Source organism: Lepidochelys kempii, chromosome 24 (genome assembly GCF_965140265.1).
Source record: "Lepidochelys kempii isolate rLepKem1 chromosome 24, rLepKem1.hap2, whole genome shotgun sequence".
NCBI lineage: Eukaryota > Metazoa > Chordata > Testudines > Cheloniidae > Lepidochelys > Lepidochelys kempii.
Window position 1 is genome coordinate 4313657 of NC_133279.1, and position 259390 is coordinate 4573046.

The 259390-nt window shown below is 47.9% G+C and overlaps 1 protein-coding gene across 7 annotated transcripts; it reads right to left on the minus strand.

Annotated features, from left to right (window-relative positions):
• Positions 1-50069: 50069 nt before the first annotated feature.
• MEF2D (myocyte enhancer factor 2D) lies at positions 50070-226687 on the minus strand. Of its 7 annotated transcripts, XM_073323278.1 has the most exons (14): positions 226295-226687; positions 223140-223381; positions 173051-173120; positions 128377-128659; positions 110678-110881; positions 90385-90522; positions 83809-84019; positions 82021-82077; positions 75129-75319; positions 73023-73043; positions 67615-67744; positions 62956-63121; positions 57839-58157; positions 50070-52046 (listed from the first exon to the last, which is right to left on the minus strand). In XM_073323278.1, exons 4-14 carry the CDS (start codon positions 128428-128430, stop codon positions 52005-52007), a joined length of 1533 nt encoding a protein of 510 aa, XP_073179379.1. In that variant the 5' UTR covers positions 128431-128659; positions 173051-173120; positions 223140-223381; positions 226295-226687; the 3' UTR covers positions 50070-52004. The 7 variants fall into 7 exon arrangements, with proteins under 7 accessions (XP_073179379.1, XP_073179378.1, XP_073179381.1 ...); XM_073323277.1 differs by lacking the exon at positions 223140-223381; XM_073323280.1 differs by lacking the exon at positions 223140-223381 and having other exon boundaries at positions 50070-53954.
• Between the last annotated feature and the right edge of the window lie 32703 nt (positions 226688-259390).

A 259390-nucleotide genomic window follows, 5' to 3' on the forward strand; every position in this document is an offset into this window, starting at 1 on the left:
ATTTTCAGTGGTCTCCTGTGAGTCTTTAATTACGTGACGGGGGTTGATGATTTTACTGGGACTTTAGATAAAATCAGATTTGAATCGTTATTTAGTTGTGACCGGAAGGGCTGCTAACTAGTTATCCTTTTATTTGCTGTTTTGAAATACGTATATATAACAACAGGGTTAGTAAAGTGGCGTTTTCCTTTACCCTAAAACTTGAAATAAAATACAATTAAAAGAAATCGGTTTGCCCTAGAATTGTTTATGGAGACTTGGGTGGGAATTCATCTGGTTTAACATCAGAATGGGATTTTTTTTAAAAAAAAATCTGGTTTTACCTTCTTCTGAGCATGGCTTGATCAAACCAACTCTTTACAGCATCCAAGGACAAAGATTAGAACTGTAACTCGTCAAGGGAAAGCAGAGAAGTCTATTATTCCAACCCTTCTACCTTGCAATTTAACAAAGCAATCTGCTTCCCAAGGTGCTTTTTCAAGGGTCTCTGATACCCACCTGACCCAGGGAACCAATGGCTAGTCGGATTGTTATTTATCAGGTTGACTTTATTATTTGTCATTACTGTACTTTCATTTTGATGCTCAGACCTGCAATTCCCCTTGACCCGCCTAGTGGAAATAATCTCCCCCAGATCCCTACGTTCTACCCCGCTGAGGAGTGAATTCGGTTTCACTCCTGGTGTACATTCAGATGCATCTTTCCTGATTTGTTTATGTTTCCAACCTGCTTTAGGCCTTATTCTGCATCTATGGGAATAACTAGAAACGTACGCATGTCAAAAGCCTTCGGAACAGCTGCCCAGTGAAGCTAGAGAGAGCTACCTAAGAAAGGGATCGTGGTAATCGTTTTAAAAAGCGGACCAGGTGTCTTTATCCTGGCTCCACGTTAACATTCCCCACCTCCGCCGCTTTACCCCTTTCTTGGAGATTCAGGCGATCCGGATTCAGATCGCGCGCGCTCCGGATTCACACCGCGTTCCCTCCGGTTTTGCTATAGGATCAGAGAACTCTCATGACCCAAACATTCCCAGCGAATGGCCACTGCTGCGTAGTCTCCTGGCTTTCCAGCCTCAACTCAATTGCTACCTGCGGCCTGTGGAGCGGGCACGTTAGCGGCCTCACCTGTCACTACATAAGGAAACGGTGTCTGTGGCAGACCTGACGGCGGTCGTCTTCAACCTTAAACAAAATCACGCTGCCTGCACCACGCTAGCTACACCCGTCCTTCACATTCTCTCTGGTTTTCTTTACAACCTACCTCCTTCGCCCAAGAGTGATACCTTTGTCTCCACGTGCGCAATGCCAGTAAGAACAGAGAGGAGTTTCCTTCCTGCTACTGGCAGCCCAACTGCGCTCCTCTCTGTCCCTCCTTTTAACAAACCACGGGGTTGTGTTTCCTGCTATAAAACATATTTGACCAAACGTCCTCCCGTCTGCGGCAATTCATAGAGAAGCAGTAACCGAGCAAGAAGCGCTTTCTGAGCCACAGGAAAGATGTAAAAAAAAAAAACCTCCAAACCCATGTATGGGGATGTGGTGTGTTTATTCAGATTCTTATTTTGTCTTTGAAGGAGTAAAGGTGCCATGAGCAACTCTTACCCAATGAGGAGACTTGCATAGGTCTCTTTGTGGTCTTGGGGCGGGGGGTGCAAATCCACTTTAAATTGCATAGAAATCTTCCTTCCTTCTTTGTTTCTCCAAACTAAGCCTGGGGAATTTTTGTTGCAGCTGTGAATTTTCTCCTGGTCAGAAACTATCAAAAATTCCTGGAGAAATAACGGTATTCTTTTGACATCAGATTCTTGGTGGGAATACCTTTGAAGGAAGTCTCAAGGAAGTGTATGAAAGAGGTTCCCAGTGTGTTTCATTTTTGTTGCTTCCTTAAATGTTTGAAATTCCTCAGAGGTTATTTATATTCATCTTCTTTCTCTGTGCCTTGCTTCCCCTTCCCCCCCCCCCTCCCACCCCGCTCGGGCTTTTAAACTTAATGTCTTTTCCATTCTTCTAGCCATTTAAGCGCGGGCGTGGGGGGGTTGGAAACAATTGGGGGCCGAAATACAACTCACAAACTTTTCTATAAACACTTTATATTGAACTGTTTCCAATTATTCGAAAACAAACCCCTTTGACGTTATAAAACGCTTGCTCACACACTGTTATCCACACTTTAATTATTTCATTTTTCAATGTTGTCATTGTTGGTAAGATGGCTAATGCCTTATTGATGATATACAATATTACTGATATCCCATTTGCTTATATATTGTCCTCATCGGCCTATACCGGCCAGATTTTTCCTTTACCAAACTCTTTCCAGTTAATTATCTCAAGAGCCTGAGTAAAATTTGAGCGAGAGAAAGGTGGGTGGAGGAATACCGTTTATTGGACCAACTTCTGGGTGGAGGAATACCGTTTATTGGACCAACTTCTGGGGGTGAAAGGGAACAGAGCTCTTCGGGTTCTTGGTAAAATCTGATTCTTTTCAGAATCAAACCCCAGGATGTCTGAATGTGCTCTTCAAACCTAACCGAAACTCCGACATGTTCATAATTAAAAGAGTTTGCTGATCTAGCTAATCTAGTTTAACGTATCCACCAATTCAAAGGCCGGAAGATGTGTCTTGTATCCGGCTAGAGATCTGAAAACAGTATCAAAGGGGATGGCGCTGGATATAATATTAAAAAAAATCTAGTTTCTTTTTAATTCAAGATCAGATAGCAAAAGGGGGGAGGAGGAACAACCCTCAGAGAATGCTGAGGGGGGGACGACACTTTTTTCACGCCCATTGAGGATAACCTATGTTTGCAGCCGCCGCAAACGTCTTTGTGGCCTCGGACCACAGACGTGACATAGACAACGCTGATGTTCTCAAAACGTCTCTCCCACTCTCGCCAGGCAGCCACAGGCCCACCCTGTCCTGTACCGGTGGAAATCGGTGGCACTTTTGCAGAATAATTCACTGCCTTTGCATCGTCTGGCTCTATTTTAGCCCCGTGGTTTAGCATTTGGGACTGAAGCTGCTGAAGTTTGGTCCCCAAACCAAAATCAAATAAAGTAGCCTGCGATTGTTTGCCTCATCGGCTTCAGTGAAGCCAGCCACCCACTGATCAGATTATTTTGATGTATTATTTAAATCTCAGACCCCCGGAGTATTTTAACGCTCAGCAAACAATTCCAGTTATTGAACTAAAAAATAACCCAAGAACTTTTTAACATACCGATTCCAACAACATCCGAGAGATCTGAGTTCCCAAACGAGTGCCTGGGGATTTGCTAAACAGTATTTCTCCACTAATCCTCCTCCTCTCTTTCCACAGGTCTAGCCAGCGATCGACTCCCTTTCTACTGGTGTCCGGCTCCAAATTTGTAAATTTCACCATTGCACGCAGCGCTGTTGCAGCCCAGCGCGCTCACCACCAGAAGCGGGTCCAATACAAGATATGACGCCCCCCACCTTGTCTCAGGAACATCATGTCTCACAGGCCGCTGCTGCATTGATTTAAGCGCCTTGTTTTTAAAGCGCACATATTTTATTTGACGTGTGTATGTCCTAGAAGCAAGGAACTAACATCAATCCAGCCTCAGGTCACTGATGGTATTTCTGAAATGTACAAAACTGGGCACAGACACCAGCGGAAATAGCACCCGTGACCTGCTGGCTGTATTGAGGGGACTTCTTTGTTTCCAAGACGTCTGTGTGTGGACCCCCGAATCGTTTGCTGCGAGTTCCTTGTTTTTAAAACCATTATACCACCTCTCTAGTCCCCAACCCTGTTATTTTACAGATAATTTTACATCTAATTAAATGGGTCGTTTGTGGAACCCTATGCCGCTCTGAAGTGTTTTGGTTTGATTTATTTTGTCTTACATTCCTCTGCTTCCATCTAAAAGCAGGGTATGATCACACATTTATTTTCTTCCCCATGGCTTTTACCATCACTTTCCTGTCTGTTCCCCCGCCCTCCGCCCCCGGTTTCCTCCAACAAATAGACCAGGATATAGAGGTCTAGCGATTGTATTTATTTAAAGTATTTCATATATACGGGAGGTTAAATTTAAATAGTTCGAGAAAATTCTGTCTAGACGCCTTGCATTTGCTTTAAAATCAATCTTTCATTCTGATTTCAGTTAAAAATACAAAAGTTATTGTTCTCCACTCTATAGACAGGGTTGTGTTCTTGTTTTTTAAGTCACCCTTATGCAAACAAAGAAAACTTGCACCTTTGGCCTGTAAATTCTCCAGCCAAGAAGAACAGTCAGATTTCATTCAGAAATAGGAGACTTAAATGGCAGGTAATTTTTTAAAGAGAAGAACAAACCCGATGGGCTTAGATTTTGCATTTGCAAACATTAGCGCAGTTGGGTGTGTGTGCAAAGGGACCCAAACACCTGGTAAAATGCAGACGGAGACGTGTGGCTACTTTGCGAGGTGTTTAGGTAACGTTTGCCTAGATGGCCCTGTTAAAATTAAGTCGCTTTCACGCCCTGTGGCTGGAGAGCCTGCTTATATACAGAAACCGGCGCAGACTCTGAACGTTATACACGAGATTCAGCGCATCTTTATAAGAAAATCTCAGGGGGGAACGCGTATATAGGCACATGTAACACCTATTTGTGTTATTTCTTTATATATGCGTGTGTGAGTATACACATACACACCTGTCCCTACAGCTGCGTGTATCTACACTTATGTCATATTATGTGCATTTATAGAGGGATATTTATATGCACACGTATTTAAGGTCACACTCATACATATATGTAGATAAACACGCATCTCTCTATAACTACACACATACTGTGTGTATGTATATATAACATGTATATTAGATGTATATATGTACACACACACGCGATGCATTCTGGACATGTGTAGCCCATGGAACACTGCATTCGATCCTTTTACTTTTCAGACAGACGCCTTTGAAAATCGTCGTTTCAAATCCCTGATTAGATCCCTTCATTTTCTTTATTAAAACTGGCAAACCCCAGAAATTGCTCTCTTTGCTCGTACTGTATATGTCCAGAGGGGCGTAATAGGCTCCTTTCAACTGGCTTTTATACCCTCCTCCTGGCACTGGCAAAGGATTGCTTTGGGTTTTTTGTTTAGTGGCTTTTCCCTTAAACACTCTACAAATGGGCAGGAATGATATTACTTTTAATAGTTACTCTCATTGTAATAGACTTGTTTCTGCTGTAAGAAATGAGCACACAGGACAGATTCCTACCTGTCTGCTTGATATGGGAGAAACGTGTCTCATCTCCCGAATTGGCCTTTCGCTCATAGGTGTGTTTACTATGAAGATTAGATAGATAGATAGATAGATAGATAGATAGATAGATAGATAGATAGATAGATAGATAGATAGATAGATAGATAGATAGATAGATAGATAGATAGATAGATTAGATAGATAGATAGGAATTTGTAATTTGTGTGTAGATGAGTTTATCAAAGCAATTGCTTAAAACTATCGGTCTGCCTTTGGAAGATAGTGTCTACAGAAAAACAATGACTAACTGTGTCTGAATAGAAAGAGCCTGCATCCCTTTTTAAGGGATCTTGCACATGTTGCAGCGTCTATGCATGCCTGCAGGGCTGAACCCGAAAAGGCACGCTGGGGGTTTTATTCTTGCTCACCTGTGTGTGTTGCCTGCGTGTCTTTGCTCAAAGAGCTACCAGCAAGTACTTGCCTTAAGAGAGAGGGAGGGAAGGGAAAACGCTGTGTGCCCGAGTGTGAAGAAACGACATTACTGGGCGGATTGTATGACACAGCAAGAGTTAAAGTGATATTAATCTGCTTACAGGGCTCCATCCTGCTCTCTCTTATATTGATGTAAATCAGGAGTGACTTCACTGAAGTATGAAATAATGTACAGTGTATGAAGCTGTCCCACCCATTTTTATCTTAGTAGCATCATGGGACTATATCACACTGTAGTAAAATACATAAAGGAAGCATGCAAAGACTTATGCAAGCGAAGCAATAAACAGATCTGGAATGGAGTAGGGAAAATCCATGCAAGACGTAGAGGAGGGAAAGGAGAAAGTTTTGCAAAGCGAGAGTAAATGCATTTCCCGTTCTTGCATTCAACTGAGGCAGAAAGAGATCTAAAGCAAAGCAAGGACTATACCTGTTACCTTTGACAGCAGGATCTGTTCTGCAAGAGAAGAGATTAAAAGGGAAGAGTTAAGAATGCTGCACCCCTGGTCAATTTCAGCCCAGCTTGGGAGCAGGTCGATAGCTCTGTTGCTTAATGCAGTCAAATGGCTACACGGGGCCCTTTAGGATTTTGGGGATTCAGGGGAAATGACATTACCCTGAAATCTATTTAAGTTTAAATATTTCCCAGTCCTTATTAAGGCAGAATCTTTAAAAAACAACCGCTTTCCTTTCTGACCTATCTATATTTTCTCTCTCTTTTTAAAATCCACATCAATACTACAAGCTCCTTGGGGGTGGTGGGGAGGGGGGCGGTGGAATCCAAAGGTTGATGCTTTTGTTTATTGTTCGTTTTTTACCTGCCAAAAGAAGAGACCCAATGGACTTGGCTGTTTAGCTCGGGATACATACACTAGGAAGACATGTATTCAGCATATGCACTCCAAATATCATGGGATAACCCTGATGACAGTGTACTTTTTTACTAACAAAGCATTTTACACGTACCGATCTAGAAGACTTATGGGAGGCTGAGAATAATTTGCAGAGGTGTGTGTGTGAGAGAGAGAGAGAGAGAGAAAGAGAGAGAGAGAGAGAGAGAGATGCACCTTTTCATGAACAAGTGAGGCATTAAGATGAAACCATGCTGTAGATATTTTTATATAAAGTTACGTGGGGCTACTGAAGGCAGGCACATCAAAGGACCGATTGCAGAATCAAGATTGCATTCTGAGCTGCAGGCTTGAAGATTCCTAAGCGTCTCTTAGGATGAATTTTTTTGCATTGTTGGCCCAAAGGTGATTAGAGAGAGCCGTGCGTTCCTATGCTTCAATCCTATTCTTCAGAAAAATAAAAATTCCATCTTTTTAGGCATTAAAATCTCATAGCACCTGGCCTACTCAAAAGTGTACGTCTCCACGGGCGATCACTGGGCAGCCGGCGGATTGGAGCTCCGGAAAATGCTGCCGATTTTTCTCGAGACACAAAAGACTGTACCACAACTATATATTCCTCCCAGGGCATGCGAACCGGAATGCCTGAACATAACACACCGAGGTGTGTGTCATAACACAAGGTGAGAGGAGCCGCCTGACCACAGCTCTGCAAGCCACTGGAAGGAAATCCAGACAGGAGAAGTGGAGAATTCTTAGAGCCTGGCATTTCACCTTAAACCCTCCTCTCTGCACGCTGCACTACAAGGTTTAGCTCCTTCTATTTATAGTCAGGAAGCCATATTCCTCCTGTGTGGTGGTAACGGACAAATGCACTTCCGGCTGCTTTGCTACGTGTATCACCTCTGAGGGAGAGCTGCTTGCTACACAGTTTTCTAAGGCAGCTTTTAAATTCTAGGGTGCTTTAAAAGAGACGCGTCACCCACCAAGCGCAATAAGGTGGGCCCACGGTCGGCTGCAGACCTGTATTGCTAGATGGGAGTGGGTTTCTTTTAAACCCAGCATTGAACTGAACAGCAAAATAAGGGCTTTGAGAAATGATTTTGCCATCTGTCAAGACACAGGTTTCAGAGGAGCAGCCGGGTTAGTCTGTATCCGCCAAAAGAACAGGAGGACTTGTGGCCCCTTAGAGACCAACCCATTTATTTGAGCATAAGCTTTCGTGAGATGAAGTGAGCGGTAGCTCGCGAAAGCTTATGCTCAAATAAATGGGTTCGTCTCTAAGGGGCCACAAGTCCTCCTGTTCTTTTTATCAATACACACACACACACACATTACACACACAGAGAGAGAGCCAATAGAATAAGAAGTTTACTGAGGAACAAATCTTTCCCTTTCCCTGTCTGTTTCTCCAGAAAAGGTGAAAGCAGGCTCTGTGTAATACCCTTTGTACTTTTCAAACTTGCTCCGGTTTACCAGAAGGGATATATAACCACTGCAAGCTGGAATTGGCATTGGGATTGAAATTCCAGAGCTAATGCCCAGCACTTAAATCTATTGTAACTCAGATTTAAGTTTCTTTTATACACATAAACCCATCAGGGCAGATCTGCTTATTTGATCATGAGCTACAGATCATGTTATTTCGGAGTTCTGGTTTCGAATACACTAATAATCTTTCCTATTAAAAATGTCAGTCGTTAACTAGTCAAGCAGGAGGGTTTCAAATCACTGTCATGCTAAAAGAGAGAGATTAAAAATACATAGTTATCAAAGAGAGTTAGAATAGGTGTGTGTGTGTGTATGTGTGTGCAGAAACGTTGTGATATATATGTGTACACAGTTTGGAGCAAGTGAGAGAGAGATACACACAGTTAAAGAAAATATCCATATATTTTTCCATAGAATTTCAGCCATGTGTTTAGGGGAGGAGGGGAGGGATCCTGGATCAGTGGCTGGTATGTACGTGTTATATAAGGGGGAACTATATGTTTGTGTGTGTATGTACATATATACACACAATTAACACACAGAGATCTGAGTGTGCTTGCAAAAAGACATATCTATGTGTGTGTCTGCAACCCCTTCCCCCCATCTAGGAATTAGTTATATTGTCTAAAGGTCTGTGAGGTGTTTACATTCTTTCTTCTTCTTCTTTTTCATTGTATCCCTCATTTCTCCTAGACATATGAACTGATTCCAGTTTAAATCCAACCCTAGGCCTTCCAGAACACCTGTGCTATGTCGCCCCCCACCCCTTGGGATAATTAGGAGGAGTGCATTTTTTTAAAATATTCATTCATTTTTGCTCCCTCACCATGCACGCTTAGGTCTTATAAACCCCAAAACCCTTTTAAAAGCAGAAGGCAATAAATTGACCCTGTCACATCTTGTATTTCCGCGCAAAAGCGAGCTTACATTTCTACCGGGAGGTTTCCTGAGGGTGGAACCGGTATTCAGCAGACATAGAAAGCACCAGCCTGACATGAAACCCACACGAACACAGCTCATTTGAATCTGCCAGTTGATGGTCAACCTAAACCACCCTCCCCAGAGCGGTACTTGAGCCGACACGATTGTTCTTTGAAAATTAAAGCTGTCCCTTATCCTGCACCTCCCTTGAAGGGCAGTGGATGTAGAAGGTGAGAAAAGGTGAAAGGAGGGAAATAAAAAAGAATCTACAGTCGCTGGAGGGTCCCCCCCCCCCGGTGTTTTAAGGATAAAGGGACCCAATTGGCCCTCCACACTCTGAAGCGATTTCATTCCCCTCTTCCTGGCGAAATTGAGAGGCCAAGCGGATTTTAATAGGACAGGAGCAGGCGTAACCCCTCGCCTTTCTCCCTCGTTGCAAACTTATCGGCTCCTCTTAATCTGCTGGAGGCAGCTGCGAACTGAGCGGGGGAAGAGGGGCAGGGAAGTTTTTGTTTGTGATGATGTCTAGACTCTATTGCCAAGCTCCATCCCAGCGGGTGGTTATTTTAAAATGGGTGCTTTAAATCAGGCCAGGTCCCCTGCTCCCACCCTCGATGTGCCTTTTAGATCTTTGAGGCGTGGAGGGGGGGTGCAGGGGAGAAGACCCTGGTAAAGGGGTGAAGGGGGGGGGGTTTGAGGACCACAGCAAGCAATCGCCGTAAAAGAAATTAGCCAGCCTTTCCCTGCGCAGCCGACTCCATCTGCAGTTGCAAAGCAGGAAAGCCCTGAATCAGAGCCTTTAAAACACGCCAGGCTCCGTTGCAACGCGGCGCCCTAGCCAGTCCCCCCCCCCTTTCCCCTTTTGATTGCAAATAATAATTAGCACTTACCCTTAGCTTGCCAAGGAGGTTCCGTGCCAAAGTCTGCAGCCCACCCGATGTACCTAGAATGAGCCTGTCCCTCCTGCATCCTACCCACTTGTGGATGGCTGGTTGGAGCTCGGGGTGACGTAGCTGCGGTCTACCCATTCAGGATTTTTTTTCCTGCCTCTCCCCCCTCCTCCCACCCTCTTCCTGGAAAAGAACGCGGGGCTTTACCCAGGTAACAAATCTTGCAAAGAGCCAGCTCCCCTCCCCCGCAAAAAAAAAAAAAATCCACCCCAACCTTAACAAAAAAAAATATCCTGATCAAAAATGAATGGGGAGAAACAGATCAATCATGCCGCTGGGGTTTATTTCAAGTACAGGGAGCTAGCGCTGTTGCAGGATCCAGGCTATTCCATGCCTATCTTTTGATCTAAAGACAAAGGGGAAATCTTCCCAGACACCCCAGAATGATCCAGCCATTCCCATTCTCCCCTCTTTCTGCCCCACTAGGCTCAAGAGAATATGAAGAGATCCACATGAATGGCAAACATTCTGGTGGCAGGGCTTTTTTTTTTAAAAAAAAAAGGGTGGGGGGGACCTTGAAGTGGGTGTGATGCCTCTTTCAGCGTGTCCAATAACCTTAAAGCCATCTTCTCCACAAGCCCCCGCCCCTGTCCCTCACCCCCAAGCCTCTTCAAGTCTAGGAATTCGTCTGGGTCAGCCTCAAGACCGTGGAAATGAAATAGTCGGTTGTCAAGCCCCCAAGTTGAGCTTTCCAGACTGGAGGTCTTTAAAAGAAGTGGGGGAAGGAGTGGGGGGGGGGGGAGAGAGAGAGTCGAAATTACCATAATAATCACATCTCGAACAAGTTGCTTTGAATAAAGGAAAAGGAAACACTAGAATGAAAGTCTAGACTGGGATGGGGAGGGGGAAGGTTACGTACCCCCTGGTTTTGCAAAACTTTGAACCTAGGGGTGTGTGTGTGTGTGTAAAGCTACACTCTCAAACTGTAGGGAGGAATCAGAGGTTTGATTTTCCCTCTGATGGGAAGAGGAGGCTTTTGCCCAGTGTCCATAAATGACCGGCTGGCGAAGGTCCTGATTTGTTTTTGTTTGTTCTGGTTTTTTGTTGTTGTTTTATATCATGTCTGGTTTCCAGGGCAGACTCCCCGGCTCCCGCTGGAAGGCAGCAGGATCTAACGGCCCGTAGAAAATGCATAATGAATTCACTTTTTATCCGAGCATGCCTGGGAACTCAGGGCGCCCTGAACTTGAGAGAGACCCTCTTGCATGCTGATGAGCCCTGTCTCAAGTTCATTGTCACAGAGCCCTCGCAGACAACCCAGCCCTGCCCCCCCTCCCAAGCCTAACTTTTGTCCCACAGCTAGAACACACCCTCCCTTGGGAGACTGCTAAAACAAATGTATTTAAACGACAACTCTGAAGACAGGCATAATTCCACTTCACCCCTCTCCCAGCAGCAGCCGTTCAATCACCAGGCATGCCTTCAGGCTGCTTATAATGCCCCCCCCCCCCTCCGCACACACCCTCAAAGTTTTTGGCTTTGTTTCCTGATGCTTTTAAAATAAATATCCGCATTAAGCACGCTGCCCTGGCCCCTCTGGGATGATGCTGTGTTCATTTCACTTTCCTTCTCTTATTCCCCCACAGTGAGAGGTAAAGATGCCACCTTCCTGCCTCTTGCAACATGATTTGGAAGAGCTGGATTTTTTCCCCCGCCTTCCTCTCTTGGGGGTGACTCCTATTTTCCCATGGGGGGCGTATATATGTCTCTCTCACACACTTAAAACACCGATCGCTGGATTTAAACACAAAGTATGATACGATTTGCGCCTCAGTCTATCTTCCAGCCGGCCCCATCACACCGCATTGTGTTTGCAAAGCAAGCTGCCTGTCCTGCAAAATCTGCATCCCCACAACACGCTTTGCACTTCGCCTTGGTGACCTCTGCTTCACTGCCTCCACTGAAGAGGCTCTGAGAGAGAGAAATGCTCTAACCTCCTCCCCACCCCCTGCTTCTTCTTTTACCTCTATTATTAATTATTATTAATTATTATTATTTTCTCACCAACTCCAATAATTGAGCGGCTTGTCTGGCCTCCGACGTGTTCAGCAACCAAAGCCTGCAAGCCTTTTGTTCTGGCAAATCTCATATTGTTTTCACTCTATGGGACTTGATTTAAACCCGCCTTCCCCCCAACATCACGTGAGTCTGGCTTCCCCCCCTTTCCCCCCCCTCAAAAAAATTGCTCATTAGCAGAAAGGAAGCGAAGAGGGGGGGTAATTATAATTAAAAAGAGACACCTCCTGATTGCTCGCTTTTCATACACACACACACAGACAAATTCTCCCTTGCGATGCAAATGGGGTTCAAGGAATTGAGGGGTGTTCTTTGATCCCCATGAATGGGGAAGCTTCCCATCTCAATTTCTGGGCTAAGCACGCGGATAGATCTGGCCAGATATTTTTAATTTGATTTTTAAAACGACACCAGCACCACCCCTGTGCCAGGGGTGATACCTACTGGATCCAGCCCCCAAAGCAGGGGAGAAAAAAAGACATCTAACTTCTTCCTCCCTGTTCCCCTTCCCCCCACCTCTGTGGCTCTGATGAAGAAGGGGGAACGTAAGCATTGGAATCTTTTAAAACAAAACAAAACAAAAAAAATTCCAGGTCCTCGTTTTGATGCTTACCTCATGGGTCTGCCTCCAAGCCCCTCGCTTTTTGCTGCACAGATGGGGAAGGAATCTTCGCCTCAATCTTCTTGTTTGGATAGAGCTAGACAAGAAATTGGTTTCTGCATCTTTTCTGCTTCGCTGTCCTTGCTCTCTCTCCTCTTCCTTTAATCCTTGGAGGAGGGGGGGAAAAAGTCTTCAAGGAGGGAACCTGAAGATGGAATTGACAAGGGGGGAAAAAAGTGGGGGGGGGGAAGAAATGCGAGGCGTAAGGATATATAGGAGCCGCAAAAGGAGACTTCCACGTAGCCTATACGTAAAGTATACGTATTATATTTAAAAAAGATGATATGCAAATGTTGAGAGCTCAAACTAGTACATTGCAAGGATATTTTGAAGGGGGGGGAAAGGGGAGCAATATTGCAAAGCTTTCTTAACCTGTGTATTTATAGCAATCGATCAGCAAAGCCCATCAGCCTGGCAATTAGAAGCTCATTACCATATATGCAAATATGGCACCCAAGCTCCGCAGCCGTGGAGGCGAGCAGGATGAATTCGAGCTGCGTTTCTTAGCAATGCCACAAAACGACAGCACGGCTGCTGAGTTGAAACGTGGGGGGAGGGAAAGGGGAGAGAGAAACGCATTGGAGGGCTTTTTGCTGGTTTTAACAGGAAGCAGTTAAATTCGGAGCGGATTGCTCTCCGGTTTAACAAGCCAGCGGGGTTTTAACTGCCCAAAGTGGGGCTTGCTGGAAAATCGGGAGCGTTGTCCGGGAGGGCAGGGGGAGCTATCCTTTGGGTCACTAAACGGAGTTATTTGAGTAGTCCCCTAATTAGGCAGAAGTTAACGGTGCCACGCTGCCTGTCCTAGGTCCCGGGGGGTGGGGGGGGGGAGGTTTGGTATCCATGTGAAATAGACAGAGCAGCAAAGAAGCAGGGGATAACCACGTCGTGATGTTGCATCGATTTGCTTCAGCCCCAGACAGACGCACCGACCCGGCAGGCAGCCCCAATCCGCAGTTTGGGACACTGCAAAATAAAATTAAAAAACAAAAAATCCTCCTTAAATAAAATCGCAAGTGCCCAGCTCCGAGAGGGTCTGAAATAAACAAAACTCAGCCTGCAGTGTCTCCTCCTGGCTAGCTCCCCGGGAGACTTGGCAGGGAATGTTCATGCGATGACCCTGCTTCATGGACAGTGTTTACCCCCATTTCATTAGACTCGAGGCAACTGCAAGCTTCTTTGACAAATCCAAACCACTACGCCTTTACCTTCCGGGTGTACAGACACCTTCCCTCAGTGTGCTTTCCTGGGCATGCCATTGCCCCGAAGAGTTACCTGCAATCTTATCAGCAGGGGTCATTTGATTGCTTATTAAAGGATCAGGATTTTGTTGCTTAATAAGGGTAGATTAGCAGCAAGTCCCAGTGGCACTGGCTGGACAGGGATCGAAGGTGAGTAGATATATTTGCAGCATAAGAGTGTAATGGGGAGGAAAAGATTGGTAGCCTAGCCCAGATTTCTATTACTGCTGTGTCAATGTATTCAAGTACAATCCACTGTATGTTGGCTTCCTCCCCCCGTCCATGGATTAAATCTGAATTTGGATCCCCCCCCCACACACAAACCCCAAATCACATCTCATTTAAAGAACAGCAATGGCTAACTCCTAATAAAATGTTCTTCCCCACCTGGGTTAATGTTTTTGGAGGAGAACTGTAAATTCTGAAAATCAACGGAAAACAGGAATCGATTCCTACCAATAAATAATTTCATATTTTGCCGGGGGAGGGGAGAAGCAACCAGGGAATCTAACGTGGTACAGTCACCTCAAAAGCCCTCATCGAACATCAGGTTAACTCCACATAAGGGATGACATGTCGTGCAACAATGCTAGGACGTGAATAATATATTTGACTTCCCTTATTTGGAGTCCCTTACCCACTTGCATATCTCACCCTCCCAGATCAACGTAAATTTCAGAGAACTGTGGATGCCACTGGTTTACAGTTGACAAATATAACGGCAGGTCTTTAAAAAGCTCAGAGGTGCAAGGTAAAGTCCCCACAGAACAGGTCTATGAAAACAGGTCTCAGGGTAATATGTTCTCTCTCGATATTCCATCAGACAGATGGAACAGATTATGTCTTTTCCCAATTGCTTCTTGAGCTACATTCTTGTTTGTTTGTGTGTTGTTGTTTTTTTAACTTAGAGTGAATGGACAGAAATGGGACATCCCCTTAAAGGAGATCGATTCTGGGATTCTTTTCCAAACTGGAAATTTCACTTCCTTTTTTATAAGGGAAACATATTTCATATTTTGATCTGGGGGTTTGTCCATTTGTTTTTGCAAAGCCCATGTGCAACTGAGTTTGGCAATATGCAACGATCGTTTTTTTCTGGCAAATTCTCAACAACCTATCACACACACACACACACACACTTACTTTCCTGCACAAAGCAATCCAGCTTTGTTAGGCCACTGTGCCATTTGATTGAATTTTAGGGAGGGAGGTTGCTTCTTTGACCAGATTATGCTAAATAAATGGATTTTAATTTCTTCCATACTCCCAAGTAGCAATTAAAATTAGTGATGACTTCTGCTTTTACACGACGATCATATGTTGGCACCGCTCTCCCGGGGTGGGGATTGATCTGCAACCCGGCACAGCCAGTTTCTTGTCTTTGCTTTATTCTACGGGGCTGGTTTTGTTTGTTTATAAAGACAATTCCTGCAAAGAAAACCGTCAGACTTTGGAGATTTCAGCTTCATTTGTAAATCTAGATTTGTTTTGTTTCTTTATTTTACCTTTGGAAATATTTGGGGAGTTTTATGCTCACCTGATATTATATCTTTAAAACAAACCAAACCAAAGGTTTAGTCATTTAAACGACAGAGCAGCAAAGGAAAATAGACATTTTCACTTTTTAGAAACTATATAGTTGTTATAAATGAATGGATACACAGACACATTAATCAGCAATAGTTATTATCCCAGAGCATACAAAAACCGGAGTCGTTTATAAACTGTATTCCAGCACAATAGCTAAAGCTAGGTACAGGAAGGTGTTCATACAAGATTATAAATCTGTAGCTAACGTAACATATGGACTTCTATAGAGGTGTTCTCCTACAGTAATATGTAATATTGCTTTGTGGTTTATCATTAGACTCCTATAGCTTATATTGGTTACAAATATATAACTCTGTGGTATGTACACATATCACACCACATTAGATAGATGGGGGTGCATGGGGATAGATAGATAGATAGATAGATAGATAGATAGATAATCTGACTATCCCAAACCAGAAGTTCCATCCCCACCACGCTGAAGCATATGGGGTGGGGAGCGTGAGAAGGCCTGTGCCCGTCTGAAACCAGGCCTGGGTTTCCCCTGCCCCCAGATCCTCTGAAAAATCGCAGCAGGGCCAATGCTGGGCAGCCCTCTATTTATTGACAGGGAATCGCTGACGGTAAAGAATTCACGTCCATGTCCTGATTGCCCTTAAAAACAATTGCTGTGTATCAGATTAGACAGTGAGAGCTTTAACTTGGTAACTTTCCCCTCGTCAAAAAGGGACCCGTATTTTACTGGGGGACAATGCAGTCTCCTTACCGGGCTGCCTCTGAAGGGTAAATAGTCATTAAAATATGACTAACATAACTGCATGTGTTAAATGCATGGACGCTTTGGCTTGATTCGGAGTCTATTCCGTAGACTGTTACCCTTCTAGTGTGGTCCAATTATAATCTACTGTATTAAAATGTAACATGCCACTGCTCGTTGAACAGATCTGTTAATACACCGCTAGCTAAAGGCACAAACACAGACAGCTAGCTGTAGGGCCTTATTCTCGGTTACACTAAAGATCCTTTACCCCCTTTTAGCATCGAAAAGGGGCCTTAAAAAGTGAGCCACCGTCCAATGATCTGTATCTAAACATATAATATTTATATAAACACACCCATCTATAAAACCTCAATAGAGATGCAAATTTGATAATCACATCTGTATCTCTACAGAGATAGATGTAGACACCGATGTTATATATAAAATTTTGCATCTCTATCTCACTTTTTATATAATACACACACACACGCTTAGATCGCTCTAGAGGGATGGATGTGTGTTTGTGTACACCGACCCGCTGCACCCGCCCCCCCCGCCCCCCACACTTATATACACCCACGTCACTAAAATACAGCCTCTATGTATGTAAATGTGTGTGTTTTGTGTAGCGAAGGTATCTACATAGTAGGCAGCATGTTTTGTGCACATAAAAAGCATAACTAACTTTCTGGGGTGTGTGTGTGTAAGTACACACACATTTCTATGTGGCAGAATATAGGTAGTGTATTTAGGAACACACATAGGTGTATAGATAGTAGGTATAAATGTGTAATGTGTGTGTATAGAAGTCCACACATATGTAGGAATTATACACGCCCTTCCAGCCCTCTGATTTCCACTGATTCCACAGGGCTCGGGTGGAGGCGTAACTGCAGAAGACACATGCCGGACATCACGCCTATAGCGTGGTAGACACCACACACAAGTAACACGACTGCAGTCTTAGGTGTGCCCTCTGAAATGAGGGAGCGACTGGAAGCCTATTGCAGGAACACGTATTCCCAGGCCTGCTGATGGACTGTCCCACCATGAGCAAGGACAGACAGGGAAGGGTGAGAAAATCCTTTCTAGACCCATTGCGCTGAAAGTAGTTGCAAGGCGGGGCGTGGGGTGGGGGGTGGAAAGCGTTAGAAAAAGAGGGCTGGTAAAGGTTAGAACAATCTCTCAGTGTTGGGGGAAATGTGGCCCTAATTTGGCCTGGGAATGCTTCCGCATGAGAAAGTTACTCATGGAGTCCCTTATGGAACCTAGGGTCTTTGGGGGCAGGGTGGGGGGTCCCTTTAGCAGACTAGATGACCCAGTCAAAAGGGCTTAGCTTCTGTTTAGGCGCCTAAATGAAGCGGCTTGAAAGGGCTGAGCACCTACCTACTCCCCTTCTGCTTGCTCCCTTGGGTGCTGAAACCAGCCCCTTGCATTTCGGAGCTAAGCCCTGCTGAAACCCCGCCCTGGCGTCTCTGCTCTCCCCCGTCCTTCACTTTGGTAAGGTGGCTTTAGACCTCTTTAAAGAGACACTTGCTTAGAGCCGGTTTTTCACAACCCCCCCCCCCCCCACCCGTTGCCTCTGGCTGCTCAGCGTGGATTCGAAGGGACCCAGCTGCGCCGCGAGGAGTTTGGTTCGCTTCTCCTGCACCCTGAGCTGGGGGGGGGGAGACAATGGGGGGTTCAAACTTGGGATTGTTTTGGTAGGCAACACAAAAGATGGCCAGACTGCATGGTGCTCTCCAATAACCAATATGACCTTGCTGGATTGAGCCACTGTATTTTTCTTTCCCCCTGATTGAACTTTGCAAGCGCGAAGGCAGCGGTGGGACATTTGTATCTGTGACTGTGGGTACAATATCAGGACTAGACAACACGGACGGCTGTTCTGCTTGGACGTGTTATTTCTCCTGATAGCGGTCGTGCTTTGGCAACATCCATTTTGCATCCTTGCCTTGAGGCTGAAATCTATTTTCTATCCCTCTTTTAAAGAGAGAGAAAAAAAAAAAACGACGCAAGCAGAAAGCCAAAAACGCTGAAGAATTGATATCTCCCCCTTCCTCTTGATTCAGCTTTCCTTCCTTTAGTGAAGTTAAAATTCAAATATGCCACTTAGGACCATCCCGTTCTCGCTTTTTCAACTACTTCCTAACATAATCAGCTCATCTTGGGCAGGATTGGCTGCGTGCAATTCTTTAAGATACAGAACCTGCTTATATTCTGTTATTACATATGCAATTAGCTATAGGCATGTGATAATGTAAAATATGTAATACGCTGTAAGTGCCCAGAAGTGCACATTGCATGTAATAAACACACATACACAGGACATAAATATGCCTGTCCTATCTGATGGGGTCAAAAAGACGTTTATTTTTTAGTATTAAGAGATCGCATCTTATTAAGCCAGAGAAGCATATCCAGACACACGTCTCTCGCTCTAGGGGTATACACAGACACACGTCTACACTCACAGGAGATGGATATATTTTCCCATGTATATACCGCGGTACAGATAGTTATGTTTGCACATACCCCGCAAAGGAGATAAACACAGACATATTGTACACACACACAGTATATATTGCTCACATATGGATAAACACACACTTCACATGAAGTCTGTGTGTGTGTTTGTGTGTGAGAGAGATGCATCAGCTTTTGCATCTTCAATCATTTTTTTTACTTAGTTTTACTGAAAGGAAAAATGGGTTTTTTTTTAAATCCTCTGCTTCTTTTAATGATTTGTTCTCCTCGTTTCAATTCAGTGCGCGGTGTCGTCAGTTTCTTTCTTTGCTTGGTCCCGATTCCTACAGCCACACTCCAGCAGACCCAGCTGACCAGTTCCCTCGGGTCTGGCGAGCACTAAAATCGCCCGGCACAGCACCTTGTTCTGCTTAAAGGTGCAATTCTTTTCTTGTTAATCATCACAGTGTGTGCGTGTGGGGGGGATTTAAACAAAACCCACAGATCAGGAGAAACGCGGCTCTTTATAAACCGGTCAGATAGTGCAGGTACCTCAAAGAGATACTGTACTTTGTCAAATGAATGGTTTCTTTGAAACAATGCAGCCATTCTGGATTTTTTTTCGGAATTGGTTCCCTAAACTTTAGTCTCTTTCTTTCTTGCAGAGGGAAAAATGCTCTTTAAAAAAAAGAAACGAAATCGAAGGACTTTAACCACCTCGTGGTATGCTAAGAATCTTTTTCCTACCCTGAGCGGGGGGGGGGGGGGGGGAGAAAAACCCTAATCTAAATTTCAGCGGCGCACGTTGATTAGCCAGAATTCCGCCCCAAGGTCTGGAGGCAACAGACGGGAATCCCTTTCGGCTGTAGGATGCAAAAGTTGAGCATCACTTGACTTGCTGCAAATGGGGTGCGGGCAGGAATTTAGCACAAGGAAACTGCTCCATCTGAAGACAGACTTCTTTAGGGTTTCTTTTTTTTGGGGGGGGGGGGGGAAGCACTTCTCTTGCTATGGAATGATCTGGCTCCATCTCCGACCTTGGCGTGGCATTAGGAGCCCACAAAATAGCTTCTCCTCCCCCCTGGAGCTGTGGGACATTTTAACTCAGCTCCCATTTGCACAGAGCCAGTCACCTGGAGACACTTGGGCGGACCGGTCAGATAGCGTCAGAGACCCAAAACGGAGGAGAGGGGAGAATGCCCGAGCAGAGACCAGGGGTTACACTGAAATATGCATCAGATCGCCCGTCCTATTCCCACACCACGGGGAGAAAGTCGCTCCTCTGCATCTTAGGGCTTGCACGTGGCTGAAAAGTGCTTTGGTGTGTGTGAGTGTGAGAATCCGAATCAACCCAGCGCTGGGGTTATGCAGCCGGCCAACAACCGTGGCAAAGCAAAAACAAACATTTGCGCGCACACACACACAATTGATGGGATTTCCTCAGCGAGGTTGCAAAAGGTCACTTCGGGGGACATCTCCGCAGTGAGATGCAACAGGCTACGGGGTGATGGTACAGGGTTAGCGGTTGGCACAGGGGAACCAGAATGAAGCCCCCCGCTTCATAAAGTCCACACACACACCCTCCTGGCCTCTTTTCGCCTGCTTCGAAAGGGGCAACAATTTGGCCAAGCGAACCTGCTCTGGAAGGGAATGGGAGCGGGTGGGGTTTGCTCGGGTTTCTTTACCTCGAGTTTACACTGGATTTCTTTACCGCCTTCACTCCTGCACCGGGGGCGCCCACACAATCGACGTGTGTCACCTTCTGGGGAACAGGATGGTTCCTCTTGGGGCCCGATCCTGCATTCTACAGGGATCGGGCCCTACAGCCAAAACTCCCAGGGAAGGAGAGAAAGTTGTTCTTGGTTTTTAAGGCAGAAACGAAGGTGAAGATGTAAAATCGCTGCTGAGATTTTTTTTTTTAAAAAAAAAATCTTCCTCAATAGTTTAAGTTTATAGGGGGGAAAAAAGCAATTTCTCCTTTGGTAACTGAATGCAAAGAGCATATTTATATATTATGCATAATAGTTTTTAGCTATTTAATATTCTAAAGAGCTTCAAAAGCTTTTAAATATTATACATCGAAATTAGATGCCTGTTATAGACACATATTCTATGAGCACTATGTATCTATGAAATACACAAGCAATTTATTATAGAATATTAGCTTCTTCGTGTTATTTGATATTGTGCATTATAATATGGAATATTGTGCCTAGTATTCAATACACCATTAGAGATACGCCAAATATATAGTCAATAGACATCATTCTGTATCTATTACACGAAACAGCATCTAATATTTATGCATGTTAAGTATATGGAATAGCACATTACATATTGCATAACACAGTGTCTAGCACAGATGAATGATCTGCTTCTATCGTCTGATCATGGGTCCAGGGTCCAGGTCTATGTGTTTCATACACCCAGCTATAATTTCTGCACTAGGATTTCTTACCGCTGTCGCCAGCCGTTCCACTCTTCTGTTTTCCAATACTGCACCTGCTGTGTTCATTCTTTTACCTGGCTGGGGAAGAAGCACTTTCAGAGAAGAGGTGTTGGGGTTTTTTAAAAATAAAGTTGTTCTGATATTTGCAGGATTTTTTCCAGATTGAGTGGATTTTGATGCAGCCATGCACGTTACAGTCACACACACGTTTCGTTTTTTAAAAATGGTGGAACTAAGATACTGTGGACTAAAAACAACCAACCAACCCCCCTCTCAGAGTGGCACCTGGAAATGAGGTTTTTATTCAAAACGCAGTCCGTGCCTTGCAATTATTTTGATTTTAAAGCCAGCCTGTTGTCGGCCAACCGAAATCACTCTCTGCCGGGAAGAGCTCTTCGGTCTGTCTTCCAGGCGCATCAGAAAATAGAGTCAACGTTTTAACCGGTGGTGAGAAAAAGGAAGATGCTATAGAAAGACGAGCCAGCTCCCCCACAAGAAAACCGAGGCTGGCTGCGGCGCCCCGAAGAAAATACACCCCTTCGCTTGCAACAAGCGAGATTCTTTAAAAGAACAGGAGGACTGGTGGCACCTTAGAGATTAGCCCACTTCTTCCAGCATAAGCTTTCGGGAGCTACCGCTCACTTCATCCGACGCATGCTAACTGTAGCTCACGAAAGCTTATGCTCAAATAAATAGGTTAGGCGCTAAGGTGTCCCCCTGTTCTTTTTGCCGATACAGACTGACGGGGCTGCCCCTCGGAAACCACCGTTAAAAGGAAGCTCACAAATGCAGAAAGTCACTTCAGTGCAATGTCCCTTCTAACCCCTCCCACCCTCCAGTTTATACCTTAGCCCGGCACTCGACAAAAGCATCGAGTCTCTTGTACAACGGCAGTGGAAGGAGTTTGCTAACTATATCCCTGTGCGTGGGGTTATGTGTAACCCCGAAGTTTGGAGAGAGACGAGGTGGGAGAGGTGAGAGAGACAAGCTTCGAGCTACCCAGAGGCAACATTCAGAAAGGCTGGAAACAACTTCTTTTGACATCAAACACAGGGAAGCCTTAAAGAAGGGAGACCGTCCTGGCTAGATTCATCTAGACGGGGTCTGAGCGATGTAGACTAACTCCCCCCACAGGGATTTTAAACTGGAATAAGAGCTACCGTGACACTGCAGCTCTGGTGCAAAGATCTGCAGGGCTCTGGGTCTGATGTGTTGCTCTAACTATTCGTCCCGTCTGAATCTCCAGGCAGGGTTAGACTCAGGACGCTGGGGGGTGGTAAGAAGCAAGGCAAACGAGCGGCTGTTGCCAGCCCCCAGCTTGGTTCAAGAACTGAAAGTCGCACAGTGGAATCGACACTTCTGCCGGCCAGTTCATGCTCTTGCAAATCCTTTATTTCTTCCTTTAAAACAAACAAACAAACACACACCCTGCTTTTCAAAAGGCTACACTCCGCTGAAAGTCGAAACCTTTCACCTGAGATGGGATTTTTAGAACCACTAGGAGAAAAAAAAAGTAAAAAAGAAAATATTTATTTAAAGTTGACCTCAACATAGATTCCTTAGGGCTTATTTGATCAGTTCGCTTGAGAACTTTCCACCGGTTCTAGGCACCATCTCTCAGCTTCGGTGCCGGCCAGGCTAAGGGAGAAAACCGTGTTCACAACACAAGTTGTCGCTTTTCCGAAAGAGCTACTCATTTTATACTCAGAACTGTTCTGTTCCAACTCAAGGAGGATTGTTGTAAACCTGCTTGCTCATCCCCCACCCCCTTCAGGGTCAGTTCCATAATGATCTTTTCAGAAACATCCTTTGCAAGAAATTGGACTTTTTAAAGTCACAAATATTAATTGTTTAAAGGGAAATGCTGACATCTACTTAAAGGCACTATGTCAAGGCAGTTCCTGGGAGATTGATCTAATAACTACAGGATCGAGCCCATTTATTATGTATTAATAATAAAAAAAATGAGAAAAGAGTAAACAAGAAATATATGCAGACATTTTACATAGAGTACCTATGTCAGTTTCTACACATATGGGAATTTTTAGCAAGTATATTATAAGCAAGACACACATATGTCTGATTGAGCATCAGATGTCTGAGTATGTATGTGTGTGTATGAATACACACACACACACACAAATATACACTATACACAAGCCCACATACATATTTAATTACACACAGGTAGATATCTGCAAGATCAGGGTCATAGACTCTTTTAACAAGTGTATTAGCAGGAAGATTTTATACATGAACATGTGTTTATATCATTTACACATATAAGCTACCTACCCACAAATTCATCTGTGTGTGTGTGTAAATGATATAAACACATGCATTCTAGATATGAATATGTGTACATTTTATATACACATATTACTTTATATTATATGCTTACCATATGTAATGCTACTGTGTAGGATATTCATACATGTCTTACTTATAACACCCTTATGACAAATTTCTGTGGCCCCAAAATTGTAAAGATTTGTGCATGTGATCAACTCTAAATGCATTACTGGTCACATTGAAGACAATGGACTTTCCAAGATTGGGCCCAAAGTGAATTTAAAATAAATTTAGCTATATGAAATCTACTCCCTATATTATGCAATACAGTTCACTGTAGAATGTGAAACAGAAATAATAATAATTAAATAAGAAATCAGTGCAGCTCTCTGAATTTAATTAAGATGTAGAGTTCCTCTTAATCTTACTGTTTTCTATCTGGGCATTTTAGGTGTTAAAAACTAGTCTTACAGTCAAGAAGCAAGATTTTATTTGTTTCTCTGAAACTAAACTATCACTTTATATGATGGCAGCAAGGAAAACCCCACACCCAGAGAATTCATGTGAGAGCTTAAGCTGGATTGATGAATGTTGTTAACTGAAATGTTACAGGCCAGCCCTTAACAACATAAACCCTAATTCAGTAAGGGCCTTATGCACACGCTTAACTTGGAGCATGAAAGTAATCCCATGGGAGTGCAGGTGTGCTTAAAGCTAGACACATATTCAAGTACCTCGCTAAGTTGGGGCCATGAGCTGCTGCCCTTGGTTCTATGTAGACAGAATTGCTTAGGAACCAAGGAGGGGTTTACTGGGTTATATGAAATGGGTTAAGATCAAATGTGGCTTCATATTCTTCCCCAACTTCTCGATTTCATACCAGTTTGTAACCATGACGGGGCTCATCCCACCCACCAACGGCCCTAAGGGGCAAAAGGTCCAAATGCACCAAAGTGACTTGGGCGTCTAGATCCTGTTTCCAAACGTGATTTAGGCTCCAATCATCAGAAGTTTAGACACTTAATTCCCATTCAGCCAGGCACCTAAATACATCAGAGGATCTGGGCCTTACACCAGGCGAAATCCCACTGAAAGTCACTCAGGTGCTTTCCCCTAGTGCCCCAAACTGGACTCAGAAGCTAAGGACATGATCCCAAGGCCCCCCGAAGTCAATGGAAAGTGCCATGGAGTCCAACGGGCTTTGGTCAGATGTTAACTGCTCAGCTGGAGAACGGCCTGTGTTATCAAAAGGGGCCTGCATGCACATGGCCTGATATTAATACGCTGGTTAAAAAAAAATCCATATCTGTGTGTTTACGGGATAACCTGCATTTTCAAATATTCTCCTCTTTGAGCTATAGGAGGTAGGGACAATTGTGACCATTTAGTTCTCTCTAGTTCCTTTTAATCTCCCACCAACTTCAATAGCAGCAGCCTTTGCTTTCAATGGGTCCTTTATTCACACACGTTTAGGCACAGTATATGTCGACCTGGATATCGACCTGCAAGAACTGAAGGATACTGAGCCTTAGTGGGGTGAATTTAGCGGACTATAGACGGGCTAAAACTTGGATGCAAGCTTTCCCTGAGATAATTAAGGGCAGAGGTGGTCTATATATATATAACAATAGAAGCCTGGTATCAGACTGGGCCTCCAGATGCTATCATAACTAATACTAGCAGTATATGCGTGTTATTATTGGTAGTCTATTTGAAACTCTCTTTGTCTGAGACTATAACCTCCCTGGTTTTTGTCTGTAGCCTGCAAGGAACCTTTCCAAAGCAACAAAGGCATTATCCCTTCATTACCCCCAAATTTGGTAGATGATGAGGACGCCTTAAAAAAAAACATTGCTTATTCCACTTCCCGGGTAAAATTGAATCTTAGAATGCATAAAATGTGTACAATAAAGGAGACACAGACATACTTCCAATTGCATGCAACGACCACAGCCCAAGGCTTATTTAATCACACCTGCACAGAAGTGCGAGAGGGGGTTGGAGGAGTTGTTTCTGGATTCTGCCACAGATTTGTTGTGTTACCTTGAGCAAGTTTCAGTCTCTCTCTCTCTGTCTGAGGAGAAGGAAGATCTCAGGGTTCAGGCGGTAGCCTAGGACTTGGGAAACCCACATTCAGGCCCTTAGTGTGCTACAGGCTTCCTGTGTGACTTTAGACAAGCCGGTGAGGCTCAGTGCCTCAGTTTCCCCATCTGTACAATGGGGATAATAGCTCTGCCCTGCCTCACTGTGGTGTTATGAGAGTCAGTCCTTTAAAGACTGTGAGGTGCTCAGTGCCAGGGGGCGTATAACTACATAATAGAGAGAGAGTCTCCATTTGTAAAATGGAAATGATCCAAACATAGGTCACAGGGGAAAGGTGAATTCATTTATATTTGCTAAGTGCTTTAATATCCCCTCACGGAAGGCTGCATAGCGGCACAAGCTATTAGCATCATCATAGACCACTGGGCAAGTCACTACCATGCCCAATGCCTCAGTTTCCCCATCTGTAAAATAGCAATAGTAAGGCAGACCTCCTTTGTAAAGCACTTTGAGGTCTATTGATGAACCACCCTACATAAGAGCTAAGTTGTTATTATCACTCCCCGCTAAGAAGAACACACTTATTTTCCAAGCCTCTTGACCTCACATGATCATTGTTATTTATGTCCATTATTTATGTCCTCCAGTCCCCTGATACAGGAACTTCATTGTGGTAGGTACTGCCTACGCACACAATGGGACACAGTCCCTACCACAGAATGCTTGCAGTTATTCACAACAACGGGGCAGATCCTGCGTTGACTTCAGTATCGTGACAGTAGTTCACACTCGCCAAGGATCTGGCTCACTAAGTTAAGATATTTCAAGTATCAGGCGGTAGCCGTGTTAGTCTGTATCCACAAGAACAATGAGGCATCAAGGTGCCACTGGACTCCAAGATATTTCAAAAGCAGCAATTCCTAGATAGGCTCCAACGAGCTTTGGATCAGACTCTGCTGTAAAGGAATCTACTTCTCCCCCACCCCCAAACACAGAGATAAGAAACCCATCGTAAATAAGGCAGTTTTTGATGAGGACAGAGGACAAGCCTTTAGTCACAGGGGCACGAAGGGACCGTATCAATCTTCTGAAAGGGGAAATCTTATATAGATGAAGGACAATACACTCAAAGGTCTGCCCAGGACACAACCTCCTCTTGTGTCCTAACCTTAGGGGAGGATTGGTCTCTAAACTTACCCAGCCTCCCATAAAACCCTTCTCCATTCTAGCGAATAACCTTTATGTCCAGGGACCAGCAAAGTTTGTTTTTCTCCCTCCAGGGTTAGTCGCAGCAGGAGTGAAATAGAAAGCCACGGTTTTGTAGGAGGTTCCCCTAGCACAATAACCTCAGAGGAGTTTAGGTCTAAAGACTAAAAGGGTCTATTTACTTTCACTGACAAGGAACAATATAAGCAGATGTCCTTTGATGGGATTAGGTTATTAATCCCTGAATCATGCATAAATGGGAAAATGATCCATTATTTTCAATGAAATCCTTCACTACTTTAGATTTCAAGGGACGAAAGAATGGGCGGAAGGCCATTAAAAGAAAGGGCCAGAACTGTACATTTTTACTGTTGGAAATTTATTTCACAGTTTGATCTGTTGAGTTTGACACGGACTATAGGATTCCACTTTATCCTGAGACTAATTCACTGTGTGGGACATTTATCTCTAGGGACCCCAGTATTCCTCCTACAGTCATAAAAACACAAACAATAAAATATACCCAGTGCCTTGCTCTGAACAGCGTTGGAAATCCGGCCCTAATGTTTAGCTTTTCCAAATGCCTCTGTGTTGTGTTAGCAGCAAAACACAAAGCAAACGACATAATGTGATATTTCATAGGAAAGACACGGGGCTTGTGTCTGCTGTATATTCCAAGGGGGTGTTTTATAAATAGCTTGTGTAGGTGGGTAAAGGGAGGTCTCAAGATCGAGAGGCATGACAATATCTTGTAAGGAATAGCCAACAGTCAATAGGGGCATATCCTCAGTTGGTGTAAAGCGGTGTAGTTCCATTGGACTAGCTTCTCAGTCAGACTAAGACCCCTTTACAGGATTCTGAGGGTGTAAAGAGGTGTTAAAGTAGGAGCAAGTTACAGCAGCACCCACTTTAAGTCCCCTTTACATTGTCTCAGTGGTGTAAAGGGGCCTAGGGTAAAGAAAGATAATGTCCATTTACTTCAATGGAACTGCACCAATTTAACCAGCTGAAGATCTGGCGCTCTTTTAGTAACCTGTTCCTCGCCCCTCTGAAGGATTTATAACTATCAGTGGAGAAATACCCGAGAGCCCCAAAGATGGATAAACAGGAGGCTGCAGGCAGCCATGCAAGCTCTTGACGCTGGGGATATAACTCAACATATTAGAATGAATATTAAATGGCACTAACAGCCCAGCACCCCAGAACTAGGCAGCCGAATCTCCTCTGTAGCAAAAGCAGAAATAGATTCCAGATGAATAATTGACTATGCTTCCTTTTGATTTGCGTTCCGATTGTATACCGCCATGCAAACTCGGAGGGGGAAAAATATGTTCTGATTAAAGATTTATATGGGGTATAACACTTTTTTTTGTTGTTTAAATCTACTTCAAAGCCAGAGCATGGTCTTCTGTAAAATAAATACTCAGTAAGCAGAGACACACACACATAAAGTGTTTGTAAGTGTGTGTGTGTGTGGAGATGCATATTTGGGTCTGTTTGTGAGAGTTTGGATATGCCTTTGTCTGTCTGGAATTGTATGTGTGTGTCTGAATAGGGGTGTGTCTCTCTGGATGGATACAAGTGTCTCTCGTGGATATATGCGCCGGCCTTGGTAGGTGTGGGTTTCTGAATAGGTGCACATCTCTAGATGTGTGTATGTCAGCATGTGTGTGTGTGAGCCAGTGGTTCTCAACCTCTTTACCGTTGCTGGCCACATAGGCAGCTCTCTCTGTGTTATGGGGGCCACATCCACACAATATACACACTACCCGTACGGCCCTGAGGATGTCACGTGGGCTGCAACTGTGTGCTGACTGGGCCACAAGAGGGCCCCGGGCTGTGGGTTGAGAACTCCTGGCGTGTACACATCTCTAGACGTATGTATAGCAGGGGGTGTGTCTGTTTGTACATGCACATCTCTAGCTGAGAGGTTGTATCTACAGATGTTGGTGCCTGCCTGACCTATGGATGTGTGCGTGTCTCTGGATGCGGGTGCAGGGATGGGTGGGTATGCATATCTGAGTTAGTGCAACTGCAAAATGTATAGTGTATGACAGCCACAGGAAGGCCAGGAAGCCTCCCTCTCTGCGACATGGACATCACACAGGCTGAGTACAATGAATGCCACTCCTGCACTTACCGTCAGCAAATGAAGATGATCTGTGATTTTTAATCCTTTGTGGTATCTTCTAGTCTACATTTCATAGCAAGAAACCTTCCTCAAGCAAAAGTCAAGCTGGGAAATGCCAGAGACAGGGTTGTGCGAATAACAGCAATGGAATACTTTACACCTACAAAGAGCTTTAGAAAAGCAAGACCCTGGTTGAACAGATAGGGAAACTGAGGCACAGAGCAGGGCCATGACCTGCAGACCACACAGCATCTACTAGCACAGCCAGCCTCCCAATTCCCCGTAGCTTACTGGGGCAGTACACTAGATACTCCTGAGGGCATTCTGCGCCAAAAAAATAAAAATTCTGCTCACAGTATTTTAAAATTCTGCACATCTTGTCAAATAAACGTGGTGACGCCAACATGGCATTGGGGAGCATAGGCCATTGGCTGCACAAAGGTGGGAGATCCCTCTGCAACTCCCCCCCCCAGGACACAGACTTAGTGGTGAGGCTGCACCTGACACAGAGCAAGGACCTGGCCTGCCCCAGAAATACCCCAGAACCCTGCCGCTCTCTGTGCCAGGTGCACCAGGTGTGGGCAGGCAGGCTCAGCAAAGCAGGATCCGTGTGGGAAGATCCAGATGTGGGTTGAGAAGGTTGTGTGTGGGGCAATCGGGGTGCAAGTAGTTCAGTGGGGGATCCAGGTGTGTGTGTGTGTGGGAGGGAGATCTGGATGCATAGGGATTTGTGGGGTATTTGGGTGCAAGGGTAATGGGACTCTGCAAGGGGATCCAGGTGAAGATGGCTGGAGCTCAGCAGAGGCGGGGACGTCTGGGGGGGGGGGGGAAATAGAGCTCAGCAAGGGGTTCTGGGAGGTTCAGTATGGGGATCCAGATTCTGGGGCAGTGGGGGGGCTCAGTGGTGTGGGAATACAGGTGCAGCTGCTTGGGGCTCAGCAGGAGGGGTTCTGGGTGCAGGGAGGGAGGGTGAGACTCAGCAGCAGGGTCTGGATATGAGGGGGTCTGGCTGCACGGGCATTGGGTAGATAGGGAAGCAGGTCCCATACAGTGATCCCTCCCCCTGCACCTGAGAAGTGATGGGTGCAGGAAGCAGAGGGTGGGGAGTATGCAGAGCTTCCTGCAGCCTAGGGAGAAATCTGGGGGTGAGTCTGACCCAGCCCTGGATGCCATGCAGGAGAAGAGAAAGTCCCATCCTCCCCAGCCCAGCTAGGACTAGCAGCTGAGGCCAGGGCAGGGTAGGAACCACCAGCCGGGTCTTCCCCAATCCTGCCCCCTGTCCCACAATGATTTACCTCTCTGCTGGCTGCCCTGGGTACCTGAAATATACTGCTGGGGAGGGTCACATGACCGCTTTTGTGGCTTCCCTTTGCTTCTCCATCAGAAAGTCATTTTTCTGCAGGGAAGCAAAGAAATCTGCAGGGGACATTAATTCTACACATGTGCAGTGGTGCAGAATTCCGCGAGAGTGAGAGTCTGAAAATCCAGATTTTATTCCCAGTCTGCTCTGCCACTGATCTACTGCCTGACCTGGGGCAAGTTATTTCCTCTCTTGTTTCCTCCCCCACCCTTTGCGTGGTCTCTTTAGGGCACAGACTGTCTCTCACTAGGTGTCTAGCACAATGTGGCCCTGTAATACAAACAACATTATCGCTCCATTTTTAAAAGTGTCTTTTAAAGTCTTCCAGTTGTTCACATGTTCAGCATCTGTTGACTTCCGAAGAGTTACTCTCTGGAGTTATGTCAATCTACAGAAGCTAAGGATTTCACTCTTTGGGCCTACCCCGGAGTCACCGAGATCAGAATTTGGTCCCACACCTGGAAATGTGTTGTGATACACTGAGGGTCAGACTCGGTCCCCAGTTACACTGGTGCAGGAATTTACTGGCATAACTCCCCTGAAGTCAACCAAACTGTACCAATTTACCCCAGCTGAAAATGGGGCCCTTTTTATTTATTTTAATCCCGAGGAATCCAAATCAGTAACAGGAGCTCAAAGATGTCGCAGCCAGGTGCCAAATTAACCTAGCTCCATGCACCAGTTGAGGCTAGTTTAGGACACGGAGCTGTACAAGGACATCAGAACAGGCCTCCATGCTACAGGTCAGAGAAAATCCAGGGAAGCTGTGGTAAAACCGTGAGGATGACAGGCTGACCTGGGAGCACTGGGAAAACTTTTCTGAAGGAGGGACAAGCTAGGAAACACCTAATTTCAATGCGGAGCAAGAACCTCAGCTCCCAGGAAGGCCCAGAAACCACGCACCGAGCTGATCGGGCCCTATTTATGATGGAAAATATCTCACCTGCTAAATCAGGCTTTCATGAATCATCCCTACGCTTTATCCACCCCCCTGCAGACCCTTCCCCGGCTTTTCTCTCTCTTGCCAACAAGCAACCCCTGATGTCTTATTCCGTGCAGCAACGAGCTGTTTGCAGTTTGCAAAATCTACTGAAGTCAAAGGAGGATGGCCAGGTAGATCCGGGCAGGTGTCAACCCTTCTGACTGCCAGAGGGAGGTAGAAGGCCTGCATTTCTGAAGCACCATGAAGGTGTTGCCATGCCAGTTGTCAGAGAAGGAGATTACAGGGGTAGAGGGATGGCTGGCTGGGTAGAGGGATGGGTAGATATAGTAGACAGGGGATGGACGGATAATTAGACAAATGTAATAAGACTGAGAAAGGACCAGGTTGAATCTTCTATTCTAGCGCCCCCTGGTGGCCAGTGCCGTGTAAACATTAGGGAGAAAAATCCACTGTGTAAAATGCTTATTTTAAAAGCGAGAGAATGGGAAAGAAATATATGTTCCATTAAATTACCCATACAAGCCAACAGAAGAAATACCCAACAGTCTGGCCTGCGAAGGGAAGGGAGTATCCGTTCAATTTGCTTTCTACCCATGGGCTTACCTAAACATGTTAAAAATAAAATATTTACTTTTCAATAATGAAAAACGAAATAAATATTGACATTAGCCTGTTATTTTACCGGCGCCATTTCAGTTCAAGATTTGAATCTTCTCTGGCCACGCTTCACCAAAAGATAAACTTCTCAGGAGAGGAATTAGGCATAGATTTGGACAACCTTTGAAAGCCATATTAAAAGTGCCAGTGAAACTTATCCAGAGCAGATTCCCTGAACCCCCCCCCCCAAGTGATAAGGAGAAGCCGTGATGTATCCCCAGATTTTAATCGAGGTATCTTTAGAGGGAGGACTCTTTAAAAAGGGACGTTTCTATTTTTAAAAATCCCAGTTTAAGGGTTCTTCTCCGCCTCACTCAGAATCACAAATAGTGAAACTGAAAGCTTTTTTTCTTTTAAAAAATGCCCGGTTTGCTTTTGAGTTTCTTTCTATTCCTCTGGGTTTAAGCAATGGAAAGCAACTGTGTCCATTTCACGTTTGTTTCTAGTCACTTTCACAAGCCATTTGTGCAGGCTGCAATATTTGGGGTTGCAAACATTCCAGGCAGGGGATGTTTGTTTCGTTTGTAAATCATGTGATTTCCTCTTTGATGGCAGCCGAGCTATAGGCCTTAGGTCTTCTAAGAAGACTGGCTGGCTGGCTGGTCCTTCTCTTTTGGGCTGGGTTGTTGGTGTTTCCCTGCAAGTTCTGGCGTTTGTTGGATCCCCCTCCCCCCAGGACTGATTTGGTCTGTTTCGGAGATTTGTGTGGTTTGCTTCTGTTCTCGTGTGATGCTGGGGAGGTTTGTTTCTTTGCCGCTGTTTGGGCTTTCTGCGTTGTTTTACAGGTGGGGGGTTGGATAGGTTTTTAATCGGTTTGTTTTGTGTTTTTCGGTGGTGTTGCTGTTTGAAGGGGAGTTTGTGCCTTTGTGTCCGTTGTTTGTTTCCTGGGGGAAAACCTCAGTGTGGAAACACGGCGAGATTTGATCATTTCTCCACTCGAAAAGACCTTTTAACTAACAACGAGGAATCGAGGGGAGATTTGCACACACAATCCTGCCAACTACAAAACCATCGGTGAAGTTCAGCTTCCTTTCAAGGCAACTTGAACTCCTGAAACCCCCCTGCAGAGGAAATCCTGAAAATGAAAAGGGTCAAATCTGGACTGATCTCTTCCCTCTCCTTTCCTGGCTTGCAGGCGATGGGGAGACCTGGTTTTTAGCCATGTCCCATCCCACTGCTGCTGCTGCATCAAATTAAAACTCTCACTCCCTTGGAGAAGAGCCGACAGAGCTAATGTTTCTGTTGCCACAACCTGGAGGGGAGCTTTTAGCTTCTCCATCCCCACCCGCCGTCCTTGGGCGTTATCGGTACCTGTCTAAAATAAAACTCGGATCACGTAACCCAGGAAGAAACCCGTGAGCCGGTACTTAGTGCTGTGAATTCCAGGTGTGTGTGAGAGCGAGATCTGGACGAGGAAATCAAATACAGCGAGATGGGAGACTGCTAAAGGTCTTATTTGGCAAGGGGGGCTCCTCTCCAAACCAGCCCATCCGAACATAAGCTCCCTTCCCATAAACTCTGCTTCCCCTGTTGCAAGGCTCCTGCAGGGGCTGAATATTTCCATCCCTTCGTTTGCCCTGCAACAATCAAATAGACCGGCTTTGGGGGGAGGGAGGGGGTAATAGGCTGCACCGAATGAAGGCAGCCCCCGTCACAAGCTGGGTGGGCGTTTTTTCTTTCTAGAAACCCCCCCAGCTCCAGGGCAGGGAAGGAAGATGCTCTTGGTGCACGGTGATAACAAAACAGGGGTGAACTTAGCGGGGGGGGGTCTGGCTCGACCCCCTCCCCGATGCATCCACACAGAATCACTGCACTATCTGGCTGTGCTGGGAGCGGCCAGAAGTGGAAGCAGGTGGCCCGGGGGTGGGGGGTCATTTGCTCCCAATCCTTGGCTCTGAAATGGACTCGGCTGGTTGGTGGGTTCATTCTAGTCTTCCAGCCTGTTGATCTCGCTGGGGTTTGTTGTTTTCACCTGGCTCCACCAAAAAAATCAAACAGCCCACTCGAAAAGGGGGGTGAGAGAGAAGGGAAGGGGGTTGTAATGGGTTAAAGTGACCCATTAACGAAAGATTAAAACAAGAGTTTTACGGGGAGGCTCTAGTCTAAGCAATCCCGGGTGATGTTTGTGTGTCTACAGACAAGGCAAGCCCTGTGGTCAGGCAAGCCAGCCAGGAAAGGGAATTAACACGAAACAAAACCATATAATCCTTCTGAATTGGCTCTGATAATGAGTCTGTAAAGGGGGTTCCCAGAGCTAGATCCCAGCCGTCCGGTACTCCTGGAAGGTTGAAAATCTGTCAGAGTTTGCAACATTTAAAAAATATTTTTGAGGGACAAAACAAACGGAAAAAAAGAAGAAAAAGACCTTTGTTCTCATTTTAAATGTTTACAAGGGAGTCTAAAGTCACAAGGTCCTATTGGAGAGAGCAAAATTAAACAAAAAGGCAGATTTTACAGATGTATGTGTTACATTGATCAGCGATATTTTCCACAATTTATCATCACACACACACACAGACTTAGAACTCATGTATTCAGCACACACTGAAGTCACACAATTAAGTTACTAAATGAAGGTCTTTCCCCATCTTTGCACACAGACGCCTAGGATAACTTCATACATAACCCTGTAATACTCTCCTGCCTCCATATTTTTGTTAATAAGCACGTGGATGTTAAATAAGGAGAAATCTAGAGACTCCATGTAGTTCTCTATGAACAAATCTAACACACCAACAGGAAAACACAAGGGAAAACGACATCCCCTCTTGCTGAGGTACAACCATAAGAACAAAGATGCAAACACAAGGCCACACAAACACACAGGCACACACTTTCAAAATACACAAATGTTAATGATTTTTTCTCCCTTAAATCCTAACACAGTGTTAACCATATTTCTCTGGAATTTAACACCAAAAAGATAATAAAATATGAGATGGGGGGGGGGAAAGCAAGTCTGATTCTTGGGGGGAAAAATAACAGGCATTAAAATATTGTAGTTAAACTAAGTTGTAATGAAAGAAAAGGGAATGTTTCTCAGTAGCAGAGGTTGAAAAGGGCTGGAACGATTGTCAGAGACAATGAAACTCACCTGCATCTTTGCAGAAATAATTTCTATTTAATAGGAGTCATTCGTTTATTTAAAATGTATTAGCAAAATAAGGTCCTAAACTAGCATTTGGGGCCTAGAAGATTCAATATTTGCAAGTGCATTCAGCAAACATAATTCTTGCTTATATCACCTTATTGCGCTGTATATGATTAATAATTATTAATCAGGAATTTTGTTGTTACAGCAAAGGAAATGACCATGCCTGTTATATTTCTAAGGAGGAGCCAGTTGGAGTCATTCATTTTAAATTGTTTTCATTAACTTCCCTCCAATCTAATCAACTGCATAAGATAAAAAAATACAAGTTTTAAATTCAAAAAAATATAATTCACTGGAGAACACATTGTTTATTTAAAAGCAGGTGGGAAAAAATACCTTATTGAAATTATATTATAAATGTAGCAAAGTCTTTGGAGTTATGAATAAAAGTGCTTTGCTTATATTTACGTAAATATCATAGTTGGGAAGCAGCATCATGATAGTTAATGTTGAGACTAACTTATTGCTTTCCTATAGAGTCCATGCAAAGGAAAAAAAAGACAAATTTTAAAGTAGAGTGAAAAAATTAGAGCTCCATGTTCAGTTTTATTCTATTGTAATCTTCCTTCCTTTAAAAATAATATAAAAAATGCACTTTCCCCTTCTTCAGAGGGATATGTTAACCCACCCAGCTGACTGTCTCTTCCAGATCTTTTCTTTCTTTACCTCCCATCTTTGATTTGTAAGCATGGGTTGGATTTCTGCTCTATTTTCCAAATTCATTTAATTTCCTACTGCTAAATGTGACAAGTTCATACAGAAAAATAAAAATAAAGCTGAATGAGAAACAGGGTCAGTTGATTTTAACTCTTTCAAGTAACAGGCGCTTTGGGCCCGATTCTCATTTACACTAAGGCCTTTTTACACCACGCTGATTGTGTAAGGCCCCTTTAGAGCTCCAGAACGGAGCAAAGAGGCCTTAGTGTAAATGAAAATTAGCCTCTTTGGGCTTCTTGCAATTTTTCTTAAGATCCAACTCAGCCTTCTTGTTCGGTTTCAAACCGAAAGCTGCATTGCTAGACAATAACACCTGCTTGCATAAATACAGTCTATTTCTTCCCTGCTGTTTTTCTGTAGGATTTGTTTGAACAGGGAAAACAATAGAAAAAAACAAACCAGAATAAATTAAAATTTTAAAAGTCATGTCTACCTTTCGGGGCTGTGTTTAAATGTTTCTTTGTCTTTTTTCAAGTTACAAAACAATAAAGATCCAGAATTAAATTTCCACTTCTCACCATTTACCAGAACCATTTTTAAAAGCCCTCCCCCACCCCCTCCTGGAATTTATTTACAGGTTAACTGTTAGTAGGTGAAGAGCCCCCCAACAAAGAAAATGGATCAGGACCAAAATCTTAGCCACTCACCACACTGGACAAATTCTCTTTGAGCTGAGGCAAGAGACCTGGCCTAGGCCCTAAGCCTTTAAACATGTACACAGGTGTTTCACTTTAAACACACCAATAGTCCCGTGAACTCCAACAGGCTTCCTCAGCTGCTTAATACTAAGCCCATGTGGGTCTGCAAGACTGACCGGCTACTTTTAGACAAGAGCAGTGTTGGAACCTGGAAGAGGAGGAGGCGATGGTGAAAGAGAGAGAGAGAGAAGGGATCCTCTTTTTTGTCCTGTTTGGACAGCATCTAGGCCAATGGGGTGCTGGTCGAGGGGCTGCAGTAATACGAATAAACAATAGATCTGTTGTATAGAAACATCCACCTTGTTTTCTTTGGGGCTGAACATAGGGCATTTGCTTGGTAAAAGAGTCTGCCCCTGACACTGACTTCTGCTGCTCAATACTGCCCCCTGGTGGACAGATTGGATCATTTGAGAGGCACAGATGTTTGGGGCTCGGTTTGCAGAATCACACAGGTCTTTTCTATCTCTAGTCTATCAGCTAGTCCTTCTCCCCCAGCCAACGTGGGAGTACTCCTGACAGTGCCTCTTTTGTCCAGTCTAATTTTAAATGTCCCAAAGGGAGGAGGATCCACTCACTGCCTTTGCCTTCAGCTATAGATGCCTGATGCTTTTACACCTGGGATGCAATGACCCAGATGGTTCATCAGCATTCTCTGAGGCTGTGCCTGAAGACAAAGGACTCATCTGAGAAAGCCAAAGGAGGGCACTAAACCAAACAGGTCTGGGGGGAAGCTGTTTTGGGGGTTCTTCTTCTCAAACAACGAGGATCACCTCAGCAACATTTGAGTCATAGAATATCAGGGTTGAAAGGGACCTCAGGAGGTCATCTAGTCCAATCCCCTGCTCGAAGCAGGACCAAGCCCCAGTTTTTGCCCCAGATCCCTAAATGGCCCCCTCAAGGATTGAACTGACAACCCTGAGTTTAGCAGGCCAATGCTCAAACCGCTGAGCTATCCCTCCCCCCCTTAATGTCATGAGGTTGCAGGGCAAAGTTCAGGCATTTAATGTTTATAATGCACTAGCCCCCTCCCCAACATCTATTGCAATGGCCATGCCCCAAAGAGCTTACGATCTAAATACATACTCAAGCCGGACAAAGGGTATGAGAGGAGATATGACGTGGCTACGGTCACACAGTAAATCAGAGGCAGGGATGGCACCCAGGGCTCCTATTTTTCTAAATCGAGCCACTGGACTATGCTGCCCCTGTAAAAATGACTCTCAGGGCTTGAATTTACTTCACTGCGTAGCGTCACAATCCTCCGGTTGCGTTCTGAGCAGAGACTGAGTCCAGGGTCTATCATTCTAAAGTACTGGTCTCTATTTGCAGAGCTACAGAATCAAGAGCTATATTATTATTGTTAGGTTCTACCTAATCCATCACTCTGTCAATGCAGGAAGCTTCTCAAGAGTACATTTTTTAATGCTTAGAGTTAGGCTGTTCAAATGCTCCTGAGATACCAGCCTGGCCCATGTCACGCTGAAGCCTTTTTAATCTCCATTTGTAAGGAAATATGCCTCGGAGAGATTGGCAAGATCTCAAACGTATCGTGCAGGAGAAAGCCAAGCCGGGAGGTGATGCTACAAATGATGATCTGGTGTATAATTTATAGGTTGGTCCAATAAAAGGCCCGACATTATCTGACTTTTACATGTCTCAGGCAGATATTGATGCAGACATCCCAACAGAGAATGGGCCCTGTTTTTATAGGCCCTGAAGTGGTGAAATACTGGCCCCAGCAAATCTGCAGCTGTGTGCCCATAAGCCAGTTCTATGAGCGAGAGGAGAGATGGGATTTATTTTTGAGTCCCTGGGGGGAAAATTTGACACAAAGAAATTTTTTTTCTCTTTTTCGCCCCCAAATGTTCTGCTTTTTGTCAAAAAGCCTAAACTGTTAGGGTTCAGGTTTTTGATGGAAAGCTGAACACTTTTGACACAAATTGACTTGGATTCTGGGGAGGGGGATGCACTTTCCTGTTTTGTCGGAAGACATTGTTCATTGGGGGAAAAACCAATTAAACATTTAGCTATAAAAATAAAATTAATACAAAAATACAAACTAACATCAACTCTTTCTATTTGGAAAATAAAAATGCTTCATTTGTGAGTATGAAGCAGGTAAAGGTGCACACAGAGAGAGGGGAAACTGAGGCACAGAGTGATTTGAAAGAAAGACATTAGGAAGCTTTATAAATTTTAAGGCCAGAAGGGACCACTATGATCTTCCTTTCTGACCTTGTACATAACACCCACCAGACATCTTCCCTCATCCCTGCATTGAGCCCAACAGCCTGTAACTGACCTGGAGAATATCTTTTAGAAGGCTGTCCACTCCTGAGTTAAAGATTTCAAGCGATGGAGAATGCACCCCATCCCTTGGTGGACACAGTCACCTAGCTCACTGATCTCAAAGTGCCATGTAAAAAAATCACAGTTCCACTAGGCCCATTTCACAGACGGAGAAACAGGGCCGCAGAGAGGGGAAATTTAAACAACAGCCCATTGGCAGATCTGGAAACCGAATCCAGGTCGCCTGACTTCTGGCCACTACACACTGATTCGCGCTGGCTCAAATGTTGTCTATACAACGATACTAGTGGGCACAAGGTGGAATCTTCTTGTGAATGGACCTGGGCTTTTCAGGTGCAGAACCCGCAGGTGCTTTTTCAACTAGGAGTCTCTATAGAAACGATTTATATAAATCACTGTGAGCTGTGTAGGATCAGATTTTTAAAGATGCAGACAGACCCCTCGTGGGAGTTTCAAAAGTGACAGGTGCCTAAAGGCCATTGATTGCAAGTGAATGTTGCCCCTAACTCAAAGTCCCAGCACCCTGGAGTGCAGCTAGTCCTCCAGTGCCTTCCCACAATTCCCCCTGTGCACCCAGAAAGGACAGAAAAGTTCCCCTACAATTCACTGGGAAAGATGTCCTAGAACAGTTCAGCTTCCTACAGCTCAAGCTAACTCAGCAGCAAAGTCCTACGCAAAGTTACCAACCGGTTAAAGAAGCATCACCGGGCACGTTCGCTGGAGAAAGGGACGGCTGTCGGGATGCTCTGCTGCTCGACAGACGTGAGGACAGAATGTTACAGATGCGGGATCGTGGCAGTCAAAGTGTCATACACAGGATGCAGGTCTCAGCATAATCCTCTTTGGTGGTGTAAATATTTCTATTACAATCACACCTAGTGATCATAGGCCTGCTGTGCAAGGCGCTGTACATTCACTTAGCAGAGGCAGTGCCTGCCCCAGAGAATTTATAGTCTAAATAGAAAAGACAGGCCAAGGAAGGATTATTCTTCCCATTTTACAACGGGGGAACTGAGGCCCACAGAGAGTTCACTCTTCAAAAGTGCCTGCGTTTCATTGAAAGTTAATGGAATTTAAGCTCTTAAATCCCGGAGGCACCTTGGAAAATGTTAGCTTAAGTGACTTGCCCAAGGTCACGCAGGGAGTCTGCTGACAGAGCTGGGAACTGGACCCAGGTGTCCTGCCTCCCAGTCTGCTGCCTCAGCTACAGACCTTCCAGCACTTGTGGGGTTCTGTTTAGCTTTCACCCATTGTGTCGCTACCTGGTGCCACCTTGTGGCTGAAAGGAAGAATTACTCCAAGTTGTTGTCAGTGGAGGTGCATGGCTCAAACTAGCTGTTGCTACAAGATCAGTGAAGTTTTGGGGTCTGGTTTGTTTTTTGTTTTGTTTTGCTTTTACAGAAAGTGAATTTAGTGCAACCAAGAGCAGCCAGGAAAAAGAAATTCTCTGTTTTAGAGAGAGAGAGAGAGAGAGAGAGAGAGAGAGAGAGAGAGAGAGAGAGAGAGAGAAAGAAAGAAAGAAAGAAAGAAAGAAAGAAAGAAAGAAAGAAAGAAAGAAAGAAAGAAAGAAAGAAAGAAAGAAAGAAAGAAAGAGGACTAGCACAGAGTGTGGCGGTATAAATAGCCACCTCCAACCATCCAGTACCCATGTGAATCCTGACCCAAACAGGTCAGATCTCTACTGGGTCAAATGAAAGATTTGCTGAACGTGACACAATCTTTTCCCCAATTTTTCTGGTATTCACCCAGCTCCAGTAGAGAGGAGAATGGAGGCATGAACCCGGCGCACCCACCCCCCCCAAAAAACTACCACTCTGATGAGGCAGCATGGTGGCATTTCAGAATTGAAATATTGTGTTTTTCAGCTGAAATTTTTCAGTTTTTGGCTGAAAATGGAAAAGGTTTGGAGACCTTTTTTGGACCTGAAAGAATCAAGATTTTTCCACAGAAAACAGACACTTTTTGCAAAAAATTTTAACGTATCTGAAACCCCAATTTTCCATCCAAAAACAGTTCCGATGGAAAAATGTCGACCATCCCTAGGCCTGTACAGCTTCTGTGTAGGAAGCAGCACCAGGCATGGAACAAAACAGGGCGGACCGTTTGTGCTTTGCGTTAATGCTTTGTCGTTTGGCTCCTGGCTTCCCAGAGAGACGATGCCCATGCCCCTGCATCAGAGAGGCTTGCTAAGGAGGCAAGTGGGTGGCCTGGAGGATCGAGCGTGGGGCTGGGACTCAGAGACCTGAATTCTCCGCCTGGTTCTGCTGCCGGGTGATCTTGTGTTTAAGTCACTTCCCTGTCTGTAAAGTGAGGATGACGCTACTGACTGCTTTTGTAAAGTGCGACAGGTAGCGCATTTGGTCTATCAGCGGGAACCTGCCCCTGCAGCACAAAACTCCGTGCTGCAGAGATGTGCAACCACCCCCTCAGCTGTGGGGTGAGAACCTCGATGTCTTTGGCTGTGGCAATTCTTCGGCTGCATGAATTAGAGGAGAATCACCCTCGGTACTCACCCCTGATAGGTCTTTCATTGCTTTTCTGTGCACCAGCCACTGGGGGAGGGGGGTAAATGCACATGCAAACACACATATGCACGCTCTGTACAATTGCTCAGCCCAGCCACTAGACAGAAATGACCCGTGCCTAGGGATAGTGGGGGGTGCAAAGTGAGGGCAGACAGCTTCAGCAGATGTTACTGAGCATGCTCAGTCCATGTCAGCATGCTCAGTACAAGCCCGGCAGCAAATTGGGGGCGGGGGGGCACATGATCCAGCACGCTCCCCCCCCCCCATGTCACCCCTCTAGAAGCGAGTTGTACAGACGTACACCTGTACAACTGCTCTGCCCAATTAGGCAGTTTGTTTCTCTAGTATTTAAATGCAACCAAAGGTCCATTTGACCAATGCAAACAGATAAATGGCCCTTAGCAGAATGCAGCTCCCAGTTATTTCTGGCAGTGCACTCTGGGGCATGAACCCAGAGCAGAGGAGGTGTGGGCGGGCTGGTGCGAGAACAACCGACCCCTTCACGAACACCCAGAAGCTAGTGCAGAATGCAGCCACCTTCTCAGATAGGGTGAGAGCCAGTCAAAGGTCCAATCCTGCAAGGTGCTGAACAAAGCTGAGTGGTGGTTCCAGAGAGGATGGTTCTAGACTATTCTCAGTGGTAGAAGAGGACAGAACAAGGAGTAATGGTCTCAAGTTGCAGTGGGGGAGGTTTAGGTTGGATATTAGGAAAAACTTTTTCACTAGGAGGGTGGTGAAACACTGGAATGCGTTACCTAGGGAGGTGGTAGAATCTCCTTCCTTAGAAGTTTTTAGGGTCAGGCTTGACAAAGCCCTGGCTGGGAAGATTTAATTGGGGATTGGTCCTGCTTTGAGCTGGGGGTTGGACTAGGTGACCTCCTGAAGTCCCTTCCAACCCTGATATTCTATGATTCTATGAAAGCTCATCAGTGTCCTTTGGAACCAATTAGTTCGTCATCAAAAAACTTTAAAATGTTTTTTTTTAAATACTAAGTTTCCAAAACTTTTCAACAGAAACTTCTGATGCAAAATGGTGTCTGTTTTTTTGGTTTCTGGGCGTGATTCTCATTTACATAGAGGTGCCTTTACACGGCTGTGGCTGTATAAAGGAACCATCAGTGAGTGTAAATTACACTCACTTTAAGACCCCTTTGCACTGCTACAGTGAGTGAAAAGAGCCTTTACATAAATGAGAATCAGGCCTTGTGTTTTGTTGATTGGTTGGTTGCATTGATGGTTTTCATTTCCCCTTTTATGGCGGTATCACCAATACTAAGAACTTAGCTTAGTTGCAGATTGGGATCTGTCCCCCCAAAATGTGAACATTTTCCAATTCTGAAATCAAAAAAGTTGCATTTCCAGTTTTCAGTAATGAAAAATAAAAATAATTCTGTGTAAAAATTCTTTTAAAACACAAAAATGCATCCCCTTTCAAAAACCACATGACCAAAAAATCTTTAGAATTTATTGCAAAATTAAAAACAAAACAAACAAACAAAGAAAACCCCTCCCCCTTTCCAATCACTCTAGAATCTGATCCAAAACCCACTGATATCAAGAGGGACCAATTCGTCCATGTGTCCTAGATTACCACCCACTACATATGCCAGGGCCTTATATGGCCTCTTACTGTAGTAGCTAAGCACTTCACCACCTTTAATGCACTTATCCTCAGAACACAACTGTGAGTGCTGGTATCCCCAATTTACAGATGGGGAACTGACGATTAAAAAGCCCAGATCCTAAATACGTTTGAGGTATGGACCATCCTTCCCTTCCAGCTGTTTTACTGAGCTAGAAGATGGAGATCCCATGGTGAAACTGGTTGAAAAGAGGAAGAAAATTACACCCCACAATTTGATTATTTTCCCCCTCAGATTTCATGGGGTTTTTTTTCCCCAACTTTGAAATTCCATCAAGATTTAAGGGGAAAAAAAGTGATCCACTCTATAGCTGACCAGAAAAAAGGTAAAAAATTGGCAAACATGTCACTGAAATGCTCCCCTCCCTCCTCCCAGTGAATTTCGAATTTCCAAATGAGAAAACTCTCCCCCCGCCTCCCCCCCCCCCCCCGGCAAGCTCTAGCATTCACACAGTCACGCTCAGAAAGAAGGGGGGGGGGAATAACCAGAGGCGAGGAAAGTTATCAGAAACGTGTATTTTTTTTTCTTTTTAATAGTAAACCTCTTTACAACAAATATAGTGAAAGAGTTTCCAAACAAAACTCATCAGAATTTTTCATGGTCATTTTTTTTTACCTCTTTTTCTTATCGTGTAATATACAATAACGCATCACCATACAGCACAAAGAAAGGAATATTGAAAAACCAAAACGGACATCTCACCGACGTGCTGCTGTCCCTGGGAAGGAGCCACTGATTGTCAAAGGGGTGGGGGTTGGGGGTGGGGTGGGAAGGGACAGGACTGGGACTAAGAAAGCAAGGATGTACCAAGAAAGAGCTCCCAGGGGTTGGGAGATTAATATAGAAGGCCAGACCCCAGGGATTGCAAATGCCTAGAGAAAGATGGACCTAACCAAAGATCCTGGATGGAAATTTACAAGCTACTAGCATGTATCCACCTCTCTACTGCCTTCTTGCTTTCAGTGGATCAATGGACTCCCAACGATCCAGATGTATCAAAGAGGGGCAACACCCCAGAAAAATTACCCTTCCCCACATATCTCTCCTACACGAAGATCATGGATTTTTTTGTTTGTTTTAAACTGATCTGCTGCCACCCAAGAGAACAGAATCCCTTAATTCACACACAAAAAAGGGGAGGGTCTGGGGCATGGGAAAGAAGAGGTTAAAATATGTATATATATATATATATGTATATATATATGTATACTTTTAGATACAGAGTATAGCTTTTTTAAATTGCCTTTCTAAACAATAAATAAAACTAATAAAGGGAAGTGCACAATTTACTGAACGTTTGCACCATCACGGGCGGGAAATGAAAGCTGCCTGTGACAATATAGGAGGGCTGAACTGTGTAGGCAATTCGACTAACCACACTATATATATGTTGGGGTTTTGTTTTGTTTCTTTAGTGCATAATTTAAAGGGTTTATTCTATTTTATAAAGGTTTTTGCACATAGCCCAGAGAACACTACATCTATCCCGATCTATCTGACTTACAGGGAGCGAGGAGGGTGGGGAGCTGGAGAGAAAGAGGACCTGATGTTAACATCATCCATAAGAGATCTGAGATAAGCGTGCCATGGTCAACCACAGTGCGGCCACAATCCTGAGAGTTTTTAGCATCATGCCACTAGCTATTCTGAAACAGGTGGCTATGCGGGGGAAGAGGTCCTGGGCTGAGCTGACACAAAGAGCAACTGCCCCAAGCGTGTCCAGAAGTGTACTTTCTGGTTTCTCCTTCCTAGATTCTCATTTACAATTTTACATAATTCTGGCTGGGTAAAGGGACCATAAAGTGGGCACAAATTTATACACTACGACCTCCGTTCTGCTGCCACAGTTGTGTGAAAGAGGTTTAAGGCACACAAAAGTTGTTCCACTTTATACCAATATAGTTAGACAGAGAAATTCCCCCCAAGTGTGGATGCAAGTATACTGGCATTAAGGGGTTTATATTGGTACAGCTATTCCCATATGGGAAGGGGAATACATGACCCAGTACAAGGCACCTTTATACCGGTTTAACTGCATACACACTAGGGGTTACACTGGAATAACGATATCAGTAAACTAATCATCCTCCCTAACTAATATACTGGGACAAAATCTGTGGGTAGAGCAGGTGTCAGTGTAAATGAGAACCAGGCCTGTAGACAAGGGGTTGGCAGATCACTTTCCCTACCTTTGATCCCACTCAGTTGTTGTGGGCTTGTTCTCAGATTCGTTTTCTCTGCTGGAGAGAGTGAAATGAAAGGATCGGACAGAAATACTTGAACGGGACAATAAATACAAGTCTGCTCAATTCTCATTTACACTGACGCACTTTTACCCGGCCAGAACGGCGTAAAGGGGCCTCAGGGTAAATGAGACCCAGTGGGACAGCCAGCGTAAATCAGCGTAGCTCTATTGACTTCACAGAAGCTATCCTGAGTTACAGCAGCTGAAGATCTGGCCCATTGACTCCAATGGAGCCATACTGATTTCTGGGAATCTGGCCTAGTTCCTATAACATGTAGAGGGGATACAGAAGAACCGGCTCAGATTTGCAGGGAAGATTGTCTCTCCCCAGGACAGTCACACACAATTTCCTTTCCACTAGCAAAGCGAGGTTTATTTAACAGACAGGGACCCCCCTAGTACTTCGGGAAAGTTCTGATCCACACCGGACTTGAGGTAATGAGGTCTGAGTACTCCTGTTTCTGCTGCAATGTGAGGACTTCTCTGTCTCTTATGGGGAATACAGAGGAGGGGGTGCAATTCACCCACTCGCAGATGGGCCAGCACAAGGCGTGTGCATCACTTCCGATCGATTTTGAAGGCTTAAATGGGATTCCTGTGGTTCATGCTGGCGTCTCTGAACAGGAGGGGAAATTCACCCAAGACAACCACCCGTGTTCTGTCTGGGGCATGATCATGACTCCCTTTGCCAATACTGCTTCCTAGCGGTTCATTGCTGGCAGTGGGAATCAAACCTGGCACCTCCAGCTTTAAAGGCAGGAGCCTCTACTGCTTGAGCTAAAAGACCCCCTTAGCCAAGGTGGTGGCAGGGCCAGTCACCTCCGTGTGGCCCAGACACCACTAGCAGAGAACAGAACGCCACAATGAAACTAAGCAATGGGGACACCTGGACTGGAATGCCACCAATCTGGCCTTAAATCCATTTCCGTTTTCATACGAGCAGGGGGACAATCACATCAGAAACCACAGACTCAAGTAGCGGGCCAGATGCTCAACTGGCATAAATCAGCATAGCCCCGTTGTCTTCAACAGAATTCGGAACACATTTACTCCATCTGAGGACTTAGTTGCTACCTGCTAAAGCCACTGGGAAATACAGTCCTGATTCCTCGCTGCCTTTAACCTGTGCTGACCCAGCATGATGCTGTCCCCTGTAGCGGCTAGCAGCTAGAGCAGTTTATGAGTTTTACTGCACACAGGCTAGCTCAAACAGGAGTAAGACACTCCTGCTTTCAGATCCAAGGTCTCAGGTTCATTCCTCAGACAACCCAGCCCGGAGAGCTGTAACACACAACTGGCCTAGTCACTGACACCCATGCAAAGCTAGTGCTTTACACCCTGACTTTGCACTGGTGTAACATGCAAAGGAGAGGGAGAATCGGACCCTTGGACTTTCAGAACTTCTCTACGAAGGATCTTTCTGGGCTCTGTTACAAGCTTTCTCTTTGCTCAAGCCATCACCAACTCCTGGCCCTCTCTCCACCCTGGCACGTCGCCTGGATGGGTTTAAATTCTGCGATATAGAACAAATCAGGGAGGGGAGGGGAAGGGGGAGCAGGTCTGTGGACAAAGGAAAGGAAGAAGGACAGGTCAAGAGAGGGTAAAACAAGAATAAGCTGTACAGTTGCGGCCATGTTGAAAGTCAGTATTATTACAATATACTCTGACAAAAATATAATCTCATTTCATATCAATACAACAAAAAAAAAAACAGTTTCCTGTACTGTTACCATTGCTAACATATTGAAACTTGCTATTTACAATTACAGTAGCCAGGTAAAATACTACAAGTTAAAGATCAGAGAGAAGGGAAGAAAGACCGGGAGACTGGAGCTCCAGAAGAAAGGAAAGCCAGAGGAAAGGACCTCTTCTACAAACTGTTCATGGCTTCTGGTTTTCAGATGGAAAGAGGGATGACAGAGGTAGTGAGAACGTTAACACTTAATTAATGGGGTGGAGTGGTTTTTTAACAGAGGGAAGGAGGGAGAGCGAAGTTGTGGGGGAAAGGATGGAAAACAGGTGAGAAAGGAAGAAAATGTAGGACCTCGCTCTCAACCCATGTAAATTGGCTTCATCAATGAAATGCCACTGATTTACACCAGCTGAGGATGTGGCTTATGCTAAGATGTAAGAGAGAGGAGGGAAATGTTATTTTCTAGGCTCTTGGATATCTGCGGTGCCAGGACAGGTTGTTCCTTGCCCAGCTCCCACTTACCAAGGCAAGCTGGCCAGATCTGACCCCATCCTGCTTTCCCAATGCCCCCCAGGGGCAGCTTTGGGGTGAGGGGGGAATGCAGGATCAAGCACTCTTCTCTCTTTCCTCGCACAGCTAGTCAGGATCTTATTACGGCTGCAGGGGGGCATTCCCCAACCTGATTCCCATCTTGATTCGAAGCTTCAGTTTGGACTTAGAGTCTGGCCTTTTATAACAGTAGAGATGAGCCCTCCCCGCACCTCAACAACCTCTGAATGGCTCTGCTCCAAACCCGGCTCGCTTTCCTCATGGGAGTAAGCCCTGTGGATTTCTCTCCTGCCATCTACAAAGGGGAAGTCCCATTCAGCCTTAGCTTCCCCCCACGCTGGGTCCCACTATCACGTGTTCTAGCAGGCACAGGTTGGAGACCAGCGGCCCTGTCACAGCGAGCGCTGATCTACACCCTCTCCCCCCCGCAAACGGGGCCTTTGACCTTTTCAGCAAAGCTGCTGCAACACACGGGATGAGCCTGCCATGTCCCCCTCTAGTGGCTGGTCTGTGCAGAGGATAAGAGCTTGCTACTGCTACCAGCTAAGGGAGATACTCCTTTTGCTCAAGTGAAAGAGGCCTAGGTTTTGGGTGCTAAAGGTCCTAGGTCGCTCACTGGCTCATCTTGCATCAGCCTTGTATAGAGACCAGGGTGGGGGTGCGGTAGAGTATTTAAGTTTATGCCTGTGAGGCATGAGGCCTCCTTAAACCCGACTGGGGAACCGAAACTCGAGTGCAGGGTCGCCATCTTGCCAGTGAGCCGTTCCCCCTCCACATCCAAGGCAGCCCTTGGTGTAGGGTGGGAGGCAGCCACCAGGCCACCACTCAAGTGCCAGGCACACCCAGCTCCCACAGCCCTGTTCTGACCAGTGCAGGATCTGGCTTTCCGCCATCCCTCTGCCAGCCTCTCCTCACCCCCACTGCCACCAAGCCATGCGGCTGCACGGTCGTGCACCAACCCAAATGGGGAGCAAAGGCAGACAACCGGACAGACCAGAGAGGAATCGGGCAGCTCCCTCCATTGTCTCTCGCCCTCCCATGATTGTATTGGGCAAACAGAATTGTTGGCCAGCAGAGAATATATTTCGGATGCTTTCAATGGACGGGATCTCTCAAAATCCTACCCAATGTTTGGGGGAATGAACTGGGAAGAGAGGACGACATCATGATGAAATGGGGAATGGCATGGAACAACAGGCATGGGAAGAAGCACACCTGAAACCTTTTAGCAAACTGAAAACAATTCTTTGACTCCATCAGGTTACAAAACCATGTAAACGTTCGCTAGAAACCTTGTCGCTATTAGGGATAGTTAAGCAATGTAGGGAATTGGCATTTACCAAAAAAAAAAAAAAAAAAAAAAAAAGGAGTTTAAGAACTCCCATGTAGCCATATATATTTATATATATATATATTCTTTTCCTGCAATATCTCTTAAGAGAGCCACTAAAAGAAATAAATATTTCTCTCTAGATTACCCGTCCACGTGGTTATTAAAAGTTTTACAATGTTTATCCTAGAGCTGGTCAAAACGTTTCAAATTGTGAAATTTGTGAGGGTGGGGTTTTTTAAGCCAGTCAATGTTTATTTTTCAAAATTTCAATGGAATTTGCTGGCCCCAAAAAAGAACTTTTTTAAAATAAAAAAAAAATCAATGTGTTTATTCAGATGGATGAGATTTTTCAGCAGTGTGGAAGTTAGACAATTTTCTTTGCTTCCTGCTGCCCAACACAGTTGCTCTTGGGTTGTTTTTTTTCAACCGGCTCTGTTTACACCAAATTCTGCCCTCAATTATATCCCCACGTGAGCTTCTGGGTAGTAATATTGCTTTATGGTTGTATAACTGAGGGTGGGGTGGGGGATTAGCATAAGACCCTTGGTGTGCAAAATTTCAGAAAACCGTATGATTTGTTGCTGATAAAATATGTACTATGGAGGAAATTTGGGCTAAGCTTGAAGGAACGAGTGGTCGTAGGAGTGCCGAGTTTGAAGAGAACTCAGTTAGCACAGCCATCTCCCCAGCACAGGGATTCCAAAATGATGCCCCCTCCCCCAATGCTGAGAACCTCAGCATGGCTCCACTGGCTCCAATTTACACCAGCAGAGGATTTGGCCCCATGTGCTTCGCTGCCTAAGTCCAGAGGTGGGCTCAGACTGCAACAATGCTCTGGATTTTGATCTCTCTGATTCACAGCTGCCCGGCCCCTTGTTCGCTCATTGACGTCAGTGCAATAGGAGTGTGACACTACCAGATGAAACGGCAGTGTTTTACACTCACTTTGCAGCGGTGCCAGTGATTACAGGAGAAGCGGGCCCCTTGTGTTTGGCTTTCACCCACTATAGAGATAGGACCCAAATATGAAATTTGCATTCAGAGCCGACCCCCGAAAGTGAAGGGGTGGTAGGGTCCAGAATTTTCCTGTCGGCTTATCCCCATTCAGTACTTCATTCAATCCAATTTATACCCCTTCCCATATGCAATGGTACCTGATTGCCACTGGGTAACTCTGTTAGGAGTTTGGCTATCCATTTGCTTCCAAGCTTGCATTCTCCTTCACCCAGGCCCCTTTACACCACTCTGGCAGCATAAAGGGGCCTTAACGTAGGTGCAACTGTAACTGACTCTGACTTTGAGATCCCTTTACTCTGCTGGGGAATCAGGCTCTGTAAAATGTATCTCCAATCTCTAGTCTGCACTCTGCTCCAGCTTGAGCGAGATCTTCTCTCTGCCCTTCTAATGCAGGAGATGCCATGTCCCATAGCCTGATTGCACCTTTGACAATATTTTGCTGAAAACCCAAATTTTGAAAATACACCGATCTCTGAAATTTTGCTGCCCCTGCTCCGCACCCCAGTTCCTTATTCAGAAAGACGTGAATCAAACCTAACCCCTTTCCTTAAGGGATGACAGGAAATATATTATTATTTTTGAAGTGGCCTAAAATTTCCATAAGCCTTAGGGCTCCAAAACCCATACGCATGACCACAATCTGGCCCAACGCAGTCATATGGTCTCTGTCATGGCCAAACATAAGCACACTCGGGTTGAAATGAACAGCAACCAGGGCACCAAAATGCTACAACTCCCAGGAGCACCATCTCTGATGTATATGGAAGAAACTCCTGATCCAATTTCATTCACTGGAATCTACTCGACAAAATATGACTTTGAACAGGAGCCTAGCGTTGTGTTTGATTCTTAATTTACCCAGGAAATCCTCAGTGCACGTCTTGATTTGTCTCACGCCCCATCCTTGAAGGACAATTTTGTTCTCCTGATGGGTTAAAACAGTCTTTGATGGAGCATTTAACCTATGGTTAAAATCTGTTCATAACCTAGGCTATGCCCTACATTTTTGGTGTTGGTAGGGAAGGTACCACACATCAAAGCAAACCCCACATCTGAGTCGCTTGAGAAGTAAACCTGTTACACAAAGGACTCTTTAGGTTGCTCTGGCCGCATAAAGCAGCTTTAAGATCATGCCACTGTAGCTCTTCCACAGCAATGTAAAGAGATCTTAGTGTAACTTCAAATAGGCCCCTTGTATTTAACCCCAGAGTATGGATGTTGAAGGATCCACATAGGTTTCAAGAAGGAAAAGATCAGAAACAGACTTTGGTAAATAACCACATCTTTAGAAAGTAATATATCATTTTTTGAAACATATCAGTGCATACTTCTTATATGAAAATATACACAATTGTATTTCATTCTCAAAAAAAAAAAAAAAAAGGAACAATTAAAAACAAAAGCAAACTAGCCAAACACAATATATTAGCTGTTTTTCATTGTTGTCATCATTTAAATTTTTTTTTTAACGCTACACTTTGTTCAGGTTACACTTTTTTTGTCTTTTTTTGTTTGTTTTTGTTTTTTGTAAATGTTTTTTTTCTTCATGCATTTTACACCTTTTATAGCTTTTGAGAATAAATAAGCTCCATTTGCTTCCATATCTCTAAAAACTGCAGCATTTGAACTGTTTGTCATTTAAATCGTGCAATTTTTTTTTGCAACACCCCTTTTTAAAAAATGGAAAAAATATATATATATTTTTTAAAACTAAACCCTATACAACGCAAAATTCCAAATTAAAAAACAAATTATACACAATGTAACTGTCAACAGTACAGTGGAGCACGAGAAATAAAATTAAAAGATCAGAAACATATTTATAGAAGCACAAAGGAGGGTGTTGATTTCTTAGATTGTCATTCTTCTGGTTGTCTTTTGAAAATCAAGAGGCGTTTACTGGATTCTACAGTCTGTGGGGAAATAGAGAATAACCCAGACCAAAAAAACCCAAAAATCATTTCACCCGAACGGTGAAGCTAATGCGGTTGTCAAACCCCACACCCCCCACCATCAATTCCCACGGTGCAGTCCCAACTTTCCCACAAGCCGTATTTCCAAACAGGTTGAGCCAATGCACGTTTTAGAGTCCCACCACCAGATTTCTGAAGATCACCTTTGAACCTCGGCTTTTTATTTATTTGAAATGTTAGCTGCTTGGTGCCACAGTTTAATGCCATTTTGTAACTGATTTAGCCAGTCAATTGGTGGTCTGTCTCCATCTCTCTCTCGCTCTCAAAATATATATATGCATCCAGGTTGCATTTTTATTTTCCAAGCTCTCAGCTCCAAGGTAGACATGTCAAGTTGGGAGTTAGAGTATGAAGTTAACGAGCAAAAAGATTTTTCCTCAGGTTTGTTCTACATTGATGTTCGAGCAGGTCAGATGGCTGAGTACCAGATGGTCTTTTATACCTGTCAATGGAGTTAACCATTTCGGATCCTCTTGACTACAGAATGCACTGAGAGCTGCAAATGACATTCCACCATAAGTCTCCCGACAGGAGAGAAAGTGTTTATTTGCAGGATAGTGACGGAAAAATAAAATTGATGAGAAATGCTTTGTAGTCTGCTTAATTTCAAAGCAAGGCCATGAAAAGCCTTTGGATGGATGGATGGTACCCATACATCGCTAACGTAATAAGGTGGGCGTGGTCTGATTTTAATGGTCAGCTAAATTTCAGATTGGGGACTTCAGCTTAGATTGACATATGGAGGCAATACAAAACCTGCCACAGAGACCTCCCACATACTGCCCAGTTTGCAACACAGCCCCCCGTAGCCTGGCAAAATTCCACTCTGGATTGCGAGCCCATAGGGAAAGTAGTCAGCATTTTTACTGTGGGAAAAAAATCTGTTGACATGTGGAAACTTTTTTAACAGAACAAAAAAATAATAATAATCAAAACTTTTTCTCAAATAAAGTGTTGTCAAAGTTGCAAATTGCTCAACTTTCGAGGTCTCTTTGACAAGCAGACAGAATAATTTGTTGATTTGTCCATCATTATGGCGAGTAGGATTTTGCTCCCAAGCTGCTCCATTTTCACGATAATTTTGCAAGGCAGCAGCAGTCCCAGAATTCACCAAGGGCCAGATCCTTGGTGTAGATCAATGGAAACACACTGATTTACACCTGCTAGAGATCTAGCCCCCAGGATGAAATTCATCCGTACGCAGAGGGTCCGACATGAAATGTGTATGCCACTTAATTCCTATTTAAGCCCTATGGATTGGGTCTAATGCTCCTCTGGCCTTGATTGGGCCTTTGCACATAGAGGAATTTCATTTAAGGGAAAAAAGTCATGGTAGAAGTTATCTATGCAAGAACCTGCTAGCGAATTCATCTGAATTGCCAAACAAAGCGCTAAGTTAGCATCTGATTAAATAGGACAAGCAGCACCAGTAGAGAAAGGCTGATGGGCCTGGACAATGAAGTCCTTCCTTGAGTCATAGAACCATGCAGTCAGCGGCATAGCTACTGCTATTCATTGCTCTGGAATGACTCCCCGAGGGCAGGTCAGTCTCTGTGCACGTTCAATCCATGGCCTTTCTAGTGAGGCTGCGAGCAAAGGGGTCTAATTTGCACCAGTGACTTTTGCGATGAGAGCTCATGACCACTCGGGGAATAAACTGAAATCTGCCAAGGAGAGCTGAGTTTTAATGGCACAGATCTATTTAGAGAGGCTTTAGATCTGGGAGAACTAGGCCAAAAAAAAAAAAAATTAATGAAAAACTAATTCAACAAAAAAAATGGCCTTTTTTTTAAATAAAAGAAAGAAAAATTTCACCTCTCAAAATTAGATTTTGTTTACATTTTCCCTTTTTTTCCCCCGAAGAAACCCTGCGTTTATTGCATTGCATTTTCATGTAACTATTCATTTTTGGGTTTTGGAGGGCTTTTTCCCCCTCTCCCCTTATTGCTAATTTTGGTCGGCCAGCGTAGTTGTGTGGAAGGGTTTTTCCAAAACTGAAAATTTCCTAAACCAAAAACTTTCATTTCAAAACTGAAAATGTCCATTTTTCTAATTGAGAATTTTCAAAAATGGATCAACAACCAAAAAAAAGATGAAAAAGTTCCATAATGTTGTGGAAAATGTTGAAAAACAAACAAAAATGTCCTGTTTTGAAACCATCTCGCATTTTAGGGCTTTATTATTCTTATTCTTTAGCTGCTGTAATCTCAACAGGTCTCTGCTTCTCGATCTTCCATCTCGCGCTGAGTTGGAAGTATTCTAAAAGTCTAGAAACTTCTGGAATAAATGATGGGCTACAAGAAGCCGACTACACCCGCAAGTCCTACCATGACTTTTTCCTCCTCCACTTTGAAGTATTTCTGGGCCTGTTTGGTGGATCTCAAAGCCACTGAGCTTGTAGATGCTGAAAGAGAATTCGCTTTCTCAACTACCTCAAGGAGCAGCGACGAATGGTAGCAGAACTCCTCTGGCATGGGTAATTAACCCAGTGAAAACAAAGCTCCCATGCACCAAGCTGTATAAACACCACTGCAGAACTGAGATGCCCTTGCAGGTTTGGTGGGGGACCATGATCCCAAGCGGAGGATAAACATAAAAGGCAGGATGGGAGATCAGGTAAGGAAATAAACTGAGCCCTGATATTAATGCTCATCCATTCGCAAATGCAGGCGAAAGGAGGGACTCAAGGTTTGTCAGCTGTTATCTGCGGGAGTTCCCAAAAGCCCTTCGGGACAAGATTCCTGAGCTAACTGCACTGGCTTCCCTTCTCATTTCAATTCGCTGACCCCGGGACTGTGGTGGGGAAGGAGGCAGGAGTGGGGATACCCAGAGTGGAGAACAAAGCATTTGAAGATCTTACCTAATGATGAGAGAGGAACCTGCCTGTCCACAGCCTCACCAGCGTTTGCTAGTTGGGCAATGAACTGGAGGTACAGCACACATGTGTAAACTGAACCAATATTCACAGGGAGAAGAATGCTCCCCTCTGTCGCCACTCACCCCCCAGTCTCCCATGCTCCCTGTACCTCGGATGACCATGCACGTTGCCCATTCCTCAGCTGGTGTCAATCTGGCGTTTACATGTCAACGTACACCAGCAAGGATGTTGCCCTTTGGTTTACTTTATTTTGGGGAGGGAGGCTTGGGGTGGGGGGTTAAAAGTGAAAAATGTGTTCCTGCCTGCTGGAGATCAAGGGGCAAAATAAAAAAGATCAGAGATGTATGGGATGGGAAATTAAAGGAGTAGATTATTGAGGGAGAGGGGAGTCTTGGCATTTCTGATTGGAATGTCCAGCGGCTGCCATTTAAACACAGCTGTGAACCATGGTGATGCCTTGCAGCTGTGCCAAGCCTTATGTGACACCAACGTGGCAAAGGGGTAAGTTTGAGTGACCTGAGACCCGCAGTGGAGAAATATGCCATCTCCTGACTTTGAACAGATCTTCTAATTCCACACACTACCCCTAGAGGCAATAACCAAAGGGGACAAAGGCCCCATCAGATAACTGCTTAACATAATCACACGGCTCCCGGCCTACTGAAGTGAATGGGAGCTTTGTACCATTTACTTCAATGCAACCAGGGATTTGGCAGGATGGCTGGAATTCAACCCACGCAGATACGCCAGCCCCATGTCTATACATCACTAGAAACCCCCCAAATAGGACTTAAGTGGTACACGGGCCTCTGCCTGGGGTGAATTTTAGCCTACACGAATATGCACTAAGCACATAAGCTCTCTCTCAGCTCAACCCTTAGGCATATATCTTGCTACCACTGAAATCAGTGGCAAAGCTCCCATGGACATCAGTGGGAAGTCAGATCAAAGGATCTGGTCCCTTACAGAACGTATTTTTTTGTCCTGCTAATTCATAAACCTGATCAGGGTTTTATCAGTCTCTGTTTGTACTATGACTCGGATAAAGTCTTATAGTGACAACGTTGTCATCCGTAAAGGTTAAGCAGGAGAAACGTTAATTTCCCTTCCACAACGTGTGTGTTTCTGCTCATTGGATAGTATAAAGCTTTAGCTGAGCCGATTACAGTATATCAGGGTCGGGTCAGTACAGTACATTGGTGGTAATATTGTCAGGAGGGGATGAAGATGCATGATCTGTTCCATCTGTGATGTAGCTAACTGCCTGAGCCACTGTGACAGTAGAAATCAGCTTGAATGGCTTGCACTGGAAGAAAGTATCACAGGGCGATGCCCTCACCAGTTTATACCGTGCTGACTTTTCACAGTTGAATCCCTAATGTAAACCGTTAAGTTGGAGTTTTTCAAATCACAAAGAAAATTTTAATCAAGGTTTTGATTTTAAAAAATAAATGGGAGGGAAGAGCAGTAAAAGGCTTGCCGTTTTTTTTTTTATTATTTTTACCTATTTTGCGACCAAGCGATAGTACAGCCCAGAACTTTTGAGTTTCAAAATGATGACCAAAAAGTTCTGGATTTGGATGAGGGGGAGGGGAAGGAAAACAATTTTCAATGAAATTTTTGTACATTTTCCCCTAATTCTTCAACCAGGTGTAGAATTGACCAGAACTTTCCAATTTCAAATTACTGGTGCAAATTTTGCATCTTGAGGAAGAAAAAGAGTTGATGACATTTTTGCAAATATTCCCCACTTGTTGTTCAAGGGCCTTTTCAGAATTCTTCAAATTTCAATGAAAAATTAGAATTTCAATGAAAAAAAATCTTTAGAAATGTCCATGAATCATTTTTCCTGTTTTTTTAAATCAGCTCTAATTTAAATCTACAACTTCACCGACATCTAATTAGTATGAATTTTAATTGATGTGAGATTTAGACATTTCTTTATCATTTTCCCCATCTGTCGTTGGCGAAACTGTGTTATTAAAAAAAAAGATCTTTTCCCCCACTGTAAATATTTTTTTTATTCAGGTATATGCAATAGTTCCCCTTTGTACCATTCTAGACCTCAGTGGGGTGTCCGAAAAACTGCCATCTGCAAAGGTGGGTGGCACTAATCTGACGATCTATCAGTGGGGATGTTTTCTTTAATTAAATTTAATCGGAACTGCCAGAAAAAGACCTAAAAATCAGGGGCCTGATTCTCATTTACACTAAGGTCCTCGATATGGTTCTGGCAGTGCAAAGTGACCTTTAAGTGGCATGGATTATACTAAGATTTGCTAGACTGCTCACCAATTATACAATGCAGCTCAGGTGACTTACACTAGCTGAGAATCTGGCCCTATAGATTGCACTGGGAAAGCTCTCTTTGCATGGATGATTATTAGTATTCATTTTTAATTTGGCAACATAATTGGAGTTGAAACTGATTAGATGAAGCCAAGCCTCCTAACTGGCATATTGATCAGTATTCTGATCTTTCCAAGCGTGCCGGGCTGTGAGAGTGAGCTACATACAGAGCAGAGATATGGCATCTGACCCACCAGCACTGGCAGGTTACCAGTTCATGCTGGGTGACATCCACCCCTGTTGTGCTGAGGGGCCAGGAAAGGAAGGCATCATGTAAGTCTCACTGAAGTGCTATGTTTTTGAGTGGAACTTAAAGCAGTGCATATACCTCACACTGGCCATTCTGCATGGCAGTCACGGTTACCCTCTGACTGGGAGCATGGGGTGCAAAAAAATCTCAGCTGTATTTGAATTTGGCTGCAAAGGGCTTGCACATCAGTGGGAGTTTAGAGTGCACAGAGCCTTGTGAATCTGGAACTAAAATGTGCATAGGGATGTGTGTGCATAAGAAATTCTCTGCATCCAAATAGAAGTCTTAGGTGCAGTTCCTTCAGCACCCTTCTCATCAAAGGCACTCTTCTCTCACAATTAGGTCCAACCTTACAAACTGGGCACGCATCTCGAGCCCTCCCCGACTTCCAATCGAACAGTGGGTGAATTTTATCGACAACAACCTAGCACGCACGCCCGACACTTGCTCACTGGGATAAGTGATTGATTTTTTTTTTGGTGACACGTTCCTTCCCCCCCACTCCCCCTTATTCTTGATTCTAAGCTGCTCTCAGCCATGGAGTGCCTTACGTATTGCAAACGTTGCCTGCTGCACTAGAATGAATGCCTACAAAATCCTAAAGCTATTTCTCAGGCAGTTTATAATATGTCCCCGCCCCCAACCCAAACCCAGTTAGCTCCACCCCGGCCCTCCCTTTTCCCCCCTCCCAACCCTGCCACTGGTAACAATCCCACCCCCACACCCACCCCCCCCAACACACACATCTGCCCGCCCCCACCCGGACATGAGCAGAAAGTAGCTCGAAGAGAGTTGGGACTGGTTATGTTACCCAGGTGTCCAGCCGCACGCGCTTTACGGACGGGCTCTCTCCCTCGGCCTCGGTCGTGGGTCTCAGGAGGCCGAGGGACGAGCCGAAATCGGCTCTGGCGGGGTCATCCCGCTCGTTGCCTTCATAGGAGCTGGCGTTGCTGCTGAGGCTGTCGACGGGAGAACGCCCCGTCGGCTCGTGCCGGCTCTGGTGCGGGAAGGAGCTGAGCGGCGTGGCAGTGTTACGTTCCCGGTTGGGCGAGACAGGCTCCGACTTGATGCTGATGTTGGGGTTGGTGTTGACAGTCAACGTGGTGGTGTGAGATAAGTGACCCCCTTGTCTGCGGGTGGCAACGGAGAGATGGGGAGTGGAGAGAGGGAAAGGGGAGACAGGAGAAAAGAAGGGAATGGGGGAAGGGAGGGGAAGACGAGGGGGAGAAAACGTAGAGGGGTGTACATGTGGGATAGTGAAGGAATAAGAGACAGATGCAGAGAAGGTGAAAAAGAAAGATGGAGAAAGGGGAAGAGAGACATATTGATAATTAACATTTGTAAAGGTCTTTTCTATCATAGAAATTCAGAGATCTTATCATCCATCCATCTCAGTGCAGTTTAATATTATCAGTCTATACAGTTGAAGCTGAGACAGGGAGAAAGGAAAGAACTTGCCCCCAAATCACCGAGATCTGGGGCAGACTCAGGGTGAGAACCCAAGTCTCTTAAAGCCCAGCCTAATGCCTTAGCACAAGACCTGGCATCCTCCAGCCCCATTAAGGCCCCTTTATGCTGCTCCCTCACGAGAACCTGGCCCCTAATGTTCAGCAGTGAAACCCGCTGTGTTAGCAATCACAGCACAGCATCAAATGTGCTTCCTCGAAGGGCGAAGGGCGTCTGTGGCATGAGGGAGTCATCGGGGTTGCCTGGAATTAAAAATCCTAGGGTGCTTCTATAACTGGTCAGCTGCCATGGATGGTTTGATTGTTCTGGGGCCAGAAAGATGCTACTCCTTGCTACGCAGCTATTGCCGACGGAATAGCTTGCTGCTGCTAGTGGGCTCGGAAAGGCCATACAGTCATGGAGAACGCACTAGACGGGGAACCAGGAGAGGTGCACTCTGCTCTCGGCCACGCTGCCGGCCGACATGACCCTGAACCTGTCACTTCCTCTCTCTGGGGATCTCTTTCCCATCCCAGCCTTTGTTTGTCTTGTCTAATTAGACTCTAAGCCGTGTAGCTTGAAGCTCGTCTCTTTCGCCAAGGGAAGTGGGTCCAATAAAAGATACTGCCCCACCCACCTCGTCTCTTTCATATTCTGGGACCAACCTGGCTACAATAACACGACAGAAAACGTTAGTTGAAAATGACAAAATATGAATTAAAAATTTTCACCGGGATAAACCATTTTCTAGCCAGTTCTATTAGGCTGTCAGCTCTTTGGAGAAAAGACGGGCTCTTACTATGGCTTGGTCTATACGAGGAAATTAGCTTGGCAAACTATGTCGCTCAGGGGTGTGAAAAAGCCAACCCCATGAGTGACCCAGTACAGACCCCCAATACAGACAGCACTAGAATTCTCCCGTCAGCCTAGCTACTGCCTCTCGGGGAGGCGGATTGCCACACTGACGGGAGAACCCCTCCCATCGTTATAGGAAGTGTCTTCAGGGACGCACTACAGTGGCACCCCTGCGTGTAGACAAGCCCCCTAAATGTCTGTTGCAGCCCCTAGCACAATGCGGGGGGATCTTGGTTAGGTCCTCTAAGCACAGTTCTGTGTTTGTACAGTGCCTAGCACACTGGAGTGCTGCTGGTCCATGAATAGGGCAACTAGGCACTATGGCAGGGGCAGGCAAACTTTTTGGCCTGAGGGCCACATCGGGTTTCCAAAATTGTATGGAGGGCTGGTTAGGGAAGGCTGTGTCTCCCCAAACAGCCAGGTGTGGCCCGGCTCCCGCCTCCTATCCGAACCCCCTGCTTCTCTCCCCCTGACGGCTCCCCCGGGACTTCTGCCCTATCCAACCCCGCCCCGTCCCCTTACGGCTCCCCTGGGACTCCTACCCCATCCACTACCCCCTGCTCCTGGACTGCCCCCAGAACCTCTGCCCCTGACTGCCCCCTGCCACCCCATCCAACCCCCCCTCTCCTTGCTGACTGCCCCCCTGGGACCCCTGCCCCATCCAACCCCCCCCCCCCCCGTTCCCTGCCCTCTGACCACCCCAACCCCTATCCACACCCCCGACACCTGACCAGCACCCCCCAACTCCCCTGCCCTCTATCCAGCGCCCCCTGCTCCCTGCCCCCCCAACCGCGCCGCCCAGAGCACCGGGTCAGGCCGTGGGTCTGCAACTGCGCTGCCCGGCAAGAGCTCGCAGCCCCGCTGCCCAGCGCATTGCACAGGCGCGCTGAGGCTGCGGGGGAGGGGGAACAGCAGGGGTGGGGCCGGGGGCGAGCCTCCCGGGCCAGGAGCTCAGGGGCCGGTCAGGAGGGTCCCGCGGGCCACACGCAGTTTGCCCACCTCTGCACTAAGGCAATACAAGTAAACCATCGTCATCATATGAAGTGACCAGCTTTACACGACTGAGCCTCGGGCCTATGACACGCCCTTCTGATTCCAGCCAGTAGATGGCAGTGGCGGGCACACACCCAGTAGCCGGCTGACTGCAGCATTGTCCTCTGTGCCTGTAATCCGAATACACTCTGATCCCCTTCCCTGCTCCCTGCCACGCGAGAGACTTCAGCGCAGTGGCCACCCAAGCAATGCGATTCCGTTACAGCAACTGGGCCAAATCTTCAGCTGGGGGGGCTCCATCGCTGCCGATTTGCACCTGCCGAGGAGCTGTCCCCCTCCCCGCAGTGTGTATTTCGGTCCTGCCGCGGGCAGCTATTGGGGCCGGTAGCAATGAAAAGTGTTTTGAGGGGAGAAGAGCAGGAACCCGTCCGGATTGGGGACTGAGGATCAGGCCCGTCCAGATTCCATATAATGTGAACAAACAAACTGTCCCTGTCTGGAGTGAATGCACCTTCCCAGCAGACAACCCAGCAGAACACTCTGCCCCGCTCAGCTCAGGCCAAGGATGGAGAAAGGTCACACACCCCTGCACAGACAAGGCTCCTGCTCATTCCACTGACAGCTCGGCCTGAATGCGCGGCGCTTCGCTTGGTGGATCAAACCTGGCAGCCTGCCTTTGGCTCCCCGACAATCCCCCAGGCTAGGATTCCGGCAACCTGGGTCCAATTCCTGCCTCCACCACCTGTGCGTTGTGTGACCTGTGGCCAGCCACTGTGGCTATGTCTGCCCTGCACCTGGGAGCAAGATGTTGCTTTGAGGTTATCACTCGGGGTCTCAAGCCCACCCCCTCCTGGGCTTGAGAACCCGAGTTGCAACATCCACACAGCTTTCCTTAGCGCACCAGCCTGAGTCTGTGGACCCCAGCTGGGAAGTTCACTCTCAGATACCCTTAGGGCTTGTCTGCATGGGGAAACTGACTGAAGTTGCTCCCTGTGTGGACACTCTATTGCAGAATAATTCCTCTGCTTGGGAAGCACCCTATTTAGTCCAGAATAAAGTGTCCACAAGGGGAGATATTGAACAAAAGCTGTTTGGGTCAGTGTCCGCATGTAGACAAACCCTTATTCTTTCTGGGATTCAATTTCCCATTTGGGAATGAGGATAATAATTCCCCCTTTGCCTATTTAGACTGCAAGATATTTGGGGCAGGAACTATCTCTCAATAAGGGTATGTCTACACAATAAAAGACCCGTGGCATGGGCATGGTTGACCCAAGTCAGCTGACTCAGGCTCGTGGGGCATGGGCTGCGGGGCTATAAAATGGCAGTGTAGATGTTTGGGCTCGGGCTGGAGCCTGGGCTCTGAGACCCCGCAAAAGGGGTAGGTCTGGGGGGAGGCAACTGCGTCCCATGTCCCCATAGCAAATGAAGCCTCTGGCATTAATAACAGAGTTCAGATACAGAATTCCTCAAAGCTTGTGGCTGTTTTGGTTTGGTTCGTTACAGGGATATAGTATGGGCCACCCACAATGTGTACATCAATCTCGCTACTGCTAAAACCTGGAGGCATGTCACTGGCCCATCTTAACGACAGTGGTGTCTGTAGCCTACAGTGGAATGTGTAACTGCACCGTATTATTACTCAACAGCAGCTTCAGGCAGCAGGTCCGACAGGTTCTGAACTGGTCGGGAATTTCACATTTCGCTTTGAATATTTTGCTTTCCTCTAGTGATGACACTCAAGAGAGCTAGGGCAGGTTTTCGACGGAAAAATCAGGTTTTCTACTAAATGAATTTTTTTGGCCGAAAAGTGTCCGCTTTCCACAGAAAACTTCAATTTTCATCAAAAAAACGAACCACTTATTTCAGCCCAAACACTGAAATATTTCGATTCACATCGCTTCTGTGGGGCCACATCGGAGCCGCAGCTCAGGTTCCTCCTGTCCCTGCTCTTGACTACATCTCCCATGCCAGGGACTCCCATGATGCAACCGCCTCCCCTCACAGGGGGGGGGGGAACCATGGTGCATCATGGGAAATGTAGTCTGTTGAGGAAGCCCAGCTAGAGAAAATGGGAGCGTTAGGCACCTGTACTACAGCTCCCACGAGGCACCCCAGCAGAATAGAAATAGGTGAGTTTTTGATTTTTCACCAAAATGTCAACCATCTCAAACATGAAAGAAATAAGAATGTGTCCTTCTAGAGACATGTCTGGACCAGAATCTCAAAACACCTAAATTAAGGCCCTGTGAGGTAGATCAGTATCATTCTCCTCATTTTACAACTGGGGAAACTGAGGTACAGAGCAAGGCAGTGACTTGGGAATCCATGGCAGAGCCAGGCATGGAACCCAGGAGCGCTGGCTCCACATTCCCTTTGCTCCAACCGGGAGGCAAAACTGCCTCCCCAAATCAGGAATAACTGCTATCAAAATACACATCTGCCGTGTGTGTTCGAGGAAACAAATTCACTGAGGACTGAAATGCTTTCGTCTAAGCCAAGGCACAGGGCTCGATAGAGGGGTATCTGGGGGACAGACTGGATGGTCTAATGATCCCTTCTGGCCTTAAGCCCCTATGGAACCATGCAACGATGAGCCGCTGCTCAGCGGAGGCCCTCCTCCATTTCCCTTACATTAAGTTGCTTAGTGATACAGGAACAAGATGCTGCTGCTGCTGCTGTTGTTGTTGTTGTTGCTGCTGATGTGGCTGTTGCCAGGCCGAGATGTTGCCAAGCGACAACCCGCTGGGTGAGCTGAACGCCGGGAGCGAGGGTAACTCTGCACTGGTCAGCGGATAATCTGAAACAGAAGACATGCTCTTCAGAAGCAATCCCTTCATCGCCGCTGTGGCCAAGTCGGTCTCCACACCGAATCCTGGGCTTGGCGCCTGCTACAGAAGAGGGTGGAGAGCAAATCCTTCTCCACGTTGTAACAAATCTGTAAGCAGCTCAGGGACCTCGCGGGCGTCACCGTGACAGGCACAATGGCTGCTTGGAACAGCCCAGCAAAACTGGGGATAGAACGCATATCCTCCTAGTCCAAAATCACAGACCCCTTCCGCTCGAGCTAAAGGAGAATCACCATTCAGTGTGTGCACTATAGGGCTCATGACACACAAACAACATCTCTGATTCCATCCAAGAGACTGCAGTAGCTCATGCACACACAAAGGGATTATATCCAGTACATGGAAGTGGTGTAGAAACACACACACGCTGATTCCATCCAGTAGAGGGTAGTGTATATAAACCACACACACACACACACTCTATATCCAGTACAGAATAGTAGACTATAAACACAAAAAATGCACACCGATTCCACCCAGTATAGGGCACTAGTGTAGACCCACACACAGAAGTACGGGGCAGTGGTGTACACATGCATACGCTTACCCAGTTAATTACACTCTGTACAGTGCACCAAGCAGGGACTGGTACGTTCCATTGATTAGAATTAGTTTACATCTGAACCAAAGACACACGTGCTTCTTAATGGAATAATCAACCTTTTATGTTTGATCAGCGTCTTATTTTGTTATGAAAGCTCCTTGAGATGCCTCGCATGATAAAAGCGGCTGCAGACATTGATCTTGCCGCTGTTTAATTGAGTTAGCTGACACATCAGCAAGGCCATCACTTTAACATACTCCATGTGATCATACTGCATAATCAGATACAAGCTATCTTTGCTTCCAAATCTGCTCCACTCCACCTTCCAGTGCCCAGCAGCCCCCTCCTCTCCTTTCTTCTCCCTCCAGCCTCAGCCTTTCAAAGATCTTGTCATCTCCTTATTTATACCGTGGTAGCAGCCAGAGGCCCCAATGTGCTAGGTGCTGTCCATGCCGAAGGCAGGAGGAGGAGAAGGCAGAGCGGGCAGCCTGCTGGCTCTAAGCCGGAGCTAAGGGTCAGAGAAAGCTGAAGGCAGGGGTATATTGGAGGAGCTAACCTGCTTCCCACTGGCTCCCAGCAGAGAGGGCTTTGGGGGCTCTTACAAGGACTATTGGCACAAAGACTGTTTGGCCTCCTTCAGGGGAAGTCTTAAAGGGGAAGCTGAGGCAGCTGTACCTGTCATGCCTCTGCCACGCACGGAGAGGGGAAGTGACTGGAATCAGAACTTGTCTACCCCAGGAAGTTGCTCCCGCTCTAAATGTCTGTGTGGATGCTCTTATTTCGGTTTCAACCCGGCTCATTTCAGTTTCCCTTAAGTCGCTTACGGATCAAGTCAACTGAATTAAACCGCTTTCTTACATTGAAATAAGAGTATTTGCACTGATTTCATTAAACTGGTTTTGAAACCAACTTTAGTTAGTTTGGGGGCAACTTTCTCATGTAGACAAGGCCTTGGGCTGTCAACAGCTTGTCTTAATAGCTGCTCAACTAGGAAACAATCTTGCAATGAGCCAACAACTTTATCAAATATCAATAAACTTATAAACTTATGAACAATATTACACACCCTATTCTCATATGCCAGTGGATGGCATTCATATATACTAACTACTAGAGGTGAGCAAAAAATTGGTTGCTTTTAGTTCTGGGTTCGGTGGGGGCGTTAATTTTAATTTTTATTTTTTGGTTTTGTTTCTTTCTTTGTATTTTGTTGTTGTTGTTGTTTTTTTAATTTGGTGGCCAAACCAAAAAAAATTAAAACATAAAAAATCCCAATTTGTTTTGAACCAAAATGGAATTTTTTCAGTGTTCCGAACAAAATGAAAAACCAAAATGGTTTCACTCAGGTCAAACCAAACGTTTTGAACATTAATTCAATTTGGCATTTTGTTTCAAAAGAGTCAATCTGAAATTAAATGTCAAAATAATCTGGTTTGATACTTTCTAAGCAAAAAATTTTGACATTTTGGAGATTAGCGTTCAGGGATTTGGGGGAGTGGGGAGGAGAATGAGGTGCGGGGTTTGGCTGAAACTATTTTGCAAATTTGATCCAAATTCACAAATCGTTTTGGTGCCCTAAAAAATGCATTGTTGGGCAGGAGGGTGGGGGAACGGCAAATTTCTAGTGACAATTTTTGTGTGCGCATAGGTTTAGTAACTACACACAGAGAGATACTGGGCCTTACTTTACATTAAGGCTTCTTTACTCCACCACATTAGCGGATGTAAGTATTTTTTATATATACAATTCTTGTAACCTCACAGAGGCTAGAGATCTCTGTTATGCACCTCAATCCCAAAGAGACAATAACAGTTTTGCCAATCCCAGGTGCGTAAACAGCATGAATCATATCCCTGAAAAACCACACGACTGGCTTAAAAATCTGTTTTTTGAGCATTCAGGAGTCATGTTTTCCAGCTCTTCTCAGCAATCATGAGGGCTAGAAATGTAATTAAAAAACGAGATGACATTTCATATAATCACATGACTCCAGGAGCAGGAACTTTCAGAAAAAGACTAAATATCATAAAACGTGCTGTAAAATCAGGAGAGCTGGCCAGGCTGCATCGCCAGAGAATTGTTTTCTGCTAAAAGAACTGACCTTTGATCAAAGGCGGTTCTGCTGTATTGTCTCAGTATTTGATTCACACACAATAGAACCAGAATTCCTGTGCACAACTCATCAGCCACCGCACCCCACCTCTCACGTTGGGCGTTTGCGATTTCAGTCTTCCCCACCCCTGCAGCGACAAACCTGCCTGCAGCAGCACGTCGCAAAGAGATGGCTGAAGGGGAGCTGAAAGGCCGCCAAAGTTACTTATTCCGATTTGCGGCACACCCACCAGAAAGTCCCACCCTTTATTCTCTGCGACCCTGTGCCTGGCTCAGTCATTTCCACCAGTTGTGAACCGTTCAGGCTTGGTAGCACTTTACAGCCACTGGGCTTGACAGCCACCAGCTTTGGCCAACGTTTGGGGATTGAACGGCAGGATTGAATGTGCATTGCTATAGTTTGAGCTAATTTGGTAGGCTCCGCAGAGCAGACATAGAGGGGGACATATAATACACACGGCTGAGCGGGTTATACACTTCTCCTTGATGGAGGATGCTCACCCCAAGCCCATCTAAAGCCCAGGGCAGTTCAAATTCCAGATAACCCTAACTGGGGTTTGTGTACAGGGGGATACTCAGGAAAATTAATCTCTTTACCAAAAGGTGTGAATTGAAAGTGGATTAGTTAAACCGGATTAAACCCCCGTGTGGATGCTCTCATTCAGAATTCAGGTAGGCTTAACTGGGTTTAGTTTAATTCATTTTGGAAATGGTTATTATTTAAGAGCAACAGATTGGCTCATCCGCTAGCATATGCAGAGCAGAGAAAAATTCTGCATTGTCAAAGAGCGGCAGAAAGACGAGACCTCTTAGCTGGAAGATTTTTGGGGGAAGAGACTGTCCCTCTGTGTGTGTGAGCATGCAGCCCCCAGCACAAAGGGGCCCTGGTCTCATCTGGGGCAGCGGGACCTCACAGTAATATAAGCAATGGTCATCACAATAGCAGCTCTCATACCAAGCCTTTTAGCCAAATATTCAGGCAGCCACATTTGAACACTTCTCCCCTCTGACCCCTATGCAGAGGGGTTAGCTCAAGCCTGTGCTGCATTCATAATCTAGCCTTGCACTGGACACTCTGAGCAAGCTTGAAATCCATGCAAGGAGAGGAGACTTCTACTTGCCTGTAAGCAAACATCTGCTGGGCTACACCTATTAATTATAAGAGGGTGTTCCCCACCCGCCTACTCCAGGCTCTTCCAGACAAACAGCTTCATACAGCATTTTTACAAGATATTCTCTGAGCAGGTGCCAAACTGTGTTATACAAGAAACCAATAAACCTTCCATTCTGCACGGGTGTGGGACAGGTTCCAGAGACACAGTGCCTTTTCTGGGGACAGGTGTTCCATAACCTTCCTCTCTCTTTCTTCCTAGCCCCAATCAGTTAGCATCTGGCTTATGCCCAGAAGGATGCTGGGTTTTGGTCTGGATGCTCATTTGCACTAAGTCTTCTTTACACTGCATTGGAAGCATAAAAGGGCCATGAAGTGGATGTAACTGCCATTAGCACCCACTTCAAGGCACCTTTAGATTGCCACAATGGAGTAATGAGGCCTTAGTGTAAATGAGAATCATGGCCTTAAAATCCTTACTGATGTAACAGTGGATGTTCTCATTATCCATATAAATGACCACTCTTTAAAAATAAAAAATACTGCTACACTCTTATCCTCAGCAATATCTTGTGGCAATGAGTTCCACAAGATGTTATGCATTGTGTGGGAAAAGTCAGCAACATCCTGGCGGCGGGTCCAATCAACACCATCATTTCATGTCCATCGCACTTACCTGTGTTGTATGCTGTGGGCATGGCAGAGAAAGGCAGGCCCTGGGTCAACAAACTTGGAGTGGCCACCGAAACGACTGGCGTGGTTAAAGAATGAGTTGCTTGGGAGACTCCTAACCTCTGTGCATTCTGCTGGGGAAGCAAATGGAGAAGGAATTATAAACTGGATGCATTTAAACCACCGGTGGGTTAGCTTTCCAAAATCTCGTCTGTAACCGCCGACTGCAGGGCTCCTGGCACCTACCCCTGGGCACTGTTCGAGACAGAGCAGTAGGCTAGACGGAGCGCTGGTCTGAGCCACTCGGGAAATTCCTGTACACAGCAGACTAAAACAACAGACCACTTTCAAATCCATCAGTTACCAGCTCTCAGGACCCGTATGACCTCCGGTAGCTGGATCATTTTACGCTGGGTTTTATTTTATTCTTTTCCTTCTGATGTTTAAAATACCCCGGGCCTGATTCTCCATGGCACTAAGGTGCCATTTCCCTGCCAGAGCAGGGAAAAGAGGCCTTCGTTTAAAGGAGAATATCGTTCCATGTAACTTGCCTTAAGTAAACCAGCCAAAGCAAATTGGTTCAAAGAGATGGTTGTTTTTTAAACAAACCAGCAGGGGAGGCTGTAGCAGTGCTTTCAGGGACATTCACCCCGCAGAGAGGTCTCCTATGTGCCACTTATGTCCCACTTAAATCCTATTTTGCTGGCTTGCATAGGTCTCGTGCTGGCACTCTGCACAGTGGTGAATTTTACCCTTAAGAAAAATGCCCTGAGGTTGCTCTAATTTACACACCAGGGGCTGGAAAGACTATTTATCTTAAGTAATTATCTGGCTCCCCTCCCTCCATACGTGAGCATGCTACATCTTTAACGCATTTTGTCCTCACAACCCCCCTTGTGAAGTAAGGCAGTGCTATCATTGTAGAGATGTGGAAACTGAGGCACAGTGAGACTTTGACTTGTCCAAGGTAATTTATACGCAGTTCAAGGACCCTTTATGTTACAGAACAGTCTGAAGGGATTCTGGTGTAATTGAGGATCAGGCCCGAGAAGTACAAAGATGACTTAAAGCTATCTTAACTTCCTCCACCCCTGTATCGAACGTGCCTGAGAATCAGCCCCCAGGACTTCCCTGGGAATCGAGGGTACATCTCTTGGCAGTGCTGGATGGGGCCCCGAGTGAGATTTGTGGGCCTCAGTCATAAACATGCCCCCATTTTAAGAGTGGCCCAAGGCCCACTGAGGCCCCAAACATGCTGCCCTGGGATATCAGCACTTAACCCCTCCCCCCAGTTATTTGGGTGGATCTGAGGGCAAGATTAGGCCCTGTTTGCAAATCAGATAATCCGGGCTGCCTATGCTAATCTGATTTAAATCAGACTCAAGAGGCTTGACTCTAATCCGTGGCACCTGGGCACATGTAACCCAGTGAAGCCTGAAACAGAATCCAGCTTAGACCGTGCTTGGCATGGCACGATGCCCCCTGGGTCATTTAGGGCCCCGGTTGAGACAGCGAGTTGCTGTCTGCGCCCGGTAATGGGAGTTCAGGGCGACAGCTGCCTTGCGGGTTGAGAACGACAAGGAACAAGGGAACCATGTCAGAAAACGGCACATGAAGATGCCGCCAGGAGACCTCAGCTGTGCGGATCTAATTTACCCAGGAAGAGTTCAGAGACGACGAGACGGGTGCTATAGGCCTCTAGACAGAGACAGATTCAGACAGGATTCATGCTCAAGACTGATGCAACTCCCGAGCCTCCCCACTCCACCACTCCTTAGCATTTAAAGGCACCAAACGGTCAGTCAGCGTCTCCTTAGCCTGGCAGCACCCTGACGCACCAGTTTCAGAAGCCAGCTCTTTGCAAAGCGGCAGGTCGGTGAACTGATCGGCTCCAAATAACCAAGAGCAGACAATTATACGGGCTATAATGACTAAACCTTAAGGCTGGAGAAACTGGTTTCCCAGGCGCGCATCCTGCAGCCAGCAATAGCCCGGGCTGTGACCACTGCCCCATGGGTTAAGAGTATTTAAGACAAATGCCTTAGTGGTGGCTAGGATTTAGTTTGGGGTCCAGCCAGCCCATGGTAACAAGCCAAGACGACGATTACCTTCTGGGATTGGGAGCAGTGTGCTGCTCTGACCCTGACCTTCCAAAAGCCATTTTTTGTCTTCTCTGGCTCCTGAGAAGCCAATGTACAGACCTTACCTGAGCTCCTAGGCAAGGGGAAAGGAAATCAGAGCTGGGATCCACCAGCCAAAGGACCATGCACCACTTCAGTCTCATTTCAAGGGCCCGGTTCCCCCACTGCCTTGCACATGGAGCCTGATTTACATTTACACTAAGGCCTTGCCTACACTAGAAAGGGTGTCACTCTCACTTTAAGGTCCCTTTACATAACCGGAGCAGTGTAAAGGAACCTTAGAGTAAATGGGAATCAGGCCCCTTTTGAGTCACACCAGCGCAAAACAAGTGCAAAGATTGGTGGTATTTTGCATTTACTTTGCCCAAGGTAAAGGGCAAGAGAGAATCAGGCCCTTAGTTCTCAGACTAGGATTTACATGGAATTTGTAAGGGTATGTCTACAAGGAGAAGTTATCTCAGAAAAAAGTAGGATGGAAATTTCAGGGCTTGTCTACACCTGGGGTTATTCTGGAACAGTTATTCAGGAATAACTCCATGTATAAAGACAGGTTTCAGAGTAACAGCCGTGTTAGTCTGTATTCGCAAAAAGAAAAGGAGGACTTGTGGCACCTTAGAGACTAACCAATTTATTAGAGCATAAGCTTTCGTGAGCTACAGCTCACTTCTTCAGATGCATATCGTGGAAACTGCAGTTTCCACGATATGCATCTGAAGAAGTGAGCTGTAGCTCACGAAAGCTTATGCTCTAATAAATTGGTTAGTCTCTAAGGTGCCACAAGTCCTCCTTTTCTTTTTCCATGTATAAAGGCTCTTATTCTAGAATAAGAGTGCCTTAATCAGCTTCATCCGCTTTGGAAATTGGCCCACACATGGAGTTACTCAAGAATAGGTATTCTGTTTTAAATTACCTTAATCTGGAGTAAATCTAGCGTGTAGACAAACCCTAAAGCACTATAGCTATTCCAGAATACAAGTGTCCACACAAGAGTTCTTCTGGAATAGTTTTTGTAGAACAGTTTATTGCACAATAGCTATTCCGGTCAATTCCTCCAGTGTAGACAAGGCCTTTAGATTTTCTGCAGACCCTCTGCACAGGAGTGAATTTGAGCCTGTACGGAACAAGCGCTGCTCCTATTCCCTGACTCTGAAGATTCCGGGAAGGCTCAGGACGAAGCCAAACAAACAGCTTTCCCCCCAAACAATGTGAAAAACAACTCCCATAAAGAGCGAACGCAGAGAGGCAGCTTCTTCCGTTCTGCAGGGTTGATGGGAGTGTTACACCAATAGCAAGATGATAAAATTGTAAAGCACACAGGGGCCTGCGGCCCTTTGCCACCACTCTGGCAGGGTAAAGGGGCCTTAAAATAGTTGTAAGTGTAAATGAGAATCAGGCCCCAACACTGCAATCAAGTCAGCAACTTAGGACTCGCTGTGATTTCACGCCATGCCAGGTTATCTCAATTAACAAAGTTTTAGTACCTCACCATGCAGGCAAATTTTGTCAGCATTTTAATGCTCTCCACTCCCCCTGGTTATTTTGACAGCCCTGCAAGATCATTAACTGTTCTGAGTACCACACTTCCATTCAAGATCATTACAACATCATGCATACATGCTCCCAGGTGGAATCTCTTGTCCCGGAAGTCGTGGTGGATGGGGATTGCTCCACACTTCGAATTAAAAGTCTCAATGTTGTGTATAGGAATAAGGTAATATCCCTTTAAATAGTTTGTGAACCCTCATGTGGTGCTCTCCATGGTCTATGGTTTAGAAGCTGCCAGAAACACGCCCACTCTGTTAGCTGGGGTTGATCCTGCTGGCAAAGAGTTAAGAGGACTCTGCTGACTCACTGAGAGGCAGGTGACTCATTGCCATGCCTCTGTATAAAGGAGGTGGGAGAGGTGGTTTATAGGAGGAGGACCCGGGGTGTGGGCTGAGCAAAAAGGAGGGAGCCAAGCAGGAGGAGAAGGTTTGAGCTGACCTTCGTGTTAACAGAGCCAGGGGATTGTTTGCACTAAATGGGATGGGTTTATACAGTAATAATACTGCCTAGCTCTTAAACAGCACTTTTCATCAGCCGATCTCAAAGTGCTTTACCAAGGAGGTCCTTACCGTGATCCCCATTTTACAGCAGGAGAAACTGAGACATAGAGCAGGGACATGTCTTGCCTAAGGTCACCCAGCAGCAGAGCCAGGAGTAGAACCTACATCTGCTGAGTCCCCATCCAGTACTTTACCTACTAGGCCACACTGCTTGTTAGCAGAATGGGAAAGGCACCTGCCCGTGTCTACCTGCAACTTGCCTCCGGAGACCTTTCCATCAGCGCTCTGCCATCCATTGCCCTGTAGCACTACAATGTATGGCTATTACAACCTTCCCTGACTGCCACGACCCTGTTACCCGTCCGCACTGCACCAGAATAGCATCAGGACGAGATGGGATCATTGCCACAAACAAGGTGACAGCACTCACTTTGCTGGCAGGAAACGCTGTAAAAATAATGAGAAGCCGTGTTCCTCTGCAGAAATTAGTTCTTGTGAATGAACTTGTGGGACGGTGAATTCCGATTTCACTTTCCGGTTTTGGGTTTTGGGGTATTGTTTTGTTTTGTTTTTTAAGAGTTTTTAATATTTGAAGAACTTGATTTATTTCCTGCTTCTCTTGTAACGGCGTTAGGCCAGATCCCCAAGTGGTGTAAATCAGCGTAGCTCTTTTGAATGTACTGGAGCTACGCTGATTTATACCAGCTGAGGATACGGCTCCGTGACGCCAATGCTGATTTATCCTAGCTGGGGATCTGGCCCATTGACTCCAGTGGAGTGACACCAGTCTACACCAATTAGTCCAGTCTGGTCCATTGACTAGACTGGAGTGACACCAATGTTAACACCAGCTGGAGAGTTGGCCCTTTGACTTCAATGGAACCGTGCTAATTTAAACCAGCTGGGGACCCCGGGCCTACAGCTTTTCTTTGCCATGCAGAAAATGATTTTCCCTAACATATAGATTCCTAGGGCCCAATTCTAGGTGGCTCTACAAAATCATAGGACTGGGAATTAGAGTTGCACTGACTTTAAGGCTCCTTTACACCACCAGAGCAGTGTAAAGGGGGCCTTGGAGAAAATGAGAATTAGGCCCATGATATTCAGTGCCTTCTTTAACCCTGCCCCCATCCCTCCAGGCCTGGTGTTTAAGGAGTGTTAAAGGAACCAAAAAAACATGTCACCCCACAACTCTAAGGAAACACACACAGCACAAGGCAACTCACCAGATCCAAGTGGTCCTCCGTCTGAATGCAGAAGAACAGAAATAAAGCCAAGAGGCACAGTTACATTGACGCCTTTCGCCAACTGCTTCCAAGCCCAGCTCCAAAGGTCTGATTCTCATTTACACTAAGGCCCCTTTACCCAGCTCTGGCAGGAGAAAGGGGCCCTCAGGTGGCCATAAATGATATCAACATCCACTTTAGGACTCGTTTACACTGCCATAATGGCGTAAAGAGGCCTTAGTGTAACTGGGAATTCAAGTCTTCAGTCTTTACTGCTGCGTTCTCATGAGCAGAAATAAAGAAGCTAATGCATTTATCTTCCTGAGAAACTTCTGCAAAATAGCTAAAGCATGCTCTACACACAGTTTGTGCACTGGTATAATTATATAGTTTAGAAGTATGACTTTTACCAATACGGTTAGACCCATTCAACCCCTGTACAGGAAAGTATAAGCATCTTTACATCAGTCTAACTGTGTCCACACTAGGGGATGCTGCATCCCTTTAACGAGACTGGTATAGTTAACGTGGGACAACTTGTGTGTGTAGACAAGGTCTCAGAAACTTGGTGTGATCCCCGTCTATTATTTTGGATTTGAACTGGCCAATATTGTTTTGTTTTTTCAAAACTTTTCCCTGGCTTTTTGTGCATTGGAATCTTTTGCTTCATTTTATTTTTTGCATAGACAGTTTTGACGGATTCTCTTCAGTCCCAGTCCTGCATACACTCATGTGAGTAAGTAACTTTCAGCATGCAAGGCCTGGGCTACACCTAAAAACATAGGTTGACCGAGCTGCGTCGCTCAGGGCTGTGAAAAACGTCACACTCCAGGAGCACAGCTGCCATGCAGTACCTTTGCTGTTATAGCAGCTGTAATGTAGACATATTCTGAGTGCTCTGACTGGGACTGTCTAGGCTGAGAAGAAAGGTGTGAGGGGGTTTTAAAACCAAGTTAGCTAACTCAATACCTGTGTCTTCACTACAGAGTTAACTCCAGTTATCTCTCAAGTTAACACCACTCCAGTTAGCAATTCCTGCACAGAGGGCAGGTCTACATTGCAAAAAAGCGGTGTTCTTAACTTGGGTTAGCAGCTTGAGTTAAAGCCCCGGGGGAGCCTGGGGTTGACTTTGAGCTCTCACCCAATTTAAAAGCGGAGTTACCGTGTCTTCACTGCTATTTTAACCCAAGTTAGCTAATCCACATTAAGCTCACACCTTTTATCTGCAGTGTGGACAGAACCACAGTGTTGTGTTAGCAGCTGATGGGTTAACTCAAGCTGTAATCTATACCCCTTCACGGGCCAGTCAGCGTGAGTTAATAACACCACGCTTGAGTGAAGGGTTTGTGCGTGTGGACAGGACGCAAGTGAGAGGCAACGCTCAGGTTATAACTCGAGTTTACTTTGCAGTGAAGACAAGCCCAGAATGAACATCCCTTTCCCGCCAGGGCTTGATTCTTATTTACACGGAGGCCATTTTACACCGCTATGGGCATCCAAAGCTGCCTGAAAATGGGTATAAATTACACTTTGTAGTCACTTCATGAGGGGTTTAAAGGGGCCTGGGCATAACTGAAAATCTGGTCCACTGTATTTACGCTTTCTTTAAAACTTCTTTGTGTTACCAGACACAGTCCTAGTGCAAAGCAGTCCTAGTCTAAACGAGAGTCGGGCCCCTAAAACAGAGCCAGTCATACACCTTTACAATCTGAGAATCATCAAATCCTAGCAATGGCGGGCTGGAAGGGACCTCGAGAGGTCATCTAGTCCAGTCCCCTGCACCTGGGAGTGATGGGCTACTCCTGGGGAACACTGCAGTAGTCTATAGCAACACCATTGTAAACTGCAACATTATGGGTCATTACTGGGGAATACTAAGCGTACTTTATAGTAATAATCCAGCGGCACCTCTGTCATCAGCTGCAGCATAATGCACTGTTACTGGGAAATACCGCAGCAGTCTAGAGTAACAAGCCAGTGGTAACACCCCGGCTTGCTGCAGCCGGATGGGCTATGACCGGGGAATCTGGTTGCCAGTGGGAGCTGCCGCAGCCCAGACACTGAGAGAATTCTCCCTCCGCCCCCTCAGAATTCAGCGGCACTCACCAAATGGTGCATCAAACCCTTTGCGCCCTGCGAGGTGATCACGCGTAAGTCCGGCTTGCGGCTGTTGGCGGCGAGCTGCGTGCCGTGGGAGGGTGGCGGCGGTGACTTTGCTGGGATGATCTTGCCCATGGTGTTGCCGTTTGAGACCGGGAGGAGACCCGGCGAGGCTCTGGCACTGACATACCCATTTCCTGCAAGGAGGGGGAAGCAAAGACATTTCGGAAACAGTCGGAGGGGGAGATGTAGGGCTCGGTTCTCCATTGCCCTGCACCTAGGACCCCATTCTCCATGGCCTGGCACATCTTGCAGTCATTTACACCCCTGCAGAATGAGTGTTCAAAGGCTGCAAAGCCAAAAAGTAGGGGCGTGGTTCTGACTTAGACGAAGTCCCCTTTACACCATGCAGGCAGAGCAATGAGGGCTTAAAGTAATTTCTGCCCATTTTGAGGCCCCTTGCACTGCTAGAGTGACACGAAGGAGTCTTCGAGTAAAAGAGAATCAGGCCCAGTGATCCTTCCTTGCTCTCAGCCTTTGTCAGTTGGGTCTCTTCGAACTGGGAGCTCTTTGGGGCAGGGGCAGTCTGACAAAAATGCCCAGCGCCCAGCTTAGTTCTCAGCTGGTCCCACCACCACAGTCTCTGAGCACCTCACAAGCCATAATGAATTTTTGTTGTCATAGATTCCAAGGCCAGAAGGCATCGTTGTGATCATCTAGGCCAGGATCCCCAAACTTTTCACAGTCGCACCCCGCCCCATCCCTGTCCGTGCGTCCCCCCAGGAGCCGGTAGGGCCATGGCTGGGTGGGAGGGGGGCACGGATGGGGTAAGTGGGCCAAAGATGGGGCCGCAGCTGGGGGCGAGTCTGGGTCCAGGGCCGGGAATGGAGCCGTGGCCAGGGGCCAAGGCTGGGGGTGGGTCTGGGAATGGACCAGTGCCGAGGCTGGGGGCGGGGCCAGAGTAGGGCAGGGTGGCGCTCCCTCCCCACCCCCCATGGGGGCTGGCCCAAGCCCCGCCGCACCCCACCCCAAATGTTCTTCCTTGCCCTCCTCCATGGGGGCGCGCCCCACAGTTTGGGGACCTCTGATCTAGTCTGACCTACTGTGTAACACAGGCCAGAGAACTTCCATAACATAATTCCATCTTTTTGAAAAAGAGCCAATCCTGATTTAAAATTGCCAGGGATGGAGAATCCACTGTGAGCCTGGGTCAAGCTATTCCAATGGTTAATTACCCAAAATTGTGCACTTTATTTCCAGTCTGAATTTGTCTGGCTTCAGCTTCCAACCTTTGGATCATATTGGACCTTTCTCTGCTAGATTTAAGAGCCTGTTACCAACTATGTCTTTCTTATGTAACAATGCTGCCCTGGCTGAGGCTCGCACTCAGAGCCTTCAGCATCTGAGACGGATATGCTGGCAACTGTGCGAAGAAGGAACCGGTGAAACTGATTTAGTTTTAAATCTGTGGCAGTGCTGAGATCTAAAGCCAGCTCTCCTGAATTCCAGTCTAGTGCCAGCCCATCCTGGTCATACAACTCTGCTATAAGGCAGAGTAGAGTTGTTATCCCCTTTTTAGAGATGGGGAACTGAGGCACCAAGATTTGCCGAATGTTGCACCAATGTCTGGGACTTGACCCCACCTTTCTAGAGCCTCAGTCTAGAACCGTAACCACCAGATCACCCTTCCTCCCACTTACTGGGGCCTCCAGACATTACTGCAATACAAGTAATAAATAAGGGCCTGATTCTCATTTATAATGGGCCTCTTTGAGCCATTTTGGCAGCATAAAGGGACCTCAAAGAGGGCATAAATCACAGTCACACTGACTTTAAAGTGTAACTGAGAATCAGGGCCCCTTATCCCAACATCCCCGTGAAGTGCAGAGGTCTGCCCTCCTCTGCACACACCTCCCCCCCGCATCCCAGTTTAGAATTTTACTTGCAAAGCACACACACAAAAATGATAAAAAGATTTGATGAATGTCAGGAAAAGAATAAATTGGATGAGATTATTGTTCTGATGAGATTATTATTATTATTATTTTTTGAATAGGCCCCTAAGATAGAGAGACATTTAGCAATCACCAAGATTCAGCCCTCATATTCATCACACATGAGACTGGGGAAAATAGCTCACTGATTGCATTATTAATCAGATTCACCATCGCGCTACGTCTGCATTTCAGGGGGTGGCTTGGTGGCAGTGGTGTTTCAGACATGACATGTGCCCAGCTGGGGTGAAAACCTGCTCAACCTGGATACTGGTCAGTCGTCCCAGAGGTCTGACCCACCTCATGATTGCTCTGGTGCAGGGGTCTTCAAGTGAGTTGTATTGTAATTTATACCCACTGATTACCCTGCCAGATCTCTGACTCCAAATGGTAATGCCCTGACACTGGAGGGAGGTGGGCGTGGGCGTTTACATTGGCCTGGGGCACAAATGCAGTGTTCTGCACAGCTACAAATCTGGAACTGCACTGAAGTCAATGAAGCCACCACACCCCTATACGTGTCTGACTTTGCTGAAGCTGATGGAAATGCTCCCACTGACTACAGCTGGGCTTTGGCTCAGGCTCCGCAGAAGAGGGGAATCAGGCCCAACGAGAACGTGACGATGTGTTGTCAGATTACTGGGCCCAATCCTCAGCTACAGCTAAGGAGCGTTTGACACAGCTGAGCAGGAGGGTGATGGCAAAGCTGTCGTAGAGCCCTCTTTGCTCTCATCCGCTTCTAGGACTGCTCTGTCCTAGCTTGGAACCCCCCAAGTAAGTTAGAGAAGCCTCAAGGCTGCTCTAATTTGCATTGGCTGCCAACGGCCTCCAGAATTTGGCCCGTAGCAGAAGATCACTGGAACATAAAGGAACTCTGGCTGTGCCCCTTTCCTTGGCAATGCCCCTATGCTGGCCCTGGGAAGGGGGTACAGTCAGAGCTGGTACAGTGGCTGCATACCAGTCAAGAATATAGAGGAGGGAACTTCTGGGGGGAGTTGAATCTGCTCTGTATTGAAGGAACATAGGAATTGCCAGACCCGTGGTCTATCTGGCCTAGTATGCTGCCTCTAACCAGTACCAACTGCTGTCGCCAGTACCTGCTGCTTCCAAGAAAGCGCCAAGAACCCTGGTAGCAATGGGATAGCTTGCCCTTGAGGAAGCTTTCCTCCTGACCCCAAATAGTTAGAGGCCGGCTTATGCCCTGTAAAGGGGCTCGGAGGGGTGTGTGCACCCCTGCATCAAATGCAACTCCCGAGCATGTTGGTAAATCAGTACATTAGCCTGGTCCATGGGTGCACTGTGTTCTGCATAGACCATATCTCGTTTGCAAGGCCACCAGCTTTTATATTAATTGATGATGGAGGTGCATAAAATTTCCTGTGCGACCTTCACCGCTTTCAGCAAATTTCTTTTCACAGCCGCTTGCTATAGAGTTTTAGGCAAGACCATGTGCAAGCAGAGTGGGGCAAGGCCAAATAATGTTCAAAACACTTATGTTTTCCAGCGATAAGGCTTCCTTAACATAAGACGCACAAATGGCTCCCATGGTAACCATTTTGCCTTACTGTCTGGGCAGATGTGGGGGTGTATATTGCAGTGGGCTGGCTGATGTGTATGTGCAATACTTCCCTCTGCTGGGTGGAATCAGAACTTCTCACCATGTGTCATAAGCCCTATACTGCTAGCAGGGATTCTCCTTGAGTTCAAGCAGCATGGGCTTGCACTGTAGGAGCAGGAGGATCTGAGTTCTAACCCTGAATAGCAATAATTATGCAATCCCCTGTATCCACAGAGCTGTGTCTTTCAGGGGGTTGGGAGGGGCAGTGCAGGGACAGGAGGGAGATGTGGGCTGCAGGTTGAAGTTCGGCTGAAGAAAAACCTCACACATTTGAACTCCTCTGCATCCCACCCCCATGGTCAGCAGCACGGCTGGCCAGATGCCTGCTACTGTTTGCTGGCTATCTGCCAGCATCTAGCCCAGAACCCTTATGTGGTGTGTTAAAGCCACACAGGAAACATGCTGCTCTCAGAAACCAACGTGACACATGTCAGCTGTTCTGCTCTGTCCCCTCCGCTGACCGCAGGGGGGCAGAGGAAAACAAGTCAGCAGAAAAGCAGGATCTCAGAGCCTTCTGCTCAGGCCCAGTTCCCCTCAAAAGCCCTGGCTGGATTCCCAGCGACATCCATCGCCGCCGGATCAGACACTCCATTGGCCACAAACGTCCGGCACTTCGACCCAGAGACTGTCCTGTGTTTCTGATCCCCCATCTTAGGGAAAAGGGAGGGATATGGAGAGAGGGAGCTAAAAGGCAGCAGTGCTGGTTTCAGATGGCCTGCAGTGTATTACTGCTCTCCCGAAGACCCTTGTCCTCTAGCCCTGCATTGTTCTGCAAAGCAGGACTCAGTGTAAGCAAGGGAGGGCTGAAAACACGGGGCCTGATTCTCAGTTACTGTATTCCTGTACTTGGGCGGGGGGACACCTTAAGATGTGTCTGCACCTGGATCCTGAGATTGTTTGCAGCCAGCCCAGCCCCGCAGGTAAGTTAGAGCAGCCTCATGACTGCTACGCTCTGCTCCCTATGGATCCTGACGAGCACAGAATAGCCACGGCAGAGTGTGCTCTGGCCGTGCCCCCGATCTGCCCCCTGTGAATCCTAGGGATCGGAGAACAGCCGCAGTGGAACGCACTCTGGCCAGGCCCCCTAATCCCCTCTCTCTGCCTGGGGCTGGATGCTGGGTATGGAGCCAGTACGTCAGCTCCACACTGGTTAGGAATCCCCAATGTGATCGAGGCCTGTGGTCAAAGGGAGGAATGCGCCCGAGGTCACAGGTGATCTCACAGTGCTGACTGGGTGCCTGCCAGGCTCAGCTCCCTAGCTGAGGGAGCGAGAACAGAAGAGAGGCGTTAGTGACGGGGACAAGGCTGGAGGAGGGGAGCGACTGCCTCAGGTGGAACCCGAAGTCGAAGGCTGGCCCCAAGATTTTGGAAGCTCCATAGAGCCCCATCCACCTAGTGAATACGAGGAGCGTGCCCCCCTTCCCCACTTCTCTGCCCCAAAATGCTGCCATCTGAAGTTTGCCTGGGGCTTGGTGGGGACAGGGGCTAGATGGGATCTTGGGAATGAGGCCTGGGTTGAAAACAACAGGAGCTGAGAGAATCGCAGGGCTCCCTGCAGCCCCGCTTCCATTTCCTGGAGTGGCTGGAGGAATGAGAGGAATGCTTCAGTGACGTCAATTCTGACATTCATGGGACCTGCCAAGCTAGAAGCTGGAACAGCCGCTCACAACAGCTGACGTGGGGGCCGGGAGGAGGTGGGGGAGTTTCAGGGGGGGATTTGACAGAAAGTGACAGAGCGTGTCTCTGCCTGGAGGTACAGGCCAGTCCTTAGTGTCTCTTTCCCAGCAGCCCTGACTTTGCAGATGAGCTCGAGCAACAAAATTCAGAGCCAGATTTCGAATGCTCTGAAGACCCGGGGACAGACTCTGGTCCCTGCTCCCCACTCTGGCAATATACTGGAGGCCTAAAGGCACCACAATGGGACAAGGGAGGGGCTGTCTGACATAAGCTGCCTTATGGTGAACTGCCCCCACAGCCAACCCTGCATATGGGGCATGCTGGGCCCTGGCTCCTAGTGCATGGTGCGATAGGGATTCTGGACTACATGGCAGCCTGGGATGGGCAGCACAGAATCAGCACAGTGGATGTGGGGTTGGAGTTTGGCCCTGTTCTAAAGGGTCCATGTGGCTGTAGGATCCAGAGCCCAGGGTTTTCAGTCATAAGCCAGCATCCTGAATCCCACTTGGGAGCGTAATTCCAATCTCTTTTACATCAAAGCATTCAGGGCCAAACTCACCCTTGATTGAATCCCCTCTATGCTGCACCAAAGTGACTCACTCTCATTAAACCCAGCCACTTCATTTGGATTTAGGGCTCTTTTTGCTTAATTTTGCTCATTATTATTGGAAGTAACAGCACGGGAGCACCTAGAAATCCAACAGCGATCAGGGCTGCCCTGCGTGAGGGGCTGTACATGCACCTGATATGAAACCGTCCCTGCCCTGGAGAGTTTACCATTGAAACAGACACAACGTGGGACAAGTGGAGTATTATTAGCCCCATTTTACAGATGAGGAACTGACACAGAGGACCCAGTTCTCATTGACACAAAGTCCCTTCATCCCACTCTGGCAGTGGATGTTGTAGTTTAAGGTGCCTTTATGATGTTGGAGTGGTATATAGGGGCTTTAGCATAAGTGAGAAGCAGGCCCTAAATGTCTTGCCCAAGGTCACAGACGGAGTCCGTGATACAGCTAGGAATTGAACGTAGCTCTCCTAAGTCTCGGCCAATTGCATTGGCCACACGGCTACTGTTCTCCTCCACCAGACTAAGCAAAGTTTGACTCAGATTTAAATTCTATTGGGCTTATGTCTCCCCTGAGACATAACTATAAAAAGGGGCAGAGATGGGAGAGAAAAAATTATCCCCTACAGCAGAGTCAGGAACCAAACCCAGATCTCCTGCGCCCCAGACTAGCAGTTTAACCACAGGCCTATCCCGTCACACAAAATTTACTGACCTGAAAATCCACATCTAAAAGACTTGGTAGTGTTTGAAATTGCACTTCAGGCCTGACTTTAGCTGTCTGAGGGGATCTTTACTACCAGTAATAACACCTAGCTCTTTCCATCAATAGAGCTCAAGACACTTTACAAAGGAGGGCAGTATCAATATCCCCATTTTACAGGTAGGAAAACTGAGGCACAGAGCAGGGCACTGACATGCCTACAGTCACCCAGCCCGTCAGTGGCAGGGCTGGCAACACAACCCAGATTTTCTGAATCCCAGTCCAGTGCTCTAGGTCAGTGTGCATCCAAAAAGGAGGAGGGCTGCACTCTTACTCACCAACTGGGCTTGGGCAAGCTCCGTTGGTGTTGTTCAAGTCTCCCCCGAGCATCGCCCCTGGAAAGCAACAAGAGACGTGGAGACAAAGTTAGTTCAGAACTCAGTGCATTGAGCAGTGGTTGACTATTTGCATGTGAGGCAAGGGGGGAAATCAACAGTGTTACATTCCCATCGAGAAAATCCAGGGTAAAATGTACAGCACTTCCAGGCGTGGAAACAATATCTACACAGATACATTCCCTTTGGGCATACACCACAGTCGCTCATTCCAAAATACTAGGCTTGGAAAAGAGCATGGCTTTGCTGTTCCGAGCCTTCCTGAGGACACACGCTCTGCAGAAGGGAATCCACCCCCGGCTCCAGGACTGGAAAGAGGATCTATCACATAACATTTGCACCGAATGGAAACCATTCCCAAGGCGGCTGGAGAGGCGTGATGAGAAGCCTGCCGTGCTGGTGTCATGTGAAGATAAACGGTTGGGAAGAGCTGCTTTTCACTTAGGGCTTAGAAAGCTCTTCCCAAGGAAGGTTTGCTATTCCCAGGGAATCAAGCCCTTTATCCCCTTTGAGTTTGCAACCAGATTTTGAGTTTTGTGAAGTTATTTGCTATTTTGAATTGTTCAACCACATCTCGAGACTGTTATTTCTTCCAGCAATCCGCACTTTCTCTCCCTCACTATAACCACCCAGACAGCTGGGAAAGGAACCCAGGAGTCCAGATTTCCATTCCACTGCTCTAACCACTAGCCCTCACATCCCCTCCCAAAATCAGGAGCTAGAACCCAGGCATCCTAATTCTCAGTCCCCTGCTCTAATCACTAGACCACGCTTCCTTCACGGAGCAGGAAAGAGAACCCAGGAGTCCTGATTCCCAGTCCCCTGGTCTAACCACTACACTGGAATCTCCACTCAGAGCTAAGAATAGAACTCAGAAGCCCACATCCTCAGATGACTATCTGCTCTAGGATTTTCTGAACCAGTAATTTCCAGTGGTAGATAATTAGGGCCAGATTTTAATTTACCTTAAGGTCCCTTTACACAGCGCTGGCAATGTAAAGAGGCTTTCCAGGGGATATACATTACAGTTACACTCACTTAAACGCCCTTCTACACAGCACGGTGCGAAGCAGCCTTCGTGTAACTGACCTCAGATTCCTGATGTTCTAGGACAGAGACACACACAGTACACAGGATTCTGCATCCTCGTTTCAGAGATGCCTTGGAGCCGCGGGCGCCAGCCTTTACCTCACACAAGGCAACCACATGCTCTGCTGCATTACCGCTGCTTTTGATTTAGAAACGACAGTGCGGCTCGCTGTTCTCCTCTGACATGCGTCGAAAAACGCACTTTACACCATGCAAATACAGGATTTCTGCGACGCACAAAAGGGAAGGCTGATGGCAGTGGCCTCAGGGGGACCTCTGAACGGATGGGGAAGGAATGCTCTCCTCTCGAAACAAGTGGTTCAACCCAAATCGATTTTTCCATGCCCCATTTTTCGGAATTGTCAACCAACTGAAAACTCTGTTCTTTGCCCAGCTCTAGGGGTGATACAGGAATTGCGTCTGCCATTTGCATCGCATGAGATCTTTGCTGGGCATCCAGGACCTGTTCAAGTATTATTATTATTTATTGCTTGTACGGCAGGAGTGCTTACGAGCCCGAGTCACGGACCAGACCCTACCGTGCAAGGTGCTGTAGACAGCAGATAGAAGGGGTGAGGGGTGAGAGGAATGAAGACACTGGTGCCCCCTCTTGGCTATTCTAGCATTAGGCCAAACACTCACCCGCGCTGGCTGGCCTCTGCGGCAAACCCGGTGACACAGTGTTTCTCTGCAGGGCCGGCTGCTGTGGTGAGAGGAGTCTTGGATCCGTCAACGAAGAGGTCACCAGCGACTGGGTCACCAAGGAGCCCCCGGGGTTGCTGAACTGTAACGTGTTTTGATTGGTCACCGGAACCGTCACTGGCATGGCGAAGTTCGGAGCGGGCACTGCAGACTGAACAGAGAGGCAGATGAAAGCGGGGACTGCAGCTGAGGGAGTCACCCAAAGGCACTTCGCCAAGGAGCAGGCTTCTGTTTGGTTCACGGCGCGACAACGGGCCAGATCCTCGGCCTGGAATGCAGCGACACTGATGTACACCAGCTAAGGATCTGGTCCAAACATGCACCCTGTTCATTATTGCCCTGCAATTTGTGTGGTCATTTATACGAGTGCAAAGTGGGTGAAAGCTAGCACCATTCTCATTTGCTAGCATTCTGCAGCCACTTTACATTGGTGAAAATGGTGGAGGGCAGTGGGGAATCTGGCCCCAGGCACAAAGGGGCATGGATCCCCTCCAGGAAGACGGAGAAAAAAGGGCAAACGGATGTCCACCTGGGCACACTGAAGCTAAAAAGCATTGTAACCTGCTGCTTTGGGGGAAGAGGGGTGTTGACTAAACGCCTGCATATATTTACCTCCAGAGCTCAGCAAAGTGGTTTTAAAACAGCTCACAGAGAGGTGGAAATGTCTCAAAGCGGCTCCCTTGGAATGCCAGAGCGGGGAATAACGCAGTGCTCTTAGCACTGAATCCACAGGAGACAAGGGCCAGCAGCTTCCCTTCAACCTCTGAGGGAGATAAACGGAGCCCCGTGGAGTTTTAACAGACCAGGTCCTCCGCTGGTGTGAGCGGCCAGGGCTCTTTCGAAGTCAGCGGAGCTACGCTGACTTACACAGCTGTGGATCCAGCTGAGTCTATCTCAGTGAAAAGATCCTGTCGATTCTGCACAGAAGTGTAAGATCCCAGGGCCCTACTCACAGCTACTATCTGTATTCCTGTAGCACCCAGATGCTCTGATCAGGATTGTGCGAGGCTCTGTACGGATACACAGACCCAGCCCTGAAGAGCTTCCTCGGACAACTTTGCTATTCCCTCCATAGTAGTATGAAGTTTGATAGCACCTGTGCTCATTCTCAGGGGAGCACGGTCTTAGGGTTACAGTACTAACCTACCCTCAGACTCTGGGGCATTCCCACCTCTGCCACAGACCCTATGAAAGACCTTAGGCAAGTCACTGAATCTCTCTGTGTCTGAATTCCCCACCCCTTCAATGGGGATAATAATACTTCCTTTGTCTAATCAGATCGTAAACTCTTCAAGGCAGTGACCATCTTTTACGAGATGTATGTACAATGGGGTCCTGTCTTGTCTCACTGTGCATGCTGCAGAAAGGGCCCCGATTATTATGTATGTTCTGTATGGTGCTAGCGCCTAGGAGTCCTGGACCCGGATCCCACGGTGCTAGGTGCTGTACAAACATAGAACAAAAAAGACAGTCCCTGCTCCACACAGCTGACCCCAACTGGAGCCTCTAGGTGGATACTGTAATAGAAAGAGTGACAGATCGAAGCATTTACAAGGTGCAGCTTTGCTCAAGAGAAGCAAGCTGCAGATGGCTCCTATCGACTCCAGTCAGTGGAAAGACCTGGGGCTCTGACCTTCAAAGCAGTGGAAATGCCTCTAATTCATGATCCTTGGCCCCTGGCTCAAGGGACAGATTCACCTCGCTCGGTTCCTGTTAAAGCCAGACTTTGCCCAGATTATCCAATCACTCTATCTTATGCTCTTCATTAGCGAGAGCAGGCACCTGCTTGGAGGCTCTCTCAGGGCTTTGCTAAAACCCTCTTTTAATTCCATTGGCCTTGTGAAGCCAGGAAGCTTCCCGGCCTTTTGGTGTCACCGAGAAGTCATTACAAAAGCGCTGCTGGGCAAATGCAGCTTTGTATTGCAGGAGAGGAAGAACGAGCGTGAGAGAGAATGGCGAAGTCGCGCCTCTGTCCTCCCAGGAGCTCCTGGCTTGGAAAGCCACCCCCCTACCAATCATCCCCCACCTCCTTCAAAGATCTCCAGGGCATCCAGCTGTTTCAGGCAGCAAGCAGGTGCTAAGGACCACTCTCTGCTTGGGGCTTCTGCTGCCACAGATCACTTGACTTGAGCTTTAAGACTGCAAGCTCTGCAGGGCAAGGGACCTTACGAGCCAGATTCTCCTTGACGCTAAGGCCCCTTCACACAGCTCTGGCGTAGCTTTATGGCCACTTTTTTTTTTCCCGCTCATCCCCCCACCCGCCTCCCACACACACAGCCAATGTGGCATAGAGGACACTCAAGGCTGGTCTACACTACAAAGTTACATTGGCTTGACCACATTGCTCCAGGCTGTGAAAAATTTGCAGCCGGAATGACGCGGACCTAAGCCACAGTGTAGACACAGCTAGGGCCAGGTCTACACTTACAAGCTTACAGCGGCACGGCTGTCCTGAGTAGCTCTCCCGTGGACATAATGAAACCAACTCAACAAGCAGCAGCAGCTATGTTTGCGGGAGAGCGTCCTGCCGACGTAGTGCTGTGCCAAGAGAGCTCACGCTGGCAAAACTCTGTCGCTCAGGGCGGGTGTTTTTTTTACACCCCTGAGAGACAAAAGCTTTGCCGAGCTCAGTGCTAATTGAGACACGGCCTAAGCTGGTGAAAGAATTCTTCTGTCAGCCTCGTTCCTGCCTCTTAGACCACGTCTCCATTACAGACACTATGTCGCCCTAACTTTCGTCGGCGTGTAGCCACCGCTATTAAATCGCTTGTGCGCGCGCACGCTTGGCTCCTGGCGTCGGCGGGGCACATCCTCACAGACGCACTTGTGCGGACTGTATTGCCGGGGTGCGGCATTGTGGGAAGGCGGCTGAAAGCCGGTAATAGTCCGCAAAAGCAAAGGTGTGTCTGCACGGACACTGCGGCGTCCTAATTACGTCAACCGTGACTCGACGCCGCTTGGGGAGCTGGTGTTACTCCATCGGTGTCGAGAGGCGCTTACGGGGGCAGGAGCGCAATTTACATGAAGGCACTTCCACAGCTGGGTTGACAGAGGGCAGCTTACGTCGATCTAACCCTGTCGCATACGCCAGGCCTCAGAGAGATGGATACAGCAACAGAAGAAATCCTTCTGTCGTTCTGTAGGAAGTGTCTACACTACATCGATGCAGCTACTGTGGCATTACTAGTGTAGACACACCCCGACTGTCAGTGAGAATCAGGCCCTTAAATGTTTGGCTGTGCACTTCTACAATGCAATAGTGCGCAATAAATAACAAGAAAGAAAGAAAGACTAACGAAGGGCATAATTCTACCCCAGATGCACGTGTGAAACCTGCTGACATGAGAGTTACATGAATGGATTGGAGGACAGGATTCAGCACTTAGCTCTTAACTATCACATTGCGCTTTTGAACCACTAACCGACCAATCTTCCCCATGCTCCTGCCCAGGTGGGGAGAGAGTTGTGCGCACGCAAATGACCACTCAACCAGCAGCTCTCATTCCCCCAGAGGCCAGCAGCTGATTGCAGAACTCTGGGAGCTGCAGTGTTACGGCAGGCAAAGGTTTGGAATGAACACAACAATCCAAAATCCGGGGGTGAGGGGGGGAAGGTTCATTAATCAGCCAAACGCCAATGACTTTTCTTTTTCTTGGAAGTCAGTTTCAAATGCACTCAGAATGCAGAACCCTGTTAAGGCCAGTTTCTCTGTACCAGGGAGTCCTGAGCTTCCCCGGCAGATGAGTTGTGTTAGTTCTCATTATCACACAAAAAGCTGGTTAAAAAGAAAAGCACCTGCTCCAACAATCCACAATTCAATCCTGTTGCAAGAGAGGTGAAGTCAAGGAGGCAGATGCTCTGCTTTTGTTACTAATCAACCTGCTTCTGGGATGCTGCACACTGCAAGGTTTTGGGGACAGGGACTTTCCTTCTTTTATACGTGTTCACAGTGCCTAGCATAATGGGGCCCTGGTCCCAGACTGCAGCCTGTAATCACTACTATAATACAAATAATAAAAAATGCATTGGTTGATCGCACCCCGTTTCCCCATTCGCCTGCCCTTGGGTAACTATCTGCTCCAGGGCAAAGCGAGTGCTGAATGCTACACACTCATCTGGCAGCGTCTTATACCCACTTTGCACTGGTGTAAATGATAGGACAAGGCGTAGGGCAGCTGAGAATCAGACCCACAGATTTGAGGGCCAGAAGTGACAATTGTGATGGTCTTACTCTGACCTCCTGCGTAGCACAAGACATAGAATTTTACCCTGCGATTCTTGTACCAACGAAGACAGTGGCAAAGCCCCAGATGAACTGCATGAGGCAGAATCAAGCCCAAGGAGCTAAACTTTCCTTAAAATCCTATTCCAGGGGCTCGATTCTCATTTACACTAAGGGCGTGTTCACAATGGAAAGTTAATGCAGATTCATGTAGGGTGTGACTTTAAAGTTCAACAGCTGTAACTGAATAACTCCATGTGTGGATGTTCTGAATCAGGAATAAGAGGGCTGTATCCTGTGGTTAGTTTAACCCATTTTCTGAGGGAGTTAAGCTAAGCAGAAAGAAGGCACTCTTATTCCAGAACACAACTGTCAACATATGGAGTTATTTAGGAACAACTCCTTCAGTAGATAAGCCCTAAAACCAGTTTTACCCCACTTTGGTGGTGTAAAGCGCATGAGACAGTTACACTCACTTGAAGGTCCCTTTATGCTGCCAGAGGGGTGGCATGGGGAAAATGAGCATCCGGCCCACAATCTCTTACTGGCAGAGTCTGCCCAAAAAAACACCTCTGGCTTTGCACGAGTGAAGTCTCAAAAAAAGAAAAAATTCACTCCCGTGGCCTTGTAAGGAGCAGCAGGAAGGAGTTGGGGTACTTTTTTTATCCTGCATCCAGCACTTGGAAAACTGCCTTCCTTTCTACTCCCGGCAATGTTAGTTAATTACGGCTGCCTCCCTTGACAGGCTAATCCCCCTGAAGATGGCTTGCCTGCCTCAATAGTCTTTGCTCCCTTGAACTAACCACTAATTTGCAATGCCCCTCTTCCCTCCCTAGACACAAATCCCTTTCATCGCTGTCCTGATGCCACTCCAGGGCCGTCGTCTCAGGCTAAAGCCACCCTGAATTTCTGCCACATCCACTAGCTGCGCCGGGAGCTTTATGGATTCGCATGAATTGAAAGAAAAGTGGCTCCGAACTGGATCTGATCCCAAAGCGGGTGCAACTGTCATAACCTGACCCTCCCTTTCCCCACCATGACTCATATTCATACAGAGGTTCTGAACTCAAGCAAAACTCCCACTGAAGTTCAGAGGAGTTTGCTGGAGTAAAAAAAAAACCCCTCAGGATTCGACTCAGTATTAATCGCAATGGGACCGATTTTTAAGGTTATTGGTCTTAACATTTCCAATGTGGGGGCTCAGAGTTAGACAGCAAAGCCCAATGTATTTAGGTGCCTAACTCCCTTCGAAACCAATGGGAATCAGGCACCTAAATATATCTGAGGATTTGGGCCCTCGGGCCGGAGTCTCATTTACGCTAAGGGCGTCTCTGCTGCATTGATCAGTAAGCAGTGCAACCCACCTAGTGCAGCTGCAGTTACAGTTCCTGTGTCTTATGCTCGTACAGGGAGGGGAATAAGCTGTGCTGGCAAAAGGCACTTTTCTAACTGCAGCCACACTAGGGGCTGGACTAGTATAATGATTTCAGTGAACGGTGATCCCTCTCTCCCAAGCAAAAAGAGTTATACCTGTAAAACTTTTAAGTGCAGACCAGGCCCGAGAATTCTTCATGCCACTCTGACTGCGTAAAGGTGGGTAAATTATACCCATTTTAAGGCCAGAATGGTGCAACTGAGACTCAGGCCTTGTATAGGAGGGAACAACCGTAATGTGTTGTGTTCTCGCCGTGCCCCCGATCTGCCCCCTAGGCCAGAAGAGGAGATTAGGATGGGCACAGGATTGTTCTGCCAGCTCCATACCAGCTGGAGGGAGGCATTTCCACCCACTTTAACACCTCTTTATGCTGGCAGAGTGACCTACAGGGGCCTCGGCATCACCAAGGCCTGTTTCTAACCATTAGACCATTCTGCCTCCCAGACATTCCCTAGCCCTGGGTTTGCTACGCTCGATGGGAGCAAACGAACAAGGCAGAGCAAGGCTCCGTAAGCAAAGCCATGCACAGTGGTCACCCTCGCCGCTCTGCATTCTACGTTGCTAGGGGTCCAGGGCAGGATGTGCAGGCCACCAGCTACTCACTGCGAGCCTGTAACTCTGCATCATTTTATCAAACTCCTCATCAATCTTTTTATATTTCTCCTCCGTCTGCGGGGTCAGCGCAAAGACCTCGTCCCCTTCTGGGCTCTCGCATTCCCTGTGCTTCTTGTTCAGCGCCTGTTACGTTGAGAGGGCGGGGGAGGTGGCGGGGATGGGGGTAGGATTGGAAAGAAATCGAACAAAAGAAAAAAAGAAAAACATAATGAAGGATTTCTGGCCAGAGGGGCGCAGTACTTACACCGTATCGTTTGAAGAGGATATCCAGATCCTCGCTGGCTTTGCGGTATTTATCCTCCATCAGGGGGCTCTGGTCAATGGAGTCGTCTCCGTCGGGTTCCGGGCTGTCGCAACCGTTAAAACCTTTCTTTCTTAATGTCTGAAAACATAACCAGGACAGGTTGAGATCTGGAGCAGGGGAGGTACGTTGGAGAAGGGAGAGCCAGCAGGGTGTTGGATGCAGGTGCGTGATGGATGGAGGTGGCAGGGGCTTGTTTAAAACATTGTCACTACCTTCCCAGTAGACCTGGTTTGGAAACGGGACGGGGGGGCAATATGGCTGAAATATGGGGGAAATTTACTCGAAATTTGGGGGGGAGGGGGAATCAATATTTCAAAAAACAAAAGAGTAAAAACATCCACAAAATGTAAAGGGGTCAAAAATTAATCCCAAATTTAAAATATTTGAAAAAGACAAATCATTTCAAAACCACTGGAAAAAACAATCTACAGAACGTTAAAAACTGGATTGGGGTGGGGGGAAGCATTAAAATTTTTATTTAAAAAAAAAAATCACCAAAAATGCAATCAGCTCGACTTCCCAGTTACAAGAAAAGGCCTACAAGGCCGGATCCTCATTTACACCGGGACGCCTCCACATTGCTTTAGTGGGATGGAGCTGCGGTTACGACGCTGTGCCTGTTATAATAATTGTAACTCTTCCGGCTTCATCCTTACAAGCTCAAAGCTCAGCTTTTCCACAGACTCGTTATGTGATCATGGGCAAATCCCAGGAGCCTGGGTTCTTATCTTTAAAGTGGGTGTATATGTAACTGATTGCCATTTTAAGGGCCCTTTACGCTGCCAGAGTGGTGTAAATGAGAATCGGGCCTGTAGTATTTAATAGACAACGGGTCTTTGGAACCCTCCTATAGAATTTAACAGAGTTTTATAAACTAATAAAAACGCACATTAACCCACGGAACTCACAGCCACAAGAGACCACTGAGATTAGCAGGATTCAGAAAGATTAAATTATGCGCCTTACTCTCATTTGTAATAAGGATCTAACCCATAGGATCTGATTAGGATTGTGCCTCTATTTTAGAGGAGAATATGACCCTATGACAGTGCAAGTGGGTGGAACTCCATTGACTTCAAAGGATCCATTTACAGCATGTATTTGGCCCTGTGCCAGCTCAGACACAAAACCTATTCTCCCACCATTATAATGATGGGGGGGGGCAGAGGAAGAGGGGGGGACCCCTAATGATATTTCCTCTCCTATTAAAATATTTCCTCTCCTATTAAAAGACAAAAATATTACTTGCCCCAAGCAAAACGGGTGGGTGGAATTCTGCAAGATGGTTTTAAACAGATGTAAGGGGTTTGGGGCAATGTTCAATGGAACCTGCCAAGACCAACACAGCAGAACTGTATTAGAGATGTAGGTTGTGTCTGCACCAATAAATGATGTATCCTTTGTATGGCAATGACCTTCTTTAACTTAAAAAATAAACAAGCTCACATTTTTCATTGGCCAGCAGCCAAATTCACCTTTTGGCATAAGCTGGGTTACAACTCGGTTGAAATCAGGGGGTCAGGTTCTGATTTCACTTACAGTGATATAAATCCGAAGCAACACAACTGCAGGGGAGTGGAGTCACTCTGGATTCACACCCAGGTGAGATCAGAATCTGTCCCGGTATATTTAGCAGCTCTCTCTTTGTCATTGTCTTACCTGTTATTTACCAAATGCCCCCAAATTGCTAGGCACCTCACAAAACAAGGGAAGACCTGATTCTGTGCCAACCTGGCCTTTGGGGCATTCAAAATCTGGACCCAAATGACCCAGTTAGAGCCGATCTCAAAGAAGAACGTTGCACCCAGAGGAAATGCAGATATGAGCTAACCTGACCGAACTCTGATCTTTGCAGTGTTTGAAATCTGGAGCTGAACTTTGTGGCTTAGCCACCTTGGTCTGATTCTCATTTACACTAAGGGTCTTTTTACATTACTCTGCTAGTCTAACGGGGCCTGAAAATGGGACGTATTTCCATGCAAGAGCAATTGCAGGCCTGGGTTACACTTAAGAGTGTTACCGATAAAACGATTTCAGTTAAGAGGGTGATTTAGTTTACTCAAATAGACACAAGTAAAGGCCCTAGTGTGAACAGTTCTACTGCTGTAAAGGTGACTTAGACCTGGTCTACATTTCAAATTTAGGTCGACATAGCTACACTGCTCAGGGCACCCAACCACCATAGCTGTGCCAATCTAGTTCCCAGTGTAGAGGCATCTAGGTCAGTGGAAGAGAGGTTCTATCAACCTAGCTACGGTCACCCAGGGAGATGGTGTTCCTGTACTGATGGGAAAACCCCTTCTGTGGGCGTAGGCTGTGTCTACACTATGGAGCTGTAGCTATGCCGTTATAGTCCCTATCATGTAGACAAAGCCACACCTACGGTGATGTAGCTTGGCCGGTATAATCTCCATAGTGTCGGCACACCTATAGCTACACCAGTATAAACACCTTTGTGCCAATATAATGGCAGCCACTGTATCACTTTAACTACACCAGCATAGTTAAAGCAGTGCGGTTTTGTTTACACTAGCAATGGCTGTCAGGGGTGTGAAGAGGCGCGATCCTTGACTGACAGAACGGAGACAGCAGAAACCCACGCTGTAGACTCAGCCAATAGTCTACACTTAAAATGAGACTGACCTAGCTACGTCGTCAAATGTTGCACCCTGCGCAATCTAGTTAGGTTGACCTAACCCCCCCGTGCAGACATGGAAAAATTCTTCCCTCGACCTAGCTACCGCCCCTCGGAGAGGTGGAGTAACTGCATTGATGGGGAAACCCCTTCCATCGATGTAGGAAGCATCCACGCTACGAAGCTACAGCTGCAGTGCCATAGGTATGCCTCTGTGGGGTAGAGATACCCTCGGTTATACCGGCAAAGATGTGCTTTTACGAGCAGAGCTTGTTTCATGTGTGGGGTTAACAAGCTATACCAGTAGAATGTAACTTTGCAGAGAGAAGCTGCTTCCCCACTAGGATCGCTTTGCTGGTGCAGTATGCTGGTAAACACTCCTAGTGTAAACATGACCTAAAACTATCTAGGGTGGACAAGCCCTTAGCCGGGGAGAGAATGCAAGCCAAGGAGTCTGTAGCAGAGCCAGGAACTGAATCTGGAGTTTGATGGCAGCTCCTTAACTGCAAGACCATCTTTGTACTCTTAAGGAAGTCCCATTAATTGGAAACACAGGCATTCCATGTGGAGGCTCTGCATGCAGACAGTAAGAATCCTTCGGAGAGTTCGTACAAAAAGTTCCTGTCTCGTGTTCAGTAGCCAATTTACAGATTGCATTACATACGCACATTTAATCATTTTATTTTCAAAATACCAGAAGCAATTAGGCATTATTATGGAACCAGCACTTGCCAGTTTTGGGGTTTTTTTTTTTAAAGTCAAAGCAACATAATTTCCTGGAAGTCTTGATCTCTTTTCATGCCAAACTTGAAAGAGAAAAAAAAATGCCTTGACAATTCGCCTCTCATCTTCCCAAACACAGATAAACATATCTGCTGCTACTAGGCCAAATTTTATCTCAAAGAGATTCCTTACCTACACTGTGAGCGCTGGGAAATATGGGTTTATAATGGAATTGACGCAGCGACGGTGGATGTATCTCTCACTTAAGATTCTAAGGTCCTTGGGGCAGGGACTGGCTTTTTGTTACGGAGTTTGTACAGCACCCTAACATTGGGGTTCTGGTCCATTTCTGGAGCTCATAGGTGCTACTGCAAGAAATAATAATATTTTTAAGTGCTTGAGATCTACTGATGAAAAGGTGTTATATAAGAGCTAGGTATTCTATTTTTATTTAATGATATGATGTAACGTTTTCTCTTATTGTATGCCGCTGGTCAAAATAATGGGAAAACCAATTTTATGACACATTTTGAAGCTGCTTCTGTTTTGTTGTGTTTGAAATGAACCCGCTCTTTCACCAAAAATTTTTAAAAAGCAGTATTTGTTACCAATGTTTTAATTGAAATCATTTTCAAAACTGTTTGGGTTTTCAAGTAAGCACACCATTCTGCTAACAATTTCGATTATAAAAGATGGAAAATTTAGCCAAAAAAGGCAGAAATTTTCAGTCATACATTTTTCGTGGCAAGATAAGTTGCCAAAAAGTGTGCATGCATGCACGCACACACACACACAAACCTTTTTTTGTGCATAAAAATTTCAGTCATCTCTAATCCCTTGGCTGAATGAAAGTGAACTCAGTTTCCTTGCTAACTTACTTCAAATCTTAGGGGGCATGCTGGTTTGTTATTGTAGGGTGATCCATGAGCCAGGAATGCATCGACTAGTTAATTATTGCACAAGTGTGCACCATGGCTTGTCACTGTGCGTTGTTGCCTGTTCCATTCTGCTTTTATACCCTGCTCTTCACCGTAGTATCTAGCTTGTTACAGATTGCATATGAATGGAGGGACGCACCCACTAGCTGACTATTGCCTGGTTGCCATCAGTTTTATAATAATGAATTATTAAGTTATTATTATTTTGAACATTAAAGGGCTGTAACGTACTTTCTTCTCTCTTTCCCGCAATGTACACACATACAACCCATGCACACACTAATATACGCCGTCATTTTCAAAATGTAACACATTTTGCAGCGCTCGTATGATCTTGTATTGCCCGAGCTACAACATCTCAGCATCACCTTTGCAAGACAGGAGAAGGCTCCTTGGGCTTGGCCCAACAACAATATTAAAAACAGGGACAGGGCCTTGAGTCTGAGGTGTGGACGTGGAACTGAAGAAAGTGAGTCGGGTTTCAGGAGGGAGCTAGTCTGATGTGACGTCTAGCGGCTCTGGAGTGCAACCTGATCTCCAGGCTGCTACCAGACAAACACAGGCCTTTCAGTATGTAACAGGCCTCTCTGCACATTCAATAAAGATCTCTTTCCTACAACTCTAACTGTCTGCTGCATCAGTTATTGCTCGTGAAACAGGGCCTGTCATAAGCTTCAGATCCCAATGCCTTGGCATTAGGGTTACCAGCTTTGGCTGGATGACTTCCTGGAGGTTTCATCACATGACATTGTCTTTAATTAAAGATTAATCTTTAACTCCTGGAGACTCTAGGACAATCCTGGATGTTTGGCAACCCTACTCAGCACTGCTGAGCATATCAAAGCCCAAACCTCCCAAATCCAAATACCCCAGTACTGCTGCGACAGGATCCGAACAGTGACTGGGATCCTAATTTCATAGCTTAAAGTTACATCTGCGTAACTCAGTTCAGAATCTCAACTTAACTCTGTTGAGTTCCATCGTGGTGAAGGCCAAAAGTATAACTGGGTTCAAAAAAATAATTAGATCTGGTCATTGTTGGGCCTATCCTCCATGAACTGTAGCCAAGATGGTCAGGGGACGCAACCCCGTGCTCTGGGTGTCCCTAAACCTCTGACTGCCAGATGCTGGGACTTGATGACAGAGGATGGATCACTCAATAATTTCCCTTGTTCCGTTCCCTCTGAAACATCTGGCCCTGGGCACTGTTGTAAGACACGACACTGGGCTTTGGTCTGCCCTCTTATGTTGTTAGAACAACCAGGTGTGATGTGGACCTCGTTTGTACACTGTGTCTAAAAGACAAATATCTCCAATCGCATGCGCTTGTGCTGGATGCTTCTCCCAAGAGAACAGCGCCTCCTACTGAGCTGCTCAACCTGCTTCCTGTAGCACCAGCCTCCGCGCTGGGGTATTTGCGTCAGCACTGACTCAGAGAGGAAAGCACGGTCCACTGCCCCTCCCACGCTGCTCCCTGCAGCACAGCACCCCCTAGCATAGGGGTTCAGGAGTAATTCAGAGGGAAGAGCCGGGCCTGCTTGAGTCACTCACACCAATGAAAGCTGAACAACTTCATGCCGTTTTACGGGTTGCAAATGAGGCAATGCGGTCTCCAACGCCACACTCCGGATTCTCTGAGCCAGAGATGGCTGGAAATGCTCCTCCACAAAGAAAGCCCATTCAAGGCATCTGCTTACTCAATTTAGCAACTTCAAATGCAATCTGGCACCTAACAATTCAGAGTATCTACTGCATCTATACTGCAGCACAACTGTATATATATATGGGCAGATACGCCTGGAACAGTTAAACATACAAGGTACAGGCAACAGGGAGTCTGATGTCTAGACCTGAGTTCTAAACCTCGCTCTGTAGCATCACTCTCCTTTTCTCTTTCCTGTCACATCCTGTGTCTGTCTTGTCTATTTACAATGTAAGATCTTTGGGGCAAGGACTGTCTCTAAAGGCTTGTCTACATACAGATTTCCACTGGTTTAGCTTGAGGCGCGGTGTTAAATTGGCACAAAAGTCTGCTCTTCTTCCGGATTACACCAGGTTTATTTGGGTTTAGTTTAGGGTTAAAGTTAAATCAAAAAAGATCAGATGAAACAAACTGCTCTTGAAGCAAAATAAGAGCCTCCACAAAGGGTTTATACCAGTTTAATTAAATCAGTTTAAGAGCTTGTCTACACTTGAAAATTATTTCAGATTTAAGAAAGGGTGTGAATTTAAAGTGCATAAACTGTTCCAGAATAACTCCACATATGAACACCCTTATTCCAGAATAAGAGTGTATTCCAGAATACCTATTGCAAAAGAGCTATTTTGCAATAGCTATTCCGGTTAATTTCTGCATGTAGACAAACTACATGCAGACAACCCCTCACGATGTGTGTGTACAGCACCATCCATATGGCCATTCTTATGTTCTTAAGCCCCAGTCCTGCAATAAAATCTGGCCGTTCCCTACACCTATGCAGACTACTAGGGTCCTCAAAGGCCCCAGATATCAGCGTTCAGGTCGGAGCCAGGGCAAGAGCTAAAGGCTTGGTTTCTCAGGGGTTTATCTGAAGGCCTTTGTCTGGGTCGGGGTGAAGGGTCTGCCAGGGGGTGGGTGTGTGTGTCAGAGACTCCCACTGGGAAGTGGTGCAAAAGGGCAGGTTTAAAGGTCACGATGAAAGAACCCAGTGGTTTCCTGCCTGGAGAGAGAAGCAAGCCAGCTGGTAAGGCCACCAGCACAGGAAAGGCTAAAAATAAACCCAGCTCCAACAACAACAATCGCGTTTCTCAGCAGCTGCGCTTGGCATGCTGGTTCGCTTGGCGACCCAATCACAAATGGAAGTGACTTCCCAGAGCAGATGGGACGTGGCAGCAATTTGGAAGGAACCTGGTACCGGCAGAACCCTAGCTACACCCAGCACAGCTGTGTGGGTGGCCTGATGGAGAGAGATGGCTTGGACGGGTTCACAACCACGGCCAAGGATTGGCCAAGACCTCCGGCTCCCACCCTCCTCACACACACACACCTTGAAAAAGAACCAAGGGATCAAGTTTTAACAAAGTAAAGACTTTCACAGTATTTTTCTTTAGAACTGGTAAAAAAAAAATCTAAATAATTTTTGGTTTGGTTTTTGGTAGAAAAAACTCATCCTTGTTTGAGAATCGGAATTTTTCCTGAAATTTTCAATTTTCCCAGCAATGACAAATTTAGTTGTTTTCTCTGGTTTTTGTTCTAACCTTTCTCCTCACTCCTCTCCCTTTTCGGTGGTGAAATGGAAAAAGCAAACAACAAAAATGGGAGCTGGGAGTAGAAAGGGGGGGGGGGAACCCCACTCCAAACCAAAATTTCACAAAGCATTTCAAATAACAATAATCCCTATCTCTTATCTAGTGCTGGTCATCAGGAGGTCTCAGGGTGCTTGACAAAGGAAAGCAGTAGCATTATCCCCATTTTACAGATAGGGAAACTGAGGCACAGAGCCATGCATTGACTGGTCCAGGCCAGTGGCTGAGCCGAACGGGGTTTTCACGATCAGCAGCAACTACAGGTCTCTCACAGCGTATATCTCCCTGTCCCATTGCTCTGAAATCTCGAGCAAGAAAATGCTTGGGGGCGGGGGGGAAGCAGTGGGCAGGTGGTTTCCTTTGGCAATGAGGTTACATTAATTGCCTCCCACGTGAGTGGGTGAAACGGAAGATCAAAGAAGGCTCCACGTAACTTTCAAAGAGGTGAATTCAACCCTGGCTGGCATTTCCCATAATGAATACCTGGGCTGAACCTTTTCAACTACCCTAGCTCTGCCCCAACCCACATATATATTTGCCGTCTGGATATAGAACAAAGCCGCAGATGGAAGTGCAAAGGGAGAACAATGTTCAGACAAAATCTCCTTTAAGTCTGCCCTCAAAGACGTTCTGTGTGAGTGCTTAAAAGCCTCTCCAGCAAAAGGTACATAGGGTCCCATCCAAAGCCCACTGAAGTCAATGGATATCCTCCCACACTGACTTCAAAGCACTTTGGATCAGGGCCTGACTGTCTGGCATACCTAACACGATACGGTACTGTAAATTTAGGCTAGGATTGAAATGACAGATCTAGGGCTCCTGTAAGATAATTAAAAGCAGGGTTTGTCTTGTGCTGGGCCAGGTATTACCTACCAACCAGGGCTGGCTGAAAATGTCCATCAAAACGGTGATTCAGAGGCAAAAAGGGGGGTTTCGACTAAATGCCATTTTTCGTTAAAAGCATCTTTAGCTCTTCAGCAGGTCTTGGTTTTTCACAAGATTCAGCCAGAGGAGGAAAAACAGGCCCTTCCTGTTCGAATAGCTGTCTGGTTAATTTGATGGACACACCACACGTGGCAGGTACAGAGTTTAGCATGGCTCAGATTCACTGGAAAAACAGCAAATACCTTTGGCCAAGTGGGGAACATTCCACCCTCACAAGCGGGCTGTCTCTGGGGACCAGGTGTTGGCTGGCACTGAGAACAGGTGATTTTACAGAAAGTACCGTACTCCATTAATTATAAAATACCTGCAGTCAAGGGAGCTGCACCAGTTTACACCAGCTGAGGATCTAGCCCGAGGTTCCCCACGAAACTAGTTCCCACTTCCCACCGCTGGCCAGCACTGCATTTACCAGCAGCCAGCCCGCCGCTAACCACGGCTACTTAGTCGGGCTGGTCCAAATGTTTTGAATTGTGACGTTTCAAGGACATTTTTTCATCAAAATGTCAACAAAGAAAATGGAGTTGGGGGAAATTCAGCTCCATTTCTGGGAAAAAAACAACAACAACCATCCCTTCTGCCCCTTTTAAGAGCAGCTCTTGATATTATTTTTTTGTATTCCAGTAGCACCTGCAACCAAGATTTGGACCCCCGTTGCCCTGAGCTCTGTGTTAAGACAGCATGAGAGCGCTGCAGTGCTTACAGGAGGGGAGGGGAAACTGAGGCACAGGGAGTAAGTCATTTGCCCAAGGTCACACAGCAGGTCAGGGGCAGAGCTGGGATTAGAACCCAAGTCTCCTGACTCCCAGCACAGTCCAGTGCTGTATCCCTTGGATCACACCACCTCCCATTTCTCTCTACTGGTTGATTACAAACACGTAAGCCTCCTAAATAATTACATGATCATACACTGCTCTCCCAGCCCTCCTCTGCTGGCTCTCATCTTAGACTGAGCATTCTGGGGCAGGGAATCCATCTGCAGTGGGGAAGCACAGCGCACTTCTGTGGAAAACAACAACGCCATGTGTCACGTAGGTTGCAGATTCTTTAGCACTTGCTAATCTCCATCACGGCCCTTTCTGGCCTTTGGGCAGCTTGTTCGGAGGAGGAGGAAGGGGGAGACCACGATTTGTTCAAGAGCAAGGCTGGTTCTTTCCAGGCTCAGATGACACGCTGCTCTGATGGATTGAAAGTGCCACCAGCTGGAGCAGAGACAGCAACCACGGTGGGCCGCATGCTCAGAGCAAGGCTTTGGCCTCTGGATCTCAGAGCTCTGAACTGCATTCAAAGGACAAAAGGCCGAATCCAGGTCCCATTCGATCAACAGCTGGAGCAGTCAGAAGAGCAAAGGTGGGTCGCAAATGGATTTAAGACAAAATTTTTCACTTTTTAGTTCCATCGAAAAATTGGAACATTTTCAAACAGGAGGGAAAAAAACCATTCCGTTCGTTCAAAATTTTTAGTGGAAAAGAATTCCCAGTTTTCAACCAGCCTTAGTTCCATTGATAAGAACATAAGATCGGCCACACTGGGTCAGACCAAATGTTCATCTAGCCCAGTGTCCCGTCTTCTGACAATGACCAATGCCAAGTGCCTCAGGGGGAATGAACAGAACAGGTGATCCTCAAGTGATCCATTCCCTGTCGCCCATTCCTGGCAAAACCGAGGCTATGGACACCGTCCCTGCCCATCCTGGCTGAGGAGCCATCACTGCTATGTCCATTGGTTTGTCCCTTCAGTGTGGCCTACCACAGATGCCCTTCCCTTTCACAGATGGCAGCTCTCTTATTTTATACCCAGGAAGAGATTCCCAACCTGCTTTGCTTTTAAAGAACAGCTCTCTAACTCAAGAGCCAGAGGGAAATTCAGGGCATGTGAGAGCAAAGGATGCTCACTCAGGATGGGGGTCAACTTCCTTTAAAGGCTGTAATTGAAACAACCCCAAACGCTGGAAAAGTTTGCATCTTGATCAGAACTTACCATCTTCACCCTTGTATGCCGGATTTGCCATCCCCTGCAAATTGCATTATCATTTAAAACCAGCGTAAAGAGCCGCCATGGGCAGCACAAGAATGGCCGGAAGGGAGAAAAACCAGGCCCCAGATAGGGCTTCTGTACGCGGGAAGGGAAGGGAAGAATGCTGTGTGACTTTAAATGGATTCAGAGCGTCCAGTCCCCTGTCAGCCGTGCTCCCGTCCAAGTCGCTTACCAGAAACTGGCACATCAGGCAGGCAGTGAGGAAATGAGAAGCGACAGCAAGGAGCAAAGCCGGCGTGATCTCAACTTTAACCATCACGTGGCTGCCAGCGTGCCTGTCTAGGAGACTCATCTGTCCCTCGCTCGATTAAGGAAACCCCCCTTTGCACTCAGAGAGATTTTCCTCAGACTTAAAAGCTTGGAACAGCCAGAACTTTGCCAGGGCCAGAAAGAGCCACGGGGGCCATGCAGCTAAAATCCTCTGCTGACAGGCGCTGCCATTTTCACTAACGCTTGCAACATTTCTCTGCAGGGCATTTCATCCGAGACGGGTCCTAATGGCAGCTGGAGTTCAAGCAGCCCTCTTAAACTGGGCCAGATCTAGCCCTCTCCAAACTGTGTGACTCATGCCTCACTCTCTCCCGCCCTCTCTCTGATTATCCACTAGAACCTGCAGTATTACTTACATTCAAACATCATGATGCAGGCCCCCGCAAACTCTTGAGATTGGCTTTAAAATCATAAGATTGACTTTAGCGTTATATGTTTGTTTCTTTGCGTTTATTTTCCATCTGATTTCTGTGCTTTCGGATGCCCTGTTTTCAAGCATTTCTCCACAACCATAAGGGCTAGGAACTTGTTTTTTAAAAAAATGAAAACTGAGATTCTCAGTCATCACAGGATTCCAGGAGCTGGGGCTTTAAGAGAACCACGTGCAAGACTCGAGACAATATCATGAGCTGGCAGCACCTTATCAGTGTTTGGAAACCTTTGAAAACTAAGCTGCCACCCTCCTCTCCTTGCCCCAATCAGGAAAATGAAACTGATCAGCCCCATCAAAACCCTGCCATGTGCTGATAGCAGCCTGCACAGCTTCCTTTATACATCTGCCACCCCGTCTCTCATTTTGAGAAATGCTGGTGGACAGCTTTATAATAGGACACTTCTCCTTTCTTCCATGTTTTCATGATCTGTGAGATAGTTCTCACTGCTGACACTCCATGGGTGAGCGCTACCATCTGAGTCAGCGCCCACTGAAATGAATGGGGCAGCAGTTATTTCAGGCTCTCTGCAAATTTCTCCTGTAATAATAATCCCAAGCTCTCATCTAGCACTTTTCATCAATAGATCTCCAAGCATTTCACATAGGAGGTCAGTACCATTATCCCGGGGTCTAGCAAGGGGCATTTATTCTTCATGAGCCTTCTGTTTGCCCTGCACTCAGCAAGGAGACCAGGACATTGCTTCTTGGGTCTCCCTTCCATCGTCAGAGAAAAGCAGGGAGGGATAGCTCATTGGTTTGAGTACTGGTCTGCTAAACCCAGGGATGTGAGTTTAATCCTTGAGGGGCCGTTTAGGGATCTGGACCAGAAATTGGGGATTGGGCCTGCTTTGAGCAGGGGGTTGGACTAGATGATCTCCTGAGGTCCCTTCCAACCCTATGATTCTATGAAAAGAAAACGTGCTTCGCTCTCTGCAAATCACCCATGGAGAGCACAGAGTCACTTGCCATCCTTTCTGGTTTGTGCAACCAGGACACTGGCGATCTAGCTCCAGACCCATCTGGCTGCTGGCGTTTACATGCAGGGAAATAAAAGAGGATGGGGGCTTCTCACTGCAAATCATATGACAAGTCAAGGCAATTTCTTGGATCTACAACATACCAAAGGTTGGGAAGAAGGGGGGTCAGATTCGCAGTTACGCTAGCCCAGAAGCTCAAAGGTATTTAGGCACCTAACTCCCACTGATTTCCGTATCTGGGCCTCTGTTCCTGTACTCATGTCCAGGATAAAGAGAGGCCAGTTTTAAGCCATCTTTGTGCTCCCCATCTTTTAGGGTCCTGCCTGGCCCCCACAGGTAAGATAGAGCAGCCTTTAGATCTCTCTACCCCACACGTATGTGCACACATGAAATCACACACCTATGCTCAAGCTCACATTCACACACACACACACACACACACACAAACACATGATCACATGCACTCACATGGCCACGCTCACACATGCATATACCCACTACACACACGTTCGTTCACACATGCATATTGGTGTATACACATATACACGCTTGCTCTTGTACTCAAACACACATATTTACATTCACACACACACACATCCTGTTCCTCACACACACACACACACACGCTCACATTCACACACTTGCCTACATACACACACACGTTCACACTTGGCTGATTCTCAGCACCCTTCCTGCAGCTGATACCAGGCTAAATTGACACTTCTCCAGCTAACACCAACCCTCCCTGCTTCCCCAGCCAGCAGCTTGTCTCCTTGCACAGAATAAACAGCTGCCTCCCCCCTCAGAGACCAATGCCATCACCTCCTCCTGGCTCCCACCCTGCACATCCCAATCTGCCTGCAGACCAGATTTTCTACCACTTGGACTTCTCGCTAAAAGTGCTTACCAAGGGTTCGTTAATGCAGATCAGAGCCGATGCTCCATCCGGGACTAGAGACACATAGGCCAGAAGGGAGAGGCAGGAAAGCAAGTCCATTTGGGATAGAGCTTTGCATCTGAGGACAAGGTCACATTTAATGCAAAGGAGACCTCTCTGATAGGGTAGCAGCAGTGTCAATGATACTAAAAGATATTGTATCCCGGAGTGGCATTAATATCTCTTACAGGCACCAACCGAAATCAGGGCCCCACTGTGCGTTGCATACAGCCAGAGAAAATCCCTGCCCCGAAGATCAGACAAGCTAAATGGACAGGACAAAGGATGGGAGGGGACACAGAGAGAGACGGCAAAGTGACTTGCCCAAGGTCACCTAGCAGGCCAGTGGTGTGGTTGTGAATAGAACCCAGGTCTTCCTGTCCAACACACTAACCACTGAGCCATGCTGTCTCTTCTGAACAGGAGGCAAGGAATCCCCATTGGCTTGAATTTGCAGGGGAGGGAGGGAAGCTGTGTAGAGAGTCCAGCGACACATCCTTATATCAGGGGTCCCGATCCCTCAGCTGGTGCAAACTGATGGAACTCCCTTGCAACCAGGTGACACCAGCTTAGCCTCTGGCTCGCCACATCTTAAAGCAAAAGGTCCCCAGCTGCTCTGCGAGCCAATGCCTGACATTAAAAAAACAAGCCACTTGCTGCTGCTCCATGGGGATGAGCCGTCTAATCCCTTCTCGATAGGAAACACCTTAACAGAGATTTATATATGGGCTTGTCTCGTTGGCAAAGCGAAAAAACAATCAGCTCAGGTAGCAAATTAAAAACTCTCTGTCCTCAGGGCTCCAAAGGAGACTCTGCGTTCCGTGCACGCTGGAAGCTCAGTCATATGATGAACCTCGTTAAGATGCTGTTCAGGGTGGAGGGCAGCAGACAGGGAATTGCACCAGGCGCCCAAAGCAGCTTCCAAACCACGACAAGGACCCTGCTGCAATTTCTGGCTGTTACTGCCTAGGAAGGGTCAATGGAACCTGCTCCCCTGAGCCAGGTCCTCAGCTGGAGCAAATCAGCGTAGATCGCTGGCATCAGTGGGAGTCGTCTCCAGCTCCTAAAGATGCAACTTCCTGTCACTCAGTGCATGGATTGTGGCTAAGGGAAAGGGAGCATGTCTTAAGTGCCTCTGTGTGCTGGCTATCCCTGGCTGCCTGCACAGCCTTTTAGGGCTGGGGGAAGCTGGGAAAAATCTTAGCACAGCCTCGAGGCTGCTCTAAATTGTGCTGGGGTAGCAGTCTGGGGCAGGAAGGGTTAAAAAAGAGGTTTAAAAGCCCATCCATATGGGGTCTTCCTCTGCTGGGTGGTTGGGTAGGGGAGAATCCAGTGTGTTTGGCCCCACTGGCAGATTGCAGAGCCCAGAACATCAGTTTTCTTGCCCATCAACTAGTATTTTTCCTCTCCCGATTCATTTTTTTCTTATTTCAGTTTTGGATGCAGATCCATCTATTTATTTGATGCAAACAAAGCATTTCCCCGAGTGCCAGGGACTGACTGACGAAACTCGCTGGATTTCAAGTGTTTGGATCTTGGACCATAAGGAGAGGAGAATGCTGCCCAAAATGTTTATGATATTTTTAGGCCAAGACAAATCTGTCGAATGGTGCGAGCTATGCGGAAATAGCACCATGGAGAAGGCTGGCGAGGATGTTTTATAGACTAGCAAAGAAGGGACTTCACACAGCTCCACTCACGTGGGAGCAAATGGCTACATTTCTTGGGTGGGGGCAGTTATTCCGCCCAGGCAGGGGGATTAATTCTGAGCTCACTGGCACCAGGGTAATTCCACCGACTTGAGTCACAGAGGATTTACACCAGTGCCAATGAGAGGAGTATCAGAGCCATTGTGGGCCTGGATCTAAGCTCGCTCAGGACCTTGTATGGTCATCTACACCAGCGCAAAGCGGGGGTGAAACCCCATCAGATCAGGAGGGCAGACTTTTTCACTGACTTTGCAGCAAGTGTAGATGCAACTACCCAAGGGACAAGGTTCTCATTTACACTCAGTCCCCCTCACACCTCTACGGGAGTGGGCATAAATTACTCTCACGTCAACACTTCTCTATACTGCCAAAGTGGTGTAAAGGGGCTGTCACGCAAACAGGTCCCATAAGAAAGACCAAACGGCATCATCCCTTGTCGCCCAAGTGAATTCCGAGCGCTACAGGTTGTGTGTGTAGACACCACTCTAACTACCCCGGTAGAGTTAAAGTGGTGCAGCTCCCTAGTATGGATGCAGATCTAGCAATGTAAGGTTCTCACACTGGTGTAGCTATGCCTGTACAGAAGGAGAACAAGTTATATTGGGATAGGACAATATTATACCCACATAGCTGCACCCACACTAAGGGTTGTACTGTATATCGGCAAAAACATCACACCCCTAACAACCGTAGTTATACCAGTACAAAAACTGTGAGAGAGACCATGGGTTTGTCTACACTCACATTTGATAGCGCTCCAACTTGCTGGCCCAGGGGGGTGAAAAATCATCCCCCTGAGTGCAGCAAGTCTGAGAGCTTTAAAGCCCTAGTGTAGGCAGGCAGCGCTTTGAAGTTTCCAGTGTAGTTACACCCCAAGTCTACATGACAGACTTCTGGTGGCATAGCTGTATCAGTCAGGGTGGGTGGAGGGGGGTGGTTTCTGACCGACAGAGCTTTGCTGGCACAAGATGAAGTTCTAATGGCAACACTTCAGCTTGCTTCGCTCGTAGGAGAGCGGCTTTGCTATGCGGGTACAGAGCACAGCTTTGCCCGGACAGCTGCGTCCACTCTAGGAGCGCTTTGCCGCTCTAGCAGACTGGTATTGCAATACCGGTAAAGTGCTCCGAATGTAGACACAGCCTCAATGAGAATCGGGCTCCAGGATTTTATCAGCTGAACAAAGAGGTGGAAAGCTTCTTAGTTCAAAGCTTGCTCTCCAAAAGCAATGAGGCATATATTTGAAAGAGAAAAGAAAAGAAAAGAAAAGAAAAGAAAAGAAAAGAAAAGAAAAGAAAAGAAAAGAAAAGAAGCAAGATTTGGGAGGATTCCAGTCGCCCCCACTGCCCCCATGAAATCAAAGCCTCAGAGAGATGAGGGAGGCTGCCAGATCGCACCACAAGGATTGAAAAGTAGACATGACATGGCCAGAACAGCAGGGGGGAGAGGATTTCTCTAGCAGCGGTCTGAAGAGGTTAAACCTTGCTGCTGCGTGAGGTCCCAGCACCATCATTCTGCCTGCGCAGTGGTTGTGCTGCTCCTTTCAAGGGTCCTTTGCATCCAGGCCGCCTCTAGCAGACAAACTGAATGACTAGAGGCTCTGTGTGCTCTGCGTGTGTTAATTTACGTCCGCCCATAATGGCAATAATTACCCAGCCAGCCCATTCATTTGTCTAAATTTGCCCGGATGCAGAGGGAGTTGTCCACATGCAGCTTCGTCATCAACAGTGACAAACGCAGGGCTCTAATCACAGCTCTCTCCGCTCTTAGGAACATGGCGCCTGTCTCGCTGATGCTTTTGTGCTTGTGAATTCGCTGCTGGGGGAAGGGAGCTGGATCGACAGCTGAGAGGTGGAGACGATTCTCAGTTCTGGCTGCGTCAGTGGAAGTTCTGCACAAACACGGCCATCTTCACTGAGGAGTTACCTCGAGTTGTAACCCCAGGGTTGCCCCAACCCCATCCACACGCAAAACCCTATCACTCCAGTGCAGCGATGCGATTCATTCAAGCAGTCTGGCCGGAGAGGGATGTACAGGCCAAAACCTGAGTGAGCGCAACTCATCGGCTGCTAACACGACCGCTCGGTAGTGTGGACACAAGACAGCAGCACGGAGTGCTTTCCCACAATTCCCCCCGTGCGTCCCTAAAGGACAGACAGGGTCTCCCACAATTCCCTGGGAAAAAATTCACAGAGCAGCTCAGCTTCCTGCAGCACAAAGGACCCCAGGATGTGTCCCCAGAAGTCCTAGCACCACACGAGCGAGTGCAATGCCAGTGTGGACACAGCAACTTGAGGGTTATTTCACAATGTGGCAGTCCTCACCCGAGCTCGGCTCACACAAGAGGAATCACTCAAGTGTAGATCACTCGAGCTAACTCTGCAGTGGGAAATGACGCAGAAAGGTCATCTATCAAACCGCAAGTGAGCACAACTCATCAGCTGCCAATACAGTCACCCTGGAATGTGGACACAGGCTAGCGCTCAAACACACCCCTACGTCTGGTTTTTTTCAACACCCACAACTGGGTCTAGATTTTTAGAAGAGTCCAGCTTCAAAGCTGGCTGGGAAACAACTCTTCCCCACCATCTTGGTGAAAAATGCTGACAAAACATAACAAAAAGTCTCTTTTTGTTGAAAAATTTTCTGCCCTGAAAATTTTAGGGTTGTGACCGTTCCCCCCACCCCCCACCCCCCCGGTTTTCAACGAAAACCCAAATATTTTCATGAAAAAAGAGTGCACAAATACGTGGCTTTTAAAAAAATCTGTTTCTTTTTTGACAAAAATCCAAATATTTTTGTCAACAAACATCTTTTTTTGTGTGGAAAATTTTGTTTTTGATTAAAACCCCCCTGGTTTTTGATGAGTTTTTCATTGGAAAAAATGCAACGAGCAGAACTGGTTGCATTTTTTTCCACTGAAAAGCTTTCACTGAATCAAAAAACAAAAAAACAAACAACCAGCTCTGCTCAGCATCCATCTAGGCACTGGAAGAAGCAGCCCACGAGCAGGGGGTGGGACTAGATGACCTCCTGAGGTCCTGTCCAACCCTGATATTCTATGATTCTATGATTTGCAAGAGACTTCTGCACACAGCAGCTCCCACTGTGACACTGATGGCCAAACTTCCAGAAGAGCCCAGCACCCAACACTTATCCAATGTGCTACACCCTTGTGCAAACCCTGCCACTTTTTTAGGTGCCTAAAATGGGAGCCGAGCTCTTTGGAAAATCCAACCCCCATGGTGGAGGCTGACCCCTTGGAAATTTGTCCCGGAGTGCTTCCAAAATTCTAGCCCAACTACTGTGCCTCATTCCTAATTCGGCTGGATCCTCATGAGGGCAGAGATGGGAGCTCAGTGTCTATCGCCCATACACTCCTTGGCCCTTGTGTTGAAAATGCCCAGAAGGCAGCTAATTAATGTAATGGCTGATGTGTCTCAGTGACCACTTGCCCACTGGAAACTGGACCGAGACCCACCAAGCAGCAACCAAACGTGTCCGAGTGTTCGTCCTGGATTGGATGTTAGCAGCTGGCCTAGAGGTGAAAGGGAATGCTAGTGATCTCCTACATCAATCCAGCCATCTCCCCCAGGCACCTATCCTGTGCACCTATATCTCAGTGCACAACACCTAATCGTATGAAGGACTCCCTGAGTGCGGCGAATACATGCTCCTTTCATGAAATCTGCTCCAGCAAGCTTTCCTCCTCGTGTAAATACTCCCATTGAGATCAAGGCGATTACACAGAGGAGCAGGGATTGTGTGGGGGTAGGGATCCTGGTTTCCATCATCCCCTCGATCCTATTTGCAATTTAGAGCTTTATCTCAAGGTCAAGATACTCTGCTCCATGGCCTCCTTCCATCCAGAACCAAGAGCCCCTCAGTCATGCATTGCTCATGGAAGAAGCCACGCAGTAGACTAGGGTACAGCTCACGTTAAGAGGCAACCATCCATAGCTCAGTCATGATAGTGGCAGTCCCATGAGGCAACAACTGATGCCCACTCTCCTCTGGGGCAATCCCACATTTCCCTTCACTTGCCTTTCATTTGCAAGGGCAAAATACATCAAGTCATGGTGTTTAAAGGTCAGAAGGGACAACCAGATCATCGAGTCTGAATGGCTTGCAGCACAGCCCACAAAACACTGCCCAGCACCCACACACCAAACCCAACAACCGAAGTATCACAGCCCACAGGAGACTGGACTTGAATGAGCCACAGGCAGAGAACAGGAGGGACCGAGGTGCACCAGGGCCCGAGGCCCCTGATTGAGATAGACCCAGATAATCCTGCATTCACACACTGCAGAGGAAGGTTAAAAAACCCAATATCCCTGCCAATCTGACCCGGGGGAAAATTCCCTTCCCACCCCACAGATGGCGATCAGTTAGACCCTGAGCATGGGAGCAAGAACCAGCCAGCTAAGCACCGGAGAGAGAGAATTCCTCCCCTCCAATGTCCCATCCACAGCCGTGGCCGCCCCTCGTGGTTTGGAGAAAGAAGGTAAAGAAATACCCCCTGAACACATGGGAAGGGCTGGTAAATACAAACGTTTGCAGAGTGTCTACATTAGTATTTTCCAATGGGGTTGGTTAACTCGAGTTAATTGGCGCGTAATTAGCTGGAGTGACATACTGCCCCTCCTTATCATTCACGACCCAGGAGTCAGACCCAAGAAATCATGAGTTTGGCTTCAAAAATAATGAGATTTATAAAAGACAATAAATTTGGGCTTCTTTTTATTTGCAATTTGGTTTTGAGCCTTCAGGGTTCACTCACACCACATTTTCCAGCTTTTCTCCACAGGCAGGGCTAGAAACTTACTTAAAAAAAAAAAAAAAGAAAAGCTTACATTTCCACATCATCCCATGACTCCAGCAGCTGGTGCTTTAAGAGAAACACCACACAGTGCGAGACAATGGTACACCTGCGAGAGCTGGCAACACTGGAGTTACAGAAGCACCAGCCCCAAGCATTCCAAAATCATGAGTCGGGTCTAAGGAACCATGAGACTGGCTTTAAAATCAGGAGATTTTAAAGAAATAAATAAAGTTGGGATCCTTTCACTCGCCTTCTCATTTCTGAATCTTTAGTGGCCACATTTCCCAGGTTTGCTCTGCAATCTCCAGGGCTAGACACGTCCTCCTTTTTTTAAACAAAAGTTAAGATTCCCCCACCATCACACGCCTTCAGGAGCTGGGACTTTTAAGGGAGACATCAAACACGGCGAGGCTCGCCATTCTAGCAAATCTGCAGCGACTCCGGATTTGGCAACCCTGGAGTTACAAACAGGGCCTCCGACTCTAGCCTCATTGAGGGTGGGGAGAAGGGAAGGCCAGGTCTCACCTCGATTATGTCTGCATTGGTCCGGCTCTCGTGTGGCTCATTGTACTCGGTGTATTTGAGAAGCACCTTGTCCATGTCCGTGCTGGCGTACTGGAACAGCTTGTTTGAGTGGTTGAAGATGATCAGGGCGATCTCGCAGTCGCACAGGACGCTCAGCTCGTAGGCTTTCTTCATCAAACCGAACTTCCGCTTGGTGAAGGTCACCTGCAGGGAGAAGGCAAGAGATTCATAGACTCCTAGATAGATCCTGCAGCCTGACCTGCTGCCTCACAAAGGCCGCTGAGCTCCATCCAGTTTCCCCCGGACTGAGCCCAGTGACTTGTGTTTGACTAATGCGTCTCGTCCAGAAAGGCATCCAATCTGGATCTGAAGGGGGGTGGAAAGACTTTGGATCCATGTGGTTTATGTGGGTCATGGATCTCCTGACTGGGCCAGCCATGCTGCTAGCATGGACAGAAAGGGGCACAAAGGTTGCATATCACAAGCAATGGGTAGGCTACCGAGCGAGGCGTTACGGAAGATTTAAAGGGATATGCAGCTGGAGTGGTGGGAGCAGAAGACTGGGAAGGAGTTGGAACCATTTTGGTCATTAACCATGAGAAAGAGAGAGGGGAAAAGGGGAGAGAGAGCGTGCAAGAGACAAAGATAAAAGGGAGGTAGAGAAAAGGAGGAGTGAGAGAGGCATAGAGAAAGGGGAATGGAGTGAGACAGAGAGGGAAAGCAAATCACAAGGCAAGGACTTGCCCTCTTTATGCCTCAGTTTCCCTAACTGGACAATGGGTAGGATAATACTGAGCCTCCCCCTCCTCCTCTAGGCCCTTGTGGGGCCTAACCGATTCATATCCTCCAAGGCGGATGCTACCGAAGTGCAAGGATGATTATCGTGGTTGGAAGTTACATATTGCAGAATCAAGGGAAAATACATTTTAGCAAAATCCCCAACAGAGCCACCATCTGTCTGGCTTTTAAGGCTGATTTTTGAGCAGGAGAGATCTCTTTGGCACGGGCTGCTGTAGCTCAAAGCGCACGCTTCACTGGAAGCTGCGGAACTAAAGCCAAGGGGGCTGATTCGCAGTTCTGCTAAGGCCCCTTTACCCGACTCTGGCAGGCCTAAGGCCAGATTAGGAAAATGGGCCTCGGAGTCATTGAGAATCAGGCCCCGAGGCTCCAATGACAATAAGAACTGCAGACCCAATTCTCCACTGCCCTGCGCCTTGTCCAATCATTTAAACTAGTGCAAGTGGGTAAAGATCACCGGGGCACGCCTCATCACACCAGTATGACAAGGCCTTACAGTGGGTGTCATGGCCTTTTTTGTGTAATTATTTGCTCTTGTGCAAAGGGAGTGGGAAATGCTCCCAAACCCAAATGGTAGCGTTTTACATGCAATTCGCATGGGTGTAAACCACTGCACAATGCACCAGACAAACAGAATCAGGCCTGTAGGTTTCTGTGATCCCGTCTCAAAGGCATCGCAAATTCTGGGCCTGATTCTCTGTTGCCTTGAACCTCGCGCTGTCAATCTATACCAGTGCAAAAGTGAGCAGGAAATGCTGCCCATTCTGATCTGGGCATGACACTTTGCATGACAGGTGTGTGAGTCCCTGGAGAATCAAGCCCTCTCCCTTTGGCACCAAACTGGCACCTCTCGCTACTGCATGACACAGAGGTACCATCTAGAGCCCACTGCACATAACTCCCTGCCATTGTACTCTGCCTTCCCTTGACGGTCACTACGGGTCTTCTGTGCTTCTGGCACACATATAGTGGGTTCTCTCACACAGCATCCCAGCTCCTCCCAAGGCCACAGCCAATGCTGGCTCCTTCCCCCTTTGCTTCGTTAACCACTCACTGCTCTGGCCCTTATTAAATCCACCATTGCACCAGCCACCAATTCACATGCTAAGGGGCAAGGTGTCAGGAGTGCCCCAGTGCGCCACTCTGTAGCCCGCATGCTGCAGCGAAGAGAAGGGGGTCGGTGCATTAATCTCAATGGGTGGAGAAACAGAGAGGAAGGCCGGCCATGGGGTTAAGGTATCGGTTTGGGTATCAGGTACATGGGTTCCATTCCTGTCTCTGCCACAGACTCCCTAAAATAGCTACTTAATCTCGTTGTACCTTAATTCTCCATTAGTAAAATGAGGACAAGGCTCCCTGTCTTCATCCTTTATTTGTATTAAACTAACACATGCATTCTACGATGCCTAAGGGATTTAGGAACACAAGTCCCAAATCTCCCCATGGCGCTGTACATACATGCTCACCGTTCCCAAAGATCTTAGGGTCCAGGGAAAAAAAGGAAGAAGGGGGCAAGTGAGACACACAGCAGGGAAACCTTATGCTTTAGACAGGGTCTAACTAATAGGCTGTGTCTACACTACACACAAAGCCTGGGCTCTGACTCAGGTTTGAGCCCAAGCTCCACTTCCGTCCACTCACAGATCAGTCTGACTCAGGTCAGCAAGCACTTAGGACCTGCGTCTGAGGACCGTGCCTGTGGTGTGGGTCAGAGCCCAAGTCCTACTGGGACTCGGGTCCAATCCCTATCATTTTGCAGTGTGGATGCAGCTCAAGCCTGAGTCAGAAGGTCAGCATAGTGCAGTGTGTATGCATTAGCAGGGCTGAAGCTGGTAGCTGTCAGAGCCAGGATCCTGGAAGAGGTGAACCTCAGATCCGATCCCATCTGACAGTTCCTATGATTTGTCTTCCTGGTCATCCAGCGTCTTAATGGCAGAGCCAGGATGGAACCCAGGTCTTCTACCTGTACTGGCCTACTCACTGGGTCAGTTGCCTGCCTTGCCAGTTCAGGGTGGAAGCTCTAGGGCAAGGACTGTCTCTTCTTGTCTACATTGAGAAATTAATTCAGATTAAGGTAAGGTGCGAGTTTAAAGCGGAATAGTTATTCCTGATTAACTTCTTGCATGGATACTCTTATTCTGGAATAAAAGGTCCCTTATTCCAAAATAGCTTAATCCGCTTCCAAAATGGATTAAACTAATTCACTTTGGAAGTGGATTAAACTAATTTGGAATAAGGAACTCTGATTCCTGACTCGAGCCTCCACACAGGGAATCAAGCAGCCAAAGTTAATCAGGAATAGCTACTCCAGAATAACTCCCCTTACTATATGTTTGTACAGCACCTAGCGTCACGGTTCCCCAATCTCAGTTGCAGAGCTAAGTACTAGGATATTTCATATCAATAATAATAGCAGCTTGCCCCTTCTTTCCAAGGAGCATGGGAGGGCCAGTACGCACACCAGTCCCTTTCTTCCTGCAGGCACTGCTCTTTTCTCAGAGACATGCTGAACATTTGGATACTTTAAACACACCAGGGTTGTCTCTTCCGGTGTCCCAACACATCAGATACAGCCCTCAGCTGGTAAAGCCTTCACCACCGCTGCATCCCCACTGTCCTAATGACCTTGTCCGCGCGTTTTTCCACATCGCCTGTCAGATCTGGAGGGTCACTGCACTTGTGACCGCTTCCCCCATCCTCCCCACCCGCCCTGCCTCTAAATTAGCTGTCATTAACAATGTCGACTAAAGAGGCGTCCTTTGCTGGACGGATTCTCTATTCCTTTTGCTGCTGACAAATGGGAGCGCTGCCTGCCCTTATCTGCTGATAAGGCCACCTGATCCGTGGCAGGCTGCATCTTATTGCACTGTGCACTTCAGCAGAGGGCACGGCAAATGGAAACGGAAGAGCGTTCAGAGGATTGGCTTCTTATTGGATTGAAAAGCCTGGGTCAGGGAAGATTAAAGGGCTTGATTCTCCATTGCCCTGCAGCTTGTGCAGCCATTTGCACCAATGCAAAGCTGGGGTGTAAAACACCGCCATGCTGTTGTGTTTATTTTGCACACTCTTTGCACTGGTGCAAACGGCTGCTGGACAACCAAGAACCAGATCTGTCAGAGCGCAAACGACCTCCGGGCGTGCCTGCAACATCCTGCCATCAATCTCTCCCTCTGTCAGCCCCAGAGCTAAACTCACAACAGATCAGTCTCACATGCATGTAAACTCACTCCCAAATCCCAGATTTCACTACCGGAGCCTACTCTGGTCTGAGCTAGCCCCAGTCTTTGCAGCTTCCTGCTGCTCTGTATAGGGGAATCAGCCAAAACCCTGCTCAGGTGCGTGCCTCCTTTGGGACTATGGTTGGCAGGCCTCCCCCGTTACAAGGCCATAAAGACTGTAGCATGCCTGATGGTCATTTTAACAACTGGGCCCCGATCCTGTTAAACCCTTTCTCCCACCAGTAGTCCAATGACACACCCACAGGAGTAAGGAATACTCAAGAGAGAGCAAGGATTTGCAGGATTGGGCCTTTACCATTCAGACTGAAATAAGCCCAAGTCTCATTTACCCTAAGGTCTCTTTACATGGCCGTGGCGGCGTAAAGGGGTTTCAAAATGGGCGGAAATCCTTTCGTACTGCCAGACATTGGTGTAAAGGGGCCTTAAGTGCAAATGAGGATAATGCCCTTAGAATCACCCTCATGCAATTAGGGAGGGCAAAGAGGACCCAAGCAACCAATACAGCCAATCAAAAACTAAAGCAACGCCCCACAGACTTTGAATGCTTGCAAACAGCTGATGGAACAAGAACCACGTTGCTGAAATGACCCAGCCCAAAATTTTGAACAGCAAATAACTCTCGACAAAATTGTCAGAGGAGAAATAAAGCTTGAGGGAGAAAAAAACTGCTCTTGAATAATGTCCATCCATTAGGAAAAAAGCTGTAAGGTGTCCTTTGGAGGGAGGGACTGTCTCTCCCTGAGGTATGTTCTGTGCCTAGCGGAATGGAGCCCTGAGCTCACCTGGGGCTTCTACCATAAAGTGACACTGCATCAAGTTGGGGAAGCAGAGAAGACCCCACCAGTGAGCTAATAAATCTCTTTTGTTGTCCGGCTCTAACATCAGGATATGTATCTGCGGGCTACACATGCACATGAAGAGAGACAGTCCTGGCCCTGATGAATTTATAATCTCATCCACACGGACACTTAGCTCACAGCAAGCTGGGGTGAAAATCTACCCCACCGTAGCCTGCCGCACGCCAAGGTTACATCTACACTGTGTTCTGGAGCCCGCAGGAGCTCCACAGACTCAGGCTAGCGGGGCTGATGGCGGTGCTCTGAAAGCAGCCCTTTGAAGCTGTGGCTCAGGCTGGAGCCCAGGGAGCGGGGTGGTCCATTTAGGCCCCAGTTCAGGAAAGCATCCCTGGTTCAGATGGACTTCGGCACTTAAAGTTAGGCACCTGCTTCAACCCTTCCTTGAACTGGAGCCTTAGACTGTAGACTCGTGGGGGCAGGACCAGTCTCTCACTCTGATCCCCGGGCTTTGGCAGTGTTACCGGGGCCTTCGCCCTGGTCTGCGCTAGAAAATCAGAACAATCCACACCCCTGAGCAGCATAGTTAAGCCGACCTAAGTCCCTGTGTAGACAGCGCTAGGGCAATGGAAGAATTCTACCGCCTCTCGGGCAGGTGGACTATCGACAGCGACGGGAAGACAGACCCCCTCCTATCGGCGGAGTTAGCATCTACTCTGAGGCACTGCAGCTGTGCGGTGGTAGAGAATCGGTAACGAGAATCGGGCCCTGGCGTTTACATTGTGTTTCACAGCTTCCCACGCGGGACTTCGCTTTGGTGGCCGCCAGTTCCCCTGGCCTCCTCCCTCCCCCGTCTGGGGTGATTAAGTAGAAATGAGATTCGGCTCTAATCGTCTCAGCCCTTTTAAAGTGCAGGGATGGCACACCACGCAGCTGTTCTCCACCACGTGAGGCTGCTAACCCCTCGGAGACTGTGTCTTCTGGGCTAACTCGCTCTCCCTCTCTCTGACTCTGAGCCCTCACGGTCACGTTGCCAGGGTCTCCGAGAGCTCCGGCCTGCTCGACGGCAAATCAAATTACTTCAGGATCAGCACGGGTGTCATCGCCAGACTCCATCTCTCTCTCTGCTGCCCGCTGACAGATTGGGGGAGGGGGGAGGAGGCTTAGCTTTGCTGCATGATAAGGATATCTTGGCAGCTCGAAACTTGTGCTCCCAGGAGCTTAAGTGGGGAGCCCCTGGCCACTCTGGCTCCTGCTAGGAGAAGGAAATTAAAATGCCCCGTGTGGCCACATTTATAAGGGGCAGCTTCTCCCATTGAAAGCCATCTCATGCTGTCGAGTGGCAGAACAGTTTAGTATCTGAACAACTGAGTCCAGGGCTCAGAAACCAGATAGGTGGGCACTAGATAGATAGATAGATAGATAGATAGATAGATAGATAGATAGATAGATAGATAGATAGATAGATAGATAGAGGGGGTGTATGGGGATAGATAAATCAGTGATATTCAACCTTTTTTCATTTGCAGACCCCTAAAAATTTTCGAATGGAGGTGCAGACCCCTTTGCAAATCTTGGACATAGTCTGCAGACCCCCAGGGATCTGTGGACCACAGGTTGAAAAACACTGGATTAGATAATGAGGTATGCATGGGGATAGCTAGATAGCTAGAGGCGGGTTTATGGGGATAGATAGATTAGACACACAGAGCTATACACATGAACTGAGAGCGAGAGATTGAAATAAATCTGATCCTCCCGTCTGCAAAGAAAAGGTTTCTTGAAGAGCTGGGCAAGTAACTCCCACAGCAGCTGGTACGTCTTCTCACGACTCCAGGCGGGGAGTCGGCTCCGCTCTTATTCCTGGAATCATTCCCCCCACGAGCAGCCACGTGACAGCCAGGTTATCCGTGAAAACGGCCACGAATCCCCAAAGCTGCCCCAACGATGTTTTGTTCTCAAGTCCACCGAGCGAACCCCTCTCATCCACACTGAGGCCCCTTGACAGGGCTTGGGGCAGCACAAAGAGGCCTTAAAGCACAGGTAAATTTCATTTGGCGCCCAATTTGAAGCGCCTTCACGCTACCAGAGAAACATAAAGGGGCCGAAAGGTATCTCTGCACCTGGAGGAGGAATGCCCAGCTCGGGGAGACATACCCGCGCCAGCTCTGATCAAGCTAGGGCAGCTGCGGCACCGCAACCAGCTAGCCACCCCAAGCATGGACTCGTTCAGAACACTACATACGTCCTCCGGTGGCTAGCCCCGTCTGCTACGTCTGCCGCCACACCTACAGTCTCTTCCTAGGCGCTGCTCAAAGTGCAGACGTACCTTCTTAGTGCAACTGAGACTCTGATGCTGGGAATATAGGCAACTGATATTTGCTGACTCTTTTCACCTTCCGTTTAAAAAGATTGCTCTCCCCAGCTGGACGATGGAAACCTCAGCATGTGACTGAGAGGACCAGACGCACAGCACAAGTAATAGATACCTTGCAAACAGCTCATGGGGTTGAAAATTAGTAAGTTGTTTGATAGACACCGATGCACAAGAAATAGGTTCACAGAAACTGGATCTGTCCGTGAATGATTCAGCTACAGGTGATTGGGTGAAATTAATCCGAAAACTTATTTGTGTTACAACACTGCCTCTCAGGCTGCCTTCAGGGATTGAACCCAGAAAAGTGGATCTGAAAGCACAAGTTTCTAGTGCAGTGGTGGGCAACCTGCAGCCCGCGGGCTGCACGTGGCCCATCAGGGTAATCCAGTGGTAGGCCGTGAGACAGTTTGTTTACACTGACCATCCCAGTGGCTGCAGTTCGCCGTTCCCGGCCAATGGGAGCTGCAGGAAGCGGTGTGGGCCACAGGGTTCTGTTTACCAGAAGCTGGGAATGGGCGACAGGGGATGGATCACTTGATGACTCCCTGTTCTGTTCATTTCCTCTGGGGCACCTGGCATTGGCCACTGTTGGAAGACAGGATACTGGGCTAGTTGGACCCTTGGTCTGACCCAGTAGGGCCATTCTTATGTTTTTATACATGGACTAATCACTAGAGGGGGACAAAGAGCCAAATTTTGTTACCATGGGTTACACTTGCAATGAATAATGCAACCAGCTCTGGGGGACTATTTTAGAGGTTATTTGTATTCCAAATAAAACTTCATTACCTCTAAGTTTATCTGATCCCATTTCTCCAGCCTTCAAATAACAGTAAACACTGTGCCTTTGTGGGATAGAAAAAGTCAGAGATAGAGGTGGTCGGAAAAAAACAGGAAAATGATTTGGCAAAAAATTTGAAACTTGTTTCCATTTCATAGGCTTCAAGACAAACTCAGTTTTTTCATGAACTTTTCCCACAATACTTACTTTTTTTACTCACATTGTTTTTCTACCAAACCCGCCCTGTTTTTCAGGTTTTCAGTACACAACAATTTTGAAAATGATTTTTGTAAAAACGTCAGGAAAATATATCATGGAAAGTTTTGTGGAAGTGAGGGAGAAAAAATGATACTGTTGATGAAAAGTTTTGTTTTTGAATAAAAAAGGCTATTATTTGACCCCAAAAAAAGTTCACTCAAAAAATGATGACAAGCTTTACTTAGAGGTTTCCATTTTGGGAATCCACAAAACATCGTGCCAGATTCATTCCCAGTCTAATTGTTTCGCCTTTGACTGAGTCACACCAAGCATGAACTTGGAATGGCTGAGGACCTGCAATGGCACGTGGACAGACGACAACTGCACTAAGTAGGTACATAATGCTACCAAGTCCGGATCCTTCACTCAGCTCTGCTGATGGGGGTAGCATTTCACACACTTCAACCAGGTGTCAATGGCCACATAAGACGCACATCCCAAGGAAGAGTCAGGAGCTATAATGATTTGATGCGGTGTCATGTGTCAATCAACAGCCGATACACACTGTGCTGTGAGGTTTCAGTGCGCGGTGATGGGGGTCACGGTTGGAGTTTGTCTCGTTAGACCAACACAAATGCTGGCTATTCAACGCTATTCAGAGTGACCAATAAGAGGGATTTCTGGGAGAGATGGGGCAGGGAGGCGGCTCTTGGCCATGCCTGGAGGTCTGAAGCTGGAAAAGGGAGAGAGCAAAAAAAGCAAGGCCTGGCTGCTCTCAATCCTCTGAGAGAGGAAGGATGGGCCAGTGGTTAGGGTTTGGAAGACTTGAGTTAAATTCCCTGCTCTGCAAACAATGTCAGGCCACTTACCCAAGATTAACAACCCAGTCTCTGGCAGTGTCAGAAATAGGACCCAGGAGTCCAGGATCCCCAATTTAATGACTAGGTTATACTTCCTCTCCAGAAGTAGGAACTGAAGCCTGGGGAGTCCTGCCGGCCAATCCCTGCTGCTTTATCCACTAAACCCACCCCTCCTTCCACCCTCAGGGATAGAACCCCGGAGTCTCAACTTCCAGTGCTTAGTTCTAGCCACTAGCAAAGCCCCTGACATATAAAACCATCAATTACCATTATCCTGCCATTCAAGTCTACCAACATTATTGTGAAAAGGGAAAGAAACCCAAAACCTTTCAACTATAGATAAGCAGACAGGCTGGGATTTACATGGGCCTGACCCTCATCTAGAAGAATTAACCTTATAAGACTAAGAGGGTAATTAAATCTCATGTTTCAGGGCATAAGCTGATCACCATAGGGGTCAGGAAGGAATTACTTCCACACATGGTACTGTGCTATCAGAGGATTTTTGCCCTCCCCTGACACATCAGGCACTGGTCTTTGCCAGACCCGCCTTGACGGACTAGTGGACTGATGTGTTAGCGCAAATCTTATCCTATCCTCTAATGTCATTAGCGACTATTACTGGCTCTCCTCTCTTGTGTTTGGCTTCTGCACTAGGGACTTGATTCTGGTCTCACTGATCAATGGTAACTCCATTCATTTCAGGGGAGTCATCCTGATTTCCTGGCTCAGCAGACAGGAGCAGAAACATGCCCCTGGGCTCTCAGGAGAGCTCGGCGCAGCATGCTAGCCCTGAGGTTGCAAAGGCGCAGATACGGTCGGGCAAGGTCCCTGCGAGACAGACACAGCACAAGAGAGGAAGATTGGTCTTGTAACTAAGGCAGCAGACTAGCTCTCAGGAGACCTCTGTTCAGTTTTAACTTGGCCACAGACGTGCTGGGCTTTGGATCAGGGCCCCAGTGTCCTGGAGTTCCTTACACGGCAGAGGCCAATGATTATTTATGAATTAAATTTGCACAGGGAGCGGAATCACTGGTTACTCCCCAGAGAACATCCCCACAGGAAGGATGGTCTTGTGGCCAAGGCTCTGGAGCTGGATTCAGGGGAGCTGGGTTTAATTTATGGCTCTGGCCCAGACTCCCTTGTGTGACCTGTGATGAGTCACTTAATCTCTACAGTCCTCAGGTCCCCCATCTGTAAAATATTTCCTTGGTCTGCCTTTTCTGCTCAGATCATAAGCTTGAGGGGAGGGATAGCTCAGTGGTTTGAGCATTGGCCTGCTAAACCTAGGGTTGTGAGCTCAAGCCTTGAGGGGGCCGTTTAGGGAATCTGGGGCAAAAATTGGGGATTGGTCCTGCTTTGAGCAGGGGGTTAGACTAGATGATCTCCTGAGGTCCCTTCCAACCCTGAGATTCTAGGATTCTGCAGAGCAGTGTCCATGCCTTACTCCCTGTCAGGGCTGGCTCTAGGTTTTTTGCCACCCCAAGCTCTGAGAACACAACTGCCCAAGCCCCTGGAATTGGGCCGCCCCAAGCCCGTGCCTGCTTTGCTGGTGCCTAGAGCCGGTCCTGCTCCCTGTGCATGCAGCACCCTAGCAAAATGGAGTCTGGTCTAGTTTGTGTCCTTTATGTGCTACGGTAATACCTATAATAATGACGGATCAGTCATCTCTGAGAAAAGGGTGAGTGCCTGGGAACCCTTTTACACTGCACGTTCTTTGGGGCACGTGTAATGCGTTTGTACGGCTGCTATCACGGTGGGACCTGGACTCAAGGTGCTACAGCCATAGAAATGTTAAACAACGGCAATCCAAGAACCTGGCAAATTGCAAGTTCTCGGTGAGGTCTGGTTCTGCTGGGAGCTAGCAGCGCTGGTATGCAAGCAAGCATGTACACAGCAAAGAGCACACATCACACACGCACACAGGCATGTGCAGAGACATCCCACATGCAAAGCAGCTTTAACTGGAAGACCTAGATTTCCAGAGGCAGAGCCATGGCATGAAAGCACATGCATAATTCAGCAGCATCAGATTCCTTAACTACCGGTTAGCAACATGAGAGAGGAGAGATTCTCCCCTCTCTGAACCTCAGGAAAGTTTTCTGTGGAGACGGGGATGGAAAATTTACCAGCTGAGCTGCACAACGCATGGGCTAAGGATGCAGGGCAGACCTGAGCTTTGGATTGAAGCCAGTTTTCCCCACCCCACCCCAGAGAGAATCGAACATTTGGAGTCAGTCCCGCGCAACTAGTTCGGCCAGTTCCATAGTCATGCTATGTCCAAAACACATCCCTGTGGACAGTTTAGATCAGTGGTGGGCAACCTGCGGCCCACCAGGGTAATCTGCTGGCAGGCCGCCAGACAGTTTGTTTACATTTGCATGGCAGCCCGCAGCTCCCATTTGCATGGCAACTGGTTTAGATCTTTGAACTGAAACAATAGAGGGGAGAGAAATGATGGAAGAAAGGTGGAACCTTTGTTAGCGCCTAGAGACTGCAAGTGAAATCAGGGCCCCTTTCTGCGAGGTGGTACATACACATAGTGAGAGAAAGCCCCTCCCCTGAAAATCTTACAATCGAAACAGACAAGGGCAGGAAAAGGTAGGATTATTATCTCTGTTTTTCTGATGAGGAACTGAGGCCTGAAGACATTAAGTAACATGACCACAGTCACACAGGAAGACTGTAGCAGGGCCAACAGCAGGCTGCAGGTCCCAGGACCATGCCTAATGGATAAGGTGTCTGACTTTGGATCAGAGGGCTGTGTGCTTGCCTCTGATCATGGGTTCAGCTGGCCAGGTCTCAGCTATGAACGTAGTGGATTCTCCATCACACAAAGCCTTGAAATTGGAACTGGATTTCTTTCTAAAAGTTACACTGTACTGCTGCCGGAAGATAAAGGGCTTGATTCGGGAATCCCTGGCTGAGTTTCTAAGGCCTGGACTAGGCAGGAGGTCAGACGACAGGATCATAATGACCCTACATGGCCTCAAAGTCCATGAGTCTTCAGAGTGTCAGATCGGCACCCAATCCACTGGGCCACACAACCTGGGTCTGTGAGGGGCTCTGGTACTAAGGCCAATGGGACTATAGAAATACCTAAATAGAACATGGGCCACATCCTGTGCTGATTTACATCAGTGTACAGCCTGTGACCTCAACAGAGCTGAGCCCGTCTACACGAGATGGGGATCAGGCCCACTGTCTTCCAGAGCCTTGCTTTTTTCTTCCAAAAGCGACTTCTTTCCTCTCATCCTTGCTGGGCAAGGGAAGGAGAGGGGGAAATAATTGATTCCGAAGCCAGCTCAGATGACCAATTAAACAGCTCTGCTGCTTCGTTAACTTCCTGGCTCTGAGAGGGTTTTGCTGGGTTTGTTTTAAAAGCCAACTGATACCTTCCTTGATCATGCAAAGAGCGTGGTTCAAGGCGGGGGTGTGTGTGTGGGGGGGGGGGGATCTTTATGGAATCCGAGCGGTGTCAGATAAGAAGCATCCCCATTAGAAATGTTTGTGATTACAGTGAGAGGGTAGAGGGAGAACAAGATGAAAAAAAAAAAAAAGTGAGAGAGAGAGAGCTGCAGGAAAGATAAAGGCGCCCCTTGACTCGGCCCCAGGCAACCGTTCCAGCCAGATGTTCTCAAGCCCTCAATTGTCTCTCTCTTTGTATCAGACCACTTTGTGTTTTTATTATAGGTAACATGTACATGCTGTACTCTCTCTCTTTTTCTTTTTCCATTAGCCCCTTTATAGTAACTATAAATCCCACTGCCAGATTCCTTTTTTTTTTTTTTTTCTTTTTTGTCCTCACGCTGGCTCCCAAGCTGCCTGCATCTCTCCTGCTGGTGGCGCTGCGGCAAAGCAGGAAGAAAGGCGGAGGAGAGAGGTACTACGGGGAGTGAAGCGTAACCTGGTGGACTGGGCCCAGAGCGGAGACTCTGGAAACCCGGGTACTAGCAGCAGAACTGACTTCTTGGGTAAGTCACGTTCTCTCTGGGTCTCATTTCTCCCCCGATTTCTCTATTTAGATTGGGATCTCTTTGCGGTATGTACAGCACCTAGCTCACTGGGGCCATGATCTCAGTTGCTTTTATATTACCAAACACCTAGGAGCATGGACCCAGCCCCTGCGGTGCTTGATGCTGTACAGATACAGAACAGATGGTTCCTGACCGATCTAAGTGTACATCTACCTTTGAGCTGGGAGGGGCGTTTCCTCCCTCTGCTTGAGCTTGCACCTAAAAATAGCAGCGTGTCCCTCGCAGCACGGGTAGTAGCTTGGGGTAGCCGTCCAAGTACGTACCCGCCGCCGACACATTTTTAGGCACTAGCTCGAGCCAGTACATCTCCGGGAATCTCACCTCCAATGTAGACATACCCTAAGAACAAGACAACAGATGGATACTGAAGATGGGGGAATACAAGGTGACAATGACATGGTATCGGTCAGCATGATAGCCGGTGGTCGGGGATCCAGTGCATACAGCCAAAAGTGGTTCTTAGTCACCCGGGGGACATCCGCAGAGCTGTCAATTTCAGCGTGGGCTGTCGTGCTCAGCACCCCTGGAAATCCAAGCTTAAAAATCATGAGCTATAAAGAAAAAAAAGGCACTTTCTCTACGCTTTCTGGTTTCTGAGCCTTTTGGATCACACTTGGGTCATGTTCCCAAGCTGTTCTCTGCAATCGTGAGAGTTAGAAATGTACTTTTTTTAAAAAAAAAGTAAAGCAAGCTAATATTCTCACCTAATCACCTGACTCCAGGAGGTGGAGCTTTGAAAAAAGCACCAGGTATTGTGAGACTCGCAATAAAATTGCAAGCATTGGCAACCCTGAGTAGTAGCTCCTGTGGGAACCAGACTGTCACAGATGTCTTCTATTCCCCACCCTACCTTCACAAGCTCAGCCGAGAAAAGCACTTCACTAAGGTGACAGGCAGGCAGGCGGGAGAAACTGAGTCCGAGAGCCAATATTCCCCTCCTCATTCATTTTTACAACTTCTCCTCATAGTTATTTATTTATTCGATGATAGCAAAGAGGGAGTCCCTGATTGAGGTTCTGTGGTATTAGGCGCTGTACAAACACAGAAGCTCCCTGCCCCGAAGAGCCTACAATCTATGTATAAGATGACGGACCAGGGATGGACTATCCCTATTTTACAGCTGGGGAAACTGAGGCACAGAAAGGGGCAATGACTTGCCCAAGTTCACCCAGGAGGACAGCTGAGAATAGAACCCAGGTCTCATGCGCTGGGCAGTAGGCCATCTCACCCTGGTGTTCCTTTGTCACTAAATGAAATGGGGCAATTGGGTATTAGAGTCGAGTACAATAACTTTACTGATTGGGAAATTTGAGGCACGGAAGGATTAACTGTCTTGCCCACGGTGAGTCAGTGCACAAAGCCGGGAACTGAACCCAAATCTTCCACATCCTACTCCAGCGCTTTAATCTCAAGACCCTGCTCCAGTCCCAACCATCTTCTCACCAAAGCCTGACTAAAGGAACTCACATGGCATATAGCAGCTCAACCCCCCCTCCCGCGCCCAGCCCTCAACCTACAGCTCACTTGGACCCTGGGCTTTGGCAGCGAATTCACTCTTTCCTTTCCTAAAAGGTAATAAAAGAGGGCTAGAAGAGGCTTTCGGACTCCAGGATTACTAAATATTTTCCATTCATTTTAACTTTGAACAGAGCTCCAATAACCAGCTTTATATATGTTCTAACCTTCCGCCCATGTACGGCATTCAGCAATGCACTGGCATGCCAGATAGCTGTGCTGCCCCAATAAAAAAAGCTCCAGCTCCTTTAATAATCACTAATGCACCATTTCCTGCTCGTTATGGAAATAAACACTGCCCTGAGCAAGTGGGATACTTTCAAAAATATTCCACCACCGCCCCCCACTCCCCCGCACCTTTGCCCACCCAAGTGAAACTTTAATGAAGAAAACCTGCAATTTTCTGTTGTTTCACCGTGGAACAATAAAGCTCCTGGAAGGAACTCGCTGCAGATGGTTTAATGGTTTTCCTTTTAGCAGCAAAAGCCCTGCGCTGGGTTAGGAATGATGCGGAATCTCCCATCGAGTTTGACGGAGAAGCTACAGCGACCGACTGTGGGCCCAGAGATGAGACCGAAGACCAGTTTCGGGCTGCAGCCCCATCCAGAAGGGCCGCAGCTGAAGGCAATTGAAGGTGAACGTGCGCGGCACGCTGCTTGCACCTTTACGCCTCGCGTGTCTCTCCAATCGGCGAGCTCTTGGAATCTTTCAGTCCGAGGGGGTGCCACTGTGGTACCGTCCGACCTTGTCCCAGGCTAAGAGCACCCAGGTGCTGAGGTCCACATTGCAAGACTGGAGGCTGGCTTTGAAAGGAAGGCAAAGTGGTCCTCAGAAGAAGCACCTTTCTCATTGCAGGAGACACGGGGGTTCAGTTCCTGGTTCTGCTATAGCTGTCCCATGCGACCTTGGGAAGTCACTTGAAGCTAGGCTTCTTCAAGTTCTCAGCACTGCTGGGGTCCTATTTTCCAAAAAGCCTCTCTCTCTTCTAAGCTATAGAGGTCCTTATCCCATGTGTACCACCGTAGCCTCAAAGCACCTTCCAGTCGTGCGTTACGTGACACAATTAACAGAGGCCATTCAGGCACTGAAAGCAGAGCCAGATTTTCCATAGTACTCAGTCGCTCTAGTTGCGTGTCGGGAGCTGGGGATCTTTGGAAAATCTGGCCCCGGCAGTCTAGATCTCAACTCCACCCCGTTCTAGCCACTAAGCTAAACTTCCTCCCATAACTGGAGACAGGCCCCAAAATTCTCACTGCCCGCCCCTGAGCTCTAACCATTAGACACCCTGGGAGCAGAGCCCAGGATTTCTAACGCTTATTCCCCAGCCCTGACCACTAGACCACACAGCCTCTCAGAATGGGAAATAGAACCCAGGAGTCCTGCTTCCCACTCCCCAGTCCTGACCACCTGACCAAACTTTCTCCAAAACCAGAAAATGGAACCCAGGAGTCCTGACTCCCTGCCCCCAGCTCTAAGCACCGGCCCACCCTCCCTCACCGAGCTTTTATCACGCAGAATATGCACACCAGGGCTTTTATTTATTTGTTTTAATGTGCTTCAGAGGCATTTCTTTTAAACAAAACATCATCCCACGGATTGCCACCAAGGTAACAAACCCACTGGAATCCATAAGGTAAGAACTACTCAATAGGGCATCTGTCACGGTGGGTTAATTTTAAGACCTCACAATTTTGAGGGTGTTCCCTGAAGGTTAGGAGAATTCTGCTGCAGCAGTAACCCACAACTTCCCCATAGCAGCCAACTTGAAGAATCTCCAATGCTAGCTACACAACTGCTGGCAGCAAGTACAGCCATCAGCATGGCACGTTGCAGATGGGGGTACGTTTTGCTGGTTATAAATAAGAGCTTTGAGAGACAGAAAGAAAGGCCTGGCTGATTATCTGATCCCCATTATCTGATCCATCCTCCTGCTAGTGCAGACTCATCCCCTGTGAGATTGTTTCTCCTCCTCCATGTAATCTCACCCATGCCGTCCACGCTCAGGGAAAATGACAATCCCCCGCCCATCGGTTTGAGCGGAGACAGTTGCAGTCTTTTGATGTTGCAGCAAGATTGATGGATTATGGGGTGATCATTATCGAACCCGACACCCTCACCCCCACTCTGTGCTCAATCCACAGGGGATATACAGTGTTACAGCTCCAGATCACGGACCTTTGGCTCTTCAGATCAGGCTGCAGCAGCCGAAGCTTTGAGGTTGAGAGATCCGCAGCTCAGTCCCCTGTGCTCTGGTCAAGATGTCAGCTGGCCCATAGCAAGGCAAGCCCAGGGTCACCCTAAAACTCAGGCAGAGCCAAAGGTGTCACACACTCATGCCCAAAATCTTGCAGCTGAGAAGGGACAGACTGATACTCTGGATGCACACCACGGGCCCGATCCTGAAAAGCACTGATGGGGCCAGCCGGAGGGTGGGGGCAAAAAGGGACAGTTTCCCCCTCACCCCCACCCCGCAGTTTGCACTGTCCTCCAAACTGAGTGCTGCCGCAACCTGGCGTTCGGGGTCGCAGCAAAGCTCAGGTTTGGCCCCGCGGCCCCTCTATCATGACGGTAGAGCCTCCAGGCTAAACCCAACTGGGCCAGGTCACAACCCCCTGAGGATGGGGGGCAAGGGGGCATTTTCCATCTGGAATAAAATATTTCAATGGAAAAGCTTCGCTGAGCTCTAAGAGGAGAACTCCAGATGCAGCGTCTAGCCCCTGATTTCGCATTAATGAACTGCTGTGTTGTAATGCCACTGCTCTGCACCGAGCTGGGGGCTGTACCTCTAAAACTCCCCAGGTGCAAAACCAGGTTGCCAAAGCGACTAGTGATTCTGGTTGCCCTGACTTGAGACACTTTAAAGGAAGATTTTTAGGGAGCAGATGCTCTGCACGGTCTGAAAAATCAGCCTCTTTAAGGCGTCTCAGCTTGGGCAGTCAAAATCGCTCATCACTTTGGAAAATGTAGGCCGTTATCCTCAGGTTACAGATAGGGAAACTGAGGCACAAATAAATGGGAGTTTGGTCTTTGAGCATCAATTGGGGTGGGGTGGAGGGGCAGAATCAGCCCTACAAAACGTATCAAATCAGGAATTACCGACCTGTCGATTTCGCTCATCCGTGATCCGCTGGATCTGGATCTTTTTCCTCCCCATCTTCTCCGGAAATCCTCACCGTACGGGGACGACTTTCTTGTTCAGGGGAAGGGGAAAAATAACCCTGTTTTAAAACGTTTTCATGAAAGAATTTTTTTGTTATGTAAAAGCTTTTAAAACCAAAACCAAAAAAACAAACAAAAATCCAGGTTGCTTTTTTCTCAGTTCATGTTATGCTGCCGTCTGGTTAATTCCAGGTGCTTTGGGCCTCCAGAGGCTGCTTGGAAACCTAGGGAAGAGACGAAAAAAAAAAAAGGAATTAAAACATTTTTCAAGCAAAGCCTTCTAATTATTATTATTTGTATTACTGTAGCCCCTAGGAGTTCAGTCACGAACCGGGACCCCATTGTGCTAGGGGTGGTATAAACAGAACAAAAAGACAGTCCCTGAGCCAAAGTATGGTAGCACCTAGAGGCCTCAGTAGGTATCCAGATGCCATTGTCCTAGGTGCTGCATAGACGCATAGTGAGACACCATCCCAGCCCCCAGGAGCTTGCAATCAAAATAAATTCACCAGCAAAATGACCACCAAAAAAAAGGACTCCAAGCAAAATTCCTAGCCTCAGGACAAACACAACTGCATTAAGATTATTTACATCGACTCTGGTAACAGAGAGCAGCTAATCTCTCTCTCTCTCTCTCTCTGTTTATACCATGCCCATCACCACTGTGTCTGAGTTCATGTCTACACAACAGACACTGCTAGGCTACCGTAGCACCCTACTGCAGATGCTTCCTACATCAACGGAAGGTGGATTTCCATTCCCGTAGTTAGCCCACCTCTCCAAGAGGCAATAGCTAGGTCAATGGAAGAATTTTTCTATCAGCCTTGTTGCACCTGGGGAGTTGGCGGGGGATGGACACTCGGCTTAACTACACTGCTCAGGGGGGTGGAAGGTCAATCTAGGCCTTGCCTAAATACTGCTTTAACTCTATACTATACTGCGTGTAGATGCAGCGATTCTGGTAGAAAGGTGCTGACGCTGATGCAGTCATTGCCATACAGGAAGGGGACTAGGCTATATTGGTGCAAGGCTCCTTTATACCAGTGTGAGTGAGTCTGTGCTCACGCCGGTACTGATATTATTATATCAGTTTTAAAAAAGAAATCACCCCTCGAACCCACAGTTATACCAGGACCAAACCCATGTCTAGAGCAGGTTCCAGACTGCCTAACTTAACCCAATCTGTTTGCCCAACCAAGGTATTTCTTATATCATTGTCTAAAAATCTAGGCAACGTGCCGACAAATGAAGACTCGGCATAAATTCACCTGCAGTGGTTCCTTGCATTTTAATTATTTATTGCATGCAAAGCCTAGGGGTCGGGACTGAGCCAGGGGCCTCACTGAGCCAGGTGCTGTACATACACATAGGGTTGACAACTTTCTAATTTCTGAAAACAGGACCCTCCTGCCCCGCCTCTCCCCCCGAGGCCCCGCCCCCTTCTCCACTTCTTCCCCTGAGGCCCCGCCCCCCCTGCTGGCTCCTATCCCCTCTCCCCCCATCACTCACTGCTCTCCCCCTCCCCCAGCTCGATTCTTTCCACTTCCCACTTCCCACTCCCCACCCCAGCTGGGCTCCCTCTGCTCCGGGGCTGGGATGGGAGCTGCAGTCTGACTCAGAGCCTGCTGCCTGCCTGCCCACAAGATGCAGGTAGTAGGCATCCCTGGCTGAGCTGGGGCTGATGAGGGTTAATGACCTTGCATCTCCACCACCTCTGCCTGTGTTAACTGGACTTTTTGTGTCCAGTCAGTAAATCTGACTGGACACTGCCAGGTCCCCTTTTTGACCGGACTTTCCAGTGGAAAACTGGACACCTGGCAACCCTACATACACAGAGTGAGCCACAATCCCTGCCCAAAAAAGTTTACAGTCTAACTAGACACGGCGACAACAGTGCAAGAGAGGGAGAACTTCTGGGGCTGAATCTTATTTACCCTAAGGCCCCTTTATACCACTCCAGCAACCACAGGACAGGGCAACTGTGCGGCCAATCTCTTGAAATGGAGTTTTTTGAATGACCCGTGATGCTGCTCATTTCAGACTCTGTCACATATCACTGTCGAGCGCCCAGTGACTCATTTCGACGGCGGGCTATCGGCTCTCCACCTGGCTGATGATGACGCTGTTAAATGACTGGGTCCATTGCACATGCGCTGATGACCAGCACAAAGGAGCCTTACAGCAAATGGAAATTTCACTGACACCAGGACATATTATACCCATTTTACAGGAGTGCAGAGCGATTCATGGCCAGCTTTCCATAAGACCTAAGGTCTCACTCAGGCACCAAATGGAGCAGCATAGAAGTGGAGAGTAGGCGCTAAGCCCTTTTGAAAATCTGTTCTTTATTAAGTGCCTAGCTGGGAGCTGAAGCACTTTCAAAAATACCCCGAAACACAGGCACTGAGCAACTCAAACCCTGGCTGCAGGTTGTGCAGCAAGTCTGGGATACAGCGGGGAAGTGAATCCAGGGTCATATCTTAGCCACAAGTTCCGCAGGCCTGTTGAGAGAGCAGAGAACCATCCAGGGCACAAACAGGAAGCATTTTTGTACACATGTGAGGATGGGGAAAGACGGCCATAATAAACCAGTGAATTTCTGTTCCTTTTTGACACTCTGGAAAAGCAGGAGGGGGAAGGCGGTTGTTTTTTGGTTTTTAAGACATAAGAAGTCAAGTGGCCGGTCATTAGCCTGGGTCATTTAAATTCTTTGCTGCTTTCTGAGTGACTCTTCAATTTTGCATTTTTAAATATCTGTACCTGAACAGCCAATAAACAAGCTGACATGGAAAGATATTTCTTAAGGGGTACTAGAGAGAAAATTTTAAAAAGAAGCCAAGACAGCCCTGGAGTTTTTCTGTTACTAACACCAGTTGGGTTTGGAGCGCTCTGATCAATCTGGTTTGACGTCTGTGTTTCTTTAAATCCTTCTGTTTAAGATTCTGTCCTCAGAAAAAGCAAGCACAGCAATATGGGGTGGGGGGCAGATGTGTTGTCATTCTTCACACATCACCAAGCAAGGGAATCCCGGCTTTAAGCGCAAAACTCAACTCATTCCCAATTACAAAACCATAACAATAGCTAGCTATTCCTCCTGCTCCAGGAAACCTGGGACCAAGTGTGCAGCGCTGCATGCAGTGAAGAGACAGGTATCAGCTGTGACAAGGAGAGGAAGGATTTTGGGAGGGTATGGGGGAAGCACTAGACTTTTTGGGTCCCAGCTCTGACAGAGACTCCTGAGTATGTCTCTATACTAAAGTCACGGGATGTGACTGCAGCTCGACAGACACACCTGTGCTATACAAACCCGCCTGGATCCCTGGGTAATTACTCTGTTGGTGAGGTCCCCTGAGTTGCCACCTGCCACGGCTCCATGGCTCTGCTCCTCGAGTGAGCTAAAGTTCGTTCAGGTATGTCTCCATGAGCTGCAATCACACCCCCAGGCTGCAATGTAGGCATACCCCGCAAGTCATTCTGGGCCTCAGTTCCTTGATCTGTATAAACGGGATAATTGCACTTCATTGGTTTATTCAGGCTTGTGATCCTGCCTTCGGTAGCACACAGGCAGAATGCTGCTGCAGGGAAGTCCGAGCATAAGGCGATTGGGGGCATTTTGATGTCCCCGATCTCACAATCTTTCCTGTGTTTATCCTCCCAAGACTCCCGTGAGGTAGGGCAATGCTTTCCTCTCCATTTTATAACGGGGAACTGAGACAGCCCAGTGACTTGACCAATGTGACACAGGAAGTTTGTGGAAGAGCAGGGACTTAAGCCCAGGTCTGTGGCTGCTGTTCTACCCACAGCCCACCCTGCCTCTCCTCTCCATGCTTACTACTAGCCCTCAGCACAGTAGTGAATTTCGCCTGCTAAATGGCCCTGGAAAGAGACCTGACCGGCAGAAATCTTTCCAGAGGTTGTTTCGAGGAGGCTGAAGTGACCCAGCAAGGCAAAGCACCAAGCTGCCTAGCATTACAAGCAGCCCCAACGAGACAGCATGTCTCAGCAGGGAGTGGGTCTAAGCTGCATGCAATAGGATTCCAAAGTTGGCAGCTCTTCATTTTTCAACTAAGCTGAGCTGTTCTTGCTCTCCGCATCAACCTTAAAAGCTCTTGGCAGCTTCTTTTTCAGCCCAAGCGTTAGCTCCCTGGCTGGGTTTTGAGCCCCGCACAGTTCCTTTCTGTGGACAGTAACAGCAGCAGGAGAACATTTTTCAAATTTCAACTTTCAAATTACAATTTTTCCTTGAAAACGTGACGTTTTGGTAGGGAAGATGGGGATGATATTTGTGCATCTGCTTTTCCCTCTGCTTCTTTTTACAGGGAGCAATAAAAACAGCAATAATAATATTACACTGTATTACAGCAGTGACTTGAGGGCCTGGATCAGAATCAGGACCCACGTGGTAGGTGCTGTACAGAGACAAATACAGTCCCCGCTCTTTCATCCCAAGATCTCCAAGGACTCCACCAATGCAATTTCAGCCTTACCACACAAAATGACAAAAGGAAGTACTATTTTTTCCCCCACACAAAGCATCATTAACCGGTGGAACTCATTGCCACAAGATAACAGTGAGGCCAAGCAACTTACCCACTGCTCTACTGTACCAAAACTATGAAGAGAACTTAGGAATGTTGATACCTAGGCCCCTGCTCTGACACTAGACCATACTCCCTCCCAGATCCAGAATACCCAGGACTCCAAGTCCCCCTGTCCTAATCACTAGTCTACACCCCCAAAAACCAAGCAATCCCAGCCTTCCCTGCCTCATAAGCTTGCCATGAAGTTTGCCAGTGTCCAATTTATTTCTTCTGCATCAGCTACTTTAATTCTGGGTACAAGGGTTGGTATCAAGGGTATATGGATATCTATAAATCACATTTGCTAATAATGCCATAAATAAATGGCACAGCAGCAGGAATTGGCTTCTTTGTCTGTCCTGTTGACCCAGGTATCAAAGCATACAAGGGGGAAGATTTCTTCTCCGAAACCCACTATTCATTTTCCATGAAAGAAGAACACTCGGAAGCCTAAGACACACGTATTCCCAGGAGGCCACAGACATACAAGCAACAAAAAGTTCCTTTTACCTCCCCAGTACCAAGGGTCTTTCCAAGGACAAGTTGCATTGAAATGACATTTACCAGCTGAACCCCGGTTTTCTTTCCTTCGTTACTGAAACGTGTGCACCTTTCCCTGTGCCGTTAATAAACAGCAGTGCAGCTGCAGTGCTCTGGCAATCGAAGAGCGGCAGCAAAAGGGAAGTGGGACCGATATGATCATGTGAGATGGGGGCCCGCTCTATATGATGATAAGATAGGACACACCATATGGGATCATTAAAAAAAAGAACTAGATACATTCATGGAGGATAGGTCCATCAATGGCTGTTAGCCAGGATGGGCAGGAGTGGTGTCCCTAGTCTCTGTTTGCCAAACAGGGGATGGATCACTTGATGATTCCCTGTTCTGTTCATTCCCTCTGGGGCACCTGGCATTGGCCACTGTCAGAAGACAGGACACTGGGTTGGATGGACCTTTGTTTTGACCCAGTAGGGCCATTCTTATGACCAGTAGCTCAGCATCCCACTTTCTGCCACACCAAGAGAAATCACTGGTCCACCAGTAGCTCACCTTCTGCAGTACCAAATCATACCATGAGGCTCTCTAGCCCCGTACCCCACTTCCTGCTCCACCAGATCAGGACAGTGGTCTAGCCAGCTAAGAAGAATGGTCTAGAATGGTGCTTTTCCACCTGTGGTCCGCAGACCTCCGGGGGTCCGCAGGCTATGTCTGAGATTTCCAATTTTCCATTCAAAATTTTTGAGGGGTCCACAAATGAAAAAAAAGCTTGAAAACCACTGGTCTAGAAGATAAAACTTTCAGCTAGACGGCTAGGAGATCTGTCCCATGAATTGGCCCATGAAGTGGAGCTGTTTGTGTGGTTTTTCCCCATTGAGATTAAACAAAGAGTTCAATTCTTTTTTTTTTCTCTTTTGGTCAAAACATGAAACATTCCTACTCCAAGGGTATTTGCTATTTAAAAAAAGGGTTTCAAAGGAAAATTTTCATTCAACTCAAGGTGGTATATTACTAGCGGTTTATATCACAACAGGAAGGATCCCGGTGCTGGAAATATACATAATGGGACCTCAGCTAGCATATATCAGCCTAGAAATTAGGCCTAGAAACTATCTGACCTAGTAATTAATGGGGGGAAGGGGGTGAGAGAAATCTGTAGTGATTACTCTATCATGGATACTTTATGTTGGTTCTTCCTTTGTTTTCTGGTTTCCTTCATCTGAAATACAAAGCATTCAGGCTGAGAGGGCTCTATGTTCTGCTCAAGGTGTATGAAATAACACAACATACTGCTGTACAAATCAGACCTTTGGTCCATTATCCCAGCATCCTGCCGCTAACAATGGCCAGCATCAGCTGCTTCAGAGGACGATACAAATAACCCGCTAATGTACAAATATGTAATAATCCGCTCCTGAGAGAAATTTCTTCCTACCCTAGGCATTTCTGCCCTGAAGCATCAATATTTACATCCCTTGTAAATGTTTGATCCTATCATATATAAGTGTGTATGTCTTTATTATCCATATAAATGTCTAATCCTATTTTGCATATGGCTACTGCAAGCCTAAATAATATCTACCAGCAGTGAGTTCCACAAGTTAATTATATGATGCATTAAAAATGTGCAAGTTGGCAACATTGCCTAGCCCTTTCTTTTCAAAACCAGGCAGTGATTTTAGGTGCCACCTTAAGCTGAATTTTCCAGAAGTGCTGAGTACCTGCAGCCCCGCAAAAGACAACCAGAGTTGAGGGTACCTAACACTTCTGAAAAGCAAGCCCCAATCACCTGATGATGGGTACATAAATGGCACCCATAACGGTCATATTTGGAGTTTTAGGCCTCAGGATCTAATTCTGCACCATTAGAGTCAACAGGAGCTCCCCACAGGTGTTCTGTTCCACGATTAGCAACAAGGTATTATCGAGGTCAAGAGTTCAGCAGAATTTAAAAAAAAAAAAAAAGGATACTGAAGTTATCAGAGTTACAGCAGAAGCAGTGGATGTTTAGTACATCTGAAAATCAAGTTATAAGTGACTTGCCCCAAGTCACACAAAGTAGCAGTGGCAGGGGTAGACAGCACTCCCCTTCGGGTGTCATAATTTAGGTCAGCTTCTTTAATCACTATACCATATTCTTTCCCAGAGATGGGTGTGGAACCCAGGAGTCCTGGATCCCAGTCCCCTGCTCTGACCATTAGACAACACTACCTCCCAACGTTGGAAGAAAACCTAGGAGTCCTGGCAACTAGCTCCTTCTTTTAACCATTAGACAACAGGCCTGCCTGACCTGGATGAACCAACCCTCTCCCCCGGCATCCTGACCGCCAGTCCTTTCCTCTAACCACTAAACAACGCTGTAGGGAAAAGACATTTTTGCACTGCTTCTGTGACCGTCACAATGGGGAAAAAAAGAATCAGTGACTTTTACAAAATGTTTCCTTTCCACCCCAAACAAACCAACAAACAAAAAATAGCCCAAGACAAATTCAGATCTTTGAGAGGGAGAAGAAAAGGATTCAGAAAAGCGAGGCGTTATTAAGATCCCCTTTGAGATTCGGCTGTCAATGAACAGAGCTGGGTTAACCCTGATACAAAGGGCATGACTTGCAAGGCAGTTGCTGCTCACAGTCCTTGCCTTTTCTTCCCTTTTTCAATAATGAGCAACACTGAGGCCCCCTGAGGCAGAAAAACGAGGCTCCCAAATCTGACAGGCCAATCAAGGCCCCACAGCCCCGGGACGCTAAACTTCTGCTGGGTTTCATCCTGCCTTCTCATATGCCGTGTTTGTCATAAGGCAGGGGAGAGAAACGGAGATCTGTCTAGGTGTGGAACTTGGAGCCGACTGTTCTAAACTCATAGCTTATATCGGAGCAGCCCTGAAGCCACAGTGTCCGGAGCCAAAGTCAGTCAGGATGCCTGGGTTCTATTCCCACCTTGAGGAAGGGAGTGTAGCCTAGTGGACCGGGCAGAGGACAGGAACCTGGAGCTTCCTCCAGAAAGGAAGCATAGGAAACCAGCTGCCATAGAGTCTTGGGGTACACCTCCACTCATAGGTGCAGAAACTAGGGGTGCTGGGGGTGTTGCCGCACTCCCTGGCTTCAAGTGGTTTCCATCATATCCAGGGTTTACAGTTTGGTTCAACGGCTCTCAGCACCCCCCTCTATACAAATTGTTCCAGCACCCCTGTCTACACTGCATTAAAAGCCCCACGGCATAGCTGACTTGGGTTCACAGGGCTACGAAATTGCAGTGTAGATATTCAGGCTCGGGCTAGAGCCCAGAATCTGAGACCCTGTGAAGGGGGAAGATCTCAGAGCCTGGACTCCAGCTTTGGTGTCTACCCCAGCTATTTTTAGCCCCATAGCCTGAGCCTGCTAATCCAGGCTCTGAGACTTGGTGCCAGGGTTTTTTATTGCTGTGTAGACATAGCCTTGGGGTCCATCCCCAGTTCTGGGAGGGACTGTAGACTAGCGATTAGAGCAGGTGGAAGGGGCATGCCAGAACATCGGCTTCTATTTGCAATTCTGGACAGGAACGTTGTCTAGCGGTTAGAACAGGGGGAAACTGACGTGCGTTTTCTTCCCAGGTCAGGGAGGGGGTGCAGTCAGAGCAGAAGCAAGGACTCATGATTTCTGGGTTGCAGAACTGACGCTGGGCACTATTCCTGCCTTCCTCAGGCAGTATTGTCTAGCAGTGAGCACAGAGCCTACGTCAGGACTCCTGAGTGCAGTTACTGATTGTGATACTGGCTGAGTGTATCATCCTGGGAGCAAGTCACTTACCATCTGATCTTCAGAGGTGCTGAGCATGCAACAGCTCCCATTAGCTAGCACTGGTTACATGACTGAAATGGAAAAGGTATCTAAGAGCCGAGTGGGCTTTTTCACCTGGGACGCAGACCCTAGGGCAGCAGCCCTTGATCAAAGTACAAACAAGGGACGAATGGTCAGGCAAAGAAAACACAGGAGACCTGTGGAAAGAACCACCCCATCCAGATCAATCCACATCAATGAAAAACCAGGAAAGGAGGAATTAACCTCACATGACAGATGTTAATTGTGTCATGCCAGCAGCCACTCAGATATCACTGCAGCCGATAAGGCACTGCCCTGAGAGTTAGAAGAGATGGGTTCCATATCCAGATTTGCCATGTAACCTTGGCTAAGTCACATGCCCCCTCTCTGCCTCAGTTTCCCCACCTACCAGTTGGCTATATTGACTGTAAGCTCTTTGGGGCGGGGACAGTCTCTCACTAGATGTCTGTGCAGCACCCACCCACTGCCTATAGTTTAAGGCCAGATGGGACCATTAGATCATCTAGTCCAGGGGGTCTCAACCTTTTGCTTTCTGAGCTCCCGCCCAACATGCTATAAAAATTTGACAGCCCAGCTGTTCCACAACAACGCTTTTCTGCATATAAAACCCAGGGCTGGTGTTATGGGGTACCAAGCTGGGCAATTGCCCAGGACCCCATACCACAGGGGCAACACAAAGCTAGGTTGCTCAGCCTTTGGCCCCGGGCTGCAGTCCCGCATGGTGGCACTTCGGCTTTCTGCCCTGGGCCCAAGCGAGTCTAATGCTGGCCCTGCTTGGCAGACCCCCTGAAACCTGCTCGCAGCCCCCCAGGGGACCCCAGACCCCTGGTTGAGAACCACTGATCTAGTCTGACCTACTGTGTATCACAGACCATTACGTTTCACCCATGTTCCCCTACATCAAGCCTAATCACTTGAGTTCAGCTATAGCATTTCAGTCCCTAGGAGACTAAATGGATGTGTGCCCCAGGCAGAGAACAGGAGAGACTGAGGTGTGCCAATGGCCCAGGCCCCTGCAAGGGAAGGGAATCAATTAGGTGAAGTGACCTTGCATGGAATCCACCTAGTACAAGGAGGCTTCTAGATGCTGCTCTAATGCAGTAAGAAGAACCTGAATAGAAAAGAAAGGAAGCCACTTGCAGGCAAACAGCTCCCAAAGCTGTGGTGGGCTTTATTTTGAGTTCAGCATGCAAGCAGAGGTGAAGATGTCAGTAAAGAATAATCCAGCCCTTGATAGACACGTTCTTAAAGATACTTGAAAATCCACCCATCTGCCTGGCTATTTCAAAGGGAGAGAGAGATAGCCTGACCTGCCCTCGCTTGCAGCGATGGCCAGTCGGTGCAGGGCAATGTGTGGGTGATCAGCTGGCCAAGAGAAGGGACAAGTCACCTGCATTAGTGAGGCTGCAGTTTGATTGATTTACACATACTTTAAAATCCACTGGTTCGTTCAAGTGGCTGGACCAGATGGCTGCTTAGACTAACCACAACAGGTGCTTTTGGCCAGTACTTGCATTCAAAGGAAATCTAGTGAGAGGTCCTTGCGCCCCGCACCTCATGCAGTCATCGACACCAGTGCCAAGTGGTGTGGAAACACTGCCTTCTACACCAGCGCAAATGACTACCCAAGACACAGGGCAATGAAGGCAACAGAAATAAAAGAATTGCTGAGAGAGCAGGGAGGCAGTAAGGTCTAATGGATAGGTCATGAGAGTAGGAGTTAGGAGAGCTGCATTCTGTTTCTGCCTTGGCCACTGGCCTGCTGGGTGACCTTGGGCCAGTCACTTACCCTGTCTGTGCCTCCACTTACCCATCTGTACAATAGGGATAACAATGCTGACCTTTCTCTGCAAGGGACCAATGAAAAATGACTATCAGAGAGGGAAGATTTATGACCTAACACACCACAGGACTATCCCCTCCTAACCCACTGGTTGATTTGTGCTGTCCTTCAACTGTAAATTCTCCAGAGCAGAAATCGCCTCCTCCTAGGTGGATGTAAAGTGCAGAAGATAATGGATCCCTGACCCTTGACTGCAGCCAATCGGTGCTACCCCAATACAAATAATATTTGATTAATAATAATGAATATTATTATTAAGTTGAGAGAGATCAGCTTTGTCCTGATACATAACTTTTGCCATTTCACGCTACACAAGCACATAGCTGTGTTATTCATTAATTGGTTTCATTTATATGAGCGTAGCACCTGGGAGCCCCAGTCACAGACCAGGACCCCATGGTGCTAGGCGCTGTACAAAAAGATGGTCCCCGCCCTAAAGTGCTTACAATCCAAGGATCTAGCCTTCATCCCAGTAGTATCCCAGATCCTCGCGATCATTAACAGATTTTCTTCCCTTCCCAACACCCCTGTGAGACACAAGCATTATTTCCATTTTATAGATGGGGAACAAAAGTACCGTTTATGCAACTATTATGTTTATTATGTAACTAGCCTAAGTCATAGAAGGAAATCTATGGCTGGAGCAGGAACTGGGCCCGGGTCTTTAGAGCCCCGCAAAGGAACTACCCCATACTGTCAGTAGGAATTATTTTGGGGAAGGTCTGTGGCGTGTGTTATCCAGTGGGTCAGACCAGGTGATCACAATGGGCCCTCCTGGCCTTGGAATCTAGGACCAGTCCTTCCTTAGCCTAACTCCAACCAGCCTGAATTTATCCCCGTTCCATTGCCGCCACCGTTTTTCTATCGCCTTTATCTCGCGGCTCTGAGCGCAGGGCACAAAGCGAGCCAGACACTCTTAAGACATGGCTACGGATGAGGTGGTCTCCATGGCAACCATCACCATGCCACAGCTCTTCGGCTTTTCTTCCCTCACTCGCCGGGTTTTTATGCCATTTGGTGCAAGCGGTGGCAAAGAAAGGCGCTGAGAATTGCCCCGGCAGGTTGACTGGCGAGCGCTCGCTTGTGTCAGGGACGCCAGCGGCTCTGCACTAGTCTGACTGCTTTTTCCAGACCGTCTCCAAAGATACGCAGCAACCGCTCGCCCATCGCTAGGCACGGCCCTGCCGTGCCAGAGCCCCAACCCAAACCATTTTTATTACCGTAGCGTTAGCGTGCTCAAGAGCGTGACAACCTACCTTGTAAAATGGGATTGTCCTACTGCAGATGGCAGTTGTGAAGTGCTCAAACACTACAGTGACGGTGGCTAGAGAAGTCAGAGATACAGAGGGGCAGTGACTCACCCAGGGCCACACAGCAAGTCAGTGGCAGAGCTGGAAGCAGGATCTGGCTCTCCTGAGTTCCATTCCAATCCTACTACACCACACCCCCATGGACTACAACTGGGACTGCAAATGGGTGGAGGGGCCTCTTTGTAAAGCACGTTGCAATCTCTAGCTGCCATGCCCTATAGAGGAGGTATGTGTTATTGATATGGCCCCCTGAGAATCTGGCAGTGTAAGGCAAAGGTCAGATCTGATCCAGACGTCCCGGATTCCACTCCAGGTTTTTGGTTCAGGCCTTGACTTCCCAGCCTGCACTTGAAATTTGTCTCCTGAGAGGCAGAATGGGCTTCCAGTTAAGGCACCAGGCTGGGATTCAGGAGATTTGGGTCCAATTCTTTGGTCTCCTGCAGACTCCTCATGTGACCTTGGGTAAAGCCATTCACCCTGTCTGCGTCTCATCACCCCACATGCAAGGTGGGAACAGCTGTTCTTTTCTTGGCTTTTTAGATTTGAACCTCTCTCACTGTGCGGTCCCTCCGCACCTCACGCAATGGGGCGCTGACTTCAGTTGAGACGTCTAGGTGCTACTGGACAACAATAATTGTACAGTTCAGAAGAGACCTATATAGCCAGCCCACCGGCTTGAGGGACCTGGGTCCTTTAAAGGGTGCCCAATACATAACCATCAACTCAGGAAGGTGATAGATCTCTGGTGGGTCCCTTCTGCAAGGCACACAGCAAAGCACTTGGGCTGTGGAACCCGTTAGAGAATGCAGGAAGCAGAGAACTCCAGAATCACTTCTCCCACCTCCTCGCTATTATACAAGAATGACTATCACAGCAATTAACAGACATGCCAATTAAATACAAGCAGGTGCTGGTTAACTCTGCACTGAGTAATTCATACCCGACTCCAGCTAAATTGCTTTAAATTGGAGAGACGGGCGAAGGAGCAGAGTTTGCAATTGGCAAAGCGCGGTGGGGAGGAAGGGGAATCATCTCTGCTGGGAAATATTTTTGCAAAAGCAGGGGTGCTTAGGAATCTGGGTCCACTTGATCCAATTCCCCCAGATTTAGGGAGCGGGCAATTCAGTGAGTGGGTTTGTATCTCATCCAAGTCTCTTACTACTGGACAATGGATTCTATGGGGAAAAGTATTTCCTTTCATCATTTTTGAATCTGCCACCTTTCAATTTCATTGAAAGTCCCCTTGCTCTTATGATACAAGACGCGGTGAATAGAAATTTCACATCCACTTTCTCTGGACCATTTATTATTCTGTACATCTCATCGCTTTCCAAACTAGAAGGCAAATAAAAAACTAAGTTTTATTTATCTTTTAAAAGCTCATTATTTTTAAGGCAAACTCATGATTTGATGGGGGGAGGGGAGTGACTTGATTTTTTTGAAAGTTTAGGGCTGACAACACTGGAACAATCCCTATCTTTGCAGTCTCTCTTCATGGGACCTTTTCCATGCTCCTAATCACTCTGGTCTCCAGGCTGTCCCTGAACCTCCTCTAATGCAAAAATACCCTCTCCAGAGGGGATGCTCAGAACCCCGCAGGAGGACAGTGAGCTCAAAGGCTCAACGTGAAATTGACTAGAAACTGCCCAGCCTTATTTCATTGTTCAAGGTCACTCAAATGTAACAAAGCGAACAATCCATAGAGAGTGAAATGTCACTTTGGGTTTTAAAACCCCTTTCCGTTTTAATCATCTCAATATTATTAGTAATACCGTGACATTTCTTGTTTTAAATAGTATTTTAATAGAACTGACCTGTAATCTTTTTTTTTTTCCCAAAAAGAAAACTAATATCTCAAATCAGTGAAAGAATTTGTGCAGACAACTGCATTTTTAAAAGGGTTCCTGGAAAACCTAGTCCTGATTCTCAGAGTAACTTGTTATTTCCAAGTGCCCAACTGAAGATGCTTTAAGGGGCTTGATTTTCAGGAAGTGGATTCTCAGCCCTTTCTGAAAGTCATGGCCCTTTCAGGTCTCTCAAGCTGAGCTCCTGGAAACTGAAGCAGTCAAAATGAGTCGGCTCCCTTGAAAATCTTAGCCTCAGTGTGTTTAGAAAGCCTTAAGTTTCAGATCCTGTGTTCCCCTGTCACAACAAGTATCAGTGGTTAAATCTGCCCTCTTTGCACCAGTTGCAGAGGGTGAGGTCCTCCTGACCTGATATAGCAGAAGCATAGACTCCTGAACTTAGAAAATGGAAGATAAGTAACTGGTTTTAAAATCATATGGATTCTCTTCTAATTTCTTTTCAGCCTTCTTCACTTTTTCTGGAACATATTCAGCAGCCTCTGCTTCAATGTAGCAATGGGGTCTAGTGGTTAGATCTGAGAATGGTGCACACACAGGGGTTCTAGTCCTAGGTCTGTGAAGGAATATGGTCTAGTAGTTAAGAGCGAGGGGAGTGGGAATCAGAACGCTTAGTTTTGCCACTACATCTCTCATCTGCAGAACATTTATCCACAAGGGCATGGAGAGTCTTAAAAAGGGAATGTTTGCAAAGCACACTGAGACCGGTCGATGGAAGGCAGCTCCAGGCGTGCAAAGTATTCAAAACAGAGATTTGGTCTTGCCAGTGTATTGTGCCACTGAGAGTCTCCCGACCTCCGACCCTCAAACCTGCTGTCCCAACTGCAACCCACGCAACGGAGCTGCGCAAAGTTGTAACCTGCCCAGAGCCCTTCTTTTGTCGTTCGTACCATGCCTAGGCATCAGGGGTATGGGGAGCAGGGCAGAGTGAGAGGTTAAGAGGGGCTCATAGATGAGAGACAAGAATGATTAGAGGCCTGGAAAAATCTCTCCTACGAAAAGAGACTAAAAGAATTGGCACTGCTCATAGAGGAGATAAATGAGTGGGAACCTGATCAAGTTGATGAGATACTGAATGAAGGCAGATTGGGGGCCATGCCCTATAATGTCAGGGGCAAGGGATGGTCAACGAAAGCAGGATGTTTAAAGCTGATAAAGGGAAACATTTTGGTTTGGACAGCAACATGAAGAGCCAGAGGTACAATAGTCAGTATTTAAAAAGTAAACAAGACTTTTGCAAGAGAAAAATGCTCCTGCTTCCAGACAAAAGCCAACCTCTCATTAGGATTTGGAAAACGCTTTCCTTGGGGCAGGTGTCATAGGGCGTGGCTGCCCTAGAGTGCCCCCTGCTGGCTGAGCATGGCTCTGCAGGTGCTCCCTGCAGCAATTTCCCCTCACCCAGGGATTCACACTGCTCAGGCATCCAGCCGGGTCGCTCAGAGTTGGATCCCTTTCCAGAGGGAGGTCAAACAAAAGGTTCTTCTGTCCCCCTTTGAGCTCCTCTGCACTCATCCCTCTGGGCTCAGGTTCCAGTCCCTTTAGGGTTATCTTTCAGTCTCTCTGGAATAGAGCCTGGACTCCCAGGCTTCTTCTCCATATTCCCTTTGCACATTCTCAGGTCCCCTAAGGTACGTTTCAGTCTTCCCAGCTCTGGGATAGATCATTGACCTACAGACTATTTCCCTGGAGTCCTGCCGGACCCGACTTAAATGGGGCTTCTGTGGATGGCCTTGATTTCCTGCCATTCCTCCCCAAACTGCCTTCTCTGCCCCTTCTATGAGGCCCCGGGCGCTTAACAGGCTGCCACCTGTCACCAATTAGTTCCACCCCTTAGGCTGGAGGCAGCTGATTGACCAAGGCTGGCTAGCCCCAGGCCTCCTGGTCTTTAAGGGGCAGGCCACCCTAGATACGTCCGCACTGCAATTAGACACCCGCAGCTGGCTCAAAATCCCAGGGCTTGGACTGTTCCAAGCCAGCTGCGGGTTTTTAATGGCAGTGGAGGCATACCCCTGTTACAGCAGGTGATCCCTTCACTAAAGGGTGTCTTGCCCCAGCCTCTGAAGCAGCTGGTGCTGGCCATTGTCAGAGAGAGGATACTGAGATACCTGGAGCCCAAATCCAGGCTAACAATTCCTGTATTCTTCTGTTCCTAGATTTGAGTTGCTCAGTTCTTTCTTGCACAGAAATAAAGTGGGCTTAGAACTGGCAGCCGTAGCTCTAAAACCATGCCAAGAAAAAAATCCTTACAAGTAGATTTTCATTATATTTATACATCTGGCTAAGTTCCCATTGAAATCAACGAGACGTACTTGTATCCTGCTGCGGATTTGGGGTCTGATCTAAACCCCATTTAAGTCAACGCAGGAATCTTTCCCATGGAATTCAGCGGATTTTGGACGGTTGCCCTTAGAGCGCAGAATCTGTAAGATATTTACCTCCTCATCTCCTGAATGACTTGTGTCCACTGAGGACACATCAAATTAGAAAGCCCTAGAGTTCACAGATGCCCTGATTTTATAGGGACAGTCCTGATTTTGGGGGCTTTTTTTCTTGTATAGGCACCTATTACCCCCAACCCCCGTCCCGATTTTTTACACTTGCTATCTGGTCACCCTACTGGTTCATACAGTTTTTATGTAGCATCTCACTGTACAACAAGCACCTGGAAGGAATCGATCTAGGCAAGGGATCTCCCCAACATTCTCTGTGGTGAACACTGACAGCATGAAATCACGTCGTTTCATTGCACTACCTTTATCCTCCTTATCGTCTCATTTTACTCCCAGCTGCCCCCCCCCCCGCAATTATCATGAAAGCTTCCTGCTTCTCATGAACTTAAGAGGACAAGCTTCTGATCTCATGTGTGCTAGCGTAGAACTAGAGTAAATCCACTGACTCAGTTACGCTAAGGCCTGGTCTACACACTGATTTTTTACCGGTATAACTGCTGGTTAGGGGTGTGGTTTTTTACTGATACCATTATACCAGTACAGTGTGGACACAATGCTTTATCCTAACATAACTTAGTCCCTTTCCCATCTGAGAATGAACTACCCCAGGATAAACAGTTTTATACCACTATCATTGCATCCGCAATAAGGAGGGTTATACCACTTTAATTCTCCCGGTATAATTCAAAGGGTCCAACTTTTGGGAGTAGACCAGACTGCTCAGCCAGCGTAAAGGGCCTTAAAATGGGCCAAAATGCACTGTCAAAAGACCTAAGTGACTTGCCCAAGGAAATCTGTGGTAGAACCAAGATCAAACCCAGATCTCTTGGGTCCCATGGCAATGTTGAACCAAAAGACTGGCCATCACTACTCCAGATATAGGTTAGATTTCCATTTTCTACAAAATACATATTTAGCTATAATAACCTCTTGAACTTGGCTATTTAACCACAGTTCTTGCCTTCCTGTTTCCTTTTCATAGAGGGCTATGCATGCCTTCTGTGACTCAGTTATTGTTTCTTACTTATCCGCCACACTGAGTCTAAGGATTGTACTTTCCTCACTGGCTTAAGATTCTTGTTGATTAGCTTCCTTTAAAAAAAAAAAATGAATAATCCTCCTTTCTAAAATTTAGTGTCAGAGTGTCAATTTTTGGTACCTTTCTTCCCCCTCCAAAGGATATTGAACTGAATCACATTGTGGTAACTCAACGACAGTTAACTTATTGAACCAAATCCTGGGCGATTCTTGTAGCTTTTTTTTTCTTCTTCACATATTCTAGCTTTAGCTGTTCTAAGAAGCCATCATTTAATGATCTCACAGGCTGGACATTACTGGTCTAAATATCTCAAAAGAAAAGCGGGTCATAAATATGGCAATTATTTTTCATGCAAAATTTAGGGGAGGGGAATCATTCCCTCCCCCCAAAAATTTCCTATGAAGATTTTTCACTTTATTAATGAAAATCTGAAAACTTTTTTTAAAAATACAAGTATTTGGGTTTTTTTGCTAAATATTTGTTTTAAATTTTTTTCTTCCGGTTTCTGTCTGTTTGTGTGGGGGGGAAGAACAGAAAATGTTTTCCAAAATGGAAATATTCTTTGAAAAAAGTCATTTTGGTTGAAAAAAGAGAGAAGGGTGATACAGACTGACAGGGAAGCACAAGGAAACAAGACGACAACCCTGGCCAGCAGGATAAGCTGTGTTCTCGGCACATAGGCATCACAATACAGGAGAGCTGAAGGAGAGATTTAAAGGAGACCACTGAGTAGCTGTGTGGATCTTTACAGGGAGATTTTCCCAAGCACGAGGAGGGCAGAATGCCCGTACAACCTATGCAAAAAAGGGGTGGGTGTTTGTCCCCCTCTAGCGGCTGGTCCCTGACTGTGCTACAGGTTGCAGTTTGGAGGCATTAATCCTTTAGCACAAGCAGTTGAGGTTGATGCTGTTACAGTCTCGGGCGCAATCCCGACCGGCGAAGAGTTGTGTCACTTCTTACCCTATAACGGGTAAGTGCCTTAAGGCTTTGCGACTGTAGTTCTCTGCCTGGGGGGCCCACAATCAGCCAGAAGCACGCGCTTTCTGTCCATTTATTGGGCAGCCCTGGTCCAACACTTCGGATGGAGGCGCCTGCCTGCAATACCCCAGTTCTTCCACCAGGCTTGGTTAACAATGCGTCAGGGGACTCCACATTCTCCCCCAGTCCCAAACTTCCTCAAAAACGTGTGTTCTGAAACGTCCGGTGTCCTGGAACAATCAAAGGAACGTGAACCTTCGTTGCTCCTTTAAAGGGTCAGTGTCTAGCCATTTGTTCCTTTAACTGGAGTCACCAAACAGTTCAGGTCAAACACAGTCCTGGATTGGTTTAGGGGAAAAGGATGACATACCCCCTTACTGGTCTGGAACTGCACCTCGGTTCTGGCGACAAACGCTCATAGCGTCAAAGGCCGTAGGTTCGAATCCCACCAACGGCCCGGGCAAAGTTGGTTAGAGCAAAGAGGCTGGGGAAGGGGGAACCCTGGTCTATAAGAAATGGGACTGAACGCTGCACAGTAAGGGCCTGGTTTTTAAAGGTGATGAGCACCTGCCACTCTCATGGACTCCCTCTGCAGTTCTGAGCACTCGCCCTCTGAAAATTAAACCCAGCACTCATTTGGTGCAAACCCAGCAAACAGCTCGTTGCAAGAGCTGCACAGACCTGCACTAAAGCCCCTACTGCAGAAGCCAGAGACATGACATCATGTGTGATGTCATGTGTGTGTGCGCGTGTTTTCCCCATCAGCCCTGCGGAGACATGGAGTGTAACAAGTCACCAAACGCAGAATTGTTTAGCACCTCTTTATCTGAAAACCAAGATCAAAACCGCACAAACATGTTCAAGTCTCTTCCAAAGCTTCTATTCTGGTTTCAGGATGATGCTATCTAGGTTCCGGTGTCGAGCCTACAGACACGGGGAGGGGAAGGAGAGTGAACAAAAGTGCAGCCTTGAAACAAACTTCGCCCTCGGAAATGCAGCTGCAGGGACCAAGCATCAGAGTCCTGCTCCTCTCGGCTCAGCCTCACGGAGCCAAATTCCTCCCGCCTACGGATGTAAATCCAGAGTAAACTGGACAGGAGTCAATGGGCCTGATTCCACTCTCCCTTCCAGGGATCTCTCAGCAGTGTCGTTCCAAGGATTTCAGGGGAAATGACTCCTGCTTTGCACAGATGTATCAGATTAGAATCAGGCCCAAGGGGTTCCTGGCCCGTTCCAAAGCGGAGTGCAGTGGATTGATTGGATCAGGCTCTTACACCTGTGTAACAGAATCCATCCCCTAGGCATCAGGTACAATCCTCGAGAGGCTCCGAGGATAAAAATTGAGGTTGGATTCAATAAGGCCCCTGAGGAATTTTAAAAGATACATATATTCCTGACCCAGATTCAGGCATTCTCTGGAGAACAGCAGATGCCAGCTGCACAGTCAGCTCTGCTGAGCTATAACAAAACCATAGTCCATGCCAAGATCTACAGGCTCTGTGGAGAAAAGCACAACCCTTCTACAACACTTGAAAACCAGGGTGTGTGTGTGTTGCCGGAGGGGTGCTGAAGGGAAGGGTAAGGAATAGCAAATATACCGGGCCCGCGTCTCTGCCGCCCTACACGTTATGCAGTCATTTGCACCCGTGTAAAGAGTGTGTGAAATGCACACACACTTTTCACTGGCGCAAATGACTGCAGGAGTTGTAGAGCACTAGGGAATCACGCTGACTGCCTTTTACCACAGCATTTCCAGAGTGTTCATTGCTACAGGAAGTGAGCAGCTCATAAACATTAATGGTAGTGCGACCTAGTGGATAGCGCACTGGTCTAGAACTCCGGAGACCCGAGTTCTATTCCCAGCTCAGCCACTAACCTGCTGGATGACCTTGGCCAAATCACTTCCCCTCTCCGTGCCTCAGTTTCCCCATTTGTAAAATGACAGCAGTGACACTGACCTCTTTTGTAAAGCACTTTAAAATCTATGGATGAAAAGCACTAGATAAGAGCGAAGGATTATTATTAATGTAACACAACATCCCCGGAAGTAAGGAAACATAATCCCATTGTACAATTGGGGAAACTGAGGCACAGAGATTACATGTGACTTGGTCAGAGGTGGTAACAGAACACAGGAGTCCTGACTCCCAATCCCCTACTTTAGCCGCCTAAATCCCACACAGCCCCAGAACTGGGGACAGAATCCAGGTTCTCTGATTCCCCCTCCTCTGCTTTAACCTGCTTCGGTACTAACTCAGGGTGGCTACAACATACACTCCAGCTGCACAGCTATGGAGCTGCAGCCAGGTCACTAGCGCGCCATAATGCAGACGCTTCCTCCATCAACAGAAGCGGGTTTTCGGCTGGCAAAGCCAATCCAATTCTCTGAGAGGCGGTAGCTAGGTAAACAGAAGAATCCTTCTCTTGACCTAGCCACACCTACACCGGGGTCAGGTTGACCTAACTGCAGTGTGAGATTTTCCCCAGCTCTGAAAGACGTGGCAGGGTTGATCAAATTTTTAAGCATAGACCAGGCCTTAAAATAACCACAGCATGGTCACACCAGCCACACCCATGCACCAAAGGCTGGGAGCAGGCCCATATGCCATCACCACACCAACCAGGGAGATCCTTTGCCTCGAGGGAGGGAGGGGGGACTCAGTGGGGGCCATCTGCACCCACCCTCAGCGCTGCCAGCATGGCCTAAAGGGGCTTTAGTGTAACTGAGAATCGGGCTCGGGATTGTACGTGCTGCAGCTGCTTTTTGGAAAGGACAGCTGGCAGTCAGCAATTCTAACCGGTGATCTCTGACAGCGATATTGCAGGCATGTCCGCAACTCCTGTTCAGAGCCCACTGAGAGCCAGTCGGCTTTTGAGTTTACCTACCCTGAGCACAGGCCGAGAGAAGACTTCGAGAGAGAGTTTAGAAACTCAGGGCAAGCGAGGATCTGCAACTCATTAGCCTGAGTGGTTGCCCAAGGAAAGCCAGCCGATCCTCTCCTGCTCACAGAGAAACACAAGGAAACAATTGGGCTTGTCGGCTGGCCACAGCATTTTCCCAGCTTCAGTGGGACGTTGGCCCATTTACACCAGTTGAAGATCCCAGGGGAGTGGGAGGGGGGAGGGGGAAGCAGCATGGGGATGAGACACCGTCTTTCCAGCACTCCTCCGGAGTCCTGTCTGCAGCCAGCTCCAAAGCCCGTTGAAGACAGTGGAAAGACTCCCGTTGGCTTTGGATCAGGCCCAGAAACCAGTAGGGACAGCATACGGGGTTTATAGTCCTTTGGTTACGTGGCCTACCTGGCACCCCAAGGACTGCCAAGGCTGGGTAAGCGAAATTCTGGCTTAGTCTCTAAAGCAGCACAGCGACCCTCAACCTCTTCAGACCAGCGGCCCGACAGAGTGGCCACGACTCCCTGGCACCCTACGTGATCCCTCCAGCTGGACACATTGCCCTTGAGAGAAAAGCCCTGCCAGCACCACATCCTGCTGGTTTTCCCCAAAGGTCTCCCACCCCGTGACTGAGCCAAGCCAACGCTGTGAAACGTGGCAAGATTTGAAGCACCTTGAAATGGACTCCAGGCCCAGAGTTTGGAGCCTAAGCCCCACATTCGGCTCTGGAGTCCTGGTTCCGCCCGTTACGGGACTAGGACAAGCTTCCAAGCCTGGATCCCAACTCTCCAACATTCAGTGGCTGCTGATGGCTGCTCACTGGAAACATATTTCGATGTGAACAGCACATGGCATGTTACAAAGTACTTTGTGCCTCGTGTGTAGTAATTATCGTTCCCATCACACAGGGGGGTAAACTGAGGCCAGCAGCTTGCCCAAGGTCTCACAGCATCCAGAACGGAGCACAGGAATAGAACCCTAGAGTCCTGTCTCCAAGCACCCTACTCTAATCACACTCCCTCCCAGGGGCAGAAGAGAACCCAGGAGTCCTGACTCCAAGCACCGTACTTCAATCACCAGCAGGCAGACAAGCCAAGAGCAAGTTGAACTAAGTTATTTGAGTTATTTGCAGCCTGAATTGCAGTTTCTTCGCCAGCAGGGGGAGGGGAAGGGGGGAGTAGAAGTCTCATTCGGAGTTGCTGTTTCCCTACCGTTCTTTATCAATCGACGACTCCCAAGCTGGGGACTCAAGTAATTTTCCTCTGCACTAACTACAGATTTCTAAATGAAGGGAAGTAAGAGCCCATTAAAATTGCTCCCTCGCCCACCCCTCTCGGCTCCCTGCAGGGCATGAAATAACCACCTGCCAAGTCCCCAGAGCTGCATGCCATGGCAGGATCGCTGCCGCTTCCCCTGTCACTATTGTCAGAGCAAAATTTAGATACCTGGTAATGAGGAGGTTTAATGTGACAGATGAGAGGTTGGCTCATTAATACACACACACAGAGAGAGAGAGAGAGAGATGATTATAGGCTGGATTCTGTTCTCATCCACACTGGGGTAAAGCAGGAGACTGTCAGTAGAGTTTCCCCAGTGATCTCAAGAGCAAAAGCAGGACTTCCTCGCAGGCCAGATCTCCACTAGAAACTTTCATGGTTGTAGCATTGTCAGTTACAGGTAAAGCCAGATGAAATTTTTCACACACAACTTTTTGGGGGGGATGGGGGGAAAGGAGGAGAGGAGGGGAGGTAAAAAATGCAGATTTGGTGATGCCTGAATGTTCTGTGAGTTTGTGTCAATTTGGCTAAATTGTTTCAGTCCAAAAAAAAAAAAAAACCCAGAAAAAATCTAAATGTTTTGATTTTTCAGCCTGAAGTGACTTTTTGTTTCTATGGTTCCTTTAATTTTCCTTTACAAAATTACAAATGCTTTAATAGAGTCAAAATCAAAGCCAGGCATGTTGGTTTCATCTGAATGAAAGGCTTTGTTCAAGACCAAACATTTTTCAGCTTGTCTGTTCACCGAAAAGTTTGAAAAAATTCATCTGAAGTTTGAATTGACACAATTCTTCCCCTGGCCCCCCTCCCTCCCAATTGCAAGTGAATCCAAAAGTCCCTTATTCGCACAGCTCTAGGTAGGGGGGTGATTTTTTTTTGGGCCACATTTCTATCCTGGCAAAAGCCCTGGTGTAGACGCAGTTACACTGATCTGCCATGGGGCCTTGGGTTAATCATTTCCACTCTGTGCTTCTCTTTCCTCTCCCAGCCTCGATCTGGCCTGTCTAATTAGACGATACCTTCTTAGGGACAGGTGTTTGTGTTTGTTTACTTTGTGTTTGTACAGCACATAACACAGCAGGACCCTGATCTCCATTGGGGCCTCCAGCCACGACTGGAAAATACATAATAATAATAACAATAATTAATAATAGTATACCAACGCGTAAGCGGCTACCGATGGATCGGGAGGATAAGCTGCAGTCAAACAGCAGTTTAAGTGGGGAAATGGTTTGCACAGAGAGCGAGCTGCCTATGGTCTTGCAGGGATGCGGCTGTGCAGACATCAACAGTAGTCCAGTCCCAGCCACGTCCTCCTCCCCCTCCCCCCAGCTTTAACCACTAGGTGACACCTCTCCATTCCCTAACACCTTTTAAGTCAGTTTGGCTGTCACTGACCATTTCGCATCTGTGGCATCTGAAACTGAGACCTCATCAAAGCTGAAATTTGTTCAGCTCCCGTACCACGGAAGGACCTTGATAGCGATCTCAGATGTAGCCCTGCACACCTGCCCTGACCAAAGAGCTAAGCTGACTAAACCACCGTGATCACCCTCATCACCTAGCTAGCTGTCTACAGACTAAAGCTTCGTCTACACACAAAAGTGGTGCCACTTTATCTGTGCCAATACAGTCAAGGTTTCACAACCCCTGGGTGCAGTTCTACGGACGCAGTTCAGGACCAAGGTGCCTTACAGAGATACAGCCCATTCTCCCTCTTGCGTGGCAAAGAAGGTGCATCATAAGCCCGAATATTTCACACTGGGGTTGGGGAACCAGCAAGCATCATTGGCTTCCCTTGGCCTGGATCTTCAGGAAGAGACAGCAAGGCAAAACAAGGCAGCTCGAGCTGTGCAGTAAGCCTACAGCACTCCATCCGGGGACGTGACCAAAGCTCAGAGACCCCAGCAGCCAGCAGACTGGGCAGATGGATGAAGTGCAGTTTGCCTTCACGTCTGGGCGAGGAAAATTTGCTCCAGCTGCGCTGCTGATCCTGAGAACATCACTGGCGCTGGGCCGCACAGATCGACGTTCGTCTGTGTCCCGTCCCCCATCCCCGCCCCAGCTGGAAACGGCACGTGACAGAGAAACAGTCGAAAAGCCATGGAAGCCTAAAGACAATAGGCAGGTACGTCCATGGCTCAGATCCAGGTGACAGAACTTGAGTACAACACGCACTTCATGAGCCTATCTACCTACCTAAGCTACTTCTCCGTCCTTCATCATCACAGTATCTGAGAACCTCACAATCTTTAATATGTTTATTCTTCACAACCCTCTGTGCAGTAGGGGAGGGAACTAAGCCATAAGAACCTCTATAGAATAGAAGGTGAAGAGAGACTTAGTGACTTACCCAAGATCACACAAGAAGTCTGGGGTAGAGCAGGGATTTGAATTTAGGTCTCTCAAATCCTAACCCCTGGGCCATGGGAATCAATGGAAGGACTGCAGTGAACCAACTGCATCAGAAGGGCAGCGAGTGGGATAGCAGTTTAGAAAGGGGAAGAAGGAAATGCCAAGACGACCCCTAGGACGGTATGGAAGAGCCTAAGAATGAGATTTGCGCCCCCCAAGTCAAATCCTGTGCACCGGAGACTGGAACCAAGGCAAAACACCAAGTTAAGAAGCATTACAGGGTGCAGAGAGGAGGATATGTTCTGAAAGAAAGTTAGGGGCTATCCATAATGGGAGTCGGGTTTTCCCCCAATAATCATAGCAGCTAGTCGTCCTCTCCGATACATGGGTTTTACCCAAGGGAAACTCCACTGGACCTGATTCTCTGTTGCCTGACATCTTGTTCAGTCATTCAGACCAGTGCAAAGCGGGTGGGAAATGCTACCATTCTGATTTGGTACCGTTTTACATCCCACATTGCATGGGTGTAATTGACCTCACAGGCTGCAGAGCAACAAGAACCAGGCCCCATTCAACGGAAACACTCCTGATTTACACCGCCATAAATGAGAGGAGAATCAGGCCCATTACCCCCCAACTCTTCCTTCTCAGAGAGATCTCTGGATGGACAGCACTCAAGTCCACCAGATGTTAGCTATATTGCTTCCTGCTTTACTGACAGGCACTCAGCTGTTACAGTGATGAAGGCAGTAGAAGAATCTATATAGAATAGAATAGAATAGAATAGAATAGAATAGTGGTTCTATGTTTGTACAGGGCCTAGCACAATGGAGTCCTGGTCCATGAATGGTGCTACCACAATAATGAATAATATTTATAATAATATAGGTAGCAAGGCAACAATTAATGAATACGGCTCAAGCCATGGCATATTCGCAGTAACTGGAGCTGGCTGAAATTTTTGGTTTGGAAAAAACAAAAAAAACTTTTCAGTTAAAAGTGGCCATTTTTTCAAATACAACAATTTTACAAAAACATTTTGATTTTCTCATTGTTTTCCATTTTTCAAACGTTTCTTCTCAAAAACAGGGGGAGGGAGGGTGTTTTAAACTGTTTTCGTTTTTATTTTCTCAATTATTCATTTTTTTCTCATTTTCTAATCGCTGGGGTTTTTTCAGTTATTTTCAATTTCCTGTTACAATTTTCCAGTTATTATTTTCATTTTCCAATGATCCACTTTTGTTTACCACTTTGGGTATTTTTTCCCCTGACCGAGGCGCTACCGACATACAAATAATAGCAATCGTTGTGTTCTATGCTGCGATCCATCACCTCCGTATCTGACCATGTAGAACTAACAGAAATAGCAAAGCCTCTCTGGCACGTCTCCATTTTCAGGCTCAAAGTTCTGCTTTGATTTTTGGAGAGGAGGAGCTTGGTAGGAGTTTAGAGGTACCATGTCATTCTGGATTTCCTCTGAAAATCAGGCATTTTTAATATGTTTCAAGATGGGCATCCAAAATCCTTAGTTACTTTTGAAAATCTTGGCCAATAATATAACAATAATAAACATCATGGGGCTGTGGGTTTTTATTTGCATTACCCAAATGTTAATTGCACTCGTGTGTGAAGCACTGATCAATCAATCCAGATCATACACACAAATGAAATACAGAAGTGTACATAGTTCCCTCCATTCCCCCATCATGATGCACTGATCCTCTAATCAACTCAGACCCCTACACACACACACTGCCAGTTCAAAGCCTCACTTTATGTACTGAGAGATTTTGTAGAACCAGCGCTGCTGGACATTAAAACACAGAGTTCCTTTAGGCACGAAAGTGAAGATTTCCAGCAGGCAGAACTGTTGTAAATAAAGGGGATCCGGTTTCTGATTGATTTATTCATTATTTTTTGTACTGCAGTGGAACCGAGGATGATCAACCAAGATCATGGGGAAACGACTATCTTTGTACAGCCCCGAGGACAACTGGGTCCTGGTCTGTGACGGGGGCTCATACATGCTACTAATAATTTGAGTAATAAATAGTAGTGGTTCTCAATGTGCTAGGCGCTGCAGAGACACAGCCCTTGCCCAGACAAGCTTCTTACAGTCTAAGCAGACAATGCACCGGAGGCGCAATTAACCACCTACCCTCACCCAGAAGCAGCAATGAGAATAGACCCTAGCTTTCCTGACACACAAGCCAGTCTCCCAGCCACTAGACCACACTACCTCTCAGGACTAGCATTCTAATACCAACTGCTGTTAACATAGTGACAAGTTAGGGTGGGAGTCACATAGTTCAGAGCCTGGCTTTGTACCTCTCTATTTTCAAGGGATCCAGATTTTTTTATTTATTTATTGGTTCAGCCATAAAATTTGTACCTAGATTCTGAACTTTCCCTTTTGGGGGTGCGTGGATATCGGGATTCCTGCCACGCTGCTCTCTGATAATAGCAATACTAGGCCTGATTTTCCATTGCCCAGCACCTTGTGCAGCCAGGGCAAAGCGGGGTGAATAGAACCAAATCCAAATCAAGGAGCATTTGGCACGCCCTCTCCACCGGTGTTTTTGACCACACAAGGGGCAGGGAAAACTGAGCCCAGGGGATGGGTCCCTTTTGCCTTCAGCTGCATGACTCATGGCTCCGCCAGGGCATGTGACTGCAAGACAAGGTACATTCGGTCATGCCTATTACCGCATTCAGAGGAACGCGACCGATTCACAGGCACATCCCTGGGCCAGCCTGGACAAAGGCCCTTCCCACCTGCCAGTAAGAAATACAGCTCCATCCCCTGTTAACAGCCCCCACGCACATATGTCTACAAGCAAAAGGCTAACAGGGGAACCTGGGGACTGATCCTCATCTCTAAGGTCTCTTTACACCCAGTCAGGCAATGTAAAGGGGCCAACTGATACCTACATTAAAGCCAGATTGATACAAAGGAGGCTTGGTGCAAAAGAGAATCAGGCCCTGGCTCTTTAAGGAACTGAAATGCAAAGAGACAGCTGGTTATCAGCTGTTGCCACTCACTCATAGGAAACATATTCTACAGACACACACAAAACCTGTCCCCCCTGCTCTGCATAACTGGCCCTGTTGCTTGTAAATTACATGGGTTGAGCTGGGACAAATTGGAAGTGAAAATTAAAATAAATAAGCTTGCCCCGTCTCACAACACCGAAGAAAATTTCATCCGGACTCACTGCATAATGTTTCCTGTTCGCAAAGAAGGCTACCCCAGACCAGATCTGCTTTTATAAGGAAGTGTTTTAATCCCATTCCTGTCCAGTCCTCTTAGAAGCAAGGAATTTTTCCCCGCAGAAGCAGCCTGGCAAACTATTGATGTAAATCAGTGGCCCGCTAGGTACCTCTGGGCTGCACCACATGAACATGTAGTGTGTTCTTGATGGTGACGGGGCGGCTAGACCCTTAATCTTACTGCTCAAAAAAAGCAGGTCTCTGCCACCTAAGCAAAAGGAGAATCACCCCTAATGCTTAGCAGTATAGGGTTATGATACATAGCTGGGCTGTTCTGATTCCATCCAGTAGAGGGCAGCTCTCCCACGCGCTTGTGCTCTCTCTCATACACAAGCCAGTTCATGACACTTCTTGCAAAAATCCAAGTTCTTCACCCACCCCAGTGGAAACGGTATCCTTCAAATCCCAAAAGCCAGCAAAGGCAATAGCCATGTTATGAATATTAACATCCCCTAACACAGCATTTAAGGGGAGCCATGGATGGATGGAACTATTCTGATGGCCTGAAGTCAGGCAGTCATCCTGCCAGCTCCCACCAGCAAACCAGGGCCACCAGGAGAGCATTCAGCAGGGAGGCCTCTGCAAATAGAGGAAACAGTGATTCATTAAGTGGCGCTAATCCTTCTGAGTCACTGCTGAACCAATGCCAAAGGACATCTTGCTGGAGTGGCCGTGATTCTGACCAGACACAGTCAATGTACCTTGGAGGGTAAATATACCCATTGCACAGATGGGGAAACTGAGGCAGATGAGTCTTGGCCAAAGTCATGTAGAGAGTTGGTAACAGAACCCCTGCATAGACACACTTCCTATCAAAGCCAGAAATAGACTCATGGCAGGCTACATTCATTCCCAGAGCTGGCCCCCTAGGAGTCCTGACTCCCAGTCCCCTACTCTAACCACCAGACCCTATTATCTTCCAGAGCTGGGAATGGAACCCAGGACTGACTCAGCTAGGAAATTTGGCCTTCAGACATCTCCCCAATAAATATAGTTCCACAAGACTAAATGGCTTTACTTGAAACAACATTGCTTTATGTATCGTAAATCCATGAGACTCCCACAACAGGCCCCAATAAACCCTTACACAGCTTCCAAACCAAAAGACATGGCTTCACATCCATGGGGTGAAGACCCCCGCACTGTAGGATGGCGGAGTTCACGCGAGTTGCGCTTGGGCTGATGAACTGAGAAAATTCTGAGAGCGGCTCCATATGGAAGCATCACCTGCCAGCCATATGGGATGGCCGTGGATTACGGCTGTATATGCTTACAAACTGGCCTGAAAGAGAAAATCAAGGGCTGAGCTTTTCAAAGCTGCCTCAGGTATGTGGATAGCAAAGCCTTTCGAGCCGGGACGGAGGGAAGCAAGAATGGCCTAGTAGTGCTTAAGGTGTTAGCCTACGGCTCAGAAAACCTGCCGTCAGCTCTCTACTCTGTTATGGGCTTCTTGCGTGATCTTGGGAAATTTTCTGTGTCTCTGTTGAACAGAGATAATATTATGGCCCTACCTCAGGGAGATGTTATGAGGATAAATATCTTAAAGACTGTAAGGTGCTCAGAAGTAGTTGTGGTCATTTAAGGGTGACAGATAAAGGAGCAAATCTATGGCTGATGTGCTTGATCACTGGAGCTGCTCAGAAAACATATGTACGGCAAAAAAAATTCTTTTAAAGAAACACAATTTTCATTTAAAAATATTTTTCATAGAATTTTATTGGGGGAGGAAGGCTCATTTAAAAAATGTACAGTTTTCAAAACCCCAGACATATTTGGATGGAAATGAAAACTTGCTCTGAACATATTCATTTAGTGTGTGGGGGGAAGGGGGGACAAAACATTTTTTGTTGAAAAAAAAACTTCCAGACAAAAATGTGCCCAGCTCTATTTGTTTGCATGAAAGAGAGCAAACAGGGACTTGAAAGGTCATTGTAAGTGTCTCAAAACTGAGTAAACTGAGGCACAAAATAGAGATTCATGTATCCAAGATCAATGGCAGAGCAAGGAACAGAACCCTTCCTGTCACTCTAAGTAAAAATGTAGTAGCTCGTTTGGATGGATACAGTCACTTTAAAGATAAAAACAGATAGATCCCTAGGCTGGATCCGGCCTGAGGTCCATCTTGCCCAGTATCCTGGGTGCTATGGGTGCTGCAGAGGAATGTATAAGACCCCAGCAGCAGTAGCTCTAGGGTAACCTGCCCCCCCACATCACGTCTTCTCCTGGTCTCCTTCTGGTTTAAGCCTGAATATTGAAGTTTAGTATCTCCTCCGGAATGTTTATCATGAATTATGACAACTCTGGATATTCTTGATATCCATATCAATGTCTAGTCCCTGTTTGAATCTTGTTACATTTCTTGCCTCACTTACTTCTTATGGCAATGAGTTCCAGAGTCTAATTGTTATTTTGGGGGGCAGAGAGCAGTGGGGGCGGTGGGAAAAGTATTTGAACAAGACCTTGTTTTCCTTCTTAGGCACTTTTGCCCTTTAGTTTTTCATGGAGGTTTTTACATCTACATTATTATTATTTATATTTCAGCAGTGACTGGAGGCTCCAGCCAAGATCACCATGTTGCACAGCCTCTACCCCAAAGAGCTAACGGTCTAAAAAGACAAGACAGGTGAAGGATTTTCCCCAAGGTCACTCGCAGAGCCAGTATAGAACCCAGGAGTCCTGATTCCCAGTGCAGTGCCCTGTCCATTGGAGGCAGAAACGTTTGAAGTTCTGTGGAATACTCATTGGTTTTCTTTACGTTGCCTTTCCACCATAGTCTTCACAGTAGTAGTAACAGTGAGATTATTAAGACATAACAAAACTTAGGTCTAATCAACCCTAACCCTCAAGTGCTTTAGAAAGGGAAGCAAGCATCAATTACCCACTTAGTGAGATTCAGAGAGAAGAAGTGACATGCACAAGATCACAGAGCAAACAGAGCAGGACCAGCACCCTGGGCTCCCAACTGCCAGCCCAGTGCCCCACCCACTGGGCCATACTGCTTCCCATAGAGCGTGAGGCTTCACAGAGAGGTCACTGAGAGTAACACTTAGACAAGACAAGAGAGCACCAGGATTTACCACGTTCTGTTCACACACAAGGCGCACTGACCTTGACTTCACGGATACAAGCATACAGCACATCATGCACAGGAGCCAGCCAACACACTGTTTATGGGAATAAGCTGTACTTTTTTATACCAGCATAACTGCATCCACACTAGGCATGTTTGTAACCCTTTATCTACACTGGCTTCTAAGCAGATACAGTGAAAGGGATACAAAAACGGTGAGTGAACCAGAGAGCTGGTTGGAATCTCTCCAATTTTTCAACCTATCCAATTATTTTTTTGAGTTTTGAAATTTTGAATTCCCCACCCTCCCCCACAAAAATCTAACCCTCCTCCACAAAAAACACCCCCAAAAAATCCACACACAGTTTTCCCCCTAGAGTGAGGAAAAGAAAAAAAAAAAAAAAAAAAGAAGGAAAGAGACTCACATGAACAATGCCAGTCCTATCGCTTGATAGTGCTCAGATACCATGGTAATGGGGGAAGTGAAAAAAACAGAATAGGAGAGGACCCCTGCTCTTCTTTAAAACAACAAATTTGGGGAAATCTCCCCAACTTTGCACAGATGCAAAACGACGGCACAAGGTACTAGAAAAACAGGCCCATCATTAGAAGATTTTCATCCTGATTCTGGGTCGTTGCCGGATGATTTTTTCTTCTGCTACATGTTATGCAACTGCTTCGTGAATAGGTCTAGGCAGCAGAGACCATCAGCCTTCAGCTTTCAGCCGGGATTTTCAAAACAGCCTGCTGGGAGTCCCTCAGGTAGCCAACAGCCCTATCTGATCCAGTACGATTAGGCCAGAAGTTTTAAAAAAAAACTCAGCACACTTCATCACGCAAAGTATGTACGTTCCACCCCTTCCCCCCATCCCGTGTTTGCGGCCTCTATTTGATTGTCAGCTCTGCGAGACAGGGACTGTCTACCATTCTGTGTTTGTACAGCGCCTCGCACAATGGTGCACCATTGTTCTCCAAGTGGTTCAGGAGCCAAATTAGCAATCAATATTACCCAAAAGAGCCACAATAGTGTGACAGATTTCAGAGTAGCAGCCGTGTTAGTCTGTATTCGCAAAAAGAAAAGGAGGACTTGTGGCACCTTAGAGACTAACAAATTTCCGATGAAGTGAGCTGTAGCTCACGAAAGCTTATGCTCAAATAAATTTGTTAGTCTCTAAGGTGCCACAAGTCCTCCTTTTCTTTTTACAATGGTGTGAATTCATTGTTTCATTTACTCTCTCTCTCTCTCTCTCTCTCTATATATATATATAAATTCTCACAGCAAAATGACTGACCAAGTATTCTTATTATTTTATCAGTTACAATTGGTTAATAACATAGTAAAAGCATCCTGATTGGTTCATAACTTAGACTGTTTAATAATTAAATCACGTGTTTTAATCTCATGTGCTGCAAAGAGCTGCAGGGGACACATTAAAGAGCCACTCGCGGCTGCTGCACCTCAGTCTGAGTATCGCTGGCCAAGTGGCTACAATGGTTGACTGGGACTCATTCAGGAGACCTGAGTTTGATGCTTGGTTCTGACCCAGTGGGTGACCTTGGGCCAGTTACTTCCCCTCTCTAGGCCTCTGTTTCCCCATCTACAAAACAGGGGTGATTACGATGGCGACCTCCTTTGTAAAACGTGTTGAGGTCCACTGACAAAAAGAGCTAGGTGTCATTAACAACAACAATCCAGGGCCATATTTTTCAGAAGACCTCAGCTCCCATCTTATCACCCACAGAAATAGCTTCATATCCGCACATTGGCTGCTGAGCACTTCTGAAATCTCTCCACCTTACTTCGGTGCCTAACTGGGTGCTGATCTCTTCGGAAACCCTTACCCCCAATGGTTGGTGCTGAGTTCTAGGAAACCTGGGCAATTTTGGAAAAAATCCAACTCCGGACACATTCACCGTCCCACCCAAGGAGTAAATTTCCACTCTGCAATACAATAAACCTGATGGAAACAAAACAACCCTGTGCAATTGCTTTTGCAGAAGGGGGTTAGAAAAAGAAAAAGAAAAAGAAAAAAAGACCTCAGACTATAAACAGCCTGGGTAAAACCTAGTAAATAAAGTGGGCTGCTCCCAGCCCTGCTTCCTGTTTGCTTTTGCAGCATGTTCCGGGCTGCCGTCACAGCCCTGAAATTGACCATCTTACTATGTTTGAGAGCTGCCATGCTGAGGTTAGATATTCATCCCTGCACTGTCACATGGAGAGTGCGGGAAGCAGCTTATATCTCCCCTACTCTGGGGCTTCCTGAGCCAGTTGATTCCCAGTGCTGCCCTAATTTATTATCTGTATTGCAGAAACGCCTAAAGGCCCCCCCCTTTGCCCATCAAGGATCATGGCCCCACGGTGCTGGGTGCTGTACGCGCCTACAAAGAAAGGACGGTTCCTGCCCCAAACAGCCTACAGTATAACTTGCCTCCCGCACTGCCATAACTCTGTAGGTTTTGTGGCAACCAGGAATTTATTATTAATAATAATTATTAATCAGTTGTATTACCATAGAATGTAGGAGCCATGGATCAGGACCCCACCCCGGCGCTAGGCGCTGTACAGACAGATTTCAAAAAGACAGTCTCTGCCCCCAAAAGCTTACAATTTACTAATCACACCAGCTATGTCTCCAATTCCCTGCTTACCCCAGAACAGACTCCTGCAGAGGCTGTCGGATCTAGCTCTGTGCTTGGCAGGAGCCATTCCCCAGGGGGAGGGCTTTAGGCCAGCCTCCTAGCAGAGCCAACACAAAGGTGCTGCAAGGGTGTCCGCTGAATCCAGTCTTTCTAAACACCCTTGTCCCTGAAAGATGGGAGCCCTTTCACTTCTTAAATCAGCAGCATTCCTCTTTCTGGGAGAAAAGGGGTTCCCACCCCCGCACTCCACTCCCACAATGCAAACTTCTGTGGATGTCAGGATGCCTGTTTTTAGTTAGGGGTAGGGACAACATTCGGATGTGAATTCTGAATCCAAGCTCTCGACATTCTTATCTGCATGGCTGGGCTTTTGTTTGTTTTTAGGCAGCATGGCCAAGTGGCTAGTGCATTGGACCAAGACTCACAAGACCTGAGTTCTTTTCCTGGCTCTACCACTGGCCCACTTGGGCAAGAGCCTTCCCTGCTTGGTGGCTCAGTTTCCCCATCCCACCTTTTGTCTGACTGGTCTATTTAGACCACAAGCTCTTCAAGGACAGTCTCTTGCTATGTGCCTGTGCAACACCTTACACAACAGGGCCCCAATCCCTGGTGGGGCATCTGGGTGCTACCATAATACACATAACAACTAGCTCCTGACTTTGCTCAGAAAGTGACTCAAGAAGAAACACACACCGAAGGTCTATTTCAGGGGTACTACTACTAACAACAACAAAACCTCCAGCTAAAAAAACAATGCAACAAAACCAGAGAGTGACAATAGATAAGAAGGCTGAACACAGCATGGTTTCTCAGCACAGGGCAGTCTCTCTGAAAGCTGATCGGGTGGGGAGCGGGGGGGAGGGGGGGGAAGGCGGGTTGGAGGACACACGGATGTCAGCTGCTGAGTTGTCTCCTAAACCCCATGGGCCACTGGAGCATCATCCAAGCTTAAAACCAAAACCAAAAAAAAAAAAACAACCCCAACCCCTAACCCAGTTCGGCTGGTCAAGCTAAAGCAAAGCCTGGTTGTTGTTTTTTTTAAAAAGAAGTTGCTAATTTTAAACTCCCCAGTGGAAAGAGTGAGAGGTACTTACAGGAGACAGGATGGCTGCGTCCTTTTCCACGTATGCTCAGCCCTGGATGTCTGCAAGGAATCTCTGACGACAAGGGAGCCAGTCCCAGCCCTGCAGGAAAGCCGTCTTGTGTCCCGTGTTCCTCCCGCCCCCCCCTCGCCAGCGCCTCAACAACTGTCCCCAATCTGTCACTGACAGCACCATAGAGGGAATGAACCAACCCCCCTCCCTTTCCCCAAACACTGTCCTAGAGTGACAGAAAGAACTCGGCCTGTCTAAAGGGCAGAGACAGATGTAAAACTAGAGGGAGGTGATAAAGCGCGGGGGGGGGGGGCGGGGGGGGATGGGAGAAGCCAAAGCAGCCTGCCTGGAAACAGCTGTTGAAAGCAGCGGCTTGGTTCGCTTCCTTTGCAGCCAAAAGAGCAGTGACCACAGTGTGTGTGTGTGTGGGGGGGGGGGGGGGGGTGGTTGGGGCTGCCTAGCAGTTCAGACAGCAAGGCAGTCTAGCATTACCTGGATCGAAAATCCTTCCAATGTCCACACCCACCCATGCGCGCCCCCTGCACTTCCATGCACCGTAATCCGTCCTGTCTCTATCGGCCCACTCGCTCCTGCAATCTCATGATGGAAAGGGAACTGGTAAATAAACACCCAGGGCCGGATTCTTCCACTGAGCTGCATGGCGGGTGGACATTTGCACCAGGGCCCGGGGCCCTGGAAAAGGCTACTGGGGTAAATGGTGGTGAGTGATCCAGACACATGGGGCTTGATCAGAGCCAGAGGATGCCTGCACACTTGAGACTTTTCAAATTAGTTTGAAACAAATACGCAAGCACAGGGAGACTCACTGAGGGTGTGTGTACACATAAAAGTGTACAGCTTTAACTACACCAGTGTAGCTAAAGTCATTCAATGCCCTAGCGTGGACACAGTTGTACCAATATAAAGGTGCCTTATCCCAGTATAGCTTATTCCCCTTCCTATACAGGAATAGCTATACCAATATATGCACTTTTGTACTGAGATAATTGCATCCACCATAGGATACACGTATGGTTAAAGTAGGAACACACATGTAGACAAGAGTTTCTGATGAAGACGGCATGAGAGGCCGTTTCCTAGGAAAGGATGCTTCCTTCTGCGGTTTGAAAATGGATCTCAGTCAGTTGCAAAATACCAAATGGCAATGGAAGCATTGGAAGGACAAAACTTGCCTTACACTACTTAGATGTAGAGTGGGTTTGCTACAGCTCACTTCATCAGATGCATACCGTGGAAACTGCAGAAGACATTATATACACACAGAGACCATGAAACAATACCTCCTCCCACCCCACTCTCCTGCTGGTAATAGCTTATCTAGTGGGGTGGGAGGAGGTATTGTTTCACGGTCTCTGTGTGTATATAATGTCTTCTGCCGTTTCCACAGTATGCATCCGATGAAGTGAGCTGTAGCTCACGAAAGCTCATGCTCAAATAAATTGGTTAGTCTCTAAGGTGCCACAAGTACTCCTTTTCTTTTTGCGAATACAGACTAACACAGCTGTTACTCTGAAAACTACTTAGATGAGTGACAGAAGTGAAATCTAGGGGTCAGAGTACAGGGGCTGGACATCAGGATTCCTAGGTTCTCAGTCTGATTTCTGGAAGATGTGATGGCCTCCTGGTTTTCAGGACTCCTGGGTTCTATTCCCAGCTTTGGGAGAGCAGTATGGTCTACTGGTTGAAGCAGGTAAAGCTGGAGAATCCAGATTTCTGGGTTTTGCCCCTAACCGTACCACTGATTTGCTGTGCAATCTCTGGCAACTCACTTTGCCTGTCTAATGTGAATCAGTTTCCCCATCCATGAAATTAGGATTTACTGGTTAGGAATTTTTCCGAACAGCGAGGACAGCACCGCCCCTTCACCAAAGAGCAAAGCATTGCCCACCTCACCAGGGGCTTTGGGGGGACTAAGGCTTTTTTCCTGGAAAGACTGGGGAAATGTAATTAAAAATTGAGATTTTTCTCCTATGAAAATTTCCATTTTTGACAGAAAGCCATTTCTCATTGAAAGGAAAGTTTCTGCATGGCCAATGGAAAGAACCCAAGATTGATCTCTTTTTTTTAATAGAATGCCGTATTACTATTTGCTTTGCAGTAGCATTTAGTGGTCCCATCGGCTACCAGCTCCTCATTGTGCTGGGTGCTGGACATACATATAAGAGGCAGCCCCTGCTCCAAAAAAGTTTATGGGAAACTGAGGCACAGAACGGGTAAATAACCTGCCCACGGTCACACAGGGAGTCTGCTGCAGAGCAGAGAATTGAATCCAGGGCTCCTTAGAGAACAGAACCTTAAACATCAGGCCCTTATTTTCAGTGCTATGTACTGAAGGTCACCTTTTCAACCCTGGGACACAACAATCCAGATACTGCATAAGCTAAACCAAACCATGAATTCATTCAAACTAGAGATGGAGTCCAGCTCTGGACCCTAACTGTCTCAGAGTTTGGGAAGGGCAGGGTGTGGGATACGGTTTGAGCATAATCTATATCCTCATCAGGCCAGATTTTTAGGGGTAGTGAGCAACCACTGCTCCCACTGACTCAGCGCTTTTGAGAATCAGGCTGATGGCATCCAGTGTAAAAGGGAGGCTCATTTAGTGAGCCTTGTTCCCGGACTGGCACAGGCCAAAAGCACAAGCCCTGCAGATGGACTGCATGGTACAACCAGGCACGTGATTTCCCAAGCACGATTGCAATGGGACGGTGCTGCGGGCGGGGAGAGGTGCAAGCATCAATTCAAGGAAGGTCACTGTCCCGGAGAGCCTTTCTGCACCAGAAGTGGTTGGGTACAAAATGCAGGAGAGGTTTTCTTGGCGTACCTCAAATTGCATTGGACACAGAAACCCAAAGTGCCTATTGATCGCGGACAGCAGTGCCGTGCGTTCCAGGACACGAGGACGTGGCCATGGGGGTTTTAAATCACCCCGGTATTGGTGGTCACATACTCCTGAGGCAGGGTCAATAATGCGCTTATATAATCGCTCGACTCCTCCCACGAGGCTGGCTTGGGGAACGGAAGGGTATGAGTTTCAAAGCAGCACTTTTCAGAAGTCTTCCTCCAACCTCAAACCTGCTGCATCAACCCACTGAGTGAGCCATTCTGCAGCCTCAGAGCAACTGCTCAAAGCCCTGGTCTGATCCAAAATATAAAGCGTATCAGCCACCGGTCCTGGGGCCTTCTGCCCTACAACTGAAGCCTATGTCTGGACACCCGGCGACAACCCGTGTCCTCCAAACAGCACCACTTTGGAACTGAGGCCTGGTCGACACTGGAAGAGTTATACCAACATAGCTAGGTTGGTTAGGTGGGTGATTTTATACCAATATAACTTTAGCCAGTATAAGTCCTAATGTGGATCCAATTACACCAGTCTAACTGGACTTCATACCTGTACACTCAGCTGTTCCTGAACCAGCATAAGCTATACCCGAATAAGCTCTTTTATACCAATGTAGCTGCGTCCACACTAGAAGGGGTTTATCGGTTTAGTTTCACCAGTATGGTTAAACTTACAAAACTTTCTAGCGTAGACAAGGAATGTGCAGATCAGGATTCACAACAAAAATGGAAAGAATGGCCAGGTGGGTAAGAAATAGGATGGGGAAGCTGGGTTCAGCTCCTGGCCCTGTTACAAACCCGCTGTGCAACCTTAGTCCCTATGTGAATCCGATGGGAGCAAGGCACCTACATACCTTTGTGAATCAAGAGGTGTACCTACGCTACAGTGACCCAGCTCTGGCGCTGTGCGTCGCTGTAGCGTGGATGCTTCCTGCATCGACGGACGGGGCTTGTCCATCGATGTCGTTAATCCACCTCAATGAGAAGCGATGGTAGCTAGGTCACCGGAAGAATTCTTCCGTCATCGTCCCCTGGGGTGAGGTCAACCTAACTATGTCACATGAGGCGCAAAATTTTTCACAGCCCTGAACGATGCAGTTAGGTCAACCTAAGTTTTAGGGGTAGACCAGGCTTGGTTCATACGGCCTGATTCTATTTTCTACATCCCAGCCTGATCTACACTGAAAATGAGGTGGACACACCTACATTGCTTAGGGGTGTGAAAAATCCACACTCCGAGCACCATAGTTAAGCTGACCTACCCCCAGGAGTAGAAGGGGCTGGGTTGATGGAGGAATTCCCCATCGCTCGGGGAGGCGGATTACCTACCGCAACAGAAAAACTCCTTCTGTTGAGGCAGCACGAGTCTACACTACGGCGACAGAGCAGCAGCGCAGCTGCTCTGCCGATGTAGCATCCTTAGTGTAGACGTGCACTTAGACCGTAAGCTCTCAAGGCTGGGAACAGTCTCTCTTTACATGTCTGTGCAGCATTTAGTCCTGATCTTGGCTGAGGCCTTTATGCACCTTCTGTAACACATAATAATAATAGTAATAAACACCACATTACGATCCAGCAGATCTTCCACCTCATGAGATACTACGGGATCTTTATACTGATTTTACACTGGCATCTCTCCATGGTTTATTCCGGTGTCATTTCGACCAGAATTAGGCCCTCCATCTTGACCTTGCAAGGGAATGGACAATGATCTCACCCGGTCTTTTCCATATGCAGCCACTATGATCTCAAGTTTATTATCTGCCCCCGATCTGATATTAAAAAGCCATCTCAATCCTCTTCTGAACATCCAGCAAAACCTGCTTGCTCAGCAGAGAAAATAACCCAACGCCACCGCCCCACCGCCCACTTCAAGGGCTGGTGTCAGATTATGTTTAAAATCTCTCCTTGTATTGATTTTAATATCAGATACAGAATATACATTACATGAAACCATAAAACCCTCATAAAACGGTTACCCGGACTTGTCTCTACCCACAACCTCATTACAGACAATGGAGATACAAACATTTACTGTAACAGCAATAAACAGGGATACAAGTTCTAGAAAAAAAATACCTTCTTTTAAACTGTTCCGACACCACCCTGCCTCCCCCCGTTAATGCCACCAGCAATCCTAATTTCCGGGGAAGGGAAGGAGACAGGGACAGGATAAGAGTCTTTTCACACTTATATTTCATGATGGATGAGACCAAGTATACAATCTGCTTTCACAGGAAGGGAATGTTGTCTAGTGGTTAGAGCACAGGACAGGGAGTTGGGGCTCCTGGCATTGGAGAGGAGTGGAGTCTAGTGGTTAGAGCAGAGAAAAACCTGGGTCTGCCCAGGTCTGCCACCTCATCTCAGTGTGGTCGTGGGAAACTCCCGTCACTATATTCGTGCCTCGGTTTCTCCATTTATAAATGGGTGATGATACTTAACTAGCTCTCAGGGTTGTAACGAATGTTTGCAGAGCACTTTGAAAGCCTCAGGTGAGAGTTCTTCCCATAAAGGCAAAGAATTATTTGACAGAAAAATAGATGCTCTGAGATTCCTCTCTTCCGTCCAATAGCTTCATGGCCACACCCTTTACACAGACATCTGGGGCATGATTCCTATTTACAAAGGGGCATTGAAGTGGGTGTCAATCTGTTACACTCACAACTGCTTTAAAACCCTTTTACTTTATCACAGTGGCATGAAAGGCCTTAGTATAAACGGGAATTCAGACGTTGGTCCTAAGAGGCACATGATACCCAGCTGATGTCATTTCGTCTAGCTCTACTGTCTTCAGGGGAGCTGCAGCTGATTTACACCAGCTCAGGATCTGGCCCTGTAGTTATCTCTAATCAGCACTGCTCCCAGACCCCTGCAAGCTGGCACAGCAGAAGACCAGGTTTTCTGCCCACGCCTGAGTTCTTGCATTAACAAGCCCAGCCATTATGGCCAAATCTGCGCTCATCTTGTTCTTTGTTTATTGCAATGTCTTTTGACGTGGAAAACTTACAAACCTTGTTGACAGGACTTATCCCATTCGGGATGCGGCTGAAGGAATAAAGGCTTGGAGACATCCACTCAGTGCTTTTTGTGGGACTCTTTGACCAGCTACAGAACTTTTAAGTGAGTATCCTTCCCGATAAACACACACATCCGAGAGCCTTGTTGTGAGAAGATTTAAGGATCTGATTCTATGTCGTTCTTCAGGTCGTGTATCCACTTAAACCAATGCAGAGTGGATGTAAAACACTACCAAACCCCAAAGGCACTTTACACTAGTGCAGACACTTTCCACTAGTGCCAATGACACTGGCCTGATTCCGAATCACACTCAGGTGTGCTCTACGCACAGGTTTTATACTGGTAAAACGATGTCAGTTAGGGCTGTGATTTGCTACCAAAATACAGTACAACTCCTACTGTGGATGCAGCTATGTCAGGGTAAAGGTGACTTATACCAGAATCACTTTTTCTCCTTCCTTTATGGGAATAGCAATACCAGTTCAAGCACTTTTATACCAGCAGAACTGCTTCCACAGGAGGGGGTTATATCCCTTCATCTACACCAGGACAGTTCAAATGGTACAACTTCCCACAGAACCATAGAAATGCAGGACTGGATGTTCTCTAGACCGATGAAGTGAGCTGTAGCTCACGAAAGCTTATGCTCAAATAAATTGGTTAGCCTCTAAGGTGCCACAAGTCCTCCTTTTCTTTTTGCGAATACAGACTAACACGGCTGCTCCTCTGAAACCTATCCAGACCAGTTTTCAGAGGAGCAGCCGTGTTAGTCTGTATTCGTAAAAAGAAAAGGAGGACGTGTGGCACCTTAGAGACCAACAAATCTATTTGAGCATAAGCTTTCGTGATGAAGTGAGCTGTAGCTCACGAAAGCTTATGCTCAGATAAACTGGTTAGTCTCCAAGGTGCCACAAGTACTCCCTATCTAGACCAGTGTTTGTCAACCTTTTTGATACCAAGGACCAGCTTGCTGCCATCCTAAACTGTGCCAGGGAGATCTCAGAGACCGGCGCCGGTCCACGGACCAGTCGTTGAGAAACACTGATCTAGCCCATCCCCTTGCACCAAGGCAGGATTAAATATAACTAGACCATCCCTGACAGATGCTTGTTTAACCTGTTCTTAAAAACCTCCAGGGATGAGAATTCTCCAGCCTCTCCCTTGGTAGCCTGTTCCATTGCTCCAGCTGAGACCTCGCCAGTGCCGAGTACGGCAGAACAGTTACGGCCAGCCTCTTCCATAGGACGCTCCTGTGAATACATCCCAGAACGCCTTTTCACACGGTTGACTCACATTCCAGTTTTGATCCACGATAACTCCCTGATCCTTTTCAGCAGTACTGCCGTCCGCCAGTTATTCCCCATTGTGTATTATGCATTTGATTTTCCCCTCCCACATGTATCACTTTCCCTTCTCTTTCCCAAATTCCACCTGGCTGAATTCAGACCAATTCTCCCGTTTATCACGATCATTTTGAGTTTTCAGCCTGTTCTCCAAAGCGCTTGCAACCGCTCCAGGCTTGATGCCATCCGTAAATTGTATAAGTGTACTCTCTACTCTGTTAATGCAAATATTGAATAGTACTGGACCCAGGACGCACCCTGTGGGACCCCACTTGAAATGTCCTCTCAGTCTGACCGAGTGTAGCGGGTGTATAAAGAAGCCTTGAGGCCGCATTACACCTCTCTGGCAGCATATAAGGGCCTTAAAAGCATTGTAACCTAGTATTTAGAGCACCTGGGCTCTGTCCCTGGCTCGGTCACAGGTCTGCTGGGTGACCTTGGACACGACACTTCAGCGCTCTGTGCCTCGGTTTCCCCATGTGAAATGGGGATAATGATGCTGACCTCCTTTGTAAAGCATTTTGAGAGCTATGGATGAAAAGCGATACAGCATATAAGAGCTAGGGATTATCATTGTTATTAAAATAGGTATAAATTATAGTTGCATGTATGTTAAAGGCCCCTTTGCACTGCCAGACTAGTGTAACTGGGAATCTGGCCTGTCATGTGGATTCATGGCTAGATTGTCTTTTACACGAAGGCCCCTTCATGCTGCCAGAGTGGTGCAAAGGGGCCTTAAAGGGGAAGCAACTATAATTTAAGATCACTTTAAGGCCCCTTTAAATTGCTTGTGAATGCACTGATGAGTGAAGACCTCTGTTTACACACACACACACACACACAGAGAACAGGTACAGCATGGCCATTGGTCCGGTGCGATTCCCATGCAGATGGCCCCCTGCCAATGTGCCACACTTCTGAGTCCGGTGGGACCGTCTCTTTCAGGGATGAGGGGAATTCAGAGCCTGCTCCCCTCCTGCCCTGCACCTTGTGCGGTCATTTGCATCAGTGCAAAGTGGCTGTACAGTTCTGACCCAGTAGCGCTTCGCTCCCACTTTGTACGAGTGTAACTGACTGCACAAGGGCTAACTAGTGCCAGCAGGTGGCAAGCAGGACCGCAGCCAGCCAGGGCTTGGGCTGAGCCCCAGCTAACTAGTTTCACACAAAGACCACACAGCACCCCTCAGATGGCAATGGTTTCACTCACTACACACCTGGGCTGGATTCAAACCAACGCCTTATAGGCTCTGGATCCCATTAGCTACTTAAAAGGATACGTGCATTTCCCCAGAAGTTGTAGGGGTGGCACCAGTTCTCTGATTTGACCCTAGGACAGTCCCTTAGCTGCTCCCCGGCCACTGTCCGATTCATTTCGGCTACAGAGCCCCCCACTCCTTCCGCCCCAGCATGCAAGTTCTCTTTGTGAACTGAATCCTCAGCCTGTGTTCAAGACGGATTAGGCAGTTACCGTACCACCTATTGCCTGCAACTGGTAACAAACGGAGATTTGGCCACAAACCTCACGCAGGGCTCACCAGTGGAGGCTGGCAAAGCCGCATAGGGGGTGGGCAGCCTCGTGCTGTCGAATAGCTGCACATCAAACTGTTACTACCCCCTCCAGTTTGACCACAGGAAATGTGATCTCAGCTCAGCCTCTCCTTCCAAATAGGGAGGGGAAATTTCTGCCTTCTCGCTCGCACTCTGCAAACAGCAGGCCAGACGGAAGACACTGCCATAATTGGAAGGGTGGAGCACACAGGACACACACTCCCTAAACCTAGCAGCTCTCCAGGTTTTCCCCGCAGCCCAGGCAGAAGAAAGATTCTCTCCTGAAAACACTTCATCCTCTACCCTGTGTACCCGCCCCCCAAGTTCCCACCAATGCTGGGGTCCCAAAACCTTTTGCCCCGTGAACCAACTGGCCAGGGCTCTGCAGGGAAATGGAGGCTTACGAAATACAAGCCAGAGACCCACAATCTTGTCCCGTTAAGAAGGAAGATGCCCTGGAGAGATTGAACCAGGACTTCAGCTGAATTTCAAGGGAGTGACTCTGGTTTGCACCCGCTGGAGATCTGGCCCATTGACATCAATGGCCCCATGCCCATTTACAGAACACCACACTGGACAGGGAGGAAACCTGCTATTTTTCCCCCTATTGCTTTCTGCCTTGAAACAAAATACTAGTTAATAATTAGGGGTCAGATCCTCAGCTGCTGTAAACTGGCGACACGCTCCTTCTTTCGGAAGCTGCACTAATCTGCACCAGATAGGGACCTGGCCCACTGATCCCAAAGGAGCTGCCCCAATTAACCCCCCCACTGGGGATCTGTTCCCAAAAGTCTTCTCTTTGTCAAAAAAAAAAAAAAAAACCAACCAATAGCGGGTGTTAAATAGGGATTTTCCCTCCTACCTGTTAGTCAGACGGCTGCATCTTCAGCTCACTCCAGTCGGCAATTTGTAGCCATTGCCCGTCAATCAAACTGAAAAAGGGAAATGGCTGTCAGTTCCAAGGGGATAAAGTGACGAATGCAGGTAAAGTGCATATTCTGTCCTGACCTGGGTATAAGGGGATACCGGGAATCAGGGCTCCTGTCCTGTCAGGGCATCCCTTGTCCCTGAGGGGCTGGGATCTCAGTGTTCATACTCTGTGCAGTCATTTATGTGTTTAGTTTGGAGGATTTCATCCAGATATTTGTTCTGACCTGGCTGACAATTACAAGAATCCTGACAGAAAGGCAGCTAAGACCCTGATCCTGCAAGTCTAAGGGCTCTCTACTCCTTGGAGCTGAGGGACACAAGACCTTGCAGGCAAGAAAGACAGAAAGAAAGAAACCCTGTAAAAAATATGATCTTAAAGCTTTAAGAAACGGAAAACCAGCTGTCCACCCTGCCAGCTGTTCAGGAATAGCTGGTGGACTGAAAGACACAGCTGAATAGCCCACAGTGCCTCAGGTTGAATTCAGGTGTTACAAAGCCTGAGCAGTCAAAGATTGCATAACCCACTGCGGCTAATGCTTCAGGTCTGTGCAGTTTGCACATTCTGCTCTCAGCCGCACTGGTGTAAATCTCGAGTACTCTTGGAAGTCATGTTTCAGAGTAGCAGCCGTGTTAGTCTGAATCTGCAAAAAGAAAAGGAGGACTTGTGGCACCTTAGAGACTAACCAATTTATTTGAGCATGAGCTTTCGCGAACTACAGCTCACTTTATCGGATGCATTCAGTGGAAAATCACTCACAAATTTATTTGAGCATAAGCTTTCATGAGCTACAGCTCACGTCATCGGATGTGAAAATTTGTTAGTCTCTAAGGTGCCACAAGTACTCCTGTTCTTTTTTTGGAAGTCATGGTTCATGATGGGAAACGCAGTGTGGCTAGGGGAGATCAACCCAGACTGGAGAATGGGGACATGAGATAGTCGAACAACTAATACCACAAGGTACTGCCACAGCATAGCCAAATTGAAATACTTTAGGGTTTGGCCTTCAATTTTTTGAAGAAAACATCAACATTTGTCATGGAAAACTGACACTTCTGCTGAAACATTTAACTAAATCAAAAACCCAGTGTCCTGTCAAAACATGATTCAGATGGAACGTTTTCAACCAGCCCTACCAAACACAGAGCGCAGCCGCTGCACGTCAGTCTGGGATCTGCCTCAACCCAAGGACTCTAGCGGTGGAAGCCCACCAGAGGCCACCCTGGGCTGGTTTGCAAAGGTGCTGAGCACCGACAGCTCCTCCCATTGACTTCAACTCGGATTGCGTCTGCTCAGCACCTCCGGAAATCAGGCCCTGGTTTTGGAGGCCGTGCATCCCACTGGCAACTAAACGACATCACCAAACTCGTTTCCCTTGTGACTCGAAACAGACAGGAACCCAGGTACGATTCTTCCAACCGCCTCTCGGAGAGGTAGATTAAGTACATCGGTAGAAAAGCCCCTTCCACAGATGAAGGAAGCGGCTTCACTATGGTGCCACAGCTGGGCCGCTGTAGTGTAGACATAATAGAGGCCCCATGTTGGGCCGCTGTAGTGTAGACAGTTGCTATAGTGAACGAAGGGGTTTTTCCCATCGCCGTAGTGAATCCACCCCAGGGAGAGGCAGTAGCTAGGTTGGCGGAAGAATTCTTCCATTGGCCAACCGTTTGTTTACACTGGGGCTTAGGTCAGCTTAACTATGTCTCTTGGGGGGGGGAATTGAATTTTTTCCACCCCTGAGCGACGTAGCAAGGCCAACCTAAGTTTTCAGTGCAGACCAGACCTAAGTGATTGGTCCAAGGTCACACAAGGAGTCTGCAGCAGAGCTGGGAATGGAGCCCACTTTGTCTGAGTCCTCTGCTTTAACCACAAAGCCAGCCTTCCTCTCACTGAGCCGCCTACCCCTCACCAGCTCATTTCCTGACGTTACAAAATTCAGCCCGAGCACAGATGGGCCAAAGAACCGCACAGCATCGAACCTCATCCAAGCCCTCCTACCCCCAGCACAGCTCAGGTCTGTTGGAAGCCAGCGCGGGGTTCAGTTCATGGCCCCATCTTGAACCCGAGGCCTTCGCTGTAACAAATATCTCCTCACCAAACGGCCTGGGATAGGAAGATGCTGTACGTAATTCCCCAAAACAGGTGAAGCACAGACTGCTTTCTAGCTGTCAGAATGCATTAAACCTTGAAACGTGAGGGCCAGATCCCTTCAGACATATGAGCTACAAAGTTTTCCAGCTTCTGAAGCAAATCTCCTTAGTTAAAATTGACAGAAAAGGGGTGGAGGGAGATTCCAACCCTATTCCTCAGCTGGATCTGGGGCAGCAACAGAAATATGATGCATAATTAACCTCAAACAGCTTCCCGGCACTTTATGGGCTATATTTTGTGTTAAGTTCAAGTCAGCTCAGATTCTGGCCCATCGCTTCCCTTAACAGAGAGGAGCAGTCCAAAGAAATTAAAGCTCCGGATCTGATCAATTACTCTGTCGCAAGGGGTGAGGGGGATTTTCAAAGGGAGGAAGTCTGGGTCTTATGGTAAGGCACTGGGCTGGAACTCAGGTGAGAGGGATTTAATTCCTGGCTCTCCCATAGGCTCCCTGTATGACCCTGGCCAATCCACTTGCTTTCCCTTTTGCCTGTTTAGACTGGAAGCTCTTTGGGGCAGGGGCCATCTTTCACTACTGGTTTGTGCAGCACCTAGCATGATGGGCCCCGATCTCAGCTGGGGCCTCTAGGTGTTACCGTATTGGCATGTGCCGCTCCCAGTGACCTCTGCAGAGGCCACAGCTGCTCTGAAAATGAGTGCTCTTGAAAGGGGCATTCGGTGTTGGTCTGAGTGCCCCGTGACCTGGGCAGAGAGCAATTTCCCAACACCCTGCAGAGGGAAGGGATGGGGGCTGCTGTGTGGGTGGAGGATGTGTGAATATGTGGTTTAGGTCACTGTGCAGGGTTTGCTCTACAAGGCTGAGCCCTAACCGCGTCCTCTCCCCACACCTCCACCCTCCTCCCCTGCCGCTGTGCTGGCTTCCGAGCACATCCACAGGGGCTCTAAAAGGCAGATGAACATGCAACTCTGCAAGCTCTTGCCTGCAGCAAACACATCCCTGCACTCCACGCACGGCAATCCTTTCAGATCTCCAGCTAATCAGGGTCATTCCAGGCCAGCAGCCCCCCTTATCTGAGTGGAGCTGGGTTCTGTCTTTCAGACCATACATACGACCCACAGCAACACCTGGCCTACCGAGGTATCACACATAGGAGTCAGAGTGTTAACCCTAATGTCCCGGCCAAATCCCACTTTGGGTAATTACACTCTAGCTCCCGTGTGCGCACGGATAACCAGTACAATTACAGCGATGCGAACCCCCCAGTCTGGACACAGTTATACTAGTGTCAAGTGCTTATATTGGTGTAGCTTATTCCTTTGCAGAAAGGGAAATAAGTTATAGCAGTATAAAGGGACCAGTGCATGCACACTGGCGATTGTACGGGTTTCAGTAAAATATTACGCCCGAACCGGCATAGTGATACCAGCACAAAACCTGTGTATACCCCAGGCTTAAATTCCCTCCAGCAGTTAACAGTGTTGCAACCACCGGGCATTCAAAAGTCGCGAGACAGGGCCTCAAAATATCCTGAGATATGATTTTTTAAGACAGAGGGTATTATTTAAACTATACATTTGGGTTCTTTTTATTTGCCTTCTCCTTTTGGAGCTTTCAGCAGCCACATTTTCAAGCTTTTCGTTGCAAGCACAAGGGCTAGAAACTTACTTTTTTTGAAGAAAATGAAAGCTGAGATTTTATTTCTTGAGTCCAGGAGCTGGGGCTTTAAAACACCAAATTATCATGAGGGCCGTGATAAAAATCACAAGTGTTGGCAGCCCTGAGTTGAGTGTATCTTTCACTTCCCTCCCGCAGTTGCTGGGCAGTGTTGCCCCATGTTGCTAAAACAGCTGCTGCATTCCTGCTCAGAGGTGGAAGCATTTCAGTGGCGAGTGAAGGGGTCACTATATTATACATAGTGCTCGATCCTATGCTGCCTTGCACCATGTGCAGTTATTTCCACCAGGGTCAAGTGAGCGCAAAGTGGGTGTGAAAAGCTACTTTTCTCATCTGGCAGCATTTTAGACCCACTTTCATAGAATCATAGACTATCAGGGTTGGAAGGTCATCTAGTCCAACCCCCTGCTCAAAGCAGGACCAATCCCCAATTTTTGCCCCAGATCCCTAAATGGCCCCCTCAAGGATTGAACTCACAACCCTGGGCTTAGCAGGCCAATGCTCAAACCACTGAGCTACCCCTCCCCCCCACTTTGCACTGGTGGAAATGACTGTTCAAGGGGCAGAGGAAATGAGGCTCAATAACCTGGACTACGGCTATCTCTACACCACAAATGCTACCACATCTCCCTTCAGAAGGGGGGGGCTTTCCATCATTGTAATAAATCCACAGCTCCAAACAGTGGTAGCTCGGTGGACAGAAGAATTCACCGAGCCGCGTCTACACCGGGGGTTAGGCTGACCCAACTAGGGTGCTTGGGGCACATCATTCTTCACAGCCCTGAGTCAGGATGTCACTAGGTTGATCTAAGTTTTAATTATAGACCACACCTATATATCAATCAAGTGTCCTTTGGCCTCTGTCTATCATAGACATCTGGCCTCCATTACCTCACTGTCTGAGCATCTCATGCTCTTTAACATAACCTCACGGGTGTGGTGTTATCTCCATTGTATAGAAGGGGCGCTGATGCACAGAGACAGACTAGGTGACTTGCCCAAGATCACACAGGAAGCCTGTAGCAGAGCAGGAACTTAAAACCAGAGCTCCAGCGTCTCAAGCCATGCCTTAACCACTTGGTCTCTTAACCACAAGAGCCTGGCGAGTGTTATAGAAACGCCAGCTATTGTTTACAAAGACCACAAAATAGATAGCAAAAAAAAAATTGTTTCGGTTTATTTAGAGAGACATTTTAATGGAACAAATTGTTCTATTAATCATAGAGCTGTCGGGCTGGAACAGAGCTCAGGAGGTCACCTAGTTCACCCCCCCCGTGCAGGATCAAATATATCTAGACCATCCCTGGCAGGAGTTAGCCCAACCTGTTCTTAAAAACCTCCAATGATGGGATTCCACAACCTCCCTTAGTTCCCTGGTCCAATGCTTAACCACCTTAAGGTAGAATGTTTTTCCTAATAGCCAACCTAAGTTTCCCTTCCTGCAAGTTTGTCCCATCCCCAGTAAGCACAGAGAACAATTGATCGCCATCCCCTTTACAACAACCTTTTACAGATTGGAAGATTTTTCTGTCTCTCGTTACTATGACTGTAAACAATCGCAGCCCTCTGGGAACTGCTGGCCACGTGGCTCATTGTGTTTGACTGCTACGGAGTGACTAAGAATTGTGACACACAGCTAGTCAGTGCTAAAACATCGTTAGTCCTTTCTTCCTACCCCCCACCTTCTTGATTTCCACCACCACTACATCTTATCTTTTGGACTGCCAGCGCAAATCATCAAAGGTCTGTAGGTTCCTAACTTCAATTTATTTCACTGGAAGTTGGGCACCTACATATGTTTCAGGATCGGAACCCCAGCTCTTCGGAGAGGGGATTGTCATGCCTGTGGGTATGTAAAGCTCCCAGCATAATGAAACCCCAAAATGGCAGGCCAGAAGCAATGCAGATAAATGATCAGAGCGCTGGCCTGTAACACGTGGGTCTGCAGTTACCGATTGGCCGTCTGTCTTTGGGGAAGTTGCTACCCTTCTTTGCTTCCCCTTTATCTGTTTTGTGTAGTTAATTGTAAGCTCATGAGGGCAGGGACTGTCTCGCCCTACGTGTCTGTGCAGCACCTATCAGCATCCTGATCTCAGTCATAGGGCCTCAGGGAATGTCTACACTACAGGGTAAGCCCAGAGTTTGAACTCAGGCTCAAGCCTAACCCCCGTTCTGTCTACACACAAATCGCACTAACCCAGGGCTTGGATCTAGGGTCCCAGGACCCCACAGGGGTGGAAGATCCAAGCCTGAGGCAAGCCGGGACCCAGGGTTCAAGCCCTGTTGCTTTGCAGTGTAGACTCACTCACACTGGACTCATGCTCTGGGAGTCCGCCACAAGTACCCCATAATCCCAGGACCCACGGGCAAACTTCCTTAGTCCTCTGGCCGGTCAAGTTTGGTGGACAGCTAAGCTTTTCCACACTGCACCACGAACAAAGGTGGACTGGCTACCTTTTGAGAGGGTGCTTGGAACTCTCGGATATGGATGGTGGGACTCAGGCCCGCACAACGCAGTGAAGATGCTGCCACCCCAGGATGGGACCCAGGGTTCAACAATTCCTAACCTAGGGTTACAAATGAATGTAGACTCTCCAGCCCCAGGTTAACAAACCCAGGATTTGTTAACTCGAGTTCTCCTAACCCTGGGCTTACACTGCAGTGTAGACAGACCCGCAGAGTTTAAGGCCAGAAGCGGCCACCAGACCATCTAGTTTGACCTCCTGTGTATCACAGGCCACAAACCAACACCCAGCACCCACACGCTAAACCCAACAACTGAAATTAGACCAAAGTATCACAGCCCACAGGAGACTATGATGTGCCACAGGCAGAGAACAGGAGGGACCAAGATGCACCAACGCCCCAGGCCCTGGCAATGGCAGAGACTTGATTAAGTGAGATATACCCCGATGACCCTCGCAAGTGACCCACACCCCAGGCTGCAGAGCAAGGTGGAAAAAATCCAAGGTCCCTGCCAATCTGACCTTAGCCTCTAACTGGTATATTTATTTTACACAGGAGGTATTAAGAGATTTGCCTGTGGTCACACCTGGAGTCTATAACATAGCTAGAAATTGAATCCAGGTCTCTAGGGTCCTGACACACGGTTAATAGCCCATTCCACCCTATGGAGCAGCACTTGATGAGGCAAGAAGCTCCTTAGAAAGACATGTCTACCCTGAATCCCATTGGAACTTTGGCTTGTCTGCTGAGCGGTGACATGAAGACTCCTCCCGGCAGCAACTGGACAGAGACCTGACACCCACCCACCCCAAGACATTTCACATTAAAGGCCACCGAAAGGTACCAAGCCATCAAGTGGTAAAGATTTTTGGTCGCTCAGAACCCTGTGCTGGACTGGAGCTGGCAAGCTGAGATTTATAGCTTTTGGGAAATAATACAGGAATCACACAATGTTCCCTGGGAGCAGGTTGGAATCGAGGAGAGCAGACAGCTTTTATTCATGGCAAAGCCAGTCACGTGCTGTAATTCATTCACAGAGTTTAAGGCCTAAAGGAACCCTAAGATCACCTAGTCTGTGTAACTCCTGTATAGCCCAGACCATTACATTTCACCCAGGTGCCCTGTACTGAGCCCAATAAGTTGTGTTTGGATCCAGCACCTCTTCCAGAAAAACGGCCAGTCTTGATTGGAGGACCTCAAAAGATGGAGAATGTACCACTTCCTGTGGTAGTTTGTTCCCGTGGTTAATCGCCCCTCCCGGTTAAAATACATGCCTTAAAATGTATTGTAATGATTGGGGGAGGGGTTCAGAGAGTGTGCACATGCACATTTATCATCCTCTAGTCAGTGCGTTCAATTGGAACTTCTTGTCTGTGTGTCCTATGCCCTATATTGCTATCAGTTAATGGTGATTCTCCTTAAACTCTTGGATCAAGAGACTGTGGGTTCTATTCCCACTACTGCTACGACATTTCCACTGGCTATGACATACAACACGGTGACACCTCAGAAGCCCTCAGTTACCCTGGATTAGTCACAGGATAGTTTAACCTGACAGGTGGTTCTTGAGAAAGCAGGGGGTTGGATTTATGAGAGCCTACTCCAAAGCTCAATTAAATCAATGGCAAAACTCCCTGGCTTCAGAGTCAGGAGGCTCCAAGCACCTTCCTAATTCATCTACATGCCAGAAGCTGGGACTGGATGACAGGGGATGGATTACTCCGTAATTGCCCTGTTCTGTTCATTCCCTCGGAAGCACCTTTCCCCCCGAGGGCTGCAACTATGCTAACAGTTATTGACCCACTGGCGGGGACTGTTTTAAGCACAGACAGCTCAGCCCCCCCGCATGAACCTCGTTGGTTTGCATTAAGAACCTTTGCAAGTTTGCCTGGCTCCGTGCTAGAGTTTCCATTGCAATGCCCTCTGGGTATTTATCATGCCACACCTGGCACAACTCCCAGAAGCAGTGCATTCTGGGAGATTTCAAAAGGTCACGTAATGCACTGTGGCGCAGCAGCGGGGTGGGGAGAAGAGGGGGAGTGAGCATTTTGGCCAATCTGCATCCCAGGCTGGGACTACAGTGGTTCAAACTGACAGAATTTAGGAGCTCACAGCAAGAAGTCTAATCCAGCCGTATTTGGCTCACATGTCATGTTAAAATGGCTTTTTTTTTTTTTTTTTGACAACGGAAATATTTGTCCAAAAAAATAATCATTTTGGCAGAACCTGAAAACAAAATATTTTCAGGGTTGGCTTTTGGGGGTGGGGGGGTGTATTTGTTTCTTCTTCTCCTCCTCCGTCCTTTTCAGGAAAAAATGGGGAAGGGGGGAGAGAGGGAGGAAAGGGAAGGGGAGGAGGGGGAAAAAGAAAATGTTGGACCAAAGCTTTTGAAAAAGATCCTGAATAAAGGGAAAATTGTTCCTTTCTGAAAACGGAAAGTGCTTCTCTTTCGCCCCGCTGTGGCAGGTGTGACTCCCTTTATTTCGGCAGAGACGGAAACAGACACAAAGAGGATCAGACAGACAGACTGAAAGGGAACACCAAGGCAGTGACAGAGCCAGGAAGAGAACCCAGGAGTCTGAATCACCAGTCGACCCACTCTCACCACTAGGCCATACCCTCCTGCAGAGCCAGGACTAGAACCAAGCGCTGGCCTACACACAGTGTTGTTCCTGGGGTAACTATGTTCGACAGGGGACTGATTTTTTTCACCAATACAGTAATACCAGGACCACCCCAGTGTGGACGGAGTATGACTGGTATAACGGTGCCTTAGACCAGTATAGCTTATTCCCCTTGCCATATATAAGCTATACCTGTACACACACTTTTTTACCAATATAACTGCATCCACACTAGGAGGGGTGGGGGGGTTGTATTGCTGTAGGGTTAGTTAAAGCAATACATTTTTAGTGCACAGACAAGGCCCAAGGGTCCTGACCCCCAGACCCCTGCTCGAGCCATTAACCCACACTTCCCTCCCTTCTGTGAGGATTTGCTATGTTATGCCAGTCTGTGATAGGGAGCTCTGGTAGGTGCACGTTCTTTGGAAATTTGCCTCTTGTGGAACAAGCTGTTTGTGCAACGAACCATGTGTCATAGCCAGCTGCTAATGACAATCCTCAAGACCTGCTCCACCCGACAGGTTAACCCCTGCTAACCTCCACCCAAAGGCTGAAGTCTTTCGGTCATTCGAACAAAGTCCCGGCCCCATCATTAAATCAGTCGTGAGCCAATGAAGCCACTGATGTGAATCGCCGGGGACATGGGAACCAGACTCTCTACTGCATTCCTTGGACGGCCCTGCTTGGATAAGGCAGGAGGATGTGGCTAATGGCTGCGAAAGACCAACTCCCCATGGAGAGTTTCTTAAAAGCGGTTTCCCCAGAGACCATGGGGCTCACAGCAGTGTGACTTTCATGCTTAGCTTAGGGGGCATCTGTTAAGACACAGAGCCTGATTTTCAGGTCCTCTGTTCCTGCGCTCAGGATAGGGGCAGAGTGGGGTGGGAAAAGGTGGATTTAAGCCACCTCTGTGCTCTGGCCCCTGGTATCAGCTAGAGCAACCTCGGGGCTGCTCTAACTTATGCTTTGCTCCTCACAGTCCCCTATTGGCCCTGGGAAGCAGCGAGTACCCATAGTGTGTTGCACTTCAACCATGCCCCCAATCCAGCCCCTCCACCAGAGGCTGGGAGCAGATCCCTTATGCCAGCTCCACACCAGCCGGGAAGGCCCTCTGCCCTGGGGAGATTCTAAGGGGTGCATTTCCAACCACTTTACTCTGTCAGAGCAGCCTAAAGGAATCGGAGTGCGACTGAGAACTAGGCCCAGATTGTGGTGGGGGAAGGGTGGCATTACCACAACCTCCCCTTCCCTTTTTTTGAGTTTCCTCTAGCAACGAGCCTGGACCACAACATTTGGTCTCCGACCCAAACTTCCCCATCATTCGGGGAGCATGCGGCTCCTAAGCCATCTCTGATTTTTGAGGGCCTCTGGGTACCTGGCTTCCTGGCTTCCAACGGGCCAAACTTAACACAGAGCAAGTCAGGACCTCATTCTCATTCCACAAAGGCTCCATTACACCACTCTGCCAGCGTAAAGAGGCCTTAATGGGAGGAGAAAACACCTATATGCTCGCTTTAAGGTCCCTTTGCACAGCCAGAGCGTGACCAAAACCAATAAGAATCAGCTCTTCTCCATCTCAGGCCAATAAACATGTGGCCCAATATTCAAAGGCTCCGAGGTGCAGACAGCTCGCCCTGGGCAGAGGGAGTTTCCCCAGCTCTGCATTGGGCCAAATGGGGCTTCTGCCTCTGCGCTGCCTTCAGAAGACAAGAAGGAAGGAAATCTTGTGAAGAGATCGGAAAGTGGGGGCGGTGGGAGGACGGACAAAGCTTCCCCAGCAGAACGGATATGGAGAAGGCTGTGGATTTCCCAGACGCGTACTCCCCTAGGAAAGTTACTGCAGCTGAGAGAACAGGGGCAGACAGCGCACTAAGGGGGAGCCGTCATGGAAAGAGGGAGCTGTTTCCCCCGGCCTCTAGGGGCCTGGTTCTCAGCAGTGTTGAGAAGCCACAGAGGTTGGGGTTGGAATTGCGGGTGCTCTGGAAACCAGACCCTAGATTCCATGGTAGCAGGAGCTGTAGAAGCCGAGGAGAGAGCAGACTAGGAAAGAAGGGAGAGATACAAATGGACACTGGAGACTAACTAGACAAATGTAGGTTTCAGAGAAACAGCCGTGTTAGTCTGTCTTCGCAAAAAGAAAAGGAGTACTTGTGGCACCTTAGAGACTAACCAATGTATTTGAGCAAAAGCTTTCGTGAGCTATAGCTCACTTCATCGGATGCATACTGTGGAAAGTGTAGAAGATCTTTTTATACACACAAAGCATGAAAAAATGGGTGTTTACCACTACAAAAGGTTCTCTCTCCCCCTACCCCACTCTCCTGCTGGTAATAGCTTATGTAAAGTGATCACTCTCCTTACAATGTGTATGATAATCAAGTTGGGCCATTTCCAGCACAAATCCAGGGTTTAACAAGAACGTCCCGGGGGGGTGGGTGGGAGGGAGGGAGAACAAGGGGAAATTACTATTACCAACCGGAGAGTGGGCTTGTGGGGGGGGAGAAAACCTGGATTTGTGCTGGAAATGGCCCAACTTGATTACATACACATTGTAAGGAGAGTGATCACTTTAGATAAGCTATTACCAGCAGGAGAGTGGGGTGGGGGGAGAGAAAACCTTTTGTAGTGGTAAACACCCATTTTTTCATGCTTTGTGTGTATAAAAAGATCTTCTATACTTTCCACAGTACGCATCCGATGAAGTGAGCTGTAGCTCACGAAAGCTTATGCTCAAATAAATTGGTTAGTCTCTAAGGTGCCACAAGTCCTCCTTTTCTTTTAGACAAATGTATTGGGCCAGATCCCCCGCCAGCATAAATCAGCAGAGCTCCACTGACGTCAAGGATGCTGAGCTGAGGATCTGTCCCACAGAAAGCGAAAACGAAGAAGCTAACAAGGAGGTCCAGTGGATCGGGTATTGAGCTGAGGATCCCACCATGGGACTAGTCTTAGCTCTGATGCTGGCCTGCTACCTAAATCCTTTGCTTTACCCCTCACCCTTTGTCTTAGGTGGTACATTCTTTGGGGGGCAGCACCACTCCCAGTGTGACACTGTGTAGGTACAGGCCCCCAGAGGCTGGTTGCTACTACCTGAATACAAACAATAATGAGGAAGACAGTGGATTAGATAGAGAGGAAGGCTAGGTCTTCACTGCCCAGACAGGTGTGTGTTTCACATGGAGATAGCTACCCCAGCATAAAATCCTAGTGGAGACAAGGCAGAGGTGGCTCTTAGCTTGATTTAAGTAGTCGAGGTCAACACTATACACCAAACACAGCTGGGGGATATAGGAGTAAGGTAATCTTGAGATAACTCTCTGGGCTTAAAAACACACCTTTTTTTGCTGCGAAGTCATAGCTACAAAGAGAGAGAGCAAGCAGAAGAGGGAGAAAGACAGGTTAGGAAAGGACGGACGATCCAGCGGTTGGAGTCAAGTTGCAGGCCACCAGAAACTGGGATTCAAGTCCCCGCTCTCCCACAGACTCCCTGAGCAACCTTAGGCAAGTCATTTAGTCTCTCTGTGCCTCAGTTTCCCCATCTGTAAAATGGGGACCATAAAAGTCCCCAAGATAGACAGACCATAGTTGCTCCACCTGGTGGATGTGAACAGGTGTTGGGGAAGCATCATCCCTCCCCCTTTCTTTATTGCTGGTTGGGTGGGTCCCTGAAACATTTTCATGTTTTAGCCTGGGGTCACGGTATGGGCTAGGTCAAGACGCACCGAGCCAGAGGGACAATTGTTGAGTGGCAAGGAGGACTGGTGGGACAGCAACAGAGCAGCTTGACGGACGACGCAGCAGGTGTTGGGAGAGGGGCCACAGGCCACGCCAGGCCCGTGGGATGCAAAGGAGAGAATGTGGGGTGATGTGTGACCGTTAGAGCCGCTGAGTTTCGCTCTCACTGGCCAACTTCCTTCTTGCCAGGGCAGATACAGAAGTGAAACTGACAGCTGGATGGATGCTGGAGGGGGGTGAGTGGGCAGGGGGGGTGACGAGTAGGAGCGGGAGGTGTAAGAAGAATGGGGATTTAGCATGGAGCCCAATGTAAACAAGTCATCGGGCTGAGACAGGCGCCTCAACAGCCAGTTGCTGCGCAACGGAAAATGTTAACGAGCCAAATATTTGGGACATCTACAAAAAACGTTGCACTGACCTGGGCTGGCAAGTACCTGGCTGCAGCAGGACTCTCGGGCCCCCCCACTCCGCACCCTAGTAGAATCAACATGAATCCACCCCTCCTCCCACACGTGGATGCAGCAGGAATGCCCCTCTCCCCCCACACATCTGGACGCAGCAGGAATGCTCCCCAGCCCACCCACCCACCCATGCAAGATCCTATCAATGGAGCCAAACCAGCTCACACCATCTGAGGACGCACGGCACGGCAGAGAGCAGCGGTGCCCTTGGCACTTTACAGAGTTTGCCAGCTGAGGCTCTCGCAGTGCCCTGCACGCATCATTACAAGCCTCTTGCTGAAGGGGAAACTGAGGCACAGAGTGACGACACCACTTGCCACAGAGCGCGAACAGCAGACTTGGAAACAGAACCCATGAGTCTTAGCTCCCAAGCCCAGACCCTATTGACTGCGCTGCATTGCCTCTATCACGTACAGCCATGCTCCCGACCCCTACCTCCTACCCTATGATGCCTCCCTTAGCCACTCTGCACCCAGCATACCATCTCCACCCTGCTCCCCCATTCCTGGCCAGAGGATTCAGCAGGCGAACTTGGCAATGAGAACATACAGGGCGGGAGAGGTGGGCAGACACTGGTGTTGAATTGATTTTAGAGCTGAACCAAGGACACAGAGGGCCTGACAGTCTCTTGCCCTGCGCCTCGGGCAGTCATCTACACCCGGGCAAAGTGCAGAGCGCACGCCCACTTTGCATGGGCGTACCTGGTGACGCAAGACACAGGACGAGGGAGACTCCGGCCCTATGTTTTTCATATTTGCCCTACAGAATGGAACTTTGACCCACAGTGACACCTACTGGTCCAGGCAATTTAGCAGTGCCAAACCTCTCTGCCAGCCAGCCACGGTGCTTCTGAATTACCCAGCACTCTGGCAGACCTCCGGGCACTTTACAAGTGGTAATTAACCCTTACAGCTCCACTGCGAGGCGCTATTACTCCTATTTTACTGAGGAGTAACAGCGGCTAAGAGACTTGCCCACAGTAAATCAGCGTGAGAGCCAGAAAGAGAATCCAGAAGTCGCTATAGTTCTAACCACTTAGCCATACTCCCTCCCAGAGCTGGGAACAGAACCAGAAATCCTGATTTCTAGTCCTCCCTGCTCCAAACACTTGACTACACTCCCTTCCAGAGCTCTGTATAGCAGTGCTTCACAACTAGGGGGCCGTGAGCAGGTTTCAGGGGGGTCCGCCCAGCATGGCCGGCGTTAGACTCGTTGGGCCCAGGACTGCAGCCAGGGGTCCGGACCTAGCCCCATTACCCGGGGCTGAAGCCGAAGCCTGAGCAACTTAGCTTCGCAGGGCCCACCAGGGTGTGGGGCCCCAGGCCACGGCCCTGCTTGCTACCCCCTAATGCTGGCCCTGGCTTTTATATGCAGAAAACATTTTATAGCATGTTGAGGATGTGTCCGAAAGAAAAACGTTGAGAACTCCTGCTGTATAGAACTCAGGAGTCCTGATTCCCAGGCTCCCCTCCCCCCCATCCTAAGCAGCTGGCCCTACTCCCGCACAGAGACAGGGAAAGAACCCAGGAGTCCTGATGCTCTCTTCTCCCTCTGTTTGTTTTGACTTATATCCCTCTAACTGTTTTGGGTCCCTTCTTGTAGTTGCAACCCTCTATGGCCGCAAGCTAACAGCCCCCCAAGTTGACTAGGGGTTGGAACTCATTGCCTGCCTCAGTTTCCCAGAGCCTGGATTTTGCCGCCTTCAGGACAGAATACAGGTCTCAGAAGGCTGGTTGGTGTTAGAGGCAAAAAGGGTCTGTCTACCCTGCACACTAAGCCTGGGATCTGACTCAGGTTTGAGCCCAAGCCCCCTTCTGCCCACACACAAATCAGTGTGACATGGGTCAGCAAGCGCTCAGGACCAGGGGCCTAACGTAGAGTTGCCAAGTGTCCGGTTTTTGACTGGAACACCTGGTCGAAAAGGGACCCTGGCTGAGCCCTCTCCTGCACCCGAAACGTCTCATCCTCAGCCCCAACCCCGAGCCCGCACCCCCCACACACACCCCAATCCCCTGCCCCAGCCCAGAGCCCCCTCCCACACTCCAAACCCCTCGGCCCCAGACCAGTGCAAATGAGCGAATGAGCGAGAGTGGGGGAGAGCAAGCAACAGAGAAAGGGGGGATGGAGTGAGCAGGGGTGGGGCCTCAGAGAAGGGGCAGGGCAAGGGTGTTTGGGTTTCTGTGATTACAAAGTTGGCAACCCTAGCCTAACGCCCTGCTGCGGAGGGAGGGTGAGAGCCCAAGTCCCACTGAGACTCTGGGCCAAGCCCTGCTATTGTGCAATGTGGACTCAGCTCAAGCCAGAGACCCGAGTCAGAAGCTCGGCATAGTGCAGTGTGGATGCGTTAGCAGGGCTATGAGATTTGGGTCCACCAACTGTAATCCCAGGTCTACAATGCAACATGGACACTCAAGAAGTGGCTTGGAAACACCGAGTCCCACAGACCTGGGTTTACAATGCAGCGTAGACATACCCAAAGAGAACCCAGGTGTCCTGACTCCTTATCCAGTGCTTTATCCACTAGACTATGCGCCTAGTGGTTTTACTTAAGGATTTATGGTACCCATTTTATAGTTGATTAAAACTCTGTATCTACTGCAGGAGATTTTTAAAGAGATGTGCCTGTGAAATCTAAGTAAATTACCTGCCCCCAAACTTTGTTAGCGTGGAGTTAATGTTGTCCAATGCTGCCTCGTGCCCTTCCCAGTATGCGGCTAAACTTAAACCTCTGAAACCCAGGACATCGCTAAGAGATGTACTCGTGAACTCGAAATCAACCTGGCACAGAAATGTCAGACACCAGCCTCGGTGCGACTGCCCACGCTGCAGCTCCAAACACCATGCACTTCCAGCATGTGTCAACACCGAGGCAAAAAGGTCACAACATCTAATCGACAACCACATTCACGTCCAATCAAAGGAGTCACCGCTCAGTTTTCTTAGCTAATTTTTGACCTACTTACCAGCAGACCTGGACGGCTGCAAAGCTCATGAGGCATTAATGATTTAAAGGCCTTCAGTTAATCACATGCCAGGTACGCTGCAGTGTTATATAATACTATAGTTAGCTTTAGCACAGCATCACCCTAAACAACGAATGTGAGCCAGTGCTAACCGTCCTCCTCCACTGCTATGTATGGGCCTGATTCTCTGATGGCCTGCACTTTGGGCCTGATTCTCAGTTGCACTAAAGCCTATTTACGCTGCCCAAGCAGTCCAATGGGGCCTTAAAGTGTAATTTACGACAACTTTAAGCCCTCTTTACTCTGTGCGTGAGCCCTTGGGGACACAGGAAAATTAATCTGAATTAATTTTTCCGGGGGATTAGTTAAACCGCATTAAATGTCTGTGTGGACACTCTCATTGAGAATTGAAGTGCCCTTAATTTGGGTTATCTTAATTCACCTTTTATCTTAATTCACTTCCAAAATTAATTAAGCTAAACCAAATGAAGGCCATTTTAAATCCAAATGAGAGTATCCGCACAGGTGTTTAATGTGGTTTAACTAATCCGATGAAGTGAGCTGTAGCTCACGAAAGCTTATGCTCAAAGAAATTGGTTAGTCTCTAAGGTGCCACAAGTCCTCCTGTTCTTTTTGCGGATACAGACTAACACAGCTGCTCCTCTGAAACTATCCAAATTAAATTCACACCGTTAGTTAATTTGGATGCATTTTCCTGAGTGTCCCCATGTGCGCAGGAGAACAAAGACTTTTATCCTGTCATTTAGACCAGTGCAAAGGGAGTTTAAAACAGTGCCACTCTAATACGATAGCCTTTTATGCACATGTGATACACACTGAACAACGGCTTACACAGACACACAGAGCTTATCCACACTAGGATAAAAGGGGAGGGGGGGAGTGTTAAGTCACATTAGCTAACACGTTTTAACTAACATGGTTTAAAAACCTCATGCAGACAAGGCAAATTGTATCGTAAAACATTTTCACTAGTGACAGTGAACACTAGGTTCCCTCCTAGACGTCATCTTAACCGGCTAACATGTGTTACCACACATCTTGTCCTGTCTACACGAGGGTTTTAAAACATGTTAGTTAGGTGTTTTTTAAATATCTTTGAGCCTAGTATGGACATGCCCCAAAGGCCCATAAATCCCATACCAGCACAAACCCTGCATTAGGAGAACCAACCTGCACACTTAGCGCTCCAAACCTCTTAAGTGCTGAAAACTCGGTTTCAGTCCTTAATGAGGACCTTGTGGATGTAACGGAACAGAGAAGCTGTGCGGAGGACAATAAGATCGGCCTAAGCACAAGGCCGATAGGTATGCTGCTTATGCATGCAGTCAAAGATGTGCTAATGTGGTAATCTAGGTGTTTCAGTCCTTTGGTAAATATCAGACTGCACAAAATCTAGGCAGTGCAAATCATATTAACTTAAGTCTCAGAGCTCTTGCAGGCAGGCTGCCACAGTAACAGACAGCCAGTTAACGAGTGATTGTTTGGGGACTCCATTTATTAATGTGTATTACCAATAATACACAGAGGCATGCACCAACTGAGATCGGGGCCCAATTTCGCTAGGCGCAGCACAGATGCATAGCAAGACACATTCCCTGCCCTTAAAATAACCAGAGGCAGTCTGGCTCACTGGATAGGGACCAGGACTGAGATTCAGAAGACCTCAGTTCTATTCCCCACTGAGCCATGTTTGGCACATCGCTTTGCTATACCCTTTGACCGTAACAAATAAGACAAAGGGCGGGAGACAGGAAAATCATCCACCTCACTTTGTAGCTGGAGAATTGAGGCACAGTGAGATTAATGCCAGGTTTTCAAAAGCTCAGTCACTATCAGGTTAATTCGTACAGGCGCCTGGCTGGGAGCGGAGCCCTTTAGAAAAGCCAATCTTGTGTAACCTTTCCAAGATCATGCAATGAGTCTACGGCAGAGATGAACCGAACCCACAGCCACTACCTTAACCAAAGGACCATCCTCCCTCCCTGCTTGGGACCCACTGCAATAAAAAAAAAAATCATTCAAAGACAGTTTTGCTTCATCAGCTGGTGGAAAACTCCATGGCAGCATCGGACGTGTTAGCGATGGAGAAGATTCATTAAGCATCTGGCCAAACTCCCTGCATCGTCATTCCCTACAAGTATGTTTCTTGGCTTTTGATCCACCCAAGCTTCAGGGTACGTCTACACCAGCACAGCTGCAGCGACGCTGCTGTAGTCACTTACGACAGCGATGGAAGGGGTTCTTCCGGCACTCCATTAAATCCACCTCTCCAAGAGGCGGGAGCTAAAAAAAAAATTCTTCAGGCAACCTAGAGCTGTCTACACTGGGACTCAGGTCGGCTTAACTACGTCTCTCGGGGGGGGGGGGTGATTTTTTCATTGGCCTGAGCAACGCAGCTAGGTCAACCTGACTGTCTAGTGTAGACCAGCCCTGAGAGGTCTCCCTCACTTTCTTTGGAAGCCTATTCCAGAGTTTAATACATCTCAACCTCAGAAATTCCCTGCCCCCCGGTACTCAGCTCAATTGATATCAGTGGAGTAAAGCTGGTTTAAGTCAGCTGAGGGTCCGGCCCAGTGAGTGTAAAGTGGCAGATCCAAAACGCATTTTGCATCCACTTTTTATGCCAGCGTAAATGACTGCACAAGACACAAGGCCACTAGCGGGATGTCTGCACTACAGGGCCTACGTCTGCACAGCTATCCCAGCAGAGCCCCCCAGCGTAGACTCAGCCTAGTTTTGCTGTCGGTGTATGTCAACAAAAGCCCTCTTCCCTTGACGCAGCTGCGTCTACACTGTGGGTTTTGTCAGCTTAGCTATGTCACTTGTGGGGCGTGGTTCTTTTTCATAGCTATGTGGATGTAATTTTAAGCAGCAGAAACCAAGACTGAGAATCAGGCTCTCCGTTTGCTTTATTGATTTGTTCCTTCCATTTGTGATTGGAGCCCCTTTGCCCATCGATTGGAGCGATTTCACAAGAATTACAGATACACCACGTAGCGATCAAACCAGTGCCAGCAATGCACAAGATTTTTCGGTGGCGGGGAGGCCACTTTCAAAGGCTCTGCAAAGCTAAAGCTAAGCCCTACTTGTTTCTCCACAAGCCACAACTGCTGAGCAGTTGGGCATGTTCAGAGCAGCACTACGTTTGCAGTGAATTGAATTTGAGGGGCCCTCTTTACCTTCCAAGCGCAGCTGCGTTTCTGTAGCCAATCCACAACACTCTCATCGCACCCTGTTACAACAGTCCTGGTTGCATTGTGCAAGCTTTTTTGTGCTGACCATGTGTTTGTACGGCTGTTGCCAGACCAGTGCATTCTGGGAAAATCCAGGCAGCTATCCCACAATGCCTTCACGGATATAAAGTGCCCGGGAGACGGGCACACAGAAAGGCATCAGCACCACATGCAGCAATGCATTCTGGGATGTCCCCCATGGCACAGACAGCTGGGAAGTAGGCATAGCCAAACTGGTTCCATAAACACAATGAGGCGGGTGCTGCCCGCCTTACAGTGAACCTGTGTGTGGAGCCAGCTACTGGAAGACATCCATGCTCCAGGCTAGGTTGCTGCCATGGTTCCTGAGAGTTGTGTGTGGAAGCAAACTCTCCTTGGAGCCAACTCTAATGCAAAACCAGTTACAAACTCACTTAAAAGCTGTTGTGTCAATGTATATGGTAGTACACAGAGGCTCCACTGGGCTGAGCACTGCAGACACACATCAGGAGAGGTACTCTCTGCCCCAGATAGCCTACAAACTACAGACACAGCAGGCACTGAGTGGCAGGGGAAACTGAGGCACAGAGGGGCAGTAATTTGCAGAAGGTTGCCCAACAGGTCAGTGGCAGAGCCAGGAACAGAACGGAGGTCTCGGACATACCTGTCAAGTGTGCTAACCACTGGGCCACGCTGCCTTTTAAACCTTAGCACTGACTCATGAGAGGACAGGCAGGGCAGGAGCTTCATATAATAGGGTTTAACAGGAAAGAGTCCAGATTTAGTAAATTCAAGCCAGTCTTCTCTCTTTCCGGAGCATTTGCAATGAGGAAACCTGCTGAAGAGAGGAGAAAACTCTGCTACCCGGGGACGGATTTGGCCCTTAGCATCCGGCGAAGGAAGCGAAGCTGCCAGCCCGGCCGATATCAGACAGGCCATATCACCTTTCAGCCTCCCAGAAGCTAGGATTTTAAATCACCTGGGAGGTGGCCAGCTCTCATTAGGGCTACTCACCGGATGAGAGCTGGGTAAGAGATACCCTCCGCCCCCTCCTCACATGCACCCTCCCCGGCAGGGCAAACGGACGCTTAGGGAAGCGGGGGAGGGCTGGGGCAAGCTTCGTTCTCGGGCCCTGGGTGGGGAACGTGGCCTCAGAGCTGTATCGGGGAGTCGGGTTCAAATTCCACGGCCGGCAGGTGAGGCGCAACCAGCGGCAGGCTTCACTCCCGGGCGAGGGATGAGCGAGGCAGGGGCTGTGAGTCTGATTGCGGGCAAGGGCCCTTCCAGAGATGGGCGGAGAGAAGGGGAAGATCAAGGCTCTCGCTCTTTCTTTCTCACACCACCACACTCCCCTTTCACATGAGTCAGCAGCCGCCTGCCCTGTAACTTCCATGGGACATTTTATACCGCACAAGGTCCACGCCTCCGTGAGCAGCTCCGGGCTTTGACTGACGGGTCGGTCTGTCCTCTCGCCATGGAAACAAAACAAACACGTCCGCCCCGGTCCAAACCTTCCAGCCTATAACTCTCCTCGCTCTGACAAACAGAGGCAGGTCATAAGTCACCTCCTGGCTGTAATTAAGCCCTAATGAGTTGAGGCACAGCGCTTTTTCTGGGGGGTTAATAACCGACTGGGGAGAAGCCAGGGGACCACACAAGCAAGTCATTAATCTCTTACCATGCCCAGCACCCAGCTGATTATTAGTTACTGCAAATAAAGACCAAGAAATATCAAAGGCCAGGCCTTGAGATGTTTTACGGTTGATGCAGTTGCTATGTACGGGGCATGCATGAGCTGTAAATTAGCCAGATTGCTTTGAATCCCCTCACGGCTTTCCATTCAGCTTTACGATCATCCCACCTCTGGATCAGGAGAGCTGGATTTCACTACCGAGCCCGGCAGAAGGGTACAAAAAACACCAACCGCCTTCACGACCTGGAGCTTTCAACCCCCCTTAAAGGTGTCTCGCCGTGGAGAATAAAAAGGAGCTTCTGCCCAGAGAACAGCTGGCCTTGTGCTTACGACATCAGACTGGGACTCGGGAGATCTATCTTGAATTCTTGGTTCTGCCACAGACCCCCTGTGTGACTTGCTCCTTCTGAGCACAAAGGCCTATGGCCCTTGCTCAGGTGTGGTTATTTAGGCTGGTACCCCTGTGCTGGTTTGAATGACGACACATGGTGCAGGGCAATGAAGAAGCAAAGCTCAGTTCGTCATCTGTAAAATGGGGAAAATATAATCTTTCCTTTGTCGATCTTGTCTCCGTGAGTGCTTTGGAGCAGGGACTATATGCACTAGAGTTAGGCTTGGCAGAATTCTGTGTTGGCATTTTTATAATTTCGATGGATACTCTCGATGTCATTTTTAAGTTTGGGGTTTTTTTTTCAGTTTTTATCTGTTCAAATTTTCACACTTGCAGGAAGTTAAGAGGGGTTGAGGGGGGTTCAGACAATAACTGTTTAGTGACAATCAATATTGAGAGTCCAAGAATTATAGCTTTATAACCGTTCACACACAGTCAACATCCCCATGTCAAATGATACAACGTAAATACCTTTAAATCACGCTCTGATCAGTCCCCCAGCAGCATTCTTCTTACTTTGCCTGTCTGTAAATTTCAGCAGTCATCCACGAAATCAGTTTGTGTATGTCTGGTGAAATCAACCCTATGCAGGAGGTCAGACACTAGATGGTCACAGTGGACCCATCCGGCCTGGCAACCTATGAATCATGATTGTGGCCTCCAGATGCTACTGTCATACGCAGAATATTGGGCCGCATCACACTATGCGCTTGTACAAACAACACTGCCCTCGACTCCCAGGAAGTTTTAACTGAGTCAGGACCGCAGGACTCTGCTTGTTAAGAATAGAAGGTGCTTTGCATGCTTCCATGGGAGCTAAGCCTAGAGGTCGCAGGGTCTCGAAGCCCAGGTGTATTTTTACAGCATAGTGGTAGGTGGGTGCATCCCATGCTACAGCCCTGCTGGGAAACTCCTCCCAGAAATCACGTGAAAGGCCTTCGTGTGCTGACCTCCCTCAGAGCTGTCTCTGATTGGAATCGGTTTGATTTGTGACTGCCGCAGGATCCAGCGAGCACAAGCAAACAGGGGAGGGGAGAATGCCCGACTTCCAGCCAGGGGTGGACACAGCAACCGCCAGAAAACCAAAAATCTTGCAGTGGGGCTTGCAAATGACAGAGCCACGTCTTCAGCTGATGTACATCAGTGTAGCTCCAAGGCATTCAGCGGGGTTACATCAACTTCTTCCAGAAGATGAGCGCAAATCAGGAATAGCTATTCCAAAATAACTCCCTGTGTAGACACAGGGACAATAGGGATGGTTCAGGTCCAAGAGGAGAGTTGTAAGAAGTCTCAGAATGGACAAGGAACACTGCGATTTCTGTGCCATTAAAGGGCTTTTACAAAAGTGGCTGGGCCTAAAAACTGCCCTGATAGGACAATGGACTAATCTAATAAATCTTGCCTCAACAACTCTAAACAGATGACTTTCTCTGGAGAGGAAATATGATCTTATGGTTACAGGTTTGTCTACACGGGGAGATACTTGATTTCAGATGTGGGTACGGTGCAAATGTAAGGCAGAATTACTATTCCTGATTAACGCCTTCCGCAGATGCTCTTATTCAGGAGTAAGAGTACCTTATTCTAAATTAATTTAATTCATTTCCAAAGGGGATTAAACTAATTCAGAACAAGGCACTCTTATTCTGGAATAAGAGCGTCCACACAGGGAGTTAATCAGGAATAGTTAATCCACTTTAAATCATTCTGGATTAATTTCCCTGTGTAGACAAGTTAGAGATAGGCTTAAGAGCTATTTCTTCCAAACTTTATGTTAGCATGAACTATTTTAACTCTGGATATTAAGGTTATCCAAGTACCCTGGCCCATGGGCCTTACTTACGCATAGAATCTGGCATTCTGCCTTGTATTTGACACCCCTCCTCTAGGTGTCAAAAAGCAATCACCAAATATCATAAGATTGATAACATCACAAGAGGTGACAATGTTGCTACAGAATTGCCAACTTGTACAATTTTATTGTGAGTCTCTCAGTATGGGGTAAAACCTTGGCTCCATGAAAGTCATTGGCAAAACTGCCACTGACATCAGTGAGACCACGAGTTCACCCTTACTGTTTTTTCTTCAAGTTCTAGCTCCTGGACTCATGTGATTAGGTGGTAACCTCAGCTTTCATTAAAAAAAGTAAGCATCCAGCCCTTACAGTTGTGTAAAAGAGATTTAAAAGATGAACCCAAAAGATTCAGAAACCAGAAGTCAAATAAAAAGAACGTAAAATGCAGTATTTTTTTAAAAAATCATGATTTTTGGGAGGCCCAACTCCTGAATGCTCAGGAGTGGAGAATCAAGGCAATATGGTTTATTCCTGTCATCTTCCCCTGCATTATACGTATCACACATTTTTCTCAGAATTACTGTACTATTTTTTTTTTAAATTCAGAATTTTCAGAAACTTTTTAGTCAGGGAACTTCTTCCCCGTGGTGGGCAGGGAGTTTTACATTTTAAAAATACTCTTTCACTTTGAATTGGGCAGTCAGAGGGGGTGATCAGTGAGGGGTAGTCTAATTTCCTAATTCCATCCCCCATGGGATGAAAAGGGCTTAGAAGTTTTGTCATAGCAGGCCTGGTTTACACTTAAAAGTTCTACCATCCTAGAGTGGCAAACCTCCCTAGTGCAGACACATTTATACTGAAATAGAAGGGCTAACAACAGGATAGCTTATTCCAGTTTGGCAAAGCAAAACTATCTACAGTAATATAAAGCACTTTATACCAGTATCATCGTGTAGGGCTTGGAGAACTCCTGCATAACTATTTCAGTAAAAAAAAAAATCACATCCTTACTGACACAATCATGCTGGTAAAGCCTAGATCAGTCTGAAGTTTGTGCTTCATCAAAAGACCAGAATTTGCCCCTGTGCCCCATCAGAGCAGCTGGAAATTAGAGTCTAATTCTCACCCAAAGGCCTTGTTTACATGAAAAAGCTGCATCGGTTTAACTTCAGGTGTGATTTTAAACCATTCTAATTAAACTGGTTCAAATTCCTGTATGGATGCTCATTAAAAGAGTGGCTTCTTTTGGTTTAGCTTAATTCAATTCCTAACTGACTTCAGCTAAACCAAAACGAGTGCGCCCACATGGGGTTTTGCACGAGTTCAGCTAAATCGGTTTAAAAGTCACTAAGTTAAATCAGTACAGCTTTCTCCTGTGGATAAGGACTAAGGCCCCTTTGCACGACCCTAGCAGCGTAAAGGGGTCTTAAAATGTGTGTAAACTACACCCTGGCAAAGCTGGGTAGAAGGGCCCTAATTTCATGTAAATGAGACTCAGAACAATACGTTTTATTTAAAACTGTAAATTGGACCTTAACCACGTCACGCTATAGATTTTAATCATTTTTACTGCCTGAGCATCAGCTACACTAAAGCCGTTGGACCCAACTCTGGACATAAATTACATCTTCATGTCCCCTCCAGTCCTACGATTCACTTGAATATAATAATAAAACAACTTACGCTTATACAGAGCTTTTCATCAGTAGATCTGAAAGCGCTTTACAAAGGTCAGTATCACGATCCCTATTTTACAGATGGGGTAACTGAGGCACAGAGCAGGGAAGTGTTTTGCCCACCAGCAGCACTGGGAAGGGAACCCAAGTCTCCTGAGTCTCAGGCCAGTGTTCTAGCCACTAGGCCCTCCCAGTTCCCCGGAGCTGCTTTGAGAGAGGTGTACAGGGGCCTTAGCTTAAATGAGACTCTGACCCTTACATGCATGAATAACTTGTCTCCTGCTGAGCAGAGCCACTGGGCCTGACTCTCCTCCTCCCTGTTATTTACACCAGTACCAAGCGGGTGTCAAATGTTACTGAACCAATGAAATTTACATTCACTTTAAGGCCCTTTACCTATGTCAGTACAAAGCGGCCTTCTTCCCCTGTAAAAAAGAATCGGCCTCTAGCAGTGAACAGCCGGGGAACTATGTAGCTATAGTTACACCGCTGCCAATTTCCCTACCTCTAGACAGGCCCTAAAACTGGAGGGGGGAGGGAGGGGAAAAACAAAACAGAAAAAAAAAAATCCCATGCAATAAACAATTCACATTAGGGTGTAAGATTCATACTGAAATTTGCACAACCCTAGCATTGCATGCACCCACTCCCTCCTTTGGCATTCTGGGTTTGTATAGATACCTTGCAACAAGCTGAAGGCGGCTGGGAATTTCAGCCTCTTTGTAGGCCCAGCTGTGCTGTGTTACACTTAAGAGGATCATTTTGTTCCTTCAAGCAACGTAAGGTGGGGGAACATCCAGGTGCCCTATGTGCTCCCCCCTTAAGTTATTTTAGGGAGCGAGCTGCATTTGCCCCATTTTCTTATCGCATCGAAAATTCCACAGCTTACCCAGCTGTGAAAGTAGCTCTGTTCCCAGGAATTTCAGAAGAGGCCATGACCTCTTTCCAGGATTGTACAGGATAGGGTGGCAGGGAGCCAGTGTTAATTATAGGAACAGGAAAAGACAAGAGATGCATTTGAAAGGCACTGCCCTCTCCGAGCTGGGGAGCTAAGCAGCACTGGGGCAGGCAGCTATGCAAAGTAAGGGCAAGGTTTAAAGGGCTTCATGCCCCTCGGTGCAAAAAGCTGCAGGAGAAAAGGAATTCCAAACATTCCCAAGCACCTCGTGAAGGGCTTGATTCCCATTTACACCAAGGCCATTTTACAATGCTCTAGCAGCATGAAACTGGGTGCAAATTACAGCTGGGCTCCCTTTAAGATTCCTTTATCTGTCAGAGTGATGTCAAACAGCCTCCACCTGCATGAGAATTCAGAACACAGTCTTCAATCTTTGGTCACTCAATTACAGACCTAAAAGTGGCAATTCTTCAACAAAAAAAAGTTCAAAAACAGACTTCGACGAGAGACTGCTGAATTGGAATTAATTTGCAAACTGGGTACAATTAACTTAGGCTTGAATAAAGACTGGGAGCGGATGGGTCATTACACAAAGTAAAACTATTTCCCCATGAAGAAAAGGAGTACTTGTGGCACCTTAGAGACTAACCAATTTATTAGAGCATAAGCTTTCGTGAGCTACAGCTCACTTCATCAGATGCATATCGTGGAAACTGCAGCTGACTTTATATATACACATGTTTATTCCTCCTCTTCCCCCCCCCCCCACCTTGCTCAGACTTCTTGTCAACTGCTGGAAATGCCCCACCTTGATTATCACTACAAAAGGTCCCCGTCCACTCCCGCACCGCTCTCCTGCTGGTAATAGCTCACCTTACCTGATCACTCTCATTACAGTGTGTATGGTAACACCCATTGTTTCATGTTCTCTGTGTATATAAATCTCCCCACTGTATTTTCCACTGAATGCATCCGATGAAGTAGCTCACGAAAGCTTATGCTCAAATATATTTGTTAGTCTCTAAGGTGCCACAAGTCCTCCTGTTCTGTTTTACACCAGTTCTCCACTGGCATAAATGCTCAGACCTGCTGCAGGGTGAAGGAAGAGACAGCGTTGCCAGCTCTCGTGATTTTACTGGGAGTCTTGCCAGATGTAGCATCTTTCTTGACGCTCCCAGCTTCTGGAGTCATGAGATAGTATGGGAATTTCAGCTTTCCTTGACAAAAACAAGTTACTAGCTCTCAAGATCATGGAGCAAAGCTTAAAAACAAAAAACCCTACAGGCTTTGTAGCCAGAAGGCAAATGAAAAAAACCCTACATTTCTTACTGTTTAAATCCCATGATTTTTAATCCCAATTGCAAGACTTTTGGGGGCGAGAGTCATGGGTTTTTCAATGGCTGGGACTGGCCATAGTGAGAATGAGGTCTCTGGATTTGATTTTGGGCTCTGCCACTGGTCTACTGGGTGACCTTGGGCAAGTCACTTTCCCCCCCTGTACCTCAGTTTCCCCATCTGTGAAACAGGGATGAAGACACCGAGGCCACCTTTGTAAAGCCTCGGATGAAAAGTGCTACGGAGCATATTTTTAATAATTCATCAGTAACATGAATACAGCAATTTATTTAGCCTGCCAGGTTCTCTTTAGAGCCTGCATCCCATAATTATCCTGGGCCTGACTGTCAGATACATTAAGGGCCCTTTACACTTCCCTGGCAGTTAGACTCACTTTAAGACCCCTTTACATTGCCAGAGTGGTGTAAAAGGGCCTTAGCATAAAAGAGAATCCCCTCCCCCTCCCGTGGGCTTTTAGAACCTTCCTACATCTCTTCCCTTGGGAGCTTGCATTAGAATTCCAGACTGTGTGCTGCCCAAGAACATGTCACTCTCGTTGCTTCCCCAGTGAACTCTAAGCTGGCCTGCCCAGTGGTCGGCTGGATTGAGTCTGGAATTGACTAAGCGGCAACTGACCAGCTTCCCCATCCTTGGTAGATTTCATCATAGCAAAATGGAAAAACACGGAGCAGTCGGGGGCATGGAATGCTCTGGCAGGGTTAAAAAAAAAAGGGGAAACATCCATGTGAACGTAACGGACACCTTTTAAAAGCCCCTTTAGTGGAGTAAAGGGGATTTAGTCCTTGTCTTCTTAAGTTTCCAACCCATGATAAGCGAACCGGTGTTAAAATCCTCGTGAAGATAAGGCAGTTTTAACAGATTAGCCAAACAAGGTAAATCCACCACTCTGCTACTAGGGTTTACCTGGACTAACACAGTTTAAAACAACAACTGCCTTGTCTTCACTAGGATTTTAACACCAGTTATCTTAACATGGGTTAAAAATGCACCTTTCCTCCTAGCGCAGACACAGCCTTAGAGCACCTATGAATCAGACTCATCATGTTTGTCCCAAAGAGCTTCCGGGCTAAAGAGACAAGGACTGGAGGGGGAAAAGGCAAAATGACTTGCCCAAGGTCATGCAGCAGAGCCACGAATAGAACGCAGGTGTCCTGACTCCCACGCAGGTGCCCTAGCCACCCTGCCCCTCACATCTTAACTATTCTTTCAAGTTTAGTAGCAATTGAAATGAAAGGGAGTGGCCAGCATTTGACACTCTGAAAATCAGACAATAGGTGACTGGTCACAGGAGTTTAGGCTGGTGTACCTTACATCTTCCTCTGCATGTGCATGACTCATAGGCAGACACCTGCTTGAGATTATGCATCCTCCCCAAGGCAGAGAAAAACGATCTGCCATACAGCGGAACCCACCTCTCTAACTGCGGGGTATCGAAAACGGGGTTAAAATTGCAAGCTGTTACTTCAAATTTTCTGGGGATTTTCCTAACCGTGTTTGCAGGCTTGGGGGCTTTGTAGGGAAGCATGGGTTCTGGGTCTCGTGCAGTCTGACCACAAAGAGCCAGGCTAGAGCAAAGTGGGGCCTGGCCTTAGGGGCAGGTGATCAGGCCAGTCGCCCTGGGTGACAACTTCTGGGGGCACAAAATCAGGATCAAGAGGGGGCATCACATTGCTCAGTCTTTTGTTTTCTTTTATGGGGGGGGGGGGGGGCACTTTCTTCCCTGGGCAGCAAAATACCTAGGGCCAGCCCTAGTACAAAGTGTTCCCAAACCAGAATGGAAGGCTCATACTCTCATTCACATAAGGGCTTGTCTACCTGAGAGAATTACATTGCCAGAGGTCCCAGGGCTCAAGCAATGTTTTTGCCTTCGTCACTGATGCAGAAAGCCCAGAGGTGCCGGGGCTATGAATGGCCAAGCCCAGAGCTGCCAGGGCTCAGCCCTGGCAAACCCTGGCACAAATTAAGCACTGAGCGCAATGCAAAAGGGGCCTTAGCACAAAGGCGAATCAGGCCCTACCATTCTGGCCTGGTGACACTTTGTATCCAATTTGCATTGATGTAAAGGACTGCACAAGGGCAGGATGACAGGGTACCTGGTGCCAATGGTAAAGTTACTCATCTATGTGGAGATTTTCAAAGGAGCCCAAGGCAGCTGGGAGTTGACTTCCTCATTCAATGGGAGGTACTACTATTTATTTGTATTACCATAGTACCAAGGAACCCCTAGTCATGGACCAGCGAGGTGCTGCTGTGTATATACAGAACAAAAAGACAGTCCCTGACCCAAAGGAGTTTACTATGCCAAGCCCAGGTGCTCCAAAATCCTAGATTAGGGCCCCCAAAATCATGAGATTGTCTTAAAAAATCACAAGATTTTGAAATAAAAATAAGATTGGGGGTGGGGTTCTTTATTAGCCCGCTGGTGTTAGAGCTTTTCCAAGCTTTTCTCTGCCAACACAAGTGCTAGAAACTTTTTTGATTTTTTTATTTATTTTCAAAAATGCAAGCTGAGCTTCTTACAGGAGTCCAGGAGCTGGGGCTTTAAGAAAGACACCAAACATCACTAGACTCACAATAAGGAGTTGAGTGGGTGGTGCCCAAGTGCCTTAGGCCCCCTTAAAAAAAACCCATCCCTAATTTTGGCAAAGTTGTAAATTACAAATGCAACCCAAGGAAGGCTGGGGGCAGGGGTGCTGGAATGAGGGGTGTGGTAGCACCCCCTGGCTTGAAGTGGTTTCCGTCATATACAGGGTTTACAATTTTGTTCAATGGCTCTCAGTACTCCTCCTCCCTCCCCCCCAATACAAATTGTTCCTGGCGGAGGGGGGGTGGGGGAGGGAATCAGAGGGAATTTGAAAACATCCATGTCAGAGACTTTAAAACAAATCAAATGAAGATATTTGGAGCAGATCCAGATGTTTACTAGTGACGCACATGGAGGTATAAATAAATTATCTGGTAAGAATTTTTTTTCACAGGCATCTTTCCCTTATCTTATCAGATCTCAGAATGGAGCATCCCAAAAAACAACCAACAACAAAACCAACCCTTGAGAAAACCAGACTCAAAATGAAATCACTAGGAACTTAAGATTCAATCCCATTAATCATCAGAGATTTGGACCAGAGTTTCCAGGACCTAAATCTCATCTCAGCATAGCTCTTACGAAGAGGGGGAGGACTGAGTCCCAGAGGGAGCCCTGGCTCGGACTCAGAATCTCTATTGAAATCCCCACAACAGAAGCCACATTCCCACTGCTACACCCCACTGATATGCAGTTCAATATGCTGCACTAGCCACAAGGGGGAAGCAGAGCCATTGCCCCGCCCCTTTTGGGGGCCCCCAGGAGTCCGCAGGGAGGTAAGGACACTGAGCCCAAGGGCTGCAGTTCTGCTCGGCCTAAATGCCGATCATGCAAGGGGTTTTATTTATGTATTTCTTCGGGGCGGGGAGGCGGAATAAGTGCCCCATGCCCTGCTCTGCACTGGGAACGTCCTCACAACCAGGATGCAGTAATATACTAAACAAAGCACTGATCCTGCGAAGCAGGCTGGATCGGCGGCCCCTTTCGGCCTTTCCAAATCAACAGCACTCTCTCTGCCCACACTGATCAGGGCCTCATGGATCCCCCAGCTGGCTCTAGCAACTTGCCCTCCACAATGTCGATAACGGTGATATACAGTAACCAGGCACTAGAGGGGGACAAAGTCCACCCTGGATCAACAGGGGTCATCCTGATTTGGGAAACCCACCCCGAGCTTCAGAGCTCCCCAGCACTGGGCTCTATTTCTGGTCCAGGGTTAGGTCCCAACATTTCCTAAATGTACCACTTGAACCCCTGGTTCTTTCAGCTTGGGACCAATGAGATCTCCGTCCAGTCCCCAGACTTCCCTGTGTGACCTTGGGAAAAACCGCTTAATCTCGCTGGTTCTTAGTTCCCCATCTGTAAAAAGGAAGGGGGGGGGGTACACACCCACCCTTTATCTATTTAAGTCGTCAGATCTTAAGGACACGGACAGTCCCTTACAATGGAGAGCTGACGTCATCCAAGGCCTCTAGACCCTAGTGTCATACAAATACAGAATAATAAAGATCAAGGAGAAGAAGAAGAAAAATAAAATCAGTCTTTCTTTATCCGTCACACAGCAGGGAAACAAGCGAGCCGGTTTCTAACCAGCAGAGAGGTTTTACAGCAGCAGGCAACAACAACCTAAATAGCTGGAAGATGGAGCTTGATCAATTTATGAATGGGAATATATGACGGGGCAGCCTTGTGACAGCAGACACCCAGGAGGTCCCTTTCAGCCCTGTGCCCTTGGTTCTGACTAGCCTACTTTATTCCTGTTCTCCTCAGGTCACCTTGGTAGTGCTTTATGCCTCTCTCTCGCCATCTTCCCTTTGGGTCCCAGCTCTTGTGTGTTCTCCAAGTTTGCATCAAGACCTGAAATGAGCCAGCTCCCCCCGGCAACTGCATCCACAACAGAGAGCCTTTGCCCCCACGTTCCTGGGATTTTCTCTCTGCGGAGATCTAGCCAGCTGACCCGCTTGCTAATTTTCAATCCAAAAATCAAAGCATTACCTCAAAGCCAAGCACTTTGTAATTTACGTCTGTGCGCCACTTCCCAGACTTTGGGAAGCACAGCATCATCGCAAGGTTAGCGTTTGTGGTAAATGTACTGGGGGTGGGGGTGCCCTCAGGAGATCAAAGTTCAATTCCATGCTCTGCTACAGGATCCTTATGTGACCTTGGGCAAGTCACTTAGGGTGTGTCTACACTGCACCCTACGCCCGGGCTCTGACTCAAGCCACAGACTCAAATCAAAAGGTCTCCGTTGTGCAGTATGGACGCGTTAGCAGGGCTGTGAGACCCGGGCCCAACGACTATAAACCCAAGTTTACAAGGCAACGTGGATGCCCAAATGTGGGTTTGGAAACACCAAGTCCACAAGTCCGGGTCCCACAGACCCAGGTGTACAATGCAGGCTAGATGTACTTTTGGAGCCAGGTTTTCAAGAGCGCTCAGAATGCTGGACACTGCACTCTTTTCTGGATCTGACCCTTATTTAGGACCAAAATGGGCACCGAACTCTTTTGAGAATCTAGCCCCACTCGTGGACTCTGAACCCTTGAAAGTCTGGCCCTCCATGCTCAATTCACCCTGCCCTACACCAGTGCACAGTAAGCATGAAACGCCAATTCCCGATCAGAATGGCAGAGTATTATATGAGTGCAAAGTTGACTGTGCAAGATTCAAACCAACAGGGAGCTTCAGGACCTTTCTTTCTTGGTGCCTCATGTCCCCCTCTGTAAAATGGGGATAATAATACTTTCTCCCAGATTCATATTTACACTACAGCCCTTTCACATGGAGAGGAGACAAAGTGGCAGTAAATTACAGTGACGCCTAACTTAAAGTGTGGTGTGAAGGGGCCTTCAGTCTCCTCTTACCTACACTGTACATTGAATGATTCAGGAACTACTACTTCTGAATAAATCCAGGTGTAGACCCTCTTGTTCCAGAATAAGGGTGTGGTGTTCCTGTTTAGCTTAAGGCACTTTGAAAGTATTATCAATACAAATACTAAATAATACTATACTTTAACAAGTAACACCAATCCAGTGCCTTGTGGGTTTCCTAAGGTTATATAGGCTAAAAAGCATTTTTGTACAATGCCATCCTACTTCATAATTGGTCATTTTCTTAAATCCCTCATGCCCAGTTCCGGCTAAAATTGGCTTGACACTCAGGGCAGGCAAAGCTGATAATTGCAGACGAAGGAGTTCGTTGTTGTTTACACTAACACCCCTTTATACTGCTCAGTAAAGTGGCCCCAAAGTGAGGGGAATTGTAATTTACCCCCCACTCTGAGGTCCCTTTTCACTATAATAAGGGCCTTTAGTGTAAATGAGATTCAGCCCCTTAAATTATGTTCGAAGACCAAAACAACAACAACATTGCAAGGCCGAGAACACTTCTCCGTAATTTAAGAATACAAATCAATCCCAAGAATGCTGCAATTATCCCCAGAATAAACCTTGCAAAGCCAGGGAATTCAGGGTTAAGGCAAAAGAGCAAAGAAATCCAAACACATCCAGGGTCAGGAAATACACAGTAAAGGCACCCGAACAGTCTTACTGTATGGACTACACAGTGTGATTGGAAGTGCCACTCTTTTCCCATGTGATCCATGCTACTTCCGGCCCCGAGTTACATTCAGAAGTGACTTTTATAAACTACCAAGGGAAGCGGTGGATTTTCCATCTCTGGATGCCTTTCTGGAGAAGTTTCAGTCAAACACATGATTGGGCTCAATACAGAGGAAACTGGGGGAAACTCTCTGGCCTCTGTTATACAGGAGGCCAGACGAGATCAGCGGTTCTCAAATTGTGGGTCGGGACCCCAAAGTTGGGACCCAATTTTTATGGGGTCACCAGGGCCAGCATTAGACTTGCTGGGACCCAGGGCTGTAGCTCAAGCCTGAGCTCCACCCCAGCCTGTGGCAATGGGGCTCGGGCTATAGTCCCTTCTCCCCCCACCTGGTGCGGCTCGGCTTGGCCTGCGGCCCCTTTTCCCCCACCCAGGGCAGCAGGGCTCGGGTTCTGACCTCCCGCTCCCTAGGTGTCATGTAGTAACTTTATTGTCAGACAGGGGTTCACAGGGCAATCAAGTTTGAGAACCCCTGGACTAGATGATCTAATAACCATTCTAGCCTTAAAATCTATGAATCTTACAGAGGGGGAAGATGAGGCCCAGAAACAGAATTCTGGCTTTTTATGAACTATAGATTCATAAAAAGAAAAGGAGTACTTGTGGCACCTCAAATAAAGGTAATAAATAATAATAGCATGCTCAAATAATAGCATGCTCAAATAAATTGGTTAGTCTCTAAGGTGCCACAAGTACTCCTTTTCTTTTTGCAAATACAGACTAACGCGGCTGTTACTCTGAAACCTATAGATTCATAGATATTTAGGTCAGAAGGGACCATTATGATCATCTAGTCTGACCTCCTGCACAATGCAGGCCACAGAATTTCACCCTCCACTCCTGCAAAAAACTTCACACCTATATCTATGCTATTGAAGTCCTCAAATCGTAGTTTAAAGACTTCAAGGAGCAGAGAATCCTCCAGCAAGTGACCCATGCCCCATGCCACAGAGGAAGGCGAAAAACCTCCAGGGCCTCTTCCAATCTGCGCTGGAGAAAAATTCCTTCCCGACCCCAAATATGGCGATCAGCTAAACCCTGAGCATATGGGCAAGATTCATCAGCCAGATACTACAGAAAATTCTTTCCGGGGTAACTCAGATCCCACCCCATCTAATAAATAGAGAGAAGAGGAGATCTCATCAAACGTTGTCCCTTGTTATCTGGAGATAGCCCTACGAAACACATCTGTTACCACCTCTGAGCTCGACTCAAATTGCCCGGTAAGGAGACACAACTGTCTCAAGTGGCTTTTGGATCCAGCAGGAGTGAAGACATCACATGGTACATCCCCATCCTGTTGTCCCAAGACAAACACCGGTGAGCCAGGGGATGCAGGCTGTCATCTGTGTCAACTGGTTTCAAAACCATCAACACACAAGAGGCACCTGAATTTTAAAGAGGCCAAAGTTTAGGGAAGCTGAGACTGGAAACTTACAGAGGAAATTTGCTGCCCTGGTCCAGCAATGTGCTTGTCTCGACTGGTGGGAAAGTCTCTAAAACTTCAGGAAAAAGAAACAAAATGCCCTCCCATTTTATCCCCTTAGGACTGAAAACCCAGGGCAAAGTTAGGCCTGGATGCTGCAGCGTTTCTGAGTTCCTATGGAGTCTGGGCAACCTGCCACGAGCAACAGCGGCTCCGGGGGTGTGGAAAAAAAATAAGTGTTTATTTTGGGGGATGAGAGAAAACTTGCAATGTACAAACTGCGGAGGGGAAAAAAAAAAAGTGTTTCTGCCGCTCCTGCCAACACTGCGCGCCTCACAATATAAAGACTTTTGTTTAAGATCCAAGATTTCTGGTGGGAATACTTAACTTACTAAGTATATTCTTTCCTGGGGCTTACGCCGAGAGACTCTAACAAGATCTCATTCATATACCACCTAGGAGAGTCAGCCCCTCTCATCGCAAGGATGGTTTCCATGTTTGCCATAATACCCTATATGGCCCTCTTTTTAACATAGGGCGGAGGCTCAGAATGATCCAGTGATTTGGGCACTGGGCTGGGAGCCAGGAGACCTGGGCATTGATTCTGAGCTGTGTTCTGGTCCCTTTACTCCGCTTCTTGTGGAGAATAGCCACATCATCCTCTTCCTGCTACAAAAGCTCATGTTAAAAGCTCTCTCCTTCTGCTGCAAGCTGACAGTTGGGCTAAAGGAGAATCCCCACTTGCTGTTAACAGTATAGGGCCTATGACACACAGTTGAGCCATTCTGATTCCATCCAGCACAGGGCAATCTTACATACCCATGCACGTGCAGACACCCAGCCCATTATAATCCCTGCCTCATAGTGCACTGGGAAAGATTAAACGAGCTAATACTTGAAAAGGACAATCTATGTGCTAAATATCCTTCTCACCTCAATTGTTTTCTCCCTTGCCAGCAGCATTCAGCGCTGCCCGGATAGCATTAGGAATTACTGAAGAGACACGGGAGGACAAGCTTCCTCCCAGGGTGACCCAGATTCCCCTTCTGCCTGATCCTTCAGTGAAGTCATAATCCAGTGGGGGAGGGGGATTGGGGTTTTTTGTTGTTTTTTTTTTTAACATCCCAGGGTGTTGCCATGGAAATGACTCTGATGCTATCATTTGTTAGCAGAGGAACCAAAACTGTGCTGGAGGAAAAACACCTGGGCTCAAACCAGACGGCCGCTAGAGATGAAGGACAGCTCTGGAGCTCAGACACTGCGCTGAGGTTCAGGAGACACGGGTTCGATTTCTGCTTCTGTCACGGGGCGTGTCCGCAATCTCTCCGGAGAGAGGATACCCAGGCTAGCTAGCAGGGCTCAAAGCAGCAGTGAAGACACAGCAGCACCTGGGGCCCTTGTGTTGCTAGCCCCCGGCTGCTGTGTCCTCTTTTTAGCCGTGCTAGCCAGATGAGAGGTAGCTAGATTGGAGCTAGCATGCGTATGCAAATCCATGCTGCAGTCACACCCCGATGGCAGCACAGACCTACCCGCAGACTCCCTGGGTGAGTCAATTAATCTCCCAGTGCTTTAGCTTCCTATCTGATTATAATCCTTTCTTTGTCTGTTTAAATTACAACCTCTTTGGGGCAGGGACTGTCTCTTACAACTGTCTCTGAACAACTGGAATGGGGCCCAGCTCTTGTCTGGCTGTAGTGATGCACCCAATGTAATATAAGCGGCAATAAAGGCTCTTTGATCATTAGAAAATGGGGTAAGGGCCATTAGGGGAAAAGGAAAAACCAATTAAATCTTTGAACCAAGCTCCTCCTGGGTGGAATTCCATTGACTTCAGCTTCCATTGACCCCAGCCCCCTCCCAATCTCAAACCTAGGTGAGCAGATTTGGTCCCATGCAAAGAGACCCAGCTGACACGAGGGTATCTTTTTGCAGCTGTATCGATGGGAGCCCTAGTGTAGATAAGGCTCCTGCAGTCACGAGCATTCTCCACACTGTGCCTGAGACTTTCAAATCCACCTAGAGAATTTAGACACACACTGCAATAAATGGGAGCTGTGGGTCAAAATTCTCCAGGCAGCTTTGTCAGTCTCTGTCCTTATTTGCATCTGCTGTGAGCAAGATTAAATGGCAAAGCATCTACATTAGGGCCTGGGATGACACACAAAGTTTTACCGGTTTAACTAGACTGGTGATTTTGTTAAACTGATTGAGTTAAACAGATGCAAACCCCTATACGGGCACTAATAACTTGATTTAAAACAGGTTGGTTTTTCAAAAATATTGCCACACCCTAGTTAAGGTTGAGCAGAACTCCCAGGTGAAAAACAAATGTTTCTAAGGACTCTGAAATCCACCTGCATGCTCAGATTGTCTTGAAAATGGCTACACCTCAACCAGGCTCAGGGTGGGGTCAGTGGTGCAAATTTGGGGCCACTTGGTGTAGAGGTTCCAGAGATACAGTGCCTAGAGAACAAAAAAAAAAAGAGACGGGCCATACTTTTTGCCTATTCTTAGAACTTTTCTGGACACCGCTGTGGCTCAAATGACAGCGCTGATCTGCACCAGCTTGAGCTCGCCTGCTTGGATTTGACCTCAGCTAGTTCTCCATCAAAGCCCCAAAGGAAGCTAGAAAGCCCATGGGGCACCACACCACCTCAGCCCATTGCCACCCTCTCCCACGCACCCAGATAGTCACAACAGCTGAAGCCTGGCAGAGGAGGCGAGAGAAGCAGCATCTGCTCTGGTGTGCAGCACCTGGGACGAGAGCCGCAGATGGTATAAATCCGTACAGCTCCCCGGGCTTCAATGGAGTGATGCCTATTTACTCCAGTTAGGGATCTGGCCCCAGCTACACCCATTTACACCAGCTGGCGATCTGGAACCAGACTTTTAAGTGCTCAGAACTGGGACTGGGATTTCAGCGGAGCCCAGTACTCAACTCCTGGCCTCGATGGGAGCTGAGCTCTGAAAAATCTGCCCCCGGAGTCTAAGGGGAACGGTTGTGTCGTAGGTAAGGTTGCTTTTAGAAGCCTCCTGAGCAGACACATTTGCCTGAAAACTTACTCGTCTTAGAGAAGCTGAGCCAACCGTCATTTGCATAACAAAAAGACCCCACATCTGCTTTGTTGGATTGTGTCAGATCTAGATCATATGCAAAGCAACCTTCCCTACCTTTTCAAGTACCGCAGCAATACACGGAGGAGTATAGGAACTGACACATCAGACCAGCGATCCATTTAGTTCTCTCAAAACAGCGGCCAGTACCAACTACTTCCGAGGAAGGTGCAAGAATCCCTGCAGTGATTGAATAACCTGTCCCTAAGGGAAATATCTTCCTGACCCTGATCAGTGAGAGGTTGCTTTATGCCCTGAAGCATGAGGTTTTATAGCACTTCTAAGTCACCAGGGGCTCCTTGCATTCCACCTCACAATCTCCCTGTGAGACACTCTCCTGCCCTGCCCTATTTCAGAGACTCCCTGCAACTCCTCCCAATTTTCCCCCATGCCAGGAGTTCCGAATACCTCCTCCCATACCAGGGTACCTTAGGTTTTCTTAAAATCTGCTGAGCATTTACGCATCTAGCTCCCATTGACTTCAGTGAGAGTTAGTTGCCTAAATACCCTTGAGGATCCGGGCCTTAATCTCCATGACATCATGTGGCAATGAGTCCCACAGTCTAATCATGTGCTGCCTTAACACAGATTTCCTTTATCAGTTTTGAATTTGCCTTCTTTCTATTTCATCAACTGTTCCTATGTTCTTGTATTACCTGCTGTCACTACTCACCTAAATAAAATCCTCTTCAAACTGATAGACCTTCTAACACCTCAGTTATTACAAACAATCAGCCCTCCAGTTCTTTTCGAACGGATGCAAAACACATTGTCAACTCTCAAAATTTTACTGCAGTATAACTGTTATTTTTTTCCTCAAGCCCCACCTCCTGGAGCCCTGGGAATCTGAGAATCTCAGCTTTCACCTGAAAAAACAAAAGCGAGTAATAGCCCTCAGAGCTGCAAACCTGACCTCAATGCATCCCAATCAGATGAGTCTAATGGTCCATTCTGGCTTTAAAAAATCTATGAAGCCCAAAGTCTCAAAACCCAGAAGATAAATAAAAAGAAGCCAAAATGTATTTTTATCTCATTTTTTAAGCATGATTTTGGGGGAGCCTGACTCATGATTTTTGAACATTTGGGGTTGGCAACACAAAGGACATACCAGCCTCCAACCCACCCTGGAAGAGTTTGTAGTGAGTTTAGATTTAGTAGTTCTGGGGGGGGCAGATGTGCTTCCAGGAGGAGGGGGAAGGAGACGTTTGAAATCCTCAAAACCACTGCAAGCTGCTCTGTGTTTGTACAGTCGATTGGGAGCCCATCCGTGAAGTCCTTTGGGAACCTCCGATGCTTTCACGCACGTCCATCTCCTTCGGTATACAGAAAAAGGTCACCGCCCGACGCTCCTCCAACCGCCCGCTTACCAAGCCCAGATGTTGCGACCGACCCACACCAGTCTCACGCTTCCCGGGCCACCCCACCTCTGCCGAGTGACTCCGAGATGGTTCCTTAGAGTCAGAAGTTGTGGGGGGAGGGGGACCCATAACAGGATTCACGGAAGGCTGGAGGAGACAGAACAATCTGATTGTGCGCTGCTTTCTCCCACCCGTCGGACGTGCCAGATCGGAGCTGCTGTACCGTAACATGTAGGAGGCTTGGCTTATGTTTTAAAAAGGATAATGTTCCTTTTAAGTCTGAGCCACCCAAAATAACAACGACCCTGAAGAAGACAGTTCCTCCTAGGCCTTGTCTACAGTGGGATCGGCTGCCTCTGGGCAAGCCCCCAGTGTAGACATGTTTTGCACCGGTGCCTGGCTTCCAACCTGGTAACATGCACCAGTGCAATTCCCGCAGCGCTGGTGTCAACCTTGTCTACATTAGGGCCCTGATTGCCCAGCACCTGATACAGTCATTTCCACCAGTGCAAAGTGAGCCTATAATGCTACCAGCTCAGTTTTTCACACTCAATTCACACTGGTGCAAATGACTGCAACAGCTTAAACTGTAAGCCCCATGGGGCCAGGACTGTCTTTTTGTTCTGTATTTGTACAGCACCTAGCACAATGGGGTCCATGCAATACAAATCATAAATAATAACAAGCGCCTCCTTCCGCTTGTGGCTGGGGGGACATGCACCAGCGTCTAGTTAAAACAGGAACTCGCGTGTGCACCTGAGTGAAAAGAACTGGGAAACATGCTTCCATGCTGCTAAATGCTTGGCGTCTTTTTCACCAAGCACCATCCCACGCGAAAGGACAGCAGCAGCCCCCTTCCAGTCGGTTGGTGCAGGGAGCAAGAACCATACAAGCCACCAGCTGCCTAGGAAGAGAGACATGGCTGCTCAAGCAGCAAGGATCCTGCTTAGACCATCTGGTCCGCTTCTGTTTTAAAAAGCGAGGCTCTTATAGATACACGTCTCCCATTCTCCCCACTGCAGCTCAAGGCGACAGAGTTCTGCAGGGTGAAGAGTTAGCAGCACCCAGCTAGAGATCTGGGCAGCATCTTCGGGACTGGGCTTCGGATACTTGTGAACAAATGAGTAGCAAAGAGCTACTACTGTCAGCTTTCTATGTGGCATGTTGCAAGCCGGTAGGAAGGATGGCTGTACGGGTGTCAAGGAAGGTTGAGTTTGTGGTTCAAGGATCAGACTGAGGCTTAGTAGATCTGGGTTTGACTCCTGGCAAGTCACCTGGGGCTAGATTCTCAAAAGCACGTTGGGTACGGAGCTCTTGAAAACATGGCCAGAAGTTTGACAGTGGGAGGTGCTGGAAAACTTTCAAAATCTGGCCTTTATTTTAGGTGCCTAAACAGGAGCTGGACTGTTTGGGGGCGGGGGGAGGAGCCCCACTTGTGGACGCTCCACCCTTGAAAATCCAGCCTACAGCTGAGATGTGAACCGAAGACGGGTCCCCTAGCTGCCATTCCAATGCCTTAACCACTGGGCCATCCTTCCTCTCCATTTACACCTGCAAGTAAAGTTGCATTGCATTGAATTTGCCTGGGGTTGAGCCCATGCATGGCATGCAGCTTCATTTTAAAAATCAGAACTAAATAGCATCAGCATAAACGTTACTCAAAAAGCAAAAAACCACCAAACAAACCCCCCTTTCCAGTGCAATACACTAGCATTTGGGGACCCGTTTGATGCCAACTGGCCCAGTCCACTTTCCTGTCATCAAAATAAATCTGCTTCCCTAACAGAGTTTTCGTAAGAGCAAGAGGCAAGTCTCAAGGGTGTGCCTGGTGCACCCTGAGATAACCACACCCGGGGGCCCAAGCGATGAACTTCCCAGCACTTCACCCCTTTGCCAGGACCCTGGGCAGCGTGAGAATTGTAGGAGAGACTCAGTTCTCAGTGCAAACACATGACTTAATGCATTGGGTTTCCAGTAAGTTATTCATCAAGGTCTGTGAACTGCAGTATATATAGATATAGATGGATATGGATATATAAGTACCATTAATAATGACACGATGATTTCATGCATCTGAAGCTCAGGTCTTTGGCCAGCATATTTCTTAGCTGTGCAGCTGGCAAATGCAAGAGTCTGTGTATACATTCCACAGAAATGTTCCTTTTGCACACACCACCATGGCTTTAAAGGGTGAAATTCACAATCCTTATGCAGTACTTATGTGCCTCTGAAACCTGGGGCTTATGCTTTCCTCTTTGCGTTTACCATTTCTCAAGCATCTAGTTTTCAACAGCTCATAAGCCACGCTAGAACAGCAGTTTTCAGTATCATATGAATGTCAACCACTGTAATATTGATGCTCCTTTTTCCAACATCAGCGTCATGACCATCATCCCTCTGATGGGCAGTAGCAGGTATCTATGGCCTTTGCATATTGGCCTCCCAGAAATTAGTGGCGTAAAGTCTGGGTATGTTCTAAGTGTCGCTTGCTTTATTTACACTTATCTTCCAGAGACCTCCCTCAAACACAATGCCGCAACTCCATCCCAAGAGCAGACTCTAGCAGAAATTAAACCTTCCAGCTGTTCGCAACTGCTTTCTCTACAGAGAGCCTTGTAACTAAACCAACAGCAACACAAGCTTTCCTTCCAAGACTAAGAACTTGCTCGCACAAGAAGAACGTGGAAAACTGTGCGTAACGGTGCCACCTGGTGACGTCTGCCACAACAACAGACACAGCACAACGGTGGGCTGGTCTTGTGGTCGAGACATTGGCCTAGGGCTCCAGGAGGCTGCGTTCAATTTCTGGCTCTGCCACAGACTCCCCTGGGCAAACTACTGAGCTCCTCTGTGCCTCAGTTTCCCACCCCTAAAATGGGGATAATGATCCTTGTTGGCCTTGACTAATCAAACTGTAAGCTCTCTCATGCTCTGTACAGCCTAGCACAACAGGATTTCGAGGCACGGCTGTAACACAGATAATCACAATGACTTTCAGATTCAGCAGAAGATGAGAACAACTGTCCCCAACACTGAAAGACAGGGGCCCGTCCTGCCAACTGTCCACTGATTTCAAGGAATGCCAGAAGGATGCCTGCAGAGTGAGGTCCCATTCAATTATAATTAGAGAGATCACGACTGTCAGGAAAACTGGTGCGTGCAGAGGGAAGCTCCAAACCAGCTCCCCTGACAGGCCTGGCTCCCTTCTCCCCAACACCAGTGTGAAATCAGGATTAACCCCCAGTGACGCCAAAGGAAAGAATCAGCCCACAAGCATTTCATGGAAAGGTAGTTTCCCTTTCTAGACTTCAGGGTAATAACTTGGCAGACCAACAAACCAACCTATGTATTCAGTGGAGTTATGAAGACCTGTATTGGACAAGCTACCTGCTCGGCAGCTCCATGACAAGTAAATTACAGGGCTCTGTCGTACTGACCAATAGGTGCGCGGAGATTGGTTTCATGACAAATCCCACGCCCTGAGACACACACCTTCTTTGTAATTGCCTCCGGATTGCCTAGCACTGACTAAAGGGGACATGGTCCAGAGTTTAAAAGCACAAGACAAGAAGCTAAGAGAACTGGATTCTGTTCCTTATTATTTTTTTGTATTATGATAGTACCTAGATGCTCTGGTCCATGACGCTGGCACAAGACAGATCGTCAATAATAACGACGTCTATCACACGGTTATACCATCATTTATTAACCCGTTCCAAATGATTTAATCAATTTACTCAATATAAAATAAAGGTGCACCTTAGAACCCTTTGTGGCAGCAAGACAGAAGCAGTAGCATTCAAGCTTTGCAGACTGCTCCTTTAAGGCCCAGAGAAAGCAGCCTTAGTGGCTGGTAATTGGCTTTGTCGGTCTATTAACCATCTTGAGATGCTGCTTTTGCACTAACAATGACTTCAGCTGATCCTGTACAAGCCAGATCCCTTCTGCGGGTGTAGCTCTCTAGACGTCAATGGAGTGGCACCGGTTTACATGAGCCGAGGATCTGACCTATTTAAAAAGAACAGCAAGACCAAGCTATCGGGTGCGTTTACATTTGAGCCGAGAGGTGTGATTCCCAGCTCACGCCGAGTTGCCCTCAGTAGCTCCAGCAGAGCTGGTGTGCTAAAAATAGCCGGGTGGCCAGGACAGCATGGGTGGCGGCTCAAACTAGGCTCCCAAGTACATACCCAGGGGGTTCAAATGCCACCCTGTCACACGGCTATTTTTAGCATGCTAGCTCAAGCTAGCGCAGGTAGGCCCACATGACACCTCCCAGCTCAAATGTAGATGCACCCCTACATTTAGGCTCCAGTTACCACACCTGGAATGGGATATTGTTGATTGGTGCCATCCGCTGTACAAAGAAAGGAGACTGTAAGATTGCCCCATTTATTTTCCACTAGGAAACTCACACCTGCTATTCCTACCCCAGCTAGCATTCACCCCAAGATATATAAATTTAAAATAACATGATGCCTTTTACCTCAGTGCACTTTACAAACAAGTCACTGGTCTATACAGTATTTGCCCCATATGGAAGGATGATGTCCAGGAGACCATTACTGTGCAAATCACTAATTTGTGCCTCATGGAGAACCACGTGATCAATTTCATGCATCTTTAACTCTTTCACCTGCACTCTGCCCACCAACACATCTCTGGTGGGGTGACAACTTTTCAAAGCTACGAACAGCTTCAAACAGGGCACCATTCGAAAAACCACCACCACCCACTAGGAAACGTCTCCTTCTTCTCCCCAGTCAAAAGTGGCATGTTTTACCCTCCCCCTCCTCCAACTAAAAAGAAAAAAAAATGGCACTGGATGGGAACTATTCAGTACTTCCCAGGTTAATTCACCCATTGCAAATTACCTGCATTTTGAGACAGAGGGTCTAACCCTGAGTGTCCTCAACTGACTTCAGTGGAAGATGAAGGCGATCGGTACCTGGAAAGACCCTAATTACTATTGATTTAAAGGGCCTGATTCTCATTTATACTAAGGCCCCTTTCCTCTGCTCTGGATGTAAATTACAGGTCTGGTCTACAGTTAGAATTTAGTTTGACATGGCTACAACACTTAGGGATGTGAAAAATCCAAACCTCTGAGCACCGTAGCTATGTGTAGATGCCGCAGGTCAAAGGCAGAATGTTTCCTGCAATGGCAGACGCTTCCGTCGCTTGTAGGGTGCCTCTGTGTTACAGGCCTATGCCACTGTAGTTAATCCACTACAGCTATGCCACTATACCCACTGTAGTGTAGACAAGTGCTTGGTCACCTCACTTTAAATCCGCTTTGTGCTGTGATGGGGCCGGAGTGCAGATGTCAGATCACAGTTTTTAAAATCATGCCTAAAATATCACCGTGCCCCAAAAAAAGCCCTTTAGACCTTGTTCCTGCGAACACTGAGGCGCATGAGCAATTTTACTCCAGCAAGTCGTCCCATTACCTTGGCTGAGATTACTCACATGAGTAAAGTTACACATATGTGTAAACTGTTTGCCAGACAAGGTTCTTATTTTAATCGTCTGGGGCCAGACTCTCATTTACAATAAGATCTCTTGACACTGGTCTGACTGTGTAAAGGGGCATTGGGTGAATGCGGCTCTGAAGCACACCCTGTTTAAGAACCCCTAATTCTACCACCGAGAAAGAATTCAGGCCTCCATTTTAGTTTCACCATCCTATGATACTTCACTGCATGTTAGTAAGTATCTATTTGATACAAAGAATAAAATCCTAGTCACAAGAGTATCTGTTGTTTGGATCTTTACAAAGAAGCAGAGAAACAGAGCGGCAGGTTTTTTGGCATTGATTATAAGGTCTATGACTTCAGTTCCTCTCTATACAAACACAGCACATGTATCAGGTAGGGGCCGAGACATTTACACACAGCAATACTAGCCAAAGCGTGGCAGCATTCCAGCTCCACCGGCGAGCCATACACATTCGGCCTCTAGAAAGACCAGCACTTAATTGCGCGTTGCAGGCATAACATATGACCTGCTTGTCACAGAGCAGTAAGTTAAACACGCATCTCTGACGCTCGGCGCGTCCCTGGCTGTTTCAGCGGAGGAGCTAGTAAGAGCTGGGAACGTTTCAGAGCCAGTGGGATGACTTCTCGGGCGGTGTAGCCGACCCCAGCTCGAGCATGGCTGACACATTCACATGTATTCCTTCCTTCACCAGCTAGTGCCTCACTCCCCTTGCCCCTCCGGGAAATCCTTCATAACTGGCAGCATGGCCTAGCAGATAGGGACTCAAGAGAGCCGAGTTCGATTCCTGGCCCTGCCGCTGGCCTACTGGGTGATCTTGGGTGAGTCACTTCAGCTCTGTGCCTCAGTTTCCCTTGGGGGACTGATGATACTGACCTCCTTTGTAAAGCACTTTGAGATCTATGGCTCAAAAGAGCTATATTATGAACTGATCTTCCCTCTCCTTTCTAACATATTTAGTCGAACTGAGAAATACTTGCCATTGTCGACATTTATTGCACCCTGAGCATCTGAGTTAGAACCCATTTAAATGAATGGGGCAATTGACACTTTAGAGCTATTGTTCCAGGCTCTCTGCAAACTCAGGCTGAATGGGCTTTGCCTACAGTAGGCAGTTTCACTGGCAAAGGTTTTGCCGGCACAGTGCCACAGACAAAGCTATTTTGGAAAAGCGCATTCACACTCTACTACTTGGCGCTTTATGTCCATGCAGCTCCTGGTATGTCAGCACCAAGCATAGTGCATTGTGAGGAGGCATCCCAGTGTCCCCCCGCCTTCAGACACACTGCCTTGTGGGAAATTGTTGCTGCGTACAGTGGGCCAACTGCTGTGTACAAGTATTATATTGTGGGGGCACCCAAGAGCGTCAGTCATGCCCTGTCGTGCAAGGTGCTGTACATAAAGAGAACACAATGGCCATTCTTGCCCCCAAAGAAAGAACAATATCATGGGAATACCTCTCTGAGAATTGTGGAAATTTGGGCAAGCTTTCCCAGTAAACATTTTTAGAATAGAGCAGGTCGGAGTTTGAATCATTCACCCCACATGTCCCTCCCCTCTTCACACACTCTCTCTCTCTCTCTCTCTCTCTCTCTCTCTCCACCTAGCCCTTCTGCTCCAGGCTTTAGAAAGCACTAGTCAGTTGCCCAGTCCAGAGAGTAAAGTGGTTTGAATACATTTCTGGATACTTTTGGCAGGAAGATTTATTTATTTTATAGCCCCAGTGCTTTTTAATTTCAATGAGAACGATTGTTGTTTTAAATAGGAGGAAAGAAAAAAAGCTGCAAGCAAACAAGTGCAAAGAAAAAAAGGACGGAGCACATGACACCAGAGTGAAAGATTGAAAACGACAGATCTGCGAAGGCAGAGCTGCTGGCAGACGACAGTCGGGCGAGGGCTAGATTCACCTTAAAGAGAAAAGCACCACACGCAGCAAACGGCTTCTTTAATAAAAAATTACATACTAATAAAAGGTCAGCCTAGAGGTCTCCCAACATCGCCTAAGCTCCGCTCAAACCAGCTGTTTAATAAAATACAGCGCTTTATTGATAGGTTTATGTAATTTTAAAAAAAGAAGAGAGAAATGCCAGGGAGAGAAAAGTATCAAATGCCATTTCTTAGGAAGCCGTAGGCTGATCTGTGCCATCTTAACTCTGATGGACTAATTATTTCTTATTTGAATGGCAGTGCACCAACCAAGACCAGCACCCCATTGTGCTGGGGGCTGTACAAGTAAACAGGACTTTCTCTACACACAGAAATGGCACTGATTTAATTCAATCAGTTTTTAAATCGAATAAGGGCTTGTCTACAGGGGGCCATCCAGAAAAATGAATCTGAATTAAGTAGAGGTGTGAATTTGAAGTGGATTATTTCAACCCTTGTGTGAGCACCCTCATTCAGAATTAAATGTCCTTAATTTGGTTTATTTTAATTCACTTTTGGAACCAAATGAAGGCCACTTTCTTTCGGAATAACAGCGTTCACACAAGGATTTAATGCAGTATAACTAATCCGCTTCAAAAGTCAGACGTGGGGGTCTCCTTTACAATTAAGGCCATGAAGAAATTTGCACTCTGTGTGCACCGTAGCTAGGTCCTAACCCCAGCTGGAGATGCAGCTGGATCAATGCAACAGAACCAGCTGTGCTGCCATCGTGCTGTAGTGGACACATAGCCCTACTTTCTTTGGATTAACTTTCCCCATGTAGACAAGCCCTAACTCGAGCTAAGAACACTCCTTTTGTCCAAGCTACCCAGCGTGGGAATTTCTTATTCTGGAGCTAACAGTGGCTAAAATTAATTGTACCAGTGCAAACGGCAGGGCAATGCATTGCACTGAAATAGTTTCCGTTCAACTACACTGATTAAAGCTACACCAGCACCTAGCCAAGCACTTAGCTAAAGTCAGCTGGGCCTGGTTGTCATTTACACTGAAGCCCTGTCTACACTACAGGGACTACAGTGGCTTTACCCCTCGCATCAACCCCAACTTCCCAGCAGCAGCAAAGGGCCTTTAACTGGGTATGTTGTAATTTACACTCATTTTCAGGCTGATGCAAAGGGGCCAGAGTGTAAATGACCATCAGCCCTGGTTTTAATTCACACTTTTTGTTATTTCAGTGGACATTTGTGCAGAGGTTGGCTTTTAGCTAAGTCACTGCTATCGCCTTCTGTGGACTTTTTTAAACCAATTTATGGCAAGGGAGTCACACCAATTTAAATACATTAATTTAGAAACAGGGTTAGTTAGATTAGAGCAAATTCTGCACGCAGGTTAAGCCCCAGCAAAAGACAGTGTGGCCTAGTGGATAAAGCACCAGGCTAGGACTCCAGAGACCTGGGTTCCTCTGTTGCCATCTGACCTTGGACATGCCCTGTCCTCATTCTCTGCCTCAGTTTCCCCACATGTAAAATGGAGCTAATGATACTGATGTTGATAAAGCACCGTACAAGAGCTTGGTGGTATTATTATTCCAAAGAGCTTGCAATGAAAACAGACAAAGCGTGGGAGTGGAAACAGATGCACAGAGATGTTCTTGGTCAATAGCAAAGCCAAGAGAATAAACCCTAGGTATTCTACATCCCAGGCTAGCACCCCATCAACAACAAACACGAATTTAGGGACGCCAACGTCCAAATACCGATTTTCACACACACAAAAGTAATTGAACAGAGAGAAACAACTCAGGAAAAAAGAACAGGAGGACTTGTGGCACCTTAGAGACTAATTTGTTAGTCTCTAAGGTGCCACAAGAACACCTGTTCTTTTTGCAGATACAGACTAACAGGGCTGCTCCTCTGAAACTGAGGAAAAGAAAATCTGAAACTGTTTCAATATTTTTTTTTTTAAAAAAGCAGCATTTCCTTGAGATACATATATTCAACAGCGACCCGTTCTCTCTCCCCAGACTATTAGTTTGAGGAGTGTTATGGTGAGGTCCAGACACTCGAGCTGAGATCACAGCTCCCTTGCGGATAATGGTAACTGACCTCTTTTGGGCTGTGAGATCTGCTAAGAAGTAGTGCTAGATGGGGGTTAGGTATTGTTACTGTACTAGGTTACACACACACTTAAGATTACATTAACAGAGTCATGCCAATTTCTGTTCCCAACTGGCTACGCATTGCGCACGTTCTATTATTTTTGCTACCTTGCCCGACCTCACATATTGACACCCTGCTTATCACAGCCACCGGTTATGTCTTTAAGTCTCGATTCTCTGGGAGCAGGGACTTGTCATTTGCTATATGTTTTACACGGCACCTAGTACAATGGGATCCAGGTCTGATCGGCCTCCAGGCGCCACCACAATACAAATGTTCAGTAATAAAACTAAGAGACAGTCCCTGGCCCAAAAGCCTTATACTCTAAACAGACGGACATCAAAGGATGAGACAGAGAGCTATTATTATCCCATTGTATAGTTGAGGAAAATGAGGCATAGGGACAGTGAGGACCTGTGAACACTTAACAAGTAGTACTGTATTGCTTTAATTATACATGGCCTATGAGGAAAGCTTGAAAGAAATGGGCATGTTTAGTGTCGAGAAGGGAAGATCGAGAAGGGACACGATAACAGCAAAACGTTGATAGAAAGAGGACAGTGATCAGTTGTTCCCCCACGTCCACCAAGAGTACGACAAGAAGGAAAACCAGCCCAATTTGCAGGGAGATTTAGGATATTAGGACAAACTTTCTCATTCTAAGGGGAACAGACGTCCAAAGGAGGTTGTGGAATCCCCATCATTGGCGGATTTTCAGAACACGCTGGACAAACGTCTGTCAGGGATGGTCTAGGGTTACTTGGTCCTGCCTCAGCAGAGGGGGCTGGGATGAGATGACCTCTCGAGGTCCCTTCCAGCTCCATAGTTCTCCGATTTTATTCCAGCACAATGAAAGCGACAAAAAAAACCTCCGCTGTGGATGCAACCATAGCGGCATCGAAGTGCTTATATCAGGGTAGCTCACTGCAGTTGAAGCAAAATAAGCTCGCTCAGTATAACTCAATCATACGAGGGGCATAATTATTTCGGTAAAAAACAAAATCACACCCTTCCCCCACCCCCCAAAAAACGTGTTCTATCGCTAAGACTTTAATGTCCAGACGAGGCTTTGCCCAAGGTCCTACAGGGTGGTGCAAACTCCCCTGCTTTTCACCTTGAGTTCTTATTTACACCAGTGCCAGGTGGGTGCTAATTTCTACCAGAGCAGAATGGTACCTTTTGTCACATCCACTTTGTAAGGCTTCAGTTCAACTTAACACTTAAACACGTGCTTAACTTTAAGCAGGGGAGTGCCCTTGACTAACTTCAATATCGCACGCTAACAGTGAAGCACGGACTTAACTGCTTTGCTGAATCAAGGCCTGAGGGGATGCACTGAACTGGGGCTTGCTGAGCATCCGCACGGCAGAGCCACGCGCCCTCCAGACCCGTCTAGCCGCAGCCACGTTGCAGTGATCCGGGTCTGACACTAGGATTTCAGGGGGTGTTTCGCAGGGTTCTTCGCGCCTCGCTGACTTGAGCCGTTCTAGGAGCTGGTTCGTGGCATATTGTGGGATAACGCGTCTCTCCCTCCCGAGCCTACAGCTGTAGGGCAATGGAGAACCAGTAGTTAAAGTGATATATACCCCCCTTGGTGTGAATGCAGTTATACCAGGATAAAAGCACTTATACTGGTATAGCTAAAGGGGAATAAGTATCCCAGTATAAAGGTAGCTTTTTAACTGTACCACACTACTGGTTGTGCTGGTGTAACCATCAGAGGGGCGGCCGTGTTAGTCCGTATTCACAAAAACAACAAGGAGTCCGGTGGCACCTTAAAGACTAACAGATTTATTGGGGCATAAGCTTTCATGGGTAAAAAAAACCACATTTCTTCAGATGCAACTATATCAGGGGGAGGAGAAATCACACCCCTAACTGACCTAGTTATTCTACTGCCAAATCTGTGTTTCAACCAGGCCTCAGGCCCCTTTGCGCAGCCAGAGACGGGTAAAGGGTCCTCAGTGTAAATGAGAATCAGGCATTCGAATGGGCGGTATGGCGCTCAACGATCACTTTCCAAACTGAGCAGTCCTCGGTAGGTGAGCTCCAGGTTCTGTTCCGCCAACAGTCGAAAGACCCAGCACTCATCTCCCATTAACTTCCCAAAACCAAACCGGCAGGGAGAGTGGAGAAAGGGCCCCCTGTGAAATGTCAGCTCCGCACAGCCGGGAGAGCCAGGGGCAGTGGATGTTGAGGGTGGGGGAAGAGCGCGCAGGAGAAGTAAATGGACCAACTTGTGGCTGACCCTTCCCAGCCATCACCCCCCCCTTCCTGTCACACGTGAAGACAGGTACTTGGGGATTTGGCACTGGGTGAGAACAGACACCCAGAGTGCAGAAGGAAAGAGCCATGTCTATGTCTGTGTCTGTGCAAGAGACAGACAACATCCAAGCAAAGGGGCAAGCAGAGATCTACTGATGGCAAACAAGCATCTCAGATGCAACACATACGCTAAACAACACCCAGATCTGACAGCACCTCAGCAGGCCTCTGACACATAGAGTCCTTCTTAAACCCCAACCTCACCACCACCACACACACACTTCCCCCTGCGATATGTCTGCTGGCCTGCTGCCCCATTCAGGTCGTAGGACATGCCTCTGACTCCTGTCACCCTCAGCAACCCTGGCACCCTCCGAGACAAGCCTCAGCATCCCCTGGAGCTGCCAGGTGCCAGAAACCCACAAGCACACACCCGTCCTGTGGCGACTGCTGCCACCCCCCAGGCATGCACCCCCCACACACACACACACACACAACATCCCCCACCCCCTCTCGGGGGGGTGTCTTGGCTCTTCGCCATGGCACCTTATTCTAGCTTTTGTCAAATGGCAGAAATGCCTCGCCCCCCGCCAACCTCCACCCCCACACACAGACCAGCCTTCAGCAGCATTTCAACCAGAGAGGAACAAACAACCACAGCTGTCAGTCCCCAGAACAGGCAGCCATCCAAGTCATTGAAGCCCCGGGACTCTATTTACCATTGCCCTTCCTAAAAGCTGCTGTTGCCAATCAAATACCTCCCCCCCACCCCACCCGGTGCTCCATATACTAAGCCAGCCAGCCTCCCAAACACAGAGAGGCATGGCTCCAAGCTCCCCAAACAAGGGGGGCCTGTTGCTCCCACCCGCCCAAGCACAGGGTGGGGGTGTTGCGCCAGTCCCCCTGTCCCATTCTGGTGGCTTTAGCTGTCGCCCATCACCCCAGGAAGGAGCAGCTGCTCAGGGCTCTGTCCCTCCCCATGACAGAGACACACACTTTGGCATTTAGTAGCTCTGGGACCCTCTCTCTATACTTACTCCACACTGCTGCTCCCGCCCCCCAACTACCAGACACCCTCCCTGCCCCACATAAGACACCTCTGCCCCCCACCCTCAGCTATCAAATACCCCCCTATGCTCCACCAGATACCCCCTGCCCCCCACCAGACACCTCTGCCCCCCCAGACACCAGGCACCCCTGCCCCCCATCCTCAGCTACCAGACACCACCCTACGCTTCACCAGACACCCCCTGCCCCCCACCAGACACCTCTGCCCCCGCAGCTGCCAGACACCCCCTACCCCCCACCAGACACCTCTGCCCCCGCAGCTGCCAGACACCCCCTGCCCCCCACCAGACTCCCACTGCTCCCCCAGCCCCCCTGCCCACTCACCCTCCTGGGGCAGATCCTCCTTCCCCTCTACACCATTTTGGTGACTGCTGCTAAATGGCAGGATCCAAAGTCGTCGTCGTCGTCGCCCCCCCCCCCCCCGCCCGTAACCCTCGGCAACAACCTCAGCTGTCAGCTACACACACACACTTTCCCCCAAACAACGGGTGAACACCACAGATCTGACACTCTCCCCCCCCCCCCCCCCCGCTTCCCAGCTGCTGTCTCCCAGCCCCCCTCCCTCAGGCAGCCCTGCGGAGCTGTCAGCGCCTTGGCCCCTCACCGGTCCCCAGCGCTGATCCTCCCCCCCCCCCCCGCCTTTGCAAACAGCCGCTGCTGTCAGGCAGACACAAGGGAGGCAACACCTCGCCGCCGCCTGTATTCCTCCCTTCACCTCTGCACCATTTTGGCGAAGGTTTGTTTTGAAATGTCAGAGGCGGCTGGAGGGTGCGCTCGCCACCCTCCCGCCCCGCAGCCCGAATCGATCCCGGTCGATGGATCCAGCTCCCTGTACCACAGCCCGCCCCCCGCCGCCGCCCATCACCGTGGTACCCAGGCCAGGCCCGACCAGCTGTGCTGCTTTTCTAGGAACAGTCCCCACATTCGGGGCTGTGTCTTATACAGGCGCCTATTTCCCTCCCCAGTGTCTCTATATTTCACACTTGCTCTCTGGTCACCTTAACCCCCCCCCCCCGGCTGTTGCCAAACGGTTTCCACCCAAGCCCCTCCCCACCCGGACTCCCAAGAGCGGTCAGTCCACCGCCACCCCTAGGCTACCCCCACTCCCCCCAGGACTCGACTTACCCTCCAGCGTCCGCTCCCGCGCCGCCTTCCCCCCAGAAAGTCGCTGCCAGGAGCCCGGGAACGGGGTGATGTGGGAGAAGAGGAGGCTTCAAAGAAGCAACAACAAACAACAACAAACAACAACACCGCCGCCGCCACACTTCAGAGGCGAGCCCAGGCAAGCAGGAGCAATCTCAGTGTCTCAGTGAACTTCCTCCCTTTGGTTGCGTGTGTGTGTGTGTCTGTCTGTCTGTCTGTGTGTGTGTGTGTGTGTGTCGATTCCTTCCTTCCTCCTTTTTGGCGACAAAGGTAACTACTTCCAACCCACTGGGGGAAAGACACAACGTAACCACCAGCCAGCGCAGCCTAGCATGCCGGGACGGCCAGATGGCTCCCCACCCACCAATGGCCAAGCCCTACGCACGGCCTGGGGAGGGAGGGCTTAGCCACCCAGCTCCGGTCCTCCCCCCTTGCACCCAAGCCACCTCCTCCCAAGCTAGGCTGCAGCGTGGCTTGCTGCAAATCCTTCCGCCCGGAGGACCAGCGGCAGCCTGGGTGGGTGATTTAGGAGCCTGATCTGTGCAGGGTTTAAAGGGCCCTGGCTTCCACTTGGCTGCTGTCGGGTCTCCATCACTCCATCCCCCTTTCCCAGCTCATCACTAGAGGTCAGGAGCACGCTCCGTCAGACCCAGCTTGCACCTCTGTTTTTTGCACACACACACACACCCCCGAGGGGCGTCGTTCTCCAGCAAAATCCTCCAGGCGTGGCCAAGTGCAAGCCCAGTTCTGGTCTGCGTCGGTTCTCATGCCGCGACCCTCACCGTAGCATCTGAGCGCCTTCCAGCCATGCACTAAGTCACCGATGCAGAGGGGCTGGAACAATGTGTATAGCGGGGGGGTGCTGAAAGCCATTGTACCAAACTGTAAACCCTATATATGATGGAAACCACTTCAAGCCAGGGGGTGCGGCAGCCCCCTTCCCTTTTTGCCCCCCCTAGTTCCAGCAGCACCCCTGCACCAACGGTGAAATTCAGAAGGCAGTGGGGTGTTTTTGGACATGCAGCGAGCAACGCGGCGTGATGTATCTCAGATAAAGAGCAGTGCGGCCTAGTAGTTAGAGAAGAGGGTGCTGGGAGTCAGGATTCCTGAGTTCTATTCTTGTTTCTGGGAGGCGGGTTTGATCTAGTGTTTAGAGGTAAGGCTTGGATGTCAGAACTCCTGGGTTTTTGTTCCTAGCTCTGAGAGGGCATGGGGCTAGGAACAAGGAACTGGGCCCTGAATTGCAATGAATGCCACTTTACACCAGCTAGAGATCTAACCCATTGACTTCAATCGAACTAAGGTGATGTATACACACAAGGAATCTGTCCCATTGATTTAAATGGAGCTACATCAGTTTAAACTAGCTCATGCTCGGGCCCAAAATGTTTAAAGCCAAAAATGTACTCTTCCCTTATATAATAATATAATAATAAGTAATAATACTTAGTGTATTACAATTTCCAAGCACTGTACAAACATTCACTAGCACCCAACAACCCTTCAGTATGGGGAGGTGGCAGATTATCAGCATGTTAGAGGGGAAACAGAGGCACAGGGCAGGGAAGCAAGGTGCCACAAGTACTCCTTTTCTTTTAGATCAACTCAGTGGCAGAGGCATGATTAGAATTCTGGAGTTCTTGGCCCCTAGCCCCATCCCTCGGCATGAGTCATTACTAGTCTTAAAATTCACACTGGAAAATGTGTCTTGCTCTTTGCTCCTCTAATGTTTCAAGACTGAAAAAGGTGGTCCTGTGGCTAAGGCGTCGGAATGGGACCCAGGAGTTCTGATTTAGTTTCCGGCCCCCCACAGCCTCCCCAGGTGACCTCGGGCAAGTCACTTGATTCCAGTATGAAGCTCACAGCCTAACCCAAACTGTTGATTGCACTGGATCATTTCCCCTCTCTCCCCCGCCCCTCACCAATTTTGGGGCTTGTCTAGACTAAGAAAATCTGCATCAATTTAGTGACAAGGGTGCAAACAACTAGGGCCTGATCCTCATTTACACTAAGGCCCCTTTACACCTCTCTGCCAGAGTAAAAGGGCCATTAAAGGCAGTGCTAATTATACCTACATCCACTTTAAGGCCTTTTTCTACTGATAGGACAAGGAAAGGGGGCCTTAATGTCATGCCCATTAGTGTCTGTCAGGTGCTTAGACAGCAGGGGGAGGGAGGGTGGCCCCTATATAAGTGAAATTAAAAGTTCCACTCACCCTATCAGGGAGCAGAAACAATACCATGTGGTTTAGGGGGCCAATCACACCACACAACTTGAAGCAAGTCGTTTGCTAAACAAGCCCATTGTCTGAAAATAGTTTGTTCAAAGTGTTGGGCCAATAATATCAAACACACCATAGGAAACGTGGGACGGGCTCTGGAAAGCTGGGCTAAGGGATAGTGCTACTGGATCTACAAATCAGTTTGCTCGCTTTTAATATTGGTTGCACCCCAAGGCTCCAACCAACATAAGGTCTCTTCGTACTAGGTGCTGTATAAACACTTAGCAAGAGACAGTGCCTGTCCCAAAGAGCTTACACTATGCAAAGAGGTGAAATGATCCCCTCCCCCGGCCCCGCCAGGTCACCCAGGATGCTGTATATTGGACCAGACTGCCTCTCTGGTATAGGCATTAATAGAAATTCTATCCCATTCTATTCTAGCCCTTCACTCTCCAATTTGGCCACAGTGAGAATAAAACTAAGGATGTTAATTCTTTCTTTTTAAACTACAATCTGACTTTTACTAAGTCAATCAAATCCATATACCCAACTTCCAATACTAATATTTTTCTTGTGGGCCACAATTTCCTGGCCCAGCTCCAGCCCAGGTTAATTACATTCCATCTTCTTAAATTCATCCGGTATGTAGTTTCAATCTGGATTAATTATGCTGGGGTCACACTCCTTTAAAAAAAAAAGGAAAAAAAGGTTTTCTGCAATTATTCAAGCTGCAGTATTCCACCCCCTGAAGTAGGGCCAGTTTAAGGCACAGACTATATAGACCCATGCCTGGAGCTCCTGTTCATGGCATCCCAGGAGAGCATCTCAGAATCTCAGCTTTCATTTAAATAAAGAATTTATGTTTATAGCCCTTGTGGTTGTGATGAAACACTTGGATATGTGGCCTGAATGTAACCAGCACAGTGATATCTTGCCTGAGTCTGCAGAGAGCCTGAGACAATTGCTCTGAAAGCAGCGAGTTGCCCAGAGTGTAACCAATGCAACAGCCATTAAAGCCAAGGGAGAAGCCGCTGGGCCCCTACACCCATTCTGAGCTTGACTGAGACCTTTACTAATCAGTTCCTGGAGAGTGGTCTGTGAGTGACAGGTTGGGAATGACTTCTCTGGGAAATTAGATAATCCTCTGGAATGCTACAAGCACCACACAGTTACCGCAACTGTTACGTAGCATCCCACTTCCTCTGTGATGTGGTCTGCAGACACGGCAGACACCTGCCTCCTTCTTAATGGAGGATCTGAAAGACCTGGTCCCCAGAGACAATAAGGCCCACTTAGGCCGCTCCGGCAGCACAGAGGGCCTTAAAGTGGGTGGGTATGGCCCCTGAGAATCCCCCCCTGCACAGGGATCCTCTCTAGCCAGCGTGGAGCTGGTATAAGGACCCTGTTTCCAGTCCCAAAATAAAGGTGGTGTAGCCAGAGCACACTGCATTATGGGAGCCTGGGAAACACTGTGTAAATTAGAGCAGCCACTGGGCAGCTCCCACTTACATCAGGACCTGTGCAGAGCCCTACATGGCCTCAGAATCTGAGAAGCAAAAAAATGGCCTTAAAGCCACCTTCGTCCCTGCCCCAGCCACAGGAACGGAGCAAATGAGTATCAGGCCCATAGAATAATCAGGGGAAGCATGGAGTGGGGAAGACAACAGGCCGAGGACTGTATTTCTGCCAGCAGAAAGGAATTATGATCATTATTTATTATTTGTGTGGTGGTCACACCTAGTAGCTCCAGTTATGGGTCAGGACCCCACTCCATGGTGCTAGGGGCTGTACAGACACAGACCCAAAAGAATTCCAATGGAGTTAGCGGCTCAGCCATATGCAGACTCCAGTTAGGCCTCTTTGACACAAGCAATCAGCTTCTTCCAGTGCATAAGTTCCAGCGCCGGTGGGAGGATCCACAAAGCGAGTGACTCAGGCTGAGGAGGAATAGGGAAGTTTTACAATACATTTGGCGTAGGAGGAGGCTCCCAGTGCAAGGAAGGTAGGCGGCGAATTGCACAATGTGTGTGTGTGAGTGTGCACACACACATGCAGCATCAGAAGACTTTATGGCAGGGAGAGGAACATAAACACTGCATTTATACTAATGTGGAGCTAATAAAGGACGTTGTATGTTCCAGTATGGGGCAGGGAGATCTTCTGAGACAACCGCCTGTCATGCTGACCAATATGGTTTCACTGTTTCCTTGTTTCCTGTCCGTCTGTATCTGGCTGTTGTCTCTTGTCTGATCCTTAGACTGTAATCTCTTTGGGGCAAGGGCTGTCTTTCTGTTCTGGGTTGATACAGCGCCTAGTGCAGCAAGGTCTTGGTCCGTGACAAGAGCTCCACGGTGCTACTGACATACAAATAATAAATAAATGATGGTGAAAAACCCCCAGGGTCTCTGCCACTCTGACCTGGAGGGAAAGGCCTTGCAGACCCGAAATACGGCCATCAGTGCCTAGCACAATGGGATCCATTCTTCGCTGGCCCCTTGGCCCGACCACAATAAACAAGGCTAGTACTAATAGTTGTTCCGACGTCATGGTTCTGTCTTCACTCTGGAAGTGAAGTTAGTTGTTCTGTCTTCACTCTGGAATCGGGAGACCATCCACACACAGAACAAACACCCGGTCTTTGCTCCAAAGAGCTTCCAGTCCCAACGGAAAGAATCATAGAATCATAGATCAAAGAATCATAGAAGGTTAGGGTTGGAAGGGACCTCAGGAGGTCATCTAGTCCAACCCCCTGCTTGAAGCAGGACCAGTCCCCAATTTTTGCCCCAGATCCCTAAATGGCCCCCTCAAGGATTGAACTCACAACCCTGGGTTTAGCAGGCCAATGCTCAAACCACTGAGTTATCCCTCCCCCCAAGTTGCGACACAAACTGAGCCTAGGGCAGGATCGGGGCCGAGAAGCGTTTGACTGACCTGTAAGGAACCCGTTTCATGCAAAGGCCTCTATCAATATTAGATTTTACTTTTGTGCAACAAAATGTATTTATACCTTATTATTTTTAGGAGACCTAAAATTTGGACCTGAGTTCAGTGATAAGGATCATTTAATTAACAACGCTGCCATCTTCCCTTTGTCTGCCATGGTTACAGTTTCATAGACTTATTGAGGCAGGAAGGGACCACTTAGAGCTCAGGAGACTCAACAATTGTGGTACCCTAGGCCGAGAACAGGGAGGATTATGGGGAACAATGCCAGTGGAATCGACGAAACAAGAAATGCCCAGCTGATCCCAGCAAATTTCATGTCAGATCCTTTCCATGTCATCTCAAGATGCATCTTTCTGGTGGACTTTTCTGTTTGGCTTTTGGGGCTGTTTGCGGTTGGGTTTGTTATTATTATTATTATTGTTACTGGTCCTATTTTTAGCACCATATCAGTTTATACTGAGACAGAATTAATCATCCCACTGAGGGTTGTTTGCACAGAATCTTGGGTGTTTGTTTTCCAATCAGCTGCAATCATGTAACCAGGAAAAAAAAAAATTATCTCCAATGGGCCCCACTTTCTCTCCTACGCCAGTTTAGTATAGGAGAATTCCTCCTGATCTGCACTGGTGCAAACAAGGGAAGAATGAAGCCCAGAATATTTCCGAGGCTCCTGGCAGCCCCTGGAAGATTAGAACATTACTGTGAGCCTCAAAGTATTTTGGAAAGTCAGTTTCAGCTGCAATTTTTCTCTTGGGAACCAAATGCTGAGTAACTCTCTTCCCACACCACGGCGATGGGTTGGTCTTTTCGTACAGCTGGTATGCAGTCTATTGACAATGGAAATTACTTTCTCTTGCCCCATGCCGGGGCAGGGGGGATAGGAGGAGGACTCCTGGGTGCTCACACATAAATATGCGCCACCTACGCTCAGGCAGCCCAGACGAAGGGTGAAAAACGTTTGCGACTTTCACGCAATGTGCAAATAGCAGGAGTATCATTTCCCCGCAGTTGGGATGAGGATCATCCGCTGGTGTAAGTCAGCATTGACTTCAACAGAGCTATGTGGATTTACCCCAGCCAGAGATCTGGCCCTTGGGACATAACTATGGGTAGCACGCTGGCATGTACCACACCCCTCTCTAGCGGCTAGTCAACTAGAGGATAACAACTTACTACTGCTGCCGGAGGAACCAGCGCCCATTGGGGCCATTGGTGGGGTTCAAATTCACAGGGCTTTTAGCTTTTGCTAAAGAAGGGCTTCCATTAGCCAGCGTACACAGAGTAGCTGCTAAAGGATGAGGAAGAGTCACAGTGCACCATGGCATGCCTCCTGAGGCCAAGTGGCAGCAGAACTGAAAGTCCTGCGTTCAGACCCTGCTGATAAGCCCCAGGGGTGTTGTTATTACATGGGCATTTCCCAGCTCTTCTTGCCTCTGGCTGGTCAGCCACTTCTGCTTATTTCCACTGGTGCTGTTGGATTTGGTTCAAGTGCAAACCAGGCTGCTGTGGGAACGGCCTCTTTTGTGGGGTGGGTTTATGGGGTCTATAATGGGGTTAAAAACCAATCCCTGGCTCTTATATCACATTGTTCATCCACAGAACAAAGGCAAATCAAAGCATCATTATCCCCGTGACAAACATAGTAAAACTGAGGCATGGAGCAGTGAAGTGACTTGCCCAACGTTGCCCCACGGCAGAGCCATGAACAGCACTCGGGTCTCCTGAGCTGTGGTCCAACGGGCTAGGGTCTCCCCTGCAGCAGTTCACGCAAAGCTGGAAAAAGCTGAATATAGGTATAATTATACTTAGTACTTCAGTGGCCCCTTTCTTCTGAGGATCATTAAGAGTATTTTTAACACAACTTCCTCCCAAGGTAGGTGAGTACCATTCGCCTCCTTTTATAGATGGGGAAACTGAGGCACGAAGAAGTGAATCAATGGCAGATGTGAACAGTTTCACACCTTTGGCAAGAGGCAGCATGGTCTAGCGGTTGGATAACAGGGCCAGGACTCCTGGATTCCATTCCTAATTCTGTCATTGTTATGCATGATAGTATTATACCAGCAGCCCAAGCAGAGATCAGGGTCCAGTGCTCCAGGTACTATATAAACAGAGACAGCCTCTGCCCCAAGGAACTTACAATCTAAATAGACAGGACAAAGGGCAGGAAGGGAAACAGAGGTGACTCTCTCAAGGTTATACAGCAGGTTAATGGGAGAGCTGGGAACAGAATCCAGGTCTCCCAGCCCATTGCCCTATCCACTAGCCCACACTGCCTTTCCCACACTTGTTGCGCTGACTTTGGGCTCATGTTCATTTCACCCTCTGGGTATCAGTTTTCCCTATCTCCAAAGTGGGCATGTTAATACTTCCGTACCACGCAGGGGTGTGGTGCCACTAGGACGGTTGTTGCGAAGCCATGTGAGACAGAAGCACTATATAGCATAAGGGCAAAGTCTATCACTCATCAAGATGTAAATCCTCCCAGTTGTTCCATGGTGCAAAAGGCATATCCCTGATCAGCAATGGCTGACCCCACCCCACAAGGCTCGACAGAGAATTCAGGAGGGAGCAAGGCAGAGCCTGAGCCTGCAGCCTCCATCCTCTGTAGCACTGCACGTTTTCCAAGAGCCAGGACTATTCTTAATCCCGCTCCTGCTATTATGGCAATGGCTCCTGCAGGACCCGTGGGATCCTAGTCCAGCTGCAGGGCTCTGCACTAGTCCCATGCAGGGCTCTCCCTTGCACGGTTACCTGCGCCAGTAGGAACAGTGTGTCAAATTCTCCCAGATCACGAGAGCTAGTCGACATTTTTTTCCTCCAGAAAACGTGCCCTTTTCAAACACACAAATGTTTTTGCAAAAATAAAAAATTCCTGCTTTTCAAAAATTACGGATTTTTTGGATAAAAAAAGAGACCAAAACTTGTTTTTGATTTTCAAAACCTGGCATGAAAATATTTCATTTTGTTTGTTATTGTTTTTCTCTCCTCCCCAATGTATTTCCATGGCAACATTTTAAAAAGCCCACTCGCTCCTCCATCTCCCTCCCCCCAGGGGCCTCTCCCTAGGGTTGGTGACTGGCCAAGAGTTCTATCTAGGAGCCAACACTGTGTATGCACTGGGCCAGGCCCCTGGAGATAAGAGGTGCAAAGGGGAACGGGGAATCAGTGCTCCGAGGCGGCATGCGTGCCGGATATACAAGGGGCAACAGCCATGGGGCGCCCCACTTGCGGCCCCGCTCGGGCACAGCTGGGGACACGTGCACACCAACCAGTGGGTCATGCTTGCAAGGTGGTGAAAGCAAAGCCATGGTCAAACGAGGGGCTGACCTGGGGCCATGCCAGGAGTGGGCCCTTGCAGGGAGCAGCAGCCCTGGGATCTGGGCATGCACCAGCCTTTGCCAGAAGGAGCCAGGCTGGGGGCATGCGGGATGCCAGGGGGCAGCTTGGTCAGCGGGGCTGAGGGGCTAATGTGTGGGAGGGGGCAGCCCTGGCTCTAGGCCCCCAAGTCAGCTGCTTGGCTGCTCCCAGCGGCTGCAAAAAGCCCAGCTGCCCCCCTCCCTCGCGGGGCGTCACGTGACCCCACCCCCACCCCCAAACACGCACGCGGGCGGCGGATTATTTGCCCTCCCCAGCTGGCGGCGGAGGGACACCGTGTTTATTGCACGGCCTGGGCGGTGAAGCTGTCACCTAGGGAGAAAATGGAGTTTGATCAGAGGCGGGCCATGGGCGGGGGGGGGGGGTGAATGCACCCTGGGGGGGGGCTGAGGCTGAGGCTGCCCCCCTCCCCTCCGGCTAGAGCATGCACCTGACTCTGGGCAGTGCTACTCCGCGACCCCGCACTGCGGGCTGGGCTGGGCTCTACGGCAAAGGGGCTCCCTCTCCCCCCCCCCCCAAATTCTCCCACAGCCTCCATTGACGTCCCGCGTGCGTCACCGTCTCCAGCGCGACCAGACAGCACGTGGGGGAGAGAGATTTAAAGGGGCCGGCGCCTCCTCGGGCTGCGGGGCTGCTGCAGCCCCTTGGGGGGCGTCGCGGGTGCAAACTCAACTCAAGGGCAGCCAGGGAGCCTCCAGGGGGCTCGGATTGCATGAGGGGCTCGAGCCACCCGGGGTGCAACCCCGGGCCTGCAGCAGGCGCGGGGGGCACCCTCAGAGCCTGCAGCCCTGGATTGCCGCAGGGGCTGGAAGCAAACTCCAGGGGCTACTGCCTTAGGGCCTTGGATTGCACTTGGGGCTAGAGCCACCATGGAGCCTGCCGCCGTGGGTGGCAACCAGGGCTGGGGGTGAGCTGGGAGATCCCCGCGGGAAACCACAGGCCTCGAGTTTGTGGGCGCAAGGAAAGGCGCACACAGTGACGGGCGCAGTTTGCCCCCAGGACAATACCTGGGCAGGTTCCATCCTTACAGCTGCTGCTTTCCCGCCAAATCCTGAACCGAAACCCCTTCCCTGCCAGGGAATCGTCATGGGCCAGACAAAGTGGTTTGCGTTGGAGCCACATGTGCAAACCGTTCGTCAGGGCCTTGAACCACGCTCCGCTCCACAGCGTTTCTCCAACCTTCCAGGCTGCAGCCCCAGGACACGCTGTAGCCAGGTCAACCCCCCTGTGTCCCTCTCTTATTGACGTACCAAGCGCGGTGAACCAGCTAAACCTGATGGTTTCAATTGAGGTTTGCTTTGAGATCTGGGTCCCGATGAACCCAAAACCCTGAATGTCGTTTGGCTGAACTTCCCCACTCACTGAAATCATATGGCTTTAGTTTGCACGCGAGGGGAAGGGGCTGCAGTGTGGGGTGGAATGAGTTGTGTGTGGTCGCAGCCACGGAATGGTCTGAGCTGGGTGTGGGCATGGGGTGTATTGAGTTCTGCAGGCTCTTGGGGATGGGATGGAAGGAGTTGTGTGGGGTGTTGGGCAGAATAAGATATGTAGGACCTTGGGTAGAATGAGTTGTACCTCTCAGACTGTGAGGTACATGAATTTTGCAAGGTCACAGGTGTGTTCCTTTAGATCCATTTGCCGTTTTTTTTCTCCTGGGCATTTTGTTATAACTCTAAAAAGAAACTCGGTGAAGTTTCCCAATGACTCACCTGCAGCAAGGTTGGGGGCAGCTAAGGAAATTCCACCTCCCACCCCCCCCTTGTAAACTCTCCACTTCCTGTGTAAGCCAACAGTGCAGCCATGAGAGGTATTTTTGCTCCTTTCCCCTCTATTATTTGCAATAAATGTCTGGGGTGCTAGGTTCCTATAGTATCTGTGTGAGCACTTTCATCCCTGTGCCTAATCTTCTGCCTTGAAATAGGATCATGTGACCTCTCTACCTAATAATACTGTAACAAACTGGTGGATGGCATGAGTGTCGCTGCCTTCGACTGGATGGTATTGGAACACCATAGCTGTGTGTCACAAAGTTTATACAGCTAACAGAGATTCTCCCTTGGCTCAAGAAGGGCTTTTAAAGGCTGGAGGATCCAAGTTCTAGCCCTGATTTTATTGCGCAGTTCTCAGTAAAGTGACAGCTGGGAATCATGCAGCCGTTCCCCCAATACAAGGTGGGTGAGGTAATCTCTTTGACGAGACCAGATTCTGCTGGGGAGAGAGACAAGCTTTCGAGCTCTTCTTCAAGTATCTCTTAGGTATTTATAGGGCCTCCATTGCCACAGCATCTGAGCACCCCACCGCCTGTACAATATTCATCTTCACAACTCCCCCTACGAGGCAGGGCACCACTACTGTCCCCGTTTTCTAGCTGCGGCAGTGAGTCCGAGCGAGACCAGCCGGAGATCACACAGGAAGTCTGCGGTAGAGTAAGGCAATGAACCCACAGATCCCAGGTTCAATGCTAGAACCCTGACCACTAGACCGACCTTCCTTTCTGTGGCATGAGTGGAAAAGGCTACAACACCCCTATAACAACTGTGCCAGCTGCAGGGTAGTGGAGAATTGCAGGGAAAGGGATCTAATTTGTTACATTATTATTTATTATTCAGTCCAGTTGATTGAATTTATTTTCCGATGGGGGAGAGGAGGAACCTTCCTTTTTAGTCAAGCTGAGTCAAGCTGCAGAATTTGGAGCTGGATTTCAAATACCCCTAGCGTTCAGATCCATTCATTTGGCCCACTGTCCCCTATAAATATAGCCCTGCGTGGATACAAAATTTGTATCCACATCCAATCCGCAAACATGGTCCACAGATATCCCTGGATGCGAATATCTGCAGATTTGCAGGGCTCTACCTATAAACATAAAAGACTTGGTCCCCAGCTGGTGTCAATGAGCATAGCACCTTTGAAGGCCGTGAAGCCAACTGTCCTCAGCTGAGGGCGCAGTGGCCCTACCTGCCAAAGTTGGATTTCAAATCCTCTTTGTAGAGCTGGCTGGAAAACAACATTTCCATTTTGCAAAAGCTTTCGAGGTTTTGGAACTTTTTGTCATTCCGCAGCGGCACAAAAAGAGACCTTTCCAAAAACGTTCATGAAAAAATACGAGAGACCATCTAACCAACGGGTATCCACTTGCTCCGTGCTTGGGACGCTCACCTGGGAGGTAGCAGACCCACGTTTAAGTCCCTGCGGTATCTGGCTTGATGCTGGTCTCCCACATCCCAGGTGACTCTCCTAAACACTACACCCTTAGCTCTTCCAGGGTGTTTCCGTCATGAGCAGAAAAGCCCATCCTGGACCTGAGAAACAGTTTGGACAAAATGGAATTTTTCAGTGCGAAAACGTGTTGTTGAAAATTTTCTGACAGTTGATTCACACTGAGGCTCCTTTACACAATCCTTGCCCCTTTATGCTGCCAGAGTGGTGTAAAGGGGCCTTAGGACTCATCATTTCCAAGGATCTGGACATAACACTACAGTCACTGGTACAATTGCCCCAGTGGCGGGACTAACCCTGCTGAACATCATCAAACCTGCTATGAGCACTGGTGGGAGTTTACCTCTGCCTGGGATAAAGTCAGTCGGAGCTAATCGCAGCTTTCCCTGGCTACCCTGGGGGTTTCCAGCTACCCCAGTGGCTGTAACTGGGGCAAATTCCCAGCACGCATGAGACCGTATGGAGAGATCCTTTCCCAATTCCCAGTGTTCTCACTTTATTGGCAAGGGAGGTGTATTGCAGCACCCTGGAGGACTGAGCCCAGCAGAGCCGCTTATCAGCTAACGCGGCTGTGAAAGCGTCTATCTCACAGAACAAAAATGCAAAGCGTCTGAGATTTCAAATTAGCCAGATCTCTCACTCTCATTCTAAAGCACAAAATGACACCCCGGCTTTCCCTTTTTTGGTGAGCTGTGTGGCTTTATCTTGGGCATGATTCTGAGCTCAGTGAGGCACTGATTCAGCAAGCTTCTGGCACCCCCGAGGAGATTTCCGTGGACTCCTTAAAGATACACCTTGCTGACCTCAATCAGAAGGAACTCCAAATAAGTTAATGGCATTCCACCAATCGATCAGACTCAGGCCCCAGGTTATGTGGCTAGAACACCTCAGTGGAAATCTACAAGATTTCCCCCATTCTCATCATGCAAAGAATACCAGCTGTATTCCATGGTAATGCTGCTGGGTTACTTTAAGAGCAACTTCTCCATGTAGATCAGGCTTTAATGATAGGACTCTGGCTTGACCTGCAAACTGTTACACCCGCGCAAAGTGAGTCTGCCATCAAAACATGACTGAGCACCGGCTGGTGTAAATCCACATGGTCCCACTGCCTTCAGCCGAGGAGCTGGCCTGGTAGCATTTTATACCTGCTTGACGACGGCGTAAAGGTGCAGGGCAGTAGAGAATCAATCACTGGTGTTACTTCTCCAGACTGTTCCCCTTTAAAACAAAACATCTCCGAGGCATTTGCCGTTGCAGCCTGCAGCTGCTCGTTTGCTCTTGTGCAGCAACCTGCTGCCATCCCCTACGCGCCCTGTAATCCAAGTTTCCCTCCCGGCATCCTTCGCTTTAATGCCAAATGTTGGCCAGGAGCCACTGGGCTCCAGAGAACAAATTTTTCCCGATTATGTAATGTGCAGCTGAGCTGTGTTCCTCATGTTGCAAGGGGACGTGTTGGAAATAGGGCCAGGGAGGGGAACCCCAAGCCAGCTGATTATTGCAATGCAGGGAACAGCAATCACAATGATTGTTATCATAATGACTCTTCTCCCTCATCTTCCTTCCCCTCCATGTCCCCTCTCCCTCCACTTTTCTTTCCGTTTAGCTGATCCCCTCCTAACTAAACCCCTCCCCACCCCAAAAAAATTGCATGATGTTTCCCCTCCATTGTTCCCTCTGCTGGTGGATTCTACCCCTTTCCTCCTACCCTGGTCTGGTCTATTTTGATAGTAAGCTCTCCAAGGCAGAGACCATCTGTACAGCGCCTAGCATGAGGAGGAGAGGCCGTATGCAGGTTGAGCCTGGGAAATTTTAATTGTCTGACGTTAAGTGGAATTTAACGCCAGGGCCATATTCTTGGTTGGTCCTTAGGCACTACTGTCATAATCACTAAATGAATGAGCAGTAATAGCCAACGTGCTCAGTGCTGCTGGGGCTCCCACAGAACCATCCTGGCGTTTGCTCCCCATCCCCTGGCTCGCGCTGCTTGTGGATTGGCCCTCCTTTCCCCACCCTGTGTGTGTCACGGCCAGTCAGGCCTCAGATTCTGCGTTTGGATACATGCGCGCGGACCCCCTTGGCCAGCCAAGATTCCCGCCCCCCTCCAAGACACACACACACACACCATACGCTTCAGTGGATTGCTCAGATTGCAGGATCGGGCTCTTAGACCATCAGCCCCTCGTAGCAAGGACTGTTATGGGAGGCAGTGTGACCCAGTGCCTGGAGCACCGGTGTGGGACTCACAAGTTCTGGGTTCTATTCCTGGCTCGGACATTCTCCCGCTGGGTGACTTTTGGCAAGTCTCCTGCTCTGTTGCCCGCGCATTGTGCAGTCGTTTACACCAGTACTGAGGGGGGGGTACAGCCTGATTCTTGGACCTGGTCTACACCTAAATCATAGCTCTACATCACCTCACAGCTGTGAAACATTTTGCATCCTGAGAACCATAGCTGTGATGACCTAAAACCCCGACTGTAGATGCATCTAGGCCCAGGGAACAATTCTTCTGCTGATCTTGCTACCACTTCTTGGAGAGGTGAATTAAATACAGCGACAGAAATACACCCTTCTGTTGATGCAGGAAGCGTCTACGCCACTGTGTCTACGCTCTAGCTGTGCCTCTGTAGTGTAGACGTGCCCTCGGTTACATCAGTGGAAATCAGGAGTAACTCTCATTGCCACCAATGGAGTCACACCCAGGCCCCATGAGAATCAGTATAATTTACACCCATTTACACTACCAGAGCATAGTTGTGAGACTAAACCCGTTGGTGCTCAGATCTTAGTGTTGTGGACCCTAGGGCTTTATACACCTTTCGTTCACCCTGGTGCAGCGCTCCGTAGTCAGTCGATTATTCTTACAAGACCACGCAAAAACCTCGGCAAAGAGCAAGGTCCTAGCCCACTAAGCAGTTATGCACAGGAAGGGCAACAGTCGCTGCCCTGAAGCGTTTACAGTCTAAATGGAGAAATCAGAATCGCCAGCCCCATTTTACAAATGGCGAGCTGAGCGATGACGGGACTCGGCCCCATGTCACTCACAGAGCCTGCAGCAAACTGAGGGACTGACCCCAGGTCTCCGGAGTTCTAGCCCTGTGCTTGAGGCCTGGTCTACACTGAAAAATGAGATCAACCTAGCCACGGTGCTCAGGGCTGTGGAAAATGCTGTGCCAGGAGTGCCCTAGTTAACTGCAACAACGGGAAAACTCCTCCCACATCGGCATAGGAAGCACTTACACTCGAGTGGCACTGTAATGTAGACACAGCCTGAACCACAAACCAGCCTTCCTCCCTATGGAAGCTACACAGAGGAGAACTACCCAGAGGAGAGTTCACCTTAGAGGTGATATTCTTATTGGCTCGATAGCCGGACTGTATCGACGCGGTAGCACATTGAAGAGACACCATTGTCTGCGGGCCGGCTGTGACCTATGATTCGGACCTGAGGGTGCAGTTCCAGACTGTGCCATCACTCTGAGTTAGACCACATCACTTCCCACCTCTGTTTCCTTTCGCACCTCTTGTCTCGTTGCGTGGTGCATTGAAAAGTGTGTTAAAACAACATGCTATCACTTTAATTTCTAGTTTCCTGGGTCTGCTTGCAGGCTAAGGGGCTCTATCTGGAAACATGGGATCCATCTGAGGTAGTCTGCAAAGAGCCATGCTAGAGCAAGGTGGGGTGAGTGGTGCCAGGCTGCATTAGGGAGCAGCCTGTTTTGTTTCTCTCTGGTTTTTTGGGTCTTATGTGTTATCGTGCCGGATTCTACGCAATGAAGCTGTGTTGCATTACAGCTTTCCAGAAAGAGTTTTTATCTAACTTCTCCATGTGCATGCTGGGGACACAACAGCTTGCAAGCTCCCTGGGGCGGAGACCGCGTATGGATCTGCACAGGGCAGAACATTTGCAGATTTCTAGGGGCTATTGCAATACAAAGAAAGAATAAACAGCTTCACCTCCTCAGAGTGAAATTTTTCAGTTCCCATTTTGCCCAGTCATTTTGAAAGACATCCAGACCATCCATCGGCAGGAGTCTTTCATCTAATATGTGGCAAAATTGATATGCCCGTCCAATGCCCATTATTTGAATCATCAGGAGAGACTGGGGGTAGGACATTTTGTTCCCTAGAGCCCTGCTTTCCCCTTAAATTATCCTGCCACAGATTGTAGAACTCTGTGCTATTTTTAGTCCTGGCTTGTTTAATTATTGAGAAAGATTTTGAAGGATCTATTTAAGCTCAGGAGTTGATGACAGGCGCACCCATGCAATTCTTTTCCCACTGCACCACTTCTTTGTGGGAAGAGGCCAACATCCACCACAGATGCTTCACACGCTGTAGGGGAGGCAGTGTGGCCTAGTGATTGAGCACTAGGCTAGGACACAGACCTGGGTTCTGGGCCCAGCTGTGCCACTGGCCTGCTGGGTGACCTCGGGCAAGTCACATCCCCTCTTTGGGCCTCAGTTTCCCCATCTGTATAGTGCTAAGAGATCTGCTGATGAAAGAGCTATATAAGAGCTAGGGATTATTATTTAGAGTACAGCAGCACTCAGAGGCCCTAACCAAGATCAAGGCCCCATTAGGCCATACTCCCTTGCCACATGCTACCTCCAAGCTGGGGCCCGATCATGCAGACTCTGAAGTCAGTGAGTAACTTTTCTTTCAGTCGGATTCCTTGTACAAGACAGTATAGCCTAGTGGCTAAAACTCTGGCATGGGAATTAGGAAACCAGCGTTCTACTCCTGGTTCTGCCACTGACCCGCTGTGTGTCTCCCCCCCCCCCCGTGCCTCAGTTTCCCCATCTGTACAATGAGGAGTCACAACATTGACCTCCTTTGCAAAGCGCTTTGAGGGCTAGGGAGGAAAAGCAGTGGAGGAACCATTTAAAGGGACACTGATAGCCCAGGAGACGGTGGGGTGGGGACTGGAGGGAATAAGTTGCATGTGGCACCAGGCAGCCAGGCTGATGCTGCCAGGACTGGCAACAGCTCTGTGAAGACTGCTGTAACCGCAGGGACTTGGATTCCCGCCCCTTCTTTGGGAGGTGAAAGCCCTCCGAGAGATTGATTGATGGACTGAACAGGGTGCCAGGAAATCGAGGCGAGTCTGCTAAGCAGTGACCGTTCCCCAAACTGAGCTGCTCCAGTCTGGTCGGAAGTGACCTGGGGGGAAACATAATTTGGGGTTGCCCAATAACTGGGCTGGACACTTTGATGAACCCCGAGGCCCTGGGTCCAGACTTGGGGGGAGGCCTGGCTCCCCCTATATTGCCCACTGCCCCTGCTCCTCTGTATTGACCAGACTCTGAAGGAACAATTGGAGCACTGTGGGGAGGGGGGGGATTGAGGATGCAGCTGGGGTCCTCTCTGTGATGACTAGACTCGCAGAAAATGGAAGGCCATGAGCTGACCACTAGGCCAGCTGGTCATCAGACCTTCCTGCTGCAGCCAGATTCTGAACCCGTTTACACTAGTGTAAATCTGGAGTGCTTCCATTAGAGTCTGAGACCTGATGCTCAGTCATGCTCAGGCCTCTTTGTGCTGCTCCGGCAGTGTGAACAGGCCTGAGAATCTCCCCTGGACAGGGGCCTGGCCAGTGTGGAGATAGTATAAGGGCTCTGCACCCATCATGCCCCCAGCTTCTGATATATGGGGCAGATTGAGGGGCATGGCAGGAGCACACTGTACTGTGAGTATTCTTTGCTTCCCATGGGGAGCAGAGTGTAAGTGAAAGCAACCCTGGGGCTGCTCTAGCTTAAACTGTAGCTGGGAAGGTCTCAAAATAAAGGTGGCATTAAGCCATCTTATCACCCAGATCAGACCCCTGGAGTGACTCCAATTTTACACCACTATAACCAGGATTAGAATGTGGTTCCACATCTGTATTTGCTCTGTAAGGTCCCATCCACACCTATGGTGCCCTATAGAAATATTAAATATGACAACTCTATTCTGCTTGTGCTTGAAAATACAGAACCAGGTTCTGAGTTGCTGTCAATCAGCGCAGCTCCACACCTAACCTGATTTATGCCAGCGGATCACCTGGCTCACTGCTCAGGAGTTTTTAACTCCAATAATTGGTCCGTCCTGCTTTTCTTGCTGAAAAGTGACCTTATTTTCAGCTCATTGAGTGGCATCTCAACGACAGGAGGTTTTTAAAATCAGTTCCTTTCATGTTTCTACACACACACACAAACACACCATTTGCAGCCCAGCGTGGCCTTTGTTTTAGATTAAAGGGACGCTGTCAAACATAAATCTAGTCAGGTTAAAAAAAAACAAATGAATTACAAGCAACCTACTTAGCTGATGCAAATCAGCATCGCTTTATTGACTTCAATAGAGTGACACTGATTTACACCAGCGGGGGATCTGGCCCTGTGTATATTTTCAGGAACTACACCTGCCCCGAGCCAATTTTTTTGTGGATTTACAATTGCAAATGTCCTCTTTCAGTCTTTGTGTCTCTCTGCCCCATGGCTGTGTGAGACCACACCAACAGCCCTGGAAACTGACTGTGTGGGGGAAAAGAGTAAAACTGACAACACACAAGTGCAGTCAAACATCCAAGTCAAGACGCTGACTGGGCTGCATTTCAGCCCCTTTTCTCTGCTGGGGCCCCCAAAAAGACCCCTCCCCGGAACAGGGGAGAGGAGGGTTACAATCCAACATCACTCACCCACTGAAGGAGCAAGAGTCAGACGTGGAAGGGGACAGGGCCAGATTGCTCCACGCAACAGTTAAATTGGGCTGCTGGACAGCTCCTTAGGGAGCTGTTGCAAGCACCAAACGTCAGAGCAGCCCTGGGACTGCTCTAATTTACACCGGGGGGTGGGGCCAAACAGGGGCCTCCTCAACCCAGGCAGACCCAGATTTTGGGAAGTGCAATGGCGATGGAAAGCCACCTTTGCCCAGTGGGCTCTCTATCTGGAGATGGACCCCTTGATCAGCGTCTGGATCCAGGTCTCTAGGGCACACCTCCCCTCTTCCTTACCTATGTAAAACAACAGGCCGCTCAGTGACTACCGGGCAAGGATGAGTCTAGGGTGGTGGTAGGGGGGACAGATGGGGCTCTGATATTCTAGAACTAGTGAGGGGGGGGGCTCCCAGTCCTTGCTCCTTAACACCCTGATAAGCTTATAACTATTTCATTTGTTACATTGTGAACCTTTTTAAATTAATGAACATAAGGTTGTCACGGTTGCCGTGGAGACGACACGTTGCCTCGGCAACGGCAGCGATGCAGAGCCTGCAGAGTGTAATAAGGGGTCACGTTAACGAGTGCAGAGAGAGAGAGAGAGAGAGAGGTGGGGGGAAGGAGTTGGATCCCACCCACAGCCCGAGCCACCCACAAAGTAAACGGCATCTGGCTGGGGCCTGCAAATTGCTGGCTGCCTCCCACCCCAAGTGTGAAACCTTAGGAAAGGATTTGCCAGCACAGATCCCAGCACTCTGCGTCTGGGGTCAGCTAATGAGTTTATCCATCCACAATCTCCAAATAAAATCTCCTTGCAGTGGAGATGCAGCCATTTAAGACTTGATGGTTGCTCAGAACTCGGGGCCTCCTGCTTGTAAAGCCTGGGCCACTTGAGGGATGGGAGAATCTCCAACAGCTATATAGGGCCTTTGACACATACCTGAATTGTTCTGATTCTATCCAGTAGGTGGCTGTCAAATCATTTTTCTTTAAAAAAAACCCAACCAACTTTCGGCCCGACGCAGCTGAAAATTTCAACTTTTCATACAGCAAAGGCTCTGGGAGTACGAGGTTCTTCGTAGCCAAGAAAAAAAAGTAGCTGGAGAAATCTCTCAGAGCAGAGTCGCGGTAAGTAAGTCTGTCTCCGAAGGCAGCTAGTGATGATGCTTGACACTCCTGTAGCAACTTCGGTGCAAGGACTGCATAGCGCTTCCCAAACATGAATTATTCGAGCCTGGGAGGTGGGGCTCATTGTGCCCTAGATGGAGAAGGGGGAACTAGGTCCCCCTGGGTTCCCAAGGTCACACCGCTGCAGATTTGGGACTAGAATCCTGGCTCCCAGTCCTCTGCTCTCACCGCTAAGTCCTACCCTGCCTGAGCAGAGAACAAAAACTCCTGATTCCCAGTCCCCTGTTCTACCCACTACACCCGACCCACGCTCCTTTCCCAGGACTGGGAACAGAACCCAGGCATCCTGATTCCCTGTTCCCGGCTCTGTCTTAAAGAGGACAGCTGTCTCCTGAGCCAGCGGAACATAAGGCTTGATCCAGACAACAGTGCTGTCAAGCCCATTGGTTTGCAGTTGCTGTGCTCTCTTTAGACATATTTATTTTTCTCTGTATTGGTGACTCATTGGAAGGGGGAGGAAGCGGGAGGAAACAAGACAAATTTAACAGATCTGTAGACTCACAGGAGTTAGAGGTGGGAAAGCGCCTTCTGGGAACATCCTCTCCCACTGGGCAGGATGGCCTGTGGCTAACTTGGCCCCAGCCCTCTGGCAACCTAAAGGACCCTTCGGCCCATTGGCACAGTTTACTGGAAGGCTTCCCTTCCGTTCTGCAGCTCTCTGATCTAACCCACTCCCCCCCCCCCCCGTATTACGGTAGCAGCCAGAGGCCCCCACAGTGCCAGGTTCTGTACACACACATTGTAAGCTCTCCAGGGCAGAGCATACTATCTAAATAGACAAGAGGAAGACAGGTCAAGTGACTTGCCCTCAGTCGGGGCAGAGCTGTGAATAGAACCCAGGCATCCTGAGCCCCAGGGCTGCCTCTGCCCCACACTGCTATGATGCCAGCACCCTGGGTGGGTGATAAGATGAGCTGTTGTGAGATCCTTATTGGAGGGAAACAGTCGCAAACCCTCTGACAAAAGACCCTATAGACTATGAGGAGCCATGGGGCAGTGCTGGATCCAGTGAGGGCCACTAGGTCTGGGTGAAATGCCCACCTCCCAGCAGGTGGCAGAGCATGGGTGGGGGGGAGGCGGGAGGGAATAACAGCAAAGATCCAGTCATGAGATGGGAGTGGGAGGGACAGGTGGCGGCTGAGGCTGGGGCAGGGCCGGGGGGCTGATATTAGCCTGTAACAAAGCAGAGCATCCCTTGACGGAGTTCCCTGACCTGGGGGAAGGGAGAGGGAGGGAGAGGCCTCTGCAGTCCTGATATTCCAGTCCCCCGCAGCCACGGGTGGGGTTACAGCCCGGCCTGTGCTCTGGGGAACAGGTCTAGCCCCTTCTCCTGGATCTTCCTGAGATGAAGAATGAGGGTGTGATCGAAAGTTGCAGGGTGGGGGGAGTTCTCTGGCTCTTGGGAAGGTAGCGCTGGATCGAGGCAGAACGTCAGAGAGCCAGCCCCACCCCCACCCCCGTTTATCCATAGCAGTGAGCTCTGTCCTCACTCCCTGGGCATGTCCTGGGGGTACCTCCGTTGGGGAGGAGCGGGGGGAGCTGGGTCTCCGTGGCCCATTCTGTCCTCTCTGCTGAGCTTGCCAGCAAGGTAGATTTTGCAGTATGGACACCTGCCCACTAGGGGGCAGCTTCATGCCTGCAGGGACTAGAACGGGCAGCTCGTGCCTTTACTGGGAGGCCAGTTCAGCCCCCGGCACAGGTCAGGGCAGCCTCAGGTGACACCCCAAAGGCCTTTGCAGTGATATGGGGCTGCCCAGCTCCATCCTGTCCCTTCTGCCTCCTGCCTCCCTGGGGCCTGGCAGATCCCCATTCAGGTCTCTGCTCTGCCACAGGCTCCCTGCACGTTTTTACCTAAAGTACTCTTGGTGTCTCCGTGCCTCAGTTTCCCCATCTGTGAAAGGGGGATAATAGCACTGCCCTGCCCCAGAGGTGGGAGGCGACTATAACTATGTTAAAGATGGTGAGGTTCTCTCATTATACGAGCCCTGTAAGTACCTAAAATAGAGCAGGATTGTTCCAGTCTCTATGGCAACGATGAATCAGGTCTATATAACAGAGACCCACCCAACTGGCACACGGTGGATTTGAACTTGCAAGCACAGAGAGTGTGGTGCATTGCTAGCTGCCTAACACGCCCCTGTCTCTGGTGGTGCTAACTCTTGCCTTTTCTTCTGTGCGCTGCTTAAACCTGCCACTCCTGGACTCAAGTGACGACGCGAGACGCTTAGCTTTCGTTTACAAATAAATACTGAGACCCAGATTCTCAAACCTTTGAGGAGCTGGGCCCAAGCGTCTAGCCGAAAAACCTGACCTATAAAGCTTCAAAAACCAGAAGGGTAAATAAATGAGTATCCAAGGATTATTTATCTCTTGTGATTTCGGGGGGACCCACATCACTGGTTTTGAACAGGTAGGGCCAACAGTGCTGCATCTCTCCTCCTCCTTGATGTGCAAAACTTTTTAGATCCCAGTGTGAACTCAAAGAGAGGCAGTTGGAGAGAACACACCCCCACACACCCCCACACACCCCCTTCTGAGCTTGAATTTTGTGCTTGGTTTCTTAACCACACACATAATCAGTGCTCCACGGTCAGAACTCTCCCAGCCCCGCAGGGAAATGTCCAAAAGTTTCTATTTTCCTCCTACGTATTTTCACTGAAATGTAAAAAGCAATTTTAAAAAAAAAAAATCACAACACTGAAGCCCATATTGTCTGTCAGTCAGGGATCTGGCCCATCGACTTCAATGGCGCGACAGCAATTGACAGCAGCTGGCAGGTCTGACCCTTAGTTTTGTTTCATTCTAGTGCTAGGGGAGAAAACTAACGCTAGACATATAGGTCCGGCGTCTGCTCTCACTTACACCGGTGTAAATCAGGAGTAACTCCACGGAATTCCATGCCCAAGTCAGGTTCTCGGGCGCTCCTGACTCTACAGAGGTCAATGCAGGAGAGCTGGTCTACACTGAAAACTGACATCGGCCTAGTTCCGTCTTTTAGGGGACGGTGACCCTTGAGCGGTGTAATTAGGCTGATCTCGCCCACAGCGTAGACCCCCAGAAGAATTCTTCTGTCAACCTAGCTACCACCTCTCAGGGAGATGGATTAATGACAGCGACAGGCACACCCCTGCCATGGCTGGAGTGAGTGTCTACACTGGCGTGCGACAGTTTTAAGGGTAGATGTGACCTCAGTCTCCTCTCATGCAGGTGGACCTCAGAAGTAACTCCCCTGAAGGCAGTGGACTTACACTGGTGTAAAGCTGGCATGAGATCAGAATCGAGCCCAGAGACGGGTTCCCAAACAGCTTGGTGCTATCCCCCACTGGCCCCATCGTTTCGGAGCCTTTCCTGGTTTTTGTCCCACCTTCTGAAGGTGCTGATGGGATGAAGTATGTGAGATCCTTGGGGTTGTCCCAGAAAAGGTGTCTAAAGGGCTGGGGTGGACCAGCGGGGCCTGGGAGATGAAGCCTTTCTAGGCTACCAAGCTCAAATTCAACCCAGGCTGATAGTCATTGGATCTCTGATAGGTTTGTCTCCACAGTAATGGAGCACCTCACCATTCCTGAGGGATCTAAGGTGCACAAGACTACTAGCTTATTCTGTGGATGGGAGACTAAGGCCCAGAGGTCCACACGTGCTCCAAGGCTCTTCACATCGAAAGTGAAATCGGTGGGAGCTAGGCAAACCACTTAAGGTGGGATTCACAAAGATATTGAGGTGCCTGAAAGACCACCAAGGAAGTCCATGGCAGAGCGAGGAATTAAGCCTTGTTCCCCAGAATGGCCGGCTAGCATCCTAGCCCCCAGCTTACCCTGCCTTTTTTGGGGTCTGTAGGACACCAGTAGGGTGGGTCTCGGTCCCGTCTAAGCAGACGGGCTTTGCCATCAGAAACACACACACACACACACACAGCTGGTCCCCTGGCTCTGAAGAGAAGTCGAGGGCTCAGTGAGTCCACTAGGAAATTTAAATTAAAAAAATAGCTAAAATATTTGCATAAGCCCAAACTCACAGCAGTCGTGTGGGTGCCTTAGAGAATTCCAGGCGCCTCTTGCAGATCAACCCCTCTGGGGCTGGCCCGTTCATGCCGGAACGGGGCAAAGTCAGCTCCCCCGCAGCCCTGTGTGGCGCACACCGCTGACTGGCAGGCAGCGAAGGCTGCTCCTATTACACTCCAGGGCGTCTGGTGACAGCTCAAGCTGATCGGCTTGAAGGCTGCCCCGTATGCTGTCAGCACAGCTTCTTTCTTGCTGCACCGCAGCTCCCTGAGCGAGAGACAGGGACACGAGCAAGTGGCTTTGCTATAGGGCCTGTCATGGGAAGAAGAGGCCTTGTCTATATGGCTCCCCGCCTGGGCTGCTGAGAGGCAGTGTTGCCCAGGGGCTACAGCACTAGTCTGAGAATCAGGAGACCTAGCGCCTAATCTCTCACCTCTGCCACTGACCTACTGGCTGACCTTGGGCAAGTCACTTCCCCTCTCACCTGTCTGCTTACATTATAAGCTCTTTGGAAGCAGGGCCTCTGTCTTACCGTATGCAGCGCCTAGCACGCTGAGGCCGTACTTTGCTCTGGGGCCCGTCAGTGCTACTGTAATGCAAATAATAAGGAGCAATGAAATTGTGTTGCCCCAGTGGGGCTTATGTCCTCCATGAACGGTGTAATTACATCAGTGTAGTACATTCGTGCCAAGCCACTGTCTTTAAAGTAGACAGAGCCCCAGGTGGCTCATGAGAGAACCCAGGGCTGCGTCCTCCACTTGCAAATCAGGCACTGCACCATGAAGGCTCCTGGTGGTATAAGTAGGAGGAGAATCATTGTAAGGTCAATGCTCCAGAGAGGACATTGCAACTGTTGGACCAGATCCTTCACTGCAGGGATAGCAACAGAGCTATTGATTTCATCAGCAGATCTCAAAGCATGTCAGTATCCTCATCTGCATTTCATAGATGGGGAAACAGAGGCACAGAGCAAGGAAGTGGTTTGCATGAGGTTACACAACAGGTTAGTGGCAGAGCCAGGAATAGAACCCATGTCTCCAGATGCCAAATCTAGTGCACTACCCATTCGGCAACTCTCCCTCCCCAACACATAAGGATCTCGCCAATTGTTCTTACATAGCACCTTTCACCCAGGGATCTTAGGCAGTTAAAAGCCAGAGGCTGTTATCTTTCCTGTAGCTTATGTTTTTAGCCTGAATGAAGCTTATTTTAGATTTAAGGAGAACCACAAGAAAGACTAAAAGTGAAGTCTCCATGGAGAACAAGAGAGAGCTCAGTGTGTGCGTCTCTTCTTTAAGAGCCTGCAGCAGCTCTGAGAACAAGAGGGCTGCTGCTTCAGTAAACAGGCAGTTTCCAGAAAGATGTACGGTTGAAGTAGACTGAAAAAAAAAGTCATTCTGGTTTCACAGCCTCAGATCTGATTGTCTTCATTTTTCCAGATGGGGAAACCAAGGCACAGAGAGGTTAAATGATTTGTCTGAGGTCAGCCAGCAGAGGAATAAAATCCAGGGGTCAGATCCCCAGCTGGAGTAAATTGGTGTAGATTGAATTATATCAGCTGAGGACTAACCCTGTATTATTGGCATTGTGGTAGTCGCAGACCTAGACTCCATGGTGCTAGGCGCCGTGGACAGAACCAAAAAAAAAGGTCCCTATGTAAAAAGCTTCTAATCTAAATATCCTGCTCCAACCACTGGACCATATGACTAACTCTGTGTCCTACTCCTGGACCAACGCCCGGATTATATGACTAACCCTATCTCTAGTCCAACCACATGGTAAGACAAACGCTGAAGCCTGCAAAAGGGAAACAGGTTTATTATTTTTAGGCCTGATCGCCATTTAAAAATGCTCCCCTGTATGAAAGTCCCTCTCCAAGGGCCCGATCCTGGTCTCCTGCTGGCATGGCTGGGAATCAGAGGTGCCCCGCACCACGCAAAGCGAGGTAGCGTCTGAGAAGGGACCATTTGCAACTCGGGAGCATTGAGCTCAGTGACATTCCAATGTCCTGCAATCTCTCCTCCTCACCCGGAGAAGGGAGCGGTGCAAAACTCCAGTCCTTACCATACTTGGTAAGCCACTGCTTATCTCTCCAAGGGGTCATTTCCAAGGCCTGATATTTGACCAAACAGCGAAACCACAAGTTCCCCTCTGACAGCACCCAAGTCAGCATCACGTGCGAGGATGATGCTGTGCCTCTGTCCCTTTCTAGGCTTCGCTTTCCTCTCTGCTTGTGTGAACGGAGCAAACATGCAAAGAGCCCCGGCCCAGCTCAGTGTGAGGCCTCAGCTGTAAACTCAAAAAAAAAGATCGTGCTGGAGTAGAGAAAGCCATGCGGGTCTGTGATGACAACGGGCGGCCCAAGCTGATCGAATAGCGATCTATCCCCCAACGTTGCAGCAACTGCTAGCCACACCTCTGCCTTGGACTTGGCTCTGTTTACAGCTCGCTGTTATTGCTTGCCTCATGGTAGCACCTGGAGCGTTGAAGAGTTGTGCTGGGTGCTGTATAAACCCACAGTGAGACAGTCTCCTGCCCTGAGGAGCTTGCAGTTTAAATAGACATGACCCTATGTTACCGACGGGTAAACAGTATTGCCAGCTGTCATGAATTTAATATTATTTATTGTTTGTATTATCGGAGGAGCCCCAGTGGCAGGCCAGGACACCAGGGTGCCAGGTGCTGTACAGACACAGGACAAAAAGATGGTCCTGCTTCCAAAGCATGAAAAAAATCTACGTATAAACTCTGTGGCCAGAAGCCCTAGAGATGACAAAGCTCGCTATTGACACCCATAGGTGAACAGGGAGAAGAATGGCCCAGAGCTGCTTGAGAATGCCCGATGGACAGGGCGCCATAGGGAGGGAGCTCTCTGCTGCCATCTGTTGGTGAGCCAGAGGACACCAGAGAAGGGGCCAGGACTCATTTGCATGCCAGTTTGGTGTCACTTTGGGGACATTTTGGTCAAAATACAGTTATGTTTTGAGTTTGGGGGTAAGAGAACATTGTTGTCCCTGCTGGGAAATGAAAGGGCAGGATAAATGCACCAACTATGCCTGGAGTGAAGGAGTCACCCTGATTTTCTAGGGTCTGGCATGGGTGCGTAGTAGAGCCCAGAACAAGCACAAAAGAGGCTTTTCTATTTTGGATGCTTCTTTGATGGTAAGGACTCCGTTAAGGGTCTTGTATGCGACTGATCTCTCCTTGAAAAGTCAGCACAGTGCCACAGATAACACAGTGTTGGCTTTAAGATATTGTATTGAGCAGAAGCTGCAGCCGAGGTGCGAAATGCTGGGTCCTCCCTTCCTGGTACCAAAGCTATGATCGCTTCCAGCTGGGACCCGTGGTGGAGCTCCAGCAGCAGCAGTTCCCTTAGCAGGCTAGAGACCGACCTTCCTGAATTTTGGACTCCACCAGTCCTGGACAACAAAGGGGGAGCGTGCGGCAGTGGTTAATGCTCGAGCACGTTGCCTCACAACGGTGGGTGGTTGACGGAGGCTAAGACTAAGGCTGTTGCCAAGCCACCCAGGTGGGCAGCGGGGGGGCGGGGAGGGGGAAGGTCTTACCTAATGGAGATTATTAATTTATTAATTGCTGGTTTTCCCACATTTATTCGGTGCCTGACCCCTTCACGTCCACAGCCCCAATCTTGGTTTCAAACCCCTGGACTGAGTGCTTGCAGGTGGGGAAGTATTGCCAATCCCAGGGGCCATATGGAGCTAATTTATAATATGCCTACACAGCAACGCAAGGCCCATAGCACGGCCGCGGCTGACTTAGGGCTATAAAATTGCAGTGTGGACGTTCCAGGCTCAGGCTGGAGTCCAGGGTCCGAGTCCCTACAAGAGCCCAGGCTCTAGCCCGAGCCCAAATGCCTCCCGTGCTATTTTTAGTCCTACCGCCCGAGCCTGGATCAACCACCCCGGGCTCTGAGACTTGGTGATGTGGGACTTTTTTATCACAGCGGAGACATACCCGTAGCTGTCCCAGGATTGTACAAGAGGGCTTGAGCTGGTGTTATTTCAGTTCTCCGGCAGAAGGCATCCCTAGATAATTGAATCCAGCCCGACCTGCTGCTAACACCTGGCAGAAGGGTTACCGAAATATAGGACAAGAGACAACAGATGGAGACAGACAGACAGACGGGGCGTGTGCAAGGAAACAGTGAGTCAGTATGGGTCAGCATGACTGGCTGAGATATCAGAACACATGCAGCTTAACTGGCAAAGGCGAGTTTTAAGGAGGGACCGGAAGGGGAATGTGATAGTTTTGTGGATGGTTCCTGGGGGTGTCTCCCAAGCGTGGGAGAAAGCACAAAGATGCTTGTCTGAAAATGTAACAAGTAGGCAATGCTTTGTGTGTTCCTGAAAGCCCCAGCTGCTGCAGTCATGTGATTACATGAGAATCACAGCTTTTTTAAAAAAAAATAAAGAGCAAGTCAGCGTTGCGGAGAAAAGCTTGAAAATATGAACTGAGTGTAAACTTAGAGGCTCAGAATCCAGAAGACCCATAAAATGAGCCCCAAATGGGTGAGGTGTTAAAATCTTGTGGTTTTTGGAGGGCCTGACTCACGCTGTTTGAATGTGTGAGGCTGGCAATATTGGGTAACTGAAGCATAGAGAGATTACAGCCCAGATCCTCAGAGGTATTTAGGCACCAAACTCCCATTGAAGTCAGTGGGAGTGCAATAGGATTCCTAGGGGAGTTAGGCACTTTGAGGATTTGTACCTAAATGACTTGCCCAAGGTCAAAGAGGAAGTCAGTGGCAGAGTCACAAGTAGAACCTCCGTCTCTGGACTCCTAGGCCACCGCTGTATCTACTGAACATCACCAGCTGTATTGGTTGTTCAGGGGAAGGATTGTCCAGGGAATCAGTTCTGGATTTCCATATAGAGAAACATCTGGATTAGTCATGGCTTCAAGACAACCAGATATTCCTGCTATTGAGCATGGCTCTGGAGGGCTTCTAGGAAAGATGTCCTTGCCTATTGGAATGCATCGTCGGGCATTCAGTTATGATGATGCCCTGGAGGATATAGCACCGATGACTCCTCCCCCTTCAGATATGTGCTCCAATGTCCTGTGGAAACAGCCAGTCATCCCAGAGCGCAAGTACCAGGAGCTGTCAAAGGTTGAGGAAGGAGAGACTAGCATGTATCCACCTGTCATAACCCCCTCATCTTCCACTGAAAGTGTGAACAAGGTCCCAGTGGTGAAGGCCAAGGCCATTCATATCATTAGGTCATTAGTCTAGGACTGAAAGACCTGGGTTCAAGTCCTTGTTTTGCTACAAACTTCCTGTGTGACCTTGAGCAAGGCCGTGTGTCTCAGTTTCCCCATCTGTGCAATGGGGATAAGAGCACTGCTCTACCTTACAGGTGTGTTAGAAGGATAATACATTACAGAGCATGAGGTGCTCACATACGATGATAATAAGGGCCCGGTAAGTAGCTAAAAAAAGACTAGAATTTTGAAAGAGCTCACCTCCCATTTAGCCATCACAATTGTGGGCGCTGAGCATTTGAAAATCTGGCCCTAAGTCTCAAAATGCCCTTCTCTGGTCAGGTGGTGTCAATCATATGTCATTGCTACAGCTCTGTTTCTGTGGTCTCTATCTTTTAAATCTCTAAGGACTCGGATGGCTGCAGGGAATCATTCAGTGTTTATTTCAGAGCAGACTGTTACAGAAGAGATGCACACACTGTGCTCTCTCTCACTAAGGCTTTATTTCTGTTCTTTCTTTGGTTTTGTTATTTTCTTGACCTAAAATAAAAGTCATGAAGGGGCAAAATACCTGCTTGCCCTTAGCTTCTCCAGGCACAAAGTACTAATCCCATTTTACAGATCAGGGAAACTACATGCCACATAGTGAGTCTGAAATAGAACCTCTGTTTTGGACTCTCAGTTCCCTGCTCTAACCCATGCTCCCTTTAGAAGTGGCAGTGAAACCCAGGAGTTTTCACTGCAGATCTAACCACTCGATAACTCTCTCCTAGACTCAGGAGTAGAACCCAGGCAGCCTGACTCCTTGGTCTATGTGTTAACCACTAGGCCACCACACCTCCCAGCCGCTACCCTTCCAAGCTACCATTTCCTCTTCTCCTTCTACGTATGGCTGGGATTCCTGGTTCCCCTTCCTCACCAGATCAGAGACTCAGGTTCACACATTTAATCCCTGGGAGATAGCACCCCGGCCCACTGCACCAAACCTGTGCTTTGTTCCCTAATGCCCTCTCCAACCCCTGCCCATCTAGGGCCTCCTCAAATTCTGTTCCCCACCCTAAATCCCCCTTAATCCTCATTCCCTCCTCACTGGTTGAAGTTCCTGATCTAGCTGCCTGGTCTAATTCCTGATCAATGGATAGCAGCTACCTTCCCAGTGATCTACTATTCTCATGTCATCCAGGCCCTGTTTCCTTCACCAGCTCCTGCCCTGAGCTGATCTTCCTCCCCTAATTGCCTACACAGCTCTCTTCTCTTCCTCTAATCAGACTTTCTCTAGATAATTGCACCACGACCCGATTGCCCTCCTCATCTCAGTCGTCTCTAAGGCTCCATTTCCTCACTGAACCCGGCTCGCTAAAGCTGTATCCCTTGGTCTAATTATTCCAAGGCTCCATTGCGATACCTACTTGCTTTTCTGCCAGCCTGGTTCCCTCATCTAAAATGCTCCCCAAGCACCTGGGGTCAGTTCTGATCTCAGTTACGTGGGTGTAAATCTCAAGTGACTCTGTTTTAAGTGAATGGAATTACTCTAGATTTATGCTGGTGTAAACAAGAGCAGAATCTGGCTCATGAATAATTAAGAGTTAAAGGGCCGGATTCTGTTCTCAGTTACGTTGGTGGGAATCTGGAGTGACTCCACTGAAGCCAGAGGGTGAAATTTGTTGTTGGCCTCACCCAGTAACGTTACTCTGGGTTAATGCTGGTATAAATGAGAGCAGAATTTGACCCAAGGGCCCACTTACATAGGTATCAATCCAGAATGACTCCAAATCAACGGAGTTACACCTGGGTAAATGAGATCTGACTCAGGCCCAATGTACTCCCAGTTATTCCAAGCCTTTTCTTGCCTGGATCAACCTTCCCAGCTGCTTCAGATACAAGGAGCACATGAACTTTTTCTGGCAGTCCCTGCACTAGAGAGCTTACAAACTAACAGACAAGAAGAAAAGAGTTATCTTCCCTTTTGCAGTGAGGCCCAGACAGATCAAGCCAGATTTTTAAAGGTATTTATGCACCTAAAGATGCAGATAGGTGCCTCGTGGGACTTTCAAAAGCACCTCACTCCCACTCATTTCAATTTTCAATTCAAATTTCAAAGGCACCTACATACTTTTTTCAGAGTAGCAGCCGTGTTAGTCTGTATCTGCAAAAAGAACAGGAGGACTTGTGGCACCTTAGCGACTACCCAATTTATTTGAGTATAAGCTTTTGTGGGCTACGGCATCCGATGAAGTGGGCTGTAGCCCACGAAAGCTTGTGCTCAAATAAATGTGTTAGTCTCTAAGGTGCCACAAGTACTCCTGTTCTTTTTACATACTTTTTAAAAAGCTGGTCTTAAGTGACATGACCAAGGTCACACAATGAGTCTGTGGCAGAGCCAGAAGCTGAACACAGGTTTCCTGAGTCCCATTCCAGCTTCTTAACCCCTACACGAGTGGCTCTCAACCTGTACGGTATTAGGGCCCTCACAGGAAAAAAAAAGAAAGATTCAGGGAACCCCTCATCTAGGTAGAAAGAAAACAAGAGTGTTTGCAGCCCCCCTGTTTTGGAGAACACCCCCACACAAACACTGAGAACCAATATGTTAGATCCTTATGTCAAGTCCTCACTGCATTCTTTGTTGCATTTACTTTACCAGCCAGTCCTTTTGCAGCTCCATTCCCCTCTTCTCGTTATCTTCAATCCGTGGCCTCTTTCTGCAGCTAATTGAGCCACTGTTTTGTTTTCTTATCAAATTACTCCCAGCCTCCCCTAATCAATTCTCAGCTCCATCTCCACTGCGAGCCTCTGGGAAGCTTTGTTTCCAGAAACCCGCCGTATCTAATCGCTGGGGGACTTTACCTAATTGGTGTAAAACCTGATTTCTCTCCCTAATCATTCCAAAGTCCTGATTCACTTATCTAATCGCTGGGCCTTGTATCTACTCTCTTTCTGTCCCCGGAGCTCCAGCACCTTGACTAATCACTCTCTCTCTCGGATACATTCCTTACTCCTGCAATGCCTTGGCTTCCCCCAGCTCTAATCTCTCACAAATGCAGCTGCTTTAGCTAATTGCTCCGATGCTTGAGCCCCATGGCTAATCCAACCGCAGTTCAGGCCTCTTGCTCACCTACTGCTTGGAGGCATAGCCAGGGTATGTCTCTATGCCACCTTCCTGGGTGAGTGGTCGTCAGCAGGCATAGAACCTACAATCTTAGGAACGTAATGCTTGAACCTCAGCCGAGGGGGCACTAGAGGAGGACAGCACCACATGGACTGGGTGTGGCTTTATAATGACTCTCAAGGTGCCCTGGCCCAAGGGCAAGCAGCCACACCGCAAAACACTTGCGGTGCTGTACCCAGACCGGTACTGCAGTCCCTTGCGGATGGCTCTAGGACTTCTGGGGCCATGTCCCATGGTCCTTCGCACTGCACACACTCTCAGTTTCTTCGTAGTGTGTCCGGGGAGAACTTGTCTCTCCCTTCTGGGCAGAGTTGTTAGCCCAGGAACTTGTTCAAGTCAGTTGCTTGCAGCATGGTGCGCTCTGGATTGCTAGCCGCGGCCTTCGTTCCAACCAGCAGCAAGCCACGGCTCCTGCGCTGAGAAGCGAGCTGTGCTGAATGTTGGCAGAATACACAGGTCCCTCGCTCATTAGGAAGGCTCATCTGAGACGGGAGGACAGGCTTGAAGGCCCTGGAGATCTTGGTTCTATTCCCTGGCTCGGTCACGGGTTTCCTGTGTAGACATGGGCAAATTGCATGCAGGTGGTTTTCCCCAGGACTCCCTGACCAGAAATGGGCCAGATTTTCAAGAGAGTCCAGATCCCATTGAAGTGCCAGCTCTTCCAAAGAGCTGAGGGTGTTGGGTGGAGTAACTGGTTCTAAGGGTCACAGTGGGAGCTGCTGGGGCATGAGCACCTGAAAACCTGCCCCTAAATGAATGCTGAGTTCTGTGGGGACTGAGCCGTGGGGTATCTGTCCTTCTGTGCTCAAACTTCCACGTGTAAACGGAGGAGCCTGATCTTTCCTTTGTCTGGCTTGTGTATTTCCATTGTAGGCTCTTCAGCATAGGGCGGGGCTGTTTAGGCACCAGTACAGCACCTTGCACAACGGGGCCTGATCTCAGTTTCGGTCGTGAGGTGCTTCTGTAATATAAAGACTAAAGGCGCCTGTGTATTTCCCATGAGATTTCAACCCCTCCCAGTGGTCGTTCCTGTGCCGACGGC

Coding starts and splice junctions, on each gene's coding strand:
- MEF2D (XM_073323277.1), bottom strand. CDS start 128,430: ATGGGGAGGAAAAAGATCCAGATCCAGCGGATCACGGATGAGCGAAAT. Junction 73,044..75,128: donor AGGGTTTGATGCACCATTTG/GTGAGTGCCGCT, acceptor TTCTGCATTCAG/ACGGAGGACCACTTGGATCT. Junction 63,122..67,614: donor GCCCACAGCATACAACACAG/GTAAGTGCGATG, acceptor CTTCTGTTTCAG/ATTATCCGCTGACCAGTGCA.